We start from the raw sequence: 288358 nt of genomic DNA on the forward strand, positions 1-288358 counted from the left end.
AAATTTCCTTCCCGAAATTCAGAAACTCCTAGAAAATTCCAGAAAATTCGAAAAATTATGAAATTTTGAGGATACATTTCTCATAATATATACTATCATGGAAAAATAATTTTCTATGAAAATAGTTTCTATTTTTCAATCTTGATACAAAGTTCAAAAACTTTGAAATAGTTCAAGTTTAACTCAACTTTGTATCACAATGTTCAATGATGAATGCTATCACTAGGAAAGCTTCATCAAGGTTTTCCAAATCAATTTTAAAATGCTTTTAAAATCATTTGAATTTAGGACCATAATCTTAGGGCTAAATGTACATGACTTGTACACAAGCTTTCCCTATGATCCCCATTTCTTGAATTAGGCTCATCTAGGTACAAAAACTATGCACCTTGATCCTAACTCATGATCCTAATATCTCACATACATCTAAAGTGTATCAAACACATCCAAGTCAATGTTGATGTGAGATATGAGTTTAGGTATCTTAGACTAAGGTCTCATGCATTTTCTAAACACAAATTTGATCTCAATATCAAAATGTGTTTTTCATCTTTAAATCAATTTCATTGATTATTAATGCAAGCGATGATGACATGGCATAAAATGATATCATAAGTAAAAACATGTGCCAATGTCATGATGTCATGGCATAAAGTTTGAAAACTTAAATAAACATGACATATAGATAACCTAAGCATTATCATGACATTTCAAATGATAATAAAATAAATATGATGTCATGGCATGGCATATGGCAACCAATCATGGCAAGTTAGCACAAATAAAATACCTAAATTCCCTATCTAAGTATCCTTAATCACTTAGCTAACTTAAATTCTAATCCTAGATTGCCCAAAGTGCTCCAAGAAAATGTCAAGACCCAAATTGGCATTTCTTGATTTCTTGTTTGATTTATACCATTTAAAAATTCTACAAGAGTAGCACTTCTAAATTAAGGCCCGGATTGCCTTGATTACCTAAGAGAATATCAAAATCCTAATTTGATATTTCTCTAGGTTTTTCCAAATTGTGTCAATTTAAAGTAAGATTAATATATTCTCACTTTGGCACACTTTACTCTTCCAAGGAGTGAATGATAAAGATTATTCCATTCCATTTTCAAAGGTTCCCAAAAACCTTGAAAATGCTCCTTGAGTGTCAATTCCCTCAAAGTTGGGTTAACTACCCTTCTTATTGGAGTTGACACTCTCTAACCCATCTATGGGGTAGAGAAGATGCTCCTAGGAACCCAATACCTATTAGAGCTCATTGGGTTCACTAAATATTCACTAGGGATAACTTCCCTAGCAACCCTCCTAATGACCCTCTTAGGCTTTAAAGCCTTGGTCATTTGGGTCTCATCAAGGTCAACTATAGGGGTGACTCCCCTTGTAACCTTGGTAATGGTCTTCCTAGCCCTAGGTTTTGTTCCATAATCGAATGGAACATTGTGGTAAGTGGGCTTGACCACTTGGGACTTAGGTTTGTGACCCAAACCTTTCTTGTCCTTGGACATTGGTTTTTGACCCTTAAACCCTAGAGATGACTTCTCCAAGTTCTTAAGAGCCTTTTCCAAAGTATCAAGTCTTGACCTCAAGACTTGATTCTCCTTCCCTAATACCTCAAGTTTTAATTTGTCATTGTTCTTTGAGGCATTCCTCGGCATGTGTCTAGTTGATTTGGGATTCCTACCTAGGTTATCCTTAGCCTTAGATGGGTTGATCCTAGGGTTAGCCTTTCTAGAATTATCCTTATCTAGATTCACATGTTTAGCTCCTAAGCACATGTATTGATTCCCAAGGTTATCATGCTTGTTATTATCGACACGTGCAATAAAATTCCTAGCATGCATTTTATTAGGATTGCAAAAACGAACCTTAGAGGTTACCTTAGGGTTTGCCTTAGCTCCCCCTATCGATGTGCCCGGTCTCTTGCCCTTGTGAGGTTGCCTCCCCCTTAGACATTGACTCCTATAGTGTCCCCTTTGCTTGCATTGGAAGCACACGATGTGCTCCTTGCCCTTGCGTTTCGGGACTCCGGCTTCCTTGACCTTTGGCGCCGGTGGAGTCTTTCTTACCATCTTTGGACACTTACTCTTGTAATGTCCATGTTCCCTACACTCAAAGCACATAATGTGTAATTTAATTGAGCTTAAATTGCTTGAGTTACCTAGGGTTGAGGGTGGATGCGAGCTCTCTTCTTCATCCCTTTCGGAGGTAGAAGCTTCTTCTTCTTGCTCCGAACTTGAAGAAGAACTCTCCTCCTCTTCGTCCTTAGATGTTGAGTAACCCTCAACTTCTAATTCCTCTCCTCCATGATGAGAGCTACTTGATGACTCACTTGTCTCCTCTTCATGGCTTGAAGTGGAGCTCTCCTCATGGTACTTGGCCAAGTTATCCCATAATTCCTTGGCATTGTTGTAACCTATCTTACACAAGATGTTAGTAGGCAATGAAAATTCAATTATTCTCGTTACCTTTTCGTTGATTTCGGATTTGTGAATTTGTTCTTTCGTCCACTCCTTCTTCTCAAGAGGTTTTCCTTCCTTATCCACCGGAGGAGTAAAACATTCTTGTACACAAAATCAATTCATTATGTTAGTCATAAGAAAGTACTTCATCCTTACCTTCCAATACGCGAAGTCGCCGCATTCGTAGAAGGGTGGAATGGTGACGTCTTCTCCATAGAGATCCATCTCTAGCCCGTGCTCCCCCGGGTGTTGATCCGTCGAAGAGCGGCCTCGCTCTGATACCACTTGTTAGGATCCTTCGTACGGCTAGAGAGGGGGGTGTGAATAGCCGACCCCAAACTTTCGCGTTTCTTCCTATGATTAGGGTTAGCGCAGCGGAAATAAAAACAAGAAACGAAAACAAGAAGATCAAACCTCAACGCGTCGATGTAACGAGGTTCGGAGATGAAACTCCTACTCCTCGGCGTGTCCGTAAGGTGGACGAAGCCTATCAATCCGTCGGTGGATGAGTCCCCGGAAAATCGGCTAACAAGAACTCCTTATGGGTGGAGAAACCTCGCCACAATCTTTTGCAAAAGCAATACAGGAGATACAAAGAAGAGCAAGAACAATATGAATGTAAAACAAACAAGCTTGCCTTCTCGTCTGGAGTCCGTTGATGAAGCAGCAGCTTCACGGATGCCAGCAGCTAGAAAACCAGCACGAAGCTCACGGGAAGTTTCAACAAAGAGGAGCTCAGCAAAGCTCAAATCGCAGTGTCGTCAGGAAGAGAGTTGTTGTCTTCTTCGTCTCCTGTAGAGGTCTTATACCTGCACCTGCGAAGAAGACACAGAAGACACAGAATCTAGCCGTTGTGTCGCAACGGCTAGTGTGTGGACCGATCAGGCATCACCCTGATCGTTCTGGGGCTGGTCTAATCGGTCGTAGGGACCGATCAGGCTCTATGCTGATCGGTCCCCAGACCGATCAGAATAGAGCACAGAGAGTTGCCCAACTCTCTGTGCGTACCCTGATCGGTCCCGTGGACCGATCAGGCTTCCTTCTGATCGGTCATGGGGACCGATCAGGCCCCAGTCTGATCGGTCATGGGATCGATCAGCCCCACCGATCGTTCGATCGGGCCTGATCGGTCCTCGGACGATCCCACCTCTCACGAGAGGTGGGCGTGTCTCGCTCAACTCTTTGATCGCCTCGACCGATCGGATGTCTTACGAACCCTTCATTTGTTATCCGATCGGTCACCGATCGATCGATACAACGTATCATCGGATTGGTCTGCAGATCGATCGAGCTTGGTTTTGCCCAAACCAAGTCCCAAGTCTCCCAAACCAACATCCGGTCAACCTTGACCTGTTGGTACATCATGCTTAGCATCCGGTCAGTCCCTTGACCTGCTAAGACTCTCCACCAAGTGTCCGGTCAATCCCTTTGACCCACTTGGACTTTTCTCTACACCAGATGTCCGATCATCCCTGATCCATCTGGATTTTCCCTTGCCTGGCTTCACTCACCAGGACTTTCACCTGGCTTCACTCACCAGGATTTCCACCTAGCTTCACTCACCAGGATTTCTACACTGCCTAACATCCCAGTTAGGACTTTCTCACTGTCTGGCTTCACTCACCAGGACTTTCCAACTGCCTAACATCCCAGTTAGGACTTTCCCACTGCCTGGCTTTACTCACCAAGACTTTCCACACTGCCTAACATCCCAGTTAGGACTTTCCCTCTGCCTGGCTTCACTCACCAGGACTTTCCAACTGCCTAACATCCCAGTTAGGACTTTCCCACTGCCTGGCTTCACTCACCAGGACTTTCCCACTGCCTGGCTTCACTCACCAGGACTTTCCAACTGCCTAACATCCCAGTTAGGACTTTCCCACTGCCTGGCTTCACTCACCAGGACTTTCCCCGTGCCAAGCTCCCTGCTTGGACTTCTCCAGTGCCAAGTCTCCATACTTGGACTTTTCGCGTGCCAAGTCTCCATACTTGGACTTTTCAGGTCAACCTTGACCTAAGGTTGCACCTACAATCTCCCAACCATCTATTCTTGTCTCACATTAAGAATAGAACTCTCTTACGAGTGTCAAACATCAACATGCAACTCAACTAGGTCAACCTCGACCTAAGGTTGCACCGACAATCTTCCCAAATCAAACATCAAAATACAACTCGAGTCAAGTCACCTCGAGTCGGGTCAACCAGGTCAACCTTGACCTAAGGTTGCACCAACAGGCATATCCAAAGCAAAGCTTGCACGACGGGATATTCTTCAGAGTAAGTTAACAAACCATCACTTAGAAAAAGGTGAGACGGTGGCTTAACTACACGCGAAGATCAGAGAGCTAATCATCGGATTAATCAATCTCAGCAAAATCATAACTAACCGGGACTTAGTCCGCTATGTGCTCAACGCCTTTCCTAGAACCCTAGAGTGGACCTCGATCATAGACGTCTACTACATCTCTAAGGACTTAGAAGTAAGTACCTTAGAAGACCTTTTTTCAATATTAGAATTACATGAATCTAGATGTACATATACAAGAAAGGAGTCAAGCCAGAACCTGACACTGAGAGCCAACAGGAAAGACGGACCCGAGTCAGACTCAGACCTTGATGTAGACCAAGAAGCATTTATGGTGAGAAAATTTAAAATTTTTTAAAATCTAACAAGTTTAAATAAATACAGACTAAGAAAAATTCAAGGAGCAAGCTAAAGATTTGATGCTACAATTGTCAGAAAGAAGGACGCATGAAGGATGATTGCCTGGAACTTAAGAAGAAGAAAGACAAAGGGCCAAAGCGAAACAAGCATAAAAATCTCAATGCCACTTGGGATGAAAGTTCGTTATCCAAATTCGAAATAGAAACCTATGCTGGACTAGCACTGATAGCCAGTCACAAAGAACCAAGCAACTTGGAAGTTAGCACCGATGAAGGGGGAGCTTCATCTAAGAAAGAAGCTATGAAGAAGAAGAATCCAGCTTCAGATAAGATCTAGTAAGTGAGGTATACTTTTTACCACCTGACTCGTTATATTATGGTATAAAATCAATGTCAAAATCTTTATGTAAGCTTAAAACCAAGAATATAAACTTGAAAAAGAAAAATATAAATTTGAAAATAATCTTAACTAAAGCATGCCCACTAGAAGAACTTGATAAAGTTAAAATTGAAAATGCAAAATTGAAAGAACAAATAGAAATTTTAAAAAATTTTGCATGTTCAAACTTTACTATTTCAAAATTTAAAATTATCAAGGGCAAAATTGGTATTATAGATTTCATAAAGGTCAAAAGTAATAAGAAAGTACATTTTCAAGAAATTTTTTGATTAATTCAGTAAATAGGAACCTATATTGGATTCAAAATTATGCTTAGGATAAATCTTTATGTATGTTTTAATTTTAATTCGCTTTAATATTTTAGTTACATGCTTAAAATTATCTAACTTTTTCAAATTAATTGTTTTGTATCTTTTCTATTTGAAATTAATTAGATCTTGATTTTTTTTCATGAAAAAAGATTTTATTACTTATCTGTAGGAAATTTTTAAATTTGTTGACTGTTAATGAATTTTCTACAAATTTTTTTACTAAAATTTAAATTTTTTATATTAAAAATTCTCAAAAAAACAATCTTAGAAAATATATTTTTTAAGCAATATGATTCTTATTTTACATACTTAGAAAATTTTATAAAATTTTTTGAGCTCAAAATCTATTTTTAAATATTTATTTTAGGAAATATATCTCTCTATATAGAATAATTAATTACTACTTATATTAATTTTTTTTGAAAATTTTATCACAATTCTAGATTATTATGTTTAATAGTGACAAAAAATTTCATAAATTTTCAAGAATTAAACATAATTTTAAAATTATTTTTATAAAAACTGGTTTTTAAATCGTAAAATTTCAGTTTTTCAAAAACATTAATTTTCACAATTTTTTTTTTTGTCTTAGTCACTATTTAGATAACCCTTAGATTTTTTTTTTCAATGTTCACCCCTATTTTAATGTGATCAAAGGGGAAGAGAAAAGATTAAGTTTAGGGGGAGATAATTTAGGGAGAGATACATTTTTTTTAACTGATTCAATTTTCATATTAAATGCTTTAATTTACAAATGTATTTACTTTAGTATTTTTTATTAAACTCTAACTTAACTTGGGTTGATTCACATCAAAATAAGGGAGATTGTAAGTACTCCGTGATAGTTTTGATATGAACAACTAAGTCAAGTTAAGTCCTGTGTATTTGATCCTTGCATCTAATTGTGGAGGAGCTTAGAAACATAAGAAGTTGAGCGGAAGATGTAGCTATAAGCTAGTAAGAAGGAAGGTAGTCGACGCTTGGTGCGTCCGAGGGACGAGGTGCTGTAAAAGAGTACGTTGGCGAACGAGATGGAAGCGCGAGACGTTTTCGATGGATAAGAAGCTAGAGTGGAAGACTGCTTGAGAAGAGAAGGTCGGAGTTCGATTCGGGTGAGCTTAACCAGGACCACTTTGGTGCCGAAAGGGTGCCTCGATGCAGTAGATCAACTTTGGATCCACGTCAGCAGCAGTTCGAATGCCCGGAGCGGTTCCCGACACTTGGGAGTGGATAAATTCTTATCTCTTTGCCGTTGCGAAGCGGATTGAGACTAGAGCTGTTAGACGGGCCAACCCGTGGTAGGGCAAGTTGGCCCGTGACGGGCAGACCATTTGGCGGGGCGGGGCGAGCTAACCCGTTAACTTGGCGGGTTAGAAAATTTCCAGCCCAACTCAATTTAAGGTGGGTTGCGGATTTGGCGGGCCAACTCGCGGGCTCATCAATTTTTAAAAAAAAAATAAAAAAATTATTTCATGTCTTCAATGTTTTATTTCGAAAATGTTTCATCAATCAAATGTATACATAAACATGTATTTTAAATATAAACGAACATAAATTAGTACTTATGTTAGATGAAAAGTATTATTTTTATTTCAAAATTATAATAAAGAAATATAATAAATTGACATAAAACTTAGATTACATGTGTTTCTCAACCCACGGCCCAACCCAAGCTCGTCGCGGGTTGACCCGCGCGGGTCGCGGGCCTAGGCGGGTCGGCCCACGATGGGCTTGGGTTGATAAAATTCCCACCCAACCTGCTTAAATTATTTGGCGAGGCGGGCCAACCCAATGGGCCCAACCTATATTGACGACTATAATTGAGACAGCCAGTTGAGAGACCAACTGGGGGGGCCTGGATCATGCCACATCATCAAACGATCACTTCGACCAGTGAGCCTATAAAAGGTGTCTTGGTGCTCGAGATCTAGAACAACACTTTTTGTACTTCGAATTTCAATTTTATTTTCGAGTTATGTGCTTCTAACGCTTGTAAGAGGCTTCTCCCCGTACGATGAAAGGAGAATTTTATTAGTGCTCTCAACATCTTGGATTAAGAACTTTTCCGGTTATAACTAAGTAAAAACAGATAGTCTCTTTTAATTTATGCAATGAGTAATGATGCTCCCAGTGAATTTCCTCAGCAAATTTGCTATGCGACTGAGGTGACATCATTCGTTGCCAAGTCCACGTAGGACAAAAAATCGCAGACGAGGACTTTTGTAAGCTTCCTCATTCGCGACCAGTGCCCTAACTCTCCTCCTCCCCCTCCGTTTTTTGCGACCCCTCCTCCCGTGCCCTAACTCTCCTCCTCCTCCTTCTTCACGTTCTTCATCCCTCTCCCGAAACCTGCTCCCATCAGTCAGCTAACATAGCGAAGGCCACAGTCCCCTTCCCTGCCTAACTCTCTTCTCCTTCCCTCATGCCGACTCAGCTGCACCTCCTTCTTCTTCTTCCCTCTCCCTCCCAAGGAATCGAAGCCTTCTCTTTCGTAAATTTTCTTTGCCATAATTTTTTCGGCTACTTTTCGGTACTGATCTCGTCGTCAGTTTTATGGTGGTGTGTGAAATCAGGGTGTTCGAGAAGGACATCGCGGAGTACGGACAGACTTGGCACTACATCTCTGCACTTCACCATGAGATTTCTTGCTTGATTAAAAAAAACATTGTTTATAACTCATTTACAGTTGATGAGTGTGATGAGAAATGGTTGAAAATGATTGAGGAGTTTAATTTGGAAAACAATGATTGGTTTAAATCTTTGCACGAAGAACGGAATAGATGGATACCTGTATACATTAAAGATAATTTTTGGGTAGGTATGTCCACATCTCAAAGAAGTGAAAGTATGAATGTATTTTTTGATGACTATGTCCATTCTAAAACATCCTTGAAGCAATTTGTTTAGCAATATGATAATGCTTTGAAGAAGAAGATTGAGAATAAAAAGTATTTGGATTTTATTTCTTTTAATTTTACCATGCCAGTTATTCTTGGTCATCCTATTGAAAGACAATTTCAAAATACCTACACTAACAACTTATTTAAGTTGTTCCAAGATGAAATAAAAGAATTGATATTTTACGATGCCTCATTATTGAAGGAAGAAGGGACCACTTTAATATTTGAAGTAGTAGAAACTATCTTGGGAAAAAATCGAGAACCCGTAAGAGAAGTTTCCTTTAGAGTACATTATACAGAGTTAGATTGCAAATTGAAATGTGTGTACCGTCTATTTGAGTTTAGGAGAATTTTATATAGGCATGTGATCAAAGTGTTGATAAGAATGAAGGTGACTGAGGTTCCTATGAATTATATTATGGACCGATGACACAAAGATATTAAGTGTGGGTATCAAAGTATCAACAACATCTATGATAATTATGTTTATGATGGAGAAAGACATCAGTATAATATTCTTACTCTATTGATACAAGAGATTCAACAACTTGGTGCAAAAAGTGACGACAGTTATTCTATGTTGGTGGAAATCTTGAAAGACGTGAAGGAAAAATTGATTGTTAATGATCTTGAGCATTCAAGGGTTGAACAACTGAAAGGAATATCTACATCTGGTGCAAAAGTAATACACTTTCCATTAAAAGTAAGATCTCGAGGTCATCCACCCACAAAAAGAAAATAATCTAAGATTGAACAAATTGTGAAGAAATCAGTTGTAAAGGCCCGGAAAGAAGGTAAGTGATACATATAATGGATACCTAAAATAATTGTGCAGTATTATTTTGTTCAAGTAGATTCATGTGATTGTAGCTAGTTTAAATTTTTTTTCTAATCTATCTTGTAGCAATAAAGATTGGAAAGTCGATGAGTTGATTGTGGAAGACTCATGGAAAAGTGTAGGCAAGGACTAGAAGGTGAATGAGCATACTATCCTTTAGCTTACTTGTATAAAATTGTGTTTATGTTTCAAGTGTTTTGGATCCTAATTATAAAAACAATTTGTATTTAATATCAAACAAAAGTATGATACTGGTTTAGTTGAGATATATGAGAGTATGTATTGATAAACACTTGCTAAAATAATTGACTATTGACTTCATTGACTTACATATCAAAAAGATGATCTCAAAACCGTGGTCACTTACAATAAACAAATTTCTTGTATTGGACTTTGGGGGTGATCAATATTAGGTGTTGTTACAAGGTATCATTTTTTGCTGCATAGTTATTGATCCGGATATAGTGAGGGGCATGGGAGTAATTAGGGGAGGAGGGAGGGGTATTTTAGTCATTAGGGAGGAGTAGGGTTGGGGGTTAAGATGGGGCACTGTAGCACAGCGTGGAGGAGGATGCTTGGCCCGCCGCCAGCCAAGGAGAAGCTTGGGCGCCCTTCGCCACCATCCTCGAGCGTCGGTTGTTGTTCACAGTCCTCCTTCTTCCTCCTCCTCTCCTGCTGCTCACCGACTCCATCGCCGACCGCCACTGTTTTCGCCGTCTCTGTCACAGCGTGCATAGCCCACTGCTGGTAGCTTCCTCACGAGCTGCGCCGCCGCTTCACGCACTAGCCGCTCCGGGCGTCGCCTTCCTTCTCCTCTCCCTCCGGCCGCAAGCACCTCCTCTTTTCCTCCTCGTGGTGCCGCCACCGGACGAGCACGACGCCGCCTCTTGCGGCTATCGCCGTTGCCTCCAGCGGTCGGCGCCGCCTCCAGCGGTCGGCGCCGCCTCCTGCGGCCTTCGCCGCCTCCTTTCTCGGCCGCTGCCACCTTCTCCCGCAGCCGCTGGCGCCACCTCCGGCAGTCGCTACTGCTTCCAGCAGGGGCCGGCAGCTGCCGCTGCCACTGCCTCCGGCGGGTGCTGCCGCCCCCGGCGGCCATCATCGCCGCCTCACGCCGCCTCCGGCGGCTACGGATGCCACTGCTGACGCTCCCAGTGGGCATCGACACTTCTTCCAGTGGCCACCGAAGCTTCCCATCGCTGCCGCTGACGCCGACGCCTACAGCGGGTGTCGCCTCCAGCGATAGTCGCTGCCCCCGCTCCTTCCGGCATCCACCGCAGTATATAGTGGCTGCGAGTGCCGCTGCAGACGCCTCCGGACAGCCTCCTCCAGTGCCCTCCGAGCAGCTGTCGTTCGAGTGCTCAGGTATCGTACTATTTGTCTATTCGGGCCTGCGAGCCGATATGGTGTCCGACCTTCGTGCCGTTGTTGCATGTCGGCCTACGAGCCGAGGTTGTAGTCGGGTCGTCCGTTGCCTTGAGGATCCATATCACGTCCGGCTTCGAGCCACCGAGGCCAGCTACTCATCCGGCGGGCATCTATCTACTCCTCACGACCACGGCGACTCGATCATCATCGCGATCAGTTCATCCATCCATCCGACGGCGCCCCCCTCCCCGGGGCCAGGGTATGTCGTCATATTAATTTTGTACGTATTTTATTATCCTGTTATTATGTGGATGCTTATATGTTCGCGGGACCCACCTCGAGCATCGAGGTACCAGGGATCGGGGCAACCCGGTCACTGGTTGCAGGCGTTGTTGACCAGAAGACATTGGATGACTTGGTCAACACCGGAGACAGCTCATCAGCCGGGTCATGGGGATGCGGTCAACCTTCCAGACACGTCACACTGGCAGGTTCGTCTTCTCAGCTTCCCGACAGGATAAGTTATTATTGTCATATGCCATTCACTTATCCTTAGTTTGTTTCTGGTATAACAACCTTCTTTTTGGAGCAGAAGATTCCCTTATTGCTAGCAAGGTGTTGGATAGTGTCTTCTCAAATTTATTTGATCTTATAATGCTTGTGGATGTTTACAAAATTTGTTGGAATCTATCAAATTGAGAATAACTTACTATGTAAATATGACATCTTGGTTTCCTTTTGTTTTTCGTTTTGGTTTTTGACAAGTAGCAGTTTGTGACATGCATATGTAGCCATTTATGGACACATGTCTTATCTTCTCTGCATGCCTTTGGCAAAGTTCGATATCTCGAAGAGACGAATTTGCATCCGAACTCCATTTCATTTCGAGGCACAAGAATAAGAATAGTAACTCCGATGGTGAAGTTGTCGGCCTGAAATATTAGGCCCTGCGTATCACAAGGCCTGAAATACACAGGGTCTGATATTTCAGGCCCTGCGTATCACAGGGCTTCATATGCAGGCCCTGAAATTTTAGGCCCTGCGTACTCAGAGACAAGTTCGATGTGATCAAATAACACTCAGAGATAAGTTTTGTGACCAAATAAGGGAACTGCCAAGTTCAAAAAAAAAAAAAAGAGATTGAGGAGAGGATTGTGGAAATATTATCTTCCTCCCTTTGATTGCAGAATCAGCTTCAAGTTTTAGGAACTGAAACTTGAAGGAGTTTAAGCTTGGATCATGTAGAGTTTAGTTGAAGAGAGGATTTCATTTGGCACTATATTGATTGAAGTTAAAATTTAACCTGCAGCCGATCAGAAATCACAATCACAACACCATTTGGCACCAACAAGTTTCACTATTTTGAATCATTTGTAGCTTCCAGCAAATGTTTTTCTTTCAATTACAGAATCAGGTTCCCAACTCCCTCCTTCATACCCAATTTGTGTTAACTTGGAAACTATTCACAAGTCCGATCAGTCCTAGTGTAAAGAATATTAAATAATAAAATACTTTACATCATAGTATTCGATACTAATTAACAAGATGAATTAACAAAATAATATATAACAAAATGCTTCGCATCATCTAACAGTATTCAATACTAATTATCTTAACACAATTACAACATAAACATAATTCAAGATTCAAAAGTAGTTAACAATATAAACTAACAAACGAAATTTGTGTCCAGAATTACAAATATTTAGGTAGTTACATTACAACATCAACACTATTTAATACTAACTTGCCAGATGGAATAACAATCTGATCAGGATTACGGCTAAGAGAATCAAGTTCACCATCACTAATATCCAAATAAATTTCGGTACATTAATTATTCCCGGATAATGTCCATGAAATGCATTATGCTCACTTTCAATGTTAACCGATGACCTAGTATCGGTCGTCACCCACTTTTGTCATCCATGTTGCTCACGTCTGTAATAGTGTCTTCCAGGATTCTTGGTTGATCTAGAAACACATATAAATGTTCTTCGTCCGTAGTCCCTACATGTTATAGGTTCAAATCTTGTATTGTCGATATTGCTATAACTTGAGGATGCCATGAAATAACAACCCAATAAACAAATTTCCTTTACTTAGATTAAAAATAAATAATTTTATAACATTCGTATACTAAACAAACAAACTACAACATTCAGAGAGATTGTATGCTAAATCAATTGAGAAATATTTTAAACTTTTTATCACTAAAATGGCAAGAGAGTTTTATAGCGGCTTAATAAGTAAGAGATTGAAGATACAACTTCAAAATTAGGAGTGTTAACTTGAAATTACTCTTTTGCAATATTCCAACTCCTCCGCGGAATAGATGCATGAAACATACATGATATTAAAACGAACCAAAAAATTATTTAGTCCAACTATTTGATATTGGTTGACTCTATGGATCTTGTTCCTCCATCCAACTACATTGGCGGTCGGAAAACTATGTTAATCAAAGTTTTCTTGAGCTTACTCTTTATATTTTTGAACTTCAACTGATTCAATCTTACCACAAATCAATTGATTGTCTTCAATATGTCCAATTTAGCATCACAATAATGGTTCCAAATTGTTTAGTCAATACCGTCCAACTGAATTGACACTGTAACCTAATCAGTAACTTTGAGTTGTTAGAACATAGCAACAGACCATGATTGATTGGAATCAGAAACAAAATTCAACAAAAAAAAATCCACTTATGAGCATGAACAATGAGGTTGTTTCATTTCCTATCTACATGAGGAAGGAGAAAAAAGAGTATATAGTTGAGCTATTTAGGCTGAAAAACTAGAAATCTACGGATGTATAAACCAAATCCCCAAATAAAATCGCACTATCGAACCACAAAAACATGAAAACCCTTCAAGAACTTTAATTTTGTTGTTTTTTTAATCAAGCAAGAAATCTCACGGTGAAGTGCAGAGATGTAGTGCCAAGTCTGTTCGTACTTGCTATCGAACTCCTTGATGTACTCCGCAATGTCCTTCTCGAACGCCTGATTTCATACACCACCACAAAACTGACGACGAGATTAGTGTCGGAAAGTAGGCGAAGAAATTATAGCAAAGAAAATTTACGAAATAGAGGGCTTCGATTCCTTGGGAGGGAGAGGGAAGAAGAAGGAGGAGGCGCAGCTGAGTTAGCGCGAGGGAAGGAGAAGAGAGTTAGGACAGGGATGGGGACTGTGGGCTTCGCTGTGTTAGCTGACTAACGGGAGCAGGTTTCGGGAGAGGTATGAAGAACGTCGAAGAAGGAGGAGGAGGAGAGTTAGGGCACGGGAGGAGGGGTTGCGAAAAAACGGAAGGGGAGGAGGAGAGTTAGGGCACGAGTCACGAATGGGGAAGATTACAAAAGGCCTTGTCTGCGATTTTTTATCCTACGTGGACTTGGCAACGAATGATGTCACCTCAGTCGCGAAGCAAATTCGCTGAGAAAATTCGCTGCGAGCATCATTACTCTTTATGCAATATAGTTTTTGTTTATTAAAGTATTTGTCTTAATTAAAGTCGAAATTCTCAAGAAGGATATTCTTATATTTTCAGGGTAATTCACCTCTCTCTTGCCAGCTGCACGGAATTACAATGTATAATTTATGAGGTCAATTTATAACAACCGCTAAGTAATTAGGGATAGGAGTTTTTTTTTTTCAAAGGCATATATCCGTTGAGAATTAATTTTTATAGTAAATATGCCATCTTGAATCAATTGGATGGAAAAAGAAAGAGTAAAATTTTTTCCCAAAGACTCACAATAGTCGACAAACAGTTCAAGTAAACTTCATAATATATTTATGTAACATGAGAACGAATAAAGAGATCCACCCCATAAAATTCTTTAATTTATTGTTCCCTCAACTAAGATTAATAAAGGTATAACCCTTTTGAAAAATCAATGAGATTTTTTATTTAATTCAAATAACTTATCGACAACAAGATACATGAACAAAGCACACAACAAGAGTTCAAAACTATATATAAAAAGATAAAGATATTTAGAAAGTAACTTATACATTTTCTAAACATTGAAACAAAAATATACAACTCAAGTGTAACTTTCATAGTCCTTGACACAATCATAGACAAAAAAATGTAGCTAAGTTCTCTTAAACAACATCAGCCTATCGACGATGCGACGAAGAACAAGTCAAAAAACAATGACTCTAAGATAAAAGAAACCTCCTGTTTTCTGTAAGATAAATGTAATGTATATATCGAATCATGATCATAGATAAAGAAAACAATACGGCAATTCACCCAAGTAGATATGATTAGTCTTCTTCTACGAAGACTTTATAAATGAAGTCGCGAAATCGCTTTGAGTATTGTCTAGGATCAACAGCTGATATAGAGGTTGGATCATACTGAAAAGATTTGTAAGCATGTTCAAGCTTCTTGCTGATATCATAATCTTGGAGAATATCTATAATGCCAAAGTATAAAACCACATCATGAAACTCCCCTGTTGGTTCAAAATTCAGAAATGATTCAGGATCATTTTTTCGAACTATCGATTCGACCTTAGCCGGCATATTTGCACCTAGTTTTGTAGATTCCCACCTGCAATGCCATATAATTAAAATTAACATACTTAATTCTACAACCACAAATTATGAATTTTATTTAGGTAATCATTTGATCCAAATGATATTTAAAATAAATTAGTTATAATATTAAGGCATCAAAGCATACTGTGTTGCATCACAAGGAAGTTGATCCATATCAGCTCTAGAAAGGCGAGGAGTAGCTCCAGTGTTGGTGTTAATTGCCTCAGTAGAAACTGTGTTTGAAAAATATTAAATAAACAAAAACAATAGAAAATCATCATATAAATTCCATTGTACTATTTTTAAAAAAAAAAAAAAAAACTTGTGTGAGATTTTTGTTAGAAATTAGCAACCCTCATTTTCTTGGGAGACGGATGTTTCACTAAAATGAACTCCCACTAAGAGACTGTAATCCATAATTCTCTCTTGCTCCAACAATTCGCAGTCTCGATCAACTTGCCTATAAAAATCAACACAATGTGTAAGAATTCTTCAAACAGATTGAAGAAGAAGAGAGTGTTAATACTTGTGAAATTCCTGGAACCAAGATTTTTGCAGTCGAAATATAAAATTCAGGTCAAGGTCTTTGAGAGTAGTGTTCTCATCAATTTCTGCCTCAGGTTTATCTGTCGTACGACCGTGAGAAGATCCCTTGAGGTCGAAACGCCTATGGATAGAATTCTCGGTGCAGAAGAGGTTACCCATTATGACAAATCGAACCTAATCAGAAAGTAATTAACTCGATTAACTACTTTGGTTTCAGAAAGAGTTTAGTGTTTTTGATCAACAAATCGACCTTTCTCTGAGTAGCCCCAGTAAGTTTGACACAATGCAAGCCGAAGAACTTGGTCACCAAAGTGTTTTCGAAAGCTCGAACATGGTTATAGTATGCCGGAAGCATCCTTAGAAGAACCTGCAACGAACCCAATTGTAGAGGAAAATACAACATTGAAGGTGTTATTTTAATTTGGTTGCACAAGCTCCATCACCATTTTGCTTGTTCTTACTGCTTTTGGCCAAATAAAAGATCTCCATATAATTAATGGCATAAAACCAATTACTAACATGAGAAATCTGCTAATTAAGGAAGGTTTACATAAAAGGTGCCGACTTACTTTTACTTCAGATTTCTTCATTGTCTTGATCATGTATTTATCATCATTCGTAAGGTAAAAAAAGCTTCCACTTTTCCCAGGAGATGAAAGCTCTCGCAGAGCATCGTTTCCACATATTGAAAGCATATAATCAGCTGGATCAACCATGAATAGCTTGCGAAGTGTCCTGAACACTCATTAAATAAAAAATCCTGTCTGAATCAATTCATGCTTCAAGCTAGGAGGAGTTTGAGGGAGGCAAATTAAACCTGAAAACTAGAGGACAGTAGTCCTTCCACTTGAAATCAGAACAAGGGTGTGGGGGTGTATGTTTGGTTCCCTCTGGTGGAAACCTTGTCCATATCTTTTCTTTAGGGTCAAATGAAGGTGTCTTGAGGTCAAGTGACTTGGGTTCAGGGAGTTTCCCCACTGCATGCCTACACCAAAGTAATAATAATATTTTGTGAATATTTCAGAAAAACAACGTGAACAAATCAATAATTTCCTTTTAATTAATTACCTGATTCCGAGTTGGAGATTGAGCATCAGTTCATACTTCTGATGGCCTTTCGATATTGCGTCACCTTGCTTCTTTGCCTGATCCTTAGCCGGCAACCTCGTCGGGAGGATCCTCCCTATGCCCCTCGATTCCACTTGATATTCATCCATCTCGCCGGGAAACTCATCGGCACCTTTTGCTGTCCCTCCGACCTCACTTCTTCTAGGTTCTTCGTTCTCACCGTCACAACAGTTGGCGAGGTCATCCGCATACCAAAAGCCGCTTTTGCTTCCGATCCCACCTATGGTGTTGCTAGCATGGTGTCCGGGGAGCCCTCGCGGTGTCGCCCCGATGGCTGCCGCCGTCTCGATCGAAGCTCGCCGCCGCCTCGCCGGCAATTCTCCCGTCTTGGAGGATCGCCAGGCGGCTTGCTTTTGTGCCAGCTGATTATCGGCTTCCGTGCCGGGCCAATTCAGAGTCTTTTGGGATGGCAGAATAGAGACGTCTTCGATGTTGGAGACCTTGCAATCTCCGAGGCCGGCCGTGAAGATGACGTAGGGATCTCGGGCGGTCGGCGAGGAGGCCGTCGGGGACGGATGGTAGACACCTTTCTGCTGGAGGCTCCCGTTCTCCTTGCTCCAATTCCCGACGTAAAGCCCTCCGTCCGCCCACCTGAAGTTGCCATTCCCTTTGGGGAGGCCATTTTCCCATCCGCCGTCGTACCGATTCCCATTCCCCCACACGAGCGTGCCGCGGCCGTCCACGATGCCGGCCCGCCACTGCCCCACGTACTCATTCCCGTTCTTCCACACGTACCGCCCGTGCCCATCTTGCACGCCGCTTCGCCACTCGCCGTCGTAGTAGTCGCCGCTGGCGAAGGACTTCACGCCGTGGCCGTGCTTGAGGTTAATGGACCAGGTGCCGCGGTAGGTGTCGCCGAGCGCGCCGATGTAGGTGCCGTAGCCGTCCATGAACCCGGCCTTGAACTCGCCTTCGTAGGTGGCGCCGGAGGGCCACGAGAACTTGCCCTTGCCCATCGTCTTCCCGTTGTGCCACTCGCCTTCGTACATGCACCCGTCGGTCCAGAGGTACTTGCCCTGCCCGTGCGGCACGCTGCCGCACCACTGCCCGGTGTAGAAGTCGCCGGTGGAGAGAACGCGCTCGGCGTGGTAGACAGAGCCCGTCTCGTCGTTCCCCACCGGCGTACTCGGGGCGTTATTGTCACCGGAAGAGACATCGAGCTGGTCGTCGCCGGGGAGAATCGACATGGACGCCGAAGCGACGCTGCGACGGCGATGGTGCTGCGTATTCTGTTGCTTCTCCTGGTGAAGAGTAGCAGCAGTCTTGCGGATGGTGGACTCCCAGGCCTTGACGAGCTGGTTGTCCTTGAACATTCTCTAGCTAGTTTTTCATCTCGCTCTCTTCTCCTTCGCCATGGGATGGATCGTCCCTCGACCTACAACTAGCTAATTTTCTTCCATCCTTCCTCTTGCCTTGTAAATGATCACAAATCTAAGGGAAGCGGGAATGATGGTGCCGTGTAGAGGATAGATCCTAGAATAGGAGTCCCGATATGAGCTCCAAACCAAACATGTGGAACCAGGGAAACATGATCGAACAAGAATACCTACGGCTCATCCCTCTTAATTGAGCTAAATTATCAATTAAAAAAAATTATTAAACTGGACTGCCAATTGGAATACGGATTGTGCTCGGGCTGAGCAGGCCCAAACGCTCATGGTTCATGATAAAGGCTTGGGCTTGCGACGACCATGCAGCAGGACCAACAATCCGAACGCCCAGGTCAGGCCCACGGGCAGTAGCTCCCTAACGTTAACATCTCAAAAGAAGTACAAAAAAATTAAAAAAAAAATGCTCGACCTAATCTGTTTACTTTTTTTTAGTTTTTTTATCATCTCTTTATGCTTTTGAATTCGTTGTTATGTTGCGTTTTGGGTACTCTTTTTTTCTCTAAAAAACATGTCACCGTTTAAAACAACACAGCGACAGCAAACTAATGCTATTAAAAACCCACTCTTGCTGACCTACCGCCAATAATTCCCTTCAGCTAATGCGGCATTAGGTCCGTGAGCTGGTCGAGCACACCTATCCAACTGCGGTGGTTTTAAAAACGTCCGGTCAGTGAATTCGATCGTCCACTGGCTCATGCCTTTAGAAGAATAAAGCCGATCCGAGTCAGGCAGCAACGTTCGGGAAAGCAAAGCCTTGGCTTTCAGGTTTTAACCGTTCAACGCGTCACGCATTATTTTTTTTTACCGTTTGCTTGTGAATGTTGACCTCTTCGGGTTTAATGGTCGGTAGGTGAAGCGTTCATCGCGTAAACATCCTCATGAATTGTACTGTCTCAGAAGCCACCTCGTTGGTTCGTCGTCTTCCTTCGTCGTCATCACTAGATCATCGGAATCCAAATTAAAGGGATCGGTTTGTATGTGGAGGTCTTCGCTACTTCCGCCTCAGGGTCGCGAAGGGGTATGAATCGCCAGCAGAGGGCCATCGCCGCCGCCGTCTTGACGCCGCAGGTGAAGTCGACGACGGAGAAGGAAAGGAAGAGCAACTCCTTCCACCGTCTGTTCCCTTTGCTGCTCCTCACGCTCTATGCGCTCGCGTCGGTTGTTCGACTCGCTTTTTCGTCCCCATTTCCTTCCTCCTTCGTGCAGACATCCGCTTCTTCTTCTTCTACATGTAAGAATTACTAAATTCCGCTTCTAAATTACGCCGTTCCCAATTCGAATTTCAATTTCAATCGCCTCGTATCTAGTTTCCGCAGAATCGAGGCAAGAGTCGGAATCTTTGAAGACGCATGTTCCGTCGGAGACCCACCGCCTCGAGGCCTACGAAGAAAATCCGGTGGCGGCGGCGGCGCCCCCTTGTTCTTCTTTCATCGATGGTAACGAAACTCAGAGAAAGATAATTTCACTAGGAAAACTGGCGTCGTTGTCGGTCGACTTATCCGCCCGCCTGCCCTGATTTGTGCCCTTTTTTGTTTGTTGCTTTATTGATCGTGAAGGAACCGCCGAGAGCAGAGACGAAGCGGCAGCGGCGTTCGTTTGCTGCGACCGGAGCCACATCCGGAGCGACCTCTGCTACGCGAGGGGCGACATCCGCACCGACTCCGCTTCCTCGTCCGTACTGGTGTACGGGATGAAGTCGTCGGCGGAGAGGGTTCGGCCGTACACGCGGAAGTGGGACGCGGCGATCACGAGGACGATCCAGGAGATCTCGATCCGCCCGGGGAACGACAGCGGCGGCAGCCCGAGGAGATGTGACGTGCGGCACGAGGGCGTGCCGGCGCTGCTGTTCTCCAACGGCGGCTACACCGGCAACCTGTACCACGAGTTCAGCGACGGGCTGATCCCGCTGTACGTGACGGCGCAGCGGTTCCGGGGGGAGGTGGTGCTGGTGGTGGCGGAGTACCGGCCGTGGTGGATGGCTCGGTACCGCCCTCTACTGGAGCGGCTGACCAATTACCAGATTGTGGATTTCAGCCGGGACAGGCGCGCCCATTGCTTCTCCGAGATGATCGTCGGCCTGCGCATCCACGGGGAGCTCATCATCGACCCGTGGCTGATGCCAAACGGTAAGTTTCCGGCCATCTCCTCTCTATTAAATTCCGAAGATTATAAAATGATAGTTATACCTCACACATTATTGAAATTCTTTCTGATTATACTTTACATTGTTTAAACTATTTCTAATACCTAATAATTTTTGTTCATTGTATGTTTAATAAATAACTTTATTATTTTATATGAAAAAATTATCTATTAATTTATTAGGCTGAACCATTAATTTAAACTCCTCTGTTGGCTCATATCTCACCATCTAGGAAAATTAGGATATTGCAACTTGATCGCAATGGTGAGTCGTACTTCATCAATCAACATGCTTTACATATCCAAGATCTATTTGTTGATTGGGAATTTCACATTCATTGAGTCGAAGATGCATCTTCTGTGATTCTTAGAGAGTTATAAAAGAACAGATGTTTAAAAAAAAAAGAAGTAACTTTTGTGTTCTCTTTGTCGACATAATTATAAAAATGGAACTACTGATAGTTTTCATTTCCCTTGTGCTACATGAGTTTTAATTATTTCTCTTACTTATCCCTCCTTTTCCTTTTCTTTATCTTCTGCACAAGCACGAGGACATGTCTATGTTGTAGGAATTTCAATTAACAAGCTAAATTTTTTAATTCCTTTCGTTTATTTCTATCTTATTCATTTAAAACTAGATTAACGATGCATTCCCGTTCATTACTCTTTCCAACTAAACACATTGTAATTGGACTATTTACACAAATCTTAGAAAAGCGAGCAGCTGGAATTCCACTCTGCAAGCAAATCAATTGAGGAGGCGTGATTCCTACGGGAACAGAACATGCCGGGGTTCTGAGCAGTGCTGACAATCACGCACACCGACACGAGGATTAGGAATCGAGTGAGAGAGATTTCACCCAAATAATCTCCTGCGTGCAACGGAATGTCACGCACGCTCCCCGCTTTAGTCTGCCTGCCTCATCTGATTCATACATGGCAAAGCAGCGCACTGGATGATGAGGCAAATAAAATTAGCCGGAGGGTTCCTCTCCAGTCTCCACTGTCTAAAAATATTTATTTTGACGGAAGTAGCTCAACTACCTCCCTTTCATGGTCACTTAATTTACCAGTAGGTCCCTTCATTTAATAAGCACGACAACACGTGAGACAGCAGGAGTAGCAGTGACTATCTCAGTCCATCTAAAAGAGTGGCATTTACGGAGGGATATGAAATCTCGACCCCTTTCTGGTTCTCTGGATGGACCAACCTGTCCCATTTCTTGAACACATTCACTCCTTCGAGGGATATAACGAGATCTTGGAAGGACCAAAAATTCGGTCCCGACTTCCCCTTTGGCAGTGTGTTCTGTTCGCGAGATGCATGACTTGAGAATTTGTTTAGAATTTCCCCTTTCTATTTCAAGATTTTTTGTTAGTTTTAAACTGCAGTGGATATCTGTGTGACGATGCAGGTAATGGTATCCGGGACTTCCAGGCTCTCGTTCACGAAGGCTACGACGCCGTGGCCCAGTCGAGGCCCTCGCTGCCGGCCGCGGAGTCGCCACCGTTCCTCCGGCCCCTGGTCCAGTCCACGCGCCGCGAACCGCCCGGCCGGTGCTCGCGCGGCCGGCGGCCGAGGATCGCGGTGTTCGTGCGCAAAGGCTGCCGGGCGCTGGTGAACCAGCGGGAGCTGGTGCGGGCGTGCCAGCGAACCGGGTTCGATGTCCAAATCATCGAGCCGAAGCGAGACACTCCCTTGGACGTGATCCACCGCGCCCTCGTCCCCGCCGACGTCATGCTCGCCGTCCACGGCGCCGCCGTGACGCACTTCCTCTTCATGCGCCCATCGTCGGTGCTGATACAGGTGGTGCCGCTGGGGTTGGAGAAGCCGGCCGAGGAGTTCTACGGCGAACCGGCTCGACGGCTGGGGATGGAGTACGTAGCCTACAATATCACGCCCGAGGAGAGCACCTTGTTGAAGCTTTACGACCGGCGCAGCCCCGTCCTGGTCAACACCAACCTCATCACCAACAGGGGGTGGCTGGAGATGAAGAAGATCTACCTCGATAAGCAAAATGTCAAACTGAATCTTACAAGATTCGGTAAGCTTCTTGCTAAAACGTACAGCCATGTTTGTGGAGCACGAGGAATCGAATGATACAGAACACATTGTTTTGTAATTGATACGCTCCCATTCTTTTGTTCGTTTGACGATTTAATTATTAAAGGAAGAATTGGATGGCAAATTGGTTGATAAATTCTGTATATTCTAATCAGATGATTCTGAATTTCCCACTGCTGGAATCAGAATTTAGGATCGAATTTGACCCCTGGAAAAGGAAAATCAGAAGTGAAAAAAGGTGAAAACTTTTCTAGAGTTCAGAACTGAGAACAAATGGCATAGGGATGTTTGATTTTTTCAAATTCTGTTCCATTTTCGGTAAAAGTGTTTTCCATTTTTTCCTTACATGTAAAGGCAAAAATAAAATTTTGAACCAAATTCAAATTTCGAAACGGTAGCACAGTGGCAACGCTCCGGAATCTACGAACTTAGAAACCCTACACGCCCCCATTTCTTCGCATCTCCGATTCCGAAATCTGAATTCCATCTGCGATCATTCCAGATTCAATGGAAGAAGAAGCTCTCTTGTCGCTCTCGTCTCCTGGCGCTTCCATGCCAGCCTCGTGAAGATTCAGCAGAGGAAACGTCGGAGAATAAGAGGCAAGAATCAATCGACAATATCTTCAAGGTAATGAATCTTTTTTTTTTCCTTCGATCGAAACGTTTTCTTTTCCCAATTCTCGTATGCGATCAGAGAAGAATGCCCCTTATCGTCTCCGATTCTCAAGGCGGTCTCTCCCTATTGTCTGCGCTGCTTTTTATTGGTAATGATCTACCTACGTCCGCATTCCCAACATTTCTTTCACAGGTTTTGACACTCATGGAGACTAATCAAGGGATAAGGGGTGAGTGTCAAAACCTGCAAAAGAAATGTTGCGAGGAATGCGTGCCTAAATAAGACATCTTGAAGATAGAAGTACACTGACGAGCGTGAAGAGAGAAAGAGGTTGTACAATGAGGGCATAGAGCTCAAGAGTAACATCAGAGTGTTCTGCAGGTATAGGCCTATGAGCTCGGTGTTGGTTGCTACTCGGAAAGTCTAGAGGTTTCACTGTACAAAAATTTTGTACAAAGGTCTGAACCTTTTCCTAGCTACCATGTGTTCTTTTAAATTAAATTTTGGATCGCCTGCGGAACTTAACACGTTTGATCCAAAACTTAATCTATTTGTTCTTTTAGGTTTTGACTTGGATCTCCTGCGGAACTTAACACGTTCGACCCAAGTCACCTTAAGTTATTAACTCCATTAAATATTAATTTCCATAATCGGTTCCCAGTACTGACGTGGCGAGGCACATGGCCTTCTTGGATATGGGAGCAACCACCACCGACTAGACAAAACCTTTTATAGAAAGCTAATATTTAATTTCCTAAAATAACTTTAGGTTAACCGAAAAGAACAATCAAATCACAAGGACAAGAAAAACAAAAGAACACTATATCGAAAATAAATTCGAAACTCTAGAATCGTATGCCTCTTGTATTTAGTATTATTTCCAAAAATAACTAGTATGATGCGGAAAGAAAAATTACTAGTTATACCTTTTAGAAAAACCTCTTGATCTTCTACCGTATTCCTCTTCTAACCTCGGACGTTGTGTGGACAACGATCTTCCGAGATGAGAACCACCAAGCACCTTCTTCTTCCTTACAAGTTTCGGCCACCACAATTCTCCAAGAGAAGTAGAGGTCCGGCCACCACCACCAAGCTCCAAGGGATGCAAGAAACAAAACCACCTTTCTCTCCTTCTTCTCCTAGCTAGAACCGGCCACCATCAAGAGCTCCAAAAGAGAGGTTGCCGCCGGCCATAAGAAGAAGAGAAGAGGAAGAAGCTAGGGCCGGCCACCAAGGAGGAAAAAAGAGGAGAAGAAATAATAGAGGTTGTTCATCTTGAAGCCTTCTCTACCCCCTCTTTTATAATCCTTGGTCTTGACAAATAAGGAAATTTAATTAAAAACTTCCTTAATTATTTTGCCATGAAAAAGAAAATTTTATTTAATTAAAAATAATTTCCTTTTTACAAATACAATGCATTCCACAAATCAAGGAAATTTTAATTCACACAAGAATTAAAACTTCCTAATTTGCTTTCAGAAATTTATAAAAATTTCTCAAATAATTTTTCCCTTCATGGTGGTTAATAAAAAGGAAATTTTATAAATTAAAATATTTCTTTTAAACATGTGGATAAAAAGAAAGTTATCTCTAAAAATTAAAATCTCTTTTAATCTACAAATAAGGAAAGATATCAAATCTTTTCTTAATCTTTTGTAGAAACTTATAAAAGAGAATATTTAATTTTAAACTCTCTTTTAAATCATGAACATGATTAAAATTGAAAGTTTTCTTAAGATTTAAAATCCTCCTTTAATCAACAAATAAGGAAAGATTTCAAATTTTAAACTCTCTTTTAAACATGTAGATGATTTACAAATAAGGAAAGTTTTTACCAAAAATTAAAACCATCCTTTAATCTACAAATAAGGAAAGAGATTAATCTCTTCTCTTAATCTTTTGTAGAAAGTTATAAAAGGAAATTTTTAATTTTTTAAACTCTCTTTTAAAAACATGATATCCACATAAGAAATAATTTTAATAAAAATCCTTTTAATATTCTAGTGGTAGTACAGTAGTAAGAAGGTTGGTCTTTACAGCTCATCCACTTGGACTTGGCGGCCCTAGCTTGGGTTCCAAGCTAGCTTGGCCGACCCCATTGGATGGGTAAGAAGGTGGGTATCACGGTGGGTATAAATCTCTATATACTAGAGGCTACGATAGGGACCGAGAGGAGGAATTGGTTTTGGTCTCCGATGAAATTAAGCATCCCGTGTTCGACACACAACTTAATTTCATCAATAATAATTCATTCCACTAAAGAACTATTATTGAACTACCGCACCAATCCCAAATTACATTTTGGGCTCCTTCTTATTATGAGTGTGTTAGTCTCCCTGTGTTTAAGATAACAAATGTCCACTAATTAAGTAAGTTACTGACAACTCACTTAATTAATATCTAGTTCCAAGAGTAGTACCACTCAACTTCATCCTCATGTCGGACTAAGTCCACCTGCAGGGTTTAACATGACAATCCTTATGAGCTCCTCTTGAGGACATTCTCAACCTAGTATCTCTAAGACACAGTTTCCTTCTATAATCAACAACACACACTATAAGTGATACCATTTCCCAACTTATCGGGCTTATTGATTCATCGAACTAAATCTCACCCATTGATAAATTAAAGAAATAAATATCAAATATATGTGCTTGTTATTATATCAGGATTAAGAGCACACACTTCCATAATAACCGAGGTCTTTGTTTCTTTATAAAATCAAGATAAAAGAAACGACCTCAAATGGTCTACTCAATACACTCTAAGTGTACTAGTGTAATTATCTAGTCAGATAAACGATACCTAATTACACTACGACCTTCAATGGTTTGTTCCTTTCCATTTTGGTGGTGAGCTACTGTTTATAATTTATAAGGTGCCGATAACATGATCCTCTGTGTGACACCACACACCATGTTATCTACAATATAAATTAATTGAACAACTACATTTATCACAAATGTAGACATTTGACCAATGTGATTCTTATTTCTAGATAAATGTTTATACCAAAAGCTAGGCTTTTAGTATACACTCTAACAATCTCCCACTTATACTAAAAGACTAAGTTGCCTGCTGCCATACATCTGATTCCTAACCCTTCAACATGTCCATCAAAAGCTCTTGCCTTAAGGACCTCGGTGGAAGGATCTATAGGTCATCACCGGATGCAATCTAGGCAGCAACTTCTCCTCGTTTATACGATTTCTCGTATTGGGTGGTACTGCGCTCTTTGTGTTTACTTGCCTTTATAGACTTATGGTTTCTTGAGTTTGCTACCGCACCAATATTATTACAATAAATCGTAATAATCTTTGGACAAACGAAATCATATCTAAGTCTATCTTGAGATTATTGAGTCATTCAGCTTTTATAGCTACCTCAGAGGCTTGCCATATACTAAGCTTCTATGGTGGAGTCCAGAAAAACACCTATGCTTATCACTCTTCCATAGTTATGACTTTACCTCCTAAAGTAAACACAAAACCCCGAGGTTGACTTATTATTGTCCCTATCTGATTGAAAGTCAAAATCCATGCAACCCACAAGGACCAAATTAACTGTCTTGTAAGCTAGCATATAATCTCTAGTGCCTCTAAGGTACTACAATATATGCTTTACTGCAGTCCACTGTCCTTGTCCAGGGTTACTTTGATATCTGCTAACTATGCCTTTGGCAAAACAGATTTCTGATCTCGTGCATAGTATACATTAGGCTTTCAACAGCCGTAGCATAAAGAATTGCCTATATTTCCTTTATCTCCTTTGATGTCTACAGAGACATATCTTTAGATAAAGTTACTCCATCCTGAAAAGGTAAGAAACTTTTCTTGGAGTTTTGTATGCTTAAAACGAACAAGGATTTCTCCGATGTATGAAGCTTGGGATAAGTAAAATATTCTTTTCTTGCGATCCCTTATTACTTTGATCTCAAGAATATATACTTTCTCCCAAGTCCTTTATATCGAATTGTTTGGACAATCATACCCTTACTTCTGACAACATTTTGATATTATTTCCAACTACCAAAAATGTTATCTAAGTATAGTACAAAAATTACCACCACGTTTCCATCACATCTTTTGTATACACAAGACTTATCCGGTTACTAAATCCATAGATCTGGATTACTTTGATAAATCGGATATTCTAAGACCTTGAAGCTTTGCCTCAGTCCATAGACTGATTGAGCTTACACACAAGATGCTCTTAGCCCTTTGCAATGAACCCTTCTGGTTGCTTTATATTGATGTTTTCTTCAAGACTTCCATTAAGGAATGCTGTCTTGACATCCACTTGCCAAATAGATAAAAGAATCCGGATAGACTTAAGCATGACTACCAGTGAAAAAGTTTCCTTTTTCATCAAGCCTTGCTTTGAAAGTTACTACCTTCCTGTCTATCCCTCTTTTCCTATTATAGACCTTTTACACCCAACGGCTTTTACACCATTTGGTGATTCTACAAGCTTCCAGATTTTATTAGAATACATATATTCTAATTCTTTTATTCATTACTCTTTGCCAAGATGCTGCATCTTTATCTTGGAGTGCTTCATCATATGACCGGAGATCAGGTTCATGTCCTCCAGGGATCGAGTCCAAAAACTCTCCCAAAACATAAATCTTTTTAGGTTGCCTAACAACCCTCCCACTACGATGAGGCACTTTCTGCAATTGTGTATCATTTGTGATACGTGTTGCAGTTTCTTGTGATATTTCATCTTGTACAGTTGGTACTAGATTAGACATGTCCTTTATTATTTCCTTAAGAACAAATTTACTTATGGGCATGAGGTTTATTACATAGTCCTTTTCTAAAAATCGGTTATTGATGCTAACAATAACCTTCTGATTTTTAAGACTATAAACCTACTTTCATTTCTCTAGGATAACCCACAAACAAGTGAATTCCTGTCCAACTTATCATTGTCTCTCTTTAGCATATGTGCTGGACTATCCGAATCCGAATATGCTTCAAAATAGGCTTACACCTATTCAGCAATTTTATATGAGTAGAGAGTTCTAACTTGGAAGGTACTATGTTCACTTTCGTTATCAGAGTTTATCCTTAAAACAAATTTGGTAATTTTCTAAATAACTCATCATCTATCTAATTATTTCATAAGAGTCCTTTACCTTCTTTCTACTACACCATTCTGTTGGGGTGTACCAGGTGCAGTTAGTTGGGATTGAATCCCTACTTTTGATAAGTGACTCCTAAATTCTCCCAAGAGGTACTTGCCACTACGATCTTACCATAGTGACATTTACTTTAACATTTCTCCGCATCAACCTTGTACTCTTTGAACTAATCAAAGTACTTAGTATTGCGGTACATTAAGTAAATTTATTTGTATATTGAATAGTTGTCTATAAAATAGACAAAATATTCAATACTACCTCTTGTCTGGATAGTTATAGGATCACACAAATCAGAATGAACCGATTTCAACATATCTTTGACTCCATGCCCCTTGGATTTAAAAGCTTCTTGGTTATTTTCCTTCCAAGTAAGACTCGCAGGTTGGAAATATTTCCACTACCAATGAACCCAAAAGTTCATTAGCTACCAATGAATCCTACTTAAGTTAATATAACCTAGCCTTAGATGTCAAAGATATAATTGGTTCATTTTTTAAGGTTGCTTTCTCTTAAGTTAGAAGATGTGTTATTAATTTCCATTTGTTGCATCATGGGAGTTATTGGATTATAAATTGTCAACCAATCATACCAGAATAGATAACTTGCCTATTTTTCTTGATAACAACTTTGTTATCAAAATAGACACAATATCTATTCTATAATAGTTTAGAAACTAAAATCAGGTTCTTTCTAAACTTAGTATGTAAAGACAATTCCTAATAATCCAAATTTTATTCCTATTAGAGAATAAACCTCTCCCACTGCAACAGCTGCTACTTTTGCAGTAGTGCCCATGTGGACGGTGTTTTTTATTTTCATTTAGTTGTTGGGTATCCTGGAACCCTGCAATGAATTGCAGACATGATCAGTGGCTCCCATATCTACACACCAGGTACCGGTAGATAACTCCACTAAACATGTATCAACTAATGAATAAAATACACCTATATTGTTCTTAGTTCTAAGAGGACAGTCTACCTTAATGTCCAAATTCTATTTCCAATCAATTATAATTGGGACCACTAAGTCTATCCTAAAGTATATCGGCTAGGGATTGATCATCTTCCTAAGAATCACAAAAATATTTGGTTAAGACCAACTCCTTAAAAATCCCCATGAATTTTGTATGTCACGTTAGTGTGGACGTATACAAATTCAAAGAGGAAATTTTATTTAATTTTATTATCTCGTCAACCTTACTTTATGACGAATAAAATTAATAGTTGGTCTATCTTTAATCAAATATTTGGTCAAGACTCTAAATTTAAAATAATATTGATTCCTCTAACAATACTATTTAAATTTACCAACACCTCAAAACACCGTGAATTTTGCATGCCACGTTAGTGTGGACGTATACAAAATCAACATTTGTAAGAGGAGGGTTTTACCCATTAACTATCTTGTCAACGTAACTTTATGACAAATAAAATTATCTCAACACCGTTAATTTTGTATGCCACGTTAGTGTGGACGATACAAAATCAATCATTTGTAAGAGGGTTTTAACCCTTTAATTTTATTATCTTGTCAACCTAGTTTTATGACAAATTAATAGTTGGTTTCATTTGGTCACACAAATAATAACAATGACTCGATGGGGAGGATACTATTAGATGTATCTAAGTGTATACCATTACTTGACACTAAGTCCATTAATAAGATTATGCCCCTTCCGTTGGGGAAGATCACACGCTCTTAATTAACTTCCTATAGTCATCCAAAAATGGAAGTCTGTTCTAGTGATCCGCAAACAAGCTCATCCGTTATGGAGGAAGGCACTCAGAGCCAACGCGCAAGCTTGTTTGCATCACTTACAAACCAGTCATGGAGACCATGGGATTTACTTAAAAATCCCTCTCCCACTTAGTTATTTATTAATGAGGAATTTTAACTATGCTAGCCTACTAAACTTGTAAACTAACATGCACACACAGCACAATATAAAAGCAATAAATAGAAAATCTAATTTTCAACTATTATGGCTTTTATCTGTAGTTGTCCTCTGTGTGTTGTCATCCCAAGCTGCTGCCATATTTGGCCACCGCTACCGGGTCTAGCTGTCGCATCCATCTTGCTCCTAGTTCCGCTGCGCCTCTGGTCCTCAGAAGGTTCCACGCTTTGCAAGATTAGATCCGCGACATAAATAGAATTTTACATTTTTGATCCTATATTCCATAAAAGGAATGTACATGTATCTAGATCAAAAATAAAATCCTAATAAAACTAAATACAGCTCCTGCTGTATTTTATAATACAATCATGCACACACAATAAAATGCCCTTGACATGTCCAAGGGTCCAATCACACACATAATAACTATAAGTCATAATAGTTGGATCCTGCATCCACAAAGTTAGCACATCTTACTATTAACCTGCCTAAATTATGTATGACATGTGCATAATTAAACTAATACCAAATACACAGAGGCAAAACCCTAGCTCTGATACCAATTGTTGGTTGCTACTCGGAAAGCCTAGAGGTTCCACTGTACAAAAATTTTGTACAAAGGTCTGAACCTTTTCCTAGCTACCATGTGTTCTTTTAAATTAAATTTTGGATCGCCTGCGGAACTTAACACGTTTGATCCAAAACTTAATCTATTTGTTCTTTTAGGTTTTGACTTGGATCTCCTGCGGAACTTAACACGTTCGACCCAAGTCACCTTAAGTTATTAACTCCATTAAATATTAATTTCCATAATCGGTTCCCAGTACTGACGTGGCGAGGCACATGGCCTTCTTGGATATGGGAGCAACCACCACCGACTAGACAAAACCTTTTATAGAAAGCTAATATTTAATTTCCTAAAATAACTTTAGGTTAACCGAAAAGAACAATCAAATCACAAGGACAAGAAAAACAAAAGAACACTATATCGAAAATAAATTCGAAACTCTAGAATCGTATGCCTCTTGTATTTAGTATTATTTCCAAAAATAACTAGTATGATGCGGAAAGAAAAATTACTAGTTATACCTTTTAGAAAAACCTCTTGATCTTCTACCGTATTCCTCTTCTAACCTCGGACGTTGTGTGGACAACGATCTTCCGAGATGAGAACCACCAAGCACCTTCTTCTTCCTTACAAGTTTCGGCCACCACAATTCTCCAAGAGAAGTAGAGGTCCGGCCACCACCACCAAGCTCCAAGGGATGCAAGAAACAAAACCACCTTTCTCTCCTTCTTCTCCTAGCTAGAACCGGCCACCATCAAGAGCTCCAAGAGAGGTTGCCGCCGGCCATAAGAAGAAGAGAAGAGGAAGAAGCTAGGGCCGGCCACCAAGGAGGAAAAGAGAGGAAGAAGAAATAATAGAGGTGTTTCATCTTGAAGCCTTCTCTACCCCTCTTTTATAATCCTTGGTCTTGGCAAATAAGGAAATTTAATTAAAAACTTCCTTAATTATTTTGCCATGAAAAAGAAAATTTTATTTAATTAAAAATAATTTCCTTTTTACAAATACAATGGCCGGCCACACCATTCCACAAATCAAGGAAATTTTAATTCACACAAGAATTAAAACTTCCTAATTTGCTTTCGAAAATTTATAAAAATTTCTCAAATAATTTTTCCCTTCATGGTGGTTAATAAAAAGGAAATTTTATAAATTAAAATATTTCTTTTAAACATGTGGATAAAAAGAAAGTTATCTCTAAAAAATTAAAATCTCTTTTAATCTACAAATAAGGAAAGATATCAAATCTTTTCTTAATCTTTTGTAGAAACTTATAAAAGAGAATATTTAATTTTAAACTCTCTTTTAAATCATGAACATGATTAAAATTGAAAGTTTTCTTAAAATTTAAAATCCTTCTTTAATCAACAAATAAGGAAAGATTTCAAATTTTAAACTCTCTTTTAAACATGTAGATGATTTACAAATAAGGAAAGTTTTTACCAAAAATTAAAACCATCCTTTAATCTACAAATAAGGAAAGAGATTAATCTCTTCTCTTAATCTTTTGTAGAAGGGTATAAAAGGAAATGTTTAATTTTTAAACTCTCTTTAAAAACATGATATCCACATAAGAAATAATTTTAATAAAATCCTTTTAATATTCTAGTGGCGGCCACCTAAGCTTGGGACCCAAGCTTTGGCGACCACCTTCATGCTCATCCACTTGGACTTGGCGGCCCTAGCTTGGGTTCCAAGCTAGCTTGGCCGACCCATTGGATGGGTAAGAAGGTGGGTATGCGGTGGGTATAAATCTCTATATACTAGAGGCTACGATAGGGACCGAGAGGAGGAATTGGTTTTGGTCTCCCGATGAAATTAAGCATCCCGTGTTCGCCCCGAACACACAACTTAATTTCATCAATAATAATTCATTCCACTAAAGAACTATTATTGAACTACCGCACCAATCCCAAATTACATTTTGGGCTCCTTCTTATTATGAGTGTGTTAGTCTCCCTGTGTTTAAGATAACAAATGTCCACTAATTAAGTAAGTTACTGACAACTCACTTAATTAATATCTAGTTCCAAGAGTAGTACCACTCAATTTCATCGTCATGTCGGACTAAGTCCACCTGCAGGGTTTAACATGACAATCCTTATGAGCTCCTCTTGAGGACATTCTCAACCTAGTATCTCTAGGACACAGTTTCCTTCTATAATCAACAACACACACTATAAGTGATACCATTTCCCAACTTATCGGGCTTATTGATTCATCGAACTAAATCTCACCCATTGATAAATTAAAGAAATAAATATCAAATATATGTGCTTGTTATTATATCAGGATTAAGAGCACACACTTCCATAATAACCGAGGTCTTTGTTTCTTTATAAAATCAGTATAAAAGAAACGACCTCAAATGGTCCTACTCAATACACTCTAAGTGTACTAGTGTAATTATACAGTCAAGATAAACTGATACCTAATTACACTACGACCTTCTAATGGTTTGTTCCTTTCCATTTTGGTCGTGAGCTACTGTTTATAATTTATAAGGTACTGATAACATGATCCTCTGTGTGTGACACCACACACCATGTTATCTACAATATAAATTAATTGAACAACTACATTTATCACAAATGTAGACATTTGACCAATGTGATTCTTATTTCTAGATAAATGTTTATACCAAAAGCTAGGCTTTTAGTATACACTCTAACACTCGGAAGAGATTGCTAAAGGATCTTCCTGTGTGGTGAATTTTGACCCTGCACAGGATAATGAACTCTGGGTCTTCTGCACCGATTCATCCGAGAAGCAATTCAAGATTGATTATGTTTTCGGACCTAAAGATGACCAAGGTAGTAATTCGTACATGTCTTATAGAACCATATACGAACATATGCATATATTTAAATCATTCAAAGAGTTTAACATTGAATTTCTCTTTTTTGTTAAAAAATAAATTGTAAGCTGAGAACAAAATATGATTGTTGTGACATAGTTCTTCGTCAAACTAAATCTTCAAAAGGGTGACTTCTTGATGCCAAATTATAGATTGAGTGTCAAATATTAACAAAGTTCAAATTCATGATTCAAAATTTGGTGATTGCAGATGTTGTATTTAAGAGACCTTTGAATCTAATTGATTTTTCCTCCTTTTGTGTAGCTCGAATCATGTTGCGAGCGTGTCTGGCCAGCAAGTGCAAGCTCGCGGACACAGAGATCAACGTTGCGGTCGTGACTGAGCTGGAGAGCCGCGGTTTGTAGCCAGTCAGCTCCAACGAGGATTCGCTCGGCGATGAGGAGGGAACGCAGGTGCTGGGAAGTGGAGCTGGAGCCAGCCAAAAAGTAGCCAGTGGAGCGGCAGCTACTGCTGACCTTCTTCCTGAATGGTCGTCGATGGTCCCTATCGTGGTCGCCCCAGAGTTGGCCACCTCAGGCGAGTCCCTTCTCCAATGCAAGAGACACCGAGCGGAGGGGTCCTCCCGATTTGCAACTTCTGCCGTGCAGATCCCTACAACGGTCGTCTCCCGACACTCCTTCAAGCGGGGTGAGACCTCGCTTCCGCCTCTCGAGCAGGGAATCGTGGAACTTCTTACGTCTATATCATCCGACTGGATACCATCGTTGTCCGGGATGCCTTAAGGGATGATTTACATGCCGCCGATAGCCTTTATGCCATCGCCTTTGCCAACAGCGCAGGTGTCTCACATCCGGCCAGTTCCAGCGTCCTGATCCTCTAGTAGGCGACTTCCGACCCCTCTGGCAGGGCGACTTCCGACCCCTCTGGCCCGAGCAGAGAGAGGCAAATAACAGCCATCATCCATCTGCCGACAAACGAGTACTGTAGTGCGGACGACCCAGTGTCCCTCACCCCAGAGCATCAGATCAGGATTCAGGGGTCGCTCGCCCAGATATGGGCCGATGCTCGGGCTCGTACGGCGATCTTCTATTCGGGGGAGCTCGCTAACAGTCATACCCAGATTTCCACTGGGATATGCACGCTGCTTTTATATATTACTTTTCATCCATTCGGCTCTTATACGCTTCTTGTTGCTGCAGTTCTGGGTTGAGAGTCTGGTCATGTGCCACAGGCTCGCTTATTTAGAGTATGAAGTCCAGTAGCTACATGCTCCAAGTGACAGTTAACTACCTCACAGGCATAGGTGGAGCAGTGAGCATCGAAGTGACCCAATTAAGGGCCGATCTGAATAAGAGCTCCGAGTTGCTAGAAGCGAAGAGGGGCAAAAGCACTGAGTAGGCTACGCAACTAGCTCGACTTAATAAACAAGTCAGCTCCTTCGAGTCCAAGATCCACTCGGCCAACACTCGGAAGCTCTGAGCTATTAAAGACTTGGGAATCAAAAATAAGGAGTTTTGGGTGTTGGCTCTGAATCTGAAGGAGGCGGAGTCCACGCTGAATACCGAGCGAGAAGGTAAGTCGGCCGATCAGTCTGCAGCGAAAGCCCAGCTCGATGCCAAGGATCAAGAGCTGACCAAGTTGAAGGTGGATCTGGAGGCATCCCGAGCGGTCCTTGAGACTTATCATGGTGGCGAGTCGAACCGGTTTGAGCTCATGAAGCGGGCCTACCTCCGCTCGGACATCTTCAATGACAAGGTCACCAATTGGGCGCTCAGTCTTTTCAACCTTGCGATCTACGGGACGCTCGACCAACTGAAGGACAGCGACTACATTTCGATCGCTCTAACAAACAAGGTCATCAACCGAGACAAGATGACCGAGTCGCTATCTGACGATGTTTTGGATTATCTTGAGTGAACCTGCTTGTGCGAGTTTTGCCTCATTTTGTATTGCCCTTCTGAAACTTGTAATTTTTGTAAGTGTTAATAAATGATCGTTTGTTTGGTGCACGTTATTACTTGATGTCACTCCTTCGCGCTGTGCCGATTAGTGCTTCTTTGTTTTATTTTTCGACTTATTTATCCTTGCGCTACTGCTCAGGATCGAGTAGGACTGCGAACTGCTTACCATTTCATGAAGAACTTCTAAGTGTGACTTCGTGGCCCACTTATCAGCGTCGTACTACTCGCTTAGATAAGCCGTCTTTCATTGATCTCGAGTTTATAGCTGTCACTCGGCTCTTGAAGACGCAATCTTGGATAGAAGGTCATTGCTCGACCGTTGACATGCGTAAACAAGGATTTAAGGTCGCCGCTCGACCTTTGATGAAGACCAGGGTTTAACGTCACCGCTCAACGATTGACGAAGATTAGGATTTAAGGTCGTCGCTCGACCGCTGATGACGATCGGGGTTTAACGTCGCCGCTTGATGGTCGACGAAGACCAGGGTTCAAGGTCGTCGCTCGACCGCTAATGATGACCGGGGTTTAACGTTGTCGCTCGACGGTTGACGAAGACCAGAGTTTAAGGTGGTCGCTCGATTGCTGATGACGATCAGGGTTTAACGTCGCCGCTCGACAGTCGATGAAGACTAAGGTTTAACGTCACCGCTCAACGGTCAGTGAAGATTGGGGTTTAACATCGTCGCTCGACGGTTGTAATGCGTAGACAGGAGTTTATAGTCGTCGGTTGACTTTTAACTTGGCCGATTGACTCAAAAGTTTGGAGAACTGTGTTTTTATTCATGTTTGTCCTGCATCAAGAAGACACACACATACAGTACATCAATATTCACTCGCTCACCTCACCCAACCCTGTAGGGCTGGAGATGGTTCGCGCTCCATGGCCGCTCGAGCCCTCTTCCATCTTTGTCCTCCAGGTAGTAGGCTCTTGAGCGGAGTTTCTGTACAACCTTGTAAGGTCTTACCTATGGCGCCTCAAGCTTGGTGACGTCGTCGACCGACTTTTTTCTCTTCCACACCAGATCATCGACTTGGAAGGATCTCGAGATCACCCTCCGACTGTAGTTCTGCTTCATCCGTTGCTGATACGCCATCAACCGAATAGTTGCCTTATCCCACGCCTCATCCACCAAATCGAGCTCTATAAGTCTCCGCTCGGCATTCCCCTCGTCGTAAACCTGCACTCGGTCAAATTCTACTCCGATCTCCATGGAGACCACCACTTCACCGTCGTACACCAGATGAAATGGTGTTACGCCGATCGCCTCCTTTGGAGTCGTACGAAGGGCCCACAGAACACTGGAAGCTCGTCGACCCACCTGCCTCCTGCATGGTCGAGCTGAGCTCGCAGACCTTTGAGAATCTCCCGGTTGGTGACTTCTGCCTGGCCGTTGCTTTGGGGGTAGGCCACAGTGGTGAAAGTCTGCTAGATGTCATAGCCTTCGCAAAACTCTTTGAGCCTCCGACCAGCGAACTACCTCTCTTTGTCAGAGATGAGCCGGTGGGGGATGCTGAACCAACACAGAATGTTCTGCTAGATGAATTTGCTAGCCATCCGTTCACTTATTATGGCCAGCGGCTCGGCCTCCACCCATTTGAGAAGTAATCCATCGCGATGAGCAAGAATCTTCGCTAAGCGGTCGCCATGGGGAATGACCCAACGTTATCCATGCCTCGGTTGAACTGGCAGGACACCGTAGACGTCTTCATCTTTTCGGTCTGTCGATGTGGGATGTTGTGATACTCCTGGTAGGACAGACAGGTGACTACCTTCTAAGCGGCATCCTCTTGGAGAGTGGGCCAAAAATATTCGGCCAGGTGAATCTTTCAAGCCAACGAACAACCGCTCGGATGACTTTCGCAGAAGCCTTGGTACACTTCTTGGAGGATGTACTCTACGTCTTTCAACCCAACGCACTTAAGCAATGACCTTGAGAAAACCTGCTTATAAATTTTCGCTGAATTAGTTTGCTAAATTGCAGAAGCTAAGTTTGGGAGAGGCGTGGTTGATATTTAAGGGCGAGGACTCTGTCGACCCGGTTTTCTCTATTGATCCTGTCTGAAAGCGTGAAGCTGGAAAGCTGGGAGGTGGCTGCTTCGCTAGCCGGACGTGGACTTCGCTCCTCTTTGTAAAACAAACGGCGTCAGTGTCGGGTCAGGGAAGGGTCCCTGGCGTTGGCCCTCCGACGCTCAAGTCAGTCACCGGAATGTAGAGAAAAGTGGACAATAGTAGAACTCAAGAATAACACGTACTTTCGTCGGTGATGAATCTCCCTTTATATAGAGTCCTGGTGGGCAGCGTGCGCACTTCTTGAGTCATGGGCATGCTCCCCCATGTGTCCCATGAAAAAGCCTTGTCAGGAAAGTACCTCTAACACCATATCTTAACAGGGCATACATATCCTTGACGCGACAGTAGAAGCTTTTGTCGTACGATATGCCTGTTGACTATGTCTCGTGTCAACGGCACTATCTCCCAAAAGGATGTTGGGAGATACTGCAGTGGTCCCTTTGTTTGACCGAGCGGGGTAGCCGATCGACTGAGACTCTGCTCCGTCCGTGGACAGGTCCTGCTACTTGGCCGAGCGAGGTAGTCGCTCGGCCGGAACTCCTCCGCTCTGTCAGCCTCCATGGTTCTTCTATGCGGTGACCGTGTAGTAACATATCTTCTCCCATTCAGACCAGCTATACGGTCTCTCTCGGCGTCCTGCTACTTTGTATTGAGCATCGGCTATCTTGCTATCATCCTGAGCGGATACTCAGTTTGCTCGGTCACCCTGCTCAGCCGGGCGACCTACAACAGAGGCCGCGGGCTCCTGCGCTAGGTATTCGACCATTGCCTATTGGCGCTCGGCCAACGTCTATTGTTGCTGTTGCTCCACTATCTTCGCCGCTTGGGCTTATATCAGAATATCAAGCTCCTCTTACGTCATCGTTGTAAATTGTTCAGCGTCTTCCATCTTCTCGTTCGAATGCAGGTTGTCTTCCCACAGACGGCGCCAAAATGATCTTGTCCGAATGTGTGAAGCTAGAAAGCTGGGAGGTGGCGGCTTCGCTGACCAGACGTGGACTTTGTTCCTCTCTACAAAACAAACGGGGTCAACGCTAGGCGAGGGAATGGGTCCTCGACATTGGCCCTCTGACACTCAAGTCAGTCACCGGAATGTAGAAAAAAGAAAAAAGTGGAGTAACAGTAGAACTCAACAATAATGCATATCTCCGCCGGTGATGGACCCCCTTCGTATAGAGCCCTGGTGGGCAGCATGCACACTTCTCGAGGCATGGGCACGCTCCCCTATGTATCCCATGAAAGGGCTTTGTCAGGAAAGTACCTCTGACATCATACCTTAACAAGGCATGCATATCCCTGATGCGATAGTAGAAGATTTTGTCGTACAATCCGCCTATCAACTATGCCTCGTGTCAGCGGTATTATCTCCCGAAAGGATGTTGGGAGATACTATAGTAGTCTCGTTGCTTGACTAAGCGGGGTAGCAGCTCGACCGGGACTCCGCTCCATCCATGGCCAGGTCGCGCTGTTTGGCCGAGCAAGGTAGTCATTCGGCCGGGACTCTTCTGCTTTGTCGGCCTTTGTGGTTCTTCTATGCGGTGACCGTCTAGTAACATATCTTCCCCCGTTCAGACCAACTATGCGGTCTCCCTCGACATCCTGCTGCTTCGTATTGAGCGACGGCTGTCTTACATATCATCCTGAACCGGAATGGGGGTCGGCTAGGATATATCTCCGCTAGTCGGGGACTGACTATCCGACCGGCCATTGCAATTGTTCTCCGTCCGACCCTTTGACACCCGGGCATTGATCGCCTTGACTCTGACCTCCACCTTGGTAGTTGACCTTGTGCCAAGTAGACCTCCCTCCATCGCCGCATCATGTTGTTCTCCCATTGTTTTTGTATTGGACTAAATCCCCTTGTTTGAATAGAGGAATGATGCCAATCTAAGAATCTCTTAGTTCCTTGAGTCTAATCAGCTCAGAGCTAGCACCAATACTTCAGCTCCTTGCACCTAAAGCTTATCACCTCTCCATATCCATTGATGGAATGCCACTTTTTTGCCTGACCGCCCTTCACCGCATCTTCTGTCTTCTCCTCAACATCAACAATGCTTTTATCATTTCATTTGTCATGTTGAAGAATGCCAAGAGGTAGATCGACATCAAAGCAAGGCCATATGTTGATGCACGAGATGACCTCTTGTTGTCTTCTAGTTACTCTCAACTTATGCTTTTTTAAGGGAGTAAATAGAATCTTGGGTTATCGATCAAACCCTTTTCTTGGAAATATTGCTAGACTAAATCCACATTTTGACCCATTGAACCCAAGTGTACAGTTTAACTGCAATGTGTTTGTAGCTCTTTGTGTTTATGCTCCTTGTTAAATGTAGGAGGTGTTAGAATGTTATGATTATGTTTCTACAACATCTTGCTTCACTTAAGTCACAAAAGTCAAACTGTCCCTCTTTTGTGCTCAAGGACAAACACATTGCTATAGGGGAGTGGCATTACATATGTAGTGATCCGATCCAGCTATGGAAGTTTTTTTGGAGAAAGTTATGCAAGTAGTTTATGTTTGTCTATCAAGCTGAGGGGTGCCTTATGGAGTTGAGTAATTAAAGTTGTGTATACATATTATATAGATATTCATGTAATGGGAATTGAAACCAAGTTCCGTCTTTAAAAGTTGTCATATTCTTCCTCTGTTTGCCATGATGATATCAAGATCAATGGACTATCTTATGTTTGGTTCATAGGAGAGATTTTCCCTTCTATTGTAAGAATCAGCAAATGAGCATGGGGTTGTAATCGAACGGGATAGACATGACTTCATGCCTCATGTCAGTAGGCTGTTTAACACCATGGAGAACAGGACTGTCTTGTAGGTGTTTTAAACACACCTCAGACCAGTGAGCCGCTTCACACTATGGGAGAATAGGACTATCTCATAGGGGTTTTTCAATTCTCATAATTCTTCATTAACCAAAAAGAGAGCTTCTATATACCTATATGTTGGAAAAAATTGAATGAAAACGCGACGTGTGGGTTGTAGTCCCACAACGATTGAAAGCAAGGCTTTCCGACTGATTCGAAACAAAGGGGGTTGGAAATCCAGGGCCCGGATGACATCAACCCGAGGGGTATTTTTGTGAACCCCATTGTTTGTTATATCAGTCAGACAACTTGTTGATCAACATACAAGATAAGGAAGATCACCAGCTTGCTTACACGCCACGTGGCACGCTTGCTTGTGCCACATGGTAAGCAAGGCCACATGGCAAGCAAGCTTGCTGTGGCCTTGCTGGCAACTTGCAGCCAACAGCAAGCCATGTTGTGGCTTGCAGCCAACAACAAGCTATATAAGACCTTGAGCACAGAAATGAAGAATAACACAGCTTCAGTGAGTTTCGTGTGGAAAACTAAGCTTTGTGTGCATGTGCTCTTTCCTTCCTCTTTGACTCCCATGTTTTCTTCCCTTTTGTTGGGCATTTCTTTTGCTCAACAAAAATTGTGATAGTTTTCGGATCTAGTTCAGATCGTCACGACAACCAGTGCTCGGTTGTGTTCGTGATCCTATCGTTTTATCCTGGGAGACAGACGTCTACCTAATCCTCTGAGCACCGTGGAGGGGCCGAATCTGTTTTAAGGAGACAGCGCTCTGCTGGACTCGGCATCCACTTTGAGTTCGTGTTGCAGCTCCTGACATCCTGTCAACAACTCTCGACAGCAACTTGGCGCTGCTCGACAACTCACGGTGTCCGCAACTCACCTACTCGGCGCTTGGATCGACTCACTAGAGTCGATAGTTTGAGATTATCTGCTCAAACCTTGTTGATTGTAAGTACTTGTGCATTTGGTATGGACTTAGAAGCGTGAAACAGAGCTTCTGAGACGATCACACAAAGATTGTAACGGGTTTATTCCCAACAATACTTAAAACAGATTCATTCTGTTATGATGGCGGCAGAAAATGTTGAGATGCAACATGCTCAACATGTGCCGGCCTCCTCCGCCCCGATTGGGAATGTGCCAATCAATCACGGGGAAAAACCAGAAAAATTCACAGGAGTGAATTTCAAGCGGTGGCAGCAGAAGATGCTCTTCTACTTAACCACGCTAGGTCTGGCACGTATCTGTAGGACCGTTGGGTCGGCTAGAAGGGGGGTTGAATAGCCCTGCAAGAATCAAAATGCAAACACCCTTCTCGAACTCTTAAACTAATACTTGCATAAAATAAGAGAAATAAATAAAAGCAGAAAAGTAAAAGGCACACCGAGATTTACTTGGTTACAACCGGGAAGGTTGTTAATCCAAGAAAGCGTAGCACTAGTATCTCCTTCAGGCGGAGAAGCCTTTTACAGCAATGAAGCGCAAAACAGAAGCTTAAAACAGAAAAGCGTACAAGTGTAGAAAGAATGCTTGAGTTCTCAGTTGATCTGAAGCTTCTGGACCAACGCTATATTTATAGCCTTGGTCGGGGCGCCTGGAAGGGTTTCGGGCTCCCTGGGGGGGATAAATTTTATCCCCCAACGTTCAGATCGAGTTTTGACTCGATCTGGTGAAAATACTGGGTCCGGGCGCCCGGAAGGGTTCCGGGCGCCCCGGGCTGCTCCGGGCGCCCTGGAGCCCAAAGTCAACCAACGTTGACTTTTTCATCCGGGGACCACTGCTCCGGTTTGGTTCGGCTCGGTTCGGGTCTTCTACTCCGGATCCGCTTGCTTGGGTGATTTCTGCTATCCGGAAAAGGGCTCACCCGAACCCAACTTCCGGTCTTCTCGAGCGTGCTTCCCTCCGGCTTCTCGTCCCTCGAAATTGCCGCGTGTTTCCTTCTCGTCCACCAGCGTACTCATCCGCAGTCTTCGTCCCTCGGTCACCGACCTTCTCGCTAGTTGCGTCTCTTTCTCCCCGAGTAATCTTCCGCTCCGGCTTTCGTCCCTCGGAACCACCGCGCGCTTCCTTCTCGTCAGCCGGTGTACTCTTCCGCAGTGCTTCGTCCCTCGGACGCACAGCGTGCCGTCCTTCTCGCTAGTGTCTTCCGCTCGACTACCTGTGTTCCTAAGCTCCTGCACACTTAGACACAAGGTTAAATACACCCAGGACCTAACTTAACTTGTTGTTCACACCAAAACAGCCTTGGGGTTCCAACAGTATCTTGACCGAGGAAATTTCCAAGGTTGTTAAGGGTGTAGATGAGGTGAACACCCTCCTTCTGCTCGACAAATGGAATGAGTCTAAGTTCCTCTGTCGAAACTACATCCTTAACAATCTTGCCGACTCACTCTATCTTGTGTATTGTGAGATAAAAATGGCAAAGGAACTGTGGGAATCTCTGGACAAGAAATATAAATCGGAGGATGCTGGGGCCAAAAAATTTATTGTTGGCCATTTCCTAGACTATAAGATGAGTGACTCGAAATCTGTAATCAGTCAAGTCCAGGAGCTTCAAGTACTCTTACAAGAAATTCACTCAGAAGGTATGACTCTGAGCGAAACCTTCCAAGTGGCAGCTATCATTGAAAAACTATCAACTGGCTGGAAGGACTTTAAGAATTATCTGAAGCACAAGCGGAAGGAAATGAACCTGGAGGAACTTGTTGTTCGCTTTCGTATAGAAGAAGACAACAAGAATTCGGAGAGAAAATTGTTCTCTCAGGCTACTGTAAAAGCCAATGTTGTTGAGCACGGACAAAGCTCAAAACGGAAGCATCCAAAATCTTCCACGACGCAACCCAAAGGACAAAACATGAAAAAGAAGTTCTTAGGGAAATACTACAATTGTGATCGTATGGGTCACAAGGCTTCAGACTGTAAAAGGCCAAAGAAGAAAAAGCCTAAGGCCAACCTGGCAGGAGAACAGGATATGGATCTCTGCGCCGTGATCTCTGAAGTGAACCTAATAGGTTCCAATCCTCGGCAATGGTGGATTGATACTGGAGCCACCAGACATGTGTGCTGCAACAAGGAGCTGCTCCACAACTTCGAAGAAGTCACTGGAGACAAACTGTTCATGGGAAACTCAGCAACCTCGGACGTCATGGGCCAAGGAAAAGTGGTGCTGAAAATGACCTCGGGCAAGGATCTCACTCTAAACAATGTGCTGTATGTTCCGGAGATTCGAAAGAATCTAATATCCGGCTCACTGTTGAGCAAGCATGGCTTTCGCATTGTTTTTGAGTCGGACAGAGTTGTATTGTCCAAAAATGGAGTGTTTATAGGAAGAGGCTATGTATCTGATGGGATGTTTAAGCTCAATGTAATGACCATTAGGCCCAAGATAAATAAAAATGAAAGCTCTTCCACTTATATGCTTGAGTCTTCGTGTTTATGGCATGGTAAACTAGGACATGTTAACTACGATGTGTTGCGTAGATTAATAAACATGCAAAGCATACCTACATTCCACCTTGACCCAAAACACAAGTGTGAGATTTGTGTTGAAGCGAAAATGACAAGGTCATCCTTTCAACATATTGAAAGAAGTAATGAACCACTTGACCTAATCCACACTGATGTATGCGACCTAAAAGGTACGCCAACACGTGGTGGTAATAAATATTTCATCACTTTTGTAGATGATAACACAAAATACTGTTATGTGTATCTTCTCAAAAGTAAGGATGAAGCTATAGAGAAATTCGCTCTCTATATAACTGAGGTTGAAAACCAACGTAATAGAAAGATTAAGGTGGTTCGAAGTGACTGAGGCGGTGAATATGTGTCACCGTTTGCTGAGTTGTGTGCTGAACATGGGATCAGACACGAAACAACAGCTCCATGTACTCCTCAGCAAAATGGAGTTGCTGAGCGAAAGAATCGAACGCTTAAGGAGATGATGAATGCTCTTCTCTTAAACTCTGGATTGCCAGAGTCCATGTGGGGGAAGCTGTATTAACAGCTAATTACCTTTTAAATAAGGTGACCCGGAAGAAAATAAATAAGAGCCCTTATGAGTTGTGGAATGGAAGACAACCGTCCTACAAATATTTACGAATGTGGAGGTGTCTTGCCAAAGTATTGGTGCCTGATCCGAAAAGGATTAAGATAGGACCAAAGACTGTTGATTGCATATTTATTGGATATGCACAAAACAGCTCTGCGTATAGATTTTGTGTGTTTGAGTCACACATACCAGAGATACACAAGAACTCGATAATCGAATCAAGAAATGCCTCATTCTTTGAGCATGTATTTCCTTTTAAGACCCGAGAGGATGCTAGCTCCTCAAAACGGGCATATGAAACACAAGACGAAGAAAAAGATGCTGAACCAGTGGAGGTTGAGCTTAGACGGAGTAAACGAGCTCGAGTAGAAAAATCCTATGGATCGGAATTTATCACTTTCATGCTGGAAAGTGAGCCCCGGAGTTACTCAGAAGCAGTAAGCTCGTCTGATGGACCTCACTGGAGAGATGCAATTGCATCTGAGATAGAATCTATCTTCCAAAATCACACTTGGGAACTCGTGGAGCTTCCTCCGGGAAGTAAACCATTAGGTTGCAAGTGGATCTTCAAGAAGAAAATGAAATCAGATGGCACAATTGATAAATACAATGCCAGATTGGTAATCAAAGGATACCGACAACAAGAAGGCCTTGATTACTTCGATACATACTCTCCGGTATCGAGAATCACTTCCATTAGAGTATTGTTGGCTATTGCTGCTCTATGGAATCTCGAAATACATCAAATGGATGTCAAGACAGCCTTTCTAAACGGGAATTTAGAAGAGGAAATCTACATGGACCAACCTGAGGGGTTTTCTGTGCTAGAACAGAAAAACAAGGTCTGTAGATTGGTGAAGTCATTATATGGCTTGAAACAAGTACCAAAGCAGTGGCATGAGAAATTCGATAATGCCATGAAGGAATGTGGATTCAAGATCAATGAATGTGATAAATGTGTCTACATGAGAGCCACAGAGAGTGACTATGTCATCTTGTGTCTCTATGTAGATGACATACTTATCATTGGGAGCAATGATAAGATAATCAAATCCACTAAAGATATGTTGAACTCAAGATTTGACATGAAAGACATGGGCCTAGCTGATGTGATTCTAGGAATCAAAATTCTTAGAACGACAGAAGGACTTGTTCTTAGTCAGTCCCATTACGTGGACAAGATTCTTGAGAAATTCACCAAGGGTGATACTGCGTTGGCACGAACGCCGATAGATACGAGTCAACATCTATCAAAAAATCGAGGTGAAAGTATCTCGCAGATAGAGTACTCTCGAGTTATTGGAAGTTTGATGTACTTGATGAGTTGTACTCGACCAGACTTGGCCTACGCAGTAAGCAAACTGAGTAATACACGAGTAATCCCGGTGTTGAGCACTGGAAAGGGATAACAAGAGTACTGAGGTACTTAAGGTATACTCGTGAATATGGACTGCACTATTCGAGATATCCCGCTGTGATCGAAGGATACAGTGATAAAAGTTGGATATCTAATATAAAAGACTCTAAGTATACGAGTGGATATATATTCACTCTAGCTGGTGCAGCTATTTCCTGGAAATCTTCTAAGCAAACTGTAATAACCAGATCCACGATGGAATCTGAGTTTGTAGCTCTTGACAAATGTGGTGAAGAGGCTGAATGACTACGACAATTCTTAGAAGATATTCCACGATGGCCAAAACCTGTGCCGACAATTTGCATACATTACGATAGTCAATCAACAATTGGTCGGGCACAGAGCTATCTGTATAATGGTAAGTCTAGACATATACGTCGTAGACATAATACCATTAGACAACTACTCTCAACTGGAGTTATCAATGTTGACTATATGAAGTCAAAAGATAACCTAGCGGATCCGCTAACCAAAGGGTTAAATCGAGAGTTAGTTGCAAGCTCATCACATGGAATGGGCTTGATGCCGTTATCAGCGATCAGTACAGAGGACACCCAACCTATGCTGACTGGAGATCCCAAGAACTAGGTTCAAAGGGACAACTAATCTGCAGTAACTAGACACATTGTAGGGGAAGCCCCATGAAACAGTGACGAGACCAGGATAAGCCGATGGGCTTTTAATGATCAAAAAAAAAAGTAGATGGTAACTCTTGAGGGATCACCTATGTGAGAAAGAAGTGAGGCCGCTTCGAAGAGAATTGGAGGCACAATTCTGAGAGCTTCTCACAGAACCAGGCGTGTTCATGGCCAAGAACGAACACACTCATAAGACCTGAGCTATATCAGGGAGAGTCTTGGGTAAGATCTGTCCATGCTTACACCAACGGCCAAACAGTTCAAAGACATCACGTCTACTAATCAGCCAGTGAGCAAACAGAGTTTACAAGGGAAGGTTCAAAGAGTAACACCTACCTATCCTATACTCGACTCAACTGTCGAAAACTATCACAAACTCTTGTTTTCATTCATGTGGGGGATTGTTGGAAAAAATTGAATGAAAACGCGATGTGTGGGTTGTAGTCCCACAACGATTGAAAGCAAGGCTTTCCGACTGATTCGAAACAAAGGGGGTTGGAAATCCAGGGCCCGGATGACATCAACTTGAGGGGTATTTTTGTGAACCCCATTGTTTGTTACATCAGTCAGACAACTTGTTGACCAACATACAAGATAAGGAAGGTCGTCAGCTTGCTTACACGCCACGCGACACGCTTGCTTGTACCACATGACAAGCAAGGCCACATGGCAAGCAAGCTTGCAAGCCAAGTGACTTGCATGCAAGCCACAACGTGGCTTGCTTGCAGCCACCAGCAAGCCACGTTGTGGCCTTGCTTGCAACTTGCAGCCAACAGCAAGCCACGTTGTGGCTTGCTGGCAAGCATGCAAGCCACAATGTGGCTTGCTGTGCTTGCAAGCCAAGCTTGCATAAGGTCTATATAAGACCTTGAGCACAGAAATGAAGAATAACACAGCTTCAGTGAGTTTCGTGTGGAAAACTAAGCTTTGTGTGCATGTGCTCTTTCCTTCCTCTTTGACTCCCATGTTTTCTTCCCTTTTGTTGGGCATTTCTTCTGCTCAACAAAAATTGTGATAGTTTTCGGATCTAGTTCAGATTGTCACGACAACCAGTGCTCGGTTGTGTTCGTGATCCTGCCGTTTTATCCTGGGAGACAGACGTCCACCTAATTCTCTGAGCACCGTGGAGGGGCCAAATCTGTTTTAAGGAGACAACGCTCTGCTGGACTCGGCATCCACTTTGAGTTCATGTTGCAGCTCCTGACATCCTGTCAACAACTCTCGGCAGCAACTTGGCGCTGCTCGACAACTCACGGTGTCCGCAACTCACCTACTCGGCGCTTGGATCGACTCACTAGAGTCGACAGTTTGAGATTATCTGTTCAAACCTTGTTGATTGTAAGTACTTGTGCATTTGGTATGGACTTAGAAGCGTGAAACAGAGCTTCTGAGACGATCACACAAAGATTGTAATGGGTTTATTCCCAACACTATATTTATACAGTCCAAGTATGTATGTGAACCATCAACTGATAAAAACTCAATCAAATGAACCATAGAATCGAAGCCAGCCTCATATGTGGCTAGCTGTGATGCTGTTGCCATCAGACGCAGTGGTTGCAGACAGATTTACGGCTTGACTCTCATTATTTCCTATTTACCAACACTAATATGTTCTTTATTTTTGTGTTTCCATTAGTTACTTTCATTCATGTTATGCCACGACAAATAACCTGACCGGTGACATTCCTCCAAATTTCTTCAGAAATGGACTGGATTTTAGGTGTGTGGTCTGTTATTGCCTTGTCTGAAAATATTGTGGGTTTTTGTCTTTTTGACGTTTCCATAACCAAGGCTTGTATTTATTTACCAACAGGTATTTACCCGGTAATAACTTCTCTTTCCTCCCAAACAAATGAGATAAATTTTGTTTGTCCAAAGATTTTAACGCAGTAAACTGGTGAAAGATGGAAGTGCAAACCTGCAGATGTTTGCGCCAAAATGGTGTTTAGTGTGGATATGCCTGCAAAAAAATCCTGTATTTATTTTATCATATTGTACAAAATAGTTTTTTAAGACCTCATTTTTTTTTCCTTTTAGTTTGATTCGACTTCATTGGTTTATTGTGTGCCTTGTAGAAACGCACAGTCGGTGAAATCCTGAGAAATTTCGCCTCGAGTGTATCTCAGATGTTGCTCGAGGTTCCAAGATGCTTGTGATATCTATTTCTTTATGTCGCTCCATCCCTCGTAATAACTGTGATGTTGATGGCCTAACATGCATTGAGAAAATCATCGAGCAAAAATAAAAGTGCATCTCCTATTCTTTTTGTCACGTTCCATGTTGCTATGATGCGCCAAAAATATTAAAGTGAAACTTCATTCTATTATGATATAAAATGTCTGTCTCATGTTCTTCATGTAAAGGACACTTTTTCTCCAATAGTAATTTGTCCCAAAATTACTATAATGTTAGTTAAAATTATCCAAAGTAATGTTTGTCTTAACCATTATTTAAAATATTTGAGATTTAAGTGCCCGAATAGGCCTTGCCTGTTGCCAGGCTGGGTCACGAGCGTCCACCCTTTTTCTTCCTCTAACACCAACACACATGCTTTCCTACAGAATCATCATTTATCAAACAGCAGTCATCGACTTTGACGTCTAAAGAAAAGGCAACCAATTTTACTTATTTGCGTCGTCCTCGCTCTCCATTGCCCTCCCCTCCGTCGCAGAGCAACTGCACAGCTCTCGACGGCGGATGTTAAAACTTTTAAATATAAAAAATATTATTATTAATAATAAAAAATCAGAAATGGAAAGACATGCCAATGTGCCTACCACGACGCCCGCCGTACCTCGTGGCTTGTAAGCCCGAGCCAGCCTTGCCCGCCTCCCAAGAATGTTGTCCGAGGCAAAGGCCTGTGCCTCCGCCCTCCACCGGCGGTCGCCGGTCAGACTCCTCGCCGTCGCCCTCTTCGTCGCCCTCCTCCTCTGGGCCATCGACGCACTCTCCGTATCCATTACCACCACTATCTATTCTTCCTCCTCCGTCTTCGTTTCCGTTTCATCTGCGACCGAGGCGCTGTCACTTCCGGCTCAGCCGACCACCGCCGCTGCCGCGGTCGCGTCCCGAAGCTTGCAGTTCCTCAGCTGGATCTCCGCCCCTTCAACCCCCAATTTCACCCGCACCCTCATCTCCCGCTGGCAGGCTCCGGGAGGCGAGCCTTGCCGCGACTCCCGCACCACCGACATCTCCGTTCCTGGCCTCGACCACCGTCACGTCGTCGAGCTGGCCGCCGGGGAGACACACGAGTTCTCGATCTCAGCTCTGGGCGACGGCGGCAGTTCGCGCTGTGTCGGCGGCGACTACTTCGAGACGGACCTCTCTGGTTCTTCCTGGAAGTCGCGGCCGCCTGTGGTAGACCACGGAAACGGTTCTTACTCCTTCCAGCTCCAAGTTCACCCCGATTTTCCCGGCGAGTATAACCTAACCATCGTGCTGCTCTTCCGGAGCTTCGAGGGGCTCAAACTGTCCCCTTTGCGCTTCAAGTACAATCGACAGATGAGGAAGTTCCAGATCCGGTTCCGCCGAAGCAGCGTTCTACTTCAGCCGCTCCACCTCTGCCGCAGCGGCGACTTCTCCCGACCGGTCTGGTCTGGGCGGTGGACGCGGCACGCCGAGAACGACAGCTGCGGCGTGGACGGCGAGGGGCGGTACCGCTGCCTCGACCCTAGCCTCCTCTGCCCCGAACCGTGGTGCGAGGGGCCGTTGGCCGCACTGGAGAGCAATGGCTGGGTCTACTCCGCTCACTGCCGTTTCAGGGTGTTTACACAGGAATCGGCGTGGAGATGCCTCCGCAACAAGTGGCTCTTCTTCTGGGGGGACTCCAATCACGTCGACACCATCCGCAATCTGCTCAATTTCGTGCTCGGACGAACGGACATTGACTCCGTGCCCCGCCGATTCGACGCTAATTTCACCAATCCGGCGAAGGGTTCGGAGTCGGTGAGGATCACCAATGTCTTCAACGGGCACTGGAACGAGTCGATGAACTACCTCGGCTTGCAGTCGCTTCGAAACCAGGGGTTCAGGGACCTCGTCTTGGAGTTCTTCCAAGGCCCGACCGCACCGGACGTCATGCTCTTCAACTCCGGTCTCCACGACGGCATCTACTGGCGGAGCGTCCGGGCCTTCGCTCAAGGCGCCGAGTACGCGGCCGAGTTCTGGGAGCAAGTGATGGGGCATGTGGCGCGACGCACGGCCAATGCGCCAAGGATATTCTACCGGACGACGATCGCCGCCGGCGGGTACGCCAGGGAGCTCGCATTCAACCCGAGCAAGATGGAGGCTTTCGATGGCGTGCTGCTGGAGAAGTTGAAGGGCAGGGGGCTGATCACCGGCGGAGTGATCGACGAGTTCGACATGAGTTTCCCGTGGCACTTCGATAACCGATGCAATGACGGCGTGCATTACGGGCGAAAGCCGGCGAAGGCGCGGTGGCGCGATGGAGAAGTGGGACACTATTATTTTGTGGACTTGATGCTGGTTCACGTTCTCCTCAACGCCATATGCCATGTGTGAGCTATGGATCGACCAGCAGTCTCTCGTCAACAGATAGATCACTAAAATTAATGATATTTAATTAATGCTCTAACTATCTGTTTTTTGAAGCGAAATTGTGCAAAATGAAGTTTTCATTTATCATTAGGATAAATGTTGATGTGGCGATAAGAGTTTACCTAGCACGAGTTAATTGTCACGGTATAGGTTAAAGTCAAGATGGTCAACATCAGGACTTAAGCGAAGCTCAGCTGTATCCGGAGGGGAAGTGGTTCATCGATTGATCGGAGATTCCCTTATCTGATCGGCTATCTGAGTAAGCGAATACAGTTAATTCGGTCGGCAGGAAAATAAGATAAGCGGGTCGGGAGCCCAAGCCGAGCGGGGCACCCATCCGCCTCGGAGAAAAGCGTTAGCACTATATATAATAAATCGATAAAATGATAGAAGACGAAACACCGGATAGTTAAAGAGAAAATTAAATAAAACACTTTATTTATCATTAAATGAAAAGAAGTAAGACAAAGACATTCTCAGTGGAATCAATAACATTAAACCAGAGAATATAGAAGGTCATTCGAAAAGGTATAAAAAGGGGATCTCATGTATGATGAAAGGTATGAAAAAATTTTATCCAGAGTACTTATTATTTCCCGCTCCTATTTCTTTTTCTGATTTGAGCATCAAAAGGGCAACGTCAGGAACTTCTTCACTAGTTTTGGTTTTGTTTTGCAGAGAACGAGATCTTCATCCAGTCAGTTGAACTGCCACCTACCCGGCTATCCAACTTCTCGCCCTCGAATAGGATCATTTTTTCTTGGTGGCAGCCTCCTCGGCTGAGGAGGAGTAGGGATGTAAATGAACTAAACGGTCCGCAAGATATTCGGAGCTCGATTTGGTAAAAAAACTCGTTCGAGTTCGTTCGTTTATCTTATCGAGCTGAGCTCGAGCTCGATTTCGAGCTCGACAGTTTTATCGAGCCGAGCTCAAGCTTAAAGATATTCGGCTCGTGAGCTCGCTAACATGTTCGTTTATAGGCTCGCGAGCAAAAAAAAAAAAAACTTTAAAACGAGCCTTAAATCGAGCTAAAACATGAGCTCTAAAACGAGCCAAAAAATGAGCTTTAAAACGAGCATTAAAATGAGTTTTAAAATGAGCCAAAAAATGAGCTCTAAAACGAGCCAAAAACGAGCTCTAAACGAGCCCGAAAACGAGTCTGAGCTCGCTTAACGAGTTAGGCTCGTTAACTTTGATAATTGAGCTAATAATGAGTCGAGTTCGAACTGTTCGCGAGCTTGATAATTCTAAAACGAGCCGAGCTCGAGCCTTGTAATAAAAGCTCAATTCGAGCTCGAGCCCGAATATAACTTAAACGAGCCGAGCTCGAGCCTAATATTGTTCAGCTCGGTTCGGCTCGTTTACATTCCTAAGGAGGAGGCAGAATGACGAGAGATGCGGCTTGGTGTGCGTGCGGCGGAGGCGACGAGAAGGGTCATCGACCTCCTCGTCATGAGAGAGAGTAGAGGAGAAGGGGGATCAACTGTTGGCCGGCGTCCGTGAGTGTCGGTCTGGAGAAGCTTGAAGGGATATGAGTTGCCGACGTGCTGGCAAGCTCAGGCGGTGAAGGTGGGGCGAGTGTCCCGCCATCCCTGTACATAAGGAGGCAGGGAAAAAAAATATGAAGGCCTCCTTTCTGATGAACACTGCCCCCTCTTAAAGCCTTAAACAATAAAATGACCTAAATGCTCCTCTTTTTTTCTTCCTAATTCCTCTTAAGTCCTTAAGATATATTCGCATCATTTGGATTACAAAGTTAATAGTATGCAATATAGATTATATTCAAATTCTAAGATTTAATATGTCAAATATACTCTTAGTCCATTTCTTGTACTAATCGATCGCTGCAGCCGCCATTTATCGCAACCACCGTTGGTCGCAGTCAATCGTTGCCACTGGTCATTGTCGTCGATCGCCGTCGTCAGCTGCCCGCCACTTGCTCGCCCGTCGCAATCGATCACCCTGCCGACGTCACCACCGCCCCTGCAGGCGATGCCGCCACCCCCCGCTGCCCGCCACCAATAAAAGTCGTAGAATATTTTTATCATTTTATAATAATATGAATTACATTTCTTATAAATAAAATAAAATAATGTAATTATCCCTATAATAAAAAATTATATAGTAATATAATATTAATTAAATTACATTACAAATTTAATTATATTATAAACTGTAATGTAAATGTCGCCTAAGATATTTTCTTATGCGAGGAAATTAATAGCATCATAATTAGGACTTTATGATTGCATTTTACCCCCTCACATTTAGTCCAAGTCCAAGTTATGTGAAGGAGTGGTTCAAATTGTTAAGTTTACCATGCTGTAAAAGGTGACTTTGTCACCCTGACGGCCCGAACTCTCATGGTTGTTTCATACTATTGGAGAAGGGTAAATAAGGAAATCGAAATTAACAATTATACACATGAAAGGATAATATTTTGGTCCTTACCAAAATTTAATTCTTACTTAAATCTATAAATCTATTATATGATAATCAACTATGTCCGGCGACAGATTGTTAATCTTATTAGATGCTTGCCGTCTTGCCGAACGAGTAAATCAGTTTAAAATCAAATGAAATAACTGAATAAAGAGATTAGACTGGACCAATCGTGGGCCGCAAGTCGAAGCGCTTCGTTTTGAAGAAATGGGCCAAAGTTACACCGTTACACATCCGTAGACCCGGACCGCTCCGACTCCTGTTCAAGCAATTCAAATAGGCGAACGAATTCGCCAGAAGAAAAAGCCCGTTCGCTTCTTCTCTCCAACTCTGTCCGTAATACGAGATGGAGGGTCGGCATCCCGTCCGTTGCAGCGAGAACGAAGAGCTCACGCTTTACCTACGGAGGAAGCGGCAGGAGAAGGCCGACTCCGGGAGCATCTCTGACAATCTCGACTCCACGCTTTCCGTCGCTTATCGCAACATCTGCAATGCGAAAACCCCGATCAGAACCCTTAAAGACCTGTCCTCAATAAAGTGAGGCTTGTTAAATCCTTTCTTTAGTCGCAAAAATGTCCTCTTGCTATTGAAGACAATTGTGTTTTCGCGGTTGCTAGGGGCGTGGGGAAGTGGATCCTGAGGCTCATGCAGGGGTTCTTCCAAGAGTCTGCCGCGGATGAGCCTTCCGCTAAGAATGATGCTCCTCGGAATGGTTATCCTTGGGATCCCAACATTTTTTTCTCTTTGGAAAATATGTTTATTTATGCATCCCCATTAGTTAGTATCTTCTAATAAATGCGAGTTTTGATAGGGAAGAAAGCAAAAGAGCCTAAAAGATACATACCCCAGAAGAATTCGGCTGCATATGCCTTACTTATTACACTTTACAGGTGCACATCTGGATTTGGTGTCATTGGTTTGTGATTGTTTTTTTCTGTATTTATTTATTGTGCATCTTTTTTATTTCTGTTTTTTAGAGCAATGCAGAATGGGGCTAGTTTTATGAAAAAACAAGAACTGATTGATGCCTCAGAAGCAAGTGGCCTTTCACGGACTTCAATTGCGTGAGTGGTTATTCATCTCTCTATTTTGCTGTTTTACGGATCTGTATCTATTAACCTGAACTGATGATTCTGTTCCTGGTCTTGATCACAGGACAGATAAGAGTAAGCAACCTGGATCTTTTGGGAGTTCGAGGGATTGGTATACTGGATGGAGCTGCATGAAAACATTGATATCAAGAGGCTTAGTGGTGAAGTCTAGCTGCCCAGCAAAGTAATGTTGCTTCCATCTAAAGATTCATGATTTGCTTGTAATAGTATAACACTAATTTAACAAACTCTCATACTAATTTAACAAACTTTTGCCATTCTTAGGATGGATACTTTATTTTTTGTTTATTCTATAATTAAAACATGCAAATGGAGGATATTGTCTCCTGGAGAAATGAAGTTGTTAAACGATATAACTTGCATCCAACTACAGACATTCAGAGTGTATGTTGATTGGTGGCCTACGAGATGGTGAAAAGCTGGGATATTATGGATATCTAAAAAGTACTTCATTGTTTGTGTATTATATTAATGAAATGCATCTATCTTCAGAAAACATCTATTCAGTATAAGTGACAAATTTCTCAAACTTTTGGAGCAAGAATGGAAATTGGGGATAGAAGCTAGTTTCATCACCTTTGCCAGTTAGTTACAAGTGTGTTGAGAGCGAGACAATTATATTCAATGAAAGTGGCATATTCTCAATTTTGTGGAGCAAGAATAGGAATAGGGAGAGAAGCAAGTTTCATTGCTGTGGATAGTCAGACACACACGAAAATGATATATATCCTTGCATTTTTGCCATCTATGTGAGTTGCATTAAAATACATTGAATTTGTGAAAAATAAGAACAGTGCAAAGTTACATGGAAATAAGCTTTATGTTTCTTCTATATATGTGTGAGTTTCTCCTTTTAGAAGGTTATTCTTTTTACAAATTATATTGATATTTTTTTTGTAGAACTGAATATTAGTGGCCACAAATTTTAGAAAAGAACTTTAGATTCTAATTTAAAAGGAATTTTGAAGACTTTTCACTTTCATGCTTTAGTTGGCCGCAAAAAGGTGAAACCGTCACTCGACGGCCTCTCCAGGATGGCCCCCCACTGCTTGGAAGGGAGGTAAATCATGGAGGGCTTTGTCCAGCAACAACAACGTATGTAAGGAGGGGTTGAGGCAACTAGTGGGGCATTCTGTACCGGCTGGGAATCGACCCAGGCCTATTAGTAGTAACACCCTTACATGAACCAATTGCGCCAGTCCGTGGGGGCACTTTAGTTGACAACATAAATGATTGCCAAAGTTCTTTTTAGTTTTACACTTGCATCTTCCACTATTGTAACTATAACTTCAAGCTCAGGTCTTTGGACAATCAAATCATGGGTGACAGATACCTTTATAGTCTTAGTCTTATATCAATGAACACCTCTTCTTTTTTTTTTTTCTTTTTCTAAATTCATCCAAGATTGACTCTAATTTATTGGGTTATAATCTCTAAAAATTGTCCATGGGAAGTCATTTTCATTTTACGATATTATAAGGCCAATTATGAAGATTAGAGTTGTTGATCAGATTATAGGTGATTTAAAATTTTAAATATTAGACTAGTGTATCGAACCTATGTCAAGTTTTTACTAGATGGGTAGGATTTCTCTAATGTTAAATATTTTGTTGCATCCTACATTAAGGTATCCAATACCAGCTGTTCCTACCTTATTCCAAAAGGAAGCAGACTTTTTCACTATATAAGTTTCACCTAAAACAACCACTTGGATCAGCTTATTCTCCAAAAAGTAGCTAAAGCGGTTTGACTAGGCAACCTAGGTGATCTAGATGCTCGGTTTAGGCAGGTTCAATTTAATCAAAACATATGGTTCATTTGTTGGTTTGATTCTTCTTCATTTAACCTTAATCTCAGCTTTCTCCTGTGTATTTCTTTGTGGTTTTCTCATATTTGATCTCCTTTCTCTTCAGATAGCCCCAATTACAATGTGTAACAGAGCATTGCATACCTGCTCAACAAGTTAGCAAATATGCAAGATAACAGACAATTAAGTATCAATACAAACTTTGTTAACAAGTTTTCTATAAACATTAAATGTAGGATATTTATACAAGTCAAAAAGTCATTTATCAGATAACTTCTTAAAAAAAGACAAAAATTACAAAATTTAATATTCTTTCTCAAGACTCTTGTAGCAAGTCTCGCTTGCAACATGGATGCCTTATCAAAAAGGAATTATTCACTTCACTTAGTAAAAGCTAAAATAAGTAAATAACACACATTTTAGCGATGCATATATGGTTGAATTAAAATTTAAAATTAAAAAAATTGTAAACATTGACAGGAAGCAATTACATCATGTTATATACACTGGCATAATACCATAAGGAAACCCAAATTCATTCATGAAACAAGATATTGCCAAAGGTTTAGGTTATTACCACAATAAGCTCAGAGGTATGAGTCTAAAATTGTCATACTTAGCTTTGGTATATGGTAGATGTTTTCTGTCATTATTAATACCATAAGAAATTGGTCCTAATATTGTTCTCCATGTCTTAATTTATTTTTTTGTCCTCTTACTCCTGTTCAGATTCATGCTAACGCAAGAAGGCCAAGAAGCTGCAAAAGAATGCCTCATTAGATCGGGGAATCTTCAATCCATGTCAGAAAATAATATATGCCACAGTATTTCTGATGCTCAAAGTTCACCTGTTGTTAAATTGACTCCACAACTATCAAGCACAAGCTGTCAGCAAGAAGTGATTGACATTTCAAATGAGGTTGCAGATAAGGTTTGGGCATCTTCTGAAGTACATGTATGAGTTTTGTCTCTAGTAGGGGATAGTTCTCTATTCAACTTAACTAGTTATGAGTACTCATGTCTTCTCTATTCAACTTAACTAGTTCGAGTACTCATGTTGTGCTGGCCAAACTGGTTCAACATGAGAGGCAAGTTCAAAGCATGTAGATAGAGATGAGAAGAGAGAAGAGAGAAGGGAAGAGAAAATGAGGGATAAAAATAAGAGACATAGGTTTTCTTGATATATACTTTTAGGTGATGATGCCTGCTATATATTTTATTTGAGCTAATGTTGAATTATAATAATCAACTTGGTAGAATCTTGACGTTCCTTTAATATTTTGACCAGTTTTTGGCTTTCATATATTAATCCCCAGGGCCTGCAAGCTGATCTCTCTGATTATAGCGTGGATTATACAGTCCAGGGAAAGCAGTGCAGATCAACATTTATCAGCATGCCCAACGTTCAGGGTATTCTTCTTGCTTGCCAAATTAATTTAATCTGTATAGTGTTAAATTTCATATTCCTTTTTTCCTTGCATTATACTTATACCTGAATTCTTTGGTTGGTTCTTCAGATATTATGACCACCATACCTGAAGCCAATACGGCGTCCCAGATTCCTGTTTGCTTTGATGTCACTCAATCTTTCAATTTACGAGTTTGCACTGCAGTTGTATGTTTAATCTCCTTGCTGTGCAACCATATTTTTCAAGTTTTAGCGTAGCAAAATTAAATTAGTCTCTTGTGATCAGAGATTTCAAAGAAGCATTAAAATTATTTTGACTAACTGTTAATTAATCCTGATTCTTAGGATCCTTATTCGCACAAAGCATCTGCTAATGATGTTATCAAAGGAAATGACAATATTCTTGCCATGCCACCACATGATTTTGGGGAGAAATTTCGGGATATATATGATGTTATCTTGATATTAGATGATCGTGAAAACTTTGGGTTAGCAACTTTCCATTTTCATTCTATGCTTTGATTTTCTATGTTATCTGATCACAAGTCTTATTTCATTATTTGATGTCTCTGCCAATTAAAATAGAACACCACTCATCCACAAAATAACAAAGAACAAACTCCTAGATTCTTTGTTATTTGGGTACAATTTACCACTCATCCACAAAATAACGAAAAACAAACTCCTAGATTCTTTGTTATTTGGGTACAATTTGTCAAAAACAACAATAGATATATTTTATTACTTGTAAAATTTTGTTAAAGAACATCAAGACAGAATTCAAACACCAGTCATTCTCTTCTAAGAAATAAAAACAAAATTTTATTTGCCTTTTTCTATTCTTTTTATTGTCTGTTATAGATGATTGACAAAAACAATGGTATATATATAATTAATTAATGCTAGTTAAAGTCTGTTAAAGGATAATGAATGTTTCCAGTTGATCTTTTTTCATAATGAATATTTTATAGCATTTTTCAAAATGACCATGGACTTTAAATAAAACAAACAGTATTGGTTAGTAATATTCCATATTCCATTTTGTTGAGAATTTGACATTTTCTTAACCTTTCATTACAAAATTTTTCCTTTTCATTAGCTTTCTTAGTTCATTTACCCTCATTATGAAGTATTTAAAGGATTATAAAGGACCGCTAGGAGCAAGGGTAAATAGATGATTCACCAAAATCTCGCAAAAGCCCCAACACAATCAAAAGTTAAATAGAGGGTTAGATGGAGTGCCAGGAATGTAATCTAAGTATGAAATGAATTTCAACCAAAAATAAATAATAGAACACTTGTAATGTTAAGATTAATTATTAAATTGCAACAAAAAGTGAGAAAATAAAATACAACGATATATGGTATTGAATTGCAATGAAGAATCTTGTATTAAATGGCGAGGAAAAAATTTGTATTGAATAGCAACAAGAAAGTATTGAACTGCAATGAGAAATCTAATTAATAGCAATGAGAAAAACAAAGATAGAAGAGGTTTATGCTAACATGACCTTTTAACGTGGTTTAGAGACCCCTTCTACTCCATGGCCCATGACGCTCTTTTGCGACATTTTTTCAATGGAAAATCTATCAATAATCAATCGACCAAGAATGCTCTTTACAATCTTGTGAATACAAGCTCAAAAGTCTCAGATTGAATATACGACAATAATATCGTCTATGACTCTATATCAAAACTTTGATGATCTTTTTCTCTTTCACTAATGTGGAATTTGTGTAGGAAAGGGAAAAGGAACTCAATCTCACCCTAGAAAGGATATAAATAAAGCACCTAGGAAGAGAAAGAGAAACAAGCAAAGTTCGATGTACATATAGAAACTATACACAAAGTGCTTAAGACAAACCCTCAAGGAGCTATTTATAGTTAGTTTTCATCAATTATAATTTGTATCTATATCTCATTCATGACGCTTTTATGATCTGGAATTCAAATTCATCCTAATTTGTGACCTTTGGTGGACCGAGTTGACCAAGTAAAACTGTATTGTTTGATTGACAAAAGCACCTTCAGATCAATTAACTATATCATATAATAATAGTTATATGTTGGGTTGGTCAACCAATGTCCTTGGTCAACCAAACCAGCCTGATTGGTTGACCAATGGTGAATAATGACCATTGAAACTCATTTTTCGAGCTTTACTAGGTTACTCATTTTAACCTATGCACATATTTATTTACTACAATACATTCAAGTATTTTGGGCATTCTTTCACAGTCAAAACATTTCCTAGCTGATGCATCCAATTAGTCTATCCGTTCAATTAAATCAACCAACTTGTCAAATAGAAACCACTCACTCAAATATGCTTGTCAAAATTATAAAAAAAACTTGAGGGATTAAAGGTATTTACCTTTGACTATGTATTTTTGTACACGTTTGTGCCATCTCTGTCCATCTGGCAATGTGGTATTCAATTAACCGTATAACAGTTATTAATAAATAACACAAATCCTACTTAAATCTTATGTGTAAGTCATGTAGAACTTTGTTGTTATGTGACTGAGTTGTTAATACGAAGCTATGACTCAATAACCTGCTACTCAATTCGCATTAATCCATGCTCATTCTATGATCAACCAGGCAAGTTAATGCTTTTTTTTTTCTTTTTGTTTTAACTTTTTAACTCAAATAAATGGTCATGATAGTACTCACAAAACACTTTATGTGGTAAGAGCAACTCACAAATTTCATTTTTTTCTTACTTAAACCTTTTTAGGTCCCGTTCAAGAAAAGTCATTGATAACATACAGATGCAATTCAATATCTTAGTAGAGGTGAGTTCCTTGAAGAACTGTTTGAAGAGAACTGTACTTTTGACATTTTTTATTATCGATTAAGATTTGGTTTTGGTCCTTATTTCCACAATGTTTATCTTAGGATCTAAATTATGTCAAATTAGAAAATGTTGTAATATTTATCCTTGCTTCAATTAACATAGTTTTCTGTTTCAAGCATGCACTCATTGTGTTTTTTTTTTTTTTTCAAATGCACTTATGCCTTTTAGTTGTTACTCATCAAGTTTCCTACTGCATTCTACAAATCACTGAAGTCACATGATATTATAGATTGTTTCAATAAAACAACCATAAAGATCATCTAAGATGTTAGCATTATTAAGGCCATACTGATATTCCATTTTATTAGTTGATAATTTATAAGAAAGAAAATTCAGATGTTCGAATGGAAGAACAATCTTCCTTAACTTATTTGTCTTGAGAACATTGATAAAATCTTGGCTACTGTCTGGATGGTGAGTAATTTGCTTTTTTCTATTATAATCTGACTTGAACACAGGGTTTTCCATATGTGAGTGGGGCTCCTTGAAGAATAGGCCAATCAATGTAAGTATGCAGATTGGGACAATTGCAAAGGGTGAAAAATACTGTTTTTATGATTGTAAAACAATTATCAATATGACTATTGGTGGCTTCAAACTGTAACCTCTGATAGCCCACTACTTGCCACAACTCCCTACACATACCACAACCAGAGCTGAACTTTACACCAACATAAAATGATTTCACAGACTTAACTCCACAGCTACACAAATGCATAAGTGCAGCTTGTGGAAACGACTACACAAACACATAAGTGCAGATCACTAAAAGAGCCAGTCCAATTTTTTGTTAGAACATCAGGTAATTTCAAAGAAAATAACATGATTTATTGAAAATCATGTGCAGTTGACATTATAGAATTGGTCCAAGCTTTTGTGGAATGCAGTGCTCATAAAGAGTCATTTCAATTTTTTGTGACAACATTGGGTAACTTCAAAGAAAATAACATGATTTATTTGGAAAACTTATCATGATTAACCTCTGGAGACTAAAGGTGATCCTATTCTGGTTAAGATGTATAATATGGTAGTAACAATTTCAAGTGTCATATTTTCCTTTTTCCACTTCGGGTAGAGAACATCAATGGTCTTATTAATTTTCTTTGCAGGCTAGACGCTTACCTGTTGGAGATGCCATTTGGCTTGCTCGACGTAGAAGGTGCAACACTGAGTATGTGCTTGATTTTATAGTAGAAAGAAAAAGAGTTGACGATCTTTGCAAATCAATTAGGGATAACAGATACAGAGATCAGAAGCTGAGATTACAGGTGTTCCTCTTTCAAAAATTTTTGTTACTCTGATTGTTCAGATTACTTAATATATTAGATAAATTATTTTCTTTTGTCCAAAACATGCATATTATGCTAGACTACTTGTAAGTGCTAGGTTAGTTTGCACAAAATATTTCATCTTATGGAAAATCTTAATGATCATTATATTTGTAAACCCATAAATGTAAAGAATGTAGATTTGACTACAATGGCTATAAATATTGGTTCTGCACTGATAATTGTAGCCTGTCCACTATATACAGAGATAAAAATGGCATAATGATTTATAAATAAATAATGGTTGACAGAAATTGGATGGATAGTCAAAATCTAATGTTCTTACTACTATCATAAAGTTTGAGAAAGTATCATTGCTGATGAGAGGGTGCTGCATTTTGAAGGTATAGTTTATACTTTATAGTCTGAGATACTTAGTTATTTCATTTTGAAGGATGGAGAAATTTGCAGTTGAAAGGAAGCTGTGTTTCTTGATTTAAAATGTCAATACTGGAAAGTTTTCTATTTTAAGGGATTCTACTTTACTGCTTTTTCCTGACCGAGATTCTGAAACCACTGATCCTCAATGAAATGATATATCATCTTACCCTATTGTCTGACTTTCAAGTAACTTGTGATATGGCCAGTAGTAGCTTGGTCACTTTTAAGTGTCTCCCACTCTCATGTATCTATGGATATTTGCCACAGTCATTTATTGTATGTTAATTCCACGTTGGTTATTATCAGGTGTTATGTCAGAGTCTTATGTGTGAGTGCTCATGGGGTTGCATTCCTTAATTGGTGTTCTTATCAGTGATGAGATAATTTCTAGAAGTGATAAACTAATGCTCTAGAAAAAGAAAGTAAAAATTAGGTTTGGTTTACCTAAAAGATTTTTTTATTGCATCATGTGTGCTTATCTTTTCGCTGTATAAACATATTTCTAGAGTTTGAACCTTAGAAGACTAAATAAAAATTGTCTGAAGATAAATACATGCCTATATCTTATAAATCTTCTTGCAAAGAAATTATTATCTTGCTGTAGTAGATCTCTCTATTGTTACATTATGTCTTTTTTAAAAGACAATATTCACTTATTTTATGTAGAGATGTGGAGTCCAAAAACTGATATATTTGGTGGAGGGTGACCCAAATAGTTTGGAGGCTGCTGAAAGCATTAAAACTGCGTATGCATACTGCTACTACCAGTTTATGTTATTTGCCATTTACATTTTTTTTGTACACTACAATTGCTGTATCAGCTCAACTAATTGTGTCATTTATTAAATAAAGCTTAGATTGGAATGATTCATCTTTTTTATTTTTTTAATATCCTCTTGTGAGTACTAATTGTGATGTATAGTTTAGTTTGCGGAATAAAAATGCATGTGCAAATGCATTTTTATAGGGTGAGTAACCGAAACCAACACTGGAATAAGGCATCACAAATTTCACTTGATCATTGATCCTTAGTTATGTACAAAATACCCCTGAACTTCTATTTGACTTCATTATCGATAAGTTTGTAAGGAACTAGATGCAGTAAACACGCAAACGCGCAACGGAAAACACTAGTTCCTCCAGAAGATCCATGCGAAGGGAAAAGAAAAATATACTAAGTTTACATAAGAACATGAGAGATTATACCTTTGTAGCGTGCTCACAGACTCTCGACAGCTCGGATCACAGCACGATCTCACGTTCGCGCCTCTACGGTATCCACACGAACAAGGGTTCGTTTGTCTCACAAACTCACAAATGAAGATAGGTTGTGCTAGCAACCTTGAGAATGGATTTCGGCCAAGAGAGGAGAAGAGCAAGGAGAATGAAGATCTAAGCCAAAATGAAGAGAAAAACACTTAAGTATTTTCATCCAATGAAAACACTTAATTAGCATTAATAGCCTTAATGAGCATTTACACTCCATTAAGGACCACACACTTGTAACTCCTCATTTCAAATTCAATTTCGAAAATTGAATCAAATGAATCATTGAATTTCGAAATTCAATGAATATCTCATTAATCCTTACTTGAGTCTAACTCAAGTCTCCTCACTTGAGTCTAACTCAAGTCTAATTCACTTGAGTCTAACTCAAGTCTAATTCAATCGAGTCTTACTCAATTAATCTCATACAATTCAAATTCAATAAATCACATTTCATTAATTTGAATTAACTCCTTGAGTCTAGTTTGAATTGGACTTAATCCAACAATTAGATCCAATTAAGTCTAACTCAATAAGTCCAATTCGGATAAGACTTAATCCAATGATTCATCATATGAACCCATCTCTAAATCTACTTGTTCTTTGTGTGTGACCCAATAGGTTCTCGTAACGTTGGCAATGTATCCAAATCAACATTTAGATACATAAGCAATGAGTGACATCTAGCAAGACATCATTGCTACCCAAGTGACGAGAAAGTCGAGATCCGACTTAACCTGGCCGTGGCTATTATCTTGTATGACTTTGTCCCTCTATCCTTGATATCTAGGTTGATCAATGAGTCATAGACCGTGTCATACTCTTATCAACCTTTGTGTTTCTTGATATCTAAGTAGACACTCAATCAAATAAGCTCAATATCTCATGTTGATTCATTTGCGCATAGTCATGCTTTCTTGTGTCCTACTAATCAAGGGGCCCACATATATCGCTTCCGTCATATGAAAGGAATAGATCCCATCTACATCAGTCACATCCCTCCGCAAAATTCATTGTATACCCAGTGATCGACTTTATTGTCCACCTTGTTACAGGTGACGTTTGCCAATACCAAAGTACACAACTCCTTATGTAGGGAACCGTGGCGACTTCAGGTCTAAGGAAGGACTATTCATACCAATAGTCACATAAGAATATTTATGACACTCATATAACGATCCATGAAACATTCTCACGGCGGGTCATTCAGTATATATTCTCTAATATGTACTCATGTGTCAACCTGATATCTCATATCCATGACTTGTGAGATCAAGTCATCCGTTGACCTACATGCTAGTCTCAACGCATTAATATTGTCCTTGTATATTAATACTCGATTAGGAATAGTTAAGAATAGTGTTCTCTACAATATCTCACTATCAATTCAACCAATTGATATACTGTAGATAAGAACCTACTACCCAAGGACATTATTATACTTATTCAATTGGTACTAAACTGAAATAAATATAATAACCAACTTTGCCTTTTATTAATAATGATATATGATACAAAATGAGCCCTTTACAATCATCTCATAATTGGTGTAAGGGCTAATACTAACAAAATTCCACCCTGTCTCCAAAAGTTATGATTAGCTTGCTTCCTTTTGCACTTATATTGGGCTGCAACATGCCTGAATTCTAAGTGAAACAGCTGAAATATTGTTGATGCAATAAGCATTTGTTTTCTTGGTGGTGTCTCAGCAAACACTGGTCCAGTGCAATGGGAGTAACTAAAATACTGCCGTCTAGATTTATAAATTCAACTTTAGTCAATTCCAACCTACTTTATCATACAATGATACAACAATTCCATATCAGCATGAATACTACTTTTTTGGTCTGCACATTCAATATTCAGTAGCGTAGACATATTTTGACCCACTCAAAGAACTTGCACTTTTAGTCTCAGTGCATATACTTGTGCAGTTGAGGGAACTTTTTTAAATAAAAAAAATCCACAATTGCATAGTTTTTGCACAAACTGTATCCAAAGGTTTGACTGCGAGACTAATTGCCTTACTAGGTGGTGTCTCAATGACACTGGTCCGGTGGTGTTTTTAACAACCATGTATGTATCATTCCACACCATGGTATTTTTCTATGATCCTCTGTATTTACTGCCTTTCCAATTTATGTAAAAAATTGTACAGCTGATAAAAGTATCTACATCCAGATGTTTCACAACAGAAATATTGGAAGGATTTGATGTACAAAGGACGAGTGGTTTTTCCGATACTGTGAGAAGATATGGCTATCTCACCAAATCAATAATTGAATACTACGATGAGCAGTTCTGTATTGGCAAGGTTCGGCACTCTGGAGTTTGCTCCTCATACAAGGAATTTATCAGTAAATGTCAAGATCTTGAGAAGATGACTGTTAGTGATGTTTTTGCTCTTCAACTCATGCAGGTGATTGATTATATTCATTTTTTTTTAAAAAAAAAATTATATCCATACTGGATGCCACTTTCATTTCAAGTTGCTTTTTGTATGTCAGGTTCCACAAGTAACAGAAGAGATAGCTCTGGCTGTTGTAGGTTTATATTCAACTGTTCTTTCCCTGGCTCAGGCATACTCTCAACTGGTAAGGACTGATTAAATCTGAGCATTTTTTTTTCTTTAGTTTTATATCCAATTGTTCAAGAGAGATTTGTTTGTTTAGTCAGTTAATATCGTCGTTTTCTTAAAGATGAAAGTGCTGCAATGCTTTATCTTGTCTGATATTGTTTAGGAGGGAGACCTTCATGCTCAAGAGGAGATGCTGAAGAACAAAAGTAGAGTTGTGAGCACACTAGCCAGCAGGAACATCTTCAAGCTTGTTTGGGGTGGCTAACACAACTGTTCTCCGAATACTCAAGAACCAACGAGGAAGACATGTTGATATGCAGTGGCTTGCCGAGGCCTGTTGCCATCCATTCCACTTGCTGGTGAGTTCTGGTGCCCCTACCATCAAGTATGAATTGCTATTGTCACTGGCATGTTCCAGTGTCCTAGGTAACCACCCCTTGTCCAACAAGCTCTAAGGTCATTTCATGGAGCATTTCTGCCTTAGGAGCATCCTTGCAAGGGAAAGACAAACTCCAGAGTGCAATGACAGTGTTGGATGCAAGATTTTTTCAATTGTACGAAGTATATATATGTATCTATCGTTCGAGTTTCATCACGGGCTTTTCTTAGTGCTGAACATTGTATTCTAGAGCAAGGGTTGCAGGAGAACTTTGGTCGAGTAAAGCATGATGGTTTTTTTTAATGACAAAGCCATGGTATTACAGCTACCGTTTTAAGTGCTTGTAGAAAATTGGGCCATGTGTAGTTATTTTCAGGCTTTATAAATTGTTTTCGCTCTAACAGTTCACTAAGAACTGCTTTAGTTTTGGACTAGTCAATATTTCAATCAGAGAATGTATCAGATAGCCATCATGAAAATCACTGTTTAATTCCCTTATTGTTATTTAATGGAACAAACTTAAATACTATGTCACTCGAAAATATCGAACAAGTCTTATATATCCCCAATGGTCGACTATATCAATTATCAAACCAGAACAAAATATTCAAGAGCAGGAACTTGAATCCCGTAGATAATTTTTTTGGAAGAATAATTGTGTAGATATTTGCTAAAGTAGAAGATTTGTGGATAAATTATCCTACACTTTTTCACCAATCGATTAATATATTCAATTTTAATTAAATGATATTAAATTTAGAATAAATAGATTTCACCGAAAAAGTAATTATACCTCGTTTTTAACTTTTTATATTTTGATAATTAAATAAATAGATGTACATAATTTCTAAACGTATACATAAATATTAAGAATATCATTCATAAATTAAACTGACATAATGAATAATAGCTAATAAATGTTATACAATGATATTAAAATTTGTGACAATCATACACGGCATAAAAATAAATTTCAATGCTACGTAAATGTCCGTGTTGCATGGTTTAGAAACAGCAGTGGAAAAAAAAAATAATATATATATATATATATATATATATATATATACACACACGTCACTACGATCAACTTATCCAATTCGATCTACTTGAAAAAAAATAATGGAAAAGAATATAAATAAATCCGACAATTTACATTTCGATGAAAAACTACTAGGCTGAGCAGCAGATTAAAGATGTGGAACAGAAGAAATACAGATCCAGCATATTACTCAAAAAAAAATCTATAAATTCATGTAACTTAAACGAGCCTACATTAAATACCTCAAACATAATGGAAAGCAGGACTCAAATCCCATCCTCTTCGGTCGCTTAGATGAGAGGGAAACTAAATTAAATGTTGTTGAAGGCGGGTAAAATCTTATAAATGACGATACATTAAATACCTCAAATATAAAACATGAAGTTCTAGATTCGAGTTCTACGCGAGCAAACTGCTATTAAATCTTGTTGAAGGCAACGATATCACAACTTTGGATGTACTCATTGCGTGGCTCTTCAGTGAGATAATCTTCAATGAGATTGTCAACGGAAACAAGATCATCTACAATAGTCATCATGATCTGCAGCTTCTTAATACCATAACCCACAGCAACAAGCTTAGCTGCAAGAAAGAGAAATGAACAAGGATTAATACCAAGGAAAAAGATAGTTTTAGATGAGGATTTTAACCACCAAAAAAATAACATCCAAACATACAACAATGATAAGGGTAAGCCACCTAAATAAAATAAAATAAAATAAAATAGACAACAATGATGCTTACATGCTCCCCATAAGAGGCCTGGCATCTCTACGCTTCGAACAGCTTCCTCCAACTTCTTCATGTCGGTCTCATCATCCCACGGTTTGACATCCAAAAGAACAGATGACTTTCCACCTGAAAAAGGAAGCAACGTATCTTGTGATTTCAGTGAACATTCAATAAGAAACATAAAATTAATTGGAACAGAATAAGAAATGTAAAGAAAAGGCTTACTTTCTTTCTTCTTGGAAGAGGCTTTAACAGCCGCCTCACGCTCCTCTGCTGCCTTCTTGTCTTCCTCTGTCTCATCACCAAAGAGATCTAGATCATCATCATCAGCATCTGCAGCCTCCTGAAATGCGGAAAATATATGAATACTAAAACACAATCATATTCATGAAGGTGAGACAAGACAAGGACTTGAACATGAACCCATCAAGATTTCCACATAAATTCTCAATGGGGAGATACATCATGCTTATTAGTTATGGGAACAAAAAGTTAACTTCCAAAGAACAAGAGACAATGCTCCTACAAAATTCTCTCACTGTAACTTTTACTAATGTACAGGGATAGTCAGTTCTGAAGGCCACAGATGGAGAAAATTGATCAAACAAAAATACTATTTACTTGTACTAGATGGACATTGAAGAGGATTTGTGGAAAAGAAATGAAACAATAGAAAAAATAGAAGTAGCAAAAGATCTAACAAGTCATAATATCATAGCAAACATATAAGATAAAAGAATTTATTAATTTCTTTGAGATTTTCCCCAAATAATGTTTCACCTTACATTTTATAGATCAGGAAAACAGCATTTTCAAAACTCACAGTAAAAGTTGAACAGGGAACCATTACCTAAGTTAGCATGGCACGAATAGATAAAGAAGAAAAAAAATGAAAGAGTATGTAACTGGTAGTGACATATCAGTAGATCACTAAAATCCATACATGACAAAGAGCTACTGCCATAAAAATGCCTTTGTATCATTTCCAATGCACTTGTATTACAAAATTACTTTTAAAGAGGACAAACCACTGGTGAAGATATGCTGGTACTACAAAGACTGACATCAATGAACAGTTAATTCGATGTGTATACCATAGTAAACAAACCAGGAAAGCATGGTATCTAAATTTAGCTTGGACCAGGTCCTTTTGATCAGATTGAAAAAAGGGCCAACAGCAAGCTGGGTTGTTTTGTTAAATTAATTGGTAGTATTACCGCAGGTAAATGGTCGGAATAGTTAAACTTAATAATGATCTATGTTGATCGCCAAGTTCTAAGACAGGATTAGAAATAGCATACCTTTGAGACTTCAGCAGAAGGTGCAGCAGCTGAGACTGCAGCCTGACTTCCAATTTTAACTCCATAAGCTTCACCAGGAAATCTGGAAAGAATTGGTCATTAGCACACTGCTAACAAGTGGTTAAGATGAAAATAAGACAAGAAATCAAGATCATTTAGAGACTATGGTTGCCACCTTCATCCAATTCATCTATTAGAAGGGTATCTATACAGCCATGATGACGGTTATAAAATTGTCTGATTTAGATCTTAATGTGCTTGTCTAACCTATCGACAACAACTCGATTACAACAGCTACTCATGCAAAAAAATTTCCTCAAATCTATAGCAGTCTCTTTATGGAACTCAATTCTCCAATCAAACTCATAAACAAGCTTCATCATTTTCAATCTAAATGACAACGTGTAAGTTAAATATATAAATCATTCTGAAGTAATTATAAAAAAATAAACACAATTGTGCAAGCATAAGGAAATTCAGGAGATCAATATAGTAAATACAGCTTAACTATTTTATAGCATCCTGAAATGATCAATGAGACAAGTTACTGGCTGAGGCCTAAAGGACACATGCTGTAGATCTAATCTCCTAAAACACAACTCCAGAATTGTTTAACAAAGAACGGAATAAGGGTGCAGCAACTAGCATAGACCAAGAGACTTTAAAAATGAAAAAGGGTTAATTAAAACTCATATGAACTAAAAAAGTACGTTACCTCATAGAAAATTTAAACAAATTGAACTATAATAAGCAAATATTGGAGAACGCAAGTCTAAAGAACACATGTAGACAAAATTTGACAAACCAAAACTCGCAAATTGAATATATATATTCGGACCTCCAAATTAATAGCAGAACGAAAACGAAAAGGAGGAAAATGTAGAAGATCAAGTCAGCAATTCACAAAATTAAGTTCACTATCGCTCCGTTCCAACAAACCTCGGCGCAAGAACTCCAGAAACGCTCGCATACCAGCGGCTGACGTTGGGAAACCCCTCTCCAGGCTTTGCGACGGCAGAAAACACTTTAACGTCATCCTTGCTAATTTGATCACTGAATTAAAATCAACAAAGAAAAAATTAAAAAAATAAATTCTTTTTCGTTTCTTTATCTACTAACAGAGCGCGTTATTATTATAAGTACCAAAGGGAAAGAAAAAAAAAAGTATTATAAAACTGAAAAAGTGATCGGGAATTGACCCGGAGACATAGTTTTTCCCTGAGAGGAATTCCTCGAGGGTTTTGAGACCAGTTTCTGTGTGAAGATCTGTAAAGGAGATCGCCATCGCAACAGCACTGGAGCAGCCGCACAAACCCTAACAACGAAAGAGAGGGAGGAAGAGGAGAGGAACGATACTTATAGCAGACTTCCTAGAAGATTTACACATTCACAAATATTAAGTCAAATCAGGTACCTGGCTTTTGATTGGAAGTTCCTGCGGGACCTATTGAGTCGTACCCGACCATATTATAGCACAAGACAGAGTGTCTCACCCACATTTTTTTTAATCTAATAAAAAATATTACATTTTATCTTCTATAAGTTATAAAAGTTAAATTAAAAAATATATCTCCAGTTGAAAATAAATAAATTTTGATTATTGGGCATGATCTGTGTAAAACCAAATCGAAGGGGAGTGGTCCAGTAAACTGGAGTCCTGATTAGGTCGTTCCGATCAGATGCAAACCCGTTTACAGACCCTTGCCGTTCTCGTGTCCGGGACGATCTCTCCACTGCCGATTCATCACCACCGACGCCGGCCATCTTCTTCGCCTCGTTAGTCTGGTATCCGGTACAATTTCCATGGCGGCGATCTATAGCCTCTTCATAATCAACAAATCCGGCGGTCTCATCTTCTATAAGGTCGGTGGGTGGGAGCCCTAGATCCATCAGGATCCGCCCTTCTTTTTGATTTAACTCGTATGTTCATTCTTGTTGATTATTGAACTCGCTGTTGGTCCGTTTCTTCCGATAGGATTACGGATCGGCGGGGCGGATGGACACGAACGATAGCTTGCGGCTGGCGAGCTTGTGGCACTCGATGCACGCCATCTCGCAGCAACTGTCGCCCACCACCGGTTGCTCCGGCATTGAGCTTCTGCAAGCCGATACCTTCGATCTACACTGCTTTCAGTCCCTCACTGGTACTAACGCTCGTCAGATCCGTCAAATTTACCTTCTAAATATTCCTAATTGCAGTTTATTGCCCCTTTCTTGTTGCATTTTTTAGTTCGTTCTGTGAAGCATTTGCTACTGCTTATGTAATATGTAATATCTTTTTGGAATAACTATATGTGTGCTAGAAATTAGAATTGGTGTAGATACCTTTTCTATTGGATCTATATGTTTGTTTATACGGAAATGTTATTTATCTTTTTCAAAACACTGAAGGGCAAAGCCTCCTAATATTAGGGTTCTGTAAGATAATTTTACACCAGGATAATGAGCCTCCTAATATTAGGGTTCTGTAAGATAATTTTACACCAGGATAATGTTGGTTACCGAGTAAAACTGCAGGAAAAAAAACAAGATCAGAAAACGTGCTCAACAAAATTCCTGAACTTGTTCGTTTGAGATAATGATGATGTCATCTTGAGTCATTTTATCATCTTGTGTCAAGGAAATATCAAAGAGAAACATCTAGTTAGTTTTATCTCTGAACAGATTGATGAATATCTTAGGTACCTTGAATTGACAGATGATTGTCTTAGATACACTTCATAAATGATTCAATTTCTTATCTAATAGTCATCACCACAGAAACAAAAAAATTGTGTTTCTTTGACATTTGTCTTTAGAAACTACATCAACATTTTATAATGCCCTAACTATATGATTGTTACATGGATATATTCTTTTCCTTTTGTTGATCTATGGACAAAATAGTGGATCAAACTTAGTGCTTGTAAATCTTTCTGTGTAGATCACAGCAAGATTTTCTTAGGTCTTGCCCTGCCTTTTCTCATACAACAAATCATAATTATTTCACTTTCTCTATTCAGTATATCTGTGTGTAGATATTTCCTAACTACTTGAAATAATTTTCCTGTACTCTTTGCTTACTCAAAAATACTACTTTTAAGGAGTAACTAGGTGCAACTTCAGGAGACCTTAAAAAGAGAACAAATATATCAAGAGGATACTAACTTGTTCATGAATTTATTCTATAGTTGGATGATGGAATTGGTTAAGTTCAAGTGGTGAGGATAGATCAAGATCTAAGAATATGTAATGTAATTAAACTTAATAAAAAGATTTGGATCTAAGCAATTATATTTTCTACAGAGTTCAATGGTAGATAAAATCCATGTAGCCAAACTATATAGTTGGGCTCATGCATTATTGCAGTAGTTGTCCTGCTCAATTAGAGTTACAACTAAATAGTCATTAATTTGAGCATTACAAATACTGTTATTGGTAAGAATAGATCTAACTCTTAATGTCTTTGTATTTCCCGTGATAAGTTTTCCAAATTCACATAGTCGTGAAATTGACTCAAGTTTATCTGAGTCAAGATTGATTTCTTCCTGACTGACATTGGTACCATATTACGTTAGTTATACAGTACAGGGAAAATGGTTAAAAATATGAACACCAATAAAAGAGTACATGCAAGATGGAGATTTATATAAAAGATCTTGTGCAAGTTCTTTGATTTGATTTTTTTCATTCCATCGTTCTTTTTTTTAATTATTGTGGCATCTGCACCCAAGGGTACTTTTTAATAAAATGTAGTCAGGTCAGCAAGTTGTCGTGGACCTCAATTAAAAGGGTAGTCAGTTCATTAAGCTTGTTTTTACGGAGCAAGCTGCAAATGCTGGCGCCTTCTGAGTATCATTGATTTCTTGTTAATATGCAAAATCATGGACTGACATATTTACAAGACACAAGGTTTCCTGTGATATAGCGTTCCTTCATTTGTTTGAGAATGTATTTGTCTAATCGATTTACCGAAAAAAATGAATCACAGGAACAAAGTTCTTCGTTGTTTGTGAGCCTGGCACGCTGCACATGGAAGCTTTGTTGAAAGTGATCTATGAGTTGTACACAGATTATGTTCTGAAGAACCCTTTCTATGAGATGGAGATGCCGATCCGGTGTGAGCTTTTTGACCTCAACCTTTCTCAAGCAATCCAAAAAGACCGTGTTGCATTGTTAGGCAGATAAATGACTGGAATGTTTGCAATTTTCTTTTGTGGATTTTAATGGCAAGAGGTTTATTTGCGTGTGATAAGTTTCTCTTTACTTGCGTGTAATAAGATTTTAATTGCGATGTTGAAAACGTACCTTGATCTGGCTTCAATGGGCAGCCGCTGCAGCACACCTTCTCTTTGTCAGACATTCGATCGATTCTCAACTTGATAATTTTTTTAATGGATGATTAATGTAAGAACGATAAATTGATAAATTAATGGATATCTGTTGTAAGTGTTTTTTTTTTGTCAGCATCCTCGATTTGAACTTGGTTATGGTGTATTTATAGGAATTGTTTTAAAAAATGAGGGGTGCAATCAAAGGATGATGGACTTTTGGGTTAACTATCGCATGCGCTTTCTAATTTATCTTGATGGTCGATAGAAAATTTTTATGAGGTCGATATTCTGATGGTCAATAAAAATTTTTACGGGTCCAGATGGATTATCATCCTTGTAAGTACTTTTCGATTTATATGGGATTGGATCTACTTTTAGATTTATATATGGGATTGGATCGTTTCAAGATTAGTTGGAGTGAAGTTATGTTGGATACTCAATTTTAATTATAAATAAATAAGCAAGTAGGCACATTTAATCTATTTATGTAGTTTTTTGTTTTTAGTTACTCTCTAGTAGGAGCAAGAGGGATGATATTACTCGTCCCTTTGGAGTGGTGCGGTGGTCATATTACTCGTCTTCTCGGGGTAGTGTGATGATTAAGATATGAGATATTGCTATATGAGATCTTAGGATTAAAATTCGACATGTCTAAGTATGCCTCCTTTCATGTCTTGTCATATGTACTAATGACTAGTAGTCATTCGTGATTTATCTTCTTTATATTTGCCTAGGAATAGATTGACAGGGGCACTTGAGATAAGCGAATCACTTTTTACCACAAGAGGAATGATATTACTCACTTTAAACAATTTAGTATGATCAATTTTATGATAAAATATAGATAAATATATTACGGGAGCCAAATTGCTTCCCCTCTGACACCGCACATCACTCCCTCCCCTCCTCTCTCTCTCCCATTGAAATTATGTTTCTATTTTTTTTCTTTGCTTTTTTTATTTTATTTAATTTTTATTTAGTTTTATTTTTTAATTAATTTTGTTTATTATTTTTTCATTAATACTTATATATTTTTAAATTTTATTTAATTTTTATTTAGCTTTATTTTTTAATTAATTTTGTTAAATATTTTTAAAATTTTAATTAATTTTTATTTAGTTTTATTTCTTTAATTAATTTTGTTTATTATTTTTTTATCAAATTTTTTTATTTTATATAATTTTTAACATAGGTTAGAATCACTCTCTTTCTTTAAATTATCTTCCTAATTCGATATTTAAATTATCTCATCTAACTCTTTGATATATGTCAGAACCTTCTCTCCCTTTAATTCATCCCTCCCTCCAATACTTTTTTATTTTATATAATTTTTAACATATGTCAGAATCTCTCTCTTCCTATAAATTATCTTCCTAATTCGACACTTAAATTACCCCCATCCAACTCTTGGCATATGTCAGGACATTCTCTCCCTTTAAATCATCCATCCCTCCAACACTTGACACATAACACATGTCAGAATCTCTCACCCTATTTAAATTATCCATCCTTCAATCATTGACACCTATCAAAACACCCCTCCCTTTAAATTACCCCTCTTCAACGCTTGACATATGTCAAAACCTTCCCTCCCTTTAAATTACCCCCTTCTAACCCTTGATATATGTCAAAATCTCTCATCCCTTTAAATTACCCCCCTTCCAACCCTTGACACATGTCAAAATCTCTTATCACTTTAAATCACCCCTCTTCCAACCCTTGACACATGTCAAAATTGTAGGAGCAGCGGAGGCCGACAAGAGGGGTGAATTGCTACAAACAAAAATAAATATACCCTCCTAAACGTTTTTAACAAAATAACTAGCAACTATAATAAAATTAAAAGCAGAAAGGAATCAGAGAAGACCCGGAATTGACTTGGTTACAACCGAGACGGTTGTTAATCTAAGGCAATGAAAAGCGCAATCAAGATCTCCTTCTCTGAAGGTAGAGAAGCCTTTTACACACTTAAAGAGCCCACAAGTTGCTAGGAAATCGAATACAGAATTCAATTATAATTTCCTAGGTCCAGGGGCCTTTATATAGCTCCTGGAAATTCTATCCCGAGGGTCCAAGGCGCCTCCAACAAGGTTTAAGGCGTCTCTAACCAAAGTCAACGGATAAGGTTCTATCCGCAGCTCAACGGCTGTTTTGACTGGGTTGAAGGCGCCTCTAACCTGGCTGAAGGCGCCTTCAAGCTGGAGGCGCCTTCAACCTGGTTGAAGGCGCCTTCAAGCTGGCAGCTCATCCTCTCGGCTTCATTTCCAGCTTGCTTTGACTTCCAACGCTCCGATCTTTTGGGTGATTGCGGCCAATCGGAATAGGGCTTACCCGAACCCAATTCCCGGCCTTCTCCTCGAGCAGCCTTCCGTCCCGGCTTAACGTCTCTCGAACGCCGCGCACGCTCTTCACGCCCACCGGAATACTCTTCCACAGCTCTCTCGTACTTCGGACGCACCGAGCCCGTCGGCTCCCTTCCCCGTGCCGTCCTTCTCGCTAGCTGCGTCTTCCGCTCGACTTCCTGTGCTTCTTAGCTCTTGCACACTCAGACACAGGGATCAAACACAGCAGGACCTAACCAACTTGGTTGATCACATCAAAACTACCACGGGGTCCAACAATCTCCCCCTTTTTGATGTGCATCAACCCAAGTTCAAGTTAGGGTTAAAATAGACATAAATAGTAATTTTAAAGGAAATTACTAAACTAACATATTAAGCATAAATTTGTAATAATTAAAATTGCAACACATTTTCAAAATCAAAACTTAAAATTTTAATTTTTAATTTTCCTAACTTCCCCTAAACTTGTACTTTTCTCTCTCCCTTTGATCACAGCAAAAATGGGGTCCTAATTAGAGGGAATTTTCAGAAAAAAATATTTCTACCCAAAATGAATTTATAAAAAAAATTTCAAAAATGTTTGATTAAACTTTCAAAGCATTATTTAATTCTAATTTTTAAATATTTTTTCAGAAAGTTAATTAAACCTTTCATTTCAATATTTCAGCTTTCAGGTCGTGGCGAGGCACTAGGCCTTCTTGGTTATTGGAGCAACAACCACTTCCTTGACAAAACTTTATAAAGAAATTTACTATTTAATTTTCTTCTCTGAAAGCGCTAAGTCTAATATTTCAACTAAGATCAAATATTATGATTTTTAAATTTCTATTTTAACTTCTCATAAGTTCTTAATTCACAGTTTTTTAGAATTATGGCAAAAAATATTGAGCATGCAAAAAATTGTATATTTTCTATTGTTAGTTTGTCAAAATGTTTTAATTGACAAATTGTATCTTTTAACTCAATATTCTTTAATAGTTTTTTCAGTTTTTAATTTAAAATATTCTTTCGACGAAATACTTTGTAATTCACGAAAATCTTTCGACAGTATTTCAATTGAAACATTTAATTTGCCAAGAGGTGGAGACCATACCTGACTTACCTTGTCGGCGGTTGATTCTCCCCCTGTTGAGTTGTTTTCGTCTTCTGATGTTTCTCCCCTTTCATCGATGCTCATTTGTGATGAGCATTCTAGGTCTTCAAGATGGAGTTCGGTTACTGGTTCTGTTTCGGCACTTACCTCAATTTCGGACTCTTCTGACGTCGGATCAGTGTCCATCGAGGAGTCGGATTCAACTTCAATTTGTTCTTCGTGGAGTTTTAAGAACTTTTCCTAAAGTTCTTTTGCGCTATTGTACTCTCCGACTTTGTCGAGATCTTCATTTGGTATTGTGGTTAGAAGATGAAATTCAGCCCGTGCATTTGCCATAAACTCGTCACGTTGCTTCTCGTTCCAGAGGTATTTCTCGAGCTCTTCTCCGTTTGCTTTCTTTGGTGCTTTATAACCAGATTTCATTATTAAATAAATAGAAAAATCAGAGTTAAGGTATACCTCCATCTTTTGCTTCCATGAAGCAAACTCCCCCTCGAATGCAGGTGGGTAGTCACTGTCTCCGCCCATCGTTTTAATCGTTGTGCGTCAGTCAGCGGTTAGTCATTCTGAGGCGATCAGGCTCTGATACCAATTGTAGGAGCAGCGGAGGCCGGCAATAGAGGGGTGAATTGCTACAAACAAAAATAAATATACCCTCCTCAACGTTTTTAACAAAATAACTAGCAACTATAATAAAATTAAAAGCAGAAAGAAATCAGAGAAGACCCGGAATTGACTTGGTTACAACCGAGACGGTTGTTAATCCAAGGCAATGAAAAGCGCAATCAAGATCTCCTTCTCTGAAGGCGGAGAAGCCTTTAACACACTTAAAGAGCTCACAAGTTGCTAGGAAATCGAATACAGAATCCAATTATAATTTCCTAGGTCCAGGGGCCTTTATATAGCTCCTGGAAGTTCTATCCCGAGGGTCCAAGGCGCCTCCAACAAGGTTTAAGGCGCCTCTAACCAAAGTCAACAGATAAGGTTCTATCCGCAGCTCAACGGTTGTTTTGACTGGGTTGAAGGCGCCTCTAACCTGGCTGAAGGCGCCTTCAAGCTGGAGGCGCCTTCAACCTGGCTTGAAGGTGCCTTCAAGCTGGCAGCTCATCCTCTTGGCTTCATTTCTAGCTTGTTTTGACTTCCAACGCTCCGATCTTTTGGGTGATTGCGACCAATCGGAATAGGGATCACCCGAACCCAATTCCCGGCCTTCTCCTCGAGCAGCCTTCCGTCCCGGCTTAACGTCCCTCGAACGCCGCGCACGCTCTTCACGCCCACCGGAGTACTCTTCCGCAGCTCTCTCGTACTTCGGACGCACCGAGCCCGTCGGCTCCCTTCCCGTATCGTCCTTCTCGCTAGCTGCGTCTTCCGCTCAACTTCCTGTGCTCCTAAGCTCTTGCACACTCAGACACAGGGATCAAACACAGCAGGACCTAACCAACTTGGTTGATCACATCAAAACTACCACGTGGTGCAACAAAAATCTCTCATTCTTTTAAATTAACTCACTTCCAACTCTTGATACATGTCAGAACTCCTCACTTTCTTTAAATTACTCATCCTCCAATCTTTGACATATGTCAAAACACCCCTCTCCCTTTAAATTACCCCCTCCAACCCTTGACACATGCCAGAACATCCTCTCCCCTTAAATTACCCACCCTTCAACTCTTAATACATGTTAGAACCTCCTCTCCCCTTAAATTACCCACCCTTCAACTCTTGACACATGTCAAAACCTCTCCCTTTAAATCCTCCTCTCACATTTCATTTTTAGTCACTCTTCAGTCACACCTCCCTCCATTGCTATCTCCCTTTCAGCCTCTCATTCTCTCTTCCTGAAACATAGTTATCTTCTTAGTCATTACTTTTTGTAATTCATAGAAGGAAATTATGGATGATTCTTTGGATTTATTTTCAGATAGTTGGTCAATTGAGAATGATGTTCCTAGTGGAGAGAGTATCTCCAACAATAGTCGCGATTATACAGTCAAATTTACTACAAATCAGGTTAGTTATTATCATTATTTTATGCATCTTCGTTATTTATTTTATAAGTAGAGAAATTATATTAAGATTGGATAACGTCATACTTATACATATTTGTTATATTTTTTTATATAGATATTTAAAAATAGATAAGATATAATAAATTGGGTAAAGACAGTTGGTCTGAAGAATGATATTGTAGTGGTTATTAAAAATTCTGCTAATTTAAAAGGTGGCAAGCTACCAAAGTGCCATCTTATGTGTGAAAGAGCTGGAAAGTACAAACCGCTACGATATCTAGTTGATGGGCAATCCTTAAAAAGAAATATGGGGATTAAAAAATGTGAATACCCATTTGAGTTGCGAGGTATACCAATACCTCCAGATGGCGTGATGTGGGGTTTAAGGATTGTCTGTGATTTTCATAATCATAAATTAGCAGAATATATTGATGGTCATGAGTATCTGAGTAGGTTAAAACCAATAGAGAAAGAATTTGTGCTTGACATGACCAATAACATCACACCTGGTGAAATTCTTAATATTTTGAAGGAAAAAGACCCGTCAAACACTACTAGGATCAAAAGCATTTACAATATCATTTCACAAATAAATCTGCTAAACAGGACGGCTTAAATTCTATTCAGTATGTCTTGGACCAATTAATCAAGAAAGAATACCTATATAATTACCGTACAAATCCAAACACTAACGAAATCACAGAGATTCTTTGGATTCATCCAAAAAGTCATCTGTGTTGATTATTGATGTCACATACAAGACCAATGTGTATCGGATACCACTATTGGAGGTTGTGGGTATCACATCCACAATGCGAACTTATACACTTATGTTCGTATATCTTAGTAATGAGAGGACAGAGCAACTGACATGGACATTAGGTACCTTAAAGAAGTGAATGATTGAAAAGAAGGCATCGTTGTCATTGGTGTTTGTTTCAGACCGAAAGTTGATGCTTATTAATGTCATTGAAACATGTTTTCCCAATGCACGTCACATCCTTTGTATTTGGCACATAAATCAGTGTGTAATGAAGAAATACACCCCTATGCTTGGTTTGGAGTGGTAACAATTTTATGCATCATAACACTCACTCATTAATTCATCGACACAATGGTCTTACCAGCAGAAGTGGGATGTCATGTGCGAGGAGTATCAACAATTCGAGGGTGTTCTAAATTATCTTTGGGATACATGGTTACATCCTTACAAAGAGCGGTTTGTTTCAGCATGGGTTGATACATGTATGCACCTCAAGAGCAATTCAAATCAAAGGTATTTATAGCTTTATTATTTAAATTTTGTTCATTATTATACTATTTCAATTCTTTTCAGTATTAAAACATAATGTATTTTTTTTATTACAGGGCAGAGTCTGCACATGTGAGACTGAAGTTATATTTAGGAGATATCATGTCATCCCTACAGGCATCTTTTAAAAAAATAGATAAGATGTTGAGAATTCAATTCGGGGATATTAAGAAGTCGTTCGAGAGATCTCTTAATATTCCAAGTCATCAACATTTACATGATGACATTTTCAGTCAAATAAGATGTCGGATTTCATTAGAGTCAATGGAATTGATTTCTGGTCATCCAAAATGCATTGAGGAAGCATCTCACTAGCTAGTCAACAGATGCAACTAGTCTATCAAATTTGTATATGGATTGTCATGGGAGCATGATCTTGCACATTACCGTTACTTTTCCATTCCAATTCCGCTTCAGAGTATCAACGCTTATTGGAGGAGATTGTTGATGCACGTACATCAGTTTAATGACGAGGAAGCACAACCTAACAACACATCTCACATTGTTGAGATATTAGATGTGATGGATCCACATATGCGAGATCATATAATAGATCAGTTTTTCGATATGATAGATTCATCTCAAAGTACAGTTCGAGCCTCTTCATACAACACAAAACATAGAAGTCGACCTACGGGTAGAGATAAGCAAAGTGGACGTCGCATATCTTCTTTTGCAGATGCATCCACTTCAGGATCTAGGGTCTCTCAACCGACTGCAACATCTCGAGGGAGAGGAAGACGTGGAAGGGGGTCGAAGGTTCGTAATACTCAAACAACTCATGATCACTCTCCAATTTCACCCATCTATGATACTTATATTGAGAAATTACCTGTGCCTCTGCAACGTTATATTTCTCACACTGTTGATATTCAATATAATTGTCATTGTGGATTCAGAGCAATAGCTGCACTAATTGGGTATGGTAAAGAAGGTTATTTTCAAGTACGATTCGAACTTATAGAAGAGATTCAACAAAATAAGGGTTTATATGATCAACTTTATCCAGATCAAAATTTGATAACCAATCTATTATTCTTATTGAATTGGTTCGAGCCGTGGGCACCAGAAATGTATTGGATAGACTCTATACCTTTGGGAATTATCATCGCATCAAGGTACAATTTTGTACTGCATACATTTGATGAAAATGTTGAGAGTTGTTTTACTCACTTGTCATTAAGAACTCCTTCAATTCTAAAACAAGAACTTCTTACGGGAGATATTTTGCTAAGCAAAGATCTTCTGGTCTAGTCCTAGACCTTTATTCATTCATTGGTTGAGTGGACTAGACCTCACCTATTAAACATGTGAGGTCTAACCTATTTAACCAATGAATGAGGAGAGTCTCATCTGGTCCAAGAGATTCTCGGCAGAGGATCTTGCCTCTATTTTGCTCTAGTCCTTTTTAGCTTTTGCACGAAGAGTTAGACACAAGAAAAAAATATTTTACACCGATTAAAAACTCATATAATTCATAGGGGCTAATTTTGTTGCTCCCTCATGCCTGATCTTGTGTCAATAAGTGTGACTATTATGAAGGGCTAATTTTGTATATCGAGAAGTTTTAGGAATTATATATATAATGTGACAAACATATCCTACCCCATTTCCGGCTATCAGAGGAGCGGTTCTTTCCGTCCGCTGGTGCCCCTCCTCCTCCTCTCTAACTCCGGCCACCAACCCCTTTGGTATCCTTGGATACTCCGGCGGCTGTGGCGTGTTGCAGCTCCTCGCCGTCCAACAACGGAAGACTGCTTCCTAGACGCCCGCTGCGCGACGCCGCTACAGAGATCCCGGCGAAGCTGCCGACCAAGTCCCTCCCTTCTGCTCAAACCTGAGAGAGACAAGAGACACGGGGAATTACGGCGGCGACATACGCGTGAGTGTCGATCGAGAAGAATCTGGGCATGGTAGCGCGGGCGAGGCGGTTCTTCATTACTGCGGCTTTGTACCAGTTCCTGAGCCTGTTGTATGGGACTTAGAATGTGCCAGCGTTTGCAGCTTGCTTGAGGTTCTGCAACCGACTCTCCTCTATCTCAGTAAATCAAACAAGTTAGAGAATATAATTCTGTTGATGAAGTTTCCAAGTAGTTTGTCATATTTCCCCAGTTAATAGCGTCATGATGAACATGAATGAGTTAAGTTCCCCATTATGGTTCTCCTATGGCGGTTCTGATTCTTCTGTAGCCATATCATCTTTCTTGCCCAATAGAGAGCAACCATACTCAATTCTTGCATCTCAAGAAAGAGAGTTATTGGGCGAGATACATCTATGATTCCGTTGTCTCTTCCTACTGTTTCATCTGTTCAACCTTCTTCATCTTCCAATAAGCAAATACCTAAACATCTATTCAATCTAGAAGGAAGAATGAAAATGAAAGAGCCTATAAATATCAGCAAAAATAATATTTTTATAGGTCTATATGTGAATACGAATAATATTTATTTTTCATTGATGGATGTGGCATTCTTATTTTCAAATCAACATGTAGCCATTTGAGTCTTATGTTTCCCTTTGATATGCCATTTGAATTTTGAAGCTTCAATTATTTCTTTAGGATATTCTTATTTCTAGTCCAAGAATGAGCTCATAACCTACCGATAGAAGTGGAACAATACTTTAAAGGCATGAATGTGCATTTTATAACGCTTAGTCTCAAATGATATGATTCCATCTGTATGCACGATCTATTTGCCATTTATATTATCATGCTGAAGTTATGGTGTTTTCATCAAGTAATGATTATGTTTGCTCACATGTTTCTGCATTTCTCTAGCTTCATTATTTATACAATATCCTAAAATACACATTTCATAGTGGATTGTTTAATATCATTTCTGCTAAGGTTGTGATATGAGAAATGACAACTTTTCTGATTTGTTCTTTTCAAGATAGAACTGACAATCTTTACTAGAAAAAAAAACAGAATGGAATCATGAGAAATAAAGTGTTGATTTTATTTGCAGGTCTGAGTATTTTAGAAGAGTGAACTGCATAGTTTGTTACTATTACAGACTTGTTTATCGAGAACTAAAAGTGCACCTTCGATGTATTCTGCTTAAACTGGTGCAGAGCTACTTCATTCATCAACTAAATTCCTTCCCAGCATAATGCCCTGCCTTTCTCCAATTCTGCCTTCTAATATCCATCTTCCTAGTTTCATAATTTCTATATCCAACAACATAAAATTTTCTGAACTTCCATTTAAACATTTCTTTAATCTGGATGTCCTGGAGTATCGAATGAAATTGCAAGTGTCAAAATGTTCACTCCAGTCTACATCAATTGGCCAAGATGGTGAATCTGATAACTGCTGCAAGAAAGAATCGAAGATGATATGGACTAGCATAGGATCTAATATAACAGAAGCACAGAAGAAGGCTATTTCCCAACTTCCTTTAAAGATGTCAAACCGCTGCAAGGCCCTTTTGAAGCGTATTATCTGTTTTTCTACAGAGACGGACAATTTATCCCTCCTCTTAGCTGTTTGGGTGAAAGCCATGAAACCTAGACGGGCTGATTGGTTGTCAGTTTTGAAACAGATTGAAAGGATGGAGCATCATCTACTTTTTGAGGTCAGTTCTTTACCTTCCTGTTACCAGCTATTTCACATATCATGTGTAATTTCTCCTCTCTTTTGTTCAATAATATTCGACTGAACTTGGCATATGCTGCTGATCATTTTGATGTTTCTTACCAATGTGATGGCTTATCAACCATTTTCCTTTCATGTGGTAATGACTGCTAGCCTGTGTTCTAAGACAAGTTAAATTGATTAGAGTGGGAATGTAAGTGGTAGAGGAGACTAAATAAAACTATGGATAATATAATAAATTGATTTGAATTTATTAGTGACATAGGCATATAACCTTACAATTTGTATAGAATTCAATTGAGGGATAAAATTTATGTAGCCAACTTCAAAGAGTTGAGAGTTGTAACAAACACAACATTAATGATGAACAAGTCAAGTGCGTAAAGAAATATTCTTATTATTTTGTTATTCCTTTAAATTTAGTTTCAAAGATATTGTATAATCATAGTATTTGGTGTTCTCGTTATAGTAAGTTTCTGAATTAAAATATTCCCTTTCTTGGATCTCTCCTCTCCTGCTTCTTATCTGGTTCTCCTCTCTATCTACTTTCTAACTTTTACTGCCTCAAGTTGCACTTAGGGCATGCATCCTTCATCTTAGAATTGTATGATAAGAACTTACCATCAAGTATCTCTTAATCTGACATATGCCTCAAGTTAGGTAATGGAATATGCACTGCTGGAAAATTCTTTTGAAGCCAATGTACGTGATTATACCAAATTGATTGGCCTATATGCAAAGCAGAATCTCTTAGAAAATGCTGAAAGATCATTTTGTGCCATGAAGCAAAGAGGGTTCCCTTATGATCAGGTCACACTTACAGTCCTTATTCACATGTACAGCAAGGCTGGACATTTTGATCATGCCAAGGAAGCATTTGAAGAGATCGAACTACTTGGTGTACCTGTTGACAAACGAGCTTATGGCTCGATGATAATGGCTTATGTCAGGGCTGAAATGCTTGAGAGTGCAGAAGCTTTAATGAAAGAACTGGAGGAACAAGAAATCTATCCACGAAAAGAAGTTTACAAGGCACTACTTAGAGCTTATTCCAATAAAGGCAATGCTGGTGGAGCTCAAAAGGTTTTCGACTCAATACAGTTTGCTGGAATAGTTCCTGACAGTAGGCACTGTGCTCTACTCATAAGTGCCTACTGCATTGCTGGGCAGAGTGTAAAAGCGCGCACTGTATTGGAGAACATGAGGCTTGCAGGCCTTGAACCCAATGACCGATGCATTGCCTTGATGCTGGGTGCTTATGAAAGGGAGAATGACTTGAATGCAGCACTCTCTTTTCTGATAGAACTGGAGCACGATGGCATTCTGGTTGCTGAAGAATCATCTCTAGTCTTGGCCAGGTGGTTTAGTAGGCTCGGAGTGGTGGGTGAGGTGCAGCAGATTTTGGAGGAGTTTGCTTCAAGAAGAGATGAATATTGCGCAACTCTTAATGCTTCAACAACAAAGAGTGGTAATGCTTCAAAAACCAAGAGAATGATGAAAAACAAGACTCCCATGTTACCAGTAAATGCTATTGTGTTATAGGTATCAGTCTTGATAGTCTCTTTGGAATACTCTGGTTGGAAGAATTTGATACAAGGGTTCAACTATGTTATAAAGGCATCCTATCGAAATAGCAAATGTATGCTCGGTCGCGGAATCCTGTCGTGACCTATCATGCACGTGCTAAAGCGCTTGGGTGCATCGCCAATGGGTTGCACAAGCACTCCTAATTTGGTGTGCTATGAATTTCTAACTGAAAGCCATTATCCTTGCAAATTCCTATTTGAAGTGACTTCTTAAGCTTTGTTTCAACTTATGTTAGATTCAAAACCTATTATGAGTTTAGAAAAGAATTTCATGTATTAACAATTTCGTACAGGAGTAAATTGGCCTATGAAACATTTTTATTGTTTTTGCAAAAACAAAAACAAGGCCTTTCTGTTAGCTGAACTTAATTATATATTATCTATTACTTATTTTACTGCTTCGAGGCCCAATTCCGGATCGCCCTCATTTCCCTCTTCCGTTCTCCGCCTTTGTACGAGTACTTCCTCTCTCAGATTCAAGAAGAAAGCGAACATGAGAGAAAAATGTTGCAATGTCTGTTTCAAGTGAAATAAATTATTAATTCGGTATAAATTAAGCATTTAACCCAAATACTGAGAAACCATTCATCAGCATATGCAGATAAGCTTGGTGGAAATGGCTTTCATGTTTTTTATTAGCAATGAGAAGTACACAAGGAAACTCTAGATCAAGGTGCATTTTACAGGATAACTGTACACTCATAGCTTTAGACAGGGAAGATTTTACTAATCTAATGCTTTACATGGATCCCCCTCTTTCTTTTATCCTTCTCAACTTTCTTGGTTATTGATTAAATGACTAAAGGTGCTTTACATTGAACTTCCTTTGGACAGTACTACTCCAGTTTCAGGTTGTCACAAAGATGTCTGAGCTCAGGTCTCATCTCCATCCATGTCGAAAAGCTTGCTTCGGTGGGAGAAGTGCAGTAAAGATAAGACCTGAAAGTGATCAGAAAAAAATATCGCCTGGAAGAAGAAAGAAACAAAGTGTCAAGACAACAATCATTCTAGAAGATGATAAATTCTTTGTTGGAAAAAATTGTAGAATATAGCCAGTGTAGAAACATATCAATTTCCTAATAACTCATGCTACACTTGTCTAAACAACAAAATATCAATGATTAATAGGGTAATTAAAAGTCAACCATCTGATCTACCAAATGGCATCCAGAGATTAAGTAACAAATATAGGGATCACATGTAAATAAAACTGAGATATATTTTTGATCCTCATGATAAAAGGTATCAGTACTGCTATACTGGTGCCAAAATGCCGAATCCATCATACTGCCTAGAAGTTTTCTTAGAATTTTTTCCAAGTCAATTAAAATCCTGAGCCAGTCCTTTTTCTAAAAGGTTTTTCTATTGTCTCTCTCTGGCCATACACATTGCTTTTTAGAAACTTTCATTTCACATCTTATTCTTGTCCAACTACAATTTCCAAGAGTCATGGTGTTATTTATTAACCTAATTCATTTAAAGGGAATAAACTTTTATGTTCTCTTTATTCATACAGATTTGCAATAAGTTTTTTCACCACCAGTTATTAAGGATAGGGCTCCAAATCTCCAGTTGAAAAACTAGTTAACCAATCATTGATCACGTAAAACTTTCTATACTAGGAATGGAGCAATTCACTTCAGTAGATGATTCCAAAAATAATCATCCCTAACATCAAGATGTATCTTGCTCTGATGACCTTGCTTTGTTAAGAATTGCTGACAGCATGAACTAATGAGTTCCTTGCGGGGCCAATGTCGTGATAAGTGAGTTAGAGACCACTGCTTCCAGCAATGAGGGAGAAACTATAACTGGCAACCTAACCTGACGGAATTGTGATTGTTGGGCGCCCTCTAGGCTCGAGTGGAGATACAAAAAAAAAATTCAAGGCTAACCATCCACAATAAAAAAATAAGGATATGGAACATAAGTTCAGCCTAAAAATTCCAAGAAGAGCTGCAATGATACAAGCTCTTCATTCCAAAAATCGAGCAGTTTGGTCACATGAAGGATCGTTGCAAATTCATTGTTCAGATCTGTTTCAGATTTCAAGCAGTTTGGGCATTTGAAAGGTCATTGCATATCAGTTTTTAATTTCACTGATAGTTGATAGTGCAGGCTTTCAGCAGTTTTTCATTTCACTGATAGTTGATGGTACAGGTTTGTTGCAAATTTTCATTTCACTGATAGTTGATGGGGGCTCATTTAGATGAGAAAGCTAACCAATCATCTTGTCAAGTAATGATAGTTAATTCATCTTAAGCTTATAAAGCTCCTCTATCAATCGACAACTCATCATGTGGGACTAAATTGGGGGTGCTACAATCTCCCCCACTTAAATCTTGACAAACCTAAACGCTCAACTTATAGCCAAAATTCTCACTAATCATCTACATGTGGGGTCCATTGGCACATGCAATCCTTTCTAGTGCTTTAGCATGCATTGAATTAGATTATATCTAATATCAATTGTGATAACTCACTTAAATGAGAGAATTGACCTAAACCTATTAACTTGCAAGCCCAACCAGCCCAATGTGCTTTAGATAAGTTAATAGTAGTTAATTCGTCCAAGCTTATAAAGTTCCTCACATGGAGGAGATAAAACTCTGAGTTGTCAAACAAACATTTAGGTTGGTAACCAAGACTGCTATCTTAATCATGGTGTATTTCATTGAAAGCAATTCCTACCATATTGTAGGTTTACTTATTTTGCTGCAGTAGGCCATTATTTAGGACTGTGAAAACGTTAATCTGTTGTCAGGGCAATGAGTTTAGGCCTAAATATCAGTTGAAGGAACCGTCAAGTAAAACCAAGAAGTAATTTTGGCTGGGAAAGTAATGACTAATTTGAAATGGATGCAACATTATACAAAATGAAAGCAATGAACAAGAAAGGCATTGCTTCGACAAGTTCTAGAGTTGTCCACAAATAGTGGTTGCAGTGTGACAGTACGATTTTAACATGCCATAGGACATTGTATTAATTTTGTTTCGATATTTTGTCATCAATATAAACTTTTAAGTCTATGTAACATCATCTCATTGTATTGTGATGCTAAATTGTGTTGATGCACAATGTCCATGTGTGTGCATGCAGAGGCGGAGGCAGAAATCTTGTCAAATCATCCAATTTGGAAAACGCATTCATCCTTGTGCCAAAGGAAGTTGGTTGGCTTTATGAAAAGGCAAGAGAATGCCACATGATTTTAAGTGAAATCGAAGTACAAGGAAGCATACCACATGTTGTCAATAATGGTTCAATTATCAATCAGCATCGACATAAACTAGTAACTAGAACTAGACTTCTTTTTAGTTATCTACTTTAGTATAATCGAGAAGATTTAGCGAACAAATTCTATCTTAATGTCAAATAAAAGGCTTCAGATAAGTAACAAAATCGCATTTAAATTCATATCTCAATTAACCAGTAACATTCAACCAATTAACAGCTGTGAAATGTCTAGTTAAAGTAATATGTATCTTTAATTTTATATGGAAGTTTAATCTCATATATCCTGAGGCCATAGTCACTTCAGGAAAACAATGAGAACAGGTTTGATTCTGAAAATTCATGTGATATATCTCATCCACAGCTGTGAAATGTCTAGCTATATGGAAGTTTAATCTCATATATCCTGAGGCCATAGTCACTTCAGGAAAACAATGAGAACAGGCTTGATTCTGAAAATTCATGTGATATATCTCATCTACATAATTACCACATTTCACATTCCAATTCATGTCCTAGTCTAGGCAGAGTTGTCCAATTGATATGTGAAGGTATACTGACTAAACAGAAAATATTGACACCAAAAAACAAGCAAGATTTTTTAGGGAAAAAGACTAACCTCAAAGCTTTAATCCCCATATCCATGAGGTAGGATCTATGCTCATCATCATCACTCGGACACTCATCAAGTTCTCTCTTATAATGCAATATGTCATCTCGCAGATGCCCAGCACCAGCACACCTAACACAAAGCCAAAGTAAGACATTATACATTAAAAAAAAAAAAAGAGAGAAATAAACGCAGAATGAAAGGAAGAAAGACAGGAACACCCATAGTTTGGAGAGTGTCTAATGTGTATGAGCACTGCATAGATTTTATATTCGCTGGAATAGGTGGAGCTAGTATTCATTTACCCTTCACGCCACTAATGCCACAGATTTGCCAATTATATGGTCACTTAGTTACTTCCTAAAAAGGCAACCAAATTATCACATCCATTTTGCAATTTTCCATCAGATGTTTCAGTGTGCACCAAAAATTTGATCACGACATCTTATTCATCTTGCAGTGCAATCTATTTCTGGTATTAGCTTAATATGAACATGCATGTAAAAAAATTCTATTTCTAGGCAATTACTATTAATCTCTGAGATATCCTCTCGATCATCTCAAATGATATAGTTATGTAAAACCATTTTGACAAGCTCCTCATAATTATGGTTCTTTACACCATTCATCCAAAGTTAGAACCTAACTCAAATATTGGGAGGCACCTCCATGCCCACATAATTTACATGACGATGTTGAGTGCATCTACCATGTCCATTCTAGACCCCCACAATAGGTAGAACTTAACCACTCAATTATTATCTAGAGGTTCTCATGAAAGTGGAGGAGTTTGATAGCGGAACAATGGAGTTCATATCGATAGATAAGACAAGAAGCCCAAATGTACCTTTTATGGAAAATTGAGCATGTCAAACATGATTTAATATATAATATGCAAGCACTATGCATTTGATCCACTGCATAGCACAAATACAATAAGCGAGAGCATTATACAAAGGTATATACAATCAACATTAAATAAAGTTTTATATTAGTATCCAAAGCATGTATTACTTGCAAAAACTATTAATTTAACACACAAATCACAAACTACTAATAAACTAGCCTAAGATTTTAAGTTATCTTAGTTTAGCTTAAATCAGTTTAAGTGAAGCAAATAAAGTATTAATTTCGCATATATAGGGTGCATATATCAAAGGCAGTAGCTACGAGGTAACCTTCAAAATTTGCTTATGTAGCTCAAGCTAGGACTTTCAAAACCATGATGCCAAGCATTTTGGTTACTCAGTCCATGACTATCTAGAAGATCATCCTTTACACAACATTCATGTGGCACAGTAGCCATATCTACTCAGAATGTTCATCTGCCCCATCTCCTCTAGCTCTACTATTTGGAAAATTTTTGTGGCTGAAAAATTTAGTACTTGTGCTAAGTTGAACAAAAGATATTCGTATCATCCTTTGCCAGCTTTTAAAAACCAAAGTAGTAGTCACACAAAAGGAACTCAAACTTTGAAGTTCACGCAGAGCCCATAGCAACCAACGAAAGCATGAAGAACCTCATGAATCTTGAGAAGCTCAGGGAAGAGTGTTCAGATTGTTTTAACAGAGTTCTCCAATGTCAAGTTCCCAAAAAACACATTTTGGAAATTGCCAAGAGTTTAGGCAGATACCTATTGATGATATTGTCAACTTCATGCTTGCTTTGTGGTCCATGGACCAAAACTCTAGTAAGGCTTAAAATGTCACGGTAGTCACCCTGTTTTAATGCATCTACGCCATATGGCTGAAAATGCAAGGTGCCAATGGGTGAAGTTGATACAAAATGTGTCTCAACTGTCTGTTCTGTAGCAAATTTCTTGTCAGCACTAAGCCCAAGACATGTGATAGCCATTGCATATGAAACCCCTCCATATCCAGTATGTGAAATGAAAAGGTAATACCTAGCAAATCTGCAGAGATGAACTCCAACTAGTCAGCAAATAACAAAAAGAAAATAAAATAAAATTTCACAAGCAAGCCACATCACTTAATACGCACTCGTCTTTACAATATTGCATGGCATCAACATCCACAGCTAATGCTTCTCTTTCACTTGTAAGAGGGATCCTTTTATATTCAATTCTGTAGCCTTCATCTATCAGTGCTGCAAACACTTCTGCAGGGGTCTTAACATATTCTAATGAAATGTTTTCCCAATAACCAATCACACTTGTCCTTTTTGAAGCTGGGTTATAGTCTTCTCGATGAAGAAGCATCTGACCACCAGACTGTTTCACCTCAGTAAATATATCTTCTTTCATCCTTGCCTCCATGTGTTCCACCTGCACGAGAAGCATAATTACAATGCAGACATGGTGCATGACAGCATAAGCACTATAGCCATAATTACACTACTAACCAATGAACCAGAAATTCCGACATGTTTTAGTGTATCAACAGGGCGATCAAGTTCCCTAAGAACAAAAGGTGAACCATTGATATATACAACAGCTTCCTCTCTCAGATCTATAATGATGACCTTTTGGGAACGAGTTGTTGCAGAAAGATCTTTAGCACCTAAGTATGACAGAACTTCTCTCGCACCATCAACTGTTGGAGTTGCCATACTGTACACAGGATAAGCATCTACCTAAAAGATTGCATAGTAATGTTAAAATAAAAAATATATAGAGAATGATTCAAGCAACAAATTCCACCAGTATACTATATCCATTTAGAGATATCCTAAGTAATTGGCATACATGTGCAACTGTTAGTTAAGAGGTGATTTTGAACGAGGTACAAACAATTGTCATAGACATAGTTTAAGAAAACTTAAGAAATTATGATAGCATACTAAACTACTTATGTCTAAAGAGGCTTTTTTCAGACTAATGCTTCAAATCCAGAGCCAGGCTTCTGATAAATGCTGGATCCTAAATCATATATATTACCATTGTTGCAGGATTTTAGGGAGTTCATTGTGGGCATTTATTCAAGGTTTCAGATACCTATTCCAATGTCCATTTGGGTTGGTTGGCAGAATAATAGGGTTCCTATGCTGACCATCATATCATGTGTTAATTAGTATGAGATGGTGTCAGTTGACAATGATCAGAAAGAAAGAAGCTCTAGTCCCAGAGCTAAAAAGACTTCCTCTTTATCTCATATAGGGTTCATCTAGTTCATTGGATCAGTCGTCTACCAAAAGCTTCCTCTAGGCTCCTAAGTGAGTTAATTTGTTTTCAGAGCTTCAACATCCATTGCAACCTCTCACCAAGGTCTTGATAGCTAAATTCTCCACAGAACTGTTCCTCTTGCCAAGTATCAGCTAATGAACGAAACTCGGAACCATGGTTCTCCCTGATTGCTCAACATCATAGGGAGCTAAAGTTCAAAGATCAATTCATATTAAAAATATGAGTAATAATATTTTACCATTCATCAGCCTTTCCATAAATGTAGAGAGATGCAATTAGTTTTGGGATTCTGAACAAATTCTAGAACTAACTCAATCAGATCAGTTCTTCTATAAATTTTTTTTATAGGCTAAGCATAGAGTGCTCATCCAACAAAAATTAGAAAATAGATATGGTTAACAACCTTCAAAGTTCAGCCACCTTGTTCCTCTGTTCTCTGAAGTTTGATCATCAAATATGAATAAACATTGAACAGAACAAATGGAGATTAGATAGTGTTATAAATAACTATTCTTTAATTAGAGCACTTCAATCCACTAAGCCTGACACTCACGTAAACAAAGGGCTCATTATTCTTGTAAGTCATAGCCATAATGGTCTCGACAATGGTGTTTATTGTGAACCAAATCAACCACAGCTGTTAATTCAGAGCATTAGCAAGCCCCATCGCGCAGAAACAAATGGTGTGAGAAAGAAAATTAGAGAGGTTGATAGGTAGAATTCAAGAGCTTAGAGTGCAGCTGCAGTCCATAAGTTGCTTCTCCATCTCCATGACACGAGTCAAGAGATAGTAAAATATCCTACTGCATGTTCATAACCTTTACAAAATACATGAGAGCAAAGTAACAGGCAATCTTACAAGGATGAAAAGAATGGATTCCAAGACAAGTTCAGCGATTCAGCCTAACCCCCTCATACTAAAGGTAACAAGTAATGGCAGTTAATTGAACAAGTTGCAAGCTAAAAATGTTTGAATTAGCTCGATGACTTACAAATGAGGAGTTGTCATAATTTCATGATATTGAACTTATAGAACACCTCAACAAACATTCCTTGGAAAAATCTAACATATATTTCCAAAAAGAACAACTACAGTTAACCCCTATTAGCTAAAATAAAAACAGTTTATGCCAATGTAAAAGAAAGTAATTACTCAATTTAACAAATTCAGCAATTAACATACCTTATATACGTTAGGTGTGCCCTTAAACTGCTTCCAACTTGAGGTTTTCTGTCCAGGGAAAAAATACATTTTCAGTATGGAACCTTTGCCCAAGACAGACCCATTGCGTGACTTGACTATCGCATCCATCACTACATCACCATGCATAGACCCAAACAGTGCTTTTGGTTCTTCCTGGATTCAAATGAGAAGAAAATTTTAATCAATTGATATACATGTGCACAAGAATCATGCATTATCTAATTTAACTATTAGATGAAATCTTTTACAGGGGTAGGGAGAAATCGTCCAGGGCGTAATCTTATGCTCCATTTCATGGTTTGAATCTCAGGCCTCTTGTGCAGCCATGTTTTGAACAAAGTTTTAGTTATTCCTTGCCCACAAAAACCATCAAAAGCTTCACTTCCAAGATATGCTGAGAAAGCGATTAATTTGAAGTACCGTTCCAAATATTCAGCACTTCGATTTAAAGCAACCCTCTTTACTCTTGGCTCCACATGCTGTTGATTGATCACCTTTCTGTATTGAAGAACTGCTTGACGTATGTTCTGTAAAGCTGAACATCTGTCGATGATAGCGTCCAAAGCTTCCCTGCATTCAATCCCATTGTCAAAGAGTCTTGTTATCTTCCTTAGTAGAAGGATGTTATCAATGCCAAATTTGTGGTGTGGTTCACGTCCATCCATAGATTTTAGAAAAGTTGAAATTGGTGAACCATTTTCACCAATGGTTTCTTCACCACTAGAGCAATCAGCATCCAGTTGTTCATTGCAACCATCATCCCTCTGCATCTTCATAGGTTTTCCATGATCAATCCGAAGCTTGACAAGACAAGCAATCACAGTGCCTGTAGTTGTCCGGCCACGGCCCATCTGTTGGAAACATGGTTATTAATTATGCAAAATAACACCATTAGGATTTGATTACTCATGACAATCCAAGCAATTACAAGAAGAGCATACCTGGCAATTGAACACAAAAGAAGTGTCCTTGGGGGCTGAAGCAATATTTGATGCTATTCTGTCAAAATCTGAACTTTTAGGAGCTTTACCATCAGTAATAGGAACACGTGCATATTGAATTGGACCTTCAAATTCTAGACATTTGAAGACCTCTAATGGAGTGTGAATAGATTCAGCATCTATATGTTCCCACGCATCAAATATTTGTCCATCATCTGTCTCATGAATTACCATTATTGCACCTCCATAACATTCTGCCTCCCGAAGAATATCCTCCTTTAATCGAGCTTCCATTCTCTCAACTCTCTCACAGTCAATCCCCTGACAAAACAGCACTTTAGGTACTTATGGTAAAAAAAAAATCATCCTTTTCATGTTTGAATTGAGGAATCCATGATTTCAGGTCACAAAACCTCGAACATTGTAAGTTAAGCCCAAAATAAGTTTCAGACAATTTGTGAATGTTGGATAGATGAGATTGTCGAGATAAATATAAGTGGCAATACTCTGATTATATTGTGTCCACCAATATTACAGATAACTGAGGTTGAGGTTCTGCAATCCTCCCAATCTAGTTAAGTTATATATTTACAATGCAAAAGTTACAAGATTAAGGTCAATACTCACCGTTTGAAGATGATATCAATTAAACTAGAAGCAATTAAATATTAGCATATAGTCTGATTCAATTAAACAAATTCTAAAGGACAAATAAGTCAGTGTAGTTGTGGAATAAGAGTGACGAAGGTGAAGAGAAGGCAATGTAAGATCCACTTGTCTATTCAACTACCTAGAAGCAATTCCTCAACTGAAACAAAATGCAATGGTAGGTGAGATCAAAAGGAGAAAAAAAATATGCCCAGAAATAAAATCATTATGATCATCAAGCATCTCAATTATTTGGGGTTAGCTACATGAATCTTATCCTTCTTTAAGTTTCAGCTATATCACTATTAATATTCACATATATTTATAGGTTTAGACAATTTTATCGTTGTTAGTCTAGGCTTAACACACCGTCAAAACTTTTCCATCCAAACTTGTAATCAGCATCATAGGAAATAAAACAGGTTGAGGAAAAAAGATCAAGAAATAGATTATAAATTGGTATTATAGGAAAAGCCAAATATAAAAATTGTAGTAGATTTCATTGTCTAGGCTTAACACAACTATTTGCGCTTGTGCTTTCACTAGTCCTGTCAGGGAATCACTTTTGTCCTTAATCACTAGTCCTCAAAGTGATTTCATTGTCTCAACTCTCTCATTATCCTTTTTTTTCAGGACTAGTGATTAGCATCAGAAATTTTATTTATAAAAAAAAAAATGGGATGAAGAAAAGACTGGAGAAATGTGTAATAAATTGGAATTATAGGAAAAACTAAATATAAAATTGGAATCGGTAAAGGGATAATGCTTGCACTTCTTTTTAAAGAATAGGGAAACACCTGCTGAATTTATGGTCTTATCAGACATTTCTAGTATATCTTAGGTTAGATTCATATCCATAAACATTTCCATGCTATAAGACAGATAACTTTAAAGTGCATGAAATTGCAGTATATATGGACTATGGAGTAACAAATTACCCTGTATTCAAGCATGTTTTTGTATGTAGCATATAGAACAATAAATTACCGTGTATTCAAGCATGTTTTTGTATGGCCTTTCCACCTCACGCAACACAAAGGGTTTCCCATTAATATATATAACAGGTTCTTCTCTCATATTGTGCCAGAAAACAGAGTATCCACCATTACTTCTAATTTGCTGAATCACAGCTCGAATACCATCGACTGTTGGGTTTGCGACACCATAAACTGGAAACCCTGGAACTTGACGAAAATTAGGTGCACCATCCACTCTTTCATGCAAACTAAGATTCTGACACCCAGGGCAGTGGTCACTTTTCAAGACTGTTTGACTTCCCAGAACTTCTCCATTCCTCATAGCAGCAACCATACCCATTTCGTAAGGACAACCATCAGTAGATACAGCAATGTTATTTAAAGAAGGCCTCGAAATTGAGTACCCAAGGGCACCCATTGGATCTCTCCTTAGCAATCTGCAAAGAAAGTAACCATATCAAAATAGCCAATATGTAAAAAGATTTGAAATAACTCATTTCAACAGTAGCAAGTCAACATGGTTAGGCACGTTCAAGAATTCAATAGCTTTGCATAATGCAAGATGGCATGAAGACCATTAGAGGACAAGGTTGATGGGTATTTCAAAGCTTCTAACTTGCTCCTGACAATATCAAAAAAAAGTATAATATACTATAAGCAAAGAATTGGATGGAAAAACATAGGGAGCATATAAATTATTATAGGTTGTTATATACAGTCACAGGTTCCATATATTCTTGTTAAGGCATTATCATTCTGTGGTCACAAGGTTGTAGAAAATTTACCGTGAAAATGTTGGATAGAACTTGCCTTTTGTAATAAAGATAAGTATATAAAATAAAATAAAATAAAATAAACCTACTAACCATCATGACTATGAATAGTAGGCTGGATGACCTTCTTGGTACAAATTAACCAGAAATATTTATCAAACTTCTGGTTTTAGAAAGAAGCTCATTCAGCCACATGTGCATATGCTGTGCTTCATTACTACCTTATGTAATGTCATTACATAATAGATTTAATAAGCATAAATCTTGGCAATATAACTCATATGCAGTAACATTGATTTTGTCCTTAATCCCACTCATCCCACTTCCCAACTAACTTTTTAGTAATATAGAAGTGTGAAGTAGCTGAATCAATGCTATAATGTTTTACTTGAAGAATTAAAGAAGATAAGAATGAAAGAGATTTTTGATGCAAAAAATGATGTATGAAGAAATGGTTACATGATGTTGTAGAACATGTGAAGATCAAATCTAAATTGAGCTGACAGGAGACTTAATTTGAACTCAATAGCAAATGCAGATCTTGTTTGCATTAACATGAAACATGTAAATAACGTTAATACATGCAAAATTTAGCAGAAACATGGATTGTTTAAAGATAAAAATGGTTAAGTTCTTAAAGATTATTTAGATTATAATTTCCAAGAAAGTAAATAATGATCAGGAAGTTTTAAGTAATGAATATATCAATATATCTCTGATAGATAACCTGCGAAGTATGCTATAGAGTTCAGGCCTAGCTTTCATCCACTCGGAAAAACTCATTTGATCGGATGAAATGGAAAGAACAGCAGCTCTCTGTGTGTGGATGAACACAGCAAAGCAGATGAGAAAGTAGTAGCGCTCCAAATACTCAACAAAAAAAGAAAGTAATGCCTCCCGCTTCATTTCATCTGGCTGGCGAAAAATTTTATTCCCATAGGTAGCAATTGCATCTCTTAGGTTCTGTTGAAAAAGTCAATCAATCAATTATTATCGTTAAAGATCTATACTCACATGATAATTCCTGACTCAATAACACCGAGTTCGAACACAGAAATGAGTTCCAAAGTAAAGCACCTAAATCTATATGAACAAGGCAAACAATCTTCAATTATTAATCAAGTTATACCTGCATAGAATCACACATGTCAATGACTTTATCCACTTGTTTCTTGGCTTCTGCACCACCCTAAAGCATTGAAGACAGACATCTCATAAGATTGATTCCGTGAGAGGACAAATCACATAAATAGACCAACTGAAGAAAGGTGCAATTTACCTCTAGAACACGAATTAGACTTCTAATTACAGCATATTCACCTCTTTTTGCATCTTCAGAGCTCTGGCCACGGTCAGTGACATCAGAACCAGAAGCAAATATTTTTCCAATAGAAGTAGACCGTGAAATACCTATTGTTGAAAATCAGTTATTACACATATAAGTATAAAAACTTGAGTTGAACAAACAAAGGATCAAATTCTTGAGTAGCGTAAATATTCAAAATTAACTAATAAAGAGAAAAAACTATGCAGACGTAAGAAGCACTAATTCATACTAGATAAAAGGAAGGACAACAATAACAACATGGAGAGACTTCAGCCTTCAGGAAAGCTTCTCAATTATCAAGATTAAAATATGATGAAGGTCATTACAATCGCCTGACAGGTTACAATCAAGTGGATTAAGTTATTTCAAAAACCAAAAAAAAGTTCACCTGATGCTCCAATTCGGTTAAGATATACCAAAGTGGCTATCACCATACCAGTCGTTGTTCGTCCTCGCCCCATCTGACAGTTGAAAAGTATTTCTGTATCTAAACTGACTTGAGACATACTATGTACCTGCATCACGGTGGAATTTCATATGTACATTCCAAATCCAAACTGACATAATTTATTTTCACAATTTTAATATCATAACATATAGACTGTTATGAAAAGAATGAAAAGTACTAGAGTCTAGAGGTACTTTTCAATTCCATAATTAAATTGAAATTAAAATATTTTTTCATTAAAAAAACATTTCATTCTAGAATAATCATTGATACAAATTATTTGAAATCCAAATTCGAAGAGACACAAATAGAACACCAAATATCGTAATGAAGTAAAGAGCAACATGTAGAAGCATATGTTTTGACTCAAGGACTGAAAATATTTCTTTATTTAAAAGGATTTAGGGAGACAAAAGAGATTGAAACTGCAATTCATAAAGAAGAGCTACAAGCAGCCTGTTATGCAATCCCTGATCCCCTCACAATCTAGAAGCAGCAACTCTGCTTCTGAGAGGAAGACAACAGCAGAAGATCTCCTAATTACGGGAAGAAATTCGACATGGTGGAAGACACTAGCAACAATGCATTTGGGAGATGTAAAAAGCAGCAGATGCGACCAGCAAATCTCCCATTCTGGGAACTGGACAGAGATGGAGGATGACATAAGCAGAATCATAACCTAGGTAGCCCTCTCTACAAATATAGTCCTTGTGCACATTATTACCACCAGGTCCTCAAACATATTGCCTAACGAACATAAGGGAATATAAATGTAACATTCAATTATGCAGGATACAGATATTTAAAGTTTACACATTAATTTCAAGTTAATGCATGCTAGCTATAGTAAGAGTTTACAGGATCCTTAATGGGATTTTCTTTGGCCTAAATACCATACCATCCTATTTTCAATTGAATGAAACTCAAGATATGTCATTCTTGAGAAGCAACAAAGAACACCTCCACCAACTAAGTAGCTTATGCTTTATAATATGTACATAAAAGTAATTGTACGATTTACTCAAAATTTAATAGCTACATATATGCATAGTCTACATAAAGGACAAGTCTAAATAAAACCAAAGTAAATCTGTCAACCTTATTAGATAATATAAATTACTAACTGCTGCATTTGCAATCTTACACAATCATGATTTCATATATACATACAAGAGGGAAATTCCAAGGTATGCAACAGCAAAGTTAAGCGTAACCATGTCATCCTTCCTAATCTAGAGAAAAAAATCAAAATCTTCTGCATCTACTCATCTACAACCTAAGCTGAGCATACATCCAACAAGATGCCAGGACTGATTATAATTAATTAGATGATAATATGAAACAACACCTGGTTCTAGTGTCTGATGGAATCACCAGAATCAAAAGACGAGAGAGTACTAAATTTGGATGTTGAAGTTCAGAAGAAACTGATGGTGACAAAATAGGCTTGTGATGTTTTATGATTGAAATAATCCCCGTTGAGAGATTCAGAAACACTGCATATGGTGCATTATACCTCAGTAGGGTTGTGCAGGTGAAGCTTCAGAAAAACCACAGAATAGATAATCAATTTTACAAATTTGCAGGTGTAGATACCCAAGCTTAGCGTGTCAAAATATTTTAAGTTTTTGCCAATGACAGGGTATCTCTAGGCAAAAGATAACTTTATCAGTGGCCTTTATTGAGCCAAGAAAATAGAAAATGGTAGCTGCTCAAAGAGACATCATAGTAGGTTCCGAACATGGATTAAAATCTCAACCTAATTCCACGTCCATGCTGATATTGGGGCTAAAGCGTGTCAAGATATTTTAAGTTTTACCAATGACAGGGTATCTCAAGGCAAAAAGTAGGATAATCAGTGGCTTTTATTGAGCCAAGAAAATAGAAAATGGTAGCTGATCAAAGAGACATCACAGTAGATTCTGAACATGGATTAAAATCTCAACCTAATTCAGCATCCATGTTGATGTTGGGCAGAACCATGACAGTGGAAGGCTGTTTCTCCTCCTCTAGGCACAAGGTAGGATATTCAATGACTTTCATTGAGCAAAGGAAATAGAAAATGGTATCAAAGGGGCATCATAGTTTATTCTGAATATGGACAAACTCCTCCTCAAAACGACTAACACCGACTATTGAAATGACATGAAACTATCTCGTTTCAGTCGGGGACCGAAACCCTAGCTTGGAACAATATTTTAAACCTTACTTCGTAAAAATATAAATATTCATTAAAATCATTAATAAGACAACATTGTGCTTGGGAAATAAAGTTTGATCATGAATAGTCTAAGCAATAGCAGCAGTAGAATATGCCCACAGTGAGAATAGGTTGACATGCAATAAGAAGTTGGTAACTTCCAATTTGCTGAAATAGTAACTGACCAAATCATCAAAATCTCCTTCTTTAGGGGACTTTTCATCCGTAATAGGGATACGCTCATAATCAACAAGATATCCTTCTTTCTGTAGCTCCTCATAAACCTAAAAGAATATTAAGCATCTAAAAAATTTAGAACATTAAGGAATGGATCATATATGACCCCATATCAAATATCAAATTTGGTACCTCCAGAGGTGTTTTAATAGAGTTAGGCATCACCGGCTCCCATTGGTCCACCATCTGACCATCTGGAAGTTCATCAGTAACAAGGATTTTATTCCCATACCTGTTTAAAATATATCCAACAAGAAAAAAAATTACTCATATAATCATTGTCACAAGGCAATTGAAGGTTGCATATTTAAGTGCATACCTAGCAGCTTCCACCAAAATGTCTTCTTTGAGCCGAAATTCCATTTGCTCAAGTCTCACTCTGTTGATTCCCTGGAATTTCATGATAACTGATTTGAAGACAATACAAACAGGAAACTGAACTTCACTGATATTTAGAAAATCATGATCTCATCGAGAATAGCACTTTGTTTAGCAACTATCTTCTTGTTAGTACTTCCAAAAAATAGGCAACATAAATTAAGTTCTTTTTTCTTGGTTGGTTTCCGGTTTCTAAAAAGACCTCTAGCTTCTAAAAAAATAGGCAATCAATCTCTAATTTGTACAAAATTAGAGCAAAAGATGAAGGGCGAGGGAGTATGTCATCAAACAAACAATGGTTCCATCAGGGTATATACCATGCTCAGTTGGCTTGATGTAGTTTAGACAACATTTCAGAAGAAACATTGCTAGAAGATCAGTGCAGAGGACTCATCAGATAATTAATGTTCAAAGTGATAGCTCCATCATAATCAAAAAGCATCTTAAACCATTGAAGGTCCCCCCGGGAAAACTTGCCATAATTGTTATTATATAGTAACAACAAAAAAAGATTGATCTAAATATCAAAGTTCATTCACAATGCATTTTTTATTACAGACCGTGTACTCAAGATTGGAGAAAGGGTTCTCAACATCTCGTAGAACAAAGGGACGGTTATTGATGTAGATCACCTGGTTAAACAAGTGAAGATCATTAAGAAAATGAGACCTACAATGAAAAATTTTTACAGTAAATTCTCTTCATATTTCACCCTTATTCACTTAAATGATCAGATGGATCTTACAGGCTCTTCTCGGAGATTGTGCCAAAGTACTCTTTTTTGCTTGGTTTGCTTTCTTGCCCCAATATGATCAAGCACATTCTGTATCCCATCTATTGTCGGTATTGCAACTCCATGCACATGCAAGGAACCAGCCTAAAAAAGTAACAATCACTTAATCAGAATAAAAGAGTACTAGAAAAGGCATACATGTGCAGAATCTGAATAGAATAATGATGCAGAAGATATTGGACCATGTGAGAGATTTAGTAACAAACTCCATTAGTACAATTAGGCATTCAGCGGAAAAAAAATGTGTGCATAGAGAAGCATGACATCGTTGCATGCATTAGACATTGATTTTCAGCATTCAACATATCTAAAGCTAGACTAGAAACACTATAGATAGAAAAGTCATTCTCTTTTTAAACTCTTTGTAACCATGGAAGATATTTTGAAGAATATATAGCACCATCTAATTGAGATATCCTCTAATTAGCCAAGTAAATTAATATTTATTTTGATTCAAATTACTACAATAGAAGGAAGCTGGTTAGCCATATGTATAATTTCCATAAACTTGATGTCTTCAAAGCTTGGAACCAAATTTATTTTCTTAATCTAGTTGGTTTCCCAACGAGAAGTTAAAACATTATACAAGTTTCTTTGTGGACATATTAATAGGAACATTTATGTTGCACAAACAGTGGTCAATGTTTATTAACCATCATAGTCAATTGCTCACATTTGAAACATGATAAAACTTGATAAGTTAACAAGGGCATGATAGTAATCTGCAATCTCCACCTAAATGTCAAGTTGGGTACTACTGACAAGAAGTCTGAAATTATTATTTGAAGATTCTTATTTTTGTCAATAGCGGTTATATGAGAAAAAAAGTAAACGTGAAAAGTGGGAAGATATCAGTCTGTCCTCACGTTGTCTAAGATATAACAAGTTCCTCAGTCAAGTAACTAATGCAATTTTAACTGTTACCGCCTTATTCAGCGAACAAGGTTAGAGCATTTAGACAAAAGAAGGAATAAATATGAACTCATAATAAGCTGCAAGTTTTGTGATTGTCAACACAAACATGTTTACAGTTATTTAAGGAAAACATGTTCAAATCGTCAAAAGACAGTGGAAAAGAAATTGGAGTTCAAGAAAACAACAGCATGTTCGGAATGACGAGCACAAAACAGCATAGACGGCCTCGTGATTAAACATCAAAGTACCCCACCAATGTTGGCAAATTTAATATTGCGGATATAACGAACAAAGAGCTTGATTTTTCTATAGAAAACAAAAAAGTTTAAGTATAGACATCTTTGTTGCGAATGATGAACACGAGTCAGCCAGACAGTTAACCGCCCATGACAATCCGTTGGGGCTCTACCGCCAACCTCTCATGACTCTATCGCTGCTTTAGGCATCACGATTTGGATGTAGATGCAGAGATAAACATGAAAAAGTGCGAAGCGAGGCGGTCAATTGTAGACACACCTGCAGGCCAGGCAATCAGAGAAGAAAGAGCGAAGCCGACGTGAAGGGGGGGCGCAGTTAGGAATAGAGAGGAGCAAGAGCAAAGATGAAGCAACCGACCTGTCGATAATTTGGGGCTCCATCTATCTGGGGTTTCAAGCTCCTGTTCTGGCATCCGGGGAAGTGGTCGCTCTTGAGGATTGTCTTCTTCCCGAGGACGGAACCTCCGCGGTAGTTCATAACCTGCTCCGCGGAAGCCGGCATCGTCGCAACTCTCAATCGCTCGCTCGATCGCTGTCTAGAACGCCGAGACGGCTTCGAGCGCAGCGGGAAAGAAAGGAGGCAGCGAGGAGGAGGAGGAGGAGAAAGAGGGGAAGAAAGGATTAGGGCAAATGGAACGATGGCCGAATGGAGGAGGGCAGCCGTTGGCGCTCTCCTTTAGTTATATTGCTCGTGGAGGGCGTTGGACGCAGGCGGATCACGTAGTGTATTAAAAATGCGCTGGCTATAAACAGCAAAGGGGGGCGAGCGCGGGGCGTAGCGTGAGAGGAGATACCGACCATAGATAAGGCATATTCCAACCTCTGGCTGGCGCAGCTGCTTATTAGTGGAGTATTAATTATGACCGGTTTAGTAGCTTTATCTAAAACCAATTAATTTTTTATTCGAAAATGAATTAGTTTTTTTTTTAAACAAAATAATTAAATTTTTGGCTAATAGCTGTTGCATATTTTAGAACGACAGACAGTGGCAAATATCGCTTTTATTACGTTGGCGACGGTCGATGTAAGTGGAAGCTTATATTATGTGGACGTGGAAATCACATGTCTAAATTAATTTTATTTGATAGCAGCAGAGGAAGGAAAGCAACGGGAACTGGTCGGTTGTCGCTCACGCGCTGAAGGAATTTGCTTTTCCCTTTGTTGTCCACACGTTTTAAAGGCGTTTTAAAGAGTTGTTGGACATGCTATAATTTCTTTAACTTAACTACTATCGGAATTTCTTAACTATTATTATTATTATTATTATTAAATGTTAATAGAAGAATAGTCTATTCGATGCATCGTCAGAGTGATCGTGTCTGGATTCGAATCCGTTGGAACAAATGTTAGAATAAGTTTAGACCTGGAATGGTGATCTCGTGTCCAATTGTTGGCCGCAAATGCGATTGTTTGTTCACAGCACACAGGTGGGGAATGGTCAATCAAGACACACGTGACGACCTTTTTTTTAGTTGAATTGTTTGCGTGTTTGAAAACGTGTAGGTGCCATGCGCCACTGCATTTAAATAAAAATATTGCACGGAGATAAGAGTATATATATATATTTATTTATTTATCTTTCTTGTTTACTGGAAGAGAAGGAGATGTTTTTTTTAATGATTAGACATCTATTTGATTTAAGCGGAAGAAAAGACAAATTTGAGTTCACTAAATTACTTACGTATAAGAAGGAAAAAAATCTTTCTTTTGTCCCAACAATCACGGGTGAGTAAAATTTTAATTAAATTGAATAAATAAAACCGAAATTAAAAGTAAAAAAATTGATTAATTTAAAAATTCAGTTTTTTCTTAAAATATTAATTATATCAATTAATCAATTCAATTTTAATTTTAAAAATCAAAATTTGATTAAATCGATTAAGCTGATATTATAAATTGAACCGATGTCTAATTGATTGGTGCTAGTTCCTTTGCTGAGTATCATGATATTCCTCAATCAATTGGGGGCTAGTTCCTTCATGATTTCTTCACGATAAATCCATTCTCAATAGATTGGTGATATTGAAATCGATTGTCCAGATCAAAAAATTTCATTATTTCAATTAAAATATAAATTAATTGATATTTTATCAATTTGATTTTTTTTAAAGTTGAGTTAGTTCGATAGATTCAAAATAAGTTTAATTTGTTTAGTTATCAGTTCAATTGGTTCGGTTAATTCAATTTTAACCGATTGATCAGCCCTAGGACAATGTGAAAAAAGTTATAGTAGTGCATCAAAGACGAAGATATTCATATAGAGTATGCAAAATTAGTAAGGAGAGAGAAATTTGTACTTATGTGTAATTCTCTTTAACAAATTGATATAAAATGTAATAGCGCTCACGCCAAACAATTCTCATCATGGGCCCCATAGTGAAATGGAGAAATGTAAATCAAGTATTGAGGGGAAGGATTATTTATTAGAGTCACGAGTCAAACCTTTGCTCATTACCTTTGCTCATTGATACAAGCTCATTACTTGTGTACCACTTGGATTGCCACAATCACAATCCTCTTTCACAAATGTTCTCGTAAAAGGTATTGTTCAAGATTCTTTGATAAAATAATATTAAATCGAATCTAAATAAATCAAACGATTAAAATAGTTATTCAAACTTAATTTGATTTATTTTTACAAGCTACTTAGTTTAAAATTGACTTGAACATGATTCATTTAAATATTATCAAATTTTCAATTCAAATTAATTTATTACTTGAAATTTTTATTATTTTAAACTTCTTAATTGATTATTAAGTTTGATCATACAAATTTATTGCTCCTTTTGAAAATATTTTTTATTTATTTATCATATTAATAAAAATTTTATTGATAAATATTATTTAAATATTATTGGTATATATTATTCATAAGTATTGTTAATGAACACGTATAGTTTATAAATAATTTATTTATAAATATTAACGTATATATATATATATAAAAGAATCCATTTAATTTAATAAATTAACTTTTATTTGTATTGATTGAATATAAATAAATTTTATTAAATCGAATATTAAACTTATTTATTAACATTTTATTCATTTAATCTACTACTCCCTAGGAATCTTAAAACAACTTTTTAAAACATTTAAGTGCTAATGGTTATCAAGTGCTATTATTCTTATTATACGTTTATTATAATTTTTATTATAAATTATTCTTATTAAACATTCACTATTATATATATTTAATATTTTAAATTGTTTTGTTATCAAAAGAAAGTGTTGATTAATGTTCTTTTCCTTTCAACTAGAGAAATTGGAAGGGGAAAAAAATAACTTTTCGTCAACTCAGTAGATAATTTTTTTAAATATTTAAATTATGTATCATAATTTTAAAATTATTAAATCATGTACCCATTTTTTATTTTACCCCTATCCTCAAATCAATTTGATTGGAAAATTTTTCTAGTTAAATTGCTTTCTTTATGTGTATTTGAAAAAATTCATTCAGTTTCGACCAAATCGACTGATAGAGCTAGAAACCTCGAAATGACATATATCAGTTTTTATGTGTTCATCTAGTTTTCTTAATTATAAAAATACTATCAAACATTAATTTAACCTAATATATTAAGAGCAGTGATTTTTTTAAATATAAATATGTTCGAAAAATTAATTCATTTTTAAAAAATTACTGTTCTCAATATATTCGGTCAAATTGATATTTGATAGTATTTTTAAATCGGGAGAACTAGACGAACACATATGAACTAGTTTCATGTCATTTATAGGTCTCTATATTCATCAGTCAGTTTTGACTGAAAGCGGCTGGTGGACTTAGAGACCTCAAAATAACATGAAATCAGTTCCTATATGTTCATCTAATTTTCCTTATTTTAAAATGCTATCAAATATCAATTTGACCCAATATATTAATAGCAGTGAATTTTTAAATATGAATGTATTTAAAAAATTAATTCGTATTTAAAAAAATCACTGCTCTCAATATATTGTGTAAAATTGATATTTGAGAGAATTGATATAATCATAAGAACTAAAAGAACCCATAAGATCTAGTTTTACTTCATTCCGAGCTCTCTAGGTCCATCAATCGATTTTGACCGAATGAACCTACATTGATTTTATTTAAGTTCATTCAACCATAGTTTAAAAAAAAATCACTGCTCTTAATATATTACGTCAAATTGATATTTGATAGTATTTTTACTATCAGGAAAACTAGACGAACACATATAAACTGGTTTCATGTCATTCCGAGCTCTCTAGGAATGACATGAAACTCGTTTCTATGTGTTCGTCTAGTTTTCCTGATAGTAAAAAAACTATCAAATATCAATTTGACGCAATATATTGAGAATAATGATTTTTTGAATATTAATATATCCGAAAAATTAATTTATGTTTAAAAAATCACTACTCTCAATATATTAGGTCAAATTAATGTTTGATAGTATTTTTATAATCATGAGAACTAGAAGAACATATAGAAATTAATTTCATATCATTCCAAGGTCTCTAGGTCCATCAATCAATTTGGATCGAAATTGACTGATGGATTTTGGATAGAATGAACATGATTTAGTAATATTAAAATTATAATACATGATTTAAATATTTTGAAAACTTATCTACTTATTGGGTAAAAAATTAGGAAAAAAATTCTTCTTCTATATTTCCTTCTATTTCATTTTCGTCAAAAGAAATGCAAGAATTTTCAAATTTCAAATAGATAAATATTTTAGAAATAAATTTTTGACTGCGTGTAAATTGTATTTCAAATAAAACTTATCAGTAGGAAAATCAGATAATCGGGGATACTTGAATTATTAATAAAAAAAACCGTAGTGAGAAACTCTGACCCCAAATTTAAAGTCATGCACTTTTGACTTCAACGCGATCTTTCTGCCAAACTGCTCAAAGTCTATCTGATCTGATGTTTCTTCTCCACTGTTTGGTCACATACCAAAAGATCAAATAAGTCCTCCACGAGATCCCTCTCACCTAGGCACATGTCCTGGTATTTCTCCATCAAAACGGCAACTTTCTATGGCAAAGCTATTATTTATACGCTGCCATAGCATCAAAACACGTAGAGCGTATTTTTCTAAACCAAAAAAGTTAAAAAGAAACTTATCATCAGTGAAGTGGTCATGAAGGGAAGCATAGCCGAAAGAAAAGGTTTGCTCAACTTTGTTTTTTTTCTCCATTCTTTTTGCATCAGAATTCACACTCTGCAGAGAAGGAAAGAATCACATCAACAGCACTCGAGAATATGTATATATACACACACACAGACACACAAGTATAGTAAAAAAGGTCTTTGCAGAGGGCTCCAGCTGCCTCCTTACTCGCTTGGGCTTCCTTAATTTCTTAGTTCATAAGGTTTGACTGTGTGAGCTACAGTGAGTCGTTATATTGACCCATTCTCTGCTCTTGGACATTTAAGCTTCAGGAGAGCTCCTGAAAGATGAGAATTCTGCAGGGAGATAGATTTGAGTGGCAAAGGACGTGTTAAGGCATGGAATGCTTTTTGTCTCTTTTGAAGGAGATCATCTTGGTTTCTTCCTGTTGTTGTTCCCCGGAAGAAGAAAGGGGATACTAATTATGCGAGATTGATTTCCTGCTCGAAGTTTGCTTCACTGTGGGCAATCGGGCTGAAGTTTGAGAGTAAGTGAGATTGATTTCTCTCCACTTTTTATTAACATACTTGAAATCTGCATCATGCTTTATACGCCATTTGGCCCTGACGTCTTGCTTGTAATTGAACCTATCAAATAGTTTTAAGAGACATTATCACTTTTTTTTATTAAAAAAAAACTTTAGTAGCTTGATCTTTTAAAGGTGCACTTCATCTAAAAGTTAATAAACTTCCGCTAAAGCTCACTTTTTGTTGCTTGCATGCGCATGTTTATTGCACACCTGAAGCAGCCCAAGAAGTGAACTTTTCATGACATTCTGTATCTGTTGCCCCACTCAATAAGAATGACCTTAAACGTGTATGCCATGAGCTTAAATCAATGCGTTGTCCTCCTCACCTTTTACTGACGGTGTTTCGATCCCTGATCTCAGAAGGAATATATAATGCTCTGTCAGGAATTGTACAAGTCTAATACTCTCAATCAGGGTTTGTGTAGGTTTTAAAACACTAGAATGGGATTGCCAATGATGTGCCAATTTACGATGCTTGTGTTTTCCTTGGCCTCAATGTTAAGATGTGAAGCAGCAGTTCCAGCCACTTCTTTCAGCAATAAGGAGGCAGTTGGGCTTTCTGTCACTGAGACAGGTACGTTACTTCTTTGTTCAAATTTGATTTGCATCTCATATTAGATTGTTCTCATATTACTGGTGATTGATGGACCTTTCCTCTCCTTTTATCCTTAAAAGAAAGAGTTTTGATCGAAGACGGGAACAATGCAGAAGTTGTAGGAGGATTATCAGCAAGGACACAGAGAGTTGATCCTTTGAATGGCTTCAAAAAGTACATGGGTGGCTACAGCATCACAAGCAAGCATTACTGGAGTGTAATCTCTGTTCCCTCTCTGCCACTGTATAAACTTGAACAGATATTGAATTTTTTTTCCTTTTTTCAGTCTACAATTTATACAGGAAGATATGGGTACATAATTGGCACAATATGGCTTCTCAGTGGTTTTTTGTATGCTTGCATTCTTGTGGCACGAAGGACTAGTTTGCTCAAGATGGAAAGGAAGCAAAAGAAAGAACTCCCTTGTTCTAAGAGACACCATGTCTGGGCAATGGTGCTTGGGATCATATTGGCATGCCTCGCCATGTAAGCCTGTTATTATGAAATGAGAATGTTTATCCACAAACAAATGTTGTAAAAAAGTTACTATGCAGAGTAGCATCTGGTATTGTGCTTGGTGGAAGCTCTAAGTTTCATTCAAGAGTGCGATCAATCAAGAACATCATCGTAAAAACATCACAAGAGGCTTCACAAACCATAAACAATGTGACAAAAGCTATAGGCGACATGGAAAGTGTTGCAGCACAATATCAATATGGCATCCTTGAAGGATCCAGCTATTTGAATTCCAGGTCTCAAATTCTTAATGACGAAGCTGCAAACATGCAGCAAAAGGCTGAGAAGAGCATGCACCTGGTCGATAGGGCAATTGGCATATTGTAAGAACTGAACACTAAACAAAGAGGGAAATGAACATCAAACTGTTGTCTTTAATAACATTGGCAATGGTCCATTTTGCAGGAAAATGATGACCATCTTCATCATTGTGCCAAATCTTATAGTTCTTCTTGCAGTTGTTGGTAAATCTTGCGTTAACCATCTTTTATTAATTTTTTTGCCACATTAATTTGACATCTAATTGTTTTATTTCCTTCCTTGTTGCAGTCTTGAGGCCTCTGAGACTAAGACTTAGCCGGACTTTTTCTCTGTAAGTAAGCAAACTTAACTAGTCGTCAAGTCAGTTAAGAGTTCAGATCTCACTGTAAAATAACAGAGATCATAAAGATCTCCTAAAATCCAATTCGTATTTTGAATGTAAAATCCAACATTATCATTCTACTCTGACAGGTCTATCATCTTTTGCTGGCTACTTACATTTGCCTTGTGGGTATTCTTTGGAATATATTTCTTCCTATCTAAGTACGTAAAATATGTACTCTGTATGAGCACTTGTTTTTTCACAATTACGATCAAGTTAATTCCCCTAAATTTGCAGATTCTCTGCTGATACCTGTGCAGCAATTGAGGAATATCAACAAAATCCTCAAAATAGCACCTTAAGCTCAATCCTACAATGCAGTGAGCAACTGTCAGCTAATATTTTTCTACATGATATCCGACAAGGAATCCATGATACCATTGACCAGGTACCGAACTCTAATATTTTTTTTAAAATTCGATAATGATGACAGGTAACAAGCAATTGTAGCAAATTAACAAGGGTTATCAAGTTCTTAATAGCTACTACATTTGCAAAATGTGCAGGTAAATGCAAACATATCAACAGCGAAATCACTGTCTCTTCCAGATCTGGAGTATGTTTGCAACCCCTTTACTGGACCACCAGAGTATTCTTACCAACCAGGAAACTGTTCTTCCAACACAATCAAAATAGGAGATATTCCTGAGGTAATTTCTTTCTCTTGCATACTCTCCAAATGTTCTTCTACCTACCACTAGACATTTTACTTTTCATTCTGCTCATGTCTGAGCTAATATAAATTTTTTTTTTCTGTATCAAGATTTTGAAGAAATATACGTGCTGGGATGATGGTGGTGGTGGCTCTTGCAGCCATGGAGAATTTTTATCACCAGCCGAGTACACAAGAGTGCAAGTCTACACGAGCTCCATGCAGAATATACTTGATGGATTTCCTCGCATGGAGAGACTCGCTAATTGTCGGTTGGTTGGCGATGCGTTCTCCAAGATCCTTGTTGAAGAATGCAAACCATTGAAGTATTATGTTCGCTTGACATGGACTGCAATGACGGTTCTTTCAGCAATCATGGTAGCTCTTGTTTTGATTTTGATTTCTGAACCTGTTTACCAAGATGGATCGCATTCTTCTGATATCTCGGTCAGGCCTCAACCAACTTCTACAGTCATATAGACGCACAAATAACTTCTAGAAAAGTTGGAGGTAGATTAGAAACATAGAAATACAATTCGAAGTTCAAAAAGACGTTCAAAATTCAACAACATATGACAAATCATAATAGAAGTCCATAGTGATGAAAGATTTTCAAGCATTGATGCCCTTGCAGTCCAAGATGTTTTTTTTTAACTTGTTTTTCTCTTTTAATATGATATACTGTAAAACTTTGCATCTGGAAAGTGTAAATAAAAACTTCAAACTTTGGAAGAGAATAATAGAACAATTTGTTACAATAAGTGGATCTCATGGGGGCTATATTTCATTCAATTCAGAAACTTGCGTGGCCTTTTGTTGCACAATATCTCTGCATTCTTGTAACATATATGATGCGATGATAAAAAGGGGCCCATTAAGTGCTGGTCAAAGGACGGAGATAGTAACTAACGTGGAAGTCAAAGTCAAAGAGATCAACATCAGAGAATCAATGAGCTCACCAAAGGAGGACTGAGCGGAGCTCTACTGCAGTGGCCGATTGGGCAGGCAACGCTGGACCAGCAAATGGCTGGTTAAAGCAAAACGGTCGTATATCCAAAATCATCACGCGCTCATCACGGAGCAGAGGAACGTTGGACGACCAGAGCATTAGTCCGATCGGGCGTAAATAATCTACCGAATCAAGTCATTGTAGGGAAGCAGCAGAGGTCGATCGAGCGGTGATCTCCTATCGAGCGGCTCCCCCGCTCAGTCAAACAGTAAAACCCCTCTCATATCCTTTGATATCTCTTTGAGAAATAATACCGCTGACCACGAGACATGGTTAACCGATGGAGAGACGTACACGTCGCTCGTGGAGGCGCTATATAAAGAGAGTTCATGCACCGACAGAGGGACGTGCACATTGCTCGCAGAGGCGCTATATAAAAGAAGTTCATGCACCGACGGAGATACGCATTATTCACTATTCACACCAGTGTTTATTGTTGCTCTACTTCCTTCCAACTTTTCGATAACTGACTTGAACATCGAAAGACCAACGTCAGGACCCCTTCCCTAGCTGAACAATGATGTTTCTTATGATGCAAAGCAAAATAGATTCTATACACGATCAACCAAGAAACTACATTCCCAGCCAATATCCCTATGATTTTCAGATAGGATCAGCATCCCAGCATTATCTTTACAATAATGGAAGAAGACACTAGTACCCCAGGAACCAGCTAACCACGATATAAGAAATAAGATTTTTGACTTCCATTAAGAGTGATGCAACCGTTTTCTCCACAAAAAACATTTTAACAAAAGTTATGGAAGTAAAATCAGTGATAGCCTCGGAAGCATGCCAGTTTTGAAATTTCCTTGTGCAATTCACATAAACTATAGCTATTCGGAAACTTACATCCACATATGTTACAAGAAAACTTCCCAAAAGTAAAAACAAGTTAGAGATGCATTCTAGTCGAGTGAAGCCGGTAATATACTGTCATCCAAGTTACAAAAATAATCCTAATTATGGAGCAAGTCAGAGCTGACTGATATGCATTTTCTCTCTATCAAGTATTCAATGCTGATGGACCTCAAGCACCACTGACACCTTGGAAACATACATCTGCAGGTAACTTGAAGCTTAAACAATACATTACCTGAAAATGACAAATGGCAAGAAAAGGTTATGGAACTAAAAAAATGAACACTTATAAAATGTAATAACGTGAAAATGAACATGGATACTTGGGGTGCATAGTAGTGAGCATATTTGCAATGCACTTGTTCCGTCTTGGAAAATAATGATTGGGATGATATTGTAATATTGAAGTAATGGTTTAACAAAATTCACAAACTGTAATATCTAGTTAGTGATGTATATCGCCCTATGGGTTGGCATAGTTGCTACTCTCCAACAGTTAGTGATGTCTATATCAACATGAAAAATGTGACATAAAAATAAGTTTTCCATTACGACACATTAATTAACTCTGCATCTATTTCTTGAGCAAATACTGGGCAGTAGCACCTTAACTTTATGGTAGGACTTCCACGCCAGGTTTCCTGGATCAGGTGTTACTGTATGACCCATGTAAAAAGCATTTTTTTTTTGTTTCAAATTCCACAATATTAAGATTCAACGTCATATCAATACATGATACAAGTCTACAACTTGGGTACCAACTTAGCTACGTCATTTCAATACATGAAACTATTTGGGATACCTTGAATGGATCTTTCCTACAAGGTTATCAGTGATGCTCCATAATACCACGATCTACTTTTAAAGCAGCAATTGAAGTATATTATACCTTGTTAGGAGCAACATCTCTAACCCGATGAAAAAATGGCTCTGGTATTCTAGTGCTCAAAAAAGCCTCTGCTTTCTGCAAAGGAAATGGCCAATACTTTCTTGATGAATCACAAACGATTAAATCCTACCTAATAATCGAATGTATGGTAGTAAATGGTACAAATTTGTAATCAACTGAACTGCATATGTCAAGGAGCTACTCACTGCTAATGTTGATTCTTTTGTTTCAGTTGCTCGCATGAAGCAGTAGCAGTGGATCCATGGTAAAGGCCCTCTCCATTGTTCCCTCTGAATAAGACCTTGGAAGACATCTACCAGACCATTCACCGTGCATAAATTTATAGAAGTTTATGTATAACTTAAGAAATTTGTAATATTTCACATATAAGCAAGTTAAAATAACTTAAAGCAAACACGAAAAAGAAGCCAAAGTAACATCATTGGCAAATAACCTCAGTGGAAGTGAATTTTTTAAATATTGGTCCATTCATGATTGTTAAGAACCTTAGCTGTTCGCAAGTTTCTCTAGTAAACCATTACTTATGAACAGGAGACCCTTAAAAAAGTAACAAGCGATGCCATATTTTAATGTTTGAAGCATTGAAGTTTTTGCATAGTGGCAACACTTACAATGCAATTTCCATGTGCCACTGAAAGTGAAATCCCAAATGAATAATTAGCTTGGCTATAGGGCACGGACTACTAATAACATGTGACTTTAAGCCACAACAAATAGCTTGGATTGCCATAGCTCGCAAACTACCTGGCCCCAGCAGGCAACGAATATGTTGCCCAAATTCAACCAACATTATACAAGAACCACATGCAGAATGTGTCATGGATCAACTCTATGGCTGATCCATAGTCTATGGACGATGAGGGAACTCAAGCTCTCGATAAAATATGTATAAGAAAAGATTATGCAAAGTCAAGAAAAAGTGTGTTATGTTTCATTTCTTCCCTAATATAAATATAACAATTACAAAGACAATAAGAGTAAGATTGTCACAGCTCCTAAGTCCTAATTTTCTATACATGGACAAAACAAACATGCATATGATTCTCCAGTGCTCCTACACCCATAATATAAACAACTCACGGATGGGCGTGCCAACCTAATAACTAAACTACTTGAATGCCATCATGGGCTCCTTGTATCTTTGCATCATTGATCCACCAATTCCTATGAGAATAACAGAGATAAAGTTGAGTTGCTGACGGGAACTTGTGCTGAGGTAGCACTTTTGTACTGTCTGGACCTAACAAAGGATGCAACATTAGTTCCCTTCATTTTTGTACTTATGTGTGAAGCCAATAGACCTCCATCAATTCGAGAGGGTTCCAATTATGACTGGGCGGGATATCAATCAATTCAAAGGATAGGCCATGAGATGGTCATAAAGATGGCACTACAAGCAAAATAGAATGTCAGGAAAATAGGCATGCGTTATGGTAATTGATAAGGAGTGATCTCAGCCTGTGGGAGGCAGCAAAGAAAGTAGGTATCTTACAGAAGGATTGCAAAGAGCACATAACCCAGCTAGTTTACAGATGCAGTCACCACTTCCAAAAGAATCACAGAGAAGGGGCAATCTGAGCACATAATGAAAAAGATGTGGCAGGTGGGCAGGTCATCATCCAACCAGCTAACCACACTTTGCCTTGGAGAATTCATATATATATATAATTGCTATGGTGCGGCCCGCCTGCTGTGGATTCATGCGCGCCACAACTCAAGGTGCCTTCATCAGGTTTTTTTTTAACAGGGTTGAGGCGCCTGGATTTGATCCCGACGCCTCGATTCAATTTTTTTTATTTTTAAAAATCAACAATTCCTTAAAGATGAACACTATACACTGTGAACATCTAAAATTTTTAATCTTAAACACTATAACCCAAGAAAGAAGCCTGAACCCTAGAGGGAAAATTTTATTAGCTTAAATCCATTATAACTCAACCCCTAAATCCTACAATCTTAAACCCTAAATCCATATAATATATTCCGTAAACATCTAAAATTTTTAATCTTGAATGCTATAACCAAAGAGGGAAGCCTGAACCTTAGAGGAAAAATCTTATTGGCTTAAACCCATTATAACCCAACTCCTAAATCCTAAAATCTTAAACTCTAAATACATATAATACACCAAAAAAAAATAACAAAAAAAATAAAAAAAAAACAACTTCTGATTCCAATCAGGTTAGGGTTGGGTAATTTCGGGTTCGGGTCGACCCATTTGACCCAATTAATAAACAGGTCAGGTTCGGGTCAACCTGAAATGACCCAATTACAACCCGCGAACGTTTATAAATAATTATAAATTTAAACTAAAATTATAAATTTAAAAAAGTTAAAAACCCTAAACATAGAGATATGTTATGCTATTGATTGCAATGTTGCTATGGCTTATCATTTATGATATGAATTTTCAATTTGTGTAGATAAATGTTATTTTTAATTTATAATTTAATATACAAAATTTCTTTAATGAATTCAGGTCATATTCGGGTGAAACAGGTCAAACGGGTCAAACGGGTCGGGTTCGGGTTCAGGTTCGGGTCAAGTGCAAATAAACATATCAGGTTCAAGTTGAATATTTTGACCCGAATTAATAATCAGGTCGGGTTCAGGTTGTCATTTGCCACCCCTACGTCCTGGTCCGCATAGTCACGTGACATAATGGTCCGCGGCATAGCAAATCATTATATATATATATATATACACACACACACACTTGCACGGAAGCAAACACATAGGACATGCACTAGATTCCATGTTTGGGTATTGTCAATTACCACTGCTTGAGGACTGGGTCACAGTTGACGTGTGAGCCACCAATCAACAAGAAGACCTTGAATTTTATGGTCTTAAGTAGAATATAAGTAATCCATGATGATCAAGTGAGGGGACACGGGGTATCAATGGGCTGAGAGACCAGTGATTTTTTTACTTTCCATACCAGTACCCATTGGACATATCTAAAGCCATAGCCTTACCATACCAGAGATTGGTACTTCACTATTCTACTGATGCCTGTCTTATGCTTCCAAAGGAGGAAAAACAAAAAGAAAGAAGCATTGAATTCGAAATGCATGAAACATTGAAAATAGCAAACTTAACAGGCGGATCTCAGGTCAACCTACCATCCCAGATTTCCGCAAAAGAAACACAGGAGTGAAATGGCTTCAACAGTTAATGAATAGGAAATATATATATGCATGACACATGACTTCTCTCCAAATTTAAGGATCTTTGAAATATATTACACCAATAGGTTCTAAGCGCTACTGAATTCATGCTCAAGGAAATTGGTGGTAAAAATAATACTCACCTAGAAATTCCAAAGCAGAAGCTGGAAGATTCATGATCACATGATCCACATGTGCCCATGGCCTGGATTCTGTCAAAGGGAGGCCCCTTGTTCGCTTTGTGATATTCCCATTTTCCAGAAACCCTGTTGTCACCAAAAGCATCTTCAGGAAAATGGATCAGAAAAAATTCCCTTACTACTCTAGTAGACTTACAAACTCAACAGGAATTCACAAATGCAATTAGTTGTGCTGGTCGTCAGTTGCCACAAGGTTGTTCAAATCCTTTGAGGAATGAAACTGGAGTTCTTAGGTATTAATTCAATTTTAACCAGAATTGTATTCTCATACTTGTATGCCTCTCAAAATCCAAAAGCTAACTCTATGTTTACGAAACTATCTTGCACGTACATAGGAAGTAGCGATAACAATCTCTATCAAAACAGTGTGTCAGGCTCTCAGCAGCAACCCCATAAGTTGAAGTTGCAGCTGATAGCATTGCCGTTGATCTTTAGGTCTAATGACAGTTAAACAGGATGGCTTGACGTTCCACAACAATAAAAATAATAATTATGCTAAACTCAAAACCAAAAAAAGAAATACCCCATAAACTTCATCAAAAAAAAAAACCCCTCACCAGTATTATCAAACTGTCTTTTAGTAGTAGAAAATTCATCCTTTGAAGCACGATCCAAACAATTCCAATGATCATTGGATGCATCAAGAGTTTCTTTGGCACCAACTGTAAAATGGCAGATAATTACCATCGGAAATCTTGGGGAAATGCATACATGATCATGGTTTAAGTGTCATTTGTAACAAATATCCAACCTTGTTTTTGGCTAGTCAGTAGCGCATTAACATGATCAGCATTTGAAACAGCCCCTGCAGTATTAATTGTGCCCTCGGAACCAGGAAATGTCATCAAATGCTGCATGAAATCTCTTGCATCCATGTTATGTACACAAACATAATCCTCTACCTTGTTGATCTTAGCATTTAGCTGTAGATAACTAGCACTATGTGGATTTAAATCATTGGCAAAAACGAGACAACCTTTTTGAGCTGCTGGAATTGAAAAAGGACCTATTCCAGCAAACATATCACATATTATCTCTCCTCTCTTGAACTGTGAAATCAATCGTATGTGTTCGTGTTCAAGTCTTGAGTTCCAATAGACCAAACTATAATCAAGCCTAAATGTAGCACCATACTGTTTAACCTCAGTGACCATATCTCTTATTCCTGCCAGGACTTCAAAAGTTGGCACTCGAAACTGATTTGTTATGGTCCCAACTTTATTCGCCACAGTCCGAATTCTTGGTTGATTCTTCTGCATGTAAAAGTATATATTAAGTTAACTAAAAGTTGGAAACTCATAAAGGAGAGGATGCATATAGTCATAAAGAATCCTAATAATAAAAAAAGTCCCCCCCAAAGTAACAGAAAAGTCCAGGGACCTAAGCAAAGTTGTAAAATATGACGTAGGATAAATAGTCCCCTGGCTGAAGGCTTCAACAATCAAGCCAATAGATAGTGTGCAAATATCTACAATGATGTCAACCCTCCCCGCCCCACAAAAAAATTTTAAAAAAAAACCTCTAATTCATCAAACACACCAAGCTCTCTAAGCTCGCGCTATGTCATTCAATCCTCCATGCTTACGAATTCACCTTGTTCTAGGCTACTGAGCCATCGAACAAACAATTCTCTATGATTGCAACACAATGACTCGATGGTACATGCCCTGGAGCCCACTTCATGTTAGGTCTCTAATCCATCAAATGCACCAAGCTCTCCCAAGCTCACTCTAAGCTATCTGATCTTCCATGCCTACAAGTCCACCTTGTTTCATGTCATCAAGGCATTGAGCAAAAAAACAAATTAATTGCATCAAGTATACAAGCTCCATGTGTACTATTCTAAATTGTTGTGCATTATATGTACGCTAACTTAAATCTTATTGACAACCACATCAAAGCATCATGGTTGAATTTGATAACTTCGTTAGCATGTAGAAACGTAGACAAGATGGATAAATACAATAAATCGAGTTGCATAAGACATACATCATAAATAACCTTTGCGATGATGTCCTTGTAAGGAAGTAGGTCATCTGTTAAATTGAGATGTGCAATATGTCCTGTAGATTGAGGAAATACAAGCATTGTTAATACAAGCAAAAATTGAAGAAAGTAGAAGGGAAACATATTTAATCTACTGAAATCAGCTTTATGAATGACATTTATCTTTAAATTGAACAGGTGCAAGTAGAGTGATTTATGCTAAGGGAAACTTAACTATTGTTTCAAAAGAAGATGGCACCTCCACTCCAGAGGGTAGTATTTGCCTTAAAATATGATCTGCAAAAAGAGAAGACAGACTAACATATGGAAGTTGAAGAAGAAGATATGATCAGAAATATCCTCAACCTTCACAATGTAGTTGAATGACTAAAGCTGAAAAAATGATATCTAAAGAAAACCAATCCGAAATGATGGTAGCAACGACAAACTACAACAACAAAAAGGGCATTCATGAAAAAGGATGGTACCAAATTGATCAAATATTAACATGTTTGTCAACCTATTACTTTGGCATTTTTTATTTTCTATCCTGAAAATACTATTTACATCAGAGGGCAACCATGCTAAAGATGTTGTTCGCTGCCTTGCCAATTGCCATCCTTCCTAATAGGAATGTTTTGTCAAACTTTCTTCCTTGTTGAGAAAGCCTTTGACCAACCATTAGCAATGTAAAAAATGGTGAATTTGACATGGTGCTGTTGTTAGGAAAAAGATCCATTTTTCATTGTCTGAAACCACATGCCTCGTACATATCAGGAGAAGCAACATGAAATTTTAATCTATGGCCTCAATCTCTTTCATCTTTAATATAAATTTGAAGGACAAATTATACAAGTTATTTTGCTTATTCATTGTGCTTCAAACTTATAATTTCATGGCACTACTACACTCCAATAGTTCAGTGGAACATTCAATTATTCATATAACAAGATTGACCTTATAAGGATTGCTAGGAAGAGTCTTCTCCTCTATAATGAGATCAATAACTCATATTGAGAAAATTGTGTCAATAATAAAACTGGTATCAGGGAACATAAAATTGATAGTGGTGGTGGAAGCGAGCAAGCAAGTAGACACTGAACAGTGGTGGTGAAAGTGGCAGTGACAGCTACTGCAAGTAAAGGCAGCAGCAAAATTAGCACTCAAACTTGCACAAATTCTTCAGCTGCCTCTACCACCCTTGCCTTTGTCATTAGGTATTTGAGGAGAGACGGGAAACCTTAGGGATAGAAAATTCTTTCTGTTCTTTATCATTCATTGTTGAAACAAAACTAGATGGGAATCTAGCAGCTTGGGAATTTTCAAGTCATTCAGCCTTTCAGGGTCACCTTGTAAAATAAGGGATAGAATGAGTTGAAAAGAAATATAAGATAGAAGGTTACAGACAAAAAAAAATGAGGATCATAAATCAAAATTTTGAGGAAGAAGATGACAAATACACAATGTCATATAATCTCAAAGCACAACTTGAACAATAAGATCTCAAGGCTCTTACCTTAGGGTAAATGTGTTATACTGTTATTGAAATCTGAATTAACCCAACCAAGTTAAATTATCTTCTTCTCTTCATTTCTCAAGAAAATTGAAAAAGACAATAATCCTTAAAGGTATTCGCAGAGACAAACACATGGAGCTAAAATTAACGATCAGCACAAACTACGGATAAAACTAGGATTTGACCAAAGAAACATGTGTCCCATGTAACTTACCAACGCCCCAATAAGAATATCCTAATGTTAATTCATGTGGCACTGCTTCAATGTTGCAAATGTCCTTAAGTGAATCCAGCAGACGACTTGGAATTTCAGATAGATCTGTAATTGAAATAAGACAAAACTGTCAATTTTAATTCATGAGACGATGCTGGTATAGAAGGCCTTAGGCTGCCTGCAATTAGTAATGCCTGCAAATACTGATTGCAGGCAAAGAAAATGGTGTAAATGATATTATTAACTAGGGTATCTAGGTGCATGTAAATGAAACTCATATTTGCAATGGGCATTCTCATATATGACAAAATTATAATACATTAAGATATTTGATATTGACATTCTTGTTCTTTTTATACTTTTAATTCCAGAGAAAAAACTATAACATTATGATAGAATAGGCACGTCTTTAAACAAGAGTATAATAACAATTAATAATATATATTTTTGCCAGTTATTTTAAATCTTCATTAAAAAAAGATCTTTTGTTACTATTAAAGTACCTTTTAATTTAATATTGTTGATAACATCTTATTGATGTGAAACATGTAAACAAAGTTAAAATGGCATATTCAAATATTTGAATGTTTATTTTAAATTCGATAATAATCATTGTAGTCAGGCTGTGCTACTGTACAAATCATGTCCTTCTGTGAATTCTATGCAAGACTAGTAGAAATTTCAATATTTTGTGAAAAAATGACGTGCTAGTAATATTATATATATATTTTTATTCTAATACTCTCATTATTTTATGAATTTATAAGGAAAATGAAATCAGAGTTAAAAAATGAATATTATATATATATATATATATATATGGTGTTATTAAGTTCAACGTGTGAATGATATTACTTGTATGGTGCAAATCCAACACGTGACCATCTCAAGGAGTAGTCGCATTAACAACTTTCTATATCCTAACTACAATGGATTTACAAATAGAAAGTCGTATGCAGACCCAAAATGCCTGTAAACAAATCAATGTGTAGCAAATCCTAATTTTAACTGCCCATTTGTAGGCAGAACCAAATAAACTCATAGTGGAACCAGCCGAGCTACATGTAAATGAAGAAATAAATTACCAAGCGACCACCATTTGATTGCATATTTGTAACAGTTGCTTGTTTCTTGAAAGTACAATAGCTATGGTTGTTGAAAGAAAACCCAACATAGCCCCATCTTTTATTCAGGAAAACCTTAACCAAAGTTTACACATTCTTGTGATTCCTAGGATTAGGCAATAGTAACTGTTTTTCCTTGAAAACTAGATGCAGTAAGATAACCATGCACAAGGTGTTTTGACCCAGCATACATGGAAAAGTTATGTAAATGGAAGGAAAAATAATGAAGTAGATAACTACAAAAGGCAACTAATCTTTGATAGATAGGTGAGCAAAGAGTCCACTTTGATCAAAGACTATGTTATGATTAAAGAAGTGTTATCAAAGAATATGTGAAATGATGAAATAATTTCCCCTATAGATGTTAATAAATAGTCATATAGAGTTGAAACCTATTTACCACCTTGGGGTATAAATTTAGATCTACAACTACAAGTTCTGCATGTATATATGCATATACAAGGCCAACAGAAAATAATAAAAAAAGATTGCAAGTTGTATCTAGTTCTAACCCTAGATTTAGAGCTATATGTGCAACTAAAGCCCAATGGAAATAGACCCAAAAAAAATTACAAAAATGAGTGGATCGATTAAGTAATCAATATGCAAAATCTTCTTCTGTTCTTCATATTTGAACAAATTCCAGGAAAAATTATTTAATATCAATTCTAGGTGATGCTCCTGATTGGATCCTTAGACCGCACCAATTTGAAGGTAGAAGGTTCTACAGCACTAAAATTTTACCTAATCAAACAATAAAGCAGTTTAATCAGGTTAAGTCTTGTAAAACATAACTAGGAGAATATCAGAATACTAGAAATGGATTATTCAGTTACAAAAATGTAGACAAACTTTAAAGCAAATTGACTGGATTATGAAGCTGAATTAGATATAAAGCCTCACCAGGATTTTGAATATTTTCAGATAGAATGATTAATCGGTTTTTCTCGCTAGTTGGATCCTCAACAATGGGTTTAATACGCACTTTATCAATCAAGTATCTGCATAAAGAAGAAAACATGTCACCAGCTAGTTCAACAAAGTAAAAGAAATAATTTTTTTCAAATAATTTTTTCATATGTTACATGTTGGCATAATGTTGGCCTAAGAATTAATTCCTTTGCAATGGTCATCCATGTAGTTCATAAATTTTATCATACCTTTTGTGTTATTATACATATAAAAGGGAAACATTTTGTACGTATGTGATAATTCATGATTAAATCATTAGCACTATCAAAGAATCAGTTAGTTTAATTATGATATTGGATCTATTGAACCAGCCAACGCATTGTAAGTAGCAAATAGCATGATGGAACACACTGAAAACGTCATTCTGAAACAAAGCTGTAAAAAGAATATCAAGTTTCAATTTATTCTCAAAGATATATTGGCGATTACCTTAGAGTCATTTACATAATTTCTGAAAATATGGCATCCCCAATTTATATTTTAAGCATTACCAATCATGATCAGCATTTATCTATTTCACGATCAGTTTTCCTCTTATTTTTTTGAAAATGCATAGGCACCTACTACTGAGTCCATCAGGCTGCTATTTTTTGCTTCTTTAGCTAGCCATCAGCAAGAGTAAGTTGATTCAAAGTACAGTATGATTGAAAGCCATGAATAACGAACCCCTAAGGCCTAAACAACTATACTTTGTCCTCTAATTTCAAATTGCTGGCTTTTTTCTATCTAAGCTATACAAGAGTTCTTTCAGAAGGTAAATAGGCCTCAGTTGGCTAACCACACTTATTTCAACTTTCTCATTCTAAGGTTTATTACATAGCTAATATAACACTAATATACAATCCAAAGACACTGTATACTCCAATCTAATGTTTTGAACTCTATAATCTTGATAGATTGCGTGAACGCTCCTTTTATTGTCCTTCCATTCCATGAACCAGAAAAGGCCCATCCACCGTTCCAGATGGGAGCAATTAAATAGGATAAAAACACGTAGAAATCCAGAGATTTCGGGGATTTACTGACCCGCTTAGTAGACGGCTGACGGTTACGCAATGCTCCCGGGGTATCCTTAAAGCCCAAAGCTGGAGTTTGACGTCGAACCTGCTCTCGTCCAACAACTGCAAAGACGAGCAGTTCCCTTCCGAGAAGGGTTTCTTTGAATCTCCAGAATAACAGAACCCATCCGGTGCTGAGCTGACGGAATCGTGACCGGCCGTTGTTTGGGCGGTACAATGGGTGGAAGCCTCGCTAATAGACTGGAGCATATCCTCCGCCGCGTCAACCATGACCGCCAGCGAACTTCCGGGAAAAGGGAATTGGTATAAACGTGGCTACGTAACCCTATTTACTCTCTGCACGAGCCAAAAGTAACTGAGCATGCCCTCGAACAGAAACTCCCTAATCGACGCGTGGCGTAGTGTAGAGACCACCGCACGATCTTTCCGCTTGTGACGGTTCCGTCGACGGTGAGAGATGTCGGAACGACGACTGAGTCGAGAACGAGGTTGTGACGGCGCTTAAGCTGATAACACGCTCAGCGTTACCAGGGTGGGAGATGATGATGGTGAAATCCAAGGCTAGAGCCTTGGGTGATCGAGCTTAGCGGCGGAGGAAAGCCGGGACAACGCCCGGCCCCTAAATCTGGTGACGGCCCGGGCCTCATTAGATCGACGGCCAGATTGCCACAACATCAATCGCAAGGTCAAGGATCCGGGACCAGTCTTTGATGGATGGACTATAGCCCATCTATTAAACAGGTAAAGTCTAACTCACCCATCGACAAATTTGCAGGTCCAGAAATTCTGGATCAGAAAATCAGCTATCCAAATTTAAGTCCAAGTAATCATTCAATAGAAAAATAAATAATAGAAAATTCAAAACCAATATTTTCGAGTTCAACATTTTAAAAACGGTCATTTACTCTTTAATTTTACATATTACCAAAAAAAAAAAAAAAAAAAACCGTACACATTTTAGAATTAATCAAATCATCATACCCCTTCATATTTTTTTTTTCATAATATCCTTCTCCCTTTATTTTTTTCAAAAAAAAAAAATCTGCCAACCCTACTCTTTCATCTCCGTTCCCTCCATCATCGAAGCACCGATAACGATTATCCGTCTTCATCCCTTCGTCTTTGCCAAGCAGCGCAAAGAGACATGATAAGTCGACAATGGCGATCAACTCCATCAATTTTAAAAGGGCACTAGGGTAATCTTTCATCACTATTTCATCTCAACTTCATTCACTCTCTTTTCATGATCCTCACGCTGCTACGTTGTATTTTTTTTTTTAATTTTTTAGTATTTAGTGTTTTTTTATTTATTGTTATTGTTAGGTAAAGTTTGATGAGTTGGAGAATTTGATCACAATAGAAGGATAAAATGAGTATTTTTGAATGATGAAATTAATTTTGTCGATTCTTTATCAGACGACTCTGATAGTAAGAATGCAAGTGTGACCTTGATAACGAAATAAGTTTTTGATTTTAGATTAAACATTTAAAGTTTGTGTAGCTAATGGTATAAAATTAATTTCATACTAAAAATCTATTTTTATTATATCAAATTTTTTGATATAGTATGTAAAATTTAATATACCATACCGAATTTGCCCGAATTAAAATCCGTAATTTTTTCCACTTAAAATCACATTTTTTATGCATTAAAATATGTGATTTTTTCCTCTTAAATTCACATATTTTTTCTTAAAATATGCTATTTTATGCATTAAAATCTGTGATTTTTTATACCTTAAAATCTGTTATTGTTTTCTTTTATTAAACTATCAACATCCATTTCACGGTAGAATTTATTGTCAGCAAAATATTTTTGACACCAGCATAATTTTATCTTAGTTTTTATTTATATATTGATGTGTACTCCATTAAGCATTTGTTTTAAAAAAAACATACTATTCAATTTTTTTTTAATATTACTTAACCATAGATGATCTCTTTTTCCGCTCGAGCTGTTCGCTTCAATCATCCTTTCAAGTATAAAATCATACTTTATAATTAAAAAAAATTAAAAAAAAATTTTAAAAATATTGGTACAGAAAGTATACGACGATCGAACCTATATTTTAATTATGGCAAAGAGTTCAAAGTTAAGGTGTTTTATTTACTAATATGTTGAATAAATGTTGCAGGAAAAGTTCTAAGTGTACTTAGGTAAAAGTCCTAGTTGCGGTTAGGCAGATGAAAAACCCTAGGGGGTAGTAACCCTATGCGGAAAGCCTTGGCGGGTTGAGGTCTTCGGACAAAAATCCTAGGGGGTGGTAACCCTAGGTTGAAACCTTGGTGTCACGAACTAGGTGGAAAACTGGACGGGTCGTGGACCAGACGTCCAGCATGAAGACCGGAAGACTCGAGCGCCAAGCAAAAGTCCAGTCGGTCTGGAGAACTGAAACAGGTAAACTCTCCTGAGTGGGGTAGGTGAGGGCGCGTTCCCCGGAAGAGGGAACAGTAGGCATTGGTTCTACCTAAGGTTTCCGATTGGAAATCTGAAGTCAGAACCGGACAGTCCGGAGACTGTCAAATACTACTTTTACTATATTTTATGTGCGCTAACTTTATCTTGTAGGGTATGTGTGTGTTTTGTGAACTGACGTGTCTTGCAGGGACAAAGGAGCAAGTCTAGCCCCGGATGAACAGTGTCCGAGGCGCCTCAGGTGCAAAGCAGAAGTTGGCTGCGAAGAGGAGCTGGAGGCGCCTCAAAGGGAGATGGAGGCGCCTTGGACCATTGAGTGGAGGCGCCTTGGATAAGCATGGAGGCGCCTTCAAAAGGATGAGTTCGACCAGTTCAGTTCTGATCCACGCAGCTGACTCGGCATGTTGGAGGCGCCTTGGATGGTGTTTGAGGCGCCTCAAGCAGTGTATAAAAGGAGGTTTCGAGCAACAGGTTTGATCATCAGTTCTCAAGTGTTCCTTCCTCCAAGTGCTGTTAACAAGACAACTCAGAAGTGCTACGACAAGTTCCCGATGACCAGAAGCTTCCAGATTTCCAGTTTGTGTCATCGGTATAGTTTTTCTTTATTACACTTGTAATACACAATTGTACTTATTTCCGATATTATAGTTGTTGTCCATCGAAAGCGATCAACGATCGCGGGCCCTGGAGTAGGAGTCAACCAAGGCTCCAAACCAAGTAAATCTTGGCGTCCCTTGTGTTTGTTATTTTTGTTTATTCCGCTGCATTATTCGAGTTTTACAATTCTGAAATGAGTGAAAGCCACGAGCACTATTCACCCCCCTCTACCGTGGTCTCGATCCAACAAGAAATACCTCCATTCGGCGTTTTTAGTGTACGAACTCCCCCTTGAACTTTGTCAAGTAGAAGCTTGGTCTAACCATCGATTTCTTTATTTTGGTCGGTGGTTTGTCCTTCTGAAATGTCCTCACTCTGATATCAATTATAGATCACGGTGCATCCAGCAAAAGGATGAATGACCTAAAATTATAAAAATATTCTTCTCGAAGCTTTCAACTTAAGTTAATATAAACATTTCAATAAACGAAACTAAAATGTATAAAAAGTAAATATGAGATAAAAGATTTACTTGGTTTGTAACTGGGGAGGTTGCTCATCCAAGGTAAATGAAACTCAAGTAGCAAACTCCTTTTTTGACATGAGTCAGAGGCGGAGAAACCTCGTACAAGATGTTGACGGTACAAAATTTGAAGAATAAAGTAAAGAACTTGAATACAGAAAGTGTTGTGTTTAATGAAGAAGATCATAGCTCTATTTATAGCTCATTAGTCGAAACTAGCTGTTTACTGACATAGCAACTCTGGGCGCTTGAACCCTCCCTGGGCACCCCCAGTTATGCGCCTTATATGCTCGCAACGACTACGCAACGGTGCGATGATAAAGTTTTATCATGGTCTGGGCGCCCGGAGTGCTACTGACGTGGACTCAACGATGATCCATAGCTCCGGGGTGCTTGTTCGGCACCACACTAGTCTCGGTTCCCAGACTAGCTCTGGGCGCCCGGACTCCGAGCGCGTAGACTTTTTCTAGGCGTTTGGACTTGGTCAACTCATGTTGACTTTGTCCGATTTTCTGCTCCGATCACTTGGGTGATTTTCCGGCCATCCAGAGTTGAACTCACCCGAACCCAACTCCGGCCTTCTCTCCTCGAGCAGTCTTCCCCTCTGACTTCTCGTCCCTCAGAAGCGTCGCGCGCTTCCTTCTAGCTTGCTCCACCAACATACTCTTCCATAGTTGATCGTCCCTCGGATGCACCGAGTCCATCGACTTAATTCCCGTGTCATCCTTCTCGTCCGTCGCATCTTTTGCTTGATTTCTTGCATTCCTAAGTCCCTGCACACTCAGACACAAGACATCAAATACGCAGGACCTAACTTGATTTGGTTGATCACATCAAAACTAATATAGGGTACTTACAGAAGGTACGTGAAAGGTAGTAAATAACTAGGGCTGTAAACAAGGCAAGTCGAGCCAAGCTTTGGGGTATCAAGGTTGTTTGATAAGCTAACTGAGTCAATCCGAGTTGAGCCTAAAATGAACCAAGTTTTTGAAATGATTGTTTAAGCTTGGCTTGTTTTATTTTTGATGAGATTGAGCTTGGCTTGAGCTTGGTTTGTTTAGATGTTATTGAGCTTTCAATTTAAGCTTGGCTTAAGTTTGATTTATTTAGATGTTATCGAGCTTTCAATTTAAGCTTGGCTTAAGCTTGGTTTGTTTAGATGCTATCGAGTTCTCAATCAAACTTGTTTGATTGTTTAAAACTGTTGTTTGCTTGATTGGTTCTTGAACTGGATAATTCAAACTTACTTGTTTATTTTAAACATATTTTTTTTTGTATATTTAATTAATATGTTGATAAGAGTTTTATTAATAAACATGATTCTCAAATATTGTTCATGAAAGTTGTTTGTGAATATTATTCATGAATGTTGTTCACGAACTTTAACGAGCTAAACACATATGTGTTCAAGATTATTTGTTTAGTTTAACAAGTTGTTTAAGCCTGTTTATTTAATTGATTTTGTATGTATTGACCAAATATAAATAATTTCTTACTAAGTTGAATACCAAGTTTAGTCATAAACATTTGATTCATTTATAATCCTATAAATAACATATAGTCCAAATAGGAGATTTTTTTCTAACTACATAAGAGAATCAACCCTTGTAGATTGTTAGAGTGAGTCAAGGTACGAGTTAATTAATAGAAGGATATAAACTAAGGACGAATCCAGGAATTTAAATTAAGGGAGGCTTGAAGTTAATATAATAAATTATATATCATAAAAAAATATAATAGATTATATATATGTATAACAAAAAAGTCATTACATTATTCTATTCAACGAAGTTATGCTCTATGAGATTTTAAAACATAAAATTCATCTATAATAGAATCTACATCTATATCCTTAACTAAATCTTGTTCAATATAGAGTGTTAAACAATCTTAAAGAAAATCATTTGTACATCTATATTCAATTTTTCTCTTTTTCCTCTTTAGATTGGACATGCATCACATTATCAATATGTTGCGAGGGTCTCATCAAATTTTCAACCTTTCTTTCACACATAGTATGAAGTGAAGAAGTTGTAGAACCAATATGGACAAGAAATGCACATGTTTTTCCTTGGTTTACCCTTTTCCAATTGTCAAATCCTTTATTTAACTAGTGCTGAGATATTAGATGAATTAACATCATTCAGGAAACGAAAACAATAAAAGCAATATGCCTTATTTGTTGAAGGCGAATACTCTAACCAATGAAATTTCTGAAACCATGTTTTTTGAAACTAACGATTCTGACTTCCAAATTTTGTAGCCAGATACTCCAACATATCTAGTTGATAAAGCCTCATTTTTTAATATGAACATCTTATCTCATCTCGTACATTAATATGATATTCATATATCTGTTTTCTTTTTCCCAGATCTCGTTCAATACAAAAAGAGGATGATTGATGGTCATCGCTTGAAGAGGAAATTGAAGGAATTTGGACACTAAGAATCAGATGACTTTCACTATATTGATGTTGCCTTGTAGGGACAGTTGGAATTGAAGTGCTTTCACTTGTTTGATGATCTCTTTTTTTAAAGTAAGAGGTTATCGTTTTTCCTTTCTTTACAACAGATTGATGTTCCATTGTAAAATAATTCAAATTATATCCCTAAATAAATAATGAAATGACAATAGAATAAATAAACAATTAAGAGTAGTAGTAGACATGCTAATAAAATAGACAAAATCAAAATCAAATGACTAATCACATAAAACCAAGACAAGGCATAATGCCACGGCTAAATATCTAATTTATGTGGCCAAGAAAAAAAAGATTATTTATTATTCTAGGCTTTAAATCTTATGGCATCCTAAATATCTATCCACTAAAAGAGACAACCATCAAACCATGTGTCCTATGATCATCTAAAACAGATGTAACTATTAAATCATGAAGAAAAATGAGGATAAGAAGATGGACACTTTAAAATCCGATTAAGATGAAAATGAAAACAAAGAAATTTGGGTTGACCATTCTTCCGCTGCCAATGATGGTAGACGTCGACGCTTCCTAGATCTAGGCCCTTTGTGGCTTCGCCGATTCCTGATAACTCAACGGAGGGTTTAATCATCAATTTATAGAGATGTGCAGCACTACAGGATCTGCACTAAGCTAGTAACCCAAAATTAATTAAACTCACATTGTATCTCTCCTTAAAAATAAATTTTAGATGGGGCAACAGGGCTGGGCTATAGCCCAGTATTGCCTCTCTGACATAAACCATGAAAGAAAACCAACTAAATTTAAATTATATTAATAATCTAATATAAAATAATAAATATTGTACATTAATTTAAAACTAACACTGTATAAAGAAATTTAGGGGAAAATATAAAAATAATATTTAGTAATTTTAATTAAAAAATATTACACTTAACTAAAATTATAACTACACAACGATATTTAAAAAAAATAAAAATAAAACAACAATTAATGTATTTGTTGACATATTGCTACCGGACTAAACCTCTAATTTAAGCTAAACTTATCTCAGTAGGATATCTATATTATCATCCAAGTATCCACGGTTTAATTCCTAACTGATGTGGATATATTGAATGACATAGGAGTAATTAGGAGAGAAAGGAGGGTGTTTTGGTCATTCGACGGGAGCCCTTTAGGGCACTGTGCATCACGTTCGAAAAGGGGGGCTGGTCTTTGGCTCCGACGCCGCCAACAGATCCAGCTCTTCATCTGAAGACTTGGTCAACATAGAAGTCATCTCAGCACACCCCCCCTCTGGGACGTCACGACTCGGTCAACGTTCTCGCCACCTCACCCGGCGGTTCGTCTGACTCAGATTCCGGACAGGATCAATTTGGCGCCGTCTGTGAGAATCTTCTCCACCTGTTCTGGAACGTGAAGATGGACGACGTCGGGAGGTTCTTTGCTATTATCACAGTCCTGGAGGATCCCGATGAACATATTATCTTCTACCCTCACTCCACGAGTATTCGGGAGTCGAGGGATTGAGTTGGAACTTCAGCTGGTCGACAGGTTAGTTTTTCCATTATATTTTTTCCATGACTCCACGGGTATTCGGGAGTCAAGGGACCGAGACAAACCCTTAGTCGGTTGGCACGGCTCCCCCGATTAGGTATGTTACATGCCTTGTTTCCTTTTTACGGTTATAGGAGCTGCTATAGCTCCCTGATAAGAGAGTAAGATCCTGGTTCTTTGATCAAATACTAGGGTCTTCGATTTTTGATCGAACACTAGGGCCCAGCTCCCCGATCAGACATTAGGGACATAGCTCCCCGCTCATACACTAGGGACACAGCTCCACCGATCACTAACTCGCAGTACAACTTCCCAATCAGGATCTAGGGGCCTCGCTCTTTGATTACAGGCTAGGGGCCTTACTCTCCAATCAGGGACCAAGGGCTCAACTCCCCGATTAGGTGTGTTATAGGTTCTGCACCCTTCGCCATGAGGCTCTGCATCCTCTAACTGCTACAGGCTCTGCACCCTTCACCATGAGGCTCTACATCCTCTTACTACTACAAGCTCTGCACCCTCTTACTGCTATAGGCGCTTCACTCTATTATTACTATATGCTCTGTATTCTCCACTTGTTTTACATTCTCTTACGTCTACAGGTTCTGCTCTCTTCACCCGCGGTGCTCTGCTTCCTTCTATTGCTACGGACTCTTCTCCCTTATATGGCTATGAGTTTCACTCCCTTTGACGGTCAGGGCTCAGATTATTTTTCTCCCTGACTCTGCGGACATTTGGGGGTCAAGGGATCGACACTATTCCTCTCATCGACTTCACGGACATTTGGGAGTCAAAGGATCAAGTCAGATCTTTATACGGTTGACACCACTCTGTGATCATGTACGATAAAAGCTTTGCTCCCTCATATTGTTACGGGCTCCGCTTTTACGGCCTTCGTGGCTTATCTCCCCCGTTCGGGATTGAGCAGTCTTCATTGGTCTCGGACAAGCTTATCAGCTTCCTTATCTCCCCTGTTCGGGGTCGAGTAGGGGTGTCAATTCGGGTGGGTCGGGTCGGGTTGGGTCGGGTTGATTTTTTTTTTTTAAACCCAACCCTAACCCGACCCGAACCCGAGTTCAACCCAAAACACCTCAACCCGAACCCGAACCCGACCAACCCGATCAACCCGAACCCGACCCATATAACCCGAAAATCCGATTCAAAACGATTTTTTTGGGCTATTTCCCCTATAATTCTTCACTTTTATCTCAATACTCCATCATTATCATACAAACATGATATTAATATACATAAAAACATCTAAATTTTTAAAATAAAATTTGATTTAACCCCAAAAAAACCCACAAAACCTTATATTTAAGCCAACCCGGGTCAACCCGAACCCGACCCAACCCAACCCGAAAATTTTTTACTCTCCAACCCTCCAACCCGAACCCGACCCGAACCCGAAAATGCCCAACCCGAACCTGATTTTTTTCGGGTCGACTCGGGTTGGGTTGTCGGGTCGGGTTCATTTTTGACACCCCTAGGGTCGAGCTATCACCACCGGTCTCAGACCGGAATATATCACCTCTTACCTCCCTCGTTCGGGGTCGAGATAATCGCCACTGGTCTCGGACCAAAGTATCGCCACTGGTCTCGGACCAGAGTATCGTCAACGACCTATCGGACTGGAGAATCGCCACTGGTCTCGGACCAGAGTATTACCACTGGTCTCAGACCAGATTATCGCCACCGGTCTCGGACTGGAGTATCGCCACTGGTCTCGGACCGGAGTAGTGCCACCAGTTTCAGACTGGAGTATCGCTATTGGTCACGGACCAGAGTATCGCCACTAATCTTGGACCAGAGTATCCCCACCGATCTCGGACTGGAGTATCGCCACTAGTCTCGGACCAGAGTATTGCCACCGGTCTCGGACCGGAGTATCGCCAACAACCTCTCGGTCGGGATTCCAGACTCTTACCTTTCTTAGGGTGAGTTATAAGTGAGTCTGCTCTCATGCCCAATGACCTTTCGGTCGGGTCCTAGACTCTCACCCCAGTGCGAGTTATAAGTGAGCCTGCTTTCACGCCCAACGACCTCTCGGTCGTGTCCCAGACTCTCGTCCTAGTGCGAGTTATAAGTGAGCATGCTCTCACGTCTCCAGACTCTTGCCCCAGTGCGAGTTATAAGTGAGCATGCTCTCACGTCCAACGACCTCTCAGTCGGGTCCCAGCCTCTCGCCTCAGTGCGAGTTATAAGTGAGCCTGCTCTCACTCCCAACGACCACTCGGTCGGGTCCCAGACTCTCGCCCCAGTGCGAGTTATAAGTGAGCATGCACTCACGCCTCTAGACTCTCGCCCTAGTGTGAGTTATAAGTGAGCATGCTCTCACTCCTCCAGACTCTCACCCCAGTGCGAGTTATAAGTAATCATGCTCTCATGGCCAACGACCTCTCGGTCGGGTCCCAAACTCTCGCCTCAGTGTGAGTTATAAGTGAGCATGCTCTCATGACCAACGACCTTCCGGTTGGGATTCCAGACTCTTGCCCGAGTGCGAGTTATAAGTGAGCATGCTCTCACGCTCAACGATCTCTCGGTCGGCGCTCACCGCTCACTTGCCGTTCTACCCGACACTCATCATACTTGCTTTACTCGCCACTCTGCCCAACACTCATCATTAGCATTTTGCTCACCGCTCATTCATCGCTCTGCCCGACACTCATTGTTCGCGACTCACTTGCCGCTCTGCCTAACACTCACCATTCGCGTCTCAATCATTGCTATATATGCACGACACTCACTGCTCCTGCCTCACTTGCCGCTTTGCCCAGAACTCGTCCCTCGCATCTCACTCATCGCTTTGCCTCGCATTTTCTACTCGATCGATACTCGCTTTCCTCCTTGCACGACATTCGCAGAACCGCCTAATTGTTTTGGGCTATGTTCCCATTCTCATTTGATCTCAGGTTCCGTGTTTCTCAAGTTCCGTGTTTATCCAGCGCATAGGCTTTGCGCCCACTCATCATTCTTTCAATCACCGTGTTGGCCTTCTCTTAGTCAACCGATCAGTATCACTTGGCTACATCCTCAGGTGTTTGCTTTGTACCAGTCGGCATTTTTCCTGGTCGCGATTTACTGTCACTCTGTTGACATTTTCTCGGCAGCACGTTTGATACCACTCACCCATCGCCTTTCAACCCGCTTAGCATTTTTTGATCCAGGTCGGCATTATTTGATGTCCCAGTCGCGATTTACTGTTGCTCGGTTGGTATTTTTCCCGGTCACGCTCACGGCTCTGCTCGTCCATCATTCTCTCTATTGTCTGGTCGCGATTTATTGATGCTCGGTCAGTATTTTTTTCGATCGCGCTCACGACTCTGCTCGTCCATCATTCTCTTTATTGCCTGGTCGCGATTTATTGACGCTCGGTCAGTATTTTTCCAGGTCGCGCTCACATCTCTGCTCGTCCATCATTCTCTCTATTGCCCGATCGTGTTTTATTGATGCTCGGTCTGTATTTTTCTCGGTCGCGCTCACGGCTCTGCTCGTCCATCATTCTCTCTATTACCCGGTCACGATTTATTGACGGTCGGTCAGGATTTTTTCCGGTTGCGCTCGCGGCTTTGCTCGTTCATCATTCTCTCTATTGCCCGGTCGTGATTTATTGACACTTGGTCAGTATTTTTCTCGGTCACGCTTGTAGTTTTGCTCGTTCATCATTTTCTATGCTGCTCGATCGCGATTTACTATCGTTCAGTCGACATTTTCTCTGTCGCGCACGCGACATCGCTCGTCCATTCTCATTCCATCCGAACGACATTATCTCTGCTTCTCAGTCGACATTTTCTCGGTCGCGCACTCGACATCGCTCGCCCGATTCTCATTCCATCCGAACGGCATTATCTCTATCGCTTGGTAGGCATTTTTTCTATCGTGCCCTCGGAACCCTTTGCTCGTCGTCTTTCGATTCGCTCGACATTCTCCCTATGGCCTGGACAACACTCAACTCGTTCACCGCTCCCACCTCCTTTCATTGCTTCTCCTGGCATTCATCGCTCGTATCTCACTCGTTGCTCTGCTAGGTGCTTGTCGTTCATTGCTACTCGTTTGATGTTATATGGCAAGCACAACGATCGGACTCTGCATTCAGGACGGAATTCACTTTTTGTTTGACTGGGTCTAGTTAGTCGGACTTACACCTCCTTCGACTAGACTTGAAGGGGAGACTTGTAATGTCGATATATTGGATGACATAGGGGTAATTAGGGGGAGAAAGGAAGGCATTTTGGTCATTTGACGGGAGCCCTTTTAGGGCACTGTGCATCACGTTCGAAAAGGGGGGCTGGTCTTTGGCTCCGCCGCAGCCGCCAACAGGAAGGAAGAGGTCTCTCTTCCTCCCTCCTGCGCTCCTCGTCGGCGCTGACGTCGGCCTCCGGCCGCCACCTCTTCTCCTCTCCCTCTCCTCACCGCGCCGCCACCATGGGATAGGCCTCGCCATCTCTGAGCACATTTCGCTGCCGACCGCCTCCAAGAAGCGCGCCACCGTCCTCCTCCTCTGCCCCCTCTCCCACCTCCGATGATCGTCACCAAGCACGCAGCGCTACCTCCCGATGCACGCGGTGCTACCTCCCGATGTCGGTTGCCACCTCCATCGTCTCACCTCATGTCAGCGGCTACCTCCCCTGTCGGATAGGCTTTCAGATGCTGACGTAGGATGCCATCGTTGCCTCTGTTGCCCCCTCTCCATCACCGGAGACGCGCCACAACCCAGGCACCGTGCGCCATGGCAGGCTCGCCGATCAACGGCAACAGCGTCGGCGTGCCAAGGAGGCACCGCCTCCTCCCCTCACACCGACAACCTCATCAGTCGCCCCCATGGCCAGACCTACACACTCGCTGCTGGCTTCGTCAAGACCCTCCTCTCCAACTGTCCCCTAGCACGGATTCGGTTACTACGACCGCTGTCGCCAATCTGACCATATCGTGCTTCCATTGTGTTATGGCCTTTGAGCCATCGCTGTGTTCTGGCCTTCGAGCAGAGTCTATGTTTCGACCTCCGCACTGATCTGGGTTGTGTGTTGTGTTTTGATCTTCGTGCAGCTGTTACTATCCGACTTGTGTGTCGTCATTGTATTTCAGCCTGCGTGCCAATGCCATAACCTGGTCTGCGTGTCGAGGTCATATTTGGTTTCGTGCCACCGCGTTCGGCTTCGTGTCGTCAGATCCAGCTCTTCATCTGGCTTATCCATCTACTCTTCCGGGGCACGACAACTCGACCAACGTCCCATCCGAGGGCGCCCCCTGAGCCAGGGTACGTTTTTCGTACTCGCCATTCATTTATTTCATTATTATATTATTAGCCTATTATTTATATGATCCTGTCCGAAAGCTGAATCAACGGACGCTGGGCACGTGGCGCTCTCCTGGCAGCTGACGTAGATCCTCGGCCGGCCGGACGATGCTCCGGCGGACCTGCACAGAAGTCGGGCCGGGAAGGGGTTCCCGGCGACGACCCTCCGACGCTCAAGTCAGGCAAGCAAGCAGTGAAAAAGTGGCTCTCCTAATATTAGAACGCGTACCTCCGGCAAAGGATGAGGGCCTTTATATAGGGCAGCGGAGAAGCGAGTGTACACATACCGAGGTGTACACGTGTCCATGGCCCATACCCAGTAAGGGCTTGTCAGTGAGCTTACTTGACCCATACTGCTATAGTCCAAGCATGTCCTCGATGGGACAGCGGAACCCCTTGTCATAAGATTTGAAGTATGGCCTACACGTGGAACATACTCGCTGTCAGAAAAGATGTCACTTGTCCTTTTGCCTTTACTCCCCGGAGAGAGTCCGGACGGTCAGCTTCCGCGACATCCGGCCAGACGTATGCGGTGGTTTACTTAGGAAGGTTCTCAATCACGTGCTTTGTGGAGACTATTAGCAGTATGCTACCTGATTGTTTTGGCCAAGCATGCAATCCGATCGGCTCTGCGATCTCGTCCGCTGAGCGCCGGAACCCTGACTTTCGACGAGACGCCTTTAACCAACTAGACACCGGCCGCCCGCCCGGCCGGTCGAACCCGCCCCTCGCCGCCCGGCCACCTGCCACTTTGACTTACACGTGGCGTTGACCCCACCGGACGGGGGCCCCCTGTTCTTACAACCGGATCATTATATATTCGTTGGATCTGCCTCGAACCTCAGGGTACCAGAGACCGGGACGACTCGATCGCTGACTGCATGTAGTGTTGACCAGACTTATGAAGACTTGGTCAACACAGAAGCCATCTCGGCACACCCCCCTCTGGGACGTCGCGACTCGGTCAACATTCTCGCCACTTCACCCGACGGTCCATCCGACTTAGATTCCGGACAGGATCACTAGCTATGGTGAATTTACATGATTTTTTCTTCTAAATAAAATGTGCAACCAAAAGATGTTGAACTTTTGGGTTATCTATCGTGAGCATTTTCCGATTTATCCTGATGGTCGATGGAAAAATTTTATGGTAAAATTGAGCAAATTAATTTAAACTATTGATTTTGATAGAGTAAAATATTTAAACACATTTTAAATAACAAGGAGAATAAAATCACAAGGCACATCATTTCACCTAATAGAATCGAGAAGCAATAGACCCAACAATGGCGCAGTGGTAAGTGATAGAACATACTTATTATGCAATGATGATTTCAAAATTCATTAAGGCATGTTCCCCCAAGAGTGTGAACTACTTATAATGATGAGCTATCTGTCATGGTCCATTTGTATTTTTTAATTTATCCTAGTAATTAATAAAAAAAAATTATATGGTTAGACCAGTTATCTCTGGCAGAGCCGACGCTAGAATGCTCAAAGTAGAGCTAATGCACAAGGCCCCTCCTTCGGCAGGGTCCATTTTTTTTTTAAATATTTTTTATGTTTCATGTTCATTAAAAAAAAAAAAAAAAATCAAAACGGTCTAATTATAAATTTTGAAATATTAAGATTTTTTTTAAAGTACCCCCAACAAAAGAGAAAAACCGGTGAATTTTTCTATTTCTATCTCTTTAAATACTAATCTTTCATAATCCACTTCATCATTAGATTCTTTGTCCACTCCAACAACCACCATCCAGTGTCATTTTCTTCTCGTCGTAACTGTCGCACCATCGCCCACACTAACGCTATATAGTAATACATATGCTTAGACTCTTACATTTAGATGGAGTTTTCTTACTGAGACACAAAGGGTTTTTTTTTTTTTTTTCACCCGACCTTTAAAGTCAGAAAAGGATCGATAATGGTTATTCTTGGAAGATAAAATAATAGAGATATATTTAATTCTGTATTTGGTTATGAATAACAATGCATATGATCAAACCAAATTAGACAAACTCGCCGATAATGAAAGAGCTATTCCTGAAAACTTAATCTAAAGTTAATTTTGTATTTAATTTTAAAGTGATTGTTATTGTATGAGAAGAATTGTATATAATCTGTAATCTATATATAAAAAATAAAAAAAGCAATGTATTATTGTTAAAATCGTCATCCTAATAGATATTAATTCATGTATTATTAATCACGGTGTCATTACAATTATATTTCTACTGTTTGTGACCTACCACATTTATTATTATCATATTTATCATATAATATCTTAACAATTTTAACCATTTGTGTAAATATATTGGCTACTATAATTATCAATAATGTCTACAAATGATATAGTAAATTATTAATATTTTTTTATGATTATTCTAAATTACTATATTTAATTTACTATTTTTTTATGATTATTCTAAATTACTATATTTATCGTCATTATTGGTGTTAATATGAGGTATTATAATACCTAAATGGTGTTAAAAATCAATGTGAATAGGTGTTACAATACTCACACATTAACGATGACATTCAATTCATTGAACGTCGTTAATGTGCAAATTTTATATAAAAAAAATAAAATTTAGATATAGAAATAAAAATAAATAAATGGATAGGAGAACTCATAAATAATTGATGTTAATGTTAAAATGAATATGAATGTGTTAATAAAATAGGTATAAGACATACCAATAAGGATGCCCTAATAGATAGTTTTTCAAATTTTTTATAATATTATTTTCTATGTTACCTTTCATTTTTAATATGATATACTCAACTAGATATGGCAAAAGACGATTCGCTCGCCCCCGGCACCCCTGCCAACCTGTACCTAGGTCAGCACGAAGGAGATAAATCATGGGTAACTAATAGCCATTAGTGCAAGTGACATTCTCAACTAGAGCGATTAGACCTAGAGGCCCATGAGTAGGGTTGACAATGGGACGTGGTGGGGACGAGTTTGTCGTCCCCCTCCCCGCCCCTGAAGAAATTATATTAATCAGGGAAAAATTAATAGAAAATATATTTGATTCTACTTTAAAGTGTTGAATTTAAGAAAAATTATATTCATTTTTAGATTTTTTTACTCTTAAAAAATTACGAGGGACAATTTGATAACGATATTTACATGAGAGAGCCAAACTTTGCATGCAGAGAGTGGAAGTAAAGTTTTATATTAAGATTGTCATCTTGGGAGGTCCGTTTGATATCCAAAAACTTCTTAACAACAGTCAGACAAGTGGGTAATATTAGGATGAACTAAAAAAATTTAGGTAGAGCCGGATCTAAGTATTAACTAGGTAAATGCCTTATAATAAGAAGAGTAGTTACGAACTTTGTAAACCATGAGGAGAGAGCCCCAATTGATAAAAAAAAACTCACAACTCATCAATATTTTTGGAGAAATTCTCTCTCCTCAAAAGGGTGTTTGTTTTTTACTAAAATGGCATCTCATTTTCAAAATTATCTCATGCCATTTCCGTGAACAAGACACAGGTCAGTAGGTCACCACTAACATTCCATTGCCTTTCCTTTCTTTTTTTACTAAATTACTCATACAGTAATGTTTTTTTATCTTTCTTATAAGAGAAAACCAACCCTCTCAGTTGATGGCCAAGAAGCGAAGTGAGTAACTACGACGATGACGGGCCTTCGTTAAATAAGTCACATTAATGATATTCTTCTTTTCATATTATAGGACTCGATTACCATTAGTTTGTGATATGCTAAATCCATACAAAATCAAATATTTCTCCTTTCTGAACTATTTTGTAAGGCTGTTTTTTGAATTATTTGTAAGGCTGCTTTTCATTATCTTGATTGGCTTGTAAAACCTTTATTGTCATCTCAAACAGCTTGTGTAAGTTCGTCGTCATCGGGAGAACTCTTTAATGCTTCATTGTTGTCGCAGGTGTGTCAGAGTCGCAGGGTTTATGAACGCGTCTCTGAAGAGTTTTACTGTCTCAGGTAGGTTCCTCGTGTTGATTGATGGTCGGGATGAGATTGTTTGACTGCTCAAGCTGAAAATAGTTTGTCCTTGGTAAACTATAAACATAAACACTAGTACTTGAATTTTCAGATAATTTCCCTCATTATGCACAACGCTAATACTCAAATATGCTCAAGTGACTCATATCCCTACTTTATTATATTGATAAATTAACTCTACTAATCTCCATCCTATATCAAGTTTATAAGAGCATCATTCAACATAAATTTCTATGTACGTACGTAGTTGGCAATTTTATATCAGTTTGTACCGGTCATAATCCAGCACAAGCTATCATATAATCGCTATTTATCGAATTTGGATAGGAACATTTGGAACAGAATTTGCAAAACTTGTTCTTTCAAGACTGGACAGGTCTACGTGCACAAAGGGTTCTTTTCCTTGCTTGTGAAATCTTCAGCCATCTTGTTTTCATTAGATTCTAGGTTTTTTTTACCTTCCCTTTTTCTTATTTTCCCCATTGAGTTGCTCTACGCTCTTTCTGGATTGCATGTCGACTGCTATGCTCTAATTATTGAAAATAAGAAAACCATCTGCTGGGCTGAAGTTGCTGTGACGACTGCGTCTCTTATAGATTTTTAAATATATCTTTGATAAAATAAAATATTTCTGCTCGAGCCGACTATACGGTTCGGTCTCATTCTTCGTCCACCTGGTAAACCAAGGAAGCACACGTATTTTATGATGATTCTATAATTATTTGATGAAATACCAAGACGGATGATAATGGATCATCAAGACAGAGAAGGACTGCATGAGTAATAAATATCGATAATTAGAGTAATAAATTCCGCTCGTCTTATCAAAAATTTATATAATTGTTAAAAAGTTTAGCTATTATATTGAAAACAATCCATTTTCCCTGTGAATTAATATTTTATTATTCTATTTTTTTTTGTTTTCCTATTATAAATTTTTCTAATAAGTTATTTCTAGTTTCTTTATCCTTTCATTATCGTTCTATATTTCTAGCTCTGAACTTTGGTTGTTGAATATGCAAGGGCATATATATCAAAGAGGACAACTTGAGGTATCTAATTATAGGACAGCATCTAGGATACTTAAAAATGGGAAGAACTTAATTTTTCATTAGATGATATTAGATGATATAGAGAACTTTGTTATTTTTAGTCAATATAATCATAAGCATGTTAATTTTCTGTGGATTTAAAAAGGAATATTTATAATATTTTATTATTATTGTCGCCTATATAATTATTATTGATGAATTTATTAATTATCATGTTCTATAAATTATTATGCTGTTGTTGTAAAATTCAATAAAACAATGGTTGCTATTATTGCTATAATTTTATACTATGACGGTTGTAAATTCAAGTTTTTTATAATATGACAATTATTTTTTATTGAGCTTGTTTGAAGTAATTTGAATATATCTAGGTCCATAAGTCATTTTTGTTCCCAAAGTGACTAACGAATCTAAGACATTCTAAAAAAAAATAATAATAATTTTGTCTAACATAGAGGAGTCTTATTTATTTGTGGTGTCGGATAGTGAATATCATCATCGTACCATTTATAGTGAGCTTCCAACTTTATTTCTAATAAGCAACAATGTGTTGCTAATTTAAATTTTAAAAGATCATAATTTTTTAACTCGGATTGAATAATGAGACGCACAATATATTAAATCAAATATCTCCGAACGAGCTTCAATTTGATATATTATGTCCTATGATTCAATCTCAATTAAAAGTTATGGTATCTTAAAGTTTAAGTTAACAACAATGGTATTGTTAATCTTCGTATTGTTGATCTTAAGAAACTAACAACAATGTATTACTAATATTAAGAAACCAGTAATAACATGCCGATAACTTAAATTTTGATTCATCATGACTTTTAATTCGGATTGAACCACATGACGTGCAATGTATTAAATTGAAGATCTCTAAACAAGCTTCAATTTAATATATTGTACGTCCTATGATTCAATCTCAGTCAAAAGTTATAGTCTCTCAAAGTTTAAGTCAGCAATAACGTTGTTGTTGCTCTTCGTGTTATTGAACTAAAAAACTGCAGGATCATGAATGACGAGAGGGGGGGGGGGGGGGTTGAATCTCATTCAATTAAAATCTTTTATTTTTCATGTTAATAAAACTAAATTAGAGTATAGTTTGCAGCGGAATAAAAAAAAAATGAAAACTTGTTCCCTCGGATGGGTCTAGTGGCTAGCGCATGAGGTGTTGCCACAATGAGGTATGAGGTTCGAATCTCGGCAAAGTCGAGGTAAATACCTCCCTTATGTGCTAGTCACTATTTCAAAGACTAGTAGCCGCCCGTGATTTACCTCCTCCGTGTTGGCCCTGGGACGGGTTGGCGGGGGCGCTGGGGGCGAGCGTATTCGCCTTTTGCCATAATGATCCTTGATTACTTTCATTAGACAATTCTAATATAGTTCTTTTGAAAAAGTCAAATCGTACTAGTATAATATGATGATGGTAACAATCCTATTATCTTCGATGAATAAGTGTAAGTATAAAATATTGGTGCAATCGATCTCCAAGGTTTTAATGTTCGACAAATATGTTTAAGTATGTTTAATGGAGTTTGATCATGGGAAGTTCTAGTCATGGCTAGGCAAGGGTGAGAAATCAACTGAGTCTTGGAAAGTCCTAGTTGTAGGCTAGGCAAGGGAAATCTCGGTATATCGTGGAAGCCAGGTGGATAGGTTTGGAGGACCTGATCTTGGGTAGCCGAATACTGAGGCAAGAGAAATCTCGGTAGATCGTGGAAGCCAGGTGGATAGGTCTGGAGGACCTGATCCTTGGGTAGCCAAATACTGAGTCTTGGTGAGTGAAGCCAAGTGGTGAAAAACCTAGGGGGAAATAACTTTAGGTAACGAGAAGTCTTGGATGAGTAAACTCCAAGTAAGGTTGATCGGACACGCTGTCGACCGAACCAACGGATCTCGGTAAATCTAGGTTTAGGTTTACCATTGTATTCTGCATTATTATTGCCGTTGGCTAATATAGTATTACAGGAAAGGTCTTAGTGGATTAGGCGATCAGACACTAAGCACGTAAAGTCCAAATAGGTCTGGAGGATCAATGTTTGGCAAGTAAGTTGAGGTATGCAACTGGAGGAGCGACAGTGAGGTCGTGTTCTTGAAAGTAACAACCTAAGGTCGCTGATCCAACTGAAGAAACCGGGAAGGTTTCCAAGTTGAGATCAAGATAGTTCTACTATCTAATATTACTCATGCATAATATTACTGTACTAACATCTGTTTTGCAGGTTTATTGTCTAACACTGTTTTGTAGGTTTGGCTGGATCGATCGACCGATCGAACCGGAGAATTGGTCGACCAAATAAGGAGAAATCAAAGCAGTGTTCAGATCATACCAGAACAGACCGAGTTTGATCAAAGCTTGATCGGTCGACCGATAAGTAAGTTCGGTTGACCAAATCTGATGATTCAACACAGAAACATCACCAATCAGAAGCAAAAGGAAATAGAGCTGATCGGTCGACCGAACCAATCAACCATTAATGCAGCATTAAATGTGGATTTTGGCAAATTTCGACGAACAGGGAAGGAGCCTGTTTGGTCGACCGAACCCTTAATGACTAGTTAATGCCAAAGATTGAATCAGAGTCAGACTCCAACCAGGAAGGGAGCTGGTTCGGTCGACCGATCAGAGGGATCGGTCGACCGAACGATAATGACACTTATAAAAAGGAGCTCGAGGTCTGAGGTTGTATAATACTTTTCTGATCATCTCAAAGCTCTTCTCTGCAAGCGGACCGTGCTACAAGTTCTCTATGACTCTTCAAGCTACTCCGTCTGGAAGTACCGACCGAGCTTCAACCTTCATTTACTATTGTCGATATACTTTATTTGTATTACACTTAAATTCATATAAGATAGTAGGATTGTTACTATCTTATATCATTGCATACTGTACGCATTACTTCTTTCCGAGGTTTTCGGGAAGAAGAATCTTAGTGGATTGCCCATCGGTGCGGTCAATGATCACGGGCCTTGGAGTAGGAGTCGACCTAGGCTCTGAACCAAGTAACCGAACGAGTTTCTTTTACTTTCAGCTATACGACTCTTTTTTCTAAAGTAAAAGAAAAGTTTTTAAGAGTGCGATATTCATCCCCCCCTCTATCGCACTCATCCGATCCAACATAAAAAAGTTACCAACAACACTAATAAAAGTTTGAGCACGATAATGGGATCACTTCTCGGAGCAGAAGTGCTGATGCTTGCATGAACAATCACAACAGAAGCAAAATGAATCATAAGTGAAAGTTCTATTCGGCTCAGACCTCGATCCGAGCCCTTCTTTTATAGTTAATTGTCTTTGTTTGATTGTTGCTTTCTTTATGCACGTTTCTTCTATAGAAGGGATCCTTATAGCGTAGAGTGACATTGCGCTGTGAGTTCATTTTTGTTTGTTAGTTAGGATTTCATTATTTGCATTAGGTTTAGAAAACCCCAAAACGACCCCATTGTTCAATTCCGTCTGAAAACAAACGTCCTGCCATTGGTTCCACGTGAGAGATGACCCGATCTTCTACTATACTATCTTAGTGTAGGTTAAGGGGTTTGGTAGATTAAAAAAGAATTAATTTTATGTGAGTGAGTGACAGTCGCAAAAACACTTTATCAACTATTCAATTCCCTTTTTAGTCGGTCATCTGATTTCAACAAGTGATATCAGAGCGAGAGCGCCCTTCAACGAACTAATTGTCGAGAAGAGGACTTTCAACAAATTGGCCAGCTCACACATTCAATCACTCAAATTCGAAGGAGAATTCTCTTGATGGAAAAATAGAATAAAGGTATTTTTCAATACCGATTTTGATATTATACTAATAATGGAAAATGGTTTCGAGATACCAAGGAATGAAAATAACATGATAATCAACAAAGCAAGATGGAGCAAAAAGCAAAGGGAAGAGCATTTTGTAAACTCAAAAGTCTTACATCATTTACTAGGGATGTAAATGAACCAAACGGTTCGCGAGCTATTCGGAGCTCGATTCGGTAAAAAGCTCGTTCGAGTTTGCTCGTTTATCTTATCGAGCCGAGCTCGAGCTCGATTTCGAGCTTGACAGTTTTATCGAGCCGAGCTTAAGGATATTCAGCTTGTGAACTCGCGAACATGTTCGTTTATAGGCTCGCGAGCCAAAAAAACAAGCCTTAAACCGAGCAAAAAAATGAACTCTAAAACGAGCAAAAAAAAAAAAGAGCTCTAAAACGAGTCTTAAAATGAGTTTTAAAATGAGCCAAAAAATGAGCTCTAAACGAGCCCGAAAATGAGCCCGAGCTCGCTTAACGAGTTAAGCTCGTTAACTTTGATAATCGAGCTAATAATGATCCGAGCTCGAACTGTTCGCGAGCTTGATAATTCTAAAACGAGCCGAGCTCGAACCTTGTGATAAAAGCTTGATTCGAGCTCGAGTCGAGCCCGAGCCCGAATAAAACTTAAACGAGCCGAGCTCGAGCCTAATACTGTTCGGCTCGGTTCGGCTCGTTTACATCCCTATCATCTACTAAATGTCCTTCCTCAACAAGAAGTTACAAGGATTGGAAACTACTCAAGCGCCAAGGAATTATGAGAAAAGCTAGTAGAGCTTCATGAAGGGACATCAGAAGTGAAATTAGTAAGAAGGGACCTTCTCTGAACTCAACTCAACAATATCAAACTAGGAGAAAAGGTATCAATACAATTAAAGAAATTTTAAATGAACTAACAAGTGTAGGTGAGAAACTTTCTGACTAAAACATTATGATGAAAGCCATCAGTGCTTTCCCAAGAACCACAATTTGGAGCTCAATTGTAGATTCATTCTACATTTCAAAAGACCTACAGAAATCTTTTCTAGATGAATTCTTCTCAACAATGGAGCTCCGTGAAACTAGAGTTGAAGGGTTGGATGGAGAAGCCCATAGATCAAGAGGAGTAGCCTTTATGGTAAATAAGGGAAAGGAAAAGGGAAAGAAGAAGAAGTCTTTATCCCCATCATCCTTCGACTCTGAAGAATCAAGTGCCTCAATGGATAGCGATCAAGAGGCATACATGGTAAGAAAGATAAGCATTTAAGAATTTTAATTCTAACAAAGCACATGCTAGGAGAAGTCCAAGAGGCAAAAGTAGAAGAAGGAAGGTAAAATGCTATAATTACCAAGGAGAAGGACACATGAGATGAATGTCTTCTCTTGAAGAAAAAGGAAGAGAAGAAGAATGAAGAAAAGAAAAAGACAAAAGAAAAAGGGAAGAAGACTCACAATCTAAAAGCAATATGGGATGATCCATCATCATCGGAGGAAGAAGAGCATCATGTATCCCATTTTGCTCTAATGGAAATTGATAACATTGCCTCCACCTCATCTGAAAATGAAGAAGGAAAAAGCTCAAGTGAAGAAGAAGGGAGCTCAAGTGAAGGGAGAGGTTAATCTTTGGATTCAGACTTCTTGGTAAACGAGGTATGCAATCTACCCACTCATACTTTAGTTAAGATTATTTCAAGTACAAATAAGGATTTGTTTAAGGCTAAAAAGAAAAATAAATTTTTGAAACATGATATTAGCATGCTTGAAGAGAGATTAGACTCCATAACTCTTAAGGATAATAATTTGCATGCTTTTTCTTCTAGCTTAAATGTTTCATGTTTAGAAGAAGAAAATAGAGAATTGAGGGAAAATGTAGCATACCTTAGTAAAGCTCTTGAAAAATTCTCAATTGGCTCAAATACCCTAAGCATGATCATTAAGAGCCAAAGAGCTAGTTTAAACAAAAGGAGGTTAGGATACTAAGAATTCAATAATGAAAAATCTTATCATTACTTAATTGCTAGGGGCAATCAAAAACAAAGACCATAGATAAGAAATGAATTCCTAAGGAGTATTTGGTCAACCCAACTAGGAAGACCTCTATTGGGTGCCAAAGTCAATCCTCAAGGGTTAGAGGATATTGGGATAAGTCAACCATAGAAGACTTCATTCAAATCTTTCAATACATGGTTGACTTTAGACCTAAAGTGGGAAACTTGACCATTACCTTTCATTACATCTCACAACACACTATAAGCATGACTTACTTTATAATCCTAGACATGGATGTGAGATGATAGGACGATACTCATAATTCACTTATGCTTATGGTATTTTAAATGATATCAAAAATAGTGATAATAGACCAATTATGGGGAAAATAAATGTTTGAATAATGAACATCTTGTCCATAAATCATAGTTGGATATTTAAAATACTTTGAAAACAATTCTATGTTCTATTTATAGTGGTACACTTATTTTGAAACAACATATGAATACAAAACAAAGTTTAAAATTAATACAAACTTGAGTATTTTTAATATTTTTGAAATTTTGTCAAAACTTCAAAAATACTTTAAAATTTCATGAAAATATATTTTCCTTGATAGAGCACCTTAAAAGAAATATGTTTTCAAAATTTCATGATTTTTTAAAAATTTTAAAATTTTTTATGCATTTCTGAAGTTGGCTTCAAAAAGTTGAAATTCGGACTGATTATGTGTCAATCGATTGCATCAGTTACCAGTCGACTGGTAGGTATTTTCCAGCACTTTTAAAAGTTAGTTTTGGTTCTAACTAAGTCAAAATTGATGCCATGACATGTAAGATTGTTGGGTACAAACTTTTTGATGGTGTCAAAGGGGGAGAAATGAAAAGTTTAAGTTAGAAAATTTATTTCCCCATATTTGTGTAAGTAATTTGAAAATTAAATTGATAGAACATATGTTAAGGAAGAGATTGGATTTATGTTTCTTGTGTATATTTTGCTTGAAAATTTTAAATTGTTATTTATGTATAACTTAAACATATTGTCACACATCCAAAAGGGTGAGATTCTTGGTGCAATTGATCTAGGTTTGATCGGGTATGATCATAGTTTTGATGTGTGTATCAAAGAGTTTAAGTTAGACTTTCATATGTGTTTGAGTAATGCAGGCTTGGTGAAACACATGAAGAGTGTGATGCGACCAAGTTGTGAGAATATCTCATCCTATAGCTCTAGTCCATAAGATCGATGAAGGATGATGCATCCGAGGGACCGCTGGACAAGGAGCAACGAAGTGGAGCTGAGGGAAGCAGACTTTAAGGTAATGTGAAAGATGGCATGGAGAGGAGTCGTAGGCTCAAGTGCATCTAAGGGACAAGTGCTGAGGAAGAGGACTTCAAAGGGCAACTTCAGAGAGAACGAGTGTGAGTGAATGTAAGGAGCAGTCGACTGGTGGGAAGACCAGTTGACTGGTCCAAATTCACAAAAGCACAGAATGATTCTGTGCTCGACAGTTGTGAAGATCAGTCAACTGGTGTTGACACCACTCGCCTGGTATAAGGTTGTTGGCAGAATCCCAGATTTTATGGAGAGCCATTGGCTGAGTCCAACGGCTACACCAGTCGATTGGTATATGGACCAGTCGACTGGTGTTGAGATGAGTTGACCTAGTATTCAACTCTTTCCTTTTATTTAAGGGGAGCTTTGGGGTATGAAGGATATTACTGATTCTTGCTAGAACACTCCAGGTAATTCCCTCAAGCTTCCAAGCCAATTCTTTCCTCCTAAACCTAAGTATCATCTTGTAAAAGAGGAAGAGAACTTTGTGAGAGATTTGCTCCACCAAGAAGGAGAAAACATTAGTCGAAGATTGTCGGGGACTAATCCATCGACGGATTGAGGGATCGTCCACCTCAAGGACAAGCCGTGGAGTAGGAGCAAGCAATCTCCGAACCACGTTACATTGAGCTTGTTAGCATTTGTGTTCTTATTTACTTTCATTATTTTAGTTTTATTCTGCTACACACTAACATTGTAGGAAGAAGAAAGACTTGGGGGCATGAACTATTCAAACCCCCTTTTAGCCGGCCATTCGATCCCAACACTTACCTCAACTCACTTGGAAAGCATATGTTCCTTCAGACCTGTTTGGACTTTCTCTACTCAGTGTCTAATCGGCTGATCCACTAAGACTTTTTCTGCAATACTAAATTAGCATAACATCAATAATAGTAAAGCAAAATATTGTTGAAAAAATTATACTTTGATTTACCAAAATATGTTGGTCCAGTCGACCACGCATGGTCTGGTCAACCATGCACGGTCGACAGGAAACCATTCGGTCACACATGCTTAGAGTTCACTCCTTCAAGACTTCTCACTACCTAGGGTTTTCATTGCCTAGTTCATTCACTAGGACTTTCCACCGTCTGACTTCACTCACTAGGATTTTCACCACCTAACTTCACTCACTATGGTCTAACTTCACTCACTAGGATTTTTACTTTGCTCAGAGTTTACTCCTCCAAGACTTCTCATTACCTAGGGTTACCTCCCCTAGGATTTTCCTCTTGCCAAGCATCAGGTCACCTTGTCCTGCTTGGACTTGGTAGTCAATCAGTAGACTACTCACCCTTTGTAGTTACTCGGTAGACTACTCACCCAACTAGGTCAACCTCAACCAACCTCCATTATACAGATTGTCAAACAAACATCAAAACCCTACAAGTCAATTGTACCAACAGAAACTAGTAACAACGTGTTACTGTTTTTTTTTTTTTTAAAACAACGTATTGCTGACTTACACTTTGAAAGATATTTAACCTTTGACTCAGATTAAACTATGGGACATATAATATATCAAATCGAATATTTCTGAATGAATTTTGATTTGATATATTGTGCGTCCTGTGATTTAATTCCAGTCAAAAGTTATAGTATCTTAAAGTTTAAGTCAACAATAATGTGTTGTTGATCTTTAGAAGACTAGAAACTCTTCATGTTACTGATCTTAAGAAACCAACAATATGTTGTAACAACTACAAAATCGTAACTGCTACAACTAGAAGTTATAACTTTAAGAGGACATAACTTTTGATTCAGATTGAATTACGGGATGCACAATATATCAAATCGAAGTTCATTCAAAGATCATCGATTTGATATATTGTGCATCCAATTGTTTAGTCTAAATAAAAAGTTATGTCCTCTTAAAATTAAATTTGTAGTTGTAGCAGCTATAGTTATATAGTCGCTACAACGTGTATATTGGATTAATTTTGAGAGGTCATGACTTTTGACCCAGGTTGAATCATGAGACCCACAATATATCAAATCGAAGATCTCTAAACATGTTTTAATTTGATATATTGTACGTCTTGTTATTCAATGTTAGTCAAAAGTTATAGTCTCTTAAAGTTTAAGTTACAATAATGTGTTGTTGATCTTCAGAAGACCAGAAACTCTTCGTGTTGTTGATCCTAAGAAACCAGCAACACGTTGCAACAACTATGAAATTGTAGTTGCTACAATTACAAGTTATAACTTTAAAAGGTCCTAACTTTTGATTCAAATTAAACTACGAGATGTACAATATATCAAATCGAAACTCATTCAAAGATTTATGATTTGATATATTGTGGATCCAATGAAGGGGAGCCTTGGCGCAACGGTAAAGTTGTTGTCATGTGACCAAAAGGTCATGAGTTTGAATCTTAGAAACAGTCTCTTGCAAAAAGTAGGGTAAGACTGCGTACAATAAATCCTTCCCCGGGACCCCGCATGACGGGAGCTTCATGCACCAGGCTGCCCTTTTTTTTATATTGTGTATCCAATGGTTTAGTCTAAATCAAAAGTTATATCTGTTGGGATACTTCAGAGCTAGAAGGGGGATGAATAACTCTCTCACTTCGCTTCGATGATGATATAGTGGAAAAACTTGAAGCAACCCTCCCAATTCTAACACAAGGATTTACTTGGTATCCACTTTAAGAAGAGGTGACTAATCTAAGGATCCACACTCTCATACACATCCACTATCAAAATACTCCTCGTAACAACCGGAGGTGGAGAAACATCGTACAACTCACACGAAGAAATACAACAAGAATACAAGCACACATCAAGTAAAAACACTTTACAATGAAATTTTTTGCTTAGCTTGCTATCTTCTTGTAGCTTGGATTCGCTTCTTGTTGATTCGAAAGTGCAACAACACTTCACCCTGAATCGTCCAAGAAGTGGTGGAGAGAATCGTGTAAGCGCTATTGCGTTTAAACGTCGTTGTCGCCTTTGTACTCCGCGATCTAGGGTTCCCAATTGATTGGGCTTATCTGAGCAATCCCAGTTGTCCAAAAGTCACAACCTGTGTAACGGTCCACCCTGTAGAGGATAGTTGTCACGGTGGAGGTCAAAGTTAAGATGGTCAATGCTTAGATATTATCGGTCGGTCGGGCGATCATGTCGCCCGACCGAGAGGGAGGGCGCCCGATTCGACATCACCTCTGACTTGGCATTGTGTCGAACAACTGACGCTTAACAAAGAAAGATTTCCTAAGATATGCAAAATCCGTGTCGAGCGACAGGACTCCGGACAGACGCAGTGGAGTCTCGGCCGAGCGGATGAGACACAGGTGCGGTGGAGTGCCAAACAAGCGGATGGGTGTATCAAGTCTGCTAAAGTGCAGGCCGAGAGACGTGCTCGCTCGGCCTAACGGCGGATCTATAGTGTCATCCTTCGACATCCTTTTGAGAGTTAGTGCCGCTGACAGGCGGCATGGTCAGACAGAAGATCGTATGTCGGAAGCTTCCACTATCACTTCAGAGATATGCTCGGCTTGTTAAGATACTGTGTCAAGGGCACTTTACTGACAAATCTTTTTCAGGGGAAACTTGGGAAGCGTGCTCACCTTGGGAAGCATGCAGGCGCGCTACAGGAGCTCTATATAAAGGGGGGGGTCCAAGTATCGACGGAGGTACGCAATGCAATAGACACTATTTGCTCTACAGTGCTCGTTGTTGTTGCTCCGCTTTCTACTTCATCGTCGGTGACTGACTTAAGCATCGGAAGGTCAACGTCGATGACCCCTTCCCTGACTTGGTACTGACGTAATTTGTGTTGCAGGTTTGAACGGAGTCTACAGACAGTCAACAGGAGTGTCACATCCCAATATTCCATCTCATCGACTTTCGAACATGATCACGACTAAATTTGCATTTAAACATTATAGATGCAAGTGTATATTTGGCGATCGGCATAAATGATCCCTCGACCCGCAGAAGAGAGATTTTATAAATAACAATAAATACACAAGAAAATATTAAGAAATCCTTTATGAAAAGTCTGTATCAGAGATAAAAAACGGCATTTACTATCAGTTTAGTGGATCCTATTCAAAATGATAACAATAGGATTCTATCACAAGAAGAAAACAAGAGGAAATGCACTATATTAATAGGGTACAAACAAAAGAGAGTACCATTTACTGTTTTCTTTGGTGACTGGAGGAAGAAGAAGGCTCCGGACGGAGGATGAATTTCGAGCAGAGAAATTCGCTGCTCCTTATTTATCCGGCGTCGAACGGAGGATGAGGACGAATAGAGCCGATTAGCCGAATAGAGGAAAAGGAAGGGTTTCGGCTGTTTCGCCAGCGCGCCGAGGTTCCGTGCATAAGAGGAACGAAGGTTGCGCTGGGAAAAAAAAACCTTAAGAAAACCAAAAAAACGTTATAAATAAAATTAAAGAAAAAATTATTAACGAAAATAAAAATATAAAAGGAAAGAAAACTTATAAAATTAAAATTTGATAATATATTTATTGATTGAAGCTTATTTTTCTGTTAAACTTTTCAACATAAATTATTTAAAAAACAATATATTTGATTAATAAATATTTTTAATTACATAAATAAAATTAAATTTAACTAATAAATTATAAAAAAAATACTAGTTATTTTGAGTTAATAGACACTTTAACCGTTATTTTTTTTAAAAAAAGTATTGTTGGATTTTAATTTTGATAAATTATTAACTAAATTTATATGATAAAAATATTTAATGGATAATAAATCTTTTTTTTTACACCGATCTGAATTATAAATAAAAGTCGCTGCACTTTCATCACAATAAATGCAGGTAAGGGATCTGATTTTGACTCTGAGTGGGTATAAAATTATAGAAAGTGATTGTTAGGGCATTGCCTTCGCAAGACAAGTCTTTATACTTTTATCATCAACAAATACATAATCAAACTCAGTTGGCTCTGCATCATCAACAATAACACTTGTATCATCAACAATATTTGAAATAACAATTGTTTAGATATGCCCGATGTGGTATGTGCTAAAACATATTTTGTAAACATGCACGGTGGAAAAATAAAATAATAATAATTCCTAAATGATTACTACACACACCACATGCAGACATGGATACAACATGCTAAATATGATCATATAATTAAATTTTTACGGAAAGTAATTTATGCTAGGTGTACCTTACGGATGACCTTGTAACTAGAAGAACATCAACCGTAGCGACGTTGTCGAACCTCGACTCTATTCATATCCAAGCCGAGCTCTTCAAAACAACTCCTTGAGTGCAAGCCTCTCCTTTGGAAATTACTAGCCACGAGCGAAGATGAGAGATCAAAAGGAAGAGGAAAAGAAGCAAACAAGGAAGAAATTTCTTCCTTGTGGTGGTCACAGCACAAGGGGAAGGGCTTCCCCTTGTTGGTGGCGGCAAAGAGAGAAGGGAGAGGGAGAGGGAGAGGAGAGGAGAGGAGAAATTGGATTAAGATTTTTCAAAATCCTTACAAGCCAATTAATGATCTCATGTGTTTGTTAGATCATGAAAGTTGATAGAAGGGGGGGGGGGGGGGGGGGGGGAATATCGATCGAAAGATGAGTACGCAGCGGGAAAACAAAAACACAACGCTAACAAGAACCGTTTTACTTGGTTCGGAGCCTTCGTCGACTCCTACTCTAAGGCTCGCACTCATCGAGTGTTTTCGTTGGACAATCCACTAGCAATTCGAAAAAGCTTTTACAAAATGAAAGTACAGGAATGCTAAAAACTAAAGTACCGACAATAATTAAGAAAAAGAAGAAATAGCGTGTTGTCGGAGAAGCTTCAGCGTCGCAAGAGCACAGCACGACAGAACAAGCGTTGGATGGCATTGTAGTGAATTGTTCTTTGCTCCAGGGCGCATCCTCCTTATATAGGAGACTCCGGGAGCCTGGAGTGTGACGTAGCCCAGCCAACCATAGAGCTCCACGTGATGACGCGCGATGGGGATAAAATTTGCATTCCGGGCGCCTGGACCTCTATTTTCCAGTCATCTGCAAGAAAACGTTAGTCCGAGTCGGAATGCAAATTATACAACCCTGCAAAATAAAGTGTTAGCACAATTTATATAAGGAACAAGTAGTAATTAGATTCCGTCTCACTGAGACCTGAATCTAGTCAAGATCTCAACTTAGAGTTCCGAAATGGTTCTAAGTTGGATCGGCGCCTAAGTTCCCTTCCCGGGAACGCGTCCTTATAGTCACTCCCCTCCAGTGACTTACCTTAACTTACCTGCCAGACGTCCGGTCAGCCCTTCGACCTGTTTGGACTTCGCGCCAGACATCCGATCAACCCGTCAACCTGTTTGGACTTCGTGCCAGCTATCCGGTCAACCCGTCGACCTAGTTGAGCTTCATGCCAGACATATGGTCAGTCCATCGACCTGTTTGGACTTCGTGCCAACTATCCGGTCGACTCATTGACCTAGCTGGGCTTTTCCTGCACACTTGGTCACAGCGTTAGATCACAATGAAACTAACTTAACCTACTTTGTCATTCATAAAAACCTAAGTTAGATCGTTAGTGTTAACCGCACCAACAAGCTCCCTCTTTTTGATGCAATGACAACCTGGTTAAGTTAGTGAAAAAATATGCAATAAATAAGCACTTACAAGCAATGATGTTAAGTTAGTCTTGTTTTATTTTTGGTAATTTTCCGTTGCTAACTAACTTAAGCCACCTAATCTTCCCCCTTTGACATTCATCAAAAAGATTGTAGGAAAAAAATGAGCGGTTAAGGAAAATAATGCAATAGAGAATCCAACCTAAAATCAGATTGACTTGGGGGAGTTTTAAAATAGAAAATTTTGCTTAAAATCTTTCTTTTTTTTCCCAAAATAACTAATTTTGAAAAATAGCTAACTTAGGAAAATCAACTTAACTTTAAATAAGCTTGCAAATGGAAGACAAAATTAAAGAGCAATTTTCAAACATAAGTTGTATAGAGGCTAATTTTCAAAAAGTAAAATAAACAAAGCCAAGTTTGTAAAATCAAACTTTCAAATATACATAATTTTCAAAATTAAGTTTGTAAAATTAAATTTTCAAAACTAGGTTTATATATAAGTTTTATATAAACATCAATTTTTTAAGAAACATAAGATTTTAAATTTCAAAGACTTAGTTTTATAAAACACTAGTTTTCAAAAATAGATTTATTAAATTATATTTGCAAAAATAAGTTTATAAGATTTGATTTAAAAAGAATATTTTTAAAGAAATATTTTTCAAAAATATTTTCAAAGCGGAGAACCCCCCCCTTTTCGTAACACTTATGTTTATACAATTTATTATAATTATCTCCATATACTTGACATAATTGTTCATTTAAGTTTCATTAATTTAATCTTAATTTGAATAAGTTGTAATTATTTTCAGATTAATAGGAAATATTTATTAAAAGTACTCAAATTTAGATAATAATTAGTATTAGATTGATTAATTGACCAAGATGATTAAATTCATATTTATCAAAATTAAACACTTAAGGTTTGAGTTAATTTTAATTGTATTTTTAAAATGATTGATAAAAGAATTTTCTTTAATGATTTTTTATAAATATTTTCAAATACTTCAAATATTTAGAATTTATATTTGATTATGTTTAAGTTTTAAGTTTTAATTTTAAGTTTTAATTAAAAGTTTAAATTTAAGTTTTAAATTTTAATTTAAGCTTTAATTTAATTTTAATTTTAATTAATTTAGGATAATTAAATTTTTAAGTTAAGTTTAAGTTAAGTTTAATTTAAGTTAAATTAAGTTATTTTGATTAAGTCAGTTTTTAATTTTAATTTAAGTTTTTAGATTAATTTTTTTTTTGTTAATTTTAAATTTACATTTTAATGTATAGTCAAATTTGATTTAAAAATGACTTAGAGTTATTATTTTAATTATATTAAATTAAAATACTAATCAATTCATCTAAGTTCTTAAATAAGGTTAGACTAAATAAATAAATTTTAATTATTATTATTTTTGTTTAACTAAGTTTAAAGTTTAGGTTAATTAAATTTTGATTTAAATTATCTTTTTTTAAAAAATAATTTTAAGATAATTTTTAAAGTATTCTTAAAATAATTTTTAAAGGTATTATAATTTTTAAAAGTATTTTAAAGGTTTTTTAAAAATAATTTTAAAGGATTTTCAAAATACTTTTTAAAATAAGTTTTAAAGATTTTTTTAAAATAATATTTAAAAGAATTTTTAAAATAAATTTTTAAAATAATTTTTAAAAAAATTTAAAATAATTTTTAAAAGCTTTTTAAAATAATTTTTAAAAGAATTTATAAAATAATTTTAATAAGATTTTTTAAATAATTATTAAAAGATAATTTCTAAAATAATTTTTAAAATTCTTTTTAAAAGATTTTTTAAAATAATTTTGGAAAGATTTTTAAAATAATTTTTAAACGATTTTAAAAATATTTTTTAAAAGATTTTTTTAAGATAATTTTTAAAAGATTTTTTTAAGGTAATTTTTAAAATATTTTTAAAAGAAATTTTAAATTAATTTTTTAAAATAATTTTTAAAATAATTTTTAAGTTAGAAGAATTTTTTAAAATTATTTTTAAAATAATTGTTTAAGTTAAAATAATTTTTAAGATAGTTTTTAAGTAATTTTTTTTTAAAGAAATAAAATAATATTTATGTTTAAATAATTATAAGATTAAATAATTTTATGTAAAAATATTTTTTTTAAAAAATAATTGTTTTTAAGTTAAAATAATTTTTAAAATAGTTTTTAAGTTAAAATAATGTGTAAAATAGTTTTTTTAAAGTTAATTTTTATTTAAAATTTTTAAATAGATTTTTAAGTTAATTTTCAAAACAATTTTTAAAATAGATTTTTAAGCTAATTTTAAGTCATTTTCGATTTGGTTCGGTTTGAAGTCCTTAGTTATCTCACCCGATCTATGTTTTCAATACGGGGAACCTATAATTTTTGTGAGATAAAGTTAGATTAAGTTTCAGTGTTCAACAAATTAACATTCTCTGGATAAACTTCTGGGTTATGGCGAGTCACTTGGACATCATTAGAGTAATCATGCCTTCGAGGTTTTCTAAATAGTCCTATCCACTGAACTTAATACAAAATCTTAGTCTAACTGGTCAGGATCTGTAAGTGGTAGCTTCGGTTAGGATCTTTCTAGACATGCATAGACAAAGTTTCCCTAACGTACTATCATCCAAAACTTCACCAGTACTGTAGGTCACGTTAAACTGTTGTCCCTTTTTAAACTAGTCCTAATTACCCTACCGGGTATGTTAGTTTTTGGTTACCCTATTGGGTAGGTTAGTTTTGGAGGTGTCAGCTATTCTAGAGTCTCCCTGAATTATTGATCCGATTTAGGTTTGGGTTTAGATTTAATATTTAATTTATAAATTAAGTTTTAAGTTAATTTAAGTTTTAATTTTGAATTAATTAAATTGGTCAAATTGCCCTTCTTTAAAGGAGTGTATTTAACGTTTAATTTGTAATTTAAATTTAAATTTTAAGTTAATTTAAGTTTTAATTTAATTTTGAATTAATTAAATTGGTAAAATTATCCTTCTTTGAAGGAGTGTATTTTAAGTTTTTATTAATTTTTAAAATTAAAGTATTTGAATTATATCTCTTATCTTTTAACCTTTTATTAATTATTAATTTTGAATTTTCTAGATTATCATTGTTTAACATGTTATTTTTAATATTTAATTTTAAGTTTGTTAAATTTAGTTTTGATTTTATCCTTATATTTTCTTTGTCTTTTAAGTTGATATGATTAGTTGAATTTATTAGATTAGTCTTATCTTTGAAATTTAATTTTTTGTTAATTAAATTATTTTGGGTTTGGATATGATTTTCTGGATTGATATTGTCTAGATTATTAAATAATTTATTAAGAAATGTATTAATTTTATCTAGATCAATATTGACCTTGTCATCATTATCATTTGAATTTTCAAATTTATTTAAATCTAAATTTGAATTTTTAATATTTAGCTTTTCTGAATTTTTTTAATTTATTTAAATTTTTATGTAAAATAATATTTTTAATATTATTAGTTGAATTTTTTTCTTAGAGGTAGAGTCATTCAAAATGATTTGGTTATCATTTGAATTTTTAGGGCTATTAATTATTTTCAGATTTTCTGAATTTTCTTAATTAATTAGATTTATTTTATCAGATAATATCCTAGGGGTATTTTTGCATGTATTATCAATTACATTATTTTCACGTATATTTTTAGAAATATTAACATGCATATTTTTAAACTACTATTAGTAGGGATATTTTGGTAAATATTACTAATCTTGAGCGCAACCCCTAATTCAGTAGGCTTTTCGATTGGATTTGACTCGAGTCCAGATTTGTTTTTGACTTGATCTTCTAGTTTCATCGACTCCTCGTGAAGCTTGATCAACTAGGTTCAAAGCTCATATGCATTCTTGTACATTTCTAGTCTGCATATCACATTGTTAGGTAAAACATTACAAATTAATTTACTTATATTTTTGTTTAATTTTAAATCCCGAGAAAGTTTTCTCAATATCAACACATTATCGAAATTTAGGCTTCCTAAGAACCATTCCATTGATCGCCTCCAGTAGTTGAAATCTTCTTGATCGTATGGTGGTGGTTTATGGATGCTTCGTCCTTCTTGAAGAACCATTAAGTACTAAAGATAGAAAATTAAAAAAGAGGTGCCAAGACTTGGTCTTGGATTAGTAGTGTTGGAGGAAAAAAAAAATATAATATTGCACTAATTTTAAAAATAATAATAATAAAAAAATATTTTTAAAAATATTATTTCAAATTTTGGTAAATACAATATTTTGTTAATACTGACCACCGGTGAAAAAATGAAAATGGAATTTTTTTAAAGTATTTTTGGAGGGAAAAAAATGAAAGGCATATTTTTTTAAAATATTTTTTAAGCAAAAATGATATCTAAATTTTCTTTAAAAACAACCCCCTTTGCTTGATTGGTGGTTGCACCAATTCAGAGCGGTACTCGCTCTGATACCACTTGTTGGATCGTGAAAGTCGATAGAGGGAGGGTGAATATCGATCGAAAGATGAATACACAGCGGAAAAACAAAAACACAATGCTAACAAGAACCATTTTACTTGGTTCCGAGCTTTCGTCAACTCCTACTCCAAGGCCCGCACTCATCGAGTGCTTTCATTGGGCAATACACAGCAATTCGAAAAAGTTTTTACAAAATGAAAGTACAGGAATGCTAAAAACTAAAGTACCGACAATAATTAAAAAAAAAAGAAACAACGTGTTGTCGGAGAAGCTTCAGCATCGCAAGAGCACAACACGACAGAGCAAGCGTTAGATGGCGTTGTAGTGAATTGTTCTTTGCTCCAGGGCGCATCCTCCTTATATAGGAGGCTCCAGGCGCTCGGATCCCTTCCGGGCGCCTGGAGTGTGGCGTAGCCCAGCCAATCATAGAGCTCCACGTGACGACGCGCAATGGGGATAAAATTTGCATTTCGGGCAGCCGAACCTCTATTTTCCAGCTACCTGCAAGAAAACATTAGTCTGAGTCGGAATGCAAATTATACAACCCTGCAAAATAAAGTGTTAGCACAATTTATATAAGGAACAAGTAGTAATTAGATTTCATCTCACCGAGACCGGAATCTAGTCAAAATCTCAATTTAGAGTTCCGAAATAATTCTAAGTTGGATCGGCGCCTAAGTTCCCTTCTCGGGAATGCGTCCTCACAGTCACACCCTGCCAGTGACTTACCTTAACTTACCTTCCAGACGTCCGGTCAGCCCTTCGACCAGTTTGGACTTCGTGTCAGACATCTGGTTAGCCCGTCGATCTGTCTGGACTTCATGTCAGCTATCCGGTCGGCCCATCGACCTAGTTGGGCTTCTCCTGCACACTTGGTCACAATGTTAGATCATAATGAAACTAACTTAACCTACTTTGTCATTCATCAAAACCTGAGTTAGATCGTTAGTGCTAACCGCACCAATAGTGTTTAATTTTCTCACAACCATATCAATATATAGTCCTCATTAATGAGTTGGATTAGAAAGCCCAAATCTAATCCATTATCCCTTGGTTTGATTGACAACTAAACCGAGTTGGTTCATGACTAATTCATGATTAAACCAAATATGGTCCAACTCTTCCATAAGATATGTGGCTCATCCGCACTTCCATTGCGATAAATATTTCCATATTTGCCTTATATATGGTCTAACTAAACATTTATCTCTTGATTTAAGAATCATATTCTTTAACTTATTTTACGTCTTTTAGAGACTCATTAATACGTGTGACCCAATAGGTTCTCAATTTATCTTGATCCATAATTAACTAGTTAATTATAGAACGATCATGAGTGACACCTAGTAGTATATCATGATCTCCAATTAGCCGAAAAATCGTAGTTGATTTTAGAATTAATTCTAAACCCTTTAGCAACTATAGTGAGTCGTGCCTCGTTCCTTTCACTCGTCTTATACCCACTTGGTTCAGGACATTGTCTATGTGTCTTGTCCCCACTAGGCTGAATATGTCACACCTAGCCCAAGTAATACTTCCTCGTTCTACGGATTCAAACTACTCATACATGTGTACAAGAGTTTCGTACTCTTAATATGTGATGCTTTGGCCAAAGACTTTGAGTAATAATCCTAACGAGTGACCATAGGATATACGTCTCCTCGCAAGGAGCGGTGAATCCTATGTGGGCTATCCAAACTGTAGGATCGAAAAGAATTTAGATATCTCCATAATGACGTGATATTGTCCACTTTGGGCCTAAGCCCTCATGATTTTACTTTTATGCTCTATCCAAAAGCCCTCATGCCAATAGAGATATCTTTCTCTTATAAACCCATGATCTTTTCCATGTATTTTCAATGTGGGACTATGTTTGTAACCTTGCAACCCCAACAATCCTCCCTCAAACAAAGGACCATAGGCTTCCCACATCCGATCCTCGACCCACCAGGTCTTCCTACCCCTCGGTCCACCTGACCTACTAGGACTTCCTTACCTAGCCGCAACTAGGACTTCCTGCCTGGTGTCTAGTCCTCTTGATCTAAACATAAGAGCTCCCACTTTCTTTGTTCGAGGTCAATATTGTACCCACATAGCTCAATCAGATCAAAGCTCTTGTGCACAGTCGGCGGTTAAACTTTCTAGCAGTCCGGGCTCTGATACCAATTGTAGGATCGAAAAGAATTTAGATATCTCCATAATGACATGATATTGTCCACTTTGGGCCTAAGCCCTCATGATTTTACTTTTGAGCTTTACTCAAAAGGCCTCATGCCAATGGAGATATCTTTCTCTTATAAACCCATAATCTTTTCCATGTATTTTCAATGTGGGACTATATTTACAACCTTGCAACCCCAACACAAACATCTTCGGGCACTTCAACTTATACCCAATCATCCCAGGTCCACACCTCAATGAGATGTTTGTTTAAGATGTCAAAGTATAAGCCTCCATGACCAAGATGACTTATATACCTCAAGTCGAAGGAAACTTGTACTCGTGCTACAGTAAGAACTTCACAGACATATCTATATATATGTAGAGAATCATAGGAAGTCTTACAGCGAGTCACTCCAATGAACTAGTTACCACAACCAGCATCCATGTTTAACTCTCGACATCTCAATGTCTCCAGGTAGTGAGAAAACACCTGCTTGGCCAAACCAAGGAGTATAACCCGTGCTAGTCTTACAAAATTGATTATTTCCAAATGTATCAATTCGACGACTAGGGAAATTTTAATATATTCATAATTGCACATGTAGAGATAATCACTAGTTACGATCCAATTACAAATTATCTCATGCTATGAATTATATTACGAGTATTCAGTAAATAAGTTTAAAACAATCAAACATATAATATGCACTCAAATAGTGAATCTATATTGATCCTGTCCGAAAGTCGAAGAGACGAAATGCTGGGGATGTGGTATTCCGGCTGATCGTGCGTGGACTCTGCTCCGACCTGCAACACAGACTGCGTCAGTGTTGGCCCTCCGACACTCAAGTCAGTCACCGATGATGTAGAGGAAAGCGGAGCAATGAAAACGAGAGCAGTAGCAACAGTGTATTGCGCATACCTCCGCTGAAGCTTGTACTCCCATTTATATAGAGCTCTTGTAGTGTGCATACACGCTTCTCAAGGTGGGCATGCATCCCCAAGTTTTACTTGAAAAGACGTGTCAGTAAAGTGTTCCTGATATAGTACCTTAACAAGTCGAGCATATCTCTGAAGTGAAGTGGAAGCTTCCGCCGTGCGATCTTCTGTCTGACCACGCCGCCTGTCAGCAACACTAGCTCCCAAAAGGATGTCACACGCTTCAATCTATGATTAAATCATAAGATGTGTTAGAGTGTATACTAAAAGCCTAGCTTTTCTATAAATATTTATTTAGAAATAAAGAATCATAATGGTCAAATACCAACATTTATTTGTTAAGTGTAGTTGTTCAATTAATTTATATTGTAGATAACATGGTGTGTGGTGTCACACACAGAATATCATGTTATCAGTTCTTTATAAATTATAAACAGTTGCTCACGACTAAGATGGAAAGGAACAAACCATTGGAATAGTCGTAGTGTAATTAGGTATTAATTTATCTTGACTAATAAATTACACTAGTACACTCTAAGTGTATTGAGTAGGACCATTTTAGGTAAGTTCTTTTTATACTGATTTGATAAAAGAACTAGACCTTAGTTATTATGGAAGTGTGTGCTCTTAATCCTAATATAATAACAAACACATATATTTAATATTTATTTCTTTGACTTATCAATGGGTGAGATTTAGCTCGATAAATCAATAAGCCCGATAAGTTGGGAAACGATATTACTTATAGTGTGTGTTGTTGATTATAGAAGGAAACTGTGTCCTAGTAATCTACGTTGATAATGTCCCCAAGAGGAGCTCATAAGGATTGTCATGTTAAACCCTGTAGGTGGACTTAGTCCGACATGATGATGAGGTTGAGTGGTACTACTCTTGGACTAAGATATTAATTAAGTGAGTTGTCAGTAACTCATTTAATTAGTGGACATTCGACATCTTAAACACAGGGAGACTAACACACTCATAATAAGAAGGATCCCAAAATGTAATTTGGGATTGGTGCGGTAGTTCAATAATAATTCTTTAGTGGTATGAATTATTATTGATGAAGTTAAGTTGTGTGTTCGGGGCGAACACGGGAAGCTTAATTTCATCGGGAGACCAAAACCAATTCCTCCTCTCGGTCCCTATCGTAGCCTCTTGTATATAGAGAATTATACTCACCTATACCCACCTTCTTACCCATCCTAATGGGGCCGGCCAAGCTAGCTTGAAACCCAATCTAGGGCCGACCAAGATCATAGGATTGAGCCAAGTTAATTGGACGGCCATGGCTTGGAGCCCAAGCTTGATTGGCCGGCCATATTAAAAGGGATTTATTTTATTTAAATTTTTTTCTTAATGTGGATATTATGGTTTTAAGAGAGAGTTTAAAATTTAAATCTTTTCTTTTATAGTTTTCTACAAAAGATTAAGAAAAGATTTGAAATCTTTCCTTATTTGTAGATTGAAAGGTGGATTTTAATTTTAAAAAAACTTTCCTTTTTTTAACCATGTTCATGATTTAAAAGAAAGTTTAAAAAAAATTAAATATTCCCTTTTATAAGTTTCTACAAAAGATTAAGAAAAGATTTGATATCTTTCCTTATTTGTAAATTGAAAGGAGATTTTAATTTTTAGAGATAACTTTCCTTTTTGGAAATCATCCACATGTTTAAATGAAAGATTTTAATTTATAAAATTTCCTTTTTACAAACCACCATGAAGGGAAAAATTATTGAAATTTTTTTTAAAAATTTCTGGAAACAAATTAGGAAGTTTTAATTCTTGTGTTAATTAAAACTCTACTTGTTTTGGAGTTTATAGTGGTCAGCCATGATATATGAGAAAAGGAATTTAATTTTAATTAATTAAATTTTCTTTTTCATGGCAAAAGAATTAAGGAAGTTTTTATTTAAAATTCCTTATTTGTCAAGACCAAGGATTATAAAAGAGGGGGTAGAGGTGCCTTCATGGCTAACGTCTCTATTATTTTTTTCTCCCTCTCTTCCTTGGTGTGGTCGGCCATAGAAGTTTTCTCTTCTTCCTTTTCTTTCTTCTTCATTGGCCGAACCTCATCATCTCATGGAGCTTGAAGGTGGCCGGATTCTAGCTTGGAGAAGAAGGAGAGAAAGGAAGCATCCCTTGGAGCTTGGTGGTGGCCGAACCTCATCCTTTCATGGAGCTATTGTGGTGGCCGAATCTTGCTTGGAGAAGAAGGTGGCTTAGGTGGATTCTTATCTCGGTAGATCGTCGCCCATACAACGTTCAGGATAAGAAGAGGAATCCAGTAGAAGATCAAGAGGTTATTTGCTTACAAAGAAGGTATAACTAGTAATTATTTTTCGCATCATACTAGTTTTCTTTGTATAGTTATTTTTGGAAATACCAAACACAAGAGGCATATGATTCTAGAGTTTTCGGTTTTGTTTCAAATTTATGTTTTCTTTGTTTTCGAATTTGTGATTCAATTATTCTTTTTGGTTAACCTAGAGTTATTTAAGGAAATTAAATATTAGCTTTCCTTAAAAGACTTTGTCTAGGCGGTGTTGGTATCCAAGAAGGTCATGTGCCTCGCCATGCAGTCCTGGAAGCCAATTTTGGAAATTAATATTTAATGGAATTAATAATATAGGTGGATTTGAATCAATAGTGTTAAGTTCCGCTTGCGATTCAAATCTAAACCATTAAGAACAGATAAGTTAAATATGGATCAATGATGTTAAGTTCCGTCTGTGATTCCTAATTTAACTTCTAAAGAACACAATAGGTTATTTAAGGAAAGATTCGACACTTGTACTAAATTTTTGTACAGTGGAGTCGGTACGATTTTCTTAGGACTAACCAACAATTGGTATCAGAGCTAGGGTTTACCTCTGTGTGTTTGGTTTTCAAATAGATTATGCGCATGTCATACATAATTTAGGCAGGATAATAGTAGGATGTGCTAACTTTGTGGTTGCAGGCTCCAACTATTATGGTATATAGATATTGTGTGTGATTGGACCCTTGGACATGTCAAGGGTATTTTATTGTGTGTGCATGATTGTATGTATCAAATATAGCAGGAGCTGTGTTATTTTTATAATTTTATTTTTGTTCGATCTAGAATACATGTACATTCCTTTATGGAATATAGGATCGATGTATGCAAAATTCTATATTTGTCGCGGATCGTATCCTTGCGAGGCATGTTGCTATTGGAGGACCAGAGGCGCAGCGGAATAAGAATCAAGATAGATGCGACAACTCGACCCGATGACGATGGCTAAAGATGACAGCAGCTAGGGTTGGAGCACACGAAGGACAGTGATGAAAATGACATAATAGTTGGAAAACTAATTTCCATATTTATTGTTTTTATTTACTGTGATGTGTGTGTCATGTGATGTATGCTAGCATAGGTTAAAATTCCTCACCATAAATAACTAAGTGGGAGAGGGATTAGTATATGAATCCCATGGTCTCCATTATTGGTTTGTAAATGATGCAACAAGCTTACGCGTTGGCTCTGAGTGCCTTCCTCCATATCAGATGAGTTTGTTTACGGATCACTAGATCAAACTTCCATTTTGGATGGTTATAGGAAATTAATTAAGAGCGTGTGATCTTCCCCATCGAAAGGGGCATAATCTTATTTAATGGACTAAGTATCAAGTAATGGTATACACTTAGGCTCATTTAATAGTATCCTCCCCATCGGAGACACTGCTATTATTTGTGTGACCGAAGGAAAATCAACTATTAATTTGTTATAAATATAGGTTGACAAGATAATAAAATTAAAATCCCCTCTTACAAATGTTTGGTTTTATATACGTCCACACTATCGTGGCATACAAAATTCACGGTGTTTGAAGTAATTTTATTTGTCATAAAGATTTATTGACAAGATAATTAATGGGTAAAACTCTCCTCTTACAAATGTTCAATTTTGTATACGTCCACACTATCGTGACATGCAAAATTCACGGTGTTTGAGTTGTTGGTGAATTTAAATGATATTGTTTTGAGGAATCAATATTATTTTAAATTCAAAGTTTTGACCAAATATTTGATCAAAGACAGATCAACTATTAATTTTATTCGTCATAAAGTAAAGTTGACGAGATAATAAAATTAATGGATAAAATCTCCTCTTTGATTTTGTATACGTCCACACTATCGTGACATACAAAATTCATAGGGATTTTAAGGAGTTGGTCTTGACCAAATATTTTTGTGATTCTTAGGATTTAAAATGTTTGTCAATCCACTAGTTGTTATACTATAGAAAAGACTTAGTAGTCCCAATTATAATGATTGAAAATAGGACTTAGACATTAAGGTAGACTGTCCTCTTAGAACTAAGAACAATATAGGTATATTTTATTCATTAGTTGATACATGTTTAGTGGTATTATCTACTGGTACATGGTGTGTAGATACGGGAACCACTGATCATGTCTGCGATTTATTGCAGGGGTTCCAGGAAACCAGACAACTATATGAAAGGAAAATCACCGTCTACATGGGCACTGCTGCAAAAGTAGTAACTGTTGCAGTGGGAGATGTTTATCCTCCGAGAGGAATAAAACATGGATTTTTTGAGAAATTGTCTTTACATACCAAGTTTATAAAGAACTAGTTTTCAGTTTCTAAACTATTTAAAGAACTTGATATTCTGCCTCTTTTAATAACAAAGTTGTTATCAAGAAAAAGAGGAAATTTATCTGTTCTGGTACGTTGGTTGGTAATTTAAAAATCTAATTACTCCCACAATGCAACAAATGGAAAAAATTAACATATCTTCTAACTTTAATAAGAGAAAGCAACCTTCGGAGATGAACCAATCATATCTTTGGCATCTAAAGCTAGGTTATATTAACTTGAGTAGGATTCAAAAGATAATAACCAATGAACTCTTGGGTTCATAGGTAGTGGAAATTTTTCCAACCTGCGAGTCTTACTTGGAAGGAAAAATAACTAAGAAGCTTTTAAGTCTAAGGGGTATAGAGCCAAAGATATGTTAGAATTGGTTCATTCTGATTAGTGTAGACCTTTGACTATCCAAGCAAGAGGTTGTTTCGAATATTTCGTCTCTTTTATAGACGACTATTCGAGATAAGGACACATTTACTTGATGCGCCGCAAGTCTAAGTGCTTTGATTAGTTTAAAGAGTACTAGGCTTATGTGGAGTAACGTCAAGATAGAAGTATCAAGAAACTACGGTTAGATCGTAGTGGCGAGCACCTCTTAGGAGAGTTTAGGAGTCACTTATCAGAAGTTGGGACTCAATCCCAATTAACTGCACCTGGTACACCCAACAGAATGGTGTAGAAGAAAGAAGGTATATGACTCTTATGGAAATAAGTAGATCGATGATGAGTTATTACCAAATTCATTTTAAGGATATACTTTGGAAACGAAAGTGAACATAGTACCTTCTAAGTCAGAACTCTCTACTTCCATAGAGTTGCAGAATAGGCAAAAGCCTAATCTGAAACATATTCGGATTTGGGATAGGCCAGCACATGTGCTGAAGGGAGACACTGAGAAGTTGGACAAGAGTTCACTTTTTTGTGGGTAATCCTAGAGAAATGAAAGGAGGTTTGTAGTCCTTAAAAATCAGAAGGTCATTGTAAGCACCAATGCCCAATTTTTAGAAACAGACTATATAATAAACCATAAGTCCATAAGTAAATTTTGTTCTTAAGAAAATCTTAAAGGACACGTATAATCTAGTACCAACTGTACAAGATGAAATATCATAAGAAACTGCAACATGTATCACAAATGATATACAATTGCAGAAAGTGCCTCGTCGTAGTGGGAGGGTTGTTAGGCAACCTAAAAGATTCATGTTTTGGAAGAGTCTTTGGACTTGATCCCTGATAGACATGAACCTGATCCCCGGACATATGACGAAGCACTCCAAGATAAAGATGTAGCATCTTTGCAAAGAATATAGAATTAGAATATATGTATTCTAATAGAGTCTGGGAGCTTATAAAATCACCAAATGGTTTAAAAGCCATTGGGTGAAAATAAATCTACAATAGGAAAAGAGGGATAGACAGGAAGGTAGAAACTTTCAAAGCAAGGATTGTTGGAAAAGGAAACTTTTTTACCGGTAGCCATGCTTAAGTCTATCCGGATTCTTTTATCTATGAGATTTAGCAAGTGGATGTCAAGACAGCTTTCCTTAATGGAAGTCTTGAAAAAACATCCATATAAAGCAACTAGAAGGGTTCATTGCAAAGAGCAAAGAACATCTTGTGTGTAAGCTCAATCAGTCTATGGACTGAAGCAAAGCTTCAAGGTCTTGGTACATCCGGTTTAATAAAGTAATCCAGACCTATGGATTTATTTTATAACCAAATGAGTTTTGTGTATACAAGAAGTGTGATGGAAACGTGGTTGTATTTCTTGTACTATACGTAGATAACATTTTTGGTAGTTGGAAACAATATCAAAGTGTTGTCAGATGTAAGGGTATGGTTGTCCAAACAATTCGATATGAAGGACTTGGGAGAATGCATATATTCTTGGGATCAAAGGGATCGCAAAAAAAAGAATATATTTTACTTATCCCAAGCTTCATATATCGAAACTATCCTTGCTCGTTTTAAGCATGCAAAACTCCAAGAAAGGTTTCTTACCTTTTAGGCATGGAGTAGCTTTATCTAAAGATATGTCTCCGAAGACATCAAAGGAGATAGAGGACATGAAGGCAATTCCTTATGCTTCGGCTGTGGGAAGCCTAATGTATGCAATGTTGTGAATGAGACCAGATATCTGCTTTATCGTGGGCATGGTTAGCAGATATCAAAGTAACCCTGGACAAGGACATTGTACTGCGGTAAAGCATATATAGAAGTACCTTAGAGACACTAGAGATTATATGCTAGCTTACAAGGCAGATAATTTGCTCCATGTGGATTGCACGAATTTTGACTTCCAATCGGATAAGGACAATAATAAGTTAACATCGGGGTTTTGTGTTTACTTTAGGAGATGAAGTCATAACTATGGAAGAGTGATAAGCAAAAGTGCTTTTTCGGACTCCACCATAGAAGCTGAGTAAGTGGCAGCCTCTGAGGCAGTCATAAAAGTTGTATGACTCAGATACTTCATGATGGACTTAGACATGTTTTCTGCTTTGCCCAAAAATTATTACAATTTATTGTAATAATAGTGGTGTAGTAGCAAACTCGAAGAAACCATAAGTCCATAAGGCAAATAAACACAATAGAGCGCAAGTACCACCCAATACGAGATATCGTATAACAAGGAGAAGTTGTTGCTGCCTAGATTGCATCAGATGATAGCCTGAGAGATCCTTTCACTAAGGCCCTTCCGGCGAAAGCTTTTGATCGGCATGTGGAGGGGATGAGAATCAAATATATGGTAGCAAATATGACAGCTTAGTCTTTTAGTATAAGTGGGAGATTGTTATAGTGTATACTAAAAGCCTAGCTTTTGTATAAACATTTATTTAGAAATAAAGAATCACAATGGTCAAATACCTACATTTATTTGTTAAGTGTAGTTGTTCAATTAATTTATATTGTAGATAACATGGTGTGTGGTATCACACACAGAAGATCATGTTATCAGTTCTTTATAAATTATAAGCAGTTGCTCACGACTAAGATGGAAAGGAACAAACCATTGGAATAGTCGTAGTGTAATTAGGTATTAATTTATCTTGACTAATAAATTATACTAGTACACTCTAAGTGTATTGAGTAGGACCATTTTAGGTAAGTTCTTTTTATACTGACTTGATAAAAGAACTAGACCTTAGTTATTATGGAAGTGTGCGCTCTTAATCCTAATATAATAACAAACAGATATATTTAGTATTTATTTCTTTGACTTATTAATGGGTGAGATATAGCTCGATAAATCAATAAGCCCGATAAGTTGGGAAATGATATTACTTATAGTGTGTGTTGTTGATTATAGAAGGAAACTGTGTCCTAATAATCTAGGTTGATAATGTCCCCAAGAGGAGCTCATAAGGATTGTCATGTTAAATCTGTTAGGATATATACTAAAAGCCTAGTTTTTGGTATAAACATTTATCTAGAAATAAGAATCACATTGGTCAAATGATTACATTTATGATAAATGTAGTTGTTCAATTAATTTATATTATAGATAATATGGTGTGTGGTGTCACACACAGAGGATCATGTTATCAGTACCTTATAAATTATAAACAGTAGCTCACGACCATGATGGAAAGGAACAAACCATTGGAAGGTCGTAGTGTAATTAGGTGTTAGTTTATCTTAACTATATAATTACACTAGTACACTAAGAGTGTATTGAGTAGGACCATTAGAGGTCGTTTCTTTTATACTGACTTTATAAAGGAACAAAGACCTCAATTATTATGGAAGTGTGTGCTCTTAATCCTAATATAATAACAAGCACATATATTTGATATTTATTTCTTTAATTTATCAATGGGTGAGATTTAGTTCGATGAATCAATAAGCCCGATAAGTTGGGAAATGATATCACTTATAGTGTGTGTTGTTGATTATAGAAGGAAACTGTGTCCTAGTAATCTAGGTTGAGAATGTCCCCAAGAGGAGCTCATAAGGATTGTCATGTTAAACCCTGCAGGTGGACTTAGTCCGACATGACGATGAAGTTGAGTGGTACTACTTTTGGAGCTAGATATTAATTAAGTGAGTTGTCAGTAACTTACTAAATTAGTGGACATTTGTTATCTTAAACACAGGGAGACTAACACACTCATAATAAGAAGGAGCCCAAAATGTAATTTGGGATTGGTGCGGTAGTTCAATAATAGTTCTTTAGTGGAATGAATTATTATTGATAAAATTAAGTTGTGTGTTCGGGGCGAACACGGGATGCTTAATTTTATCGGAAGACCAAAACCAATTCCTCCTCTCGGTCCCTATCGTAGCCTCTTAATTATAGAGTACTATACCCACCTATACCCACCTTCTTACCCATCCCATAAGGGGCCGGCCAAAGTTTGGTTCATGGGTGCTTCAAGGTGGCCGGCCCTAGCTTGGGATCAAGCTTGGTGTGGCCGGCCCAAATTAAAATAAAAAGGATTTTTATTTTTAAAAATTTTTCTTATGTGGATAACATGTTTTAAAAGAGAGTTTAAAAATTTAAATCTTTCCTTTTATAAGATTCTACAAAAGATTAAGAGAAGAGCTAAATCTCTTTCCTTATTTGTAGATTAAAAGGTTGATTTTAATTTTGGTAAAAACTTTCCTTTTTAACCATGTTCATGATTTAAAAGAAAGTTTAAAAAATTAATAATTCTCTTTTATTAGTTTCTACAAAAGATTAAGAAAAGATTTGATATCTTTCCTTATTTGTAGATTAAAAGAGATTTTAATTTTTAGAGATAATTTTCTTTTTATCCACATGTTTAAAAGAAAGATTTTAATTTATTAAATTTCCTTTTTATAAACCAATCATGAAGGGATTAAATTATTGGAGAAATTTTTTATAAATTTCCGGAAACAAATTAGGAAGGTTTTAATTCTTGATTGAATTAAATTTCCTTTGATTGGAGGTTTGTTGTGTGGCCGACCATGTTAATTAAGAAGAGGAATTTGATTTTAATTAATTAAATTTTATTTTTCATGGCAAAGGAATTAAGGAAGTTTTTATTAAAGTTTCCTTATTTGCCAAAACCAAGGATTATAAAAGAGGAGGTAGAGGAGTCTTCATTAAAAAAAAACTTCTATTCTTTTTCTTTCCTCTCCTCTTTGGTTTTGGTGGCCGGCCCTATTTCTCTCCTCTCCTCTTGTTGGCCGAAACTCATCTCTTGGTGGAGCTTTTGTTTGTGGCCAGATCAAGGAAGGAGAAGGAGAGAAAGCAAGCCTCGTCTCTAGCATCCCTTGGAGCATTGGTGGTGGCCGAAATTCTTCATCCTTGGAGGAGTTTATTGTGGTCGAAATCTAGAAGAAAGAAGGAAGGTGGAAAGGTGGTTCTCATCTCGGAAGATCGTTGCCCACACAACGTCCGAGGTTAGAAGAGGAATACGGTAGAAGATCAAGAGGTTTTTCTAAAAGGTATAACTAGTATTTTTCCTTTCCGCATCATACTAGTTATTTTTGGAAATAATACCAAATACAAGAGGCATATGATTTTAGTGTTTCGAATATGTTTTTCAATGTTGTGTTCTTTTGTTTTATTTTTCCTTGTGATTTGATTGTTCTTTTCGGTTAACCTAAAGTTATTTTAGAAAATTAAATATTAGCTTTCCATAAAAGGTTTTGTCTAGTCGGTGGTGGTTGCTCCCATATCCAAGAAGGCCGTGTGCCTCGCCACGTCAGTACTGGGAACCAATTATGGAAAATAATATTTAATGGAATTAATAACTTAAGGTAATTTGGGTCGAACGTGTTAAGTTCCGCAGGAGACCCAAGTCAAAACCTAAAAGAACGAATAGATTAAGTTTTGGATCAAACGTGTTAAGTTCCGCAGGCGATCCAAAATTTAATTTAAAAGAACACATGGTAGCTAGGAAAAGGTTCAGACCTTTGTACAAAATTTTTGTACAGTGGAACCTCTAGGCTTTCCGAGTAGCAACCAACAATTGGTATCAGAGCTAGAGTTTTGCCTTTGTGTATTTGGTATTAGGTTAATTATGCACATGCCATATATAATTTAGGCAGGTTAATAGTAGGATGTGCTAACTTTGTGGATGCAGGATCCAACTATTATGACTTTTAATTATTATGTGTGTGATTGGACCCTTGGACATGTCAAGGGCATTTATATGTGTGTGCATGATTGTATTAAAATACAGCAGGAGCTGTATTTAGATTTATTAGGATTTTATTTTTGATCTAGAAATATGTACATTCCTTTTATGGAATATAGGATCAAAAATGTAAAATTCTATTTATGTCGCGGATCGAATCTTGTAAAGCGTGGAATCTTCTAAGGACCAGAGGCGCAGCGGAACTAGGAGCAAGATAGAGGCGACAGCTGTAACGACCACCCTTCTTACTACTACTACTACCTAAGAGTGACCGTTACTTAACTACTAATTCTACTTAACCGGTATGATTAAAATCCTCGAAGAAACCCTACCGAAAAATTTCGACAGAATCTCCCCTGTACCGGTGACCATAAACATTAATACATACATAGTATACTTCAGCCACAGGCGGCTGGAACATGCATCAAACACCACGCAGTTTATATATGTTAAAAACAAAAGAAATCATGATACTAAAAGAAGCAACTCTAGCGATGCACGATAAAACGAACCAAAGATTTACAAGTACAAGTTCTAAGTTCTCTTAACAATTTAGCGGAAGCAATCTTAATAAATTCTTAGCAATTCCCAGATCTCTCCATAGTCCAGACATCACACACTTCTCTTGCATCTCCTTGTCGCCTTCCTTTCCTATAGCTTTTCCTTTCTTTGATCTGCAGTAAGAGGAAATAGTATCTATAAGCAAAATTGCTTAGTAAGCGCTATCTAACTCACAAAATCTCGATATGCATGTACATACATCCATAACATGATCTAACTGATTACTTACTGAAGACTACTCATGCTCATCTACTACTAAAAGAAACAGGACATGCTGAAATGCTAAACATGTAGAGCTAGTGCAACATAAACATAAACATAGGCATAATCATGAACATGACTTGAACATACTTGTATGCGTACTTATAAACCTACTATTGTGGTGATCTAGTTACACTTAGCAATACCTTAACATAAGTTGTTGATCAGACAACTACCCTAGCGCTAGGTTGGTAGGGGTCCGAACTTAGGACTGGAGCCCCCCTTTATTCTGGCGCGCTCACCGGGCTTAGGTCCCCGGATCATACCACCATCCCAGAACATATCTTAGTTGATTCTGGCGCGCTCACCGGGCTTAGGTCCCCGGATCATACCACCATCCCAGAACCTATCTTAGTTGATTCTGGCGCGCTCACCGGGCTTAGGTCCCCGGATCATACCACCATCCCAGAACATATCTTAGCTGATTCTGGCGCGCTCACCGGGCTTAGGTCCCCGGATCATACCACCATCCCAGAACATATCTTAGTTGATTCTGGCGCGCTCACCGGGCTTAGGTCCCCGGATCATACCACCATCCCAGAACCTATCTTGGTCTTTTCTTTCTTTTCTTATCTTTCTTATACTTTTCTTAAACCCAAAATACTATTAGGGTATCTTTCGTATGCATCTATGAATGAAACTAACTGTGTAACACATAATCAGGCATAGAATACAAAAGAAATCTGCACATACAATACTTATCATGATCTGGACCATATCGGAATTTAATCAAACACCTGTGCAACATGAGTCTACACCATTCTAATCTAATCTATACTGTTACTACAGTTACAAGCATCCTCAATCAAAGCTTAAGAACTTCATAAGCCAGAACGGAACAACACAAACCTACCAAAAACATCACGATCTTGGTTCTGAACCCAAGCTATTTGGAAGAAGAAACAGGACTGGTAACCCAGAAATCCATGCCTTACTAACAGGACTTAAAATGATGCAGAGCATACAAAATATCCATAATCCACCAAGAGCAATCAAGAACTAAACGGAATTAAAGAAAGAACAGGACCCGAAATCTCAAAAGAAACCATAACCCTAGCAACCTCTTTTCTTATAGCATGATCTTAAAAGCTAAAAGGAAATAAAAACCTAATTCCTTAGCCAATTCACAAATTCCTCACAGCAGCAACTTAAGAAAAGCAAACTTCCATAATAACATGCTTCGAAAACAAGAAGAGGAACAACGAATAAACCTCGAAGCTATCCTACTGCAGGTGAGTAGCAACTTACCTTGCTCCTTGAACTCACAACCGAAAAGAGGGAGGCTCTAAGGTTCGCGGAGAAGCTTGAGTTTCGGCGGCTTCTTTGTGTTTCTGAGCTCTCCTCATCGAGGTGGTCACGTACGGTGAAGACCGGCCGGAAAAAGCCTTCGCCGGCCGCCGGAGGGAGAGAACCCTAGCTCCGCCGCCTTCTTCGCCCGAGAGCCGTCGCGCGCACAAGAGGGAGAAAGGGTTTCGTGAGCCAATCCCTTTCTCTCTTAACTTATCCCTTTTTATAACCGAGGGTATTCTGTTCTGGCTTAAGAATATTTCGCTCCTTACCTTTTCACGAAATACTCGCAGAACCGTTGGTTGGTTGTGTTTTCGCTGAACCTCAGGTCATGGGTTCAAATCCTCAGCCGAGCCTTTTTCTTTCTCTTTTATTTTAAATGTTCCTAACTATACCTTATATAAATTTGTTCTCATATCTAGATAACAAATCGAGCACAGCTCGGTTGGTCGGGCCGAGTTTTGCTTGGGCCGAGGAGCTCGGTTCGAAACCCAGCTTCTTCAATTTATTTTCCTTCTTATTATTCTCCATTACCATGTTCTACATCATATACACTTTATCTCATACATTATTAACAAAATGTTTCCAGACCAGTTGGTTGGCTAAGTTCGGATTCAGGTCCGGGGTCTTGGGTTCAAAACCCGGTTTCAACATTTTTTTGTCACAACTTCTTTCTTTTGGTAAAAATACCAAACGACCTCAAAAATTCTATAAAAATACTCTAAAAATTTCTAAAAATCTCTAGAATTTTTCTAAAGTATTTCTAGATTTTAATAAGGTCTTTTAGGACTCCAAATCACAAAATTTGGGGTGTTACAACAGCTAGACCCGGTGGCGGTGGCCAAATATGGCAGCAACTTGGGATAACAACACACGGAGGACAACTAGAGATAAAAGCCATAATAGTTGAAAATTAGATTTTCTATTTATTGCTTTTATATTGTGCTGTGTGTGCATGTTAGTTTACAAGTTTAGTAGGCTAGCATAGTTAAAATTACTCATTAATAAATAACTAAGTGGGAGAGGGATTTTTAAGTAAATCCCATGGTCTCCATTACTGGTTTGTAAGTGATGCAAATAAGTTTGCGCGTTGGCTCTGAGTGCCTTCCTCCATAACGGATGAGCTTGTTTGCAGATCACTGGAACAGACTTCCATTTTTGGATGACTATAGGAAGTTAATTAAGAGCGTGTGATCTTCCCCAACGGAAGGGGCATAATCTTATTAATGGACTTAGTGTCAAGTAATGGTATACACTTAGACACATCTAATAGTATCCTCCCCATCGGAGTCACTGCTATTATTTGTGTGACCAAATGAAACCAACTATTAATTTGTCATAAAACTAGGTTGACAAGATAATAAAATTAAAGGGTTAAAACCCCTCTTACAAATGATTGATTTTGTATACGTCCACACTAACGTGGCATACAAAATTAACGGTGTTTGAGATAATTTTATTTGTCATAAAGTTACGTTGACAAGATAGTTAATGGGTAAAACCCTCCTCTTACAAATGTTGATTTTGTATACGTCCACACTAACGTGGCATGCAAAATTCACGGTGTTTTGAGGTGTTGGTAAATTTAAATAGTATTGTTAGAGGAATCAATATTATTTTAAATTTAGAGTCTTGACCAAATATTTGATTAAAGATATACCAACTATTAATTTTATTCGTCATAAAGTAAGGTTGACGAGATAATAAAATTAAATGATAAAATTTCCTCTTTGAATTTGTATAAGTCCACACTAACGTGGCATACAAAATTCATAGGGATTTTTAAGGAGTTGGTCTTAACCAAATATTTTTGTGATTCTTAGGATGATGGTCAATCCCCAGCTGATATACTTTAGGATAGACTTAGTGGTCCCAATAATAATTGATTGGAAATAGGATTTGGACATTAAGGTAGACTGTCCTCTTAGAACTAAGAACAATTTAGGTGTATTTAATTCATTAGTTGAAACATGTCTAGTGGTGTTATCTACCAGAACCTGGAGTGTAGATACAAATGCCATTAATCATGTCCGCAATTCATTGCAGGGTTCCAGGAAACCAGACAACTAAATGAAAATAAAAACACCGTCCACATGGACACTGCTGTAAAAGTGACAGCTGTTGCAGTGGGAGATGTTTATCCTTTAATAGGAATAAAATATGGATTATTAGAAATTATCTTTACATACTAAGTTTAGAAAGAACCTGATTTCAGTTTCTAAACTATTATAGAATAGATATTGTGTCTATTTTGATAACAAAGCTGTTATCAAGAAAAATAGAGAAGTTATCTATTCTGATATGTTGGTTGATAATTTATAATCCAATAACTCCCACGATGCAATAAAAGAAAATTATAACACATCTTCTAACTTTAAGAGAAAGCAACCTTCGGAAATGAACCAATTATATCTTTGGCATCTAAGGCTAGGTTATATTAACTTGAGTAGGATTCATTGGTAGCTGATGAACTTTTAGGTTCATTAGTAGTGGAAATCTTTTCAACCTGCGAGTCTTACTTGGAAGAAAAAAATAACCAAGAAGCTTTTAAGTCTAAGGGGTATAGAGTCAAAGATATGTTGAAATTGGTTCATTCTGATTTGTGTGATCCTATGACTATCTAGACAAGAGGTAGTATTGAATATTTCGTCTATTTTATAGACAACTATTCAAGATACAAATAAATTTACTTAGTGTACCGCAAGACTAAGTACTTTGATTAGTTCAAAAAGTACAAGGCTGATGCGGAGAAATATTAAAGTAAAAGTCACTATGGTAAGATCGTAGTGGCAAGTACCTCTTGAGAGAATTTAAGAGTCACTTATCAGAAGTAGGGATTCAATCCCAACTAACAACACCTGGTATACCCCAACAGAATGGTGTAGAAAAAGGAAGGTATAAGACTCTTATGGAAATAAGTAGATTAATGATGAGTTATTTAGAAAATTACCAAATTCAATTTAAGGATATACTCTGGAAACGGAAGTGAACATACTACCTTCCAAAGTCAGAACTCTCTACTCATATAGAATTGCTGAATAGGCGTAAACCTATTTTGAAGCATATTCGGATTCAGGTAGTCCAACACATATGCTGAAGAGAGACAATGATAAGTTGGACAGGAATTCACTTGTTTGTGAGTTATCCTAGAGAAATGAAAGTAGGTTTATAGTCTTAAAAATCAAAAGGTCATTGATAGTATCAATGATCGATTTTTAGAAAAGGACTATGTAATAAACCAAGTGCCCATAAGTAAAATTGTTCTTACGGAAATAATAAAAGACATGTCTAATCTAGTACCAACTGTACAAGATGAGATACCATAATGAAACTGCAACACGTATCACAAATGATACACAATTGCAGAAAGTGCCTCATCATAGTGGGAGGCAGAAACTGCAACACGTATCCTTTGATGAGATTTGAAATCTTTCCTTATTTCTAGATTGAAAGGTGAATTTTAATTTTAAGAAAACTTTCCTTTTTTAACCATGTTCATGATTTAAAAGAGAGTTTAAAAAAAATTAAATATTCACTTTTATAAGTTTCTATAAAAGATTAAGAAAAGATTTGATATCTTTCCTTATTTGTAGATTGAAAGGAGATTTTAATTTTTAGAGATAACTTTCCTTTTTGGAAATCATTCACATATTTAAGAGAAAGATTTTAATTTATAAAATTTCCTTTTTACAAACCACCATGAAGGGAAAAATTATTGATTTTTTTTTAAAAAATTTCCGGAATCAAATTAGGAAGTTTTAATTCTTGTGTTAATTAAAACTCTCCTTGTTTTGGAGTTTATAGTGGCCGGCCATGATATATGAGAAAAGGAATTTAATTTTAATTAATTAAATTTTCTTTTTCATGACAAAAGAATTAAGGAAGTTTTTATTTAAAATTCCTTATTTGCCAAGACCAAAGATTATAAAAGAGGGGGTAGAGGTGCCTTCATGACTAACGACTCTATTCTTTTTTTTCTCCCTCTCTTTCTTGGTGTGGCCGGCCATAGAAGTTTTCTCTTCTTCCTTTTCTTTCTTCTTCATTGGCCGAACCTCATCATCTCATGGAGCTTGAAGGTGGCCGGATTCTAGCTTGGAGAAGAAGGAGAGAAAGGAAGCATCCCTTGGAGCTTGGTGGTGGTCGAACCTCATCCGGATGGAGCTATTGTGGTGGCCGAATCTTGCTTGGAGAAGAAGGTGGCTTAGGTGGATTCTCATCTCGGTAGATCGTTGCCCACATAACGTCCGGGATAAGAAGAGGAATATGGTAGAAGATCAAGAGGTTATTTGCTTACAAAGAAAGGTATAACTAGTAATTGTTTTCCGCATCATATTAGTTTTCTTTGTATAGTTATTTTTGGAAATACCAAACACAAGAGGCATATGATTCTAGAGTTTTCGGATTTGTTTCAAAATTTGTGTTTTCTTTGTTTTCGAATTTGTGATTCGATTGTTCTTTTTGATTAACCTAGAGTTATTTAAGGAAATTAAATATTAGCTTTCCTTAAAAGGCTTTGTCTAGGCGGTGGTGGTTGCTCCCATATCCAAGAAGGCCATGTGCCTCGCCATGCAGTCCTGAAAGCCAATTTTAGAAATTAATATTTAATGGAATTAATACCATAGGTGGATTTGAATCAATAGTGTTAAGTTCTGCTTGCGATTCAAATCTAAACCATTAAGAACAGATAAGTTAAATTTGGAATCAATGATGTTAAGTTCCGTCTGCGATTCCTAATTTAACTTCTAAAGAACACAATAGGTTATTTAAGGAAAGGTTCGACACTTGTACAATATTTTTGTACAGTGGAGCCGGTACGATTTTCCTAGGACTAACCAACAAGATGTACAATATATTAATCTATGATTAAATCATAAGATGTATAATATATTAAATCAAAACTTATTCAGAGGTCTTCGATTTGATATATTGTGTCTCCTGTGTTTCAATCTAAGCTAAAAGTTATGACATCTCAAAATTTATCCAGCATACACGTGGCAGCAGCTACGAAACTGAAGATGTTACAATTAAAGTTTAACTTTAAGAAGATATAACTTTTGATTCAGAGTAAATCATTGGACACACAATATATCAAATTGAAGATCTTTGAATGTGCTTCGATTTGATATATTGTGCGTCCCTTAGTTTAACTCAAATCAAAAGTTATGATCACTCAAATTTATACCTTGTAGTTGTAGCAGTTATGATTTGAAGCTGCTACAACATGTTGTTGATTTTGCAACAAGAAGAGTTTTGGTCTTGTGAAAATTAGCAACATATAATTATTGACTTAAACTGTGAGAAACTATAACTTTGGACTAGGATTGAACCATAAAATGTAAATATATCAAATTGAAGCTCATTAAGAGATCTTCAATTTAAAATAGTGTGTAATTCTTGATTCAATCTAAGTCAAAAGTTATGACCTCTCAATTTATCCAACAAGTTATAGTAACTACGAAATCACAGCCGTTACAACTATAGTTTTAACTTTAAGGATATAACTTTAGATTCAGACTAAACTATTGATTGCATAACATATCAAATAGAAGATCTTTGAATGAGCTTCGATTTGATATATTGTGCATCTCATAGTTCAACCCAAATTATAAGTTATGGTCTCTCAAAGTTATAACTTATAATTATAGCAACTATGATTTCGTAGCTGTTAAAATATGTTGTTGGTTTCTTAAGATATGTAATATGTTATTACTGATTTTCTAAAGACCAGCAACACAATCTTTTGCAGACCAACAACCATCAGTCAATTTTATTTCAAAAGAGGTTGATGGACCTAGAAATGTCTAATTCACTCTAATCAAAGTCCTATCTCAGTCTCCTTATTAGACCCATGCCATTAAACACCATCACGATACACTATATTGAGAGCACTGATATTTTTTAACTCGATTTAACTAGGATAAATTTTTAAACACGAAGACTAGCAACAACGTTGTTGCTGACTTAAAATTTGAGAGATTATAACTTTTGACTTCGATTAAATCATAGAACGTATAATATATCAAATCGAAGCTCATTCAGAAATCTTCAATTTAATATATTATGTATCCCATAATTCAATCTAAGTTAAAGTTATTTGCTCTCAAAATCTATCTAGCATACACGTTATAGTAGTTACTAAACCATAATTGCTACAACTATAAGTTTAACTTTAAGAGGACATAACTTTTGATTCATACTAAAATATTGGATGTACGATATATCAAATCAAAAATCTTTGAACGAGCTTTGATTTGATATATTATACATCCTGTAGTTCAACCTGAATCAAAAGTTATTGTTTCTCAAAGTTATAACTTGCAGTTGTATTAGTTATAATATCGTAGCTACTACAACATATTGTTGGCTTCTTAAGATAAGCAACACGAAGAGTTTTTAGTCTTTTGAAGATCAACAACACATTATTACTGCCTTAAACTTTACGAGATCGTAAATTTCGATTAGGTTTAAACCATGTTATGCATAATATCTCAAATCGAAGTTTGTTTAGAGATCTTTGATTTGATATATTATGTGTCTCATGGTTCAATCCGAGTCAAATGTTATAGTCTATCAAAGTTTAAGTCAGCGATACATTTTTGCTGGTTTTCTAAAAATTAGCAATACGTTGTTATTAGTTTTCTAAAAATCAACAATACGTCGTTGTTGGTTTCTTAAGATTAGCAACAAGTTGTTGCTCGTTTTCTAAAAATCAACAACCATTGTTGTTGGTTTTCTAAAAATCAACGACACATTGTTGCTGGTTTATTAAGATTAGTGACACGTTTTGTTGGTTTCTTAAGATCATAAACATTGTTATTGATTTAGTAAGATCAAGAATATGAAAACTAGCAACACGTTATTGCTAACTTAAAATTTGAGAGATTATAACTTTTGATTGAGATTGAATAGCGGAACACACAATATATTAAATCAAAGCTTGTTGAGAGATCTTTGGTTTAATATATTGTGCATTCCTTGATTCAATTTTAGCCAAAAGTTACGATCTCTTAAAATTTATCCAGTATACACGTTGTATCAGCTACGAAATCGTTGTTACTACAACTACAAGTTTAACTTTAAGATGATATAACTTATGATTCTGACTAACCATTGGATGCAAAATATATTTAATCGAAGATCTTTGAATGAGCTTCGATTTGATATATTGTACGTTTCATAGTTTTTTTTGAACAAAAGTTATAGTCTCTCAAAATTATAACTTTAGTTGTAGCAACTATAATTTTATAGCTGCTATAACGTATTGCTGATTTTTTAAAATCAGCAATAGGAAAAGTTTTTGGTGTTTTGAAGATCAACCACACATTATTACTGACTTAAATTTTAAGAGACTATAACTTTTGATTGTGATTCAAATAACTTTTGATTGTGATTGAATCACAAGACACATTTATATTAAATCGAAATATATTGAAACTCATTCAAATATCTTCAATTTAATGTATTGTGTGTCTTGTGATTCAATTTGAATTATAAAATTATAGTCTCTTAAAATTTAAGTCGGCAATACATTGTTGCTCACTAGAAATGAAGTTGGAAGCTCACTATAAATGGTATGACGATGATACTAACTATCAACACCACAAATAAATAGGACTCTCTTATATTAGATAAAAATGAAATTTTTTATTTTTAGAATGCCTTAGATCCATCAATCACTTTTAGGACAAATTAGCATATGGATCTAGAGATGTCTAAATTACTTCAAATAAACTCAATGGAAAATAATTGTCATATTGTGAAAAATATGAATTTATAATTGTCATACCATAAAATTACAATAATAATAGCAAGAGTTTTATTTAGTTTTACAATAAAAACATACAAAAAGAACACAATAATTTAGACAGAGTGACAATTAGTCGTATACATAAATAACAATTATGTAGATAGTAACAACAATAAAATATTTATGAATATTCCTTTTTAAGATCCACAACAAACCAGTATGTTTGCGATTATATTGGTTAGAAAGAGAAAATCTCTGTATCATCTAATGAAAAATTAAGTTCTCCAGTCTTGAATCAAGTATTCTAGTTGATTATTTATAATTAGATATCTCAAGTGGTCCTCTTTAGCATGCTCTTGAAGATTCAACAGCTAAAGTTCAGATCTAGAAACATAGAAAGATAATGAAAGCATAAAAAAACAAAAGTTAGAAATAGTTTATTAGAAAAATTGATAATAGGAAAATTTAAAAATAAATAAATAGAATGTTAATTTATATATGAAAAATTAATTATTTTAATGTCATAATTGTAATTTTTTTAAAAAAATATATAAATTTTAGGTAAGGTAAGTTTATATAATAAATTACCAATAATTCATTATTTTTGAAGAACTAGTGACATAAATTCATAGTGTAAATTGAGTATGCATAATGTTAAGTAAGTTTAATCAAATGTATACATAGTCTTATCTTTAACCCTAAAAAAAATCTAACCTTTTATCCATCCTCCTTCATCTATATCTCGACGAATTTCATTCATCGTTATCCGCTTTGGCATTTCATCAAATAACTACTGGTCAAAAAAAAAAAATAGAGCTACCCTAAAACATAAAGTTCATATATTTAATTCAAAATCAAAAACTTATTTCGAGGACGCATTGACACTCCTACGATCAGAGTCACCTTCCGGCGAAATGAAGTTAGTCTCAAAAGCGCTCATTTTCTTCCTCTCGTGACCGACTTCTTTGACTCATCGGGCTTTACCTCTAACAATAACAAGAAATCCAACAAAGAGACCAAATGCTTAAAAAAAAAATGCAACACAATAGCTTGGAGATCATGAAAAGAGAGTAAATAAAGTTGAGATGAAATGGTGAGGAAAGATCATCTCGGTGCCCCTTTTAAAATCGATGGAGTTAGACATCGTCACCGACTTGTCGTGTCTCTTTGCACTACTAGGCGAAGGCGAAAGAACAACGACGGGCAACCATCGTCGGTTCTCCGACGATGGAGGTAACAAAGATGAAAGAGGAGGGCCGGAACATTAAGTTTTTTTTTAATAAAATAAAATAAAAATAAAGAGGGATATTAAAAAAAGAAAATGAGAAGAGATACATTTAGGTTGTGTTTGGTTTAGGGGTTTGGGAATGAAGGAATGAATTCATTGTCAAATCTTGTGTTTGATTGATGAAAATGGAATTGAAATTTAAAAATGAAATCCAAAAATTTGGATATTGATAAAACCCACCACCTCCCTTGAGTTTTGATGGGAATGAGAATAGGAATTAAGTTTTGGACAAAAATACCCTTAATATATTTGTTCAAATTTTCTTTTATATTACTTTCTCTCTTCTTATTCTTTCTCATCATATTTTTTCTCTTTTCATTCTATCATCACATTTTCTCTTTTATCATACTTTCTCTCTCCTTAATATCTCCCATCACACACTCTCTCCTCATTTTCTCTCATCATATTTTCTCTCTCTTCATTTTCTCATATTATACTTTCTCTCTCCTCATTCTCTCTCATCACATTCTCTTTCTTCTTTTTTTTTTCCATTACATTTTCTCTCTCATCATTTTCTCTTATCACACTCTCTCTCCTCATTTTCTCTCATCACACTTTTTTTTTTTTTTTCATTCTCTTATCACACTTTCGCTCTTATCACACGTTTTCTCTCCTCATACTCTTTAATAATGCTTTCTCTCCTAGGGCGTAGCATAGATGGGGGTGCATGGTCTTGTAGCCGAGAGGTCCAAAGGTCGATCTTCGGGGTGTCACTACGTGGGGTTAACATCTCCGTCATGTGCCTTCTACCTGTGTACATACATTTACCTCATTCTATATTTGTGAGGTCGGCTCTAGGAGAACCGTTGATGTGGCGGTTCCACATGCTTTCTCTCCCATCACATTCTCTTCTTTTTTCTCATCACATTTTCTCTCTCATTATATTTTTTCTGTCATCATACTTTCTCTCTCCTTAATCTCTCCCATCACACACTCTCTCCTCATTGTCTCTCATCACATACACACTCTCTCTTCATTCTCTCCCATCATACTTTCTCTCTCATCCTCTCTCATCATGCTCTCTCACATCATAGTTTCTCTCTCTTTATTTTTTCCCATCACACTTTCTCTCTTATCAGACTTTCTCTCTCATTATTCTTTCTTATCGTATTTTTTCTCACATTCAACTTTTTCTCACATCTAATTTTTTCTCTTTTTTTTCTTTAAGAGTAAAAAGAAAATTTTAATTTATTCTAATAGAAAATATTCAGCTAACCAAATATTATTTTTAAGAATGATATCCATTCTCATTCCACGATATTATTATTCATATTCCTATTCTGATTTCCAAAAAATAATCAAATGTCACCTTAATTAATTTAAAAATAGATACGCCTTTTGAATCATATATAAAATGATGAGGTATGTGTTTTGGTAAACTATCGTTTTAAAAGACTAAATAAATAACACAGAATTTAGTAAACAGCCTTACCTATCAGTATATCACACATGCAATCTCCGAAAAGTCTACATTGTTAAGTTTACAAATCAAAGTCATACAAAACAATGTTGAAGTATAGGGGAAAAGGGGTTCATTTCCAGCGTCTCGTACGGTGGAGTCATTTTTCTGAACAGAGGAGAGTGTTTTTAATTGCAATTCTAATACTTTGGTAGAAAGTAAACTCAAATAAGAGTTTAAAATATAAAGGTTCTTAAAAAGAAGTTTTTTGTGTGTACTACACCTTAGGTAAAGCTTTTGCTAACTTATTTGTCATGACTTGTTCACTAGATACTCAACATAATCGCCTTATCATATGTATGATCAGTTTGCATTCGATCATTGACTAGACTAATTTATTTGATTAAATTATTTCATTTAATTTATTATTTGTACTTGTTGGCCTACCTACTTTCTTAGTTATATTTTGTTTGACTTGATAAATCATAAACTAGCATTATTAGTTCCTCTAGTCTAGCTATTCGCACATCTAACTGAACTCGTTCGACTCATTAATCCCACTTAATCTATTTAATTCGGCCCATCTTACCTCACTAACACGTCGTCTATCTCATCAGCTTAAATTAGTTGACTTACCCAACTCATCCATTTGTTCCAACAAATTAAAACTATCATCTTTAATGTACTAACCAATTTGATTTATTCGGCTTGCTTGGACCACTAAATTATTAAATTCGAAATATTTTTTTAAAATAGAATTGATTTATTTGACTTGGTAGGCCTACTAAAATATTAAATTTAAAATATTTTTAAAATAAAATAGAATAATTTAATAGAAAAGGACTCCGTAAATTATTTACCCCTTTCGTGCCTAGGGTTATGGTGCAATGATTAAATCTTCAAATAGAGTTCTAAAATTTTAAGGTTGAGATTTAGCTTTGGCGAATGAAAATATATTTACCCTCTAATGGATAGAGGATCTAAAAAAAATGGCCTGTTTGGATAAATGATCAAGAATACCTTCCGATTTATTCTTATAGTTAATGGAAAACTTCCGTGGTCTTATGTGATCATCGCTATGATTAGTCAGTTTAATGCCAACTAAAAAATACATAAATAAAAATAAAAAGAAAGATAAACAAATTTTATTGAACATTTGATTCATGGTCACATTCAATTGGTCCATGTTCGTTTAAAAAGTAAAAAAAAAAAAACGAATCTAAAAAATAGGACGAATTAAAAGATATTTACCCTCTAATGGATAGAGGATCTAAAAAAAACAGATTGTTTGGATAAATGACACCTCCCGATTTATTCTTATTGTCAATGAAAAATTTTCATGGTCTTACATGACCATCGTTATGATTAATTAGTTTAATTTCAACTAAAAAAAATACATAAACAAAAATAAAAAGAAAGATAAACAAATTGTAGATTGAACATTTGATTCATGGTCGCATTCGATTCATCCATGTTCGTCTAAAAAGTAAAAAAAAAAAAATCCAGATGCATTACGAGGTAAACATTCGATTAATTTGATACATAAATTAACCGAAACCCAATTTAATAGTAGCTAATAAAATCGAATCAAAGTTTTACTAAAACTAAATTAACCGAATTAAATTAAAAATAGGTTATCACCAAATTAACCGAATTTGTTTAAAAAATTATTAAAAAAATTAATATTAAATTTTGAAAAAGGATGAATCTATTGTATGTCTTATACTTACACAATTTTATTATATCTCTATGCCAAGGCTGGACTTTTGCCGAGTAAAAAATGTTAGATACATGTGAATGAAGAAAAGGTGGAAAGAAAAGAAAATTCTATTATGAATGAGACCTTAGTTTCATATTGGAAGTTTCATAATATATTGGTTGGTTTCTATTAATTCACATGCATTGATGACGTGAACAAATAGATGAGGAGAGACTCTCTCTCACGCGGGGGTGTAAATCCAAGGCCTGGATTGCACTAAGCCAAATTGACTCATGTGTGAGTATGACTTGTGTGCATCGAATGCCGGATCGGTCTGGACAAAATTTGCCCAAGTAATACAACCAACATTTTGTCATATAAATATTTTTGCTGCTTATTTAAGTGGCGGATGCATTAAATTAAAGATTAATGTAGAATGTAAATGACCGAGTGAAACATTGGTGTTTCATAGCACAGTGAGTAATAATCATTAATCAATCATTAAATGTTGTTCATTGGTCTGAGCTCCACCTACCTTCTCCCTCCTCTGTCGCGGTGGGTACCATGATAGCAGTCATATACCTCTCAATTCACCGTGACCACCAGTACTTAATGGGAATCATGGTTAGTCGTTGTATCCTGGGAACAGACGATCTGAGAAAATCTTGAAGCACAATCGGAGGTGGGACGAATATGTTTCAAGGAAACTACGTGCATCGCAGGCCTCTGTCCGCTTAGCCGCTCTGTCCACTCGGCCGCTCGGTCGCTCATCCGCTCTGTTTGCTCGGTCGATCATCCGCTCTGTCTCTCGCCCACTTTACTGCTCTACTTGCTTGGCTAATCTGCTCGCTCAGCTGATCTGCCCGCTCGACTACTTTGCCCGCTCGGTCGCTTTGTCACTCAGTACTTGGCAGAAACTAGTCCCACTGGTAGCATGAGATTATCTACTCAGGTCATCTCGATAGATAAGTTGAATTTAATTTAGTATAATTTAAATTTCAACTAATTTCCCAATAATCTTTGGCACATTAGCGCAAAAAAAAAAAAAAAAAAAAAAAAATCTACTAACAATAAATTCCTAAATTTTGAATAGGTGTATTAATGTTGCGTTCCCGTCACGCTCCAGTAAGTATTGCACAATCATTAAAATGTACTATCTTCTCCTCGCTTTAGTATGCAAATAAATAAGCCTGGAAGCACTGCAGTACTCATAAGAGTTGTCGAGTCCGCTAGCTCAATAATGGCTATCCATGGTTTTGTAGATTGGAAAGGAAAGCCTATCAACAAAAAAAGGCATGGTGGTGCACGAGCTGCCTCCTTCATCTTCAGTAAGTATAATTCTAACTTTTCCTGCAATACAAGTAACTCTTCACATTCATCCTTGTATAAGCTGGTCAGGGAAACTGAATTCATATATACACATATATTTATGTGTATTGCAGCACAAACGATTTTGCTGAACTTTGCCTTCATCCCGATCTTGTTGAACTTGGTGACTTATTTGCATGGAACCATGAACGAGGACATTGCAAACTCTTCAACCCTGGTCAATAACCTTGTTGGCGCAAGCTGTGCCTTCGCTCTCTTGGGAGCCTTCATCTCTGACTCTTACATCACAAGATTTAAGACCATACTCATATTTGGGCCTATTGAATTAATGGTAATTCTACAAGTAAATTTAAGTTTCCTTATGATTGCGCTGACATATCTACTATGCCACTAGCAATTAAATGCTTATAAAAATATTTATTGCTTTTAAAGCAGTGGTTATGTGGGTTATTTATCGGATAAATATTGTCAACGAAGTGCATAATACGATACTATGATCAAACATCTTTATGATTAAAAAAACTAATCTCCTAAAGAAATGCATGTGTTAGGTCGATCACCTTATTCTTAATTGACTACGAAAGGCTACGCTTAACTGATTGAGCTTTAGTTGAGAATTAACTCAGAAGGACTTAAATATGGAGGTCAGATAAAAGTAGTCATTGTTTGGTACCTACTAGAACAAATCAGTTCCATAAAGTAAACACCTCAACTCACCTAATAAACACCAGCTACATCGTGATCTGCTTCATTGATGAAATAATTTTGTTGGCTGATGATCTCACTCAGTTCAGATGATAATTAATTCGAATTGTTTTGTGCTTTATGTTCAGTCCAAATGAAAATATTGTTAGTGTATGCACTTAGATTGTCAACATACTCCTTATATATTTTATGAATAATTATTTAATAAAAACAAAAATTTAGCATTAATTATTAATTATTTTTATGTGCGTATATGATTAATGATAAAATCCCACATATTAATGGGTATATTAATATGGAAACAGTCTTTGATCGGATAGATATCTAGAGGGGACATGTATATCTAGATCAACGCTGAGTATGACTAGGTCGAGATAGACCGAGGGATGGATATCCAAGTTGTACTTGGGGGTGCCTTGAGTTTAGAGGTATATTGGACACGACTCACTCAAGAGGAGACCACATATTAAGCATCATTGGTTATTCCTCTTAGTGTAACTGATCTTTTGACTTGAGACCTTTATTTATTCTATGCGTGGAGTTATGTGCTTTGACGCCGTTAAAAACAGTCTTTAATCGGATTGTGATTAATATGGTAGTTGGGTGTATGGCAAAACGTAGAGAGAATAGTGTTGAGTCAATAGAGGATTCATCACTCTCTTGGATTAGGAGTTAATATCATAGCCACTTGATAGAGATATTAGTGACTCGAATCCATGGCCATGGGAGGAATGATTTATCATTCAAGAGGAGTCTATTATATCTTGGAAATCAAGTAAAACAATTAATTTGGTAATGATGCATAATGTATCGAATTAATTGGGATGTAGGCTTAGATAAAGAGATTGAATTACACAATAATTGGTTCATGGTGGTTTACAGTTTATGACCGATATTAATTTTATCGCGTTGGGTGGCTAAAAACTGTTGCTAGATGATTACCTTAGTCTGTGTATGGATTTACACTGCCTTCGTGTATAAAACCTAGAGGGTCGCACACATAGCACGTAGACATGAACAATGGTATCGGAAGCTAGTCGAGATCAAGGTCAAATATGGATTTATTTGATACAAAGAAAAAAGAATTTGAATAGTCATAATCATGATGATTAATAGAGAATTCAAAAAGTTATTATAATGATAATTAATGAAGAATTTGAAGAGTCATCATAATGAAGGTTATAAATGAAGAATTTATGGAGCCTATAACTCTTCATCTTCCTAATTAATGAAGATCATAAATGATGAATTAATTGAGACATTAACTCTTCGTATTCCTTGGAGGCTATAAGTAGCCATCCTTGGAAAGATGCAAGGGTAGAATTCATTCTCTTCGAGTTTCCCTCGTCAACTTTTTCTTTGTTCGGAAGAGGGCGTAGTGCTTCCAAGGCTTTGTCGATCCAAGAGGCTAGCACCTAATGGATCACGTCAAGTTCATGATCTAGTGCACGTGGATACCGCTAGAGGAGTCACACGTGGGGTTCTTATCTGTTGAATGATATCATTCAACCCTATCAAGAACTTGAAGTATATTTTTATGTTACTTTTGTGTAATACTATATGTACCACAAAAAGATCCATGATTCATTATATGTCTTCCGCTGCGCTCCGAACACAACAGTGGTATCAGAGCCAATTTGTGGTTGGATCATATAGTACGAAGTCGATTCTTCAAAATTTATTTGAGGAATCAATGTTTCGAGAGATTTCAAAGAAATCTTAATTTCTTTATTTCAAGTTATATGTCGTAACATTTCATGATAGAAATGAATTTTGTCTAAAACCTGTAAAGTAATACATGTTGTAATTTAGATATAAATTCTTTATGGCATAAGTAGATTAATATGTTAAAATCTCCGAGACTTATTTGTCTTAAAAGACTAAGAGGATTAATGGAGATAAATCTCGCAATGAGATTGTGCAAATGCACAAGAAGTTAACTATGATGAGACATTTTAATTATTTTAAAATCTCTTAAATATATTAAAGTCAAGATTTGTTAAAAGCTCTCCACTAATAACTATGATAATAGTTAGAGTTTTTACATAAGTTGGTGCAGCTTAGTGGTAAGCGAATCTGTCACATCCGCTAATCAAATTGTACAAATGTATTTTCCACTGAACCCCTTAATTTTGCAATAATATTGTAGTAACGAGCCCAGGATCGCTCTCGAGGAACCAACAATATGATGTAATCTATGATTGTATTTTATTCCTATTTTTGGGGTTTTCGATATAAAAATGGGATTTGGGGAGTTTTGCAAATAAATGGGGGGTTTAAGCTTGAATCTAAATCTAACAAAAGTAAAGCATAGCGAATAAGAAATTAATCTAAAGCAATAGTGAAATCTACTTGTGTGTCAACAATCAAACCATAATGCATTGTCACCCTACATTATAATTTAATCATCACCACACTTAAACTACATATGAAATTACAAGATAGAAATAAATCTAATCTAAAGCATGATTTAAACCCTAATTTGAAACCTACAACTTATCAATTAAACAAGCTTCAAAGAAGACTTAAACTAAGCTTCAATTAAGTAAAGAAATGCTAAACTACTTGCTAAAACATAACAACCATTAAAATAAATCTGTTCTAAGCTGTTGAACAGTAAGAAAAAGAACTAGAATGAAAACCAATCCTCTCACAATCAACTCACAAACTTCATACTCTTGCCGTCACACAAGAGTACCAAAATCGAAATCACCCAATTTCGGACCTCAGTGGAGATAATAAGCTACAAATCAATTCGAGGAATGCTCACAAGTGCCGACGGACCACCCCCGACACGCTGGAAACAACCCGAACCCAAGAAAATGCCGAAAATGCTGGAAATCTACATCCCGGAGCTCTCTGGATCTGAAGTGAAAATGTAGACTGCGGATGAGCGTCGGATGAAGCTCAATAACGCCGGCGGACCACCTCCAAGCGTCACTGAATGGAATCGGAGCGCAGATTTGAAAGACCACCTCCAAATCTGGCGAAAACAGAGAAGTCGCCATGAGCAGATTTTCGCCGGAGAGAACACTCTCCGATGGCTCCAGATGATCGGAATGACACCGCTGAGAAGTTCTCCACCGAGATTGAAGCTCGGGAAATTGATCGGAGAAGGAATGGGGCCGAAATCCGGAAGATGCCGCGCCGCGGGACGAAGAACAGCGCAGGGGATCGACGACTAATCTGGGTACTGTAGCTTCTCATTTAAATCAGATCTGGATCTGGAATGGACGGTTGAGATGATTCCGGGCTAAATCAATGGTGAAAAGTCATCCAAAATCTGATCTGAAGGTACTGATGTTGATCTAGGGTTTGGATCTACCCTCCTGTGGGTCGGATCGATCAGATCATCACTGGATGGCCCAGATCGGCCCAGTCTTCATTGAACGGCCCAGATTAATTCGGCTTGATCAATGGCTAGATGAACTCAGATCTGCATCAAAACTTCTGGATCTTCATCAATGGCTCAGATCTGCTCCCCATTAAGTTGGATCGGCTAGATCTTCAACGGATGGTCCAGATCTATCCTATTCTTGATGAACAGCCCATAATGCTCAATAGCTAGATCTTCTCGTTTGAACTCCGATTTGAGCCCAATTTCGGTCCAAATAGATCCAAATCCAAGATCCTTTGATGCCTACAAAATAAGAATCAAATATTAGCATCAAATAACACCAAAAATAATATAATTTGCAATTAAGTCTAAAAATACACACTATGCACAAAATGTGATGTAACCATGATTTAAACCATGAAATCAACATCAAACCATGCATATATGAATCAAAATAATGCAGTAAAATCATGGTTATCACTTAGCTGTGGGCTTGTGTCAAACATCTATAATTTATCATAATTATTAATGAGTCAACTTAATTCAAATTCATTGACTTGTTTAGCTCAGCTAAGGTTAACTAATTTGAGAGGCAAGTGTTGAGAATATAAGGCTCAATAAGAACATACCGAAAGTCACATAGATTTGTGATTGACAAGTTAAAGCCTACTTAATGAATGTAGCATGTAGGTACAGCTCAGCTGTGTACATTCTATATGATTCAGGGTTTCGGTCATATTAGGAATGGTTACCAACCAATTCCCGATTCTAACAATGAGAGTTGTTGGACTTGAATAAAATAATAGGAGTTATAAAAGACCTATATTAAATATATTCCATAGATACTAAAACTCTGCTTTAAATTTTAGATGACAAACATAAGTACCTTATTACTGCGAAGCAATCTCGAGAAAGAGAATATCCTTCTCAGTTCCAACTACTTGGATTGGTATAGGAAACTGAAAATTATCTTAAAACACGAGAGAAAAATTTACGTGTTCGAAGATGAACCATTGAAAGAGCCTACACCCAATGCTTCAGACGAAGATCAGTCATATTATTCTCAGTATATGGAAGATACACTAGATGTACAATGCGTCATGTTGTCTTCTATGTCTCCTGAGTTGCAGAGACAGCGTGAGAACATGAGTGCTAGGGAGATTGATCAGCACTTGTGTGAGCTCTTCCAAGAGAGTGCGAGAGTAGAGAGGTATGAAACCTCTCGAGCACTATTTTGTACCATGCTAGAGGAAGGAAACCAAGTTGGGTCTCATGTACTTAAGATGATCGCGTACATAGAGAGGCTCGAGAGCTTAGGTTCTAAGTTGGACAGGACTTGGCTGTTGACCTAATCTTATCATCACTACCTCCATCATTTTTCAGTTTGTGTTGAACTTCAACATGAATAGCATGGACAAGAGTTTGACTGATTTGATGGTAATACTGAAAACTATTGAGAAGGATATGAAGGTAAATCCTTCATTGCATGCAATGATGGTCAGAAAGACCAACAAGCGCCCTAGCACCGAGAAGTTTAATCCCAAGGCTAATGCAGTGAAGAATCCTATATATCAAGCTCAGAAGAAGCTTAAGAAAGGGATGCAGGTACCCCAATCTGATGAGAAGGAGGCCATGTGCTTCCATTATGGTAAGAAAGGTCACTGAAAAAAAAACTACTATATTTTCATGAAGAAGAATGCCAATAGAGCGGATGCTTCAGGTATCTTTATGATAGAGTACAATCTTTCTATTTCTTCATCATGGGCCATAGATTTTAGAAGTAGTTCTCACATTTGTGCGAACATGCAAGGTCTAAGTGATTGCAAACGGTTGTCCAAGGGCGAAATGGACCTACGAGTAGCTAATGGAGCGAAAGTTGTTGCATTAGCTGTAGGAACCTCTTCAATAAATTTACCTAGTGGACTTGTTTTGAATTTAGAAAACTGTTATTTTGTTCCTAGTTTCTCAAAAGATATCATTTCGATGTTAAGTTTAGACACCAAGGGATTTGTATTTCAATTCAAGGACAAGTTATATTCCTTTTATTTGAATAATATATTCTATGGAAATGGTTCATTGAATAATGGTCTTCATGTTCTTAACTTAGATGAACAAATCTATTGTATTGAAAGTAAGAAACATAAATTACATTACTCAAACTTAACATATATTTGGCATTGTTGACTTGGGTATATAACCCAGAAACGCATCGCTAGATTACTCAGTAATGGGTATTTGGACTCTTTTGAATTAAAGCCCATAGATACATGTGAAGCATGTTTACAAGGTAAAATAACCAAGAAGTCATTCACCAAGATAGGTGAATGGGCAAAGGAACCACTAGAACTCATACATAGTGATGTTTGTGGGTCATTGCAAGTTCAGGCTAGAAGAGCATATACCTACTTCGTGACTTTTACTAACAATTTAAGTAGATATGGATATGTCTACTTAATGAGACATAAGTCTGAAACTCTAGACAAGTTTAAGGAGTTCAATAATGAAGTAGAAAATCAACGTGGCAAGAAGATTAAGGCCCTTCGGAGTGATCGAGGTGGCAAGTATCTAAGACAAGAGTTCATTGATTACCTAAAAGAGTGTGGGATAATTTCCCAACTTACACCTCCTAGAACGCCGGAGTGGAATGGTGTTTCAGAAAGGAGAAATCGCACACTCATGGATATGGTTGGATCAATGATGAGTCATGCAAGTCTTCCAATGTCATTTTGGAGCTATGCCTTAGAAATAGCAGTACACACACTTAACCGAGTTCCAACCAAGACTGTAGATAAGACTCCTTATGAATTATGATTTGGAAAGAAACCAAATTTGTCTTATCTTAAGATACGAGGTTGTGATACTTATGTAAAGAATGAAAATTCTAATAAGCTTGCAGCAAGATCCATAAAATGTACATTTGTAGGTTCTCTCAAAACTACAATGGGATATTATTTTTTCTCCCAAGTGAGCACAAAGTTATTGTTGCTCGATATGCTACTTTCTTGGAAAAAGAATTTATTTCTAAAGAAAGTAGTGGGAGTAAAGTAAGTCTTGAAGAAATTATAGACTCTACAAACAGGTTGGAAGATGAACAGTTGAATAATGAGGCAGTGCCACAAGTATAAGTGTTTCCTTCATCTGAGACTGCTCAAGAAACGCGAGATTAACGCAAGTCTACAAGAATACACCGAGAGTCAAACAGTTATGGTTGGCTGGTAACCCAAGATGAGGAAGTGTTACTCATCGAAGATGATGAATTGTCGACTTACGAGGAAGTAGTTGCTTCAAATGATTCTAAGAAATGACTGGAAGGCATGAAATCTGAAATGGATTCCATGTACACCAACTAGGTTTGGGAGTTGGTTGATGTGCCAGTTGGGGTAAAACCTATAGGGAGTAAATGGATCTTCAAGAAAAATATTGACATGGATAGGAACATAAGTACCTATAAAGCTAGGCTTGTGGCAAAGGGTTTCAATCAACGCCAAGGAATTGACTATGATGAAATATTTTCACCCGTTCCAATGCTTAAGTCCACTAGAATTTTGCTAGCTATAGCATATAGCAGCTTACAAGGACTACGATATTTGACAAATGAATGTTAAAACTGCTTTACTAAATGGAACGTTACAGGAGGAAGTATATATGGTACAACCTCCCGATTTTATAAAATATAAGAATGCCAATAAGTTATGTAAGCTCAAGAAATTCATTTATGGACTAAAGTAAGCATCTCGGAGTTGGAATCTGCGATTTGACGAAGCTATTAAAGAATTTTCTTTTGTCAAAAATTCAGAAGAATCTTGCGTTTACAAGAAGGTTAGTGAGAGCAAGATTATGTTCCTAGTGTTGTATGTTGATGATATACTTCTTATAGGAAATGACATCCCTAGCTTAGAATCTACCAAGACTTGGTTGAGAAAATGTTTCTCAATGACAGATATTGAGGATGCAACCTATGTCTTAGGTATTAGAATATACCGAGATAGACAAAACAAGTTACTAGGGTTGAGTTAAGGTGTATACATTGATAAAATGCTGAATAGATTCAGTATGTAGGACTCCAAGAGAGGATATTTACCAGTGTCACATGGTGTGCATCTTTCCAATGCTATGTGTTCAGGAACACAAGAGAAAAGAAGTAGAATGGACAAGATACCTTATGCTTCGGCTATAGGGTTCATAATATATGCTATGATCTGCACTCGACCAGATATCTCATATGCATTAAGCATGACGAGTAGATATCAGTCAGATTCTGGAGAGGGTCATTGGACTGCGGTAAAAACTATTCTCAAATATCTTCGAAGAATAAAGAACATGTTCTTAGTTTTTGGAGGAGACGAGGAATTAGTCGTTAGAGGATATACTGACGTAAGTTTTCGGACATATCAAGATGATCTGAAATCGCAGCAAGGATATGTGTTTTGTCTGAATGATGCAGTTGTTTGCTGGAGGAGTTCCAAGCAGGAGACAGTTACAAATTCAACAACTGAGTCCGAGTACATAGCAGCTTCAGAGGCAGCAAAGGAAGCTGTGTGGATTAAGAACTTCATAGCGGAACTTGAAGTGGTTCCTAGCATTGTTGATCCAGTTGTACTATATTGTGATAATAATACGGTCATAGCACAGGCAAAGGAGCCAAGGTCTCACTAACAATCCAAGCATGTACCAATGAAGTATCACCTCCTTAGAGAGATTGTTCAGAGAGGTGATGTGTTGGTTAGCAAAGTAGATACCAGCGAGAATATCGCAGACCCACTCATAAAGACCTTACCACTACATAAACATGAGACATATGTGAGGAGCCTAGGACTGAGAGTCCGTAGTGTTTGGCAATAGTGCAAGTGGGAGATTGTTATTGTATGTACTTATATGCCAAGATACTCTTTATATATTTTATGAATAATTATTTAATAAAGGTAAGAATTTATTATTAATTATTTACTTTTCTATACGTATATGATTAATGATAAAGTCTCACAGATTAATGGATATATTAATCTGAAAACCGTCCTTGATCGGATAGATATCTAGAGGGGACATGGATATCTAGATCAACGCTGAGTATGACTAGGTCGAGATAGACCGAGAGATAGATATCCAAGTTGTACTTGGGAGTGCCTTGAGTTTAGAGGTACACTAGACACGACTCGTTCAAGAGGAGACCACATATTAAGCATTATTAGTTATTCCTCTTATGAACGAGTGTAACTGATCTTTTGACTTGAGACCTTCATTTATTTTATGCGTGGAGTTATGTGCTTTGACGTCGTTAAAAACAGTCTTTAATCGGATTGTGATTAATACGGTAGTTGGGTGTATGGCAAAGCGTAGAGAGAATAGTGTTGATGAGTCAATAAAGGATTCATCGCTCTCTTGAATTAGGAGTTAATATTCTGTCCACTTGATAGAGATATTAGTGACTCGAATCCATGGCCATGAGAGGAATGATTTATTCAAGAGGAGTCTATTATATCTTGGAAATCAAGTAAAACAATTAATTTGGAAATGATGTATAATGTATCGAATTAATTGGGATGTAAGATAAGATGAAGAGATTGAATTACACAATAATCAGTTCATGGTGATTTACAGTTTATGACCGATATTAATTTTATCACGTTGGGTGGCTAAAAACTGTTACTAGACTATTACCTTAGTCTGTGTATGAATTTACACTACCTTCGTGTATAAAACCTAAAGGGTCACACACATAGCACGTAGACATGAACAATGGTATCGGAAGCTAGTCGAGATCAAGATCAAATATGGATTTATTTGATACAAAAAAGAGAGAATTCGAATAGCCATAATCATGATGATTAATGAAAAATTCAAAAAGTTATCATAATGATAATTAATGAAGAATTTGAAGAGTCATCATAATGAAAGTTATATAAATGAAGAATTTATGGAGCCTATAACTCTTCATCTTCCTAATTAATGAAGATCATAAATGATAAATTAATTGAGACCTTACTCTTCGCATTCCTTGGAGGCTATAAGTAATCATCTTTGGAAAGATGCAAGAGTAGAATTCATTCTCTTCGAATTTCCCTCGTCAACTTTTTCTTCGTTCAGAAGAGATCGTAGTCTTTCAAAGTTTTGTCGATCCAAGAGACTAGCAGCTAACAGATCGTGTCAAGTTCGTGATGTAGTGCACGTGGATACCGCTAGAGAAGTCACACGTGGAGCTCTTATCTCTCGAGTGATATCATTCAAACCTATCAAGGACTTGAAGTATGTTTTTATATTACTTTTGTATAATACTATATGTACCACGAAAAAATCCATGATTCATTATATATCTTCCGCTGCGCTCCGAACACAACAAGTGTTTTATGAATTAAAAACAATTTACATGTTTTTTATTAAAGGGATATGGATTACTATCATTGCAAGCACACCTTCCATCACTCCATCCTCCACATTGCAACATCAATGACCAAGGCGAAAATTGCCAGAAAGTCCATGGCTGGAACTCTTTCCTTCTTTACGTGGGCTTGTACATGCTAGCGTTGGGTGACGGATGTGTCCGTGCTTCATCACCATCACTGGGAGCGGATCAGTTTGATGGTGAAGATCCAGTTGAAGTAATAGAAAGAACTAGCTTCTTCAATTCTTACGCATTTGGGATCTCACTAGGAGGATTAATAGGGCTAATTTTGCTAGTGTGGATTCAGAATAACAAGGGTTGGGATATTGGGTTTGGGGTTAGTGCTCTTTCAGTTCTCTTGTCAGTGCTTGTGGTTGCTAGTGGTTTCCCTTGCTATCGCAATCAGATACCGGATGGAAGTCCCCTAGCCAGGACGTTACAGGTTAAACGCTAACATAAGAGGCATTTGGTTTTCTAAACATTACAGTTCATCTTTGATCTGAATACCTTTTGTTGATTTTCCTGACACCTCTTATCATAGGTTTTAGTAGCAGCATTCAGAAAGAGAAATGCGTCAATGCCTGAAAACCCAGAAGACCTAAATAAAACTCCTCAAAACGGCACCAATGAAGTGGAAGTGCTTTCTCACACACAAGGATTCAAGCAAGTGCATTAGTACTTTTTAAGAGCATGAGTTGTCTTAGTCAGTGATTGGCTAATGTTCTGACAATGTTATCCGGTTCATTGACAAAGCTGCTATAGTTGGTGAGCATGAATCTGACATTGGCCCTTGGTCCTTAAGCACTGTAACTCAAGTGGAGGAAACAAAAATTGTCTTGCGAATGATTCCTATCATCATCAGTTCCATCTTGGGTAACATTCCAAATGGCTTAATCCTAAGTTTCACTGTGCAACAAGGCACGACCATGGACACCAGGCTCGGGAAAATTCGAATCTCGCCTGCAAATCTATTTGTAATCCCAATATTCTTTCAGACTGTGATGCTCCTAGTCTATGACCGATCCATAGTGCCATTTCTGAGAAGGATCACAGGTTACACAGGAGGTATCACTCACTTGCAACGCGTTGCTATTGGCTTTTTATTTGTAGGATTTGCAACGTGCGCAGCAGCAGTGATAGAGAACAGAAGGATGAAAATTGTAGAGGAGAACGGGCTTCAAAACATGACGACTGGCGTCCCAATGTCAGTATTCTGGCTCATGGTGCAGTACTGTTGCTTGGGTGTTGTTGATGTTACTTCCTTCGTTGGACTGCTGGAATTCTTCAACAGTGAAGCGCCGAGAGGGATGAAATCAATAGGGACAGCAATCTTTTGGTGCGTGTTGGGCTTAGCTGCTTTCCTGGGATCTATTACAGTTGAATTGACAAATAAAGCAAGTAGACATGGTACCAGTGGAAGAGGATGGATAGAGGGGAACAACTTGAATAAGAGTCACCTTGATTATTTCTACTGGCTGCTCTGCTTTATGCAAATACTCGCACTGTTGAATTTTATCTTCTGGGCTAGGAGGTACACTTATCGACAGAATTTACATATCCAAGAAGGAAATCTTCAATCCCAATCTAGAGTGATGGCAGCGATATAGTATAGTACCTAGATTGCTTGCTAGTCGTGTGTTGAAGTCTTACTGTTGCAATTATGATAAGAATGCTTGTATCCGGAGTATTGAATTATTTCATGCGTACCTAGCGAGATCCTCTTCTGCCCTCTGGCGGAGGATTACCTGAATAATCTAACAAAATCATAACAAGTCACAAGCAATCGATGAAAAAAGATTAATTAAATAGACAAACCACATCAGTAAGGATTATTCCATTTGTGCCTTGTATTAAAAATCTTTTCATGAAGTTAGATCAAAGAATATTTATAGGAATCATAGGCACCTTACAGAAAACTGAACAAAACCACATAATCAAAACAATACATCCAGAAAACAAGCATCAAAATGTTTACTCCTCAGTTCAGGTCTCCATGTTTATCCGCATTGCATGTAAACTCAGAAGAACGAAAGTTTAATGTTTAATCATCATCGGAGTTGAAAACTCATTTGCAAACGTAAACAATCAAAACAAAAAAAGAAACTCGAGGAATACAAAAAACAAAGCAACGCCCCAGTGGTTGTGACAATATATACGTCATCATTTAAAATCTCATAATACGTGCATATATATGCATCACAGGAGAGATTGCATCAACGCAGTGACAAGAAAAATTTAAACTCAGCAAAAGAAAAAAAAATTGCATCGGAGAGATTCCCATTTCCCATAGAACCAATCATCAACCTCTTTAAGAGTACAGATGTCCCTGTCTATGTTTATCGTCACTTGCAAAAGATATATCTACAAATCACATTATGCAATTTAGAATAGGCAGACAATGAAAAAGGATGTAATCACCGTAAACGGCTCCGTAGATAAATTAAAAGTTATCAACAGATTCCTATCAGCAAACGAAATGCCTAACAGGCCTTTGTATTGGCCTGATAATAGCATCACCAGTCACTGCATTCGCTTCTGGAGACGTGGCATCAGGCCTTAACCAAAACAGCTAAAATAAAACGCAAAACAAAAACCCTCAGAGAACAGTTTAAAATCACACACACAACCGTGACGAGTTCAAGTCATTCCACACAGCCATTCATTTTAACATCCACAACAGTTCAATTCTTAAAGAATATGAAAAGAATGGAGCAAACGAAGATGGGTGGAAGTAACTAGTTGCCACAGTTGCTGTTTAATGAGTCATACGGCACTTCCTATCAAGAAGGTTGTTCTTCCTCATTGGGACATCAAAACATAATCATGCTTTCAATCTGTGCCATAAATTTAACAAGGCATAGTTTATGGCAAGAAGAAAAACAAACTAGAAACTGAAAAAAAAACAAGCAAGGGAAGAAATAAGATTCAAGCTTCAGAAAGCCAGGTGAATTTACATCAGAGAGTGGGTTTACCACATCAGCCGGTAATTCCAACATTTATTAGCAATCATCAAAAGCTAACACTTGGGAATCGAGAAAGAGAGAGAGATTCAGTGAGAAAAGATAAATCGAAAAATTAAAACAATGGCCGATAACTGAGAATCCGTTATCATCAGCATGAACATGTTATTCTCATCCACAACCCATAAATGGAAAGTGTAGGAAGGTGTCCTAAGAAAATATTCATGATTTCATCATTTGACACATTGCAAATATTTTTAAAATGTAGTATCACAAGTGAACTACGATTCAGAAGTAAAAAACCAGTGCATCAGTCAGATCTAAAGATCCTCAGATCAAGTGTTGGATAATTTAAAATTTTACTTCATCCTTATCTCTACTTGTAAAACATAAAAAAATAGAAAAAGCAAAACATTTACAACTATAAACTACTCCAAACAATATGAGAAATACAATAAATTGGAGAACAAGGCTCAGTGTTGGCGTATATGTTAAAGGTTCGATTCTGCCAGCGAGCATCCACAATGCGCACTTCAGAAGAGGGAGCTCAGTTATCCTCATCCCATCATTCTCCAATTATGTAAAGCTAAAAAAAGCGAATAAATCAATCTTTCTTGATAATAATACAACAGTAACCTCCATAAGATGATTTATCGTAATCGATCATGCAGAAACGTAGAAAAACTGAAAGGGAGAAGACGGAAAATATGGAGATTGCTCAGTTCAGCGGGATAATCGACATACAGATCCCTCGATGAGAGACCTGCTATCCGGTCTGTTGAGCTTGAATTTTCCAGAGTCGTCACGGCAATCCCTACTTCGAAAAAGAAACAAAAAAAATTGAACGTAGAAACGAAGGAACAAGAAAACTTACAGTTCAAGAGAAAGGAGGGGAAATCATATTAAAACATCCAGGATTGATAGATATATATATAGATAAAAAATATAGATGGATAGAGGAAGTGGATTTGGGTTTCCGCCGCAAGCTTCTCGCGAGAAGTTTGCGGCGAATAAAGATGCGGAATGAACCGGGGGATTAGGGTTTCATCGGGAAGGCTTTTGACTCGGACACAGTTGAATGGTTCAATCGGGTTCAACTGAGCCGTTCCAATGGAGGTTTTTTGTTTTTTTTAGTGTCTTTAACTCCTTCCTTGTTCGGGTTAAGAAAACTATCCTTCTATTTTTTTTGTTTTTGTTTTTTCTAATAAAAAAATTATCCTCGAGTTAGAACAAAACTCCTTTCTAAAAACATATATTGTTTCAAATAACATAGGGCAAAATAAAAAGGCTATGACTCAAATTGTAAAACTATAATCATACCTATTACAATAATATTGAATTGTTTTAATTAAGTTTATGCTATTTTAACAAGTTCATTTAATAGTATTTTTACTACGTTGAACGAAAAACATATTATGTCAATTTACTTTCTATAGCATGAGAATATTTTTAAGATAAAAAAGTAAAATAATATTTAAATATTTTTAAAAATAATAAACTATTTTAATAAAAATGTGCTTTTATCTAACAATAAATTATTATGTTCTCTATCATTAGTTTCGTAATGAAATAGATGTATATTTTATTTATTTATTTATTTATTATTATTATTATTATATCATAATATAACATGGAGTACAGGTACAAATAAGTCAAGTCGCTCGTGAGTAGCTCGGTCAAAGTTTAATTCGAGCTCGGAGTTGACCAAGCTCGAGCCGACTCGTTTAATATTCGAGTCGATCTCGAGTTCATTTAATATTGACTGGATGGCTTGTCGAGTATGTTATAATTAAGCTAATTTAATATTTTTAATATTTTAAAAAATTATTACTTTTTAAATTAAATAATAATTTTACCATTTTTATTAAAAATCTTCCTCCTTTACTAATTAACTTTAGTAAAGCCTAAAATGAATTTATGTTAATGTTTTTTTTTCTATTCACACTAAAAAAAATTCTAAGATTTATTAGTAATTCCACAAGTAAAATAATCAGTGATCTAAAGACGGCATATTATTATGAATTTTTCTCATCATTAATTTTCTCTGGTTGTTTTATATAAAAAATATAGTTCTATTTAGTCCTACATTTTAGAATTGACACTATGATCAAAGAAGTTTCTATAAATATTTTAGGCAAACGATGTTAAAAATTATACTTTTTTAATTTTTTTTACTAAGATAAGTATATATAATATTAAATTAAAATAATTTTTTTCATAGGGAAGTCCGTTACATTAGTGTTGCTGGGATTCTTTAGTGTCACTCTTGCATTATTCATTATTGTATGAGTCATACGAATCTTATCCAAATAATTAATTCTTGATTCATAATTAATTTTTGATTCTAAACGTAAAGGTGACACTATTACATGAGTTTGACAATCTTATCAAAATAATTAAGTCTTGATTCAAATTTTCAAAGACCTAAATAATTTATACGAATTTTTAAAGATCTAAATAATTTATATATTATTATACTACATCACTAGTAATAATAATAATAAGTTGAGTAGATATTTATAACTAGAATCTTTTAATTTTCTTGAGCTCAATATTATCCCCGTTACACCCCTAATCTGGAGCATGAAATGGATGTATATGAAATAATATGATGCTATACGGGTGGCCTAAGAAAATCATCTTATCTCTCGATGTTAATATATCATGGTATCTAATTCGTAAGCCAAATATCATGCTTTTGAAATCTTGTTTCAACCTTTCCGGAAAACATTAATGCTATATCACTGGTTGTAGCATATTTCAAAAGCATTTTGAATTTTTTTTTTCTTATTCTTTATCAACTCTTGTCATCATCCCCACAAATACAATTTACGATCCAATTAATTGTGATCGGCCCGGCCCCATAAAAAATTTCCACTAGTCTCATAAAATAAATCACATAAGTGTTGTAGTAGGCCATTTGAAAATCAACATGTCGTTGTTAGTTTTTCTGAAAATCAGCCACATGCCGTTGTGGGTTTCTTAAGGTCGGTAACATTTAACAAGTTGTCGCTAGTTTTCTAAAAATAAAAAAATACATTATTGCTGATTTTCTGAAAAATCAGTATTAACATCAGTGACACATTTTGTTGGTTTCTTAAGACCATCAACACTTTGTTATTGATTTAGTAAGATCAAGAATATGAAAACTAGCAACAACGTTATTGCTAACATAAAATTTAAGAGATCATGACTTTTAACTAAGATTGAATAACAGAACACACAAAATATTAAATCGAAGATTGTTATGAGATCTTTGATTTAATAAATTGTGCATTCTTTGATTCAATTTTAGCTAAAAGTTACAACATCTTAAAATTTATCCAGCATATACTACTTATATCAGCTATAAAATCATTGCTACTAAAACTACAAGTATAACTTTAAGAGGATATAGCTTATGATTCTGATTAACCATTGGATGCAAAATATATTTAATCGAAAATCTTTAAATGAGATTCGATTTGATATATTGTATGTGATCCGACGGTTAGAACAGGGAATCCTCATTCTGAGGGGTCAATGCCACGTGGGAGTCAAAAGGCCAGGTGGCCGACCGGAGAAGGATGGGCCGACCTTCCGGCCGGCCAACCGGTGAATAACCGATGACAAAAGGAGCCCCGACAGAAGTCGGGGTTCCAGCGCTCAATTGAACAATAGCGAAGAGCCGAGCGGAAGGCCGAAGACAATGTGACATACTGCTAGCAGTCCCCACAACACCTTACCGAGGATCTACCCAGCATACCGAGGCATACGAAGAGCCGGACGGGGTGTGATTGGTTTTGGGTGTGGAGTAAGATGAGTGCCGGCCGAACGCCCTGTCCGGCCGGCCGGAGGGGCACCTCGTCATGGGGTAGGGAGAGGACAATTTATATCTTATGACAGCGGTCAAGTTCTATGATTAGGCCATACTCCTAATCTGGCGACGAGGTGTTCTGTTGTCCCATCGAGAGCGTGCTTGGACTGTAGCAATATGGTGTCAGGTAAGCTCTCTGACAAACACATACCGAGGTATGGGCTAAGAACACGTGTTTACCTCAATTGGTGTGCATGAGTTTCTTCCAGCCCTATATAAGAAGCCTTATACTTCGCCGGAGGGACGAGTTCGACACCTTTGGAGCCACTTTTTTCACTACTTGCTTGCCTGACTTGAGCGTCGAAGGGTCGCCGTCGGGAACCTCTTTCCGGCCCGACTTCTGTGCAGGTTCGCCGGAGGTTCGTGCAACCAGCCGAAGATCCACGTCAGCAGCCGGGGAGCGCCACGTGCCCAACGTCTATTGATTCAGCATTCGGACAGGATCAGTATGTTTCGTAGTTTATTTTAAATAAATATTATAGTTTCTTAAAGTTATAACTTTATATAGTTGCCACAACGTATTGTTATTTTTTTAAAATCAATAACAGGAAAAGTTCGGTGTCCTGAATATCAGTTATACATTATTACTGACTTAAATTTTGACTATAATTTTTAATTGGGATTGAATCACATTATATATTTTTATTAGATCGGAATTTATTCAGATATCTTTAATTTTAATTTGATATATTGACAAGAAAGTGAGAAGAGATACATGATTTAATTAATTCAAAAATAGATAGCTCTTTTGAATAATATGTAAAATGGGGTTGGTAAATTATCGTTTTAAAAAGTAAGTAAATAAATAAATAACACAGAATTTAGTAAAAAGCCTTACCTATAGGTATATCACACAGTGCATTCTCTGAAAAGTCTAGATTGTAAAGTTTATCGGTCAAAGTCATACAAAATAATGATGAAGTATCGGGTAAAAAGGAGCACGGATCCTTTGATAAGTGAAAAAGACATGCAAATGGACATTGTTGACAGAAAATTCAACTTTGTTGCCTTACCTGCTTTCATTTAAAACACTGATGCAGTTGGTCCCCTGCTGATATTTTTTCTTTGTTGAATAAGACCCCATGATATGATCGATGTGGGGAATAAATCTCAAACAGATTCTTGGTGAGCAACCAAAATATATGCTGATCATTTTTAATTGCAATTCTAATACTTTGGTAGAAAATAAACTCAAATAAGAGTTAAGGTTCTTAAAAAGAAGTCGTTTTTTTTCTTGTGTTGTTGCACCTCAAGTAAAGTTTTGCTAACTTATTTGTCAAGACTTGTTCACTAGATACTCGACATAATCACCTTATCATATGATCAGTTTGCATTCAATCATTGACTAGACTAAATTAAAACTACGTTTGGTAAGAGATAATCAAGATTATATTATAGTATTGATTACTTTATTTAGTATCATTTTAAAATTTAATGTAATCTGAATTAAAAAACACTAAATTTTTATAATTTGGATTATAAAATCAATAACACGTAATACAGATTACATTCTAACCTCAATATTTAACTAAAATTTAAATATTAAATATAACCCTACTCCATTTTCTATACTAATCGATCCCAGATGCCGCCGCTCTCCCTGTCGACCGCTACTTGTAGCCTACCTCCATCGTCGGCTGCCGTCGCCACCTATCGTCACCCGCCACAATGGTCATCAGTCATCCGCCGCCACAGACTGCCGCTACCACCGATCGCCACCGTCGATATATTGTAGGATATTTTTATCATTTTATAATAATATATATTATATTTTTTATAAAAAATAATAGATAATAAATAAAAGAATGTAAAGATTACATACCGTCTTTTATCGAATATAGTAATATAATATTAATTACATTAATAAAATTTATTACATTATAAATTTGATTGTAGTACCCAATCAAATATAACCTAATTTATTTAATTAAATTATTTCATTTAATGTATTATTTATACTTGTCAAACTCCTTTATTAATTATATGTTGTTTGACTTGATAAATCATGAACTAGAATTATTAGCTCCTTTATTCTAGCTATTCGACCCATCTAACTGAACTCGATTGACTGATTAATCTCACCTAATCTTTTTAATTCGTCCCATCCATTTGTTCCAACAAAACAACCATATTTAATGTACTCAACCAATTTGATTTATTCGGCTTCCTTGGCCCACTAAATTATTAAATTCAAAATATCTTTTTAAATAATAGAATTGATTTATTTGACTTGTTAGGCCTACTAAATTATTAAATTTAAAATATTTTTTAAATAAAAATAGAATAATCTAATAGAAAAGGGCTCGGTAAATTATTTATTCCTTTCTTATTTAGCCCCTTTCAAATACGGATTTCAGAATTTTAAGGTTGAGATTTAGCTCCGGCGAGTTAAAAGGAGATTTATCCTCTAATAGATAGTGAATCGAAAACTTTCGTGATATTAGACGATCATCCTCATAGTTAATCAGTCCAGTGAATGAAAAGAAAGATAAACAAATAGTAGATTGAACATATTCATGGTCACATTCGATTGATTCATGTTCGTTTAAAAAGTTTAAAAAAATGGAGATGCATGAAACTCCCATTAATACTAAATTATTAACTTTCAAAAAAGGTGCTATTGTATATTGATGTTATCCGAAAGTGAGAATCTGGAAAGCCGGGGATGTTACATCTCTGTTGATCGGTAAAAAGATCTTGCTCTTCTTTGTAAAATAAGCTAAACTAGGGAAGGAGTCCCTGACGTTAGTCCTCCGACGCGTAAGTTAAAAATAATAGTAGGAAGAGAATTTGAAAATAATAGAGATAGAGATGAATCTTGCCTTTCTTCGTACATAGCATACTCTTTTATACCTTTCTTAGTGACCCTCCATCTTCCACTGTTTAATGATATTAATGATCGACAGAAGGTCATCTTTGTCTTGGCTTCTTCATATTCAATGGTAATGGTAGATGGAGTGTTCTTTTTTATTTTCCCTTCCCTTATTACTTCCCTTATTAAATATCATCTTTTCCTCTTTTATTATTTTATCAGCTTATTATTAAGATGTACAATGTCAATGTCAATGTCATACTTGAGCCATATGGGTGGCCTGCTCGGCCCACTCTCCTGGCGACCGGGCTGAATAGACACTGGTTTATCCAGACATCCGCCCGAACAATGATCCCTCCGATTGGTCAGGTGTTTCCACTTTCCGCTCGGGCGACACGGTCGAGCCTCTTTGGGCCTTGGCATGACCGCCTTGACTTTGACCTCCATCGTGGCTATTGACCCGTGCCAGGTGGGCTCCTCCTTATTGCCACATCACAAGCCTCCTCCTCAAGTCGAGTAGAAGGAGGCTGCAAGTTCGACTGACTGGACATGATGTGTTTTCGATGAATCCTTGACCTGATCGACCCACGTGCTCCGGTTTTCGATCGGCACACATATTTACACCGCTCGATCCTCTTTCGCTGGACTGAGTCTATTGCGGTTGCATGGCCCGAGCCTTTAAAGCAAAAGGTGCCTATGCAGCTTGGCTGTGTGATACCACTTGTCCATGCCTGATCGATACGACATGTGATTATACTTGGCAATTTTTATCCTACTCGCTCCTAGTGCTTCCTGATCGAGTACCCTGACGTCAGCTAAATTTTTTGAAGACAGTGCAAATCCCTGAGAATCATGGTTGGGAATGCAACCATACATTTTTAATTAAGTTCATTAAATGCTATTCGGTGACCATAGGACACATGTCCCATACTGCTGTCACACGCTTGATGTGACAGGCGGATATCCGCTCGCGACACGACGTGCGCCTTTTCAAATTCAACAGTTGGATCTACTTCTAGGTTTCTATAACTTTGGATCGGACAGTTGAGGTCGATCGGCGTCGCCTTCTTCTTCACTTCGCGTCTTCGTCTTCAAGCTTCTGGCGATATTTCATTTTCTCCAATTTCGTCGGCGATCTCTCCAGTAAGCTTCTTCTTTCAAATATTTTCGTTGCACTTCGATCTCTTTGTTGCCGATGGCAAGTTCCTCTAATCCTCCTGTAGTCGTCCCTGGGCTCTAGTATATGACCATCGAGTCCAGGTTCGACGGTGGTGATGCTGAGAGTTTGAGGTTTGCTTATGAAATTCCTTCCGCTTATCAAATTGCTCTTCCTTCGGCTTTTGACTGTCTGAGTGAACCTCCTCCCGTCTTTGTATGCTTTTTAGGGACCAATTTACCGTTGGTTTGAGATTTCTTGTTGACCCCTTCTTCTCCGCCGCCTGTAAATATTTTCGCATCTCTCCCCACCAATTAGTCCCGAATTCCTTTAGGCAACTATACAGGGTTGTTATCCTTTTCCGCCTGCATGACATTCCTTTGACCTCTCGGCTCATCCACTACTTCTAGTATCCCAAATTGTCTGAGCCAGGGACCTTCCTATTCCAAGCCTGAGTGAGCTTAGTTTTCTTCGATAAGATGTTGTCCTCCAATAAGCATTGGAAGGACTACTATTTTTTCGTTCGCTTTCCCGAGCGGCCTGATTTCCTGACCGGCTGGTAGCTTGAAGTGGCCGACCCCCTGACACTCAAAAAATACAAAAGCCGATCAGACTACCTCCATGCAGCTCCACACTTGGCGGGTCAGAAGTACCACATCCACAAGTTGCTACATGAGGAAGTCTTATATGTGTTCGGTCTGAGTCCGATTCGCATGAAGCTCCCGTCCAACCTAGGTATACTTCTCTTCTTCTCCTTAGTTGAATCTAACTATTTTTTTTTCCTTTTTTGCGGCGCACATCATGCTAAGGGCGCATTTGGCCGGTAAGAACAAATTGAGGGACTCGGAGATCAATGCCGTGGTCATAGTCGAGCTGGCAAGCCGAGGCTTACATCCGGTCAGCTCCCAAGAAGATTCGCTCGGAGAGAGCGTGAGACCGCCAACTTAAGGGAGTGAGGGAGTAGCCAGTAGGGCGTCTAGTGGTGAAGTGGTTAGCGCAACGAGCCCCCCACCAGAACGGCTTCCTACGACTCCGATCGATGGGTTCACGAAATCGACTTCTTCTGGGGAGCTGCTGATAAGCCGAAAGAGATGTCGCGCTGGGACTATCTCTCGATTCGCATCCTCCGTGATGCGAACCCCAACCAGAATGAGCCTGCCCCTTCCTTCCAAGTGGGGTGAAACCTCGACGCCTGCCACTCAAACGGTGGTCGTTCCCCTATTATCCGATCAGAAGCCTTCCTTGTCCGGTCTTCCATAAGGAACCATCTACTCGCCGCTTGTCGCTTTCATACCGCCTCCACAGCCGAAGACTCAGAAGTCTCTCATCCGACTAGTGTCAACTTCTCAGTCGGCTGGCAGAGCAACTTCAACCCCATCGACTTCGAGTGACCGACACCGTATGATGGCGGTTATCGATCTGCTTATGGACGAGTGGCGCGACTCCGACAATGTCAAATCACGAGCCCCGAGCACCACATAATTATTCAGGGGCCATTTGCACATATATGGGCTGATACCTGGGCTCGAGCGGCGGTCATGCCTCTAGGGGCGTTCGCCGACAGTCATACCCAGATATCCACAGGGTAAGTATTATACTCGTATGTAACTTTTTATCGCCGCTTGACCCTAATAAATTCTTGCTTCCTCACAATATTTGGTAGAGAGCCTATCCATGTGACAAAGGCTCGCCTTTTTAGAACATGAAGTCCAACAACTACGTGCCCTGAGTGGCCAAGCAGCTTCGTAGGAGCGCTTGGAGCAGATGAGTGCTGAGATGACCCAGATAAAGGTCCATCTGAATAAGATCTCTGAGCTGCTGGAGGCAAAGAGGGAAAAGAACGCTGAGCAGGTGACACAATTGGCTCAGCTAAATAAACTGGTTAGCTTCTTCAAGTCCAAGATCTACTTGGCCAACACCAGGAAACTCCAGGCCATCGAATACTTGGAGATCAAAAATAAAGAATTTCGGGTGTTAGCTCAGAAACTCAAGGATACGCAAGCGTCTTTCAATGCCTAGCAGGAGAGTCGATCAGCGAAACGCTCCGCAGTGAAGATCCAGCTTAACCCCAAGGATGCAAAGCTGGCCAAGTTAAAGGCAGACCTGGAAGCCTCCTAAGCAGCCCTAGAGACGTACCAAGGGGCCAAGGCTAGTAGATTCGAGCTAATGAAGCGGGCTTACATCTGCTTGAATGCTTTTAATGATAAGGTCGCCAATCGGGCTCTTCGTCTTTTCGACCTTGCCATCGACGAGATGCTTGGCCAACTGAAGGACGGGGCGGTTATATTCCAACCGCTTTGACAAACAAGGTCATCAGCCGAGACAAATTGACCGAGTCGCTGTCCGACAATGCTTTGGATTATCTTGAGTGAGTCTGCCTTCGTGTATCTTGTCTCCTCTTTTTTGTACTTCCTTCTTGTAAAAATTATGCAAGTATTAATGAATGGTCGTCCATTCGGTGCTCTTTTAATGTCGATCCTTCATTCCGTGTCATTCGACTTTTCCTTTTCATACTTTTCGATTCATTTTACTGAACTACCGTTCAGTAGTGCTGCACTACCACTCAGTAGGACTGCACTATCACTCAGTAGGACTACACACCGCATACCATAAAGTGGAAAAACATTAGTGTGGCTCCGTGGTCCATCGATAGCATTACACTAATTTATTTGGATAAGAAGTTAGGGTCGTTGCTTTGCCGTTGATGATGACTAGGTTTTAAGGTCGATGCTAGACTGTTGATAGGTGTAAATAGGGTTTTAAGGTCGCTGCTCGACTGTTTGATAACATAGATAGGAGTTTAAGGTCTCTGCTCGACCTTTGGTAGGGCGTAGGCAGGGGTTTAAGGTTGACGCTCGACTGTTGATAAGGCATAGACATGGGTTTAAGGTTACCGCTTGATCGTTGATAGGGCGTAGACAGAGGTTTAATGTCGCTACTCGACCGTTGATAGGGCGTAGACAAGGGTTTAAGGTCGTCGCTCGACCGTTGATAGGGTGTAGACAGGGGTTTAAAGTCATCGCTCGACCGTTGATAGGGTGTAGACAAGGGTTTAAAGTCGACGCTCGACCGTTGATAGGGTGTAGATAGGGGTTTAAGGTCGCCGGTTGACCATTGATAGAGCGTAGATAGGGGTTTAAGATCACCGCTCTACCGTTGATAGGGTGTAGATATGGGTTTAAGGTCGCCGCTCGACCGTTGATAGAGCGTAGACAAGGGTTTAAGGTTGCTGCTTGATCGTTGATTTGGCTGATCGGCTCACGATTCTGAAAAATCTTTGTTTTTATTCATGTCTGTCCTACATCCATAAGGCATATATATAAGTACATCTATATTTGTTCATGCGCCTTACCCGGGCTTGTAGAATTGGAGATGGTTCATGCTCCACGGCCTCTCGAGCCATCTTCTGTCTTCACCCTCCAACTAGTAGGCTCCGAACGGAGTTTCTGTATGACCTTATAAGGTCCCGCCCATGGCGCTTCAAACTTGGTGACGTCCCCGACCAGGTTGGTTCTCTTCTAGATCAAATCTCCGACCTGGAAAGACCTCGGGATCACCCTTCGATTGTAGTTCTACCTCATTTGTTGTCGGTATGCCATTAGCCAAACGATAGTTTTATCTCGTACTTCATCCACCAAGTCGAGCTCAATTAACCTTTGCTCGGCGTTTTCCTTGTCGTAAAGCTGCACCCGATCATACTCTGCCTCGACTTCCACGGGGTTCATCGCTTCTCCTCCATACACTAGCTAGAATGATGTCACACCGGTCACCTCTATTGGAGTCATGCGAAGTGCCCATAAGATACTCGGGAGCTAGTCAACCCAGCTACCCCCGACATGGTCGAGTCGAGCTCGTAAACCTCTAAGCATTTCCCGGTTCGTGACTTCCACCTGACCATTGCTTTGGGGGTAGGCCACTGAGGTAAAAGCCTGTTGTATGTCATAGCCTTCGTACCACTCCTTGAGCTTCTGGCCCATGAACTGCCTCCCATTATCCGAGACGAGCCGGTGAGGGATCCTAAACTGACACAAGATGTTCTACCAGATAAATTTGATGATTATATGTTTACTTATCTTTGCCGGTGGTTCGACCTCCATCCATTTTGAGAAGTAGTCCATTGCGATGAGCAGGAACCTCTGCTGACCAGTCGCCATGGGAAATGGTCCCACGATGTCCATGCCCCATTGGTCGAATGGGCAAGATATTATGGACGTCTTCATTTCCTTGGTCGGCCGGTGCGAGATGTTGTCATACCTTTGGTAGGACAAGCATGCGGTTACTGTCCGAGCAGAATCCTCTTGGAGAGTTGGCCAGAAATATCTAGCTAAGAGAATCTTTTGAGCCAGCGAACGACTACTCGGATGGCTTCCACAGGAGCTAAAATGTACTTCTTGGAGTATATACTTCATGTCCTCTGGTCCCTCACATTTGAGCAGTGGTCTTAAGAAAACTCTCTTATAAAGCTGATCTTCGATCAGGGTGAACCGCCCAACCCTCTGCTTTAACAATCATGCTGCCTCCTGGTCGACCGGAGGAATTCAATGAGCGATGTTCTCCAGTCTGTCAAGAAGACTGTTAGAATTTGAGGGATGTCCTAAAGCAATCACCTTACGATTTTTTTTCTATTTATTTGATAAGTACAGATTTACTATTTGAGTATATATTATATGTTTGATTGTCTTAAACTCATTTACTGAATGCCCGTAATATAATTTATAGCATGAGAGAATTTGTGATTGGATCGCAACTATTGATTGTCTCTACACGTGCAATTATGAATATATTGAAATTTTCCTAGTCGTCAAATTGATGCATTCGGACATCATCAATTCTGTAAGACTAGCATGGGTTATAATCCTTGGTTTGGCCAAGTAGCTGTTTTCTCACTGGCTGGAGACATTGGGATATCGAGAGTTAAACATGGATGCTAGTTATGGTAACTAGTTCATTGAAGTGACTCACTGTAAGACTTTATATGGTTCTATATATATATACATATATGTTTGTGAAGTTCTTTCTGCAGCACGAGTGCAAGTTTCCTTCGACTTGAGGTATACAAGTCATCTTGGTCAAGGAGACATATTCTTTGACATCTTAAGCAAGCATCTTATTATGATGTGGACTTAGGATGATTGAGTATAAGTTGAAGTGTCCGAAGATGTTTGGATAGCCCACAAAGGATTTACTACTCCTTGTGAGGAGACGTATACCCTATGACCACTCGTTAGGATTATTACTCAAAGTTTTTGGCCAAAACATCACATGTTAAGAGTACGAGACTCTTGTATACATGTATGAGTAATTTGAATCCGTAGAACGAGAAAGTATTACTTGGGCTAGGTGTGATGTAGTCAACCTAATGGGGACAAGACACATAGACCATGTCCTGAACCAAGTGGGTATAAGACGAGTGAAAGGAACGAGGCAAAACTTATTGTAGCTGCTAATGGGTTTAGAATTAATTCTAAAATCAATTATGATTTGCCGGATAATTGGGGATTATGATGTTGGATCGAAAAGAATGCTAGAGGGGGGGGGGGGGGGGAATAGCGATCGTCGAAAATCGTTATCGAGTCGAAGTACGCAGCGAAAAAATAACAATAAAAACAACACTAACAAACCAAGTTTTACTTGGTTCGGAGCCTTCGTCGACTCCTACTCCAAGGTCCACATGTAAGAGTACTTTCGGTGGACAATTCACTAATAGTTCACAAATCTTTTACAATTGGAATACAATGGATGTATAATTTAAGTGCATAAATAAACAAGTATACCAACAACTTCTTAGAGATATGGAAGACTGTGCTTTCAGTTGTTGGAGTCGCGTTACTCTGTCGTCGGAGTTATGTTGCTTGGTCATTGGACCAGCGTCACTCGACCGTCGGAGTAGCGTCGTGCAGTCGCAGGAGCATCTTTGGAGCAGCGCGCAAGAAAGTAATCGCAGAAGAAACTTGTGTCTTTCGCTCTTGGTGGAAGGCTACTTATATAGACAGTTCCAGGCACCTGGATCCCTTCTAGGCGCTTGGACAGTGACGTCAGCCATCCAATCAGCATGCTCCAAGCTGGTGACAAGATAAAGTTTAGGCATTCCGGACGCCTGAACCAGCTTCGGGCGCTCGAACCCAATTTTCCAACAGACTTGTTTTCCTGCAAGAAAATGTTAGTCCGAGACAATAAAAATTATATTACCCTGCAAAACAAAGTTAGCACAATACAACAAGTGGAGTAGTAATTATATTTCATCTCCTCGAGACCAGAATCTAGTCAAGATCTCAAATTAGATTTTTCAAATGGATCTAAGTTGGATTGACGCATACTGTTCCCTAAAACAGAGAACGCGTCCTCACCAAGTCACTCTCCTCCAATGACTTACCTTAACTTACCATCTTGCTAGACATCCGGTCAGCCCGTCAACCTGTCTGGACTTCATGCCAGTTATTTGGTCGACCTGTTGACCTAGCTGGACTTTGTGTCAGCTATCCGGTTAGCCCGTTGACCTAGCTAGACTTCATGCTAGATATCCGGTGAGCTCATATACCTATCTAGACTTCGTACTAGCTATCCAGTTAGCCCGTCAACTTAGTTGGATTTCTTACCAGATATCTGGTCAGCCCATCGACCTATCTGGACTTCTCCTGCACACTCAGTCAAATCGTTAGATCACAACAAACCTAACTTAATTTACTTTGTCATCCATCAAAACTTGAGTTGGACCGTTAGTGCAACCTGCACCAACAATCTCCCCCTTTTTGATACAATGACAACCTAAGTTAAGTTAGTAAAAAAAAAAAAAAATAAACAAATGACATGGTTTTAAGTTAGTATTATTTTGGTGTTATGCTTAATATTTTGCTAACTTAATCCATCTAATCCTCCCCCTTTGACATTCATCAAAAAAGAAGAATAGACAATTTAAGGAAAAAATTGGCTAATTAAGTAACCAAAAATAATTTTTAGGATTACTTGGGGGAGTTAACTTAGAGAATAATTTAAAAGTTTGGAAAATAAGGTCTACCAATATAATATTTTGTAAAAATTCTTTAAAGACATATTATTCAAAAACGAGTGTTTTAAAACTTGACATCAGGATTCCAAAAAAAACTAATAAAGTTGAAATAATTTTCAAATCTACTATCTTTTCAAAACATAAGGTTTTCAAAAGATACAACATTTGATAATTCAAGATTTTTTTTTTTGTAAAAATAACTTTAAAGTTAGAGGATTAAAAAAAATATTTTTCAAAACAGGAACAAGGAATATTTTGAAAATAGCTAGGTTTCTAAAATAACTTTTCAAGACATTTAGAAACCTTTTTTAAAAAAATGGTAAAAATTATAAGGGATGTTTTCAAAAATGAATAAAATAATAAAACTGAAGTAATATTTTGAAACCTTCGGAAAAAGTAAGATTTTGAAACCTTCGGAAAATTGTGCCAAGATGTTTTTTTTTTAAAAATGTCTTTTAAAGCAATATTTCAAAAACTTAATTAGTTGTCAAGCTGATTTTTAAAGCTATCTTCTAAAATAAAGTGTTAAAACACTTTTGAAATTTGTAAGGCTGATAAAGTTGAAGTTTTTTTTTTTTAAAACTTTCAGCGTTGACTTTTCCAATGCTCCTCTTCACCCGCCTTATAAGCTTGTAGATCTTATTTGAGGTGGTCTGCTTTGTCTTTGAAATCGGCCCGTTTTGCTTTAACATGTTCCAAATCCTTTGTAAGGAAATCTATTTGAGAATCTTGAGCTTTTATTCTCTCTTGTAATTGCAATAAGTCAAAGTCTCAGGAGGCCAATTCTTGAGCTACGTCCGGAGATCTGGATTATGGAGTCTGAAAACTTTCCAGAAGAGAGGATCTGAGTGTTGGAGTGTATACTGAAAGCCTAAGCTTTTGTAAACATTTGTTTTGAATAAAGAATCACATTTGGTCAAATTATCTACATTTGTTTGTAGTTGTTCAATTAATTTATATTGTAGATAACATAACATGTGGTGTCACATGTAGAAGATAATGTTATCAGTACCTTATAAATTATAAACAGTAGCTCACGACCAAAATGGAAAGGAACAAATCATTAGAAGGTCGTAGTGTAATTAGGTATCAGTTTATCTTGACTGTATAATTACACTAGTACTACACTTAGAGTGTATTGAGTAGGACCATTTGAGGTTGTTTCTTTTATACTGACTTTATAAAGGAACAAAAACCTCAGTTATTATGGAAGTGTGTGCTCTTAATCCTAATATAATAACAAACATATATATTTGATATTTATTTCTTTAATTTATCAATGGGTGAGATTTAGTTCGATGAATCAATAAGCCCGATAAGTTGGGAAATGATATCACTTATAGTGTGTGTTGTTGATTATAGAAGGAAACTGTGTCCTAGAGATACTAGGTTGATAATGTCCCCAAGAGGAGCTAATAAGGATTGTCATGTTAAACTCTGCAGGTGGACTTAGTCCGACATGACAATAAGGTTGAGTGGTACTACTCTTGGACTTAGATATTAATTAAATGAGTTGTCAGTAACTCACTTAATTAGTGGACATTCGACATCTTAAACACAGGGAGACTAACACACTCATAATAAGAAGGAGCCCAAAAATATAATTTGGGATTGGTGCGGTAGTTCAATGATAGTTCTCTAGTGGAATGAATTATCATTGATAAAATTAAGTTGTGTGTTCGGGGCGAACACGGGATGCTTAATTTTATCGGGAGACCAAACCAATTCCTCCTCTCGGTCCCTATCGTAGCCTCTTATTTGTAGAGTTCTATACCCACCTATACCTACCTTCTATACCCACCCAATAGGGGCCGGCCAAGCTAGCTTGGGAAACAAGCTAGGGCCGGCCTAGGTATAAGATTGGGTGGCCGGCCCTAGCTTGAACCTAAGCTAGTGGGGCCGGCCAAAATAAATTAAAAAGAATTTTAATTTTAATTTTTATTATGTGGAAGAAATAATTTTTTAAAGAGAATTAAAATTAAATTATCTCTCTTGTAAAATTTACAAAAGATTAAAGGAAGAGATTAGATCTCTTTCCTTATTTGTAGATTGGTGAGATATTTTATTTTCTCTTTAAAAATTATTCACATGTTGATAAAATTAAAATTATAGAAATTTCTTTTATTAACCATGTAGAGATTTTTAAAGAGAAATTTTAATTTTTAAAATTTCTGGAAACAAATTAGAAAGTTTTAATTGTTGATTGAAACTTGTCCAATTTGTTCTCCAATGATGTGGTCGGTCAATGTAGATTTAATTGGGAAATTTTATTTTATTTTTCTCAATTAAATCATGTCAAGGAAATTAAGGAAATTTTATTGTAATTAAATTTCCTAATTTGCCTAGGCCAAGGAATATAAAAAAAGGGGTGAGGGTGCCTTCAAGAGATACAACATCTATTATTTCTCTCCCTCTTTTGTTCCTTGGTGTGGCCGGCCATCCTCTCCCTCTCTTCCTCTTGTGGTGGCCGAATCTCCCTCTTCTATTGGAGCTCTTGTGGTGGCCGGATACTACTCGGAGAAGAAGAAGAAGAAGGAGAGAAAGCTAGCATCTCTTGGAGCTTGGTTAGTGCTTTGATTTTCTTCCTTGGTGAAGCTTTTCCTTTGTGGCCGAACCTAGCTAGGAGGAGAAGGTGGTTGGTGGTTTCTTATCTCGGAAGATCGTTGCACACACAACGTCCGAGGTTAGAAGAGGAATACGGTAGAAGATCAAGAGGTTTTTCTACAAGGTATAACTAGTAATTTTTCTTTCCGCATCATGCTAGTTATTTATGGAAATAATACCAAATACAAGAGGCTTACGTTCTAGAATTTCGAATATATTTTTCGATGTTGTGTTCTTTTGTTTTTTCTTTTCCTTGTGATTTGATTGTTCTCTTTGGTTAACCTAAAGTTATTTTAGGAAATTAAATATTAGATTTCTATAAAAGGTTTTGTCTAGTCGGTGATGGTTGCTCCCATATCCAAGAAGGCCATGTGCCTGGCCATGTCAGTACTGGGAACCAATTATGGAAATTAATATTTAATGGAATTAATAACTTAAGGAGACTTGGGTCGAACGTGTTAAGTTTCGCAGGAGATCCAAGTCAAAACCTAAAAGAACAAATAGATTAAGTTTTGGATCAAACGTGTTAAGTTCCGCAGGCGATCCAAAATTTAATTTAAAAGAACACATGGTAGCTAGGAAAAGGTTCAGACCTTTGTACAAAATTTTTGTACAGTGGAACCTATAGGTTTCCCGAGTAGCAACCAACATTGAGTTTAGCATCTGAAATAGCCTTATCCATCAAGGATGCTTCAATTTTCAAACAGGAGTCCAAACTCTGTATCTGTAGTTCAGGTGTCCTCTTTTGCCCTTCTCGGACCTGTAATAGTTGGCGGTGATTTTGTAGATCTTTCTCTAAAACGGTCACATGTTGAGTTTGAGAGCTCATCTTCTCCCATAACTGAATGATTTCATTTTCGGAAGGAGGGGGATTGGTTGTTAAACTCCTTATATGATGCTTCAAAGTGTTGTTTTCCCTCTCTAATTCGGCAGCCAGATGACGCATATGTAGACTTGAGGTAAAAAATTGAGTAGAATAATAATATAATTATGGTCTGTAATCACAAACTAAGAAAACACATTTGGAATACTTATAGTAGTAGCCTAACGGTTATGGTCATCAACTCGATCAAAAATATTTTTTCCTTTCATAAAAGCTTGACATTGTAACCAAGACTTAGCTAAGGATCTTTCAATTGAAGGAGTCCATAAGAAATAGGGATAGGATCTAGTTGTCCCAATAAAGAAGGTAATCCTTGGGCTTGTTTAAAAAGGACTTGAGGAGGGGCAGAGGTTGAAGGCCATGTAGAAGAAGCAAGCAAAGATGTAGGAAGAGGAGATGGAGTTCTAACACTAGAAGTAGTAGGAATATTATGTACAGGAGTAGGAATTGTAGGTGGTAAAGTAGGAGGTATGGAGCCAGGATTTGATTCAATAGAAACACCCTGAGAAGTAGAGCCAGAAGATCTCCTACAAGGTGTTCTCTTGGCTCTCGCTCTAGATGAAGAAAAGGGAAGAACTTGGGGAAGAGGGGAAGATACAGGTGTTGGATAGTCCTAGGAAGACGTACCGGTTCCACTGTACAAATTTTTTTTGTACAAGTGTCGAACCTTTCCTTAAATAACCTATTGTGTTCTTTAGAAGTTAAATTAGGAATCGCAGATGGAACTTAACATCATTGATTCCAAATTTAACTTATCTATTCTTAATGGTTTAGATTTGAATCGCAAGCGGAACTTAACACTATTGATTCAAATCCACCTATGTTATTAATTCCATTAAATATTAATTTCCAAAATTGGCTTTCAGGACTGCATGGCGAGGCACATGGCCTTCTTGGATATGGGAGCAACCACCACCGCCTAGACAAAGCCTTTTAAGGAAAACTAATATTTAATTTCCTTAAATAACTCTAGGTTAACCAAAAAGAACAATCGAATCACAAATTCGAAAACAAAGAAAACACAAATTCGAAACAAATCCGAAAACTCTAGAATCATATGCCTCTTGTGTTTGGTATTTCCAAAAATAACTATACAAAGAAAACTAGTATGATGCGGAAAACAATTACTAGTTATACCTTTCTTTGTAAGCAAATAACCTCTTGATCTTCTACCATATTCCTCTTCTTATCCCGGACGTTGTGTGGGCAACGATCTACCGAGATGAGAATCCACCTAAGCCACCTTCTTCTCCAAGCAAGATTCGGCCACCACAATAGCTCCATGAAAGGATGAGGTTCGGCCACCACCAAGCTCCAAGGGATGCTTCCTTTCTCTCCTTCTCCAAGCTAGAATCCGACCACCTTCAAGCTCCATGAGATGATGAGGTTCGGCCAATGAAGAAGAAAGAAAAGGAAGAAGAGAAAACTTCTATGGCCGACCACACCAAGGAAGAGAGGGAGAGAAAAAGAATAGAGTCGTTAGCCATGAAGGCATCTCTACCCCTCTTTTATAATCCTTGGTCTTGGCAAATGAGGAAATTTAAATAATAACTTCCTTAATTCCTTTGCCATGAAAAAGAAAAATTATTTTAATTAAAAATAATTTTCTTTTCTCAATAATAATGACTGGCCACCTTTTCTCCCAATCAAGGAAATTTTAATTCACATAAGAATTAAAACTTCCTAATTTGCTTCCGAAAATTTATAAAAAATTTCTCCAATAATTTTTCCCTTCATGGTGGTTTATAAAAAGGAATTTTTATAAATTAAATCTTTCTTTTAAACATGTGGATAAAAAGAAAGTTATCTCTAAAAATTAAAATATCTTTCAATCTATAAATAAGGAAAGATATCAAATCTTTTCTTAATCTTTTGTAGAAGCTTTATAAAAGAAATATTTAATTTTTAAACTCTCTTTTAAATCATGAAGAAAAGTTTTCTCAAAATTAAAATATATCTTTCAATCTACAAATAAGGAAAGATTTCAAATCTTTTCTTAATCTTTTGTAGAAAGCTATAAAAGGAAAGATTTAAATTTCAAATTCTCTTTTAAAACCATGATATCCACATAAGAAATAATTTTAATAAAAATCCCTTTTTAATATGATGTGGCCGGCCACACTAAGCTTGGGTTCAAGCTAGGGCCGGCCACACCAACTCAACTCATCCTATTTACTTGGCCGGCCCAAGCTTAGGTTCCAAGCTTGCTTGGTCGACCCCAATAGGATGGGTATAAAGGTGGGTAAGAAGTGGATATGTGGTGGGTATAAATCTCTATATACAAGAGGCTACGATAGGGACCGAGAGGAGGAATTGGTTTTGGTCTCCCGATGAAATTAAGCATCCTGTGTTCGCCCCGAACACATAACTTAATTTCATCAATAATAATTCATTCCACTAAAAAACTATTATTGAACTATCGCACCAATCCCAAATTATATTTTGGGCTCCTTTTTATTGTGAGTGTGTTAGTCCCCCTGTGTTTAAGATAATGAATGCCCACTAATTAAATGAGTTACTGACAACTCACTTAATTAATATCTTAGTCCAAGAGTAGTACCACTCAACCTTATCGTCATGTCGGACTAAGTCCACCTGCAGGGTTTAACATGACAATCCTTATGAGCTCCTCTTGGGGTCATTCTCAACCTAGATTACTAGGACATAGTTTCCTTCTATAATCAACAACACACACTATAAGTAATATCATTTCCCAACTTATCGGCTTATTGATTTATCAAGCTAAATCTCACCCATTGATAAGTCAAAGAAATAAATACTAAATATATGTGTTTGTTATTATATTAGGATTAAGAGCACACACTTTCATAATAACTAAGGTATAGTTCTTTTATAAAGTCAGTACAAAAAGAACTTACCTAAAATGATCCTACTCAATACACTTGGAGTGTATCAGTGTAATTTATTAGTTAAGATAAACTAATACTTAATTACACTACGACTACTTCAACGGTTTGTTCCTTTCCATTTTAGTCGCGAGCAACTGTTTATAATTTATAAAGAACCGACAACATGATCTTCTATGTGTGACACCACACACCATGTTGTCTACTATATAAATTAATTGAACAAATTACATTTAACAAATAAATGTAGATTTTTGACCATTGTGATTCTTTATTTCTAAATAATGTTTATACAAAAGCTAGACTTTTAGTATACACTCTAACAACAGGCACATTCGGAATTGTCTCAGAAGCAGGGATAACTGGGAGAATAGTAGAAATAAGTAAGTCAGGCCGCATCATATTAAGGGAAGAATTAGAATGAATATGAGTATAAGACATAGGTTCCTTACCTCTCTTATAGGAGATCTCGGAAGGGACAATGGGGGTTTGTTCAAGCATGGGGATGGTAAGCAGAAGGGGAGTATGTTTGTCAATATTCGGTCTTTTCCGTTGGGCAATAAAAGGGCGCTCTTCCTCGGAAGATTCAGAGATCTCTGCAGGTACTTCACTAGGAGGAAGCAGTCCAAGGGATGAAGGAGTATGATTGAGGCGACGATTCATTAATAAGTCCTCCCCTAGCTTAGCTAAAAATAATCTATTCAATTATGCATTTCTATATATGAAAGCTGGGAGAACGGCGTCAACTGAAAGAAACAAAAAACTAGAAATTTATGAGAGGGCCAATTCAAGGGTAACAAATAAACATGAGAAAGAATATTTAACTTACAAAAAGGAACATCTAATTCTGTATCAACAAAACTTATTCCAAAAGCAAATAACACACCTTCAGCGATCAATGCTAGTAGATTAAATTTAGCACCCTTTAGTTTTAACATGGAAGCATGGAAGTGTTGGTTGGTCCTAGGAAGATCGTACCGGTTCCACTGTACAAAAATTTTGTACAAGTGTCGAACCTTTCCTAAACAACCTATTGTGTTATTTAGAAATTAAATTAGGAGTCGCAAACGGAACTTAACATTATTGATTCCAAATTTAACTTATCTATTCTTAATGGTTTAGACTTGGATCGTAAGCGGAACTTAACACTATTGATCCAAATCAACCTATGTTACAAATTCAATTAAATATCTATTTCGAAAATCGGCTCCCAGGTCAAACATGGCGAGGCACATGACCTTCTTGGGTATGGGAGCATCCACCACTGCGTTGACAAAGACTTTTAACGAAATTAAATCTTTAATTTCCTAAAATAACATTAGGTTTAACCAAAAAGAACAATCGAATCACAAATTCGAAAAACAAAAAAAAACACAAACTCGAATCATAAATTCGAAACTCTAGAATCATATGCCTCTTGTGTTTGGTATTTCAAAACTATACAAAGAAAACTAGTATGATGCGGAATAAAATTACTAATTATACCTTTCTTTGTAAGCAACAACCTCTTGATCTTCTGCCGTATTCCTCGCCTCCTCTTGGACGTCGTGTGGGCGACGATCCTCCAAGATGAACACCACCCAAAAGCCTCCTCTTCCTTCTCTAAGTTTCGGCCACCACCACCACCAAGGAACAAGAGAGAGTAAAGGGAAAGGAAAGGGGAGAGAGCCGACCACAAGAGAGAGCACAAGCAGTAGAATAGATGCAATCCCTACTTCTCCTCTTCTTCTCCTTCTCTTTGTATCCGGCCACACAAAGCAACCACAAGAGGTGGTCAGCCCTAACATGAAGAGAAGCAAGGGCCGACCCTTAGGAAAAGACTAGGAAGAAGAGAGAAAAGAATAGCTTAACCATGAGGCCTCTCCTCCCTTTCTTTTATAATACTTGCCCAAGGCAAATAAGGAAAGATTTTTCCAAAAATTAAAATCTTCCTCTTATTTTTCCTTTTCTCCTTTTATTTTTCCTTTTTCTCCTCTTCATGATTTAATGGCCGACCCCTTGTTTGGACACCAAGCAAGGGTGGCCGGCCCCTTAAAAGAGGGAAAAATATTTGTAAAAATTTTATAAGCAAACAAGGAAATCCCTTATAAATTTTTACAAGTTCTCTTTTTAATTTCCTAATGTGGATGTTAAAAAAGAAAAGTTTTTAAAAATTAAAACCAAGTTTTAAAATTTAAAACATATCTTCTAATATTTCCTTTTTTAACATGGTTACAAAAAAGGAAAGTTTCAAATTTAAAACTCTCTTTTTAAAAAACCATGAGGATGGTTAAAAAAGGAAAGTTTTAAAACTTTTTTAACTTTCTTTTAAACCATGTGACCTATTTCAAATAAGGAAAGTTTTATAATTTTAAAATCTTTCTTTTAAAACTTGTAGTTATCTATAAAGAGAAGATTTTAAAAATTCAAAACGCCCCCTAAACTTTGAATATAGTGGTCGGCCCCCTTCTTGCTTGGACACCAAGCAAGGGGCTGACCTCTTTGAGGAGGAAGTGACCGGCCCCATGGCTTGGTCTCTAAGCCATGGGCTGGCCCCCTATTAGACACCAAGATGGGCTTCCATTAGATGGACTTGAGGCTATAATGAGTCTACGATAGGGACCTAGAGGAGAAATTGGTTTTGGCCTCCCGATAAGCTCAAGTATCCCGTGTTCGCCCCGAACACACAACTCAAGTTCATCTATAATAACTCATTCCACTAGAGAGTTATTATTGCACTACCGCACCAATCCCAAATTATATTATGGGCTCCTTATCATGAGTGTGTTAGTCTCTCTGTGTTTAAGATATCGGATGTCCACTAATTAATTGAGTTACTGACAACTCATTTTAATTAATGTCTTAGTCCAAGAGTAGTATCACTCAACCTTATCGTCATGTCGGACTAAGTCCACCTGCAGGGTTTAACATGACAATCCTTATGAGCTCCTCTTGGGGACAATATCAACCTAGATTACTAGGACATAGTTTCCTTCTATAATCAATAACACATACTATAAGTAATATCATCTCCCAACTTATCGGGCATATTGATTTATCGAGCTAAATCTCACCCTTTGATAAGTCAAAGAAATAAATACTAAATATATGTGCTTGTTATTATATTAGGATTAAGAGCACACACTTTTATAATAACTAAAGTCTTATTCTTTTATTAAGTCAGTATAAAAAGAACTTACCTTACATGGTCCTGCTCAATACACTCATAGTGTACTAGTGTAATTTATCAGTTAATATAAACTAATACTTGATTACACTACGACTATTCTAATGGTTTGTTCCTTTCCATCTTAGTCGTGAGCTATTATTTATAATTTATAAGGAACCGATAACATGATCTTCTGTATGTGATACCACACACCATGTTACTTACATTATAAATTAATTGAACAACTACACTTAGTATATAAATGTAGATATTTGACCAATGTGATTTTTAAATGTTTATACAAAAGCTAGACTTTTAGTATATACTCTAACAGGAAGGTCGGGTCAACAGATATATCTTTTGGATTAGGGAGGGTAGGAAGATTTCGCTGCCAGGTTATAGGATATAGAGGAGGAGAAGGAAGGCATAGGAAGAAGAATTTATGTCTCTATTCTTCTTGTGCTAGGATTTTATTAAATAAAATAGCCTTGGGACGACTCTGAAATTTGAAAAGGCTATCTTCTACTTGACGAAGAACAAAAAAATGATGGAACAAGCGGGGAGATAGCGGGAAGTTAAGCAACTTAGAAATGACAATAAAACTAGATAAGATAGAGAAAGATTGAGGAACAAGTTGATTTAAGGGTATGTTAAACTATACACTAACATCAACGAAGAAGGGATGAAGAGGGAACAGGAAGCCTGACAAAGCTTGTTCCCAGAAAATAGCAATACTCCCTGGAGGAGAAAGATGTGGGCGGTCCTCTGGGTAGGAAGAGCCACGTACAAAGGGAAACCATAGTTTAGCCGAAGCTCATAGGCTTCTGGCTCCTTAAAGCTAGAAGAACAATGAGTGAACCATTCGGTGGAAGAGGAAGAGGCCATTGTAGCTAGAGGGGGGGGGGGGGGGAATAGCTCGTCGCGTGCTCGGTGCTCGTCGTTGCTTGTTTCTTCAAAGATGCGCAGCGGAAATACAAGAAACAAACCACACAACGCTAACAAGGTTGGTTTACTTGGTATCCACCTCACAAGAGGTGACTAGTCCAAGGATCCACACCTACTCACGCACCCTCCACTAATAAAACCCTCCTTTTCGGTAACTATCGAAGGCGGAGAAGCCCTACAAGTTCACACTGCAAGAAGAAGGGGAAATGATACAAAATACAAGCACAAAGCTTACAATGAGTACAAGAAAACCCTAACCCTAGCTTTCTTCCTCTTGCAATAGATCTGCCTCTTGACTTGGAAGAACCTCCAAGAACTTCAAGAACTGGCGTGGAGAGCTCTGTGGAGTCGCTGGTGAAGATCTGAGGTTTTTCGTGGAAGCAATGCCGAAGGAAATGAACACCTGCGGCTTAAATCGACGCTAACGGTCGAATCCCGATCGATTGGAATGCTCCCAATCGATCGGGGAGGCTTTGGATCGATCCACGGATCGATCCAGAGCGCCTCTGTGCTCTGGAAAAACGCATGGATCGATCCACGGATCGATCCAGCGCTTATCGCGCGAAGCAGCATCGTCCCAATCGATCCACTGATCGATTGGGACCTCTGGATCGATCCACTGATCGATCCAGAGGCTTTTTGTACGCTGGGAAACTGCCTGGATCGATCCACTGATCGATCCACTGATCAATCCATTGATCGATCCACTGATCGATCCACTGATCAATCCACTGATCGATCCACTGATCAATCCACTGATCAATCCACTGATTGATCCAGTTCTTGGTTTTTACCCAAAACCAAGTCCCAAGCCTCCCAAACCAACCTTCGGTCAACTTTAACCTGTTGGTACGTCATGCCTAGCATCTAGTCACTTCCTTGACCTGCTAGGACTCCCTCACCAAGTGTCCGGTCAATCCCTTTGACCCACTTGGACTTTTCTTCATCATGCCTGGCTTCACTCACCAGGACTTCCAATCTGCCTAGCTTCACTCACTAGGACTTCTCTTCTGCCTGTCTTCACTCACCAGGACTTCTCTTCTGCCTGGCTTCACTCATCAGGACTTCTCTTCTGCCTGGCTTCACTCACCAGGACTTTCACCTATCTTCACTCACTAGGATTTCTCTGCTGCCTGGCTCCACTCACCAGGACTTTCATTTCGCCTAACATCCCAGTTAGGACTTCCTAGTCAAGTATCCGGTCAATCCTTGACCTACTTGACTCTTCTTCAATCAACCTTGTATTGTCAAACATCGAAACCCAAACCAAGACTCAAGCTTGGTCAACCAGGTCAACCTTGACCTGAGAGATGTTGCACCAACAATCTCCCCTTTTTGATATTTGACAATACCACAATAACACTTACAATACCACATGTAAGTTAGGCTAATCTCATAGCCTCATTCTTCTTCATGCCACTAGGTAATGAACACATAAGTTAAGCTCTCCATTTTTCCCCTAAGAGGACAAACTCCCTCTAGGTAATGAAAGCCTAACTTACTCCCATTCACAAGCCCTTTCAGTGAGGAGATGGTCAAATGGAAAACCGCAAATCGGACAAGAGGAAGAAAGATATCTAAGAGGAGGAAGACGATGAGGTAAACCCCTTTTTCTTCTTTTCACCTTTTTAAACCCTTAAACGATTGTCAAGAAAGGTAACATAAAAATAAAAAGGGGATCATAAAGATAGTAAGAGAAGTAAAGAAACCATTAGCAAATCATTAGACACACAAGTAAAATATTATGTATAATGAAATAAGTACACATATACCGATAACTGCGTAGGCAATCAAAGTAGAGGATGGCGTTCCCGAGGTACAAGTTTAGGTTTGAAAATTTTTAAGATCCCAAGGGATTTAGTGACCAGTCTTTCGATATTCCCTTTTTAAATAACTTGGTTTGGGTAAACTCGATCGATTAATTTAAGACTGGTCGAATATATAACTCAAACAAGAATAAACATAAAGACAAGTAATCATGCTCGACCATTATAGAACGAGCGAGCATTTTCTTCTTATAGTGTAAATTCACTTAACTTAGCAAAAATAAAAGCAAATTCGGCCAATCAATATAAGCCAACCTAGTACCTAAATTTTTACAAAAATATATGATAAACTCGTTCAACCAAATCAGGCCGAACGAATAAGTTTGTACTGTCATTATAGACTGGTCGGGCCCCAAAAGCTTTGAGAAGAAGTATAGTGATTTCACTCAGTCCTCATAGGACGAGTGGATAATTAGTTTAAGTAAGAAAACATATATAAATAAGTTCACTCGGTTGGTATAAATCGAGCGAGCATTGGGAACTAAATAACGGTGCATAGTAAGTTTATTCGGCCCCTATAGGCCGAGCGGATGTCTAAAAAGAGGTAAACCGTGCATACAAACCAAGTCGTTCGGTCGTGATAGACTGAATGAATGACCATATTATGTAAAGATTTGTGGTAGGATTGATCGGTCATTATAGACCGAGCGGGCACCTAGATTATGTAAGGATTCATAATAATTCATTTAACTCTTATAAGGTGAATACATATGTAGAGAAGACAAAAAAATACATATACACAACTAGATTCACTTGCTAAGTTTGAAGTGAGTAACTATATAAGACAAGTAGAAGCATAAGCTAAAGTCATCCGACCTTTATAGACCGACTGAGTAATCAAATTTAATATAAAAGATTGTAAGGAAAGCACAATTAATTAAAGTGTCATATAAAGTTTGGAGGAAATTAACATAGCCTCATCATAAAAGGCTCCAAAAGAAGAGTATGGCTACAATAATAATCATACCAAGTCTAAAAGCATTAATTTATCCGTGATTACGTTAGCTTGGGAAATAGATCATGGGGGCGATTTTTCATTAGTTTTCTCCGGTCAGGAAAGTTAGCCGGAGGATCAGAAACTAGTAACCCCAACTCTTTTAATTGTTCTGCCCCACCATCGACCCCATAATTAAGAGCCCTCAAGATAGAATCTACGATAAGATTGAGGAAAGTGGGGGATTCAAGGTGTGCCTTTTTCCGTTGCTCGAAATAGGCATTCTCATTAGCTTTATAATCTGCCAGCTCTTCCTGAGAAGCTTTTAAAGCAGCCTCTTTAAGGTTCAGGGTGGATAATTTATTCGCCAATTCAGTTGCATGAGTATCTTTCAGTGATTGTAATTAGGAAGACAATTGATTAATCTCGGAAGCTTGCTTCTCCAATTTAGAGGATAACTCATCGTCGCGGACACTTGCTGACTATAGCTTAGACTGGAGGCTCTCTATGTTGGCCTTATATTGGTTTGATTGCTCAGTCTCAGCTTATAGTGATTGACGGGCTTCTTGCAACTGGGTAGATAGATTGTTTATTTTCTTAGTAATTTGGGCAGAGGATAATTCCGAAACCTACCTCCTCAGTGCCCCATTCTCTTGGACTAGGGTGTATAGCAAACGAGCTATGCTCATGTTGGCTATCCAACACCGTAGAAATAATAATCATTAGGAAATATTTAAGAGAAGACGGACATAAACATAAATAGTTTTACCTTAGTCTCATCAAGAAAAAATCTATCAGCCAATTTAGAAGGATTAAGTCCTTCAATTAATTGGCAGGTTTCTTCCCAAGCAGTAGTAAAAGACCCTCCCAACAATATAGGGAGGGCATGATTGGAGGAAGAAGTAGAGGATAAAATAGTTTGGATTGAAGGGGGACAAAAAATTAAAAACGATGAATTTTGGCCTCCTTCCCCTCGAGGAGGTAGGATCATTTATTCAGGGAACGTCATAACAAAAGCAGGGGAAGGGCTGTCACTCTGAGTAGGTAACCCCACAACTGGAGAAGAGGCAAGAATAGGATAAAGAGTAGAGAGAGGAAGGTCAGGGGAAGAAGGAGTAATATTTGCAGGATCGGGATCTTCAGAAAAGGAGATAGTCTTCTTTTTAGGAGAGGGACGAGAGTTAATTTGCGCCGCTTCTTGGAAGGGGCCTCCTTCGGAGATTTTTCCGAAGCCACTGGAGAGGTAAGTCCTATGATGGGAGGAGGATTAGTGAAAGTTCCTTCAGGAGCCGCCCCATAGGAGCTAGAAGCAACCCTTGTACAAACGGGAACTTCTACTAAAGGGGGTTGACCCAATTCAGTAAGAAGTTCTTGCTCCTTGGCACGGATTGTTTCCTCCTCCAAACATAGCTTCTCATCGACTATAGCCTCAAACAGAGCATCTACTACACAAAACATAAAATATCATAGTTAGTAAAAAAGGAGTTTAACAAATAAGCTATAGCTTACCAAGAGAGCCGCGAAGCTCTATTTTGATGGGGCTCAAACCAAAAAGATAGAGAATGTCATTGCGTATCCATTTATGAATAAATAGGTGACAACCTGATAATCTCTTTGAATAAGTAGTGAAAGAAGAATGTCAATGTAATTCTTTCACGTCTGGAAGAGTAGGAAGGGAGGATTGCTAAGAAGAAGACCAGGGGATGGGTGCAGGAAATTTCACAAAAAAGAAGCGCGATTTCCATCCTTTGATGGAAGAAGGCATCTCTTCAAAAACAAGTCATCTTTGTTGGGTTTTTCGGGTCGCAAAAACCGCTTTTTGCGTTGCGGAAACCCCGAAACCCCGCCACCTGATCCGTGCGAAGAAATAAAATTTACGTAAAACTTCGAGTACGAGTTTCTAGCCTAGATCTAAACTAGATCTACAAATGAGAAGAGCTTTACCCTTGATGCGATGCCCTTCGCTAATCCCGCTTGTCCAAGGTTCGCCGGATCTCGAGAGTATCAAAGTAGATACTCCTCTATGTGCATCCACACAAGCAAGAGATGGAGAAACCAAACAAAAGGTGTGCTAGCACCTTTGAAAGGTTCGGCCAAGGTGGAGGAGAGGGAGAGAAGAGAGAGCTTGAGGAAGAAGATGAGAGTTACACAAAAGAAATGAAACTCTCCCAATGAATGAGTGGCCGATCACATGAATGAGGTTAATAACCTCCATGGAATACCAAGAGTCACAACTCTTGGTAACTCTCATGAGGTGACATCCCACTTAAGCAATCATGATGATGTGGAGCATCATCATTGGCCCACTCTTTGCCAACTCACTGGTACGTTCGAATTGACTGTCACGTATGAACTCCAAATTAATTAATCTTGAAAACCCTTAACTACTCCAGATTGTTGTAGTAAAAAGCCAAGGTCGAATATCTCAAGGAAACTAGTAATAGAATGTTTGATCTTAGACTAGAATTATTATTTTTTTTTAGGTTTTCTCCTGATAAAATGGGGGTGTTTAGTTTGTTTCAAATCCTAACTTAAGAATTCAAATGCAGCTAATAACCTGATCCTATGTAATGATTAAATCCTAGCTTAAGAGAACTAACATACTCTATGATCTAGAAACTAAAAGAGATACATCAGAATTTAAATTGCATAAATGAATTTGTGCAGGAACTTGTCACAACTACGATTGCAGCGATGGAAAGTGCAAAAACAAAATAAAGATACCCAACTAGAGAAACAAGAGAAGCAGAATTTAATTTCAGAAATGAGATCTAAAAGAACAAAAACTAGAACTACTCGTTCAGATTTAAAGAAACAACAAATTCGATGACAAGATCTAAAGAAAACAAGGATGCAGAAACAATAAACTGCAGAATTCTAATGACTAAAATCTGAAGAGAAGTAAAATAAAACAAAGCAACTCTCAAGAATTGTCAACTACTCAAAATTGAAACGATTAAAGTACCTCTAAGCAAACAAAATTAATTGCAATCAAACTGCAACTACTCTCTACTGCTAAAGTAATAACATTCTTCTCTAAGATAAGATTGGAAACTAATTACACTAAATAGATCCTATGAAATTACTGCATCGAACACAAAGATTGAAACCTAATTACAATAACAGCAACTACTAGAATTACTGCATCAAGAGAAAAACAGAACAAAAACAGAACAAGTCCCTAAAGAATACTGCTGGAAATTTCTATATCAAATAACAGTAATCAAAGCTGCAGCAACTACAAGACCAGCAACTATTTAAACTCAACAAAATCTACTGAAATGATTGAATTGAAAACAAAGATTGTAAACTACTTTTATTAACAGAAACTTGTTGGAAATTCTGCATTACAGAACAGAGATTTAAAGCAAAATTCTGGAAAGAAACCAATCTATGCACTAAACTGAGCTACAAACAAGTTCTAGATCTAGCTAACAGCAGTAATGAAATGCAGGATTAAAACTAAACCAATTCCAATCACAACCAATTCTTGAATCACAACTCTTGTCGTCACACAAGAGTCCTCATTTGAAACCTCAAATGCGAAATCCAGAAAAGCAGAAAAAAGGGAACGTAGCTGATCTGAGTTCAGATCTGAAACCCACTGATCTTAGCCAAAGAAACCTCTCTGGAAGAACACAAGTTCAGATCTGTGCAGAATTGTCGAAACCTGGATCTGCAATTCTATTCTGTGCTCAGCAATGACTTGCTGATGGGGCGTTGAATGTGGCTGGATTCAAGTCAAGAACCACCAGAGAGACCTCTTTGATGATTCCTGAAGATGGCTGATGAATTCCTGCTGTCAACACCGTTCTAACAGGGGCGGAGAATGAAGAATCGAATCCCAGCAAAGCTTGCCGTCGAAACCTCTTTGGCAAACCTCCAGCTTCAGGAAATTAGGTCAGCAGCTTCCTTGCATCCTCCTCTATGGATCTGGAACTCAAGATCAGATTATCACTGGAATCGGGGGCATGCGCGCGCGCTCACGGAGAGGAAATCGCCGTTGGCACGATGAACAGTAGATGCAGCCACTGTTCATCCGCGATTTTTTTGGGTTTTATACCAAGGTTTGAACCGGGATTTGCATTTGGCTTAGGGCTTAGTTTAGGAGGAAAATTAGGGATTTGATGATAAGGTTTGACATGGGTTAGCTCAAGAGGAAAGCTCCATTTAATGGATCGGACCCAATCCAAATTCTTGTAGTCCAATGAGCCTATTCCTTCAAAACAAATAAAGTACCATTATTAGATAAGATTCCACAAGAAATATATAGAAAATGCAACAAGGCTCTAAATAATTCTCAACTCATAAGATATAAGATAAAACAAGAATTAATCATATGAGAAGATGCAAAATACTCAATTCAAGAGCCCAATTATGCACAAAAAATACTAGATATCAACTCCCCCACACTTAATCTTTTTGCTCGTCCCGGGCAAGTAAATAACTAAAGAAATGACCGAGGTTGCCCCCCCCCCCCCCCCCCCCTTTACCTTTCTTAATCATATTCAGAAGATAGTAAAAAGAAGTCACCTAAAATCATGAAGTTTCAAAAACTCAAGCAATCATGAACACCATTCTTACTTCGGTTAACCATTTAATGATTTCATCCATCATGAATAAAATGAAAATAATAACACAACTAGTCCTCACATGGTAGTTTTTAGTGGCTCTCATCCTAATTTCAAATTCATGTAATTGTGGAGATCACTCAAGCTACTTATGGCAAAAGCACTACCATATGCTTGCTCTTCATCTAATTCTCACCTCCATCACAGATATCAAATACATCCTTATGAAGGTTCATTGAAAGTATAAAGGAAAACAAAGGCAAGTAAATGGAAGCATTAGAATTACAAAGGCAAGTAAAAGAACAGAGATTAAAGTAGAAGTGGAAGACATGGAATGAGAATGCTATGTGATGCTAATTTTCGGCCATGGCATTCACTGTTCTCTTAGTCTTGATGCTAATTTTCATGGCTGATACTTCACCCAGCACTTCCCCTCTAAATCTGCAGATTCAACAAGAACAGATCTATACAATCAGAATTAGTTCTGAAAATGGCTCCAGAATGTCCTTCATGGCAGATTCAGCCATTGCATGCTATTGCTTCCATCTACAGCAATTTCATGATATCCCCTGATAATTTACAGATTTGCTCAGAAATAATGTGAATCTATACTCGTTCGTTTGTGATAGGACATTGAATTCAAGCAGAGATTTGGCACCAACTGATTCCAGCTCCATAGTTAAACACTGCTTCTGTATTTCCGTTTCCAGATGGCATTCCTGAATTTCATCATTCATTTTTTTTTATATTTTGAGCTGCCATAGAAGGTAGAATATCATTTATTTCAGCACAATATAGAGCTTAACTTGAGTTTCTCATTGATTAAAATCTGCCACTAGATTTTGATACTCCATTTGATACTCAATAATTCCCAGCATTCTTAATTCTACATACACAGATTGCACTGATTCAGTAGAGTTTGGCTGCCACAAAATTTGTAATTTGAGAAATCAGATATTAACACTTAAATGTTCCAACCAAATCCCCTGAATTCCTTACTCACAACTGAAACAGATATCAGTAAAGTCTCATTATAAGCAATTCAGTGTTTTGGACAAAACCCAAGCTGCAGAATTCTTTCAGATTTAACTTTTCAGCTGTATGTTTCTGTTTCTGTGTCCATTTCACCGTCTACAAATCATGCAAATTATAGAGAAACAAGATCATCATTTCACCACAATCAATCAACAGCTGGATTCTGATTTTCCAGTGATCCAATAGCTCTACAACATATAGCACAGTTAAGTGCCATTCTGAATTTCTCATACAGCTCGGACTTTGTACCAACTACACATCATTAGCTGCCCTAAAATCTCAACTCCTCTTCATCTAGCTTCTTGTGATCCCTATTGATGCATACTTCACAGAATTACAAGCTTCAGTAATTCTAACTTGTTACAACTTGATCCCCAGATTGGCACAGAAATAACCATTAGCAGAATTTCTGAAATTTCTGCTTTGCTGATTCTTCAACTTTCCTGTTTATTTTAATTTGAACCTTCAAAAGACTATTTTATCCATCATCCAGTAACAATCAGTTATCATTCAATCCCTTCCATCCAAAAAGATCAGGATGCAGTCTTGCACATTCCTGCATATCAACTACTACATTTCTGTGATTAAGCATTTTCTGCATATGCTTTCAACCTCATGACTAATATTCTTGCTCTCTCTTCTCTGATCTCACTTGTCCCAGTTTATTCCCTCAGCACTAAAGAATCAATTGAAACTGATTTACTTCAACTTCAGCTAACAGCTCTCAGCTTTTGCAACTCTGCACACATCTGCAATTCTGTTTTCAGTTTCTACATTTCTGCACACATCTGCATTTCTGTATTTCTGCATTTTTTTTTTCAAGATTAGCTCTCATCCAATTCTGCACAGATTAGCCTTCATCCAATTTCTCAGCTAGCCACTGTTTCCTGCACACATGTATTCAGTTTCTCGAGATCAAAATTGACATGACAAATCTGAAATACCATTTATTTCTGCATCTAGCAAGACTTCCCTTGAACATTTCAGTCATTGAAATGTTGCATCAGATTTGTGATACACTTTGATACTAAATTCCAGCTCTTCATATGCTGCACATGGTCTTCTGCATTCCTGATATCTCCAGTAACTGAACTTCAGACTATAAGTGGTTAATGACACAAGTATTCCATTTGTCACTTCACATTTCAAAACTCTCAAAAAATATGTCATTAGCAACTGTTCACAACAACAACTTCTGAATTCCTACACACTGCCACAACCAGATTTCCTAGCTCATAAAAGACCATCATAGTATCAATTTCCGAAATTTGAAACTATTTGAACTTGCTCTATGAATGTTTAAAATCCAATAGTGATTAAGTAGTTGAGCATACATACATACCACACTCCTGCTCCCACATTGAATGTATCAATTGCTGGTACACAACACAACAATCATCCTCAATCAAAGACTAAATATCTCCCCCACACTTAAATATTTGTCCGTCCCGGTCAAAATAAAAGCATCACATAACATCCCATGTAACCATATCCAAGATAATAAAACAAGGGAAAAGATAAATGATATGATGGTATAGGAAAATAGAATTAGTGATAACTAGTGGGGAATTGGAATAACCTTCATTAAAATGATTTAATCTCTGATCAAGTGGAATGTTGAAAAGATTCAAGCAAGTTCTAGAGTGATAAAAACCATCAGTGCATCACACAATTAGGCTCAATCCTCACTAGGCAAGCAAAAGTTATTATCTCAAATTATCAATTAGAATTCATCACTAAATGTTAACCTTACGCAAGCCTAGAATTCATTTATGCAACAAAGACTTAAAACTTCATGCTCAAATGTAACTTTATTTTAAAACCTCTAAAATGATATAAAGAAGTGTAAAGGGAGGTACCATTATTAACCAAAAACTACCAAATTTGATTCAAAGGTTTTTACAGGGACATGATTCCTAAAATTTGAATTATTATATGTGAAAGTAAAACTACTAAGAAAACTAAGAAGTTAAATCGGCCACCAAATGATGATATCTTATTCACTATGACCGAATTCATTATTAGAAAACATAAAAACTACCAAAACGAACAAGTGAATTATTCATGTAATTATGTAATGACATGTATATCTACAAAGACATGAAGTAATGAGAAATAGCAAGTCTTCCCTGTCACATTGAATAGATGGCTTCGGTACTGTTCAATTCTTGCATTACCATCCCTTTTGCTCCTTCATGAAATATCTTTAGCCTATGTCCATTTACTTTGAATTTCCGATCAGTAGACTCTTCCTTTATTTCTAATACTCCATAGGGGAAAATGTTAGTCACACTAAAGGGTCCTTCCCAACGAGACTTCAATGTGCCTTTCATCAATTTAAGCCGGGATTTATACAAAAGCACTTTGTCACCAATTTTGAACTCCTTCTCTATAATGTGCTTGTCATGAAAATTCTTGGTCTTTTCCTTGTAGATCCTTGAGTTCTCAAATGCCTCTAGTCTAATCTCTTCAAGTTCTTGGAGTTGTAACTTCCTCTCTTCCCCAGCTGTGCTAGCATCAAAATTCCAAGCTTTCACTGCCCAAAATGCTCTATGTTCAATTTCCACCGGAAGATGACAAGCTTTACCATACACCATCCTATATGGAGACATCCCTATGGGTGTTTTGAAAGCTGTCCTGTAAGCCCAAAGTGCATCATTTAATCTCTTACTCCAATCTTTCCTGTCAGGCCTCACTGTTTTCTCCAAAATTGACTTCACTTCTCTATTTGATACCTCAGCTTGTCCATTTGTTTGGGGATGATAGGGAGTGGAAACTCTATGTGAAACTCCATATCTGCTCAACATAGCCTTCATGCGTTTGTTACAAAAATGTGACCCTTGATCACTGATTATTGCCCTGGGCACGCCAAACCTGCAGAAAATATGTGTCCTGACAAAACTAACAACAACTGAAGAATCATCAGTCCTGGTGGGGATGGCCTCCACCCATTTGGAAACATAATCAACTGCTAGCAAAATATATAAAAATCCAAAAGAGACAGGAAATGGACCCATGAAATCAATGCCCCATACATCAAAGACCTCACAAATAGCATGAAATGTTGAGACATTTCATTCCTAGGTCCTATGTTTCCAGTTCGTTGACACCTATCACATGATCTACAAAAAATATAGGCATCACGAAAGAGGGTGGGCCAGTACAAACCACATTCCAAAACTTTCCTCGCAGTCCTCTGGGGTCCAAAATGCCCCCCACACTCAAATGAATGACAAAATGTAAGTACAGACTGGAACTCAAAATCAGGTATGCATCTCCTAATAATCTGATCACTACAAAATTTCCACAGATAAGGATCATCCCACACATAATATTTTGAATCACTTTTCAATTTGTCCTTTTGAGCTTTTGAAAATTATGCAGGAAAAACATTACCTACTAAAAAATTAACCAGATCTGCATACCATGGAGACTCACCATGCACCCTGAAGAGTTGCTCATCTCTAAAATCATCATCAATAACTGTGTGGTCCAAATCCCCTTCAATTCTGCTTAAATGATCTGCAACCAAGTTCTCCTTCCCACTCCTATCACGAATCTCCAAATCAAACTCCTGGAGGAGAAGCATCCATCTAATCAATCTGGGCTTAGCATCTGGCTTCTTGAGGAGAAACTTCAACGCTGCATGATCAGAAAATACAATCACGTGAGAACATAATAAATATGATCTGAATTTATCTAAAGCAAAAACAATGGCAAGAAGCTCTTTTTCTGTCATGGTGTAATTTGCTTGAGCCGAATCCAGGGTCTTTGATGCATAGCAGATCACATGCGGTGCTCCCTCTACTCTCTGTGCAAGTACTGCCCCTATGGCAAAATTCGAAGCATCACACATCAGCTCAAAAGGTAAAGCCCAATCTGGTGGCCTGATGATAGGTGCAGAAATCAAAGCCTCCTTCAATCTCTGAAAAGCTTCCTTACACCTCTGATCAAACTGAAACTCCACATCTTTTTGAAGCACCTGAGACAGTGGAAGAGCAATCTTACTGAAGTCCCTAATAAATCTCCTGTAGAATCCTGCATGGCCAAGAAAAGCTCGAACATCCCGCACGCATGCGGGGTAAGATAAAGAAGATATAGCGCTAACTTTAGCAGGATCTACCTCAATACCTCTCTTAGAGACTATGTGTCCTAAAACAATACCATGCTCAACCATAAAATGATATTTTTCAAAATTAAGTACCAAGTCAGTCTCAATGCATCTATCTAAAACCCTAGACAAATTTTCTAGACATGCATCAAATGATGAACCATATACAGAAAAATCATCCATGAAAACCTCCATGCAATGCTCTAATAAATCACCAAAAATACTTACCATGCATCGCTGAAAAGTTCCTGGAGCGTTGCATAATCCAAATGGCATCCGTCTGTAGGCAAATGTACCGAAAGGACAAGTGAAGGTGGTCTTCTCCTGATCCTCTGGGTCGATGCAAATATGAAAATATCCCGTGTAACCATCTAGGAAGCAATAATGTGACTTGCCCGCTAGTCTTTCCAACATCTGATCAATAAAAGGTAGGGGGTAGTGGTCCTTTCTGCTTGCTTGGTTCAGTTTCCTATAGTCCACACAAACTCTCCAAGAATTCTTCACTCTGGTGGGCACTAACTCATTCTCTTCATTAGTCACAACTGTCACCCCTGATTTCTTTGGAACCACATGGATAGGACTTACCCACTTACTGTCAAAAATAGGGTAAATGATACCTGGCTGTAGAAGTCTAGTCACCTCTTTCTTTACTACATCAAGGATCAATGGGTTAAGTCTCCTCTGGGGCTGTCTCACTGGTTTCACATCCTCCTCCAAGTAAATCCTGTGCATGCAAATAGAAGGACTAATACTAGGAATATCTGCTAAAGTCCATCCAATGGCCTTCCTGTGCTGCCTCAAAATCTCTAATAATCTGCTTTCTTGTTCTGGTTCTAGATTCTGGGCAATGATGACAGGGAACTGCTGGTTCTCTCCTAAATAAACATACTTCAAGTGTGGAGGCAATGGCTTCAACTCATCTTGTGTCTGATCGATAGAAAGCGATCCTAGGGGTAGAGCTTCTCCTAAGCAATCCCCTACGCAAAATTTCTCTTCTCTGGGCGATCCTAGGGATAGAGCTTCTCCTAAGCAATCCCCTACGCATAAATTATCTCTCTCACTCGGAAATACTCCACAAGACTCATCATCCACTCCCAAGGCTGAAATATCCTCCTCTTCTGAAAACAAAAAATCACCTATACCTCCCTCTGCAGCATCTGAGTCTGAATCAATCACTGAAAAGAAATTTATACTGTCCAGCTCCTCTGAAATATCCAAACTAAGAATAGAATGATCCTCTCTAGGATGCTTCATAGCGTCAAGAATACTGAATCGGACCACTGTGTCTCCTATCTCCATAGAAAGTGTGCCCGCATGAACATCAATCTTGGTCCTTGCAGTCTTCAAAAATGGTCGTCCAAGAATGAGTGGAGATCTACTGGCCAGATAGTCTCCCTCCATGTCGAGGATATAAAAATCTGCAGGAAAGATAAGTTCTCTCACCTTCACCAATACATCTTCAATAACTCCAGCTGGATGAGTCTGACTGCGGTCAGCTAACTGAATGACTACTCCTGTAGGTTGTAATGGTCCAATCCCTAATGTCTGAAAAACTGATTTTGGCATCACATTAATTGAAGCTCCCAAATCTAGCATGGCATCTTTAAACAGATTACTCCCAATTTCACAAGGAACCGTAAAAACTCCAGGATCTTCGCATTTCTGAGGAACTGTTTGAAGAAGTGCAGACACATTCTTGCCCATGCTAATCAACTCATTCCCCTTCAATTTCTTCTTGTGCACACAAAGATCCTTCAAAAATTTCGCATATTTTGGAATTTGCTTGATCATTGTGAGTAAAGGAACATTTACTTCCACCTTGCTGAATAAGTCCACAAGCTCCTGGAACTCCTTTGCTTTCTCTTCCTCTACATTCTTCCTTGGTTGAACTCTGCGTTGAGGGAAAGGCAATGGAATGTTCTGCTCTGAATTCTGAAATCCTGCATTTCCAGATTTGCTGCTTTCTGAAGTTGTTGCTGGAAAATGTTCAGCTGGACAAGAGTTGCTGGAAAAATCTGGCATCAGATTTCCACCTCCTTGTGCATGCTCCAAACCGTAGGGATCAATGTGAATTGGATTAGAACTTGAAACTGGCACATTCTGCACTTCTGGGAGTTCTTCATTGCTGAAACTGGATGGCTGGATTTCTGAAAAATTTTCAGCAGCAGCTCTTCCTCTTGAAGATTCTGAAATTTTTCTCCCACTCCTTAAAGTTAATGCACTAACGTTCCCTTTAGGATTAGGAATTGTTTGAGATGGCAATTGACTCGATCCCTGAGCTTGAATCTGATTAATGCTAGAAGCCAATTGCCCAATCTGCCTTTCCTGATTTTGTTGCTGCTGAAGAATTTGCTGCATCAATTCCTCCAATCTAGCTTGCTGTGGATTTGAATTTGAAACATTATTGGAACCTCCTTGAGTTAAACTCATCTTTGTAGGTGCTGGAAGTGTTGGAATTGATTGCTGGAAATTCTGATTTTGATATTGATAATGCTGATTCTGATTCTGATTCTGAAATTGCTGATAAGGCTGATACGATTGCTGATATTGATTTGCAGGTTGGTAATGATGCTGAAAACCTTGCTGGAAATTCTGATTATGCTGCTGGAAACCTTGCTGAGGTTGCTGGAAATTGCTGGAAGTGTGGCTGAAATGCTGATTTGAAGATGGATGTTGATAGAATGAATTGCCATACTTCAAATTTGGATGATCTCTCCAACCCGGATTATATGTAGATGAATACGGGTCATGTTTTTGTTGGAACTGAGCTCTAGAGAATGCTGCCAAAGATTCATCTTGAATGAGATTTGGACAAAGTTCTGAAAGGTGATCTGGACTCGAACAAATGCTACAAACTATGCTTTGTTTACATGGAAATTGCATATTCGGCACAACAGAAGGTTGAGTAGCATTGTTCAAGGCTAATTGTTTCACCAAGGTCGTTAATTCCATCAATGAATTCTTTATCTCCTTTTGTTCATTAGAAACCATTTGAACTTCACCAACTCCTCTAGTAGTGAGTGCTCTACTTCCAAATTGCTGTGAATTTTCAGCCATGTTCGAAATTAGCTCCCGTGCTTGCTCTGGAGTCTTGTTTACTAAAGCTCCTCCAGCTGCTGCATCTATCATACTTCTGTCCATAGGTAATAAACCCTCATAGAAGTATTGGACTAATAACTGCTCACTTATTTGGTGTTGGGGACAACTTGAACATAGTTTCTTGAATCTCTCCCAATAATCATAAAGTGTTTCTCCCACTACTTGTTGAATCCCACAGATGCTTTTCCTAATTGTTGCAGTCCTTGAGGCTGGAAAGAATTTTTCCAAGAAAGCCTTCTTCATATCAATCCATGAAGTAATAAATCCCGGTGGCAAATAATATAACCAATCTTTTGCTACTCCAGTAAGTGAAAATGGAAAAGCCCTTAGCTTGATATCCTCTTCTGAAATTCCTTGTGGCTTCATGGTTGAACAAACCACATGGAATTCATGCAAATGTCTGTTTGGGTCCTCTCCAGATAATCCTTGATATTTGGGAAGCAAATGAATCAACCCTGATCTCAGCTCAAAATCACCAGCTAGAGTTGGATAAGTGATGCATGAATATTTAAAAGCTTCATCAGGAGCTGCAAGCTCCTTCATTGTCCTACTATTATCAGCCATGGGGGTATCTGAAGATGATAAAGAACTTCCTGAGTCCTCTGAAATTTTCTCCTGAATTCTCAAAGCTCTGAAGGTCCTTTCAATTTCCGGATCAATATCAAGTAACTTATCACATGAAGACCTGGTCATACCACCAAAAATCAATAATTAGAACAAAAGTGGATAGACAATAAAATAAAGAAAGTGAAAACAAAGAAAAGATAAACTATGCACAATCTAAAAACAAACAAACTCTACTAGTCTCCCCGGCAACGGCGCCAAAATTTGGTACGTTCGAATTGACTGTCACGTATGAACTCCAAATTAATTAATCTTGAAAACCCTTAACTACTCCAGATTGTTGTAGTAAAAAGCCAAGGTCGAATATCTCAAGGAAACTAGTAATAGAATGTTTGATCTTAGACTAGAATTATTATTTTTTTAGGTTTTCTCCTGATAAAATGGGGGTGTTTAGTTTGTTTCAAATCCTAACTTAAGAATTCAAATGCAGCTAATAACCTGATCCTATGTAATGATTAAATCCTAGCTTAAGAGAACTAACATACTCTATGATCTAGAAACTAAAAGAGATACATCAGAATTTAAATTGCATAAATGAATTTGTGCAGGAACTTGTCACAACTACGATTGCAGCGATGGAAAGTGCAAAAACAAAATAAAGATACCCAACTAGAGAAACAAGAGAAGCAGAATTTAATTTCAGAAATGAGATCTAAAAGAACAAAAACTAGAACTACTCGTTCAGATTTAAAGAAACAACAAATTCGATGACAAGATCTAAAGAAAACAAGGATGCAGAAACAATAAATTGCAGAATTCTAATGACTAAAATCTGAAGAGAAGTAAAATAAAACAAAGCAACTCTCAAGAATTGTCAACTACTCAAAATTGAAACGATTAAAGTACCTCTAAGCAAACAAAATTAATTGCAATCAAACTACAACTACTCTCTACTGCTAAAGTAATAACATTCTTCTCTAAGACAAGATTGGAAACTAATTACACTAAACAGATCCTATGAAATTACTGCATCGAACACAAAGATTGAAACCTAATTACAATAACAGCAACTACTAGAATTACTGCATCAAGAGAAAAACAGAACAAAAACAGAACAAGTCCCTAAAGAATACTGCTGGAAATTTCTATATCAAATAACAGTAATCAAAGCTGCAGCAACTACAAGACCAGCAACTATTTAAACTCAACAAAATCTACTGAAATGATTGAATTGAAAACAAAGATTGTAAACTACTTTTATTAACAGAAACTTGCTGGAAATTCTGCATTACAGAACAGAGATTTAAAGCAAAATTCTGGAAAGAAACCAATCTATGCACTAAACTGAGCTACAAACAAGTTCTAGATCTAGCTAACAGCAGTAATGAAATGCAGGATTAAAACTAAACCAATTCCAATCACAACCAATTCTTGAATCACAACTCTTGTCGTCACACAAGAGTCCTCATTTGAAACCTCAAATGCGAAATCCAGAAAAGCAGAAAAAAGGGAACGTAGCTGATCTGAGTTCAGATCTGAAACCCACTGATCTTAGCCAAAGAAACCTCTCTGGAAGAACACAAGTTCAGATCTGTGCAGAATTGTCGAAACCTGGATCTGCAATTCTATTCTGTGCTCAGCAATGACTTGCTGATGGGGCGTTGAATGTGGCTGGATTCAAGTCAAGAACCACCAGAGAGACCTCTTTGATGATTCCTGAAGATGGCTGATGAATTCCTGCTGTCAACACCGTTCTAACAGGGGCGGAGAATGAAGAATCGAATCCCAGCAAAGCTTGCCGTCGAAACCTCTTTGGCAAACCTCCAGCTTCAGGAAATTAGGTCAGCAGCTTCCTTGCATCCTCCTCTATGGATCTGGAACTCAAGATCAGATTATCACTGGAATCGGGGGCGTGCGCGCGCTCACGGAGAGGAAATCGCCGTTGGCACGATGAACAGTAGATGCAGCCACTGTTCATCCGCGATTTTTTTGGGTTTTATACCAAGGTTTGAACCGGGATTTGCATTTGGCTTAGGGCTTAGTTTAGGAGGAAAATTAGGGATTTGATGATAAGGTTTGACATGGGTTAGCTCAAGAGGAAAGCTCCATTTAATGGATCGGGCCCAATCCAAATTCTTGTAGTCCAATGAGCCTATTCCTTCAAAACAAATAAAGTACCATTATTAGATAAGATTCCACAAGAAATATATAGAAAATGCAACAAGGCTCTAAATAATTCTCAACTCATAAGATATAAGATAAAACAAGAATTAATCATATGAGAAGATGCAAAATACTCAATTCAAGAGCCCAATTATGCACAAAAAATACTAGATATCACTCACCAATGAGGTGGCAAATGGTCAAGTCAAACTTGACCCTTCATCTTCCTCTCAAGTCAAGTCAAACTTGACCACTTCTCTCCCATGGTTGATCAAATCTAATTATTGGTTCAAGTCAATTTTAATTTAATGAATCTCTATTTATTGAATTAAATTGACTCAATGAGTCTAAGTCCAAATTAGACTCATCTAACACATGAACCAAATTGAGTCCAACTCAATTAGTCTAATTTGGATTACTCTTAATCCAATTTGGTTCTTCACATGGACCTAATCCTTTAGGTTCATCAAATGAACCTAAACTCCATCTAATTGCTATTTTTGTGTGATATAGGTTCTTATAACATTGGCAATGCTCCTAAATCCATTTAGAAGCATAAGTAATGAGTGGTATTTAGCAACACATCATTACTACCCAAGTTATAAGAATGTTGAGATCCAACATCACCTTATGACTACTAATTGTGACTCTTCACAATATATGACAAGTGCCCTTCTATCCTTGACATCTAAATTGATCAATGTGAGGCATAGACCGTGTCATCCTCTAATCAATCTAAATCTTGAATCCCAAGTAGACTCACTTAATCAAATGAGCTCAACATCTCATATTGGCTCATTTGGGCATGACCATGCACTTAGTGGTCTTACTCTATCAAGTATATCGATGTCTCTCCCGTCATATAGGAGGGATAGATCTCATCTACATCACTCACATCCCTCCGCATAATTTGTTACATACCCAGTAATCACCTTTATAGTCCACCCAGTTACGGGTGACGTTTGACAAAGCCAAAGTATGTAACTCCTTATGTAGGGAACCATGTGACTTCAGGTCCAAGGACTAATAGTCATACTAATAGCCACATGAGAAAGTATATGACACTCATATAACGATCCATGATACTTTCTCATGGCGGGTCATTCAGTATACATTCTCCAATGCATACCCATGTGTCAACTTGATATCTCTATATCCATGACTTGTGAGATCAAGTAATCGAGTTGGCCTACATGCTAGTCTCGTCGCATTAACATTGTCCCTGAATGCTAATACTTGACTAGGAATGATTAAGAGTAGTGTTCCCTATATCATCTCACTATCGATTCAACTAACCGATTGATATAGGTGAGAACCTTCTACTCAAGGACGCTATTATACTTAGTTATTTGGCACCAATACAAGTAAGCATAATAACCATAAACAAATGCCTTTATATATATATAAGAATATGATACAACGAGTTCATACAACAATTATCAAATGATTGGCTCTAGGGCTCTAACTAACAATCTCCCACTAGCACTAGTGCCAATCAGTATAGGTTCTAAGGCCCAATGACCTAGTGTAACCATCATGCTTTCTCTGTGTCAAAGCCTTGGTCAAGGGATCTGCGATGTTAGCCTCAGTGGGTACTCTGCAAATCTTCACATCTCCTCTATCGATGATCTCTCGAATGAGATGGAAGCGCCGTAGTATGTGTTTGGTCCGCTGGTGTGAGCGAGGTTCCTTGGCCTGTGCTATTGCTCCATTGTTGTCACAATAGAGCTCTATGGGATCAACTATGCTAAGAACCACCCCAAGCTCAGTAATAAATTTGCGGATCTAAACTGCCTCCTTTGCTGCTTCTGATGCAGCAATATACTCGGCTTCTGTTGTAGAATCAGCTACTGTGTCCTGCTTCGAACTCTTCCAGCTCACAGCACCACCATTTATGTAAAACACGAACCCTGACTGCGATCGATAATCATCCTGATCAGTTTGGAAGTTAGTATCACTGTAACCCTTTACAGCTAGCTCGTCATCGCCTCCATATATCAAGAAATATTCTTTAGTCCTTCTCAAGTACTTAAGAATATTCTTGACTGCTATCCAGTGACTTTCACGTGGATCTGGCTGGTATCTGCTCATCATGCTCAAAGCATACGAGACATCAGGACGAGTACATAGCATGGCGTACATGATAGATCCTATAGCTGAAGCATAAGGGATCTGATCCATGCGGTCTCTCTCCTCTCTAGAAGAGGGACTTTGAGTCTTCGAAAGACTCATACCATGTGACATCGACAGAAATCCCTTCTTGGAGTTCTGCATGGAAAATCGAAGTAATACCTTATCAATGTATGTACTCTGACTTAGGCCAAGCAATCTCGTAGATCTATCTCTATAGATCTGTATGCCTAGAATGCGAGATGCTTCACCTAAGTCCTTCATTGAGAAACAAGTCCCTAGCCAAGTCTTAACAGACTGCAGTAAAGGGATGTCTTTCCCAATGAGTAGTATGTCATCCACATACAATATAAGGAAGAGAATTGTGTTCCCTACAATCTTCTTGTAGACACAAGGTTCATCTTCATTCTTGATGAAACCAAACTGTTTGATTGCATCATTGAATCGAAGATTCCAGCTCCGAGAAGCTTGCTTTAGTCCATAAATGGACCTATGCAGCTTGCATACTCTGCCAGTATGCTGTGGATCTACAAAACCCTCAGGTTGTGTCATGTACACATCCTCGAGCAGGTTTTCATTTAGAAATATGATTTTGACATCCATCTACCAGATCTCATAATCGTGGTACGCTGCAATAGCAAGCATGATCCGAATGGACTTAAACATCGCTACTGGAGAAAAAGTTTCATCATAGTCAATACCATGAATTTGCTTGAAACCTTTAGCTACCAAGCGACCCTTATAAATAAGTCCATCCATGTCAGTCTTTCTCTTAAAGACCCACTTACACCCAATGGGTTTGAGCCCTTCAGGTGGATCAACCAAAGTCCATACTTGGTTAGTGTACATGGATTCCATTTCGGATCTCATGGCCTCTAGCCATTTCTCGAAATTTGGTCTCATCACAGCTTCCTGATAGGAGGTAGACTCATCCTCAATGAGCACAACGTCATCATGGTCAGACAAGAGAAATGAGTATCTCTCAGGCTGACGACGTACCCTATCAGATCTGCGAAGAGGTAGGTCTACTTGAACTGGTTGTGGTTCCTCAACTCCTTATGGAACAACATCATCCACAACACTTTGTGGTTCCAGTTCAACTTCCATCGAGGCTTTAGTGCTATGGTCCATATCTTGAACTTCTTCAAGATCGAACGTACTCCCACTAGTCTTTCTATAAATAAAGTCTCTTTCTAGAAATACCCCAGTCTTAGCCACAACTACCTTGTGTTGACTGTGAATGTAGAAGTAATATCCCTTCATTTCCTTGGGATATCCAATGAAATATCACTTGTCGGATTTGGGTCCCAGTTTGTCCGAGACTTGACGTCTAATGTAAGCCTCACAACCCCAAATCCTCATAAAAGACACATGGACATCTCTCCCAGTCCATATCCTATATGGTGTATTTATTACAACCTTGGATGTAACTCAGTTGAGTATGAAGGCTGCTGTGTCTAGAGCATAGCCCCAAAAATACATGGGAAGATCTGTGTGACTCATCATAGATCGTATCATATCTAATAAGGTACGATTTCTCCTTTCGGATACACCATTCCACTGTGGTGTTCCAGGAGGAGTGAGTTGAGATAGAATCCCACACTCAGCTAGATAGTCACGAAACTCATGGCTAAGGTATTCACCACCTCGATCTGATTGAAGTATCTTAATACTCTTGCCAAGCTGATTTTATACTTTATTCTTGAATTCTTTGAACTTTTCAAAGGATTCTAATTTATGTGTCATCATATACACATAATCATATCTACTGAAGTCATCAGTAAATATAATGAAGTACCTATAACCACCTCTAGCAGCGACATTGAAAGGGCCACATACATCACTATGTATAAGTCCTAACAAGTCAGTCGCTCTCTCGCTGTGTCCACTAAAGGGAGTCTTGGTCATCTTGCCCAGTAGGCATGACTCGCATGTCTCATATGATTTGAAATCAAATGAGTCCAGCAAACCATCTTTATGGAGCTGGGATAAGAGTTTGTCATTTATATGACCTAAGCGATAGTGCCAGATATAGGTTTGGTTCATGTCTTTTGACTTGAACCTCTTGGTACTTATGTTATAGATAGGGTTCTCAAGGTCTAGAATATAGAGTCCGTTCATCAGAGGTGCACTACAATAGAACATATCATTTAAATAAACTGAACAACATTTGTTCTTTATTATAAATGAAAAACCTTTCTTGTCCAAACAAGAAACTGAAATTATGTTCTTAGTTAAAGCAGGCACATAACAACATTCATCTAATTCTAATACAAGCCCAGAAGGCAGAGATAGATGATAAGTTCCTACAGCAACAGCAGCAACCCGTGCTCTATTGCCTACTCGTATGTCCACCTCGCCATTCGTTAATGCCCTGCTATTTCTCAGCGCCTGCACATTAGTACAAATGTGAGAAGCACATCCGGTATCTAATACCCATGATGAAGAAATAGATAGATTGACTTCTATAACATAGATACCTGAAGTGGAAGTCTCACTTTTCTTCTTCTTAAGATCTTCCAGGTAAACTTTGCAGTTCCTCTTTCAGTGCCCGGTCTGACCGCAATGGAAGCAGGTAGCATCCTTGGCAACCCCTCCTTTGGGTTTCAGTGCCTTGCCTTTGCCATTGGCTTGGGGCTTTCCCTTGCCTTTGGGCTTGCCCTTGCCCTTGTGTTTCTGAACCATTAGAATAGAGTTGAGCTTAACCTTCTTAAGGTTGAGCTCAGCAGTTCTTAACATGCTAAGCAGTTCGGGCAGTGGCTTGTCAATTTCGTTCATGTTGTAGTTCATGACAAACTGACTGTAGCTCTCTGGCAAGGACTGCAAGATCAAGTCAGTGACCAGCTCTTGGCCAAGGGGAAATCCCTGTTGGGTCTTTCGGGCCGTGAAAATCGCTTTTTCGCGTCGCGGAAACCCCGAAACCCCGCCACCGGATCCGTGCGAAGAATAAAACTTTCGAAAAATACGAGTACGAGTTTACCAATCTATAGATCTACACTAGAAGTATATGTTAAAGAGTTTTACCCTTGTTGCGTGCCCTTCGTGAGTCCCGTTCGTCCAAGGAGATGCCAGATCTCAAGTTGTCAAGGTAGACAACTCTCTATGCGTATCCACACGAACAAATCGATGGAGGGAGAACCTTAGAGTGTGCTAGCACTCTAAGAAGGTCTCGGCAAGATGAGGAAAGGGAGAGCAAGAAGAGAGAGCAAGGAAGAAGATGGAATCAAAAATCCCTTGAATGAAAATGAATCCCATTCATTCCCCTTAGTGGCCGGCCACAACAAAGTGTAACTCCTCTCATTAATGTGGCCGACCACATTAAAGCAAAGGGAATTTGTAACCTCCATTAGGTGGCACACACATGTGTTAACTATGATGATGTGGCACATCATCATTGGCCACTTAATGCCAAGTCACAAATGATGTGGCATAAAGTCAAGTCAAACTTGACTCTTCCTCTTCCTCTCAAGTCAAGTCAAACTTGACTTAATCTCTCTAATGGTTGATCTAATCCAACCATTTAATTCAAGCCAATTTAATATAATGAATCTAATTCATTTAATTAAATTGATTCAATGAGTCATAATCTAAATTAGACTCATTGAACACAAGAATCAACTTGAGTCCAACTCAATTAGCCCAATTAGGATTACTCTTAATCCAATTTGATTTATCAAATGAATCTAATCCTCTTGGTTCATCATATGAACCTAATCTCCATCTAATTGTCCTTTGTGTGTGACCCTATAGGTTCTTGTAACGTTGGCAATACCCCTAAACCCATTTAGGAGCATAAGTAATGAGCGGTATCTAGCAACACATCATTACTACCCAAGTTACAAGAATGTTGAGATCCAACATCACCTTGTGACTACTAATTGTGACTCCTCACAATATATGACAAGTGTCCTTCTATCCTAGACATCTAGATTGATCAATGTGAGGCATAGACCGTGTCATCCTCTAATCAATCTAAATCTTGAACTCCAAGTAGACTCACTAAATCAAATGAGCTCAATATCTCATATTGACTCATTTGGGCATGGCCATGCACTTCGTGGTCTCACTCTATTAAGAATATCGATGTCGCTCCCGTCATATAGGAGGGATAGATCCCATCTACATCACTCACATCCCTCTGCATAATTCGTTACATACCCAGTAATCGCCTTTATAGTCCACCCAGTTACGGGTGACGTTTGACGAAACCAAAGTACATAACTCCTTATGTAGGGATCCATGGTGACTTCAGGTCCAAGGACTAGTAGTCATACTAATAGCCACATGAGAAAGTATATGACACTCATATAACGATCCATGATACTTTCTCATGGCGGGTCATTCAGTATACATTCTCCAATGCATACTCATGTGTCAACTTGATATCTCTATATCCATGACTTGTGAGATCAAGTCATCGAGTTGACCTACATGCTAGTATTATTGCATTAACATTGTCCCTGAATGTTAATACTCGACTAGGAATGATTAAGAGTAGTGTTCCCTATATCATCTCACTATCGGTTCAACTAACCGATTGATATAGGTGAGAACCTTCTACTCAAGGACGCTATTATACTTAGTTTATTTGGCACCAATACAAGTAAGTATAATAACAAAAAATAAATGCCTTTATTTATATAAGAATATGATACAACAAGTCCATAATACAATCATCAAATGATTGGCTCTAGGGCTCTAACTAACAATCCTAACCTCTGTAGGTTTTCTATGTACCCAATCATCTTGAGTACATATGGGCCTACGGGAGTCCCATCTTGCATCTTGCACTGAAACAGTGCCATAGAGATCTCGAATCTTTCGTGCCTCGCTTGTCCTTGATATAGTTGACGCAGATGTTCAACCATATCATAAGCACCCATCAACTCATGTTGCATTTAAAGCTTAGAGTTCATGGTCGCGAGCATTAGACAGGACACATCTAATGCGTCATCTTTATGCTTCTTGTAAGCATCTCGATCAGCTCGCGTGGCAGTGGCAGGAGGTGCCTCGGGAATGGGTTGCTCCAGAACGTACAGTTTTCATTCCTGTGTGAGAATGATTCTTAGGTTCCTGTACCAGTCTAAGAAGTTAGCTCCATTGAGCTTGTCCTTATCGAGGACAGAACGCAGGGAGAAGGAGTTCGTGTTTGATGACATGGTAATCTACAACAGAAAAATGCAGAAAATAAATATCATATTCTATTAATCATCTAATTAGGCCTTTAATTAAATGATGCTCCCACTGAATTATAGAATTCATGTGGGACAAGATCCACATCATACTATGCCCTGAGTTAGCTTTGGCTAAATCACCCAAGACTTAGTATGATCGGTAGGTAACTAATTACCAATTACATCTCTATGCAACTCTTGTTTATAGGATCAAGATCCGTATTTATATTAAAACTCGAGTTAGCTTTGGCTAATACGCCCAAGAGTTAATATAAAAGTGATTTTGACCTATCTACCAACCATTGGAAAATGCCTATAGTTAAACTCGATCCAATTGAGTTAACTAGTTACTCAATCTAATTGAGTTGTACTCACCCATGCATTGATAGGCGGCACCAAGATTGTCCCTCCGCACCCTACCAAGATAATATGCGTTGCTCTGCTTTGACAGATTCAACAACAACATGTGATCAAGGTAGTGATGGGTATCACGGCATGGTAGGCATTTCGAGTTGACGCGATTGAGATCTAATCTAATCGACGATGTGTATCATATACTCGATTTAGATCTAATCTAATCGTGGAGGTGTATCATGTGTGCGACTTAGATCTAATCTAATCGTTAAGGCACTAATTAATTACTAATCTAGCATACATCATATATACACACACAAGCAATTAATTAATTTTGTGATTAGTTATAGCGCTACTACGATCTTCTCAAGCCAATGAGAAGATTGGATGGTCAACCTAAGGTCAACAACTTCTCAAGCTATTTCCTTTGACCACCTTGTGTTGCTCGCACCCTCCCCGTAACTCCGTCTCGAGTGAACCTTCCACCGCCTCATTTTGTACATTACAAAAGGTGAAACTCGAGTTACATTCGAGTCTAAACTATTTACAACAGGAATAAATAAATAGAAAGGCACGACGCGCAGGTCGTGTATCAAATATACAACACGCACAATCACATGACGACACGTAGGCCGTATTATGAATTACAACATAATTTACAATCAAATTGGGATTTTTTGGGCCATGACCATCACAAAATGATACACAATTCTAAATTATGTCATTTCCATAAATTTCTGTAATTTTTGTCTAATATTTTTATGATTTTATGAGTAAAAAATTCCCGGCGGTCCCGTTTAGCGATTTTCGGGCGCAATCGCGGAACAAAACCTCTTGCGGGGTTAGGGGCAGCACCCCTACCCACGATATAACCATCGTGAGTGTTCCTAAGTGATCCTACAACGCCTTAGCTCGCTATCCCAAAACGATTTGGGGCGAAACCTTGTCGTTTCGGAAAAATTTTCTCGGTAGTCGAAACCTACAAGTGTCTAAACTCTTGTGCTTCGCTTCTACGAGAAAAATACCCATAAAATCTATAAAAATAGTAAATTTACAGAATATTACAGAACTAATATTTTTCATAAAAATACAAACAAAAACTCGTACGTTCTTCACACGTGGCTCTGATACCACTGTTGGGTTTTTCGGGCCGCAAAAACCGCTTTTTGCATTGCGGAAACCCCGAAACCCCGCCACCGGATCCGTGCGAAGAAATAAAATTTACGTAAAACTTCGAGTACGAGTTTCTAGCCTAGATCTAAACTAGATCTACAAAGGAGAAGAGCTTTACCCTTGATGCGATGCCCTTCGCTAATCCCGCTCGTCCAAGGTTCGTCGGATCTCGAGAGTATCAAAGTAGATACTCCTCTATGTGTATCCACACAAGCAAGAGATGGAGAAACCAAACAAAAGGTGTGCTAGCACCTTTGAAAGGTTCAGCCAAGGTGGAGGAGAGGGAGAGAAGAGAGAGCTTGAGGAAGAAGATGAGAGTTACACAAAAGAAATGAAACTCTCCCAATGAATGAGTGGCCGACCACATGAATGAGGTTAATAACCTCCATGGAATACCAAGAGTCACAACTCTTGGTAACTCCCATGAGGTGGCATCCCACTTAAGCAATCATGATGATGTGGAGCATCATCATTGGCCCACTCTTTGCCAACTCACCAATGAGGTGGCAAATGGTCAAGTCAAACTTGACCCTTCATCTTCCTCTCAAGTCAAGTCAAACTTGACCACTTCTCTCCCATGGTTGATCAAATCTAATTATTGGTTCAAGTCAATTTTAATTTAATGAATCTCTATTCATTGAATTAAATTGACTCAATGAGTCTAAGTCCAAATTAGACTCATCTAACACATGAACCAAATTGAGTCCAACTCAATTAGTCTAATTTGGATTACTCTTAATCCAATTTGGTTCTTCATATGGACCTAATCCTTTAGGTTCATCAAATGAACCTAATCTCCTTCTAATTGCCCTTTGTGTGTGACCCTATAGGTTCTTATAACATTGGCAATGCTCCTAAACCCATTTAGAAGCATAAGTAAGGAGTGGTATCTAGCAACACATCATTACTACTCAAGTTATAAGAATGTTGAGATCCAACATCACCTTGTGACTCTTCATAATTTATGACAAGTGTCCTTCTATCCTTGACATCTAGATTGATCAATGTGAGGTATAGATCGTGTCATCCTCTAATCAATATAAATCTTGAATCCCAAGTAGACTCACTTAATCAAATGAGCCCAACATCCCATATTGACTCATTTGGGCATGGACATGCACTTAGTGGTCTCACTCTATCAAGAATATCGATGTCTCTCCCGTCATATAGGAGGGATAGATCTCATCTACATCACTCACATCCCTCCGTATAATTTGTTACATACCCAGTAATCACCTTTATAGTCCACCCAGTTACGGGTGACGTTTGACGAAGCCAAAGTATGTAACTCCTTATGTAGGGAACCATGGTGACTTCAGGTCCAAGGGCTAATAGTCATACTAATAGCCACATGAGAAAGTATATGACACTCATATAACGATCCATGATACTTTCTCATGGCGGGTCATTCAGTATACATTCTCCAGTGTATACCCATGTGTCAACTTGATATCTCTATATCCATGACTTGTGAGATCAAGTCATCGAGTTGACCTACATGCTAGTCTCGTCGCATTAACATTATCCCTGAATGCTAATACTTGACTAGGAATGATTAAGAGTAGTGTTCCCTATATCATCTCACTATCGGTTCAACTAACCGATTGATATAGGTGAGAACCTTCTAGTCAAGGGCGCTATTATACTTAGTTATTTGACACCAATATAAGTAAGAATAATAACCATAAACAAATGCCTTTATATATATATAAGAATATGATACAACGAGTCCATACAACAATCATCAAATCATTGGCTCTAGGACTCTAACTAACAATCTTAGGCCTAGATTGAAATAGAAAAACACCAGGATCTAACCTCAGGATATGAGAACATGAAGAAATTTTGGGGAGTTAGAGGAATGTCAAAAAGGCAAAATATCATGAACAAACTACATAGATAACGAAATGTATTAGGAGCAAATTATTGCAGAGGAATGTTGAAGTATCAGCTTTTTCTATCAGAAAAGGAGGAATAGAGAAACGTAAGCCAGCTTGATCTTTGAAAAAAGTAACATAATTGTCAGGTGGAAGATGAGGGCTAGCATCAGAAGTAGGAATCACAATACTATACTCTTTAGGAATTTCATACTGCGAGCAAATGGAGGTCCTATCTATTTTGCAAAAGGTGGAAGGGGTTTGAACATACCAAGCGGCAAAAGATTCTTCATCCATAGAATATTATAAAAACACAAGAAAAACTACTTACTGAAGCTTCAGAAAGAAAAGAGTGACAGGAGGAGACTGGAGGAGAAGAGGGGTCGGTAAAGATTGAAAAGAGCTAAGTAATAGTACCAGCGAACAACGTGAGGAAGGAGACGAGGAAGGTAAGAATATAAAGAGTTGAGGGTTTTTTCAAGAATATTACTAATAAGGATCACTATTGGATATGAAGGATCCTCACGAGGAGAACCGTTGATCCGTTGAGAGAAGAGTGTGATAAGACGCTACTAAAAAGCTTGCAAGCCATTGCGTCAAAAGGAAGAAAGGAGCGACACATGGCGTAAATCCATAAATAGGCATTTATGATGGACATAATAAAGCAAATCATGCTCAGGTTAGCGCCGCAGTGCCGCACGCCTCCAACATTCTCTTTCCGTTGAAAGGCCAATTAACGACGAGAAGATTTTGAAAAAGGTATTCGGTTTCCTAGGTATAATAAAGAAAGGAGTGAGAAAAAGATATAAAATGATAATAAACAATAAATTATAACTTGGTCGAACTCGAAATATCCCGACCGACCGTATTCCTGAATGACCTTGTATACAAAATGGAACTTAGAAGGTCGATTGAGTTCATACTCGCTCGAGCCTATGCGTAAACTCTTTTGTCTAATTATTTTTAGCGCAGGCGATCACATATTTTTATATATCATTCTCAGCTCCGACTTTAAATAATCTGTCATTTTTTTCTAGTTATTATTGAGGTGTATTTATAAGTCAAGGGGAATAGCATAGTTAAATATAAACGCAGAACTCTGCTATTGTTATCAGTAATTTTACAATCATAACTCTTGAACTTCCATAAACAAATACATCAAATAAATAAACTTCCATTGATCTTGTTTCCCAAAGCTACTAGATTGTTCTATCCCTCCCAAGTATGGGTGTATGATAGAGTAACATCCTAAACAAACCTTAAAAATACAGGGGACATGTAGGTTGATTCTGTTGGGGTTGCAAGGTTGCAAACATAGTCCCATATTGGAAACACATGGGAAAGATCATGAGTTTATAAGAGAAAAGATATCTCCATTGGCATGAGGCCTTTTGGGTAGAGCCCAAGAGCAAAACCATGAGGGCTTGGGCCCAAAGTGGACAATATCATGTCATTGTGGAGATATCTAAATTCTTTTCGATCCTACAATTGGTATCAGAGCCCGGACTGCCAGAAGGTTTAACCACCGACTGTGCACAAGAGCTATGGTCTGATTGAGCCATGTGGGTACAATATTGACCTCGAGCAAAGAAAGTGGGGGCTCCTATGTTCGGATCAAGAGGACCAGACACCAGGCAGGAAGTCCTAGTTGCGACTAGGCAAGGAAGTCCTAGTAGGTCAGGTGGACCGAGGGGCAGGAAGACCTGGTGGGTCGAGGATCGGACGTGGGAAGCCTATGGTCCTTTGTTTGAGGGGGGGATTGCTGGGGTTGCAAGGTTGCAAACATAGTCCCATATTGGAAACACATGGGAAAGATCATGAGTTTATAAGAGAAAAGATATCTCCATTGGCATGAGGCCTTTTGGGTAGAGCCCAAGAGCAAAACCATGAGGTCTTGGGCCCAAAGTGGACAATATCATGTCATTGTGGAGATATCTAAATTCTTTTCGATCCTACAGATTCATTATCACGTTCCTTAAGAGGAAAATAAGTTTTCATAGGGAGGTAAATATTTTGCTTGGTATTGTCGTCGATCGGAAAATCTGTCATCCAATGGAGTTTCTCTTGTGTCCATGTAAGTTCACCCTCTTAGGTTGATGTCAAAGAGGTTAACTTTGATTTGACCCAATCTAATTCAGCTTGCAAAAAATTTACCTTAGCTTTCTGATACTCCAAGTCTTGTTGCTGTGGTGATATCGGTAAATCATCTACATGAACTTTCTTGGTTAACACAATTATTTCCAAAGCATGTTGAGCTCTTATATCATCTGACCCTTTGATTTTTTTCTCTAACTCCGAATAAGCTTTGTTCCTCAAAGTTACTGCAAATCGAACTTGAGATTGAGCTGTTAGTAAGTGTACCTCTAGTTCTCTTTGGTGTGAATGAGGAAGATCCAAAGCTTGTAAGACTTCAGCTAAATATTTCTCCCTCTCAGACAACGGTTGATTCCAAAGAGGAAGATGTGAAGCCATAACTCTCAATGATGTCTCTAGAAGAAAGTAAAGTGAGATAGAAGAGTATGGTCATAGAAGTTGGGATCACTTGCTTATTTAACTTGGTCACGGAGTCTTTGGTAAAGGGGTCACGGATTACTATAGTGGATGTCAAAGATCCAAAAAATAATAATATTTAACAAAAGGACAAAAGTAAACTTAGGTCTAGTCAGTCGGCTACACCTCCTTCGACTAGACTTGAAGGGGATGTTAGACCTCGTGGTAGTTTTGATGTGATCAACCAAGTTGGTTAGGTCCTGCTTTGTGTTTGATCCCTGTGTCTGAGTGTGCAGGAGCTTAGGAGTGCAGGAAGTCGAGCGGAAGATACAGCTAGCGAGAAGGACGACACGGGAAGGGAGCTGACGGGCTCGGTGCGTCCGAAAGACGAGAGAGCTGCGGAAGAATACTCCGGTGGGCGTGAAGAGCGTGTGCGGCATTCGAGGGACGTTAAGCCGGGACGGAATGCTGCTCGAGGAGAAGGCCGGAAATTGGGTTCGGGTGAGCCCTATTTCGGTTGGCCGAAATCACCCAAAAGAACGGAGCGTCGGAAGCTGAAGAAAGCCAACGCAAAAGAGTTGAGCTGGATAAATAGCTCAAGGCACCTTCAAGCTGCCTTGAAGGCGCCTTCAAGGCTGATGAAGGCGTCTTAAGCCTGGTCAAACAGACCGTTTGCGCAACGGATAAAGTTTAATCCGCTGAACCCTTGGAGGCGCCTTGGACCCCTATTGGAGACGCCTTGGACCTTCGAGATCAGATTTCCAGAGGCTATTTAAAGGCCCTTGGAGCTAGGAATTCAAAACAACTCAAGCAATCAATTGTGTAGCCATTCCTAGCAATAGTTCTAAGCTTCCAAAGTGTAAAAGGCTTCTCCGCCTTCTGTAAAGGAGATTCTCTTTAGTGCGATTCTCATTGCCCTGGATTAACAACTCCTTGGTTGTAACCAGGTTAAATTTCTGTTTCTTTTCTGTTTACTGCTTTAATTACTTTACTGCTTTATTTACTATTGCACTAATTGAGTTGAAAGAACGAGGAGGGTATAGTTTATTTTTGTTTCCAGTAATTCACCCCCCTCTTACCGGTCTCCGCTGCACCTACAAGTGGTATCAGAGTCAGACTGCCTTAGAAGGACTAACAGCCAACTGAAACACAACGATCAAGACTATGGCCGGAGCAAATATTCATCCCCCGAAGTTCGACGGAGACTTAGCCACATAGAAGCACAAAATGGAGGTATTTTTTAAAACGGATTTTGATATTCTTATTACAATGAAATATGGTTTTGCAGCGCCAAAAGATAAAGAAGAAAACACATGGAGCAAGAAGGAGCAAGCCGATTTCGTCGCCAACGGAAAGGCTAAGTTCCATCTACTCAGTGTACTACCATCTCAGGAGGTAAATCGGATCGGAAGCTCCGACTCCGCTAAAGATCTCTGGGAGAAATTCCTAGAGCTTCACGAAGGTACCTCCGAAGCGAAGCTAGCCAGGCGCAATATCCTCCGGACCCAGTTGACGAACCTCCGGATGAACCAAGGCGAGAAGGTAGCGCAACTCCAAGCAAGGATCAAAGAGCTGATCACACAACTAACCAATCTTGGAGAAGAAGTAACGAACCGGGACTCGATCCGATACGCGCTCAATGCCTTCCCAAGAACTCCCGATTGGGCCTCCTTAGTAGATGCGTACTACATCTCTAAGGACTTCGAGGTAAGTACTTTAGAACAATTGCTTTCTACTTTTGAACTTCATGAATCTCGAGTTGCAGAGCCCAATGAAGTGGAGAAGACCAGTTAGAACATTGCCTTAAAGGCAAAAATAAACGGTTCTGACTAAGAAGCCTCGGTCGACGAATCAGAAGCGGCACTACTGGTAAAACGCTTCAATAAATTTTTTAATACTAATAAGTTTAGATCGCAGAGGCATCAACGAAAGAAAAGAACAATTCGTTGCTATAACTGCAACAAAGAAGGGCATATCAAGGAGGACTGTCCAAAATTGAAGGATAAGGAAAGGAGCAAGAATCCAGCTTGACCCAAACACAACCTAATTAAAGGCCACGTGGGATGATTCGTCATCCTCCGAATCAGAAGTCGAAGAATTCTCGGGGATAGCACTGATGGTCAACCATCAGCTAGAAGAAACGTCTAGCTCAGAGATGAGCATCAATGAAGGGGGAGGAACATCAGAAGAAGAAAGCTGCAGTGAAGGGGGAGCCTCACCGAGTCAGGTAAGTCAAGTACGAAATCTAACCCCGACTCAGTCATTTCGCTTTATTAAATCACTTTCTAAAGACTTATTTGATTTAGAAAAAGAAAATAAAGAATTGAAAATGAAATTAACAAAAATATGTCCACTTGAGATGCACGATAGCATAAAATCAGAAAATGATAAATTAAAATTAGAGATTAAAAAATTGAAATATGATGCATGTTTAAATACAAATAAATTTCCAAAATCAAAATTAAGAATGTATGGAAAATTAAATTGGTACATTAGAAAACACCAGGGCCAACTTAGAAAAGTGCCCAAAAATCATGTACCCCCTAAGTTTTTGACTAATCCTGTAGGAAGGAACCTTTATTGGGTTCCAAAATCTTTGCTGGTTTAAATTTCTCTTTTAGTTAAAAGCTTACAGTGAGAAAATTAAATATTGAAATTCTTTATGGAAGCTTTGTCTAAGAAAGTGGTTGTTGCTCTAATAACCAAGAAGGCCTAGTGCCTCGCAACGACCTGGAAGCTAAAATATTGAAAGAAAATGTTTAATTAACTTTCTGAAAAAGCATTAAAAACAAGAATTAAATAATAACTTGAAAGTTTATCAAACATTTTTTTACTTAGAAATTTTTCTTGAAAATTCTAACTTCGAAATTTTTATTAGAAATTTTTTCCTGGAGAAATTCTAAATAACTTCATTTGACTTAGAAATTTTTGGGAGCATTCAAAAATTTAGTTTACTTAGATTTTTTTTAATTGACTTAGAAATTTTTCTGAAAATTCAATTTCACTTAGAAATATTTTCTAAAAATTCATTTTTGCTCAGAATTTTTTCTACCTTAATAATTTGCTCAATATTCTTTTATTGGTACCCCATTTTTGCTGTGATCAAAGGGGGAGAGAAAGGAACAAGTTTAGGGGGAAAATTAGAAAATTAAAAAAAAATTTAAACTGTGTTGTAATTTTATTTATTGCAAATTTATGCTTAAATATATTAGTTTAGTAATTTCCTTTAAAATTACTATTTATGTCTATTTTAACCCTAACTTGAACTTGGGTTGATGCACATCAAAAAGGGGGAGATTGTTAGACCTCGTGGTAGTTTTGATGTGATCAACCAAGTTGGTTGGGTCCTGCTTTGTGTTTGATCCCTGTGTCTGAGTGTGTAGGAGCTTAGGAGCGCAGGAAGTCGAGTGGAAGACGCAGCTAGTGAGTGTTAGGATCGATGGTCGCGGCTAGAGAGGGGGGTGTGAATAGCTGACCCCAAACCTTCGTTTCTTCCTACGATTAGGGTTAGCGCAGCGGAAATAACTAAATAGAAACGCAAAAGGAAAGATCAAACCTCAAACTCGAACTCGACGATGTAACGAGGTTCGGAGATGAAACTCCTACTCCTCGGCGTGTCCGTAAGGTGGACGAAGCCTATCAATCCGTCGGTGGATGAGTCCCCGGAAAACCGGCTAATAAGAACTCCTTTTGGGTGGAGAAACCTCACCACAAACTCTTGCAACAGCAAGATCAGAGTACAAGTACAAGAAGCACAGCAAGATACAAATATAAAGATGAATGTAACAACTCTTGCTTGCCTTCTCGTCGTCGACTGAAATCTGTAGATGAAGCACCAACTTGAAACCAGTTGAAGAAGTCGAGGAAGCTCACGCGAAGCTTCGGAGCTCAGCAAAGCTCAAGAGCACAGCTTTCAGAAGAACAGCAGCTCAGTTCCGAGGAGGAAGAAGAAGGAAGAAGAAGCTCTGTAGTGCCTCTCGATCCTTTTATAACCTCTGATATCCTGAGCCAACCTGCGAACCTGCAAGGCAAAAAGACCAGAACACAGAAGCCCGAAATAGCCTAGCCGTTGAGTCACAACGGCTAGGCCTGGACCGATCAGGCTCCACCCTGATCGGTCCAGGGTGATGCTGATCGGTCATGGGGACCGATCAGAGCTTCCTCTGATCGGTCCAGGGACCGATCAGCAGGCATGTCCCTTCCTTTTCTCCCGAACTTCTTGCCTTCTGATCGTTGTTTCCTGATCGGTCTGCAGACCGATCAGATAACACTCAGTAGGCTACTGTTTGGTTACTGATCGGTCACCAGACCGATCCAGATACCAGTGTATCACTGGATCGATCCACTGATCGATCCAGAGCTTGGTTTTTGCCCAAACCAAGTCCCAAACCTTCCAAACCAACATCCGGTCAACCTTGACCTGTTGGTACATCATGCTTAGCATCCGGTCACTCCCTTGACCTGCTAAGACTCCCCACCAAGTGTCCGGTCAATCCCTTTGACCCACTTGGACTTTTCTCTTCGTGTCAAGTATCCGGTCACTCCCTTGACCTACTTGACCTTCTCAACATCAGATGTCCGATCACCCTTGATCCATCTGGATTTTCCCTTGCCCGGCTTCACTCACCAGGACTTTCACCTAGCTTCACTTACTAGGGTTTTCACCTGGCTTCACTCACCAGGATTTCCAATCTACCCGGCTTCACTCACCAGGACTTTCCAACTGCCTGGCTTCACTCACCAGGACTTTCCCACTGCCTGGCTTCACTCACCAGGACTTTCACCCAGCTTCACTCACTAGGGTTTTCACAACTGCCTGGCTTATCTCACCAGGACTTTCCCACTGCCTGGCTTCACTCACCAGGACTTTCCCACTGTCTGGCTTCACTCACCAGGACTTATCCGTCTGCCTGGCTTCACTCACCAGGACTTTCCAACTCCGGTCCAGAGAACGAGCTACCGAGCCCTCTCTGACCACAGTTTGGAGAACGAGCTACCGAGCCATCTCCGACTTCCAATGTGCCAAGCTTCCATACTTGGACTTCTCCGTGCCAAGTCTCCATACTTGGACTTTTCCCGTGCCAAGCTCCCTGCTTGGACTTTTCACCATGCCAAACTCCCTGCTTGGACTTTTCCCATGCCAAGCTCCCTGCTTGGACTTTTCCCGTGCCAAGCTCCCTGCTTGGACTTTTCCGAGTCAGGTCAACTCACCTCGGGTCAACCAGGTCAACCTTGACCATGGGTTGCACCCACAATCTCCCAAGCTTGTATCCTTGTCAAACATCAAGATACAACTTTTCTGTTCACGTCAAACATTGTCAAACATAACTCGTCAAACATCAAAACACAACTCGAGTCAAGTCAACTCGAGTCTGGTCAACCAGGTCAACTTTGACCTAAGGTTGCACCAACAGTGAGAAGGACGGCACGGGAAGGGAGCCGGCGGGCTCGGTGCGTTCGAAGGAAGAGAGAGCTGCGGAAGAGTACTCTGGTGGGCGTGAAGAGCGTGCGCGATGTTCGAGGGACGTTAAGCCGGGGCGGAAGGTTGCTCGAGGAGAAGGTTGGAAATTGGGTTCGGGTGAGCCCTATTTTGGTTGGTCGAAATCACCCAAAAGAACGGAGCGTCGGAAGCTAAAGAAAGCCAACGCAAAAGAGCTGAGCTGGATAAACAACTCAAGGCGCCTTCATTATCCGCTGAACCCTTGGAGGTGCCTTGGACCCCTATTGGAGGCGCCTTGGACCTTCGAGATCAGATTTCCAGAGACTATTTAAAGGCCCATGGAGCTAGGAATTCAAAACAACTCAAGCAATCAATTGTGTAGCCATTCCTAGCAATAGTTCTAAGCTTCCAAAGTGTAAAAGGCTTCTCCGCCTTCAGTAAAGGAGATTCTCTTTAGTGCGCTTCTCATTGCCCTGGATTAACAACCTCCTTGGTTGTAACCAGGTTAAATTTCTGTTTCTTTTCTGTTTACTGCTTTATTTACTATTGCACTAATTGAGTTGAAAGAATGAGGAGGGTATAGTTTATTTTTGTTTTCAGCAATTCACCCCTCTCTTGCTGGCCTCCGCTGCACCTGCAGGGGAGGCTAGTGATATGATTTATGATAAGTGGATTCTTTATAGTAAGGAAGAAGTGGGGTGAAAGGACGAGGAAAGTAAGATAGATATAAGATACAGCTATACGCTCAGCGGGCAAAGCCCGACCGAGTGTAACAGGTCACTCGAGCACAACAACATTCAGCCTTGTATAACATATGGTCGATAGAGAGAAGTCCAATTGAACGGAGGCGTTCGTATGCGCTCGGTAGGTTAAGACTGGACGAGAATATATGACCAGCCGAATATAAAGGATTGACCGAGCATAAAGACATTTAGATTTATGCGGTCTCGGATATATGATCGATCGAACAAGGGACAATCGAGTAAGAGTGTTCATATACGCCTGGTAGGTTAAGACTGGAGGAGAATATATGACCGACTGAACACAAAGGCATTTAGCCTTGTGCAACTTCAAGTATATGACTGACCGAACAAAGGGTAATCGATCCAGAGTGTGCATATACGCCCGGTAGGATAAGATCGGACGAGAGTAAATGACCGATCGAGCATAAAGGACCGACCGAGCACAAAGGTATATAGTTCTATAGTGTTCCCAATACCCACTCGGCTATGTAAAGGTCGACCGAGCGCAAGTACTCATAAATGCTTAATAATGAAAGCCCGATCGAGTATAGAGAATCGATCGAGTATAAAGACATTTAAACATACTATGTCTCTCAAACATAGTTAATCAAGATTAGTACAACAGAAGGAATTCCTAGTATAAAGACGATAGGTTTAAATGATTAAACAAACATATGTGATATGAATAATATGTTATGATTATATGACAACTTGATCAGTTTGGTGGGAAATAGCTTTTGGAAGTTTCTGCAGGTTTTCTAAACGATAGAAAAGGTACATCTGAGGTACAAAAAAGATTTCTTAAACTATTATTGGAGGTGGTACTTACATTATCTCCTAACAAACCGGGTCCACCTCATGACCGTGGAGGTTAGATGAGGTGGTATAAAGGGGGGAATCCTCTTCGTTGGCCAGGTATGCGCAACATCACCACTCAAACCCTAGTTCCACTTCAGTTTTACTGTACTTCTTCTTTCTGTTTCTTCCGAGGAGACAACTAACTTGAGCGTCGGAGGGCCTAGCCAGGGATTCCCACCCCGGTCTTAGGTCATTAATGCTTTGTTGGTTGATCTCATAGTACGCAGGAGGAGAGATTGTCCATCAGAGCACTGATCCACGGGTTTCTGTGTTGAGGAGCACTCGTCATCGGAGTTCTTCTAGATCTGCTTTGGTTTTCTCAGATCTGTTGCTATTTTTCTTCATCGGAACTATTCATCATCCTTCATCTTCCTCGGAGTCATCACCCACTTCACCCAGCTCTTCATCCCGCAGCTTTCAGACAGGATCAATAGGAAATTTTATCTGATATCAAATTGACGGCTTGGTATACATATAATAAGATTTATATGGCATAGTTGATAGAATTTAGATAAAATTAAAGCCTCCACTTTATATAAAAACCCTCAACTAGAACATAACATGTTCTATTCATTGCCGCCGGCCCTAAGGAGATTTCCCCCACGATTTCCCCCATCCTTTGTTTCTCCGCCGGTACTAGAGTTTCAAGGGAAGACAAGGAGTAATAGCTAAGTACTTAAGGCATGTTCTCAACTATGTTATTGTTTTAGTTTAGTTTCTATGTCTTGTGTGTTTCTAATTTTGAAGCTTGTAAGGTGTTGGTTGTTTCCTTGCTAAGGATGTCATGTTTCGGCCATACAAGTCTAGCAAGTTTTCAATTATGTTAGTGCCTTAGTTTAGTTTATATACCTCGTGTGGTTTCATATTTTTGGAAGCTGGAAGGGTTTTGGTTTGTTTTCTTGTTAAGGATGTCATGTTCCAGCCACACAAATTTAGCATGTTTTCAATTATATTAGTGCCTTAGTTTAGTTTATATACCTTGTGTGGTTTTGGATTTTTGGAAGCTTGAAGGGTTTTGGTTTGTTTTCTTGTTAAGGATGTCATGTTTCAGCCACACAAATGTAGCATGTTTTCAATTATGTTGGTGCCTTAGTTTAGTTCCTATGCCTTGGGTAGTTTCGGATCTTGGAAAGCTTGAAAGGTTTTGGTTTAATCTCTTGGTAAGGATATCATGTTTCAGCCATACAATTTAAGCATGTTTTCAATTGTGCTTGTGCTCTAGTTGAGTTTCTATGTCTTGTGTAGTTTTGGATTTTGGAAATTTTAGTTTAGCCAAGCTTATGTTTCCTTCTTGTTTGTCATCAAGGTAACTTTATATGCTACATGTATTTTCGGATTCCAATCTAGGAAAGCTTATGTTTTCTTCTTACTTGATATCATGGTAACTTTACATGCTACATGTATTTTTGGAAATTTTAGTTTAGGCAAGCTTATGTTTCCTTCTTGTTTGCCATCAAGGTAACTTTATATGCTACATGTATTTTCGGATTTCCAATTTAGGAAAGCTTATGCTTTCTTCTTGCTTGATATCATGGTAACTTTACATGCTACATGTATTTTTGAAAATTTTAGTTTAGGCAAGCTTATGTTTCCTTCTTGTTTGTTGTAACTCTATATACTACATGTATTTTCGGATTTCCAATTTAGGAAAGATTATGCTTTTTTCTTGCATGATATCATGGTAACTTTACATGCTGTATGTAATTTTTGGAAATTCTAGTTTAGGCAAGCTTAGGTTTCCTTCTTGTTTGTCATCAAGGTAACTTTATATGCTACATGTATTTTCGGATTTCCAATTTAGGAGAGCTTATGTTTTCTTCTTGCTTGATTTCATGGTAACTTTACATGTTACATGTATTTTGGGAAATTTTAGTTTAGGCAAGCTTATGTTTGCCTCTTGTTTGTTATCAAGGTAACTTTACGTGCTACATGTATTTTCAGATTTTCAATTTAGGAAAGCTTATGTTTTCTTCTTGCTTGATATCATGGTAACTTTACATGCTACATGTATTTTTTGAAAATTTTAGTTTAGGCAAGCTTATGTTTCCTTCTTGTTTGTCATCAAGGTAACTCTACGTGCTACATGTATTTTCGGATTTCCAATTTAGGAAAGCTTAATTATGCTTTCTTCTTACTTGATATCATGGTGACTTTACATGCTACATATATTTTTGAAAATTCTAGTTTAGGCAAGCCTATGTTTCCTTCTTGTTTGTCATCAAGGTAACTTTATATGCTACATGTATTTTTGGATTTTCTAAATTAGGAGAATTTATGTTTCTTCTTGCTTGATATCATGGTAACTATACATGCTACATGTATTTTTAGAATTTCTAATTTAGGAAAGCTTATGTTTCTTCTTGTTTGTCATCATGGTAACTTTACATGCAACATGTACTTTTGGATTCCTAGTTAGGCAGGCTTATGTTTTCTTCTTGCTTATTATCAATTTTATATCCTACATGTGACTTTCGGTTGCTAGTTTAAAAAATGTTTGAATTTAGTATAGTTAGGCTTATGTTTCCTATCCTCATCATGATAACTTTAATTGCTCCTGAAATAAACCTGCTTACGTTTGTTGTTGGTTGCTACTCGGAAAACCTAGAGGTTCCACTGTACAAAAATTTTGTACAAAGGTCTGAACCTTTTCCTAGCTACCATGTGTTCTTTTAAATTAAATTTTGGATCGCCTGCGGAACTTAACACGTTTGATCCAAAACTTAATCTATTTGTTCTTTTAGGTTTTGACTTGGATCTCCTGCGGAACTTAACACGTTTGACCCAAGTCACCTTAAGTTATTAATTCCATTAAATATTAATTTCCATAATTAGTTCCCAGTACTGACATGGTGAGGCACATGGCCTTCTTGGATATGGGAGCAACCACCACCGACTAGACAAAACCTTTTATGGAAAGCTAATATTTAATTTCCTAAAATAACTTTAGGTTTACCGAAAAGAACAATCAAATCACAAGGAAAAGAAAAACAAAAGAACACTATATCGAAAACAAATTCGAAACTCTAGAATCGTATGCCTCTTGTATTTAGTATTATTTCCAAAAATAACTAGCATGATGCGGAAAGGAAAAATTACTAGTTATACCTTCTAGAAAGACCTCTTGATCTTCTACCGTATTCCTCTTATAACCTCGGACGTTGTATGGGCAACATTCTTCCGAGATGAGAAACCACCAATCACCTTCTTCTTCCTTGCAAGTTTCGGCCATCAAAACTTCTCCTAGGATGAAGAGGTTCGGCCACCACCACCATGCTCCAAGGGATGCTAGAAAAGAGGCTTCTTTTCTCTCCTTCTTCTCCTTCTTAGATCCGGCCACCAAAGCTATCTCCACCATGAGAAGGTTTCGGCCACATAAAGGAGAGGAGAGGAAAGAAAGGGCCGGCCACACCCAAGGAGAAAAGAGAGGAAAAATAGAATAGAGTTCTAAGCCTTGAAGCCTCCTCTACCCCCTCTTTTATAATCCTTGGTCTTGGCAAATAAGGAAAATTTAATAAAACCTTCCTTAATTCTTTTGCCATTGAAAAGAAAAATTTATTTAATTAAAAATAATTTTTCTTTTCAATTTTGCAATGGCCAGCCACACCAAGAAATCTCAAGCAAATAAAATTTTAAACACCAATTAAAACTTCCTTATTTGCTTCCGGAAATTTATAAAAATTTCTCCAATAATTTAATCCCTTCATGATTGGTTTATAAAAAGGAAATTTAATAAATTAAAATCTTTCTTTTAAACATGTGGATAAAAAGAAAGTTATCTCTAAAAATTAAAATCTCTTTTAATCTACAAATAAGGAAAGATATCAAATCTTTTCTCAATCTTTTGTAGAAACTAATAAAAGAGAATTATTAATTTTTAAACTTTCTTTTAAATCATGAACATGGTTAAAAAGGAAAGTTTTCTTAAAATTTAAAATCCTCCTTTAATCAACAAATAAGGAAAGATTTCAAATTTTAAACTCTCTTTTAAACATGTAGATGATTTACAAATAAGGAAAGTTTTTACCAAAAATTAAAACCATCCTTTTAAACTACAAATAAGGAAAGAGATTAATCTCTTCTCTTAATCTTTTGTAGAAAACTATAAAAGGAAATTTTTAATTTTTAAACTGTCTTTTAAAATCATGATATCCACATAAGAAATAATTTTAATAAAAATCCTTTTTAATATTCTAGTGGCCGGCCACCTACATGGCTTATCCACTTGGTCTTGGCCGGCCCTAGCTTGGGTTCCAAGCTAGCTTGGCCGACCCCATTGGATGGGTAAGAAGGTGGGTATGCGGTGGGTATAAATCTCTATATACTAGAGGCTACGATAGGGACCGAGAGGAGGAATTGGTTTTGGTCTCCCGATGAAATTAAGCATCCCGTGTTCGCCCCGAACACACAACTTAATTTCATCAATAATAATTCATTCCACTAAAGAACTATTATTGAACTACCGCACCAATCCCAAATTACATTTTGGGCTCCTTCTTATTATGAGTGTGTTAGTCTCCCTGTATTTAAGATAACAAATGTCCACTAATTAAGTAAGTTACTAACAACTCGCTTAATTAATATCTAGCTCCAAGAGTAGTACCACTCAACTTCATCGTCATGTCGGACTAAGTCCACCTGCAGGGTTTAACATGACAATCCTTATGAGCTCCTCTTGGGGACATTGTCAACCTAGATCACTAGGACACAGTTTCCTTCTATAATCAATAACGCACACTATAAGTGATATCATTTCCCAACTTATCGGGCTTATTGATTTATCGAACTAAATCTCACCCATTGATAAATTAAAGAAATAAATATCAAATATATGTGCTTGTTATTATATTAGGATTAAGAGCACACACTTCCATAATAACTGAGGTCTTTGTTCCTTTATAAAGTCAGTATAAAAGGAACGACCTCAAATGGTCCTACTCAATACACTCTAAGTGTACTAGTGTAATTATATAGTTAAGATAAACTAATACCTAATTACACTACGACCTTCCAATGGTTTGTTCCTTTCCATCTTGGTCGTGAGCTACTGTTTATAATTTATAAGGAACCGATAACATGATCTTCTGTATGTGACACCACACACCATGTTATCTACAATATAAATTAATTGAGCAACTACATTTATCATAAATGTAGACATTTGACCAATGTGATTCTTATAAATGTTTATACCAAAAGCTAGGCTTTTAGTATACTATAACATTTGTGTGCCTGTACATGTTTATATTCATGCCTATTTCGTGATCATGATTATTTTTATGTTTAATCTTATGTCTATGCTTATGAGATAAATGTGGTTAGTTATACACGGGGACTCAAGCCTGGGAAAGCGTACCAAATCTTGTTATGGGTTAAGTCATGAACCGGGGACCTAAGCCTGTGGAGCTTGCCAAATCATGTTCTGGGATGGTGGTATGATCTGGGGACCTATGCCCGGTGAGTGCGCTAGAATCAAACAAGATATGTTCTGGGATAGTGGTATGATCCAGGGACCTAAGCCTGGTGAGCGTGCCAGAATTAAACAAGATATGTTCTAGGATGGTGGTATGATCAAGGGACCTAAGCCCGGTGAGTGTGCTAGAATCAAGTGGGACTCCGGTCCTAAGTTTAGACCCCTACCAACCTAGTGCTAGGGTAGTTGTCTGATCAACAACTTATGTTACGGTACCGCTAAGTGCAACTAGGCCACCCCAACAATATGTTTATAAGTATTCATGCAAGTATGTTCAAGTCATATTCATGTTTATGCCTATGCTTACGTTTATGTTTATATTTATGTTTATGTTTATGCTTAGGTTTATGTTTATGTTTATGTTTACGTTTCTGTTTATGTTTAGGTTTACATTTGTGTTGATGTTTATGACTATGTTCATGTTATTCTTATTCCTATGCCTACGGACATGCTTGCGATCTAGTCTATCATTATGCTTAGTTTATCTACCATGCTTACCTCTATGTTATCACGCTTATGTCACTACATGTGCGAATGGTCATAGTATGATAGTAGATAGGTCCCAAGTTACCTTGAATGTGGTCTCTCCTAATACACTAGAATATAGATGCTAACTACTGCTTAATATAGTTTTGAATATGCTGAGTCTCTCGACTCACAGACTTTGGTTTTTTTTTTCAGACAATGAAACCAATAAGGTAGGAGGCGTTGACTAGTGAGCCAGATCAGAACAACGAAAGTACAACCCAAATGCCTTCTAGATTAATTCCACATTTAGCTATGCTTATTTTTCTTCAAGTTATTTGTGTAATTTTATTTGAACCAAGAACCGCTATGGAAGTATGAGTATGTGTTGTCTGCAGTTTATGTATTATAAAAGAAAAAGGAAAAAAAACTAGGGGCATTATAGTTTGGTTATGGGGATTCCTCGAACCTGAAAAAGTGGGGATGGAGGCGGGATGGGAGTGGGAATAGAATTCGCGGACGGGGATGGGGATGGCAAACCCGTCCTCGCCCCGCCCCATTGCCATCCATACTGAGAGAGAAAGTGTGATGGGAAAAAAATGAAAAGAGGGAAAGTGTGATTAGATAAAATGAAGAGAGATTGATGAGAGAGAAAGTATGATGAGTGAGAAAGTGTAACGGAAAAAAAATGAAGAGAGGGAAAGTGTAATAAGAAAAATGAGGAGAAAGAGTGTGATGGGAGAGAATGAAGAGAGGGAAAGTATGATGAGAGAAAATAAGGAGAGAGAGTGTGATGGGAGAGAATGAAGAGAGGTAAAGTGTGATGAGAGAAAATGAGGAGAGAGAGTGTGATGGGAGAGAATAAAGAGAAGTAAAGTGTGATGAGAGAAAATGAGAAGAGAGTGTGATATGAGAGATTAAAAGTATGATGAGAGAGAAAGTATAATGGAAGAGAATGAAGAGAGAAAATAATGAGAGAGTGTGTGTGATGAGCGAGAATACAAAGAGAAAATGCTAGAGAATGTGTGATGAGAGAGAACGAGGAGAGAAAAAAATATGTTGAGAGGGAATGTGCGATGAGAGAATGAGAAGAGAGAAAGTATGATGAGAGAGAATAAGGAGAGAGAAAGTGAAATAAAAGGAAAAATAAACAAATATATTAAGAGTATTTTTATCCAAAACTTAATTCTTATTTTCATTTCTATCAAAACCCAAGGGAGGAGATGAGTTTTCTCAATACTCAAGTTTTTAGGTTTTATTCTAAAATCTTGATTTCATTTCTATCAACCAATATTAAGTTTGAAAATAAATTCATTCTCTCATTTCTAAACTCCTAAACTAAACGTCACAAAAAGTTTATATCTAGAACATAGAAAGATAATGAAGAAACATAGAAATATAATGAAAGCATTAAAAAAAAAAAGCTAGAAATAGTTTATAGAAAAATTCATAATAGACAATTCAAAAATAAATAAATAGAATGTTAATTGACATATGAAAAATTGATTATTTTAATATGTAATTTTTTTTGAAAGTTATAAAAATTTTAGGTAAGTAAAATTTATTATTATCGATACTTCAGTACTTCTGAAGAACTAGCGACATAAATCTATAGTGTAAATTTAATATGCATAATATTAAGTAAGTTTAATCAAATGTATACATAGTCTTATCTTTAACCTAAAAAAATTCTAATCTTTCATCCATCCTCTTCATCTACATCTCAACGAATTTCATTGATCGTCGTCCACCTTGGCATTTCATCAAACAACTATCAGTAAAAAAAATAGAACTTCCCTATAAAACACAAAGTTCAAATCTTTAATCTAAAATCAAAAATTCACTTCGCCACCAGGGACGCACTGACACTCCTACAATCATAGTCACCTTCTAGCGAAGAATTGACGAAGTCAGTCTCATCCTATGAAAGCGCTCATTTTCCTCCTCTCATGATCGACTTCTCTGACTCGTCAGGCTTTACCTCTAACAATAACAAGAAATCCAACAAAGAGATCAACTGTTGAAAAATAAAAATAAAAAATTGTAACACAATGGCTTGGAGACAGGGGCGTAGCTAGGTGGAACTTTGGGGGTGCGACCGCACCCCCTGAAATTTGAGAAAAAAATTATACATTGGAAAAAAATAAAAAGACTTAATTATAAATTTTAAAATTTTATGGACTTTTATATTAAAAAATTCTAATGAAAAACTAACCATGTTTTATTTTTTTTCTCTCCCCTGATTTCTTTTTCCCCTCTCCCTCCCATTTTTTTTATTTGTCTTCAATATTGTGTTTTTATTTTTTTCTTGTGTTTTCTTCTCTGCCACTACCGCCCACATTATTGTCACAACATAATATTATTGTCAGCGTTGCCATTGTTTGCTACGAGTATCGTCATCGTCGCTACACCAATTCTCCACAGTAAACACATTTTGATTATGGTGAAATTTTCTTGTTTGATCTTTCTCGTTATAGATTTAAGTGCTAAAAAAAATATATAATGCCAAATTTTCATATTCATATTTTTATTTGCTAGTCAAGTATGCTATTTATTTACTATCAATTTTATTATTATTTTTGAATGGTTGGAAAAAGATAGTCATTAAATTAAGTAATTATGTGTTTAAAATATTATTCTAATGATAAATTAGGTGAAATATGAATGTCGAGATATTTTAAGAAAATATGAGATATACCTACTTCAAATAGGTCATCTTTCCCTCTACTACATCCTTCTCCTCTACCTTTTCCACCTAAATGATTCTTCGACTTCCAGTCATAAATAAGGTCTGAGGATTGACATATCGTTGTTTTAACTAAAATCAAGGGCTAAACTAATTTTTTTTTTAAATTTGAGTTCATTTTTAACTTGTTGAATTCGAAATTTAAACTTTTAAAGAGTGAAAATTGATCTATACTAATATTTAGAATTTTAAAAATCGCCCCCTCTGGCCTAAAATCATGACTACGCCATTGCTTGGAGATAATGAAAAGAGAGTAAATAAAGTTGAGATGAAATAGTGAGGAAAGATCATCCCGGTACCCCTTTTAAAATCGATGGAGTTGGACACCGTCGTCGACTTGCCGTATCTCTTTGCATTGTTGGGCAGAGGTGAAAGAACGATGATGAGGGACAACTGCCGTCGATTTTCCGACGATGGAGGTAACAAAGATGAAAGAGAAGGGTCAGAACATTATTTTTTTCATAAAATAAAATAAAAATAAAGAGGAATATTAAAAAAAAAAGAAAATGAGAAGAGATACATGATTTAATTCATGGATTCAAAAATACAGTCTTTTGAATAATATGTAAAATGAGGTATGGGGTTTCGTAAATTATCGTTTTAAAAAATAAATAAATAAATAACGCAGACTTTAATAAACAGCCTTACCTATCAGTATATCATACAGTGCAATCTCTGGAAAGTCTACATTGGTAAGTTTACAAATCAAAGTCATACAATAGTGTTGAATTCTGGGGGAAAACGGAGTTCACTCCCAGCTTCTCGTATGGTGGTTTCATTTTTCTGAAACAGACGACATAGGAGACTTGTTCCAATGCAGGACAATATTCTGTGAAATCATTTACTTCTATGAGTGAAAAAGACATGCAAATGGAAAATTGCCGATAGAAAATTCAACTTCTTTGCCTTACCTGCTTTCATTTAAAACACTGATGCAGTTGGTCCCCTGCTGATTTTCTTTTTTTTTTCATTGAATAAGACCCCCATGATATGATCGATGTGTACAATAAATCTGGGTGAGCAACTAAAAGATATTCTGATCATTTTTAATTGCAATTCTAATACTTCGGTAGAAAATAAACTCAAATAAGAGTTTAAAATATAAAGGTTCTTAAAAAGAACTCGTTTTTTTTTTTTTTGGTGTTGCTACACCTTTAGTAAATCTTTTGCTAACTTATATGTCATGATTTCAACCAAACACCTTTAGTAAATCGTTTAATTCGGCCCATATTATTATCTCACTAACACGTCGTCTATCTCACCCGCTTAAATTAGTTGTGACTTATCCAACTCATCCATTTGTTCCAACCAAACTATCATATTTAATGTGCTCAACCAATTTGATTTATTCGGTTTGTTTGGCCCACTAAATTATTAAATTCAAAATATCTTTTTAAAAAATAAAATAAAATAGATTTATTTAGCGTGTTTGGGTTTGGCCTACTAAATTATTAAATTTAAAATATTTTTAAAATAAAAATATAATAATCTAATAAAAAAGAGCTTCATAAATTATCTACCCTTTTCTTATGGCCCTAGAGGTACGGTGCAGTGATTAGATATCAAGTACTGATTTTAGAATTTGAAAGTTGAGATTTAGCTACGATGAACCTAAGAAAGTGGATCATTTGGATAAAGGACCATGATCTCCTCCTAATTTATGAAGAATTTTATGAAGAAGAGTTGTTGGTTGTCGAGAAGGAGAGGGTCCTCAGCGAAAGGACGAGTTGTTGATCAAGCCGTTCTGCTTCGACGTCGGCATCGACTCCGGCGACAGGTCCTCTTCTCCGGCGGATGTAGGCAGGCCGCTTCTTTGTGGGAGACGTTTATTTGTGGCAGTGAAGAGGAGGTTGTAGGTGGCACTCGTGGGGCAAGAGGAGGGATCTGCGACAGTGCCCATGACCGTGTAGATATGGATGACCTCGAAGACCATGCGGCCCTTGACATATAAGTAGAGGAGGGTGTTGAGGTGTGGTTCGGTTGGGGCAAGGGAAGGAAGGGCAAGACCGACAACGCCCATATGAGAGTAGAGGCGATCGACTCCAAGGTGCTTGATGGCGGCCAGGAACGTGCGTGATCTCCAGTGATGTGGCGACATCTTTGTCGATCCACTGAAGGGAGTTTTGGCCATTTCTCACAATGTCTTTGTCGATCGTCAACTGAGGGGGGGGGGGGGGGAATCAAAGGGTAATTATGGCAAAAAAATTTGTTAACCTCGGAATCGTAAAAAATCCTATGCTTATAAGGTTTTCTGATTCCGGATTGTATTACCAAATTTGATGACATGGCAGAAATTGTTCATTACCAAGAATCACTCATTAGTTAAACCAAATAAGGTTTAGGTTAATAACCTTGAATCAAACATATCCTTATAGTAAATAGAAAATTTTCGTGAGACCATATGGATCATAAATTAGTCTATTCAAAAAAGTGAATACCAATGCCAATTATAAAAAACATATATAAAAATGATAAGAAAGAAACAAAATCCTAGATTGGACATTCGATTCATTGTCGCATTCGTTTCATGGTCGTATAAAAAGTTGAAAAATAGAGATGCATAAACTTCCTCTCAATGTTAAATTTCAGAGGAGGATCTATTGTCCGTCATCTCCCTATCACACAAGAACAATTTTATTTTATCCCAGTGCCAAGGCTGAACTTTTGGTCGTATAAAAATCTACTAACAATAAAATTCTAAATTATTTGCAGACGCATTAATGTTGCGTTATGTCACGCTCCGGTAAGCATTGCACAATCATTAAAATGTACTCTCCTCTCCTCGCTGAGTATGCAAATAAATAATGCTCACCGACAGGCTGTCCTGTCCTCCAATCTTTAAGATTTAACTATAATATATTATTAAGAATTTGTTTCTTAATAAATAGTAGATTTGAGAATGTTGATCTCCATATACTTTTCCGGATGGGTGGAAAACGCATCTGTCATCCAAGTTGGATGTTAGTGTGAAATAAATAAGCCTGGAAGCACTGCAGGAATCATAAGAGTTGTTCAGTCCGCTGGTTAGCTCAATGGCTATCCATGGTTTTGTAGATTGGAAAGGAAAGCCTATCAACAAAAAACGACATGGTCGTGCACGAGCTGCCTCCTTCATCTGCAGTAAGTATAATTCTAACTTGTCCTACGATACAAGTAACTCTTCACATTCATCCTTGTATAAGCTGGAAGAAGAGAAGATATAGTAGAAGCTTTCAGTGAAACTGAATTCATATATACACGTATATTGCAGTACAAACGCTTTTGCTGAACTTTGCCTTCATCCCGATCTTGTTGAACTTGGTGACTTATTTGCATGGAACCATGAACGAGGACATTGCAAACTCTTCAACCATGGTCAATAACCTTGTTGGCGCAAGCTGTGCCTTCTCTCTCTTGGGAGCCTTCATTTCTGACTCTTACATCACAAGATTTAAGACCATACTCATATTTGGGCCTATTGAATTCATGGTAATTCTACAAGTAAATTTAGGTTTCCTATATACTTCCTTTGTTTATATCACTAGCAAATGCTTATAAAAATATTTATTGCTTTTAAAGCAGTGGTTGAAGTGAGTTATTCAGACTATTTTCTCCTTAAAAAGATACAATGGCTAGAACACAGTTTTCACAAAAAAAAAAAAATCTTGATTTTTTTGTATTTATCGGATAAATATTGTCGGCAACGCGCATAATATGATACTATGATCAAACGTCTTTACGATTAAAAAAGTAATCTCCTAAAGAAATGCGTGTGTTAGGTCACCTTATTTTAAATTGTCTACGAAAGGCTACGCTTAACTGATTGAACTTTAGTTGAGAATTAACTCAGAAGGGTTTAAATATGGAGGTCAGACAAAAATAGTCATTGTTTGGTACCTCACTCATCTAATAAACACCTGCTACACCCTGATCTGCTAAATTAGAATTGTTTTGGCTGGTCTCACTCAGTTCAGATGATAATAATAATCAATTAGAATTGTTTTGTGCTTTATGTCCAGTCCAAAATGAAAGTGTTTGGTGAATTAAAAACAATTTACATGTTTTTTTTATTTCAGGGATATGGATTACTAGCATTGCAAGCACACCTTCCATCACTCCATCCTCCACATTGCAACATCAATGACCAAGGCGAAAATTGCCAGAAAGTCCATGGCTGGAACTCTTTCCTTCTTTACGTGGGCCTGTACATGCTAGCGTTGGGCGATGGTTGTGTTCGTGTTTCATCGCCATCACTGGGAGGGGATCAGTTTGATGGTGAAGATCCGGTTGAAGTAATAGAAAGAACTAGCTTCTTCAATTCTTACGCATTTGGGATCTCACTAGGAGGATTAATAGGGCTAGTTTTGCTAGTGTGGATTCAGAATAACAAGGGTTGGGATATTGGGTTTGGTGTTAGTGCTCTTTCAGTTCTCTTGTCAGTGCTTGTGGTTGCTAGTGGTTTCCCTTGCTATCGCAATCAGATACCGGAAGGAAGTCCCATAGCCAGGACGCTACAGGTTAAACACTAACATAAGAGGCATTTTGGTTTTTTAGACATACTGTTCACCTTTGATCTGAATTCCTTTTGTTGATTTTCCTGACACCTCTTATCATAGGTTTTAGTAGCAGCATTCAGAAAGAGAAATGCGTCACTGCCTGAAAACCCAGAAGACCTACATAAAACTCCTCAAAAAGGCACCAATGAAGTGGAAGTGCTTTCTCACACACATGGATTCAAGTGAATGCATTGATACTTTTTAAGATCATGAGTTTATCAGTGATTGGCTAATGTTCTGACAATGTTACCAGGTTCCTTGACAAAGCTGCTATCGTTGGTGAGCATGGATCTGACAATGGCCCGTGGTCCTTATGCACTGTAACTCAAGTGGAGGAAACAAAAGTTGTCTTGGGAATGATTCCTATCATCATCAGTTCCATCTTGGGTAGCATTCCAAATGGCTTAATCGTAAGTTTTACTGTGCAACAAGGCACGACCATGGACACCAGGCTCGGGAAAATTCGAATCTCGCCTGCAAATCTATTTATAATCCCACAATTCTTTCAGACTGTGATGCTCGTAGTCTATGACCGATCTATAGTGCCAATTCTGAGAAGGATCACAGGGTACACAGGCGGTATAACTCACTTGCAACGCGTTGCTATTGGCTTTTTATTTGCAGCATTCGCGACGTGCGCAGCAGCAGTGGTGGAGAACAGAAGGATGAAAATTGTAGAGGAGAACGGGCTTCAAGACATGACGACTGGCGTCCCGATGTCAGTATTCTGGCTCGTCGTGCAGTTCTGTTGCTTGGGTGTCGTTGATGTTACTTCTTTCGTTGGACTGCTGGAATTCTTCAACAGTGAAGCGCCGAGAGGAATGAAATCAATAGGGACAGCGATCTCTTGGTGCGTGTTTGGCTTAGCTGCTTTCCTGGGATCTATTACAGTTGAATTGGCAAATAAAGCAAGTAGACATGGTACCAGTGGAAGAGGATGGATAGAGGGGAACAACTTGAATAAGAGCCACCTTGATTATTTCTACTGGCTGCTCTGCTCTATGCAAATACTCGCACTGTTGAATTTTATCTACTGGGCTAGGAGGTACACTTATCGACAGAATTTACATATCCAAGAAGGAAATCTTCAATCCCAATCTAGAGAGATTGGCAGCGATATATCTCCATGACAAAAAAATTATTTCATGTGTCCCGTAACGAGATCCTCCGAGGATTCAAGATTACCTGCGAGCCCAAAAAATTTCCATTCTAACACAGCATCAGATTCAGTTCTACTGCTCCTTGTGTGCATCCAACAAAGGCCCAATTCTACATCTCCTTGTCTACATCCAACAAAGGCCCAATAACTGTCTGAGACACTGACACTTGGTGACCTAATATCTCCAATTTTTAATGAGTGTGCCTTGCGCTAGACAATGGTCGTGGTGATTTGACCTTTAAATCCACGCAATGACAATGTAAAAATTTTCCACCGTCTTCGAAAAAAAATAAAGTATCTACAAGTTGGAAGGTGCAAAGATTTCTAAATATTATTAGGAGAATTAAAAATTACAGTATATTGTATATATCGTATTGATCTGATAATAAAGATGCTTCTTACGAAAGATAGGTCAAAATCAAGAAGATCGGTTAACATGGAGGAAAGATTCATGTGTAGTCTAGATAGCCAAGTGGACAACGTTTAGCCTTCGAGCGGACAAAGTGCAGCCAAGTGGATCACGAACGATTGGACGAAGCAGCCAGGGTCGAACGAATCATGCATGGTTCAGCTAGGAAGACAAGGAGTTAGATCGTCGCTCAGACAAATAGACGGCCATTCAACGGTAACGAGAGGTAAGCAGCTGGTGGTCGAGCTGACTGGATAGGGCGTCCGGTTAGAGCATGATAATCGTGGACAGCCAGGAGGCAAGAAAAGAGGCAACACGACATGCCTTGGGACATCGTCGAGCAGATCACTTGCTCGGCAGCGTATCAGCAGGATATATCTTTTTGGGAGTTTGTGCCACTGACAGTTGTGCATGTCCTGCCGAACAATTGTACTTTATAAGCTTCCAGGCTATCACATCAGAGGATGGTTAACTTACTTTAGTAATAGTATCAGGGACACTTTTTGGAGTTGTCTTTTCATAGGACATATGGGAAGACACATCCATGCTTTGAGATACGTGAACAAGTGCTACAGGGGCCTTATAACAGGGGGGGTTCCCTTCTCCGCGACGGTATGCGCAACACATTTCTTATATATGCTCTAGCTATAGTTTTTCCATTGTTCTTAGTCACATCGTCGAGAAATTGACTTGAGTGTCGGAGGGTCAACGTCGGGAACCCCTTCCCGGTTTAGCACTGACATTCCCCTTTGATTTAAGGGAAAGCGAGGAGTTCTCTTCTGGACAGCGGATTCGCTAGGAGTCTTCTCCAAGTCAAGCTGTGAGCCATGTCACCAAGTCGTCGTCTCCTTAGATTTTGGACAAGATCATATTGGTGCCATCTGTGGGAACGTAGCCTGCATCCAAAGTGTGAAGATGGAGGATGTTAGGTGGCTCACGAAAGTAACACTCACGCAAGAGGATCTAGAAGCGTTGATACAAGCCTGGGCAGTGAGAATCTATCAGCAACAACAGGAAGCGACACTCGATGGTCGAGTGTTGAATGACCCAACGACATCGGCTGCCAGTAGGGTTGTAAACAAGCTGAGTCAAGTCGAGCCTTAGGGTGTTCAAGTTTATTTGATAATGTAACCGAACTGAGCCGAGCCAAGCTTAAAATGATCCAAGCTTTTGCAATGATTGTTCAATCTTGGCTTGGTTTAATTTTTATGAGATTGAGCTTGTTTGATGCTTGACTTGAACCTGACTTATTTAGATGTAATCGAGCTCTCAATTAAAGCTTGGCTTGAGCTTGGTTCGTTTAGATATTATTGAGCTCTCAATTCAGGCTTGTTTAATTATTTAAAATTTTTAATTATTTGATTGGTTATTAAGCTTGATAATTTAAATTTATTTATTGTTTATTTAGCATATTGAAAAGAGTTTTATTAATGAATATGGTTCATGAATATTGATCATAAACGTTGTTCACGAATATTGTTCACGAACTTGACGAGCTGAACACATATGTGTTCAAACTTGTTTGTTTAGCTTAATGAGTTATTCAAGCTTGTTTGTTTAATTAATTTTGTGTATATTGAACAAACATAAACAAACTCTTACCAAGCCGAACACCAAGCTTATTCACGAATGCTTGGTTTATTTATAGCCCTAGGTGCCGCTCAGCAAGCCAATTGGGGTCCTGAGCTGACAACCCGGCTGAGCGACGGACACACAACCAACCAACAAGTGCTAATCAGGAGGCACCTAACACGTTGATCCCTTATCATCGTACATTATTTTGCACTCCCCAAGAAGAGCAAGGCCGCGCTGAAAGACCGCAAGGATCATCTTTGGAAGACATGGCCATTCGGGACAGTCGGAAAGGCAAGGCTCCCTCACTCGACAACTCGCCAGAACGGATCAACTAGTAGTTTTACCAGGCAATTCACAATGACAAGTTGCAATCAAATTTTAGGCAACCAACGATCGGGAAGTACAACAGGTCGACCGACCCTGAGGACCATTTACTTGAGTTCGACACTATATCTACTCTCCGTCAATACTTGGACGGAGTTAAGTGCCAAGTGTTCCTAATCACTCTCTCAAGGGGGGGGGGGGGGTGAATCATGTGGTTTTCAAAAACTCATTTTTAAGGTTTTAAAATCACGAGTACACGCAGCGGAAAAAGGAATAGGCGAATAAAAACAAAGAGCACAGAGAGAATATAAGCAGTTTACTTGATTCGGAGCCTTCGGCGACTCCTACTCCAAGACCTAGGTCCCACAGACCTATCGATAGGTAATCCACTAAAAGCCTCTTCTGGTACCTCCGGAAGAGAGAATCAAGTACAAGAATAGGGACAGTGTAACAGCCTACACTTCCCTTTTAATGCAGTAGTATTAAGAATGCAACACTAATAAAAATGTTACCCAACAAGTTGGAGAGCTCGGTGTGTTGTTGTCGGTCTTCCAGAGATGATCAGACGTTCCGGAAGTGTAGCTCGATGGCAGACAGACTTTCTAGAGCAGTAGTAGGAAGCAGGAGCAGTCGGAAGCTTAAACAAATGCGTAGTAGCTCGTATATATGTGTTCTGTCTTGAAGACTTCTAGAGACTGACTTATATAAGGCATGGAAGGTGCCTTCAATAGGCATTGAAAGTGCCTTCAACTTGAGAAAGTTGATCCCGAACAGCCCGGCTTCTATCCGTGACTTCGTCCAAAATTCATCCTACGGAAGGCGCCTTCTATAGCCATGGAAGGCGCCTTCTATGAATAGTACGAAGGCGCCTTCCACTACTTGAAGGCGCCTTCAGATACTGTTCATCCGAAGACTTTTCTGCACTTTTTGTCCTGCAAAATGTGTTAGTCCAAAACTAAATAATAACCTGTAAGACAAATGTTAACACAACAATAATAGAGAGTAATAATTAGTTCCTATCCTCCTTAGACCAGGAACTAGTCAAGGTCTCAGTTTAGGGTTCAAAAATGGACCAATGTCTATTGTCCCCTCAATCGGGATGCGTCTTCACTTAGTCACTCTCCTCCAGTAACTTACCATTACTTACCAGTTTGCCAGTTGTCCGATTTGCAGACCCAGCTAGACTTCCTGCCAAATATCCGGTAGGCTCATTGACCTATCTGGACTTTTTGTCAGATATCCGGTCGACCCGTCGACCTAGTTGGCCTCCTCTCTAGCTATCCGATTGGTCTGTCGACCTAGCTGGACTTCTTGCCAGTTATCCAGTCGACCCGTCGACCTAGCTAAGTTTCCCATCAGCTATCCGATCGACCCGTTGACCAAGTTGGACATGTTAACTCCTGCACACTTGGTCAAGTTGTTAGATCACAATAATACTTAACTTAACTTTACTTATCATTGATCAAAACCTAAGTTAGACCGATAGTGCAAACTGCACCAACAATCTCCCTCTTTTTGATGCAATGACAACCTGGGTCAAGTTAGGAAAAAGAATATGCAAACATAAATAGACAAATGATGTCTTTGTTTTAGGTTTAAGTTATTTTGATTTCTTTATTTGCTAACTTAATCCCTAATCCTTCCCTTTCACATTCATCAAAAACATGAATAGACAAATAAGCTAAAAATGTGCTAAGTAAAGTAATCAATAAAAAATAATAAAGTGTTGGTAACAAAATAACTTTCAGGATTTATTTAGGGGAGTTTAAAGAATTTACAAGACTTTTCAAAGTGTTTTCACAAACATGTTAATGCATAGAAAATAATTTTTAAGATGCTTTTTAAAATATGAGAAATTTTAATAAGATTTGCAAGAAATTTTTTAAAACTTTTGCAAAACATCTTTGACAGTAGTTTTCAAAAAATTAAAATAGTTGTCAAATTTATTTTTCAAAACTTATGATTTGAGAAATATTAGAATTTCCCAAAACATGTGATTTTTCAAAACGAGTTAAGAATTATTTTGAAAATAAACATTTTCAAAAGTGGATTTTTGAAAAGTATAAGTGTGTTTTGGCGAACATTTTTCAAAGATAGTTTAATGTCGTACAATTTTCAAATTATTTTTTCAAAATAGATGGGATTTTTCAAAATTTGTTTAAAATGATTATGAAGATAATTTTTAGAAATATTTTGGAAATCAATCCTCCCCTGAACCTGATATTATTTAAAATAATCTGATCATCTAAAAATTGACCTTAACTGTCTAACCATTAGTTACTAACTAATTATCAGAAGATAGCAGTGTTTACTTGGTTAGTCAGGTTAAGTCATTTTATCCAGTTAGTACTTGACTAGACTGGATTACATAACCTAATTAATATAAATTTGGTATTTTACGCCTAGAGTTGTTTTGATGCACAGATATAAGCATCTTAAGTTTAGGCAATCTGCTTATGTATCTCATCCATTTCTAAGTTCGTCAATACACAAATAAGGTAGCCATAATGATGGCCTGGGACCAAATCAATGAATCCGGAAGCAAGGACGAATCGGAAGCTGTGTCCGAGAGAAGCCACGGATCCGTATCCATTTCTGAACGGCTGAACCCCTCTGTAAGTACATTTCGTTTGTATAATTTAATAAATTACTTAATGCGTAAACTAGCTAAGTCTAATATTCAGATCAGGCCACTTCTAAAGGAGGTAACAACCCTTAAAGAATTGGATATGGTTGATTATCCATATCCAATTCTTAAACCAATTAACTTAATAAACCATCTCACAAACACCCATAGGAATACCATGGTTGATTATCTAGACTGGGTGAGATGGAACATTAAGTCAATTTCAGTCAAACTATCTTCTAAGTCCATCAAATTGACTCAAATCAAATAATTCATGTAGGAACATAAAGAATTGGATCAATGGATGCTAGATAGTGGATGCTCCAGCACATGACTGGAGACAGACTGAAATTCACTAAACTGAAACTCAAGAACCTAGGGTCGATTGCGTTCGGCAACGACGGAACCCTTAAGGTAATCGGAATAGATAATATCTAATTAAATTCTGATTTTTATATTCGAAAAGTATTATTGGCTGAATAATTTAGTTTTAATTTACTTAGTATTAGCCAGTTATGTGACTCAGGATACTTAGTTACTTTTTCAAAAACTGAATGCATAATTAAGAATATTAATAATCCTGAAATTACACTTAAGGAAATTAGGAAAATGAACATTTATACAATAGATCTACCTACCTCCTCACTGGAGTGTCTATTGACACAACAAGAGGAAACTGAGTTGTGGCACAGGAGACTGGGTCACACTCATACTAGACTCATTTCAAAAATGAGTCAAAATGGTTTAGTTAGAGGTCTGCCTAAATTAAAATTTATTGAAAATTTAACGTGTGATGGTTGTCAACAAGGTAAACAAACCAAGTCAAACCATAAGTTAACCAACCTAACCAGAACAACTTCTATACTTGAGCTCCTTCACCTAGATTTGTTTGATTCACACGGAGCCAAGTCACTAAGCAAAAACTAATATTGCTTAGTAATAATCGATAACCACTCAAGATTTACTTGGGTAAAATTCATAAAAACTAAAGATGAAACCTTTAAAGTTTTTAAAATCTTTTACAAATTAATAGAAAATGAAAAAG

The 288358-nt window shown here is 38.0% G+C and overlaps 13 protein-coding genes, 2 long non-coding RNA genes and 8 other non-coding genes across 31 annotated transcripts; 8 read left to right on the top strand and 15 right to left on the bottom strand.

Moving 5' to 3' along the window:
• Positions 1-15224: 15224 nt before the first annotated feature.
• LOC122005167 (phosphatidylinositol 4-phosphate 5-kinase 6-like) lies at positions 15225-18487 on the bottom strand. Of its 2 annotated transcripts, none has more exons than XM_042560111.1 (9): positions 17395-18487; positions 17115-17292; positions 16864-17031; positions 16616-16781; positions 16297-16413; positions 16027-16220; positions 15854-15960; positions 15646-15700; positions 15225-15513 (listed from the first exon to the last, which is right to left on the bottom strand). In XM_042560111.1, the coding sequence occupies exons 1-9, from the start codon at positions 18485-18487 to the stop codon at positions 15225-15227; spliced, it is 2367 nt and encodes a 788-aa protein (XP_042416045.1). The 2 variants fall into 2 exon arrangements, with proteins under 2 accessions (XP_042416045.1, XP_042416044.1); XM_042560110.1 differs by having other exon boundaries at positions 17115-17247; positions 17311-18487.
• Positions 18488-19422: 935 nt separating this feature from the next.
• On the top strand, positions 19423-22908 carry LOC122005168 (xylan glycosyltransferase MUCI21-like). Its single transcript, XM_042560112.1, has 4 exons — positions 19423-19796; positions 19873-20001; positions 20122-20691; positions 22123-22908. Exons 1-4 carry the CDS (start codon positions 19586-19588, stop codon positions 22806-22808), a joined length of 1596 nt encoding a protein of 531 aa, XP_042416046.1. The 5' UTR covers positions 19423-19585; the 3' UTR covers positions 22809-22908.
• Positions 22909-49456: 26548 nt separating this feature from the next.
• On the top strand, positions 49457-51431 carry LOC122005169. Its single transcript, XM_042560113.1, has one exon. It carries the CDS (start codon positions 49623-49625, stop codon positions 51303-51305), a length of 1683 nt encoding a protein of 560 aa, XP_042416047.1. The 5' UTR covers positions 49457-49622; the 3' UTR covers positions 51306-51431.
• A 2636-nt stretch (positions 51432-54067) lies between these two features.
• LOC122005170 (crossover junction endonuclease MUS81-like) lies at positions 54068-67240 on the top strand. Of its 2 annotated transcripts, none has more exons than XM_042560114.1 (15): positions 54068-54320; positions 54401-54495; positions 54595-54673; positions 54761-54847; positions 54939-55058; positions 57432-57657; positions 58019-58112; positions 58220-58317; positions 58456-58598; positions 60852-60909; positions 62081-62239; positions 63347-63426; positions 66128-66365; positions 66454-66540; positions 66688-67240. In XM_042560114.1, the coding sequence occupies exons 1-15, from the start codon at positions 54130-54132 to the stop codon at positions 66787-66789; spliced, it is 1857 nt and encodes a 618-aa protein (XP_042416048.1). In that variant the 5' UTR covers positions 54068-54129; the 3' UTR covers positions 66790-67240. The 2 variants fall into 2 exon arrangements, with proteins under 2 accessions (XP_042416048.1, XP_042416049.1); XM_042560115.1 differs by having other exon boundaries at positions 57432-57633.
• Positions 67241-68099: 859 nt separating this feature from the next.
• Positions 68100-71337, bottom strand: LOC122005171 (elongation factor 1-beta-like). The gene is made up of 6 exons (XM_042560116.1): positions 71175-71337; positions 70915-71028; positions 69976-70057; positions 68900-69017; positions 68687-68800; positions 68100-68524 (listed from the first exon to the last, which is right to left on the bottom strand). Exons 1-6 carry the CDS (start codon positions 71258-71260, stop codon positions 68361-68363), a joined length of 678 nt encoding a protein of 225 aa, XP_042416050.1. The 5' UTR covers positions 71261-71337; the 3' UTR covers positions 68100-68360.
• A 260-nt stretch (positions 71338-71597) lies between these two features.
• Positions 71598-74420, top strand: LOC122005173 (trafficking protein particle complex subunit 4-like). The gene is made up of 3 exons (XM_042560117.1): positions 71598-71838; positions 71951-72119; positions 73946-74420. Exons 1-3 carry the CDS (start codon positions 71779-71781, stop codon positions 74140-74142), a joined length of 426 nt encoding a protein of 141 aa, XP_042416051.1. The 5' UTR covers positions 71598-71778; the 3' UTR covers positions 74143-74420.
• Positions 74421-82643: 8223 nt separating this feature from the next.
• LOC122005174 (pentatricopeptide repeat-containing protein At1g01970-like) lies at positions 82644-86619 on the top strand. The gene is made up of 3 exons (XM_042560118.1): positions 82644-83058; positions 84015-84623; positions 85304-86619. The coding sequence occupies exons 2-3, from the start codon at positions 84159-84161 to the stop codon at positions 86183-86185; spliced, it is 1347 nt and encodes a 448-aa protein (XP_042416052.1). The 5' UTR covers positions 82644-83058; positions 84015-84158; the 3' UTR covers positions 86186-86619.
• A 217-nt stretch (positions 86620-86836) lies between these two features.
• Positions 86837-105070, bottom strand: LOC122005175 (paladin-like). The gene is made up of 19 exons (XM_042560119.1): positions 104671-105070; positions 103093-103224; positions 102908-102979; positions 102289-102359; positions 102102-102201; positions 101918-102016; positions 99473-99599; positions 99037-99167; positions 98887-98946; positions 98485-98720; positions 96995-97421; positions 95360-95680; positions 94667-95269; positions 94398-94571; positions 92434-92664; positions 92073-92356; positions 91706-91984; positions 90081-90203; positions 86837-87195 (listed from the first exon to the last, which is right to left on the bottom strand). Exons 1-19 carry the CDS (start codon positions 104812-104814, stop codon positions 87066-87068), a joined length of 3744 nt encoding a protein of 1247 aa, XP_042416053.1. The 5' UTR covers positions 104815-105070; the 3' UTR covers positions 86837-87065.
• Positions 105071-109495: 4425 nt separating this feature from the next.
• LOC122005176 lies at positions 109496-113143 on the top strand. 4 transcript variants are annotated; one of them, XM_042560124.1, is made up of 11 exons: positions 109496-109949; positions 110417-110565; positions 110667-110803; positions 110873-111072; positions 111141-111425; positions 111508-111566; positions 111652-111694; positions 111835-111906; positions 111983-112133; positions 112252-112395; positions 112559-112763. In XM_042560124.1, exons 2-11 carry the CDS (start codon positions 110433-110435, stop codon positions 112631-112633), a joined length of 1299 nt encoding a protein of 432 aa, XP_042416058.1. In that variant the 5' UTR covers positions 109496-109949; positions 110417-110432; the 3' UTR covers positions 112634-112763. The 4 variants fall into 4 exon arrangements, with proteins under 4 accessions (XP_042416058.1, XP_042416057.1, XP_042416056.1 ...); XM_042560123.1 differs by having other exon boundaries at positions 109502-109949; positions 110495-110565; positions 112509-113143; XM_042560122.1 differs by having other exon boundaries at positions 109509-109949; positions 110406-110565; positions 112509-113143.
• Positions 113144-114205: 1062 nt separating this feature from the next.
• Positions 114206-125985, bottom strand: LOC122005177 (tRNA (guanine(37)-N1)-methyltransferase 1-like). 2 transcript variants are annotated; one of them, XM_042560126.1, is made up of 11 exons: positions 125386-125985; positions 124291-124388; positions 122264-122368; positions 120768-120830; positions 120549-120610; positions 119299-119800; positions 119105-119209; positions 118491-118613; positions 115363-115469; positions 115157-115231; positions 114206-114502 (listed from the first exon to the last, which is right to left on the bottom strand). In XM_042560126.1, exons 1-11 carry the CDS (start codon positions 125646-125648, stop codon positions 114437-114439), a joined length of 1569 nt encoding a protein of 522 aa, XP_042416060.1. In that variant the 5' UTR covers positions 125649-125985; the 3' UTR covers positions 114206-114436. The 2 variants fall into 2 exon arrangements, with proteins under 2 accessions (XP_042416060.1, XP_042416059.1); XM_042560125.1 differs by having other exon boundaries at positions 120537-120610.
• A 49743-nt stretch (positions 125986-175728) lies between these two features.
• On the bottom strand, positions 175729-177551 carry LOC122003536. The gene is made up of 2 exons (XR_006117979.1): positions 177304-177551; positions 175729-175907 (listed from the first exon to the last, which is right to left on the bottom strand). It is a non-coding gene; the product is annotated as an uncharacterized LOC122003536 (long non-coding RNA).
• Positions 177552-190682: 13131 nt separating this feature from the next.
• On the top strand, positions 190683-202932 carry LOC122004116 (protein NRT1/ PTR FAMILY 4.6-like). The gene is made up of 5 exons (XM_042559048.1): positions 190683-190803; positions 190918-191135; positions 201227-201667; positions 201767-201892; positions 201945-202932. Exons 1-5 carry the CDS (start codon positions 190716-190718, stop codon positions 202830-202832), a joined length of 1761 nt encoding a protein of 586 aa, XP_042414982.1. The 5' UTR covers positions 190683-190715; the 3' UTR covers positions 202833-202932.
• A 265-nt stretch (positions 202933-203197) lies between these two features.
• Positions 203198-203284, bottom strand: LOC122007620. Its single transcript, XR_006119074.1, has one exon. It is a non-coding gene; the product is annotated as a small nucleolar RNA Z159/U59 (small nucleolar RNA).
• Positions 203285-203484: 200 nt separating this feature from the next.
• On the bottom strand, positions 203485-203578 carry LOC122007631. The gene has a single exon (XR_006119083.1). It is a non-coding gene; the product is annotated as a small nucleolar RNA R44/J54/Z268 family (small nucleolar RNA).
• Positions 203579-203631: 53 nt separating this feature from the next.
• Positions 203632-203781, bottom strand: LOC122007652. The gene has a single exon (XR_006119101.1). It is a non-coding gene; the product is annotated as a small nucleolar RNA snoR2/U65 (small nucleolar RNA).
• Positions 203782-203816: 35 nt separating this feature from the next.
• On the bottom strand, positions 203817-204034 carry LOC122007628. The gene has a single exon (XR_006119081.1). It is a non-coding gene; the product is annotated as a small nucleolar RNA Z112 (small nucleolar RNA).
• Positions 204035-204149: 115 nt separating this feature from the next.
• LOC122007639 lies at positions 204150-204244 on the bottom strand. The gene has a single exon (XR_006119090.1). It is a non-coding gene; the product is annotated as a small nucleolar RNA snoR77Y (small nucleolar RNA).
• A 177-nt stretch (positions 204245-204421) lies between these two features.
• On the bottom strand, positions 204422-205240 carry LOC122005178. Its single transcript, XR_006118339.1, has 2 exons — positions 205060-205240; positions 204422-204771 (listed from the first exon to the last, which is right to left on the bottom strand). It is a non-coding gene; the product is annotated as an uncharacterized LOC122005178 (long non-coding RNA).
• Positions 204468-204562, bottom strand: LOC122007649. The gene has a single exon (XR_006119098.1). It is a non-coding gene; the product is annotated as a small nucleolar RNA snoR31 (small nucleolar RNA).
• LOC122007675 lies at positions 204655-204756 on the bottom strand. Its single transcript, XR_006119109.1, has one exon. It is a non-coding gene; the product is annotated as a small nucleolar RNA R30/Z108 (small nucleolar RNA).
• On the bottom strand, positions 204898-204998 carry LOC122007636. The gene has a single exon (XR_006119087.1). It is a non-coding gene; the product is annotated as a small nucleolar RNA Z107/R87 (small nucleolar RNA).
• A 35844-nt stretch (positions 205241-241084) lies between the features above and the next one.
• LOC122005179 lies at positions 241085-247515 on the bottom strand. 2 transcript variants are annotated; one of them, XM_042560127.1, is made up of 2 exons: positions 247149-247515; positions 241085-245723 (listed from the first exon to the last, which is right to left on the bottom strand). In XM_042560127.1, exon 2 carries the CDS (start codon positions 245600-245602, stop codon positions 241205-241207), a length of 4398 nt encoding a protein of 1465 aa, XP_042416061.1. In that variant the 5' UTR covers positions 245603-245723; positions 247149-247515; the 3' UTR covers positions 241085-241204. The 2 variants fall into 2 exon arrangements, with proteins under 2 accessions (XP_042416061.1, XP_042416062.1); XM_042560128.1 differs by having other exon boundaries at positions 241085-241810; positions 242168-247515.
• Positions 247516-279600: 32085 nt separating this feature from the next.
• LOC122005182 (protein NRT1/ PTR FAMILY 4.5-like) lies at positions 279601-282717 on the top strand. 2 transcript variants are annotated; one of them, XM_042560129.1, is made up of 5 exons: positions 279601-279805; positions 279936-280153; positions 280741-281181; positions 281281-281402; positions 281474-282717. In XM_042560129.1, the coding sequence occupies exons 1-5, from the start codon at positions 279718-279720 to the stop codon at positions 282348-282350; spliced, it is 1746 nt and encodes a 581-aa protein (XP_042416063.1). In that variant the 5' UTR covers positions 279601-279717; the 3' UTR covers positions 282351-282717. The 2 variants fall into 2 exon arrangements, with proteins under 2 accessions (XP_042416063.1, XP_042416064.1); XM_042560130.1 differs by lacking the exon at positions 279936-280153 and having other exon boundaries at positions 279609-279805.
• Positions 282718-288358: the final 5641 nt, after the last annotated feature.

This window comes from Zingiber officinale, chromosome 7B (genome assembly GCF_018446385.1).
Source record: "Zingiber officinale cultivar Zhangliang chromosome 7B, Zo_v1.1, whole genome shotgun sequence".
NCBI classification, from domain to species: Eukaryota; Viridiplantae; Streptophyta; class Magnoliopsida; order Zingiberales; family Zingiberaceae; genus Zingiber; species Zingiber officinale.

Coding starts and splice junctions, on each gene's coding strand:
- LOC122005177 (XM_042560125.1), bottom strand. CDS start 125,648: ATGGTTGACGCGGCGGAGGATATGCTCCAGTCTATTAGCGAGGCTTCC. Junction 119,210..119,298: donor ACTGACTAGCCAAAAACAAG/GTTGGATATTTG, acceptor GCCATTTTACAG/TTGGTGCCAAAGAAACTCTT. Junction 114,503..115,156: donor GAGATGTTGCTCCTAACAAG/GTATAATATACT, acceptor TGTCATTTTCAG/GTAATGTATTGTTTAAGCTT.
- LOC122005167 (XM_042560110.1), bottom strand. CDS start 18,487: ATGTTCAAGGACAACCAGCTCGTCAAGGCCTGGGAGTCCACCATCCGC. Junction 16,414..16,615: donor TGAAGAAATCTGAAGTAAAA/GTAAGTCGGCAC, acceptor GGTTCGTTGCAG/GTTCTTCTAAGGATGCTTCC. Junction 15,514..15,645: donor CTTCCTTGTGATGCAACACA/GTATGCTTTGAT, acceptor ATGGCATTGCAG/GTGGGAATCTACAAAACTAG.
- LOC122005170 (XM_042560114.1), top strand. CDS start 54,130: ATGGAGGGTCGGCATCCCGTCCGTTGCAGCGAGAACGAAGAGCTCACG. Junction 58,318..58,455: donor TACGAGTTTGCACTGCAGTT/GTATGTTTAATC, acceptor CCTGATTCTTAG/GATCCTTATTCGCACAAAGC. Junction 60,910..62,080: donor AATTCAATATCTTAGTAGAG/GTGAGTTCCTTG, acceptor TTTTCTTTGCAG/GCTAGACGCTTACCTGTTGG.
- LOC122005173 (XM_042560117.1), top strand. CDS start 71,779: ATGGCGGCGATCTATAGCCTCTTCATAATCAACAAATCCGGCGGTCTC. Junction 71,839..71,950: donor GCGGTCTCATCTTCTATAAG/GTCGGTGGGTGG, acceptor TTCTTCCGATAG/GATTACGGATCGGCGGGGCG. Junction 72,120..73,945: donor CTGCTTTCAGTCCCTCACTG/GTACTAACGCTC, acceptor AATGAATCACAG/GAACAAAGTTCTTCGTTGTT.
- LOC122005168 (XM_042560112.1), top strand. CDS start 19,586: ATGAATCGCCAGCAGAGGGCCATCGCCGCCGCCGTCTTGACGCCGCAG. Junction 19,797..19,872: donor CGCTTCTTCTTCTTCTACAT/GTAAGAATTACT, acceptor CCTCGTATCTAG/TTTCCGCAGAATCGAGGCAA. Junction 20,692..22,122: donor CCCGTGGCTGATGCCAAACG/GTAAGTTTCCGG, acceptor GTGACGATGCAG/GTAATGGTATCCGGGACTTC.
- LOC122005179 (XM_042560127.1), bottom strand. CDS start 245,602: ATGGCTGATAATAGTAGGACAATGAAGGAGCTTGCAGCTCCTGATGAA.
- LOC122005171 (XM_042560116.1), bottom strand. CDS start 71,260: ATGGCGATCTCCTTTACAGATCTTCACACAGAAACTGGTCTCAAAACC. Junction 71,029..71,174: donor GGGAAAAACTATGTCTCCGG/GTCAATTCCCGA, acceptor ATTTTAATTCAG/TGATCAAATTAGCAAGGATG. Junction 70,058..70,914: donor TCTGGAGTTCTTGCGCCGAG/GTTTGTTGGAAC, acceptor AATTCTTTCCAG/ATTTCCTGGTGAAGCTTATG.
- LOC122004116 (XM_042559048.1), top strand. CDS start 190,716: ATGGCTATCCATGGTTTTGTAGATTGGAAAGGAAAGCCTATCAACAAA. Junction 190,804..190,917: donor AGCTGCCTCCTTCATCTTCA/GTAAGTATAATT, acceptor TGTGTATTGCAG/CACAAACGATTTTGCTGAAC. Junction 201,668..201,766: donor CCCTAGCCAGGACGTTACAG/GTTAAACGCTAA, acceptor CTCTTATCATAG/GTTTTAGTAGCAGCATTCAG.
- LOC122005175 (XM_042560119.1), bottom strand. CDS start 104,814: ATGCCGGCTTCCGCGGAGCAGGTTATGAACTACCGCGGAGGTTCCGTC. Junction 92,357..92,433: donor TCGGAATTTCTGGTTCATTG/GTTAGTAGTGTA, acceptor CTTCTCGTGCAG/GTGGAACACATGGAGGCAAG. Junction 91,985..92,072: donor ATGCAATATTGTAAAGACGA/GTGCGTATTAAG, acceptor TCATCTCTGCAG/ATTTGCTAGGTATTACCTTT.
- LOC122005182 (XM_042560129.1), top strand. CDS start 279,718: ATGGCTATCCATGGTTTTGTAGATTGGAAAGGAAAGCCTATCAACAAA. Junction 281,182..281,280: donor CCATAGCCAGGACGCTACAG/GTTAAACACTAA, acceptor CTCTTATCATAG/GTTTTAGTAGCAGCATTCAG. Junction 281,403..281,473: donor TCTCACACACATGGATTCAA/GTGAATGCATTG, acceptor CAATGTTACCAG/GTTCCTTGACAAAGCTGCTA.
- LOC122005174 (XM_042560118.1), top strand. CDS start 84,159: ATGCCCTGCCTTTCTCCAATTCTGCCTTCTAATATCCATCTTCCTAGT. Junction 84,624..85,303: donor AGCATCATCTACTTTTTGAG/GTCAGTTCTTTA, acceptor GCCTCAAGTTAG/GTAATGGAATATGCACTGCT.
- LOC122005169 (XM_042560113.1), top strand. CDS start 49,623: ATGTTGTCCGAGGCAAAGGCCTGTGCCTCCGCCCTCCACCGGCGGTCG.
- LOC122005176 (XM_042560122.1), top strand. CDS start 110,433: ATGGGATTGCCAATGATGTGCCAATTTACGATGCTTGTGTTTTCCTTG. Junction 111,695..111,834: donor CTTAGCCGGACTTTTTCTCT/GTAAGTAAGCAA, acceptor CTACTCTGACAG/GTCTATCATCTTTTGCTGGC. Junction 111,907..111,982: donor ATATATTTCTTCCTATCTAA/GTACGTAAAATA, acceptor CTAAATTTGCAG/ATTCTCTGCTGATACCTGTG.